Below are 288,358 nucleotides of genomic sequence, written 5' to 3'. Positions count from 1 at the left end.
GGTCTAATGTGGTTTAAATAAAAGGAATATTGCTAATAATACTATCAAACAGCTGGCTCTCAATTAGCTGTACTAATATGCTTATATATATCAACGAGTAGTGTAGGTAGTCCAAAGCAGCCAAAAAATAATTCTAGATTTGAGTCTGGAATTTTCTCGCTGTGTTTGTGTTCTCTAACCACGCCCAAGCTTCAGCGTCATCTTGCATTTTATTTCGTATGAAAATAAGTTGGCCCAAGATCAAAATTCGTCAAGGATAATATATATAGATGCATGAGAGTTGGCTATCATTTCATTTATCCCAAATAACAAATAACTATCTGCTACACTACCTAAATTTTCTGTTTGTACACTAGAAAAGAGAAGTTATCAGATTTTAATTTAGCTAAAATGGAAAGATTTATCCCAATCAGACTTTTAACAAGTACCCATCTTTTTTTCCTCCCAAGGAGAGAAGTATAGTGTTTTTAGCTTGAAATGTTTATCTACTTGTTTCTACCCTTTTCTACATTTTGTCTATAGACACCCTATGTTTTCCAACCCAAACTGATCCTTTCATCCTTTATTCAACAAGTAACTTTTGAGCATTTACTATGAGCAAGGCTCTGTAGAACATCCTGAAAATAAAGCATTGATGTAAGATGGCTCCAATCTCTTCCATCATGGAGCTTGCAATCTAATGGAAATAGGTGTTAAACAACTAATTACACAATCATTTATCAAAATAAAATTGTAATGGGCTTTATAAAATATATGGTGTAAAAGAGCATGTAACAGGGCTGTGAAATAAGACCTAAGACTTGGGCAGGAGTCACCTTTCATGTCTTCATCCTCATGTAATGAGAAGCCACTGAAGTAATCGGAGGAATGGCATGATTGGAATCGAATCTGAAAAGTTTACTCTGACTGCAGGGTAAAAACTATGAAGTAGATGGTGACTTTCATTCCCTTTCTGGACATCACGCTTTCATTGCCCCAGTCTACCACACCCAAGACCAGGCACGATTATCTTCACGCTGCTATCTGGGCTTGCCCTTCCAGACCTACCCTGATTCTTCTGCATCAGAGCCTGTCCAGATGAAGGGACCTAAAGTAATAAACAGCTTTAAGCTAAGCCTCCAGTGGCAGAGAGTAGATTACGATGTTACCACTATCCCCTCCCTCTTTCCTCTGCTCCAAATATGGAAATCTTATGGAAAAACCCAAACGAACTTTTTGGCCAACACAATATATAATGGGAACCTTCTTGTCTAAGTACAAAGGAGTGAAGAAACGGGAAGTTTTAGTCATCCAGGTCAGCTCAGATGGAAAGATAATTTGACTATGGGTGGTCAGGATGTTCATCATGCCATATATTCTATCAAAATAACCAGATAAGTTATTTAATCTGCATTGTATGATCCTGGAATATGTTTCTTTCTCATTTCAAGAAGGTTCTAGTGGGAGGATCAGTTTCCATAGTGGATTCTCATCGTAGCAGCTGGCTACCCACTCTTTTTACCACATCCAAAGCACGCGGTACATTTCAGAGCATGTACAAACTCCATCTGTCATGCAGCATAAGGGTATCTGCTTTCCCTCATTCCTGGAGTGGGGTGAGCAGAGCCCATGATTTTTTTTTTGAATTTATTTATTTTATTTATTTATTTTTGGCTGTGATGGGTCTTCATTACTGCGCGTGGGCTTTCTCTAGTTGCAGCGAACGGGGGCTACTCTTCATTGCTGTGCGCGGGCTTCTCATTGCAGTGGCTTCTCTTCTTGCAGAGCATAGGCTCTAGGCGTGCGGACTTCAGTAGTTGTGGTGCATGGGCTCAGTGGTTGTGGCCCGCAGGCTTAGTTGCTCCGCGGCTTGTGGGATCTTCCTGGAGCAGAGATCAAACCCATGTCCCCTGCATTGGCAGGTGGATTCTTAACCATTGAGCCACCAGGGAAGCCCAGAGCCCATGATTTTATTTGCAGTTTCATTTTCTGTCTGGAATTTTTTTTTTTTTTGGTCTTCAAGAATTTTGCAATGATTTATCTAGTTAAGCTAATCCTCAGTAATCTTGGAAAGTTGAAGACTAAATAAGCAGAGAGAGAGATGGTCAGTAAGAAATCTACCTCAACAGTGCCGCACTCCTGCTTTTTAAAAGAGTGACAACGGCTGAGAATTTCAGCCACCAAGGACCAAGAGGGAGAAGGGAGGGTATCTTTGTTGAGCAAGTCCTTGCACTGCCCTTCAAAGCTGCTGCTGCCACCCCTACAGGAAAGCCATTGAGATGTGCACCAGTTAGGCCCCTGTGAGCTGGGAGGAAAGCTCTCCAGGGCACCCCTGGCAGGAGAGCATATTGCAGGCACCGCCCTTTAGGCCAATATAGAGCCGTAAACTCATTTCTCCCTGGGTCCTGGGAGAGTGATGCATTATAGAGAACGATGCCAGAAACAAGCCTGAGCTACAAAGGTAGCATCCACCTCCAGTAGCAGCTTTGGGCTTATTTGTTAGAGACCCTATCCAAGGGGAGGCATGATTACTTCTGAGCGGCTTGAACTAATATCACTGTTTCTCTCTAGCTTATATATCAACTTCACATTAGAATTAGAGGAGATAATCTTTTCTTCTTTCTCTAGCAAGCCAGTCACAACAGTCCTGCCAGTGCCTGGGCATTCTCAGCATGATAATGTCTAAGAATGGAGAGGATGCACCTTGCATTCTGAGAAGTTGTGAGGTTTCCAGATGGTGCTGGGGAGGAGGTGCAGATAATAGCAACCCTTGGCTTCTAACAGGAGACTGTTCACCTGCAATACATGCAACATCATCCAGGAAAAGGCAGGCATCCCCTAACTGGATTGAGCAGGCCATTAGTGACCCACTCACTGGTAAATTAAAGGAAAACAAAAGTTTGTGCTAATCTGTTACCAATGAAATTTAATGAATAGCCTCTCCACTTTACCACCTTTGAATTAGAGGTGGAAGTCACAGAAGTGAAAATAGCACACTTGTCAAAACAGCCAGTGATTTAGTGTTTGGAGCAATATAAATGAGGCTGAGAAAGGAAATTGCTAGGGCAGCAGTTCAGAAAATCACACTATTTGCTGCTCTTCTATCTCTGCTATAACAAACTTTCTTAGCAAGGGCTAGTAGAATAAATTTATCCTTAGGTCTTAGTAGAGGGAAGTATGTTGGCATCAGATCACCTGCATTTAATTCTATAAGAGAAAGCCATTCATACATTATATAATTTATTATTTAATTTATTCATGTATTGATTATGATTGTTACTGATTAGTCTTTTGTTGATTCAAGTATCTATTATGCCTATTAGACACTATGCAGTATCTGGATACAAGGATTAACCCTCATGGACTTTCTTCTAGGTAGCAGTTCTTAAACTTTAACGTGCGTCAGAATCACTTGGAGAGATTCTAATTGAGTAGGCCTATGGTGGGGCCTGAGAATTTGCATGTCTAACACATTCACAAGTGATGCTGATATTGTTGATTGGGAACCACACTTTGAGAAGCACTCGTGCAGAGTGCTGGGCTGCCCATTAAAATCACCCAAGGAGCAATTAAAAATCTTGATACTCAGGCTTCACCCCAGACAACACAAACCAAAATATCTTGAGCGGGACCCAAGCATCCAAATTTAAAGGCTCTCTAAACCAACAGTCTTGTGGGAAAGACAAACAAATGAGAAAACCAATGGTAAGTTATAGAGGAATCAGAGAAGGCAGTGGTAGAGAATGGGAATGGGAGCCTCAGATGATGAGGAAAGACCATTCTGATGACCTGAAGAAAAAGAAAACAAAAATGCAATGAACCATAGAATGAATATTTCAGGTGGAAGAACTAGCATGTGCAAAGGCCCTAAGACTGGAGAAAGTTTGTACATTTAATGGATTAAGAAAGAGCTAGCATGGGGCTGGATCATATTGAGTGAATGGTAGAGTTGTCAAGTTGTAGTTGTAAAGCAGTAATGTAGAGACTTGTAGGCCAAGACCAAGCTTTTAGGAAGAATACGAAGCTATTATCTAATCAGAATTGCATTTAAAAGATCACTCTAGCTACTGAAAATAGATTGAAAGGGGATGAGAGGAAGGAGAGAGACTAATTAGGACTTTATGAAAGTTTACCAGGCACAAGGTGATGCTGGCCTGGATAGGGTGGCAGTAGAGATGGAGAATGGGTAGATTATAGTTTATGTTAGGGATAGAATGAATAGAATTTGCTAAGAGACAGAAGGTAGAGAATGAGAGATAAAATAAGAATGATTCACAGATTTCTTGCTTTGGCAGCTGAGAAAATGGTGATACCATTTATTTGTATGGGGATGGGATATATTTTAGGGAAAAAAACAAATTTTCTCTTTTGAACATATTAAATATGTTTCCTGAGAGATAATCAGCTGGAAGTATTAAATAAGCATTCTTCTATCTGAGCCTGGAGCAGAGAGGGGTGTTTGAAAATGGAAAAAAAAATTGCGAGTCTTCTGTTGTTATAGCCATGGGATTGGGTGATAGAGAGTAGAGAAGGGGGGTGGGGTGAGGCTAAACCCTGTGGGATCCATTTTATTAATGGGTGAACAGAGGAAAAGGAGTCAGTCCAGGAGACTGAAAAGAAGAAGCATGATGGCTGAGAGGTAAACCAGGCAAACATGGAATCAGAAACCAAGATAAGCCATGTATCCAGAAATAAGGACATGATGAGCTTGTCAGTTGCTGGTAAGAAGTCAAGGAAGAGGAGGAGAGAAAAGTGCCCATTAGATTTTACAACATGGAGATCACTGGTGCTTTTGATAAATTTTTTCAGCGGTAGAATGAAGGGAAAAGGAGAATTGTAATGAGTTGAAGAGTTACTTGAAGGTGGGGAACTGGAAACAGCATGAACAGGCCTTTAAGAAAATTCTGTTTGGGGAATTCCCTGGTAGTCCAGTGGTTAGGACTCCAGTCTTTCACTGCCGAGGGTCCGGGTTCAATCCCTGGTCAAGGAACTAAGGTCCTATAAGCTGTGCGGTGCAGCAAAAAAATAAAAATTCTGTCTCTAAAGAATAAAGATCTGGGTTGTCAGCTAGAGAGGAACATAAGTTAGTTTACAATAAGTTAGTTTACAATTTTGTTTCAGATGGTAGATGCAAGAAAATTTATATACTTATGGGGAAGATCCAGTTAACCAGGAGAAATTAGTGATGCTGGAGAGAGGAATAACAGAGTAAAAAAGTTTAAGAAAGCAAAGGAGGAGGGACTCAGAGAACATGATGAACTTTTAGTTTTTGTGAGCAGAGAAACTTTTTATCATAATAGGAAAAAAGGGAGACAAAGATCAGTGCCAACCCGGATAAGTTTATTAAGCTGATCATGGGAAGGTAAGGGAGCTTCCTTGTGAAGGCTCCTGTTTTTCTCAATGGAAGTATGAAAAAAGTGAGGTATTAGAGAAAGATGTGAAATAATAAACTCCAAGTATGGGAAAGATGCTTACATTGAGGGTGAACAAAATTCCTATTGTAAGGTGAAAAACATAATCATCAAATTCCTCTTAGAGCACTGCATTTGGTAGAAAATGCTTGGGGAACAGAATGAGCTCTTCAAAAACAATGCTACAGTGCTATGCATTAGACAAAGGGAGAATTTTATGTGGTTCCAGAGAAGGGAAGAATGGAAAGAGAGACTGCAGCCAAGATGAGGGCAGAAGGCTGTTTGTGCTGTGTGAACTGTTCCTGTGATTCCTAACCCCCTACCCTACCCTAAAGCTCTAGTAGAGACTGTTGAACTCATGTGTATGGGTTCCTTCTGGAGACAGAAGAGCCTGAGGCAGCCAATTCCTTAAAAATATGAGTTCTCAGGGATGAACATAAATTGTGGGGAGAATTTGGACATCTCTAGGAATAGATGGGGTTTAAAACAATCTTTTATAGATCTCCATATCTTGATATCAGATGATATTTGTGTTTCAAACCAAGGATGCAAGAAGGAAGGATGAGTGAAAGTCATACCTCGCATGGAGTGTAAAGTGAAGTTCATCTCCCACACAGGGTCTTGGGAATACTTTCAATCTCTTCTCCTATTTCTGAATTCTGAAATCCACCATGGAGTGCCTCTTCTACCTTCACCTTCAACGCCAGTAAGATTTCTGCCAAGTTCTGAAGGAAGTATTATTACCTAAAAAACTTCCTTTCATTTTGTGGGATTCTGAACTTCTCATCTTAGATTTACTGGAGAAGCCTCAGAATATAGAAATGATGTCAATAGGATGAGGAACTTACAAGGAGAAAAACAAGGGAACTCAACCTGCCAACCAAAAAGTCACACCCAAATCAATGGTGTGAATGGGTCCCATCCATATTCCATTTTGGGTATCCAGGCAAAACCAATGTATAAATATACTAAGTGGAACGGGGCAAATGAATTATTCAATATCCAAGTACTTGCCTGTTCAGGGTTTTTAAGACAGCAGATCATTTTGTTGATACAGACAGTAGGAAAAGGAAAACTTTCAATAATTACTTGCCCTTTGCTGGCGATGAAGTACCTAGAATTTTCTACTGCTGTGAATGCTCCCTTTTTTTTTTCCCCTTTTGAGCTTTCCACTTCTCTACTCTACTGGTATGATAACTATTCCTTTCAGATTTGGAGTCAAGACCTAAATGTGATCTCAGCTGTTTGTTTTATTCAGTTGCTTGACCCACAAGGAATAAAACTCCACAAATGACTCCAATAGTCACATAGCTTTATCTACATCCTCACACAAACCCCATATTCCAGCCATACTGAAACACTGGCTATTTCCTAAACATAAAAGGAGTAGGACATGAAAGGGATTCCTCCCCACCTCCCCATCTTGCCCCCTGCCACCTTCCATGATCACTCTTATTTGTCCTTTAGACATGGTTCATGGCTCAGATTCTCCTAGTTACCTTCCCTTGTCCTCTTATACCCCTTCCAGTTAGATTCTCCTTTGTATTTCTATAGTATCTTATAGTGTCTATGATAGCATTTCTTCCACTGTTAAATGACATTATTTTCCATATCTTCAACTAGACTATGTACTCTTTGAAAGCAGATACTCTGGATTGTTCATTTCTTCACAAATCTACTCCCTGGTATATACTCTATATGCAAATATCACAATAAATAAATAAGAACCATGAATTAGCTAGGATAGTGAATAAGGAAAATTGATTTGTATATTATTAGAACATGCCATTAACAAGCTTTTTCAGTATGTTCTTAGCCTAGAATTAAATGCTCAGATACTGTAAGTAACTAGTACTGTTCTTCAAGAAAAGAAGGGGTATAGTTACCTTCATGGAAAACAGATGCCTGGCATGTAAAGGTAACAAAGGTCTTCTATAGACCCTCACTGTCTTCCAGGTAAAGATCTCCGTCGGGCAGTCAATGACATCTAAAATCTGGTTCTTACTTGCTTCTCTATTATTTTCTTATTACTCTTTTGTTTCCTCTGCCTGGACAACCCTTCCTTCATTCTTCAACTAACTCCTATTTGTCCTTCAAGACAACTCAGGAAATCTTCCTGGATAGCGTGAGCTCTGTGATGCCCTATGTGCTCCCCATAAACTATGAGCATACCTCATAAGCATAGACCTTATCACACTTGCTTAGGAGCAATATTAATCCCAGCGATAACTCTCATAGCCAGTTTTAGTAATTGTGCTGAAGGAAACATGTAAACTTGATTTCCTAAGCAAAACAGAATATTAGCTATTTTTGCAAGCCTCGTTTCCCTGGAAATAACCATCAACATGGCAGGAGGGATTCATTATGACTGTGTTTGATATAGTTCAACAAACTGGTATTTCTCTCCCATTTCTTCCTCTAAAAAGATTCAAGATTTACTTAGCAATCGACTCCTTACATGATAATTGATAGAAATATTACTTGACCTTGATGGAATGAGAAACTATTGCTGCCCATGGCTACAGTAGCTTTCATTTTCTGCCATGACTCCTAGACACAATTGCTATTTACTTTAGACTGTATTTTAAGAAAAAAAATTCTAATGTTAATATTGAGGTGCTGATTAAATATTACTTCAATCCCCGCTGCTTAGAAAAGAATATCTTAGGTCAGAAAAGGGATGTTTAAGTCTTGTTCCTGTTTCCTAATATAAATTGATCTGCTTCATGTCAGTAAAACCTCTTGACATTTTATAGTCATGGCACTAAATCAGTAACACATCAATGTCAAATGAAAAAGCTGCTGAAAGTAATGCTATTAAATGATGATTTTTACGTCCTGTCACCAACTTTGACATGTATTCTTGATAAGGCATTGGATTTATATGGTAATGGCTGTATTTCACCAATCCCACCTAATATATCTGCTACAGTCTATAGTAGAAAGTTATTAAACCTCCAAGGACCCTTTGACTGAGAGAAGTTTTGAAATAAATCGGTGAAGATGAGCGCAGCCTACTTTCTGAGTGTGGCACATCACGGCTCTTTGACAGAATGAGCACAGTGTTTGCTTGTTTTTAATCCAATAATATCCTTTAATTTGTTTTGCAAATTAAAACAAAAATTTGCAGGTTGTGGAAAGCAGTTTGATAGACCACAGGAAATCTACTCAGCTATTTCATGCACAGAACAAGGCGTGAAAGTGCTAAAAAGGGGACAAAAGGAGCATCTTCATGAGTCCATTGCCCTCCTTTTTCAAAAATGAGACTTTCCTTTTCCCCTTTTAACACCAAATCTAGATTTCTCAAAGGAGTTTTACATAACATCAGTGCCAATTAGTCTGATGCGGCTGTCCTTATACGTATTTGTTCTATATTATTATTATTACTGAACTCATAAATCAAAAAAAGTTTAAAATTCAAGGTTGTGAATGAATAAGTAGCTATATTTTGTCCCGCCAGCTCTGATGTAAAGAACACAAGTAATTCTTTATGAAGTTATTCAACCCTGGGACCTAAAGATAGCTGGAGCTAATTCACCTCCTCTTACGGTACCCTGCCTTTCCTCCGCCCCCAAGCTTGGCCTACTTGCTCCACTCAGTGGCTGCACCTCTTTGCTCTGTACCTCTGCTTCAGGAGAGGACAGCTTGACCCGGGCTAAGACACAACTTCCTCAGACTCTTGATAATTATTCTGATGTTGAAATGCTTTGTAAAGTCGCAAAAGAAGGGTTTTACAATGTTTTTCTCTGTGGAGATTTCAAAAAAGGATCATCACAGGACTGTCTTTGTGGTTCCTTGCCTGAGAAAGGAAGGGCCTAAACACAGATGCAGATTTTTTTTTTTTTTTAACAATTTCTGACACTTCTAGTGGTACACTGGTAAAAACTTTTATCCAGAGACATCCTGCTAGAAAGTCACACTCTCGTCATCCTTTGTAAGTCATCTCAAAATGTAGAGCAACATTCCCTTTGATGTGAAGAAGGAGCTCTTCCCCAGAAGACTGGATTATTTTAGGTTCAGGGTCACAAACAGTAACTCGATTAAATTCATTTTCTTATTCCCCATGACATAATAGAAAATATACTTAATTCTTGGTTTAGAGTTTACATGCCTGCGTTCAAAGAATTTCAATGCCATAGGTAGATTCTTAGTTCAAAACTAGTTTACCCAAGGGTCAGGTTTCCTGAGGTTACAACACAGACACTATTAAGATGTGAAGGAAACCAGTTTAGCAAACCATGAACATAATTTGAAGCATAGTTTATGAAAGCAGTTTTGCTGGAGAGCTCTATCTGGTGTGGGTAGAAGCTGGATGCCTGTAAACATGTGGCTGGAAGTTTCTGTGGGTGATCCATGAATCAGGCGGGGATCACAGTGGGGATGGCCAGTCTGGAAAGGAGGACCAGCAGCCTCAGGGAGAACGAGGCTTTGCAAGGGAGCCCCGAGTCAAGGCAGGACTCATCAAGCTGCACAAGAGGTTATTTTAGGAGCAAAAGCAAAACTTAGTTATTTGGAAACAGGCAGAGTCTCCTCAGACTGGAAGCACTAGGCTTGAGACATCCATTGCTGCCCCCAGTGGCATAGCTGCAGCCTCCACCCAGGACACTTTGTCCCACTGGATGGGGTGAGGGCTTCCAGGAGCAGTGACAGGTTACAGTTTATTCTATTTCCCCCACCTGGAGTTCCACAGTCCTCAAGCTCTGGGTTTCAATACAGAAACTCTAGTTCAGGCAGAGAGCGAAATGTGAATGCAGCCCTGGTTGCAGTTACGACATGGGGGTCCTGGAGATGGCTGGGAAGTCGGGCACCAGGGTCCATAGTGCGAGGGGAGCCTAGAGACAAAGATGGGGGTTGGGCCCCATATGCAGGGTTGACAGATAAAATACAGGACACCCAGTAAAACTTGAATTTTAGAGAAACAATGAATAATTTTTAAGTATAAGTATGTCCCAAATATTGGACAGAACATACTTATATCTTTAAAAAGTCCATTGTTTAAAATTCAGATTTAATTGGGAGTCCTGTACATGTTTTTATTTGCTAAATCTGGCAACCCTACTCATATACCATATGAGGGAATGGAATGGACCTATCCTATAGGTAGCGAAGCATTAGTGAATTTTATTTTATATTTTATTTTTATTTTTTGGCCACACCACACAGCATGCGGGATCTTAGTTCCCTGACCAGGGATCGAACCCACGCCCCTTGCAGTGGAAGCATGGAGTCTTAACCACTGAACCGCACTTAACCACTTCCCACTAACGTGGCCGCACCACGTCCCACATAAGTGGATATTAAACATGGGTATATCATGATGAAATCTGTGTCATATACAGAGCTTTCTGTCACTAGGGTGGAAGGTGGACTCATGTTAACATAGAGGGTCTTGGAGCAGGGAAGGGGAGTGAAGGACTTTGTCACAAAAACATAAACTAAAAAATATGCCATTTTGGATCAGACCAGTCATAGACTCAGTCCAGCATTCTGTCTGCCAGTAGCACCAAGCAGTGGTTTGTAAAAAAGAATGACATGGTAAAAAAGCCATCGGTCTAAAGTCTGGAGACCCAGCTCTCAGCCTTTTTGGAGGCCACTTCACTTGTACAGATTACTTAACCTCCAAGCAGCTGAGAGACTTCTATATACAGGTCTGATTCTATTCTCCAATATTAGGGACATTTCCCCAAAGCCCCTAACACATTACAGTTTCATGGTCTAAAGACACAAATGAGATAAGGCTAGAAGAAAGTTATTTATCTTCACCCTCAGAATCCTCTTTGTCTCAGAAATCAGATCTCTTCTTCTCTCTTCTTTGCTTTTGTTCTGACTCTGCACCCGGTGTCTGTGTCTCCCCGTCTCCCCTCTCTGCTTCATAATTGATTCCCTTCTCTTTGCTCCCGCATTGGAAGTCTATTTTCTCTTTACTTCATGTAACTTAAGACTCTATATATGCTTTTTCCCCACTGAAAATGCCATTTTACTCCTCCCCACTAAAGCTGCTTGGTCTCTTTGTTCTGCTTAAAACTCATTTTTTGTACAAAGTGTTTCTTAACCATTCTCACCTGGTTGTAATATTGGTCTGTTCACATACTCATCTCAGGATGTGATGCCCCTCACACAGTATGTAACTGTGAATCCCTCTAGGTGACTGCGTTTTCTTCAATAGCTATTACTTGTGTCTTTCTGTATCTTTGTCCCTTGCAGGCCAAATGGTCCTCCTCTCCCCAGCCACTGGGTAGGGGCTCACGTGCTCCTTCCTGTTTGCCTTCCCATAATATGTGTTACAGAGCTGTAGACTGTGGGCACCGAATAAACATTGCTGAGCCCCTAAGAGCAATGGTTCATTTACTGAATAAAAAAATGTACCTGCTTGAATGGGTTAAACAAATCCTAATGTAGTCCAAAGCACTGTTTTTCTTTGATGCTGACTTGGAAAGAGGATATATTAGCAAAATGAGAAAGGGATGCTTAGGCCAGAGATGAAATGGCTGAGAACAAAAGCATGACAATAAGCTGAAACTTTGGGAAAATGCAATGTCAATTTTTGTTTCTCCTAAAGAGGATTAAAAAAGCTAGCATAAAATTTCAGTGCTTCAGACATAGTGTTGAGAGAGAAAGAGAGAGAGAGCTATATGAGAAACATCAAACCGTAGGTGGAAAAATGAAACTTGTTTTGAGGTGATTTTAATTTCAAATTCAAGGGATTCAACAAACAAATGATGTTAGTATATTTTTTAAGTGGTACTCTTAGATTTTTTTTCTCTGGCCATAAATAATATATCTAGAAGAAACAAAAGAAAATCATTGCACTATTTGGGTTTTTCTGAATATCCAGAATGTCTGCTGTGATTGAACCAGGAAGACAGAAACCACTTTGAATATTTAGAACAGATGAAATTAAATACAGGGAATTGGCTACACAGAGGATAAGACTGAAAGGGACCAGGGAGGCAACCTAGGGCTTAATGACCTCAGCAAGAAACTCTCACCACTAGACTGAAGGGACGAAGGGAAGTCACAGTGTTAGCAGAGCCCAGGGCTGGCACCATCCAGAGGACACTGGGACTGTGAGGGCCTGTCCAGTGGGAACCGGGGCCGTGAAACCAAAGTGGCATCTGTCCAACCTGTACTCAAAGCAGAGTGGGGAGGGTGGAGAAGCGCTCTGGCTTCTTCCTTCCTCTTGCGCTCCAACCTCCTGCCAGATTCTCTCATTGCCCTAACGCATCTGTAAATCAGCAGACACAGAAGCCTAGCTAATGTTTCCATATCTGGGACACAGAGCTGAGCAGGAAATGGTGGGAAATTGATCTGAGAACAAACAGGTCTTGAACTGGTTTCTTGTGTAGTCTCTCTTGATTTATGACTAATTTGTTTATTTACGTCATTTCTTATTTCTCAGAGGATTAGAGACAGAATCATCAACTATTATTTTTCCCCTATTTTCATATGGCATCACAGAGACACACCTTAAAATCATAAAGGGAAATAAAGAAACAGAAATTCAGTCATTTATGAGTAAAGCACAATGACCTTGAAAGCAATGCTTCTTTGCATAAAGGAAGCTTCAGCATGTGTTAGCTTGAGTATAGGCAGTTACTTCCAGTTGAAGATATAGCTGTAGCTCTTTCATCCTCTAGCCATTTCTACACAGAATGTTTAGAATGTTTCATTTCTCTGAGTTTGTGTGAGTGCATGTGTATCAAGAGAGGGGTGGCAATGCATCTGGCTTTCAAAAACAAGGGAAAAATGAATTTCTGGGGAGACATGAACAATTTGATATGTGACTTTGTTGATAAGATTTTTTATGCTGTTTTCATTAAACATCAATAAAACATGAAGTCCCCAAAAGAAAACCTTCTGGTTAAGTACATTTCCATTTTACACTGGAGAAAAGAAAACCTGTCATGTGTGAGACTTGAGACCTCACGTAAGAGAGGGGGCCTCTGTAATTAGTGCCTACAAAGGTCTATTCACATCGTGTTGTGGTTTATAATTGTGCCTTTAACTGCTCTGCACAGATTATTAGAAAAAGTCACGTTTCCAACTGAGGATGCGGTGTTGAGCAGGAAATCCTCCCTAAGTGCCACAGGAGTTGATTCCCAGTGTCCAGACTAGCATACAATGGGGAGGAGAAAGAACAGAGCAGAAGCTAAAGCCAAGTTTTAATCACTTGTTGGAACCATTTTTATGAAGAATTCCACATAAAAAAATATCCATTTATTCCTAAAATGATGAAAGTTGACATTATCGGGGAAAAATATTCTGCAAATGTTCATTAAACCAAGACATTGTTTAATGCACCATAGCTACTCAATAAATGGTGCTGATTAATATTGCAGAGAGGGAGATCAGGAATAATGAGAAATAATAGTCTAGCACCAAATTTATTGGTTAGGACACCAAACACTTCACCAGCGTGTGTAGGGAAGAGGAGCAGGCTGCAGTCTAAGATTTCAAGGAGGGAATAGATGGTACGACGATAGACTGGAGGCCATTTGTTCTAAAAGTGTATTTACGTAAGGAAGGAGAAAACAGAACAGTAGTCAAATGCTAGTAGCAGGATCAAGAGATGTTTTTATTTTCCCTTTAGCTTGGGAAACCAGTGCATATTTGAAGGCAGAGTTGAAAGATCCCACAGAAAAAGAGAGAATGAGAGAATGAAAGATCAAAACCCTGGGTAAGCCAAAAGAGGTGGTATCAGAGAGGATTAAAGACACAAGTTTCAAGGATTCTAAGAGTTGGCCTTGGAAGGATGTGAAAGCACTTTTTTTTTTTTTTTCTGATAGTGATGAAAAGCGAAAAGAATAAGCTTATAGCAGATAACGTTTCAGAACAGAGCTCATCACCTTGGTGAGACTTGGCCTCATCAAGAGATTGGAGATTGGACATAATGATCAGGAGATGGCAGGGCTGTAGGTCAGAACCAGGTGCACAGAGAGGGATGAAGTCTATACAGGACAGTAGAGCATGGTACCCAACTGACGGTGACAAAAAGAAGGTAACGGTCCAGCACACGGCTACTGTAAGGGATGTAGCAAGGGAGAGAAGATTGGAATTCAGGTATATAGAGAACACTAGTGGAGAGGCTGGGGGCAGGTGCACATGGCAATGTACTTGCCAGCATTGGGGCATCTAGACAAGGTTTTAGCAATGGGATGGTGGTTTAGACAGAGCTTTAATAATCAGGGCTAGTAAGGAGGAGAAGTGATTGCTGAGTAAGACAGTGTCCACCATGAACAAAAGGACAAAGCAGAAGCTCAATTAGTCAAACTAGCCATAAAGTCAGAGTGGGATCAACATCACATTCATTTACCTTGGTGCACTGTTGCTTGAGCTACAGCCTCTGACTTGATTTGGGATCTATTCCAGAGCCTCAGGTAGGGCTGAGCTGGAATCACAGGAACCTTCATGAGCATAGAGGGGAAGACAGAGTCAGAAGAAGCAGGAGTAGAAGGCTTTCCTTTGGTCGGAAAAGCCAGAGTAGATGCCAACTGTCAAGACCTAGAGAGGTGGTGGGATTCAGTTTTGAGACCAAATAAGATCTAGAATAGCTCTTTTGGTGAGAGAGCACAAGCAGTCTCTCAGAGAGGCCTGAAAGGATTGTCAAATAGCAGAGACAGTTGGCATAAGACGCATGAATTTATAGTGGGCCAAACTCACCCTCCTTTCATGGAATAAAATAAATCATTTTATCCTTTTATCCAAAAGCCTCCTCTCATAATCTTTTTAAGAAATTTATTGGCGTCAGTTTAAACCCTTTAGTTAGCTTTGCATCTACTTTGATTCAATATTAAGAAATATTTCAGTCCTGGAATGATTCTTCTAATATTCTCAGTACAATGCGTCATGTCACTGAACAACAAAAGCCAAACTGTTTAGATTTTCATTTTGTAAACAAGTGAAATGTATCCTTATTTCCTAATATTCAGGTTCTCAACCTAAACTATGCTTTTTTTTCTTTCAAAAACTAAATTCCATTTGGGAAAGGGCAAGAGTTTGATGCCTAAAAACAAAGCATAAAGAGTAATGTGCTAACATGGAAATAGAGTGGAAAGAAATTAGTGTAAAAGAAATCAGATGTTAAATAAGAGAAGAATGCTGAGTGCTTGCAGCCTCACAGTTTGAGAAACAGTTGGCTTTAGTGTGTCTTCTAACTGATTGATTTGAATGTCACAGGAATGGAATTAAATTATTTGCAGGCTCAATGGCTCATCACTCAGTTGTAGCAAGAAATAAAATTGGTTGGGTATGAATTCTTCACAAAGTTGTGCCAGTTATTAAAATAGGACATGATCTTATGATCATTTCCTTTCCAGCAGACAATGGAATTGTGCTCAGCCAGTTTGGCCCTCACGGAAATCAAGCAATGTAATTTGATCTTATTATTTTAGTTAATTGATGACAAAAACTAGTGACTGCTATGTTACTAATTGGCTAATATTTATTAAAAACAGAACCAAAGCAGACAGGAAAATAGCTAACTCAATCGTGTTGAATGTTATATATATCCATCCTACATCTTAATTTCCTTGTCATTAAGTAAGTGAATTGACACTTTGTCAAAACATCAGTGAAGTCCTTTAAAATCTTTTTGTAAAAGCCTGTGTAAAAATGCCAAAAATTGTTGTTAGGAGAAACTCACAGTTTTGACTCTCGTTCAAAGTTTTCAATAACAACGCTTTGTACTTAGGTCAAAATTTTCTTCTAGGGAATTGAAGAGCTAATGAATAACAATTTGCCTATTTCACAGAGAGGAATGAACATATGAAGTTACTTCTAATTTCTCATACCAACCCAATTAACTAGATTTATTGTTTGAGAAATAACCCAAGGGAATATTAAGAATAAAGATGAGTATTACATTTAATTTAAGCTCTCATTCTGTGGTAAATGTCAGTTATTCCTTTTTAAGGGACATCAACAGACAGATAATGGAAGCCAGTATGTCACCAAAGGCCTTTTTGTCCCACTCATTAAATGCTCTAAAGATATATATTTTCCAGACTGCAAGTTTTAGTGATTAATATGTTTACATTAAAAACAGGCCTATTTTGATGCAGAAATAATATATACATCATAGAACGACTGACTATGTGAGTAGGAAATATTAACTTGAATATAATTCTGACAATTTTAAGTTGGTTTTGGTATTGCTTCTAACTCTGGCTTCTCTGAAAGGTAGTTGTACTTTATTTTTTTAATATGATATGAACATTCTGTTCCATTACTAAATACCATTAGGTACCATATTTGGCTACCTATCAGACAAAGTCTAAAAATATTTAACTTTAGATTCTTCATCCTCTGTCTACCACCTACCTGTCTAGCATCGATTCATGCCACTACCCTCCACAGACACTGTTTTCGTTTCCAGTGTCCACTCTCCCCTTCTCCATTATTAATAGAACCTTGAGCTCTAGCTGGCACCACCTAGCCATCTTCCAATCATAGCAGCTAAACCTATATCTTAACTAATACAGATATCTCACTTTTAAGACAGAAAAGGTACACATAGAGAAAAAGCCCTGAATTTTTAACCCAAAACTGACCCACATCCTCCTTATTACATTGCCCCAGGATCAGATTGTAGTCTTGTTTCTTTCCCACCAAAACTCAAGAAGCCATTAGACTTCTTCTTGTTATAACAATACATGGGCAGTTTTTCAAAATAAAGTGATTCATGAGTGTGAGGCAGCTGCAGGTTAGTTCACCTCCAGCACATACACAATACATGAAGTAACAAAATCAACAGAATAGCTAGTACTTTGGCTTATAGTCAGTGGAGACTAAAGTTGGATCCATTACTGACATAAAGACTGCAAGTCCTCAGAAACTAAAATATCCACTAGTGTGGATCAGCAGTGTTAAAAGGGAAAAAATCAGTGGGCACCACAGAATTGTCATTACAACTAAAGACTTTTTCAGCCACTCCTGGTAAAAATTCACCAATACCATAGCACCGTGGGATTATTCTCTAGCTTTATCTGCATATTTTTCAGTTGTCTGTACATATGTTTATATTTAAGGTAAACATTTAGAAAAATTTTTATAGTTCTTAACCAATCTTCTTATATTTATCAAGTCCAGACTTGAAAGACCCTCCCCCATTAGATGACATTAAGAAAATGTACCTGGCAGTCTCCCAAGGCAATAGAAACAAAAGCAAAAATAAACAAACGAACCGAATCAAACTTATAAGCTTTTGCACAGCAAAGGAAACCATGAACAAAACAAAGTGTACCAGAGTTTGCAATGCCTCCATATGCTTAGTAGAAGCAAAGCGAATTCTTTCCAGAAGAATGCCTCCTCAATCCAGACCTTAAAGTAGTCCCATGTATAAAATTACAGTGAATAGAACTCATAGTAAAAAATAAAGTTCTAAAACATAATAGCACCATGATTAAGAATTAGCAAAAAAAGAACATCAGAACTAAACATTTTTAGACTTCATATATTAAAATTATTGGACAAAGCACATAAAATAAGTGTATTTAATATGCTTAAGACATAACAGAGAACTGAAACTGTAAGCAAGAGATTATTCTTTTAAAAAAAAACCAGTCATTTGAAGAAATCAGATATAACTTTTCAAAATGAAATACAAAGTCATCGAAATTGTAAAACACAATGGACAATTACAGTAAATATGACTTAGCTATAATGGAAAATTACAAACCAGATGATAGATCCTAAAAATTTTCCTAGAATGCAGCACAGAGAGAGAGAGAGGGATAAAAACTATGAAGGAGAAGTTGAAACATGGAAGATAACTGCCTAAAATATCTCCTATTGGAGCTCTAATAGGAGAGAATAAAAAATGAGGAAGAGAAAATATTTTAAAACATAATGATTGAGCACTTTGCAGAATTGAAAATGCATCTGTCTTTAGATTGTATAAACCTAATGAATTCAAAACAGGACAAATAAAAAGAAATTCCATTTCAAAACATATCACAGTGAAATCCAAAGAGAAAATAAAAGATCTTACCAACAGAGAGAAAAGACATGCTAGCTAAAAGCAAGAAATAATCTAATGGCCTGCCTTCTCGATAGCAAAAATGGAAGGCAAAAGACAAGGGGATTAGTCGCATTAATTTGCTGAGAGAAAATAACTCTTAATTTAGAACTGTATACTCAAAACAAACACTCAAAAAGTAGAGTTAAAGAAACACATTTTTAGAAAAACAAAAACTGAGAGTTTAATACCAGTAGAATCTCAGTAAAGCAAAAATCTAAAGGATGGATTTTATAAAGATAAAAATCTTTACCCAGAGAAAAGGTCTCAGATGCAAGGACTAATAAAGAAAATGCTTTAAATGAGAATAAATCTAAACAAATATTGAACAAAGCAAAAATAGTTATGTTCAATTTGGAGAATAAAAATAATTGAAAGTTGCAAAGAAACATGAATTGTCAAACTGGATTTAAGAAAATAGTCCAGGGCTTCCCTGGTGGCGCAGTGGTTGAGAGTCCGCCTGCCGATGCAGGGGACACGGGTTCGTGCCCCGGTCCAGGAGGATCCCACATGCCGCGGAGCAGCTGGGCCCGTGAGCCATGGCCGCTGAGCCTGCGCGTCCGGAGCCTGTGCTCCACAACGGCAGGGGCCACGGCAGTGAGAGGCCCGCGTACCGGAAAAAAAAAAAAAAGAAAGAAAGAAAATAGTCCAACTCTAGCTGTATATAACAGCCATGCCTAAAACATAAAGGCACAGACAAGTTGGAAAGGATGAAAAAAAGATATACCGGAAAAATGCTAATTAAATGAAAGCTGGTGAAGTTGATTTATACTACACAAATACAAGTTAAGGCAAAAAGCATTACTAGAGATAGAGAAGTTCACTGTATAATGATCAAACTTTCAGTTCACCAGAAGGATATAACACTTCCAAGCTTTTAGGCACTAATTAATATTGATAAAATACCTTGAATTCTATTATGAAATTAGTAAAAGAATTATACCACTAATAAAATAAAATTATAAAAATAACTTGTCACTCAAAAAATCAGTGGATTAATATTCATAAGTAAGACTGTCCCTAAGTGCCTTTTCACAGGTTATCCTATTTGCTTTGGTCCTCAAAGTTATTGAACCTCACAAGATGAGTTGTGGACTGTTGTCTCTTTTTCTATGCCAGGATTAGAATGCTCTCCCTCAAATGACTGCTAGAATTTATCTCTAAAACTCTCTGTACATAGCATCTTCCTTCTGTGAAGATTTTTTTAACTAGTTATTTAATGGTTTTAATAGTTATAGAGGTACTCACAATTTCTGTTTTGTCTTGAGTCAATTTAGATAAATTGTATTATTTTATGAAAAGGACCATTTCTTCAGAGTTTTCAAAATTTGGGGAATGAGAACATTTTAAAAAATCTCTGCCGTATCTGCAGTTTTCATCCTTTAAAGTGTTTCTTTGAACCTTACCTCTTGTTTTCTTGATCAGACTGTCCAGAGAGCTGTCAACTTTTTTGATCTCTTCAAAAACCAATTTTTAGCTTTGATGTCTTTTTCTGGGTCATTATTTTTACTTTATTTTTACTCTTTTCTTCTACTTTCTTTGAATTTATTCTATTATTCTTTTTTTTTACATGTTTATTGGAGTATAATTGCTTTACAATGGTGTGTTAGTTTCTGCTTTAGAACAAAGTGAATCAGTTATACATATACATATGTTCCCATATCTCTTCCCTCTTGCATCTCCCTCCCTCCCTCCCTCCCTATCCCACCCCTCTAGGTGGTCACAAAGCTCCGAGACGATCTCCCTGTGCTGTGTGGCTGCTTCTCACTAGCTATCTATTTTACGTTTGGTAGTGTATATATGTCCATGCCACTCTCTCGCTTTGTCACAGCTTACCCTTCCCCCTCCCCATATCCTCAAGTCCATTCTCTAGTAGGTCTGTGTCTTTATTCTTCTCTTACCCCTAGGTTCTTCATGACATATTTTTTTCTTAAATTCCATATATATGTGTTAGCATACGGTATTTGTCTTTTTCTTTCTGACTTACTTCACTCTGTATGACAGACTCTAGGTCCATCCACCTCATTACAAATAGCTCAATTTTGTTTCTCTTTATGACTGAGTAATATTCCATTGTATATATGTGCCACATCTTCTTTATCCATTCATCTGAAGATGGACACTTAGGTTGTTTCCATCTCCGGGCTATTGTAAATAGAGCTGAAATCAACATTTTGGTACATGACTCTTTTTGAATTATGGTTTTCTCAGAGTATATGCCCAGTAGTGGGATTGTAGGGTCATATGGTAGTTCTATTTGTAGTTTTTTAAGGAACCTCCATACTGTTCTCCATAGTGGCTGTACCAATTCACATTCCCACCAGCAATGCAAGAGTGTTCCCTTTTCTCCACACCCTCTCCAGCATTTATTGTTTCTAGATTTTTTGATGATGGCCATTCTGACTGGTGTGAGATGATATCTCATTGTAATTTTGATTTGCATTTCTCTAATGATTAATGATGTTGAGCATTCTTTCATGTGTTTGTTGGCACTCTGTATATCTTCTCTGGAGAAATGTCTATTTAGGTCTTTTGCCCATTTTTGGATTGGGTTGTTTGTTTTTTTGTTATTGAGCTGCATGAGCTGCTTATAAATTTTGGAGATTAATCCTTTGTCTGTTGCTTCATTTGCAAATATTTTCTCCCATTCTGAGGATTGTCTTTTGGTCTTGTTTATGGTTTCCATTGCTGTGCAAAAGCTTTGAAGTTTCATTAGGTCCCATTTGTTTATTTTTGTTTTTATTTCCACTTCTCTAGGACATGGGTCAAAAAGGATCTTGCTGTGATTTTTGTCATAGAGTGTTCTGCCTATGTTTTCCTCTAAGAGTTTGATAGTTTCTGGCCTTACATTTAGGTCTTTAACCCATTTTGAGCTTATTTTTGTGTATGGTGTTAGGGAGTAATCTAATCTCATTACTTTTACATGTACCTGTCCAGTTTTCCCAGCACCACTTATTGAAGAGGCTGTCCTTTCTCCACTGTACATTCCTGCCTCCTTTATCAAAGAAAAGGTGACCATAGGTGCGTGGGTTTATCTCTGGGCTTTCTATCCTGTTCCATTGATCTATATTTCTGTTTTTGTGTCAGTACCATACTGTCTTGATTACTGTAGCTTTGTAGTATAGTCTGAAGTCAGGGAGCCTGATTCATCCAGCTCCGTTTTTCGTTCTCAAGATTGCTTTGGCTATTCAGGGTCTTCTGTGTTTCCATACAAATTGTGAAATTTTTTGTTCTAGTTCTGTGAAAAATACCAGTGGTAGTTTGATAGGGATTGCATTGAATCTGTAGATTGCTTTGGGTAGTAGAGTCATTTTCACAATGTTGATTCTTCCAATCCAAGAACATGGTATACCTCTCCATCTATTTGTATCACCTTTAATTTCTTTCATCAGTGTCTTATAATTTTCTGCATACAGGTCTTTTGTCTCCCTAGGTAGGTTTATTCCTTGGTATTTTATTCTTTTTGTTGCAATGGTAAATGGGAGTGTTTTCTTGATTTCTCTTTCAGATTTTTCATCATTAGTGTATAGGAATGCAAGAGATTTCTGTGCATTAATTTTGTATCCTGCTACTTTACCAAATTCATTGATTAGCTCTAGTAGTTTTCTGGTAGCATCTTTAGAATTCTCTATGTATAGTATCATGTCATCGGCAACAGTGACAGCTTTACTTCTTCTTTTCCAATTTGGATTCCTTTTATTTCCTTTTCTTCTCTGATTGCTGTGGCTAAAACTTCCAAAACTATGTTGAATAAGAGTGGTGAGAGTGGGCAACCTTGTCTTGTTCCTGATCTTAGTGGAAATGCTTTCAGTTTTTCACCATTGAGGGTGATGTTGGCTGCGGGTTTGTCTTATGTGGCCTTTATTATGTTGAGGCAAGTTCCCTCTATGCCTACTTTCTGCAGGGTTTTTATCATAAATGGGTGTTGGATTTTGTCAAAAGCTTTCTCTGCATCTATTGAGATGATCATATGGTTTTTCTCCTTCAATTTGTTAATATGGTGTATCACGTTGATTGATTTGCATATACTGAAGAATCCTTGCATTCCTGGAATAAACCCCACTTGATCATGGTGTATGATCCTTTTAATGTGCTGTTGGATTCTGTTTGCTAGTGTTTTGTTGAGGATTTTTGCATCTATGTTCATCAGTGATATTGACCTGTAGTTTTCTTTCTTTGTGACATCCTTGTCTGGTTTTGGTATCAGGGTGATGGTGGCGTTGTAGAATGAGTTTGGGAGTGTTCCTCCCTCTGCTATATTTTGGAAGAGTTTGAGAAGGATAGGTGTTAGCTCTTCTGTAAATGTTTGATAGAATTCGCCTGTGAAGCCATCTGGTCCTGGGCTTTTGTTTGTTGGAAGATTTTTAATCACAGTTTCAATTTCAGTGCTTGTGATTGGTCTCTTCATATTTTCTATCAATCTTGGCATGTTGTGCATTTCTAACAATTTGTCCATTTCTTCCAGGTTGTCCATTTTATTCGCATAGAGTTGCTTGTATTAATCTCTCATGATCTTTTGTATTTCTGCAGTTTCAGTTGTTACTTCTCCTTTTTCATTTCTAATTCTGTTGATTCTGTCTTCTCCCTTTTTTTATTCTATTATTTTATTCTTTATTTTTATTTTACTCTATTATTTTATTATTATTTATTATTCTATCTTTATTATTATTCTATCTTTATTATTATTCTATCTTTATTATTCTATCTTTATTTTATTTTATTCTATTATTTTATTCTTTTATTTTATTCTATTTTATTCTATTTTATTCTATTATTCTTTACCAGCTTTTTAAGATACATGCCTATCTCATTAATCTTTTCTCATAAAAAATTTCTTTATTTTATTTTATTCTATTATTTTATTATTTATTTTATTCTATTATTTTATTATTATTATTTTATTATTATTTATTATTATCTATTATTTTATTATTATTTATTATTCTATCTTTATTATTCTATCTTTATTATTCTATCTTTATTTTATTTTATTCTATTATTTTATTCTTTTATTTTATTCTATTTTATTCTATTACTCTTTACCAGCTTTTTAAGATACATGCCTATCTCATTAATCTTTTCTCATAAAAACTTTCAATCTAAAAATTTCCCACTGCATACCACACACTGACATTTCCAAAGTTTCAAGTTATAATATTTTCTTTATTATGCAATTCTAAGTAACTTTTAATTTCTAATTGGTTTTTTCTTTAAAACATGAGCTATTAAAATATTTTTTTAATTTCCCAAATTATCTTTGTTTTGTTCTGTATGTATATATGTGATTGTGAAATTTATTTTTCTTTTTTCATTTCAGTTTAATTGTGGTCAGAGGTGGAATTTCATGTGAAATCAATTCTTTGGAAATTACTCTAACTTCCTATATGGCCAAAGCACTGTTGTATTTTAGTAAATTTTCCTTGTGACTTGAAAAGAATTAGGTTCAGGATTTTCTATGTATTCATTAGATCAGTGTTTATCAAACTTCCTGTATGATGAGAGTCATCTGAGGCTCTTTTTAAAAATACAACTTTCTGAGTCTCTCTTCTGGAAATTCTCATTCAGTAGGTTTGATCAGGGAGGTTTGGGAAATCCTACAGTGAGCCAAGCAATTCTGTTGTTCCATTCAAATTTTTCTTATTTGTACTGATCTATGTCAATTTGATCTATCACTTATTGAGAGAGCTTGTTCACATATTTCAGTATGATGGTGTTTTTTTTATTTTTACTTTTAATTTTGTCAATTTTGAATATACACTTTACACACACACACACACACACACACACACACACACACACACACACCCCTTCTGTAGGTCTATTAAATTCTCTTCAGCTTCTATGTCCTCAGTTTGTAAAATACAGAAGCAGAAATAGTAATTATTTGAAAGAATCTTAGGATAAATAAATGGAAAATGCATGTAAACAAAGTGCCTGGTTTGCTCCTGTAACTGCTATTAGTTCATGGCAGTTACTTTCTATCAGGTTGCTTTCAACACTAGAATTATCTGCTAGTTATGTTCATTTAGTCCATATTACAGACACAATCTGTTTTATCCTGAGATCAAACCACCCATCAAAACTCCATGTGCGTGGACTATATTACCTTCCCTTCCCACAAACATGTCAATAACTATTTTCCCTGAATTAAGATAAGAGATTATGCTGTTCGCGTAGGACACACTCCCAGGCAAGGCTTATTGTGCTTGTCCTGAGGACGTTTTCCACATCTTCCACCAGTGTCCCCAACACAAAGACCCTGGAGAGAATACTTTAGGAGCTGATTGTTAAGCAGAATCTGTGATCCTCCTGAGGACCTTTGGTACCTTTTTCTTGACCTTCAGGTATAATGAAAACAATTTAACTGTCTCTGTTTACATTATTATTTTGTCATTCCTAAAGCTCAGAGTTAAGTTCATGGCTTGGTAATAAGCAACTAAGTGGAAATTTGTAACCTACTTAGGCATAATATATTCTCCCTAACACTTTCCCCAGTCCATTTACATTTCTTACAATCACTGAGATTTTCCCTGTCTTATTGCTTTATTTCTTAATTTTTGCTTTGCTAATTTGTTGCATGCATTTGCCATTAGCGCCTAAAGTCTTTGTGAAATAAGCAGAGATGTAAGCACATACACAGGTGCATAAATGATAAATATACATAATGTGCAGATAGATGCATAACTGTGTACATATGTATGAATTTAATTTGTAGACCAAATGGAGAAGATGGCTGAACCTGAGGCCTTCATGTCAGTATCAAAACCCTGTACTAGAAAAGACAAACCATAGAGCTGTTACATAAAATATTTACATTATTCAAAGAGAGAGAAAAGAAGTGCCTCCCTTAATTCAGTGGTATATTAATACAACTATAGTTTTTCGAGCAAGGTTAAAAACTTACAGGATTTATGAGTTTTCTTCTATAGGTATTGCTTCTAGAGTCATAGAAGGATTATGTCACCCTTTGTATTGAAGACTTATGGCTCTGTTAGCCAAAATGCCATTTTAAAAAGAAATGGCTTATTTTCAGAATAGTATCTTGTTTGCATAAATGTATCTACCGGGAAAAAAGAAGAAATCTTACGTGCTTCAATAGAGTCTGTATTATTCTGGCAGTTTCTCTAAATGCATTCTTGGAGAACCATGTAGCCTGCTTCTCTTATTCCAAGTCTAAGTTACTATCCTCTGAAACATCCTGTTGGTGATTATGTAGACCCAGCTGTTTAGAGTGGTTTACTGGAAATGTTTGTAAAACAATTAAAACTTTCATCATGCCTCCTAACCTCCTGTCTTCTTAACATTAAAACCACCCTGTGTAATTTCCTTGCTTTTCTCACATTGACTGGATCTGAAGGGAACATTTATTTATGCCATAGCAAACACAGCTTAACTGGTATTTTGGCTGACAGAACAGCTTTGTTTCTGTGCTCGTATAGCCTCTTCTTCTGATAGCAGAACCTGGGGAGCTAGCCTTCTTAGCAAACTGCCTTTGCAATGCCAGGGGAAGACAGAAACATCCTGTTATTACAGGAACACAAAATTGGTTGAGGGTTACTTCATTTTTCATGTATTGACTTAAGGAGAAAATGGCCCAATGTAATATTACTTCAGAAATCAGTAGAGATCGCACTGTAGTCAGCTTTCAAAAAATAAAAATAAAATTCAAAAACCAATTCTTTCATCTGGTAGTGGTGGCTTTAGGGCACTATAAATTGTCTTCCAGGATCTTCATAGGGTCCACAAAGACTGAGAAGGGTAATGAAGCATGTCCGTGCAGAGAGAGGCTAGATAAACATGGTTTAAGGTTAAATTGTTTCCTAGCAAAACAAGAGTTATTAGATCACCTCTTGCAGAATCAATCATTTTTATAAATACAAATACAGAACAGATAAAACGTTGGACATTCTTCTTCAACTAGAAACAGTGTGGTTTGCAATTTCTGTTGAAAAGGGTCTTGATTTTAAAACAAACAAAAAATTAAAACCCAACAACCAAATGAAAACTGTGAAGGCTCTTCTCCACTGAGATAATTCTGTTTCAGATACTTCTGGAGTATTTATGGGAAACAACATTCTGTTTTGAAAGTCCATTGTTGGGCTATTTTTCATCTTGTTTATAACTCCCTCATGGCATTGTTCAGATTACTGTCCCCAGAACAAAAGAGATGTAACACCATTTTTAAAATGACAGTATCTCCCTAATTCCCTGTTATGCCCTTAACAATACACATCATTCTCTGTATTCTATAATTTTGAGCAGAAAATTATGAAAAAGGAGTTAATGGTCTTTGTAGCACCCGACAAATATAAGTCTTAAGTGGCACTTGAAGCCAGTTAAACCCCCTTCAGTCTTCTTTGTAAGCTGTACCGTCCTGGCAAAATGAGGGGGAAGGGAAAATGAGACGAAGCCTCTGTGTCTTTCTAAAGAGTGTATGAGTCGACCTTACAGCCAGAGACCAGAGCTGTGGGTTCGTTTATTCCCTCTGTTTTCCCATAAGTACACTGCAAGCTTGTTATCACGTTGTCATGTGGTTGATGAGTGTCTGTCTTTATACCAGAGGCACTTAATAGGTTTCTGTAGGAAGGCAAATCACTCGGGAGATGGATTACATTAATTTAGGGGTTTGCAAACTTGGCCCTGTCCCGACTCTTTCCCTGTGTAATCTTGAGCCTCACATTCTCCAAAGATAGGGAAACTAATCCTTACCAGCTTCCTATGAGGAGGGGAAGATCAAATGTATAAAGTAATTTGAGCTCCTCATTAACAAAAATCATCTATCAATGTATAATACTCATTATGAAAAAGAATTAGCCTGTCCACAATTTGCTTTCATTTTGCTTTCCATTAATTGTATCGTGTATAGTCGACCAGGACTCCACAAGGAAATGCAATTAGCATTGTCAATGTTAATGATGACTGAGGGTTGACAGGGAGCCAGATGTCTATAAGGAATTCAGAAAAAAAAAAAAAACTCCCTGACTCTAATAAACTTATGATCTAATTTAAAGAAAGTAACAATCGCTCAATTTCACTGAAATGTTAAAGAGCTTACTTATAATGTGATCAAAAACAAGAAGTCAAGATGATAAAGGAGTGAAAAAAGTATACACAAGGCAAAGTTAAAGAAATAAAATATTTGACAGGAAAAGTGGAGAACTGAGACTGAACTAATAATAATGGTTTGCAGGCTTGTAATGAGTCCATGTTTTGGGGCCAAGTTAAGCAATTCTGGGCTTTTTTTCTCTTGGTTCTCTCTTCCCATGCTCACTCTTTTGAATAGGCCCAAGCCACTCCTTTCATTTATTCATTTATGTACTTCTTTCATATATTTTTTATTATCTACTATATATAAAAACTATGCTAGGTGTGTGGGCGATAGAAAAATACACATGACATAGTCACCTGTTCTCAAAGAAAACAATGTCTCAGCAGGGAGAATGAGACATAAACACAAATCCCTCCTATTTAAGAAAGTATGAGAAAAACTAATACAAGAGAGAAAGGAAAGGAAAAAAGTTCATTTCCAGCTAGTATGATCAGGGAAGCCTTTGAAGAAAGTTGTTTCCATCTGACTCATGCTTATTTCCCATCACTACTGAAAAATTCATTACTTCTTATACAGATAAATTGAGTAATGCCGAAATTAAGATAAATTGGTATGACAACACCAAGTTTCAGATTATCTCTATTTCTTCCAAGCAGCAAAAACATTCTGTCCTCTTGGCTGGTCTTTATTTTGTGAAGTCAGTCTTCAGCTCCCCTAGACATGTCCTAGTAAACAAGTGTCACTTCTTGCACACTGGCTTGGGTCGCTATCCTAATAGCCCTGGATGCTGTAATGACTTCTTGCTCCCTACTGGATCTTGTTTGGGAATTAACATAGAAGGTTAATGTTACTGGCCACCTGCATTTATCATTTCTTAGGGTTGTGTTGGAAAACTAGATGACCAAGTCAGATTATGACAATGATGGTAAAACAAAGGAGATTATTTAGCCACTAAGCATCTGAATGAGAGCAGGACTTGATAAAATGAAGACCCCCAAAGGATGGTGACTCAGACTGCATATCAAGTATCTAGGGATTACAATTTTTTTCCCTTTTAAAAAGTCTGTCTTACTCTTTTTAACAGGAAGAAATGGTAAGTGAAATAAACCAGTACAATGATTTTTCCAGAATAACAATAACATGGTTTCTTTGGACCTTGTTCTTGACCTCACTGAACAGTAATGTCAATAAACTGAGAGACAGAGTTTTCTCACAGAAAAAAATATACAGTGTGCCCAGAAATAAACCAATGCATATGTAGTCAACTAATCTTTGACAAGAGCGCCAAGAGCACACAATGGAGAAAAGATAGTTTCTTCAATAAACAGTGTTGGAAAAACTGTATATCCACATGCAAAAGAAGGAAATTGAACCCTTATCTTACATCATACACAAAAATCAACTCAAAATGAATTAAACCTTAAGTGTAGGACCTGAAACCATAAAACTCCTAGAAGAAAACATAAGGAAAAATCTCCTTGATAATGATTGTCTTAGCTATGATTTTTTTGGATATGCAAAAGTACAGGCAACAGAAACAAAAATAAACAAGTGGGACTACAACAAGCTAAAAAGCTTCTGTACAGCAAAGGAAACAATCAGCAGAATGAAAAGACAACCTACGAAACAGGAGAAAACATCTACATACTGTATATCTAATAAGGGGTTAATATCTAAAATATACAAGAAACGCATACAGCTCAATAGCAAAAAGACAAATAGCCTGATTTAAAACTGGGAAAGGGACCTGAATAGACATCTTTCCAAAGAAGATATACAAATGGCCAATAGATAGATGAAAAAGTGCTCAATGTTGCTAATCATCAGGGAAATGTAAATCTAAACCACAGTGAGATATCACCTTACACCTGTTAGGATAGCTATTATCCTAAGACATAAATGACATATTATATGATATCACTTAGAGTTTGAATCTAAAAATACACACCACTGAAATAATTTAGAAAACATAAACAGATTCAGGGGCTTAAAAAGCAAACATATGGTTACTAAGTGGATAAAAGGGGATAAGGGATAAATTAGAAGGATGGGATTAACAAATAAAAACTATTTCATATAAACAGATATTCAACTAGGATTTATGTATACCAAGGAAGGGCTATCAACACTCTCTAATAACCTATATGGGAAGAGAAGCCAAACATGCATAGATATATGTATATGTATAAATGAAAATGATTCTGTATACCTGCAATATACACAGCATTGTATATCCATGTTACTCCAATAAAAACTAAAAATTACTCTAAATAAATAAATAAAAATAAATTAAAAAGCTGAACTCATAGAACTAGAGAGTAGAATGGTGGCTACCAAGGCCTGGGGTGGAGAAAATAGATGTTGGTCGAAGGGTATAAACTTTCACTTATAAGGTGAATAAGCTCTAAGGATCTGATGTATAGCATGGTGACTATAGTTAATGATACTATATTCTAGAGTTGAAATTTGCTGAGAGTAGATCTTAAGTATTCTCACAACAACAACAAAAATAAAAAGTTTTTTAAATGTAGCTATGTGAGGTGATAGAGGAGTTCATTAACTTGATTGTGGTAATCATTTTACAATGTATATGCATATTAAATCATCATGTACACCTTAAAATAAAGCACATTGTACAACCTAACCATATTTAATTTTTATTTTCCAATCATACCTCAATAAAGCTAGAAATAAAAAGAAAAAATATACAATGTGATCTGAAAGGTGTTACCAAAAAAAAGGCAGAAGGGCAGAGATAATCATGAAATAAAACAAATCACTATTTGAATAGGATTTTCTTCTATGGAAGAGTCATTCCTCTTCTTTCTGAAGTTGATATTTCTTCTCTTTGAAGAAAATGAGAAATTTTTAGTGTGTTGAAGCTAAAGAGTTACTATTTATTGAGTGCCTACTTCATACTAAGCACTTTATATGCTTTATTTAATCCTTATGTCTACTGTGCAGTATTATCTTCATTTTACAGGAGAGGAAATCGAGGCCCGAGAATGGGTGTCTTGAATCAGGGTATCTGATTAGTAAGTGCTGGAGGCACTATTCACACGCAGAACTATCTCACTTGAAATTTGTACATGTTCCTGTAGGTCATAATACCACAGAGACCCTTCAGGATAATGGCTGTACCTTAATACTTGGGAGTTAAATGTGATCATAATGGAAGGTAAATTTAAAAATCAAAGAAAATCATGCAGTCCTCCAAAAGTAGAAATAAAACCAAGAGAACGGCTTGCCAGCATACGATTAAAATTTGATGGTTATTAATACATTGCACATTATTTTTCTAAAGTCTGTTGAAAATGCCGAAGTGTAGAGTTCACAACCTCCTATGCTCTTTCGTGGCTTTATATATTTATTCTGGAGTCCTTCCAGGAACAGTCACTAAAAGAGCTCTGGTGCTTGTGACGTTTCTGAGGAGTTTGGCAAGGCTCGAGTTCATGAGCTGTCTGTGTTTCAGCTGTCCTTGCTCTGCTGACCTATTCTTAACTGGCTTTTGACTTTCCTGCCTCAAGTTCCATTTTCTTCATGACACAGGCTTGACTTTACACAAATCACTTAACCTTTTACAATTTCCGCTTCAAAAGAAAGAATGGAAATCATCTTCAAAGTTTCTGCAGTTCTAACATTTGGTAAATTAGAACTTAAAGTTCTCTTTATATTTTTATAGAACAGATATTTATGTATTAATTTTGGTTGGCTAACCAGTTATTTTGAAAATTATCAGTGAAATTCCAGCAACCATGGAACAACTGTGAAGATTCTCAAATAGGTTATTCATCTATTGTGAAAAAAAAATGATTATTCAATGGATGTAAACTCGGTTTATTATTTAAAAACTAGCTTGCATAACTATTAAATACATAATATTTGGTTAAAAATAAACCACTGTTTAAGTCCATAGAGATTTAACTGAACACAAATCTATTTTTTGAGGATTAAAGACAGCACACTCCAAACTGCAGTATTATGTAATCTAAATATAAAACCAAGCAGTTAAGAAAAATAATATGAGAAAGCCTTTATAATCTTTATGTAAGGTTTTTGTTTGTTTTTCTTCCTTTTTTTTTTTGTATTTTGCTTGTCCTTCTCAATGAAAAATATATTAACAACATCTTATACGTGTATGGTCTTTATGGTTTGCAAAACACTTCCATATGCAGTGGAGTTACATCTTATGTGGGAATTATGTCCTGAAGTCATTTCATAAAGTAAAAATCACATATGGATAAAATTACCCATGAAAATCTTAGCCCATAAAGAATGGCATGCATGGTTTTATATATTTAAAAAGTATATATATGTATGAAGGTAATTTCTATAGTGTGATTATACAGTAAAATATAGTATACACAGTTCATTTCTCAAAGTATTAATTGCGTAAAAGAGGCACATAGTTATGTATTTCAATTTCATGGGAGAATGAACATTATTTGTATAACATAAACGCAAACATGGCACCGCTCCACTGTATGGATTTCACAAGATGTGTAGCCCTTAGGTAAGCTACAGGTTATTATACACCTATATAGAGGAAAATAAGGCTTGGAGTAGTTTTAAAGCTTGTCTAAAGCCTCAGAGCTAGTAAGTGACAAAGCTACAATTCAGATCTTTAAAACTTAGAAGCAGTTGTCTGTCTATTACCTCATAATTGGCTCCATATTTATTACTTTCTGGCTGAAGTATATAAACTTTTTTTTCAGGTTTATAAACTGAATTTTTTATTTTTTTTTCACTACAATTTATTTTCTCAGAAAAAATTCTCTTCTTCAAATCATCCATTTCACTGACAATTCAGAATAAGAAAAGGTGAAAAATGCTATTATATTTGATAGGAAAAGTCTGTTAATTAGATTTAATCTGGCTCGCCTACAAACTGGCATTCTAAGTTTGCTATTAGGCTACTTTATTATTTTTTTTAATTTTTATTTATTTATTTATATTTTGGGCTGCGTTGGGTCTTTGTTGCTGCGGTGCGTGGGCTTCTCATCGCGGTGGCTTCTCTTGTTGCAGAGCACAGGCGCTAGGTGCGCGGGCTTCAGTAGTTGTGGCACGCGGGCTTAGTCGCTCCACGTATTAGGCTACTTTAAATGTGTGAGACTTTACTGGGGAAAATTTTTTGTCAGTTATATTTCCACTTCTGAGGCAAGAGTGGGTAAAGTAGATATTTAACTGCAAATAAAGAGGTCACTATTTCCTCTCCTCAGGTCTGGCCCAAAAATAAATTTTAAAATTTCCAAGAAAATGTGGGTCAGCTGATATGAATAATGGCGATTAACATCTTGATTCTTATCTGTTGATACATAAAGATTCATTTCAGGAGAAACTTTTTGTTTAAGCTTTATACTGAACCCCCTACAATGCCATTTGCTTTCTTGGTCATTTGCTTACTTCCATTGTTCTTTCTCTTGGAAATAACAGCAGTTTGTATGCTTCGGAGGTGCACATTGAGATATGGCTTATGGGAACAACCAATTTTGGTCTGCCCAAAGGCTGAGACATAGAATTATAAACCTTGACTGCAATTTGTATCAATTAATAGTCTGGATTCACAACTAAGTAAAGTCACACCCTAACCTCCATAGTCATTATCTCCCACATAGGAAATAGCATAGTGGCAGATTTGAACTGTAGATGAAATAGATAATGCAGTTGTGAATGTATTAAGGTGGAAGTTATAAATACATTTATTAATTGACTCTGTGTTGGAAATCAAGAAATTGTGTTTATGGAATTTTTCTTGTTCGAACATCTTGTATGTTGCTTTTCCAAAGCAGAGCAAACACCTTTTAGAAGTAAGCCCTTGCTATCCTTTCAGTTCTTTCTCTTTTTAAATGTTATCTTTCTGCACATTGAACCACACAGACATTTTTAGACTTGATAATTATCTCAACCTATTGTTTTTCAGAAGAGAAGCTGAGGTCTCTCAGTGGTGAATGACCTCTCCAGGAACATTCAGAATTGAGACTAGAATGAAATTGTTATTAATTTATTGATTCATGAAGAGGTAATGAGAATCTACAGTGTGCCAGGAATTTTCCTCTTTTTTTACCACACTGTTCCTAGGACAGTTAGGTAGGATTATAGTTTTATTGGAAATGTGAAATGTTAAGTAAATGGTGTAATCTGAGCTAGTGTATGAGAGAGTTCAGGTTTTGGTCAATGTGAGAGACTTGCTAAGGGTGATTCCCAGGAATAAGATTCCCAGAAGCTGCCTTTCACACGGCCTGGCTGAAATTGGGCAAGGATAGATGGTAAGAAAGATCTGGGACAAGTAAACCTTAACTGTCTCACTGTGTATTTTTTTTGGAAGAAAAGAGACATTTTTCCCAAAAAAGTTGGCAATTAACAGAAAAAGAGAAAAACATATAATGAGGCACAGGAATTGTAGATTGTGTCCTGTTAGGGCCAGCTTCATGGACATGTGATTTGTGCAGCCTCACAGGACCCGGCATTTAGAAGGCCCCCGTGCATAATTTCATCTTGAAATTCTGCACAGGCCATCTTGAAATTCTCAATAATTTTTCAACAGAAGGTTCCAGATTTCTATTTTTACTGGGCCCAGAAAATTATGTAGCCTTCCCTTCTCTTACTTCTCTTTGCAGGGTCTGTTCTGCCTCGCTCCTCCACAACTCTGACGTTCCTCACCCTTTCCTGCTCTCTTTGACATGGGCTCCACTGCCAGGACCTGCTTCTTGTATCCAAACTCATCCCTAATTTAGATCAGGTTTGCATAATAAATTGTCCCTCTGGAATTCAACTTCAGGTAGACTCATTTGGAAAAATGGAATACTGAATATACAACTGCCTTTTTCTATTTAATACTATTTTGAGGATATGTTTTTATATCAGTAAATATGTCTGTCCTGTTCTTTTTTATACCAGTAAAATCCATATGTAATCCAGATGATATGCCCATTGGGGGGTTCCCTAACTATGAGAGATCTGGTTAAATTTGGTCCAAACTCCAATTCCACAGTCCTGTGAGAGAAATCCCATTGTTTCTTCTAGCTCCTGTGCATACTTCTTCAGGATCCTCATCTGCATATGTCTTTGTGCTGTATTAGTCCAGGACAAAGGTCTGGCTGCTTTACCAGTTTCACAAGATATCTGATAACATACATTTTGTGATTTGTGTGTGCATTTTTCTAAAGATTTGAGGAGACTAGGGCTGAGGGGTGAAGTTCTTGAAATGGAATAAACAGTTGTCTGCAATCTAGCTGTTCTTTGTTCTCCTTCTCTCTCACCTCCCTTCTTTCTCCAAAGTAACAAGTACATATTTGCGCTTGATTTACAATAAAAATATTCATCAGTATCAATATTCTGTTAAGATCTTACATTCTACCTGAAGTACTTTCCCCATCAAACATAGTTCCCATCCTAAGAGAAATGTTTGTTAAAAACATTTTATAACAACAGTTTAAATTGTTAGCAGTAGTTTTTCCAGAGAGGTGAAAATGCATTTTTCCTTAGGACTTACATTTTATGATTTTTGGAATTATTATACAGAATTGGCAAAAAATGACCTACATTTTTCAAACTGGGCATGAATATGTATTTCAGATGTTACTGCCTTATTCTGAAGTCCTTTGTTTTCTTTTTTCTTTCTCTTCTAAAAATATTTGTTAGTTATGAAAGAAGCTTCTTTCTGTGGGTCACAGAGAGACTTATTCTTTATTTTCTCTTAAGAAAAGTGTAAATGAATTTCTGCATTTTTCAATATTAGAAGTTTGGTGGGAAAATATATTACAGTTCAAAGCAATATTAGAAAACCCTTAATCCGTCAGTTCCCATCAATAACATGTGTATTCATTAAATATTTTTCCTAAATACCATATTTTGAAGGGATACTTTCATGAGTTGACAGTGTATTTTCAATTCACTGATCCCCTTTGCACTGATTTATTTAGACCCCATCGATACATGCTACTTAATTACAAATATGCATTTGATAATGTATGGGTTTGATTTCATTATGCAAATAACTTTCCCAATCCAGTTGTTTATGAGAATCAAGCACTCTGTTGAGAGTCAGAAAGAAGGATTTATAAACTGTTCCACACTAACCAGTACTTCATGCATGGACAGTCATTTCCTTCTCTTAATTGGAAACTAGCCAATTAGCCTACATATAATTAGTTTGCACGTCAAGCAAATGAGCTATTGAATAAAAACACCATATAATGTAGGACCAATTAAGGGTCAATCTGCTGGGGTAAACAAGCTCATAACCAGGCCCCTCCATTCCAAAGAAAAAGGAGAAATAAAATATTTTTTAAAATGCAGTTATAAATTCATACTAGCCTTATACCATATCTAAAAACTAACTTAAATCATAGGTTTAAAATTACCAAGCTTTTTTAAAAAGACATAAGAGAAAATCTTCGTGAACATGGGTTAGGCAAAGATTTTATAGATATAACACCAAAAACACAATGCATAAAAGAATATATTAAAAAATTGGAATTTGTCAAAAATTTTTAAATTCTGCTCTTTGAAAGACATTATGAAGACAATGAAAAGATAAGCCATAGATTAGGAGAAAGTATTTGCAAATCATATAGTTGATTATGGAGTAGCATCTAGAATGTATAAAGAATCTAAAATCCCAACAATAAGAAAATGACCCAAATTTTAAATAATGGGCAAAAGTTTTGAGCAGATACTTTACAAGAAAACCAACAAACAAAACAAAACAAAACAAAGAAAAAAGCATACAGAATGCAAATAAGCACATGAAAATATGTTCAACCTCATGAGTCATTAGGAAATGCAAATTAAAACTACAGTGAGCTACCACTACACACCATAAGAATGGCTATATCACTTATCTATGGCCCAAGCAAAAATTATCAAGATAATTATAACTGGTGCTATATTGCAAGAGGGAGAAACATATAGAATTTTTCTACCCACATGAAATAGAACCTCCAAACCTCTAACCCAGAGTTTTTAATTAGGAACCTAAGTACCCCTACAGGATGAATGACTAGACTTTGAGAAGCCTATAAACTTCCTGAAGTTATAAATAAAATAGTGTGTGCATACCTGTATATGCATTTTGGGGGGAAAGGAAACAAGAATATCATTAAGTTTTCAATGAGGTCATTTTAACGAAAATGGCAACAACAACCAAAAAGATTAAGAACTCACCCTAACCAATAGCCTAATTGAGCCAAACAACCCAGAGACCTGAATGCAGCAACAATGAAACCACTGAAGAGGGAGAGGTGTTGATAAAAATAATGTTCCTTGGAAGATAAACTCACAGTTGAAAATTATGAAGCACACAAGGAAATCCCTGCCATTTCAAATAGTCAAAAGATTCATACACTGGAAGGACTCACAAATGATAAAATATAAGATACCATTCTGCATTTAAAATAAGTATGTTCAAATTTCTCAGAGAAATATAGAAGTGAGTAGCATCCTGGAAACAAGAATATAAAGTTATAAAACAAGAGCATGAATATATGAAAAAAGACCAACTATAAATAATAGAAATGGAAAAAAATTGTTACTGAAAGTAAAATAGGATCTTAGATAAAATAAAAAGTAAACAAGACATAGGAAAATAAAAGTAGGCCTTAAAAGATAGGACAGAAGGAATCACTCAGAATACAACATAGGAAGAGAAGGAGATGGAAAATATGAGACATTAAAGAAAATGGAGGATAGATTGAGGAGTTCCAAGATACAGGTAAGAATACAAGAGAAGGGATAATGGAATGAAAAAATATCTGCAAAAATGATATCTGAAATTTTTTCAAGAATTGAGGAAAGGCATGAATCCTCAGATTGAAAGAAATCTTATCAAATGTTGAACAAGGTAAATAATTTTTTTAAAAAAATACACTACTAGACATAGCACGGCGAAATTTCAAACTATCAAGTAAATATAAAATGAAAATATGAAATGTAAATATGAAAAGCTACTAGAGAGAAATTATAGACTACCTATAATGCAATGACACTAGATTGAACACAGGCTTCTTATCAGCAGAAATAAATAAATATCCAAACATAATGAAATAATATATTCAAAGTGCTAAGGGAGACTAATTCTTATTCAAGACCAAGTGCAAAATAAATAAATTTTCAGGCACATAAAGACTAAGACCTCTCACTGGAAGAATTAGTAGCAAAAATAACAACAACAAAATGAATTCAAAAAGAAGATGCAAAGAACAACAGTGGACAAAGAAATTATTTAAAGATGTAAATTCAAGTAAATATTAACCAGGAAAAAATATACTGACAATAATTTATGAAGGATGAAAATGGGCCTTAACTGCAATTCTAGGTTACCCTCACGCCAGTTGCGAGGAGGTAGTTTTGTAGGACACTAGAATTCCTTGTCTTGTTTTGCAGGAGGCTAGAAATACTTATTAACTTTAGGCTTTTTTACAAAACAAGGGAGTATCTCACATTACACTCATGTAATTTGTGAATACTTGATTTGAAGAAGAATTTTTTGTACAGTGATTTCTAAAAATGCCTTTATTTTTTACTTTAGAAAATAGTAATCTCTTTCCAAGTGAAAGAAACAGTTGATCTATGGAAAGTAAGATATTAGTCGAGGTACACACAGAGAATATGTCATTTCAGTTATCTTCTGGATTTTCCAAGTGCACAGGATGGTGTTGTTTTCAATATTTATTAAATGAGCTGTCTCCTAGCATTAAATAGAAATTACTTAATCAGAATATATATGGATTAATCACCAAAATGCTATTAAAAATCATTTCCAGGGCTTCCCTTGTGGAACAGTGGTTAAGAATCCGCCTGCCAATGCAGGGGACATGGGTTCAAGCCCTGGTCCGAGAAGATCCCACGTGCTGCTGAGCAACTAAACCCATGCACCACAACTACCGAGCCTGTGCTCTAGAGCCCGGCGTGCCACAACTACTGAAGCCCGTGTGCCTGGAGCCTGTGCTCCACAACAAGAGACGCCACCACAATGAGAGGCCCACACACCGCAACAAACAGTAGACCCTGCTTGCTGCAACTAGAGAAAGCCTGTGTGCAGCAATGAAGACCCAATGCAGCCATAAATAAATAAATAAATAAAAACGTATTAAAAAAAATCATTTCCAAATACAAAAATTAGTTTTAACAGTTTGTTTACATAAATAGGAAACAGTAAATAATTCTGCATGAAAGTTCTGCACTGTAAATTATTACCATGATCTATGGTCAATGTTGCTAGGTACATAAAGAATGCTATGGCAGCATAGCCCACATGGGACAGGGTTGGGGAGATTCCTGGATATGAGGACATGTGGGCCTGGTGCTGAACCATATAGGAAAGCAGAAGCCAGGCCTGGGGAGAGGGGAGTTGTTCTGTGAAAGAGGAAAAATATATCAATATAGGTTTAAGTGGAGATTCCCAGGGCATTACTGAGGAGAGGGAGCAATTGTCTTGCATCATTTTACTCTTAACAGAAGGAAAATTGACCCTTTCTGAAACTTGTTTGCATGTCAGGGAAGTATTATTAACCTTTTACTTTTAACCTTGCTTTGCTCCTAGTGGTTTCCTGCTCTCCCATCCTCACTTCCACTTAAAGCCACTTAACCAACTTGTGATTTATAACTGACATCTCACAACTTACCTGCTTTGTATAGAGCATTGGACTAGTTAACTGATCAGGGAGAAGAAAGGAAAAAATAAAAACACAGCTGTGATTCCTAGTATAACTTCTAGGAAAAAAAAAAAAACTATCTGCCTTTGTCTTGTATTGATTATCTATCAAAGGGAATATGCCTGACCAGAGTTTCGAACTGTGTATCCCTGAGAACCTAACTTTTATACCACGTGCTCTATCCCTAGAATTCAATGGTTGGAGTGAAAAAGCAAAATAAACATGACTCTCCTTTAACCTTCTTTGGATAGAATGGGCACCATCCCAGGTATAAAAGAGGATAATTTTTTTTATAAACCAGGATGGTTTTAGTAACTTAAAAATGGAAAATAAAATCTTTATCGATGTGAATAAAAAAGCACAATGATAATCTCCCTAGTCTATTTTGGAATCCAGTACGAAATGTAACACTTTTTTTCACGTGCAGACAGTAGAAGATAAATCATTAAGCTGATGGTTGGATGCCACTCAAAATGCATTTTGGTTTCTGTGGGATGACAAGAAGACTGGCATCCAGGGAGGGACTGTTAACTATATACGAGTCCACTGTCTAATACGTGAAGCCCTTGGGACCGGATGTGTTTTGAAATGTGGAGTTTTGTCAATATTAGAAAGGTAAAATGGGCAGATAGCAGACACTGTTACCAAACTTGGGTCTGCTTGCCCACCATACAGCAAAGCTAACCTACTGACACCAGGTTGTGGTGAAGGAAAGTACAGCATTTATTTGCAGGGCATCAAGCAAGGAGAAAGGGCAACTCATGCTCAAAATATCCAAACGCCCCTATGGCTTTCAAGGGAAGGTTTTTAAAGGCAACATTTGCATTGAGTGTTACAGCTCATGGACTTTCTTCTGATTGGTTGGTGTTGAGGTAACAGAGTGATGCTTTGGTAATCTTAACCATCAACCTTCTGGTTCCACCCGGTCTAGAGTCTGTGTGCTTGTGGTCAGCATGTGGTCAGGATCCTCCAACTGAATGGGGGGGGGGGTCTTAATTCTTGCAGAACAACTCAAAGATATGCATCAGATTGTTACATATATTCCTTGAGGAGGAACTAAGACTCAGCTTCATCGCTGAACTGTTGCTTAGACTAACATTACTTTTCTTGCTTAACTGCTTTGTCTTCCCTCACTTCCCTTATTAGTAATTGCTTGAGTCTGCTATTTGGAACTCAGGGAAGGCCTAAAAGACTAAAGTCTTCTTCTACAAACAAGAAATGGGGGGAAATGAAGGGGATTTTTTACCCAGGAGGGCCCCACAGGGCCCTGCTCAGTTTCAATCCCCCCTTTCCTTTGATACGTCTCAATCTTGAGGGGAACAAGGACATAACAAGAAAGGGAATGAAGTTTTGGATAAAGAAGTTAATCATAAACTCGGCAGAGGAACTTGGTTTTAGGAAGACTCAGTTTCAACACCTTCTTCCACATCTAGAGCGGCACCCCCAAATTAAACATATTCATATTTCTACTAAGAAATATATAGATAATTCACACTGAGTAGAATAATTTAAGACTATAAACAGCTTTGTATCCATTCAGATCTGATTTTGCTCCCAAAAGAGTTCAGATCAGATATTGCCACCAATATGAAAAACTTTTGATTTTCGAAATTGTGGATAAAGAATTGTGAACTTGTATTACCTTCAGGGAAGCAGAGCAGTGAGTAGAGTTTACACATTCTTCAGTTTGAGAAAAATTGGTCTTTGAACCTCCTGTCATAGAATAGTCACTTCTCATCCTAAAATAAGCCCTCAATATATTCTGGATGGGCTTTAGTGGAAGTCTAAAAGTCAACCAATAGTTTAATAATGGTATTTTTGTCTACTTTATTATTATTATTGTTTAGCCATGAATCACATGTTAGTTCTTACTGGCTTGTAATAAATCAAATAAAACAAAATTAAATGTTGATATCAATCTGCCTTTTTCACTAGGCTACAGATTCATTTGTTTGCATTATTTATGTGTGCTCTTCAGCCTGTTTCCCCTGTTGGTTTTCCTCTCTTGAGGAGGAGGAACACCAAGGAGCACATCGTGTCCCAGCTAGACTCCACTGGCTCTTCATCACTTCTCTGGGCACAACAAAGTGTCAAACAGACACGGCTGTAGCATATTATGCTCAGGTCTCCACTTCTGGTTTAGAAGGCAGTGCGAATACCCGACCAGACCGTGGCCTCAATCCAGTCCTACCTGCAGTGGAGGGATCTCCCACTGACCAAGCTTTGCTCTCAAGAACAGCATAAGGTCAAGTGGATCCTTTTCACAGGATAAGTTTTGAGTCATCTCTCTGTGACCCTCCTGTAGATCCTAGATAAACTTAAGCCATCTTTTACTGTGAGCACCCTTAAATTCCAAAATTCTTACAGCAGGGTACATACATTTCTTCCAGATAGGCATTGTACTATCAGAGAGGAATGACCATTAGGTACTAGACACTTTGTGACAAACCACATTGGGCCCTGCACAATAACATAAATTTATTTTTATCATGAAATTGTTTATTGTATTACCTTTGTATGTATTTCTTGCCTTGCTGGTTGAAGGCCTTAGAGAAAAAGTAAGAGGATTAAGAGTTGTCAGACTAGGACAACTCTCCCCTAAGAAGCATTATGAATGTTTTAAATACCAGATACACTTAAAAGGGTTTTCCTCACATTTCAGCTTTTCTTGGTAAAATATTTATAAGATAAATGAGTGTCTTTACTGTATTAAGTCTTATAGGAAATGACACATAGAAGAATAAAACATTGTTATATCCTTCAGGGACAGTTCAATCTAAAGATGGCAAAGGACACATCGGTAACTTATTAGAATGTTCCTACTTAAGGGCTAGAATGGTAGGGCTAGAAGGATGAGATCTATTCCTCAGGTATGGAAGGGAAGGAAGGGCAGTAGGAAGAGCACAGGCGAAGCACAGTAAAGTGCTGCAGGACCTCAGGTATGGCTGGAACATGGAGTGTTGGAAGGCTGCAGACGAGCTTGAAGCTGCAGATGAAGAATAAATGAGTCAATAAAACAGGCACACAGAGTAACCCTCAGCACTCCAAATAGAGTAGTGCTGTTAGGAACCAGCAACTTCGCTGCAGATGTCTTTCAGACTCGTAAATGAGTGAAAAGCTGATTGAGGTGCTTTGGGTTGAGCCAATCATTTTTAGTGATCTTTGGAAACAAATAAGCACACAGTTAACCAAGACTGGGAAGTAAGGAGCATGTGCAGTTCATGGCTTTAACTGGTAACTGAACAGCATTGTGGCTGTGGGTATGTACTCCTGAGCCAGGCTGCTTGAGTTCAAGCCCTGGCCCCAAAATGTACTTACTGTGTGACCCAAGATATTTATTTAACTTTTTTGCATATCAGTTTGTTCATCTATAAAATGAGGATAGCAAATATACTTTTCTCAGGGTTGTTATGAGGATTAAGTTATAAAATATGTATAGTCCTTAGCACTGGGCCTGGTATATAGCAAGCATGAGAGGGGGGAAAAGGAGGGGGGAAAGGGGGAAAGGGAAAAAGCCAATGCCTTAGTTAGGAGAAAAATTAAGTGTTCCCTGTGAGTGATCAGATAGTTGGGCCTAAGGGATCACTTCTTTTTCCAAGTAATACCTGAATTATGACTATGCTACAATGACAGTATCCAGGCTCCCCATAGACGGTGCAACTGGCCAGCATAAGCCAATTAATCTCAACCACGACAGGCAAGGAGCTCGGGATGCTCACTGTGACCTACTTCCATCTCCTGAAGCATCTGCACTGCTTGTGTTTGCCCTGGGTCAGTATTTCAGTGAGACTGCACCCTCCCCATTGGTGTTGCTGTTTTTGGAAGTTTTATAGCTTGGCATTAAAAAGAAAAGAACTGTTCAGGCCTATAGTGGTTGGGTTTTTGTTTATTTGTTTGTCTGTTTTGTTTTGTTTTGTTTTGTTTTAGAGCTGGAAGGAACCTTGAATACCCAGGAGCCAAATGCGCTCATTTTACACCAGGAGATCCTGGGGTGGGAAGACTTTGGTGCCTCTGACCCAGGCAGTGAGGACATTCGGAAATGTGTCTTTCCTGAATGTTTCTGCTCCCTTTTATGTCAACTTTTTATTGATTCAAACAGAAAGTTAAGCTTTTATGAACTTGGGGCAAACCATTGTTCTATCATCTTTGATGTTTTTAGCTCACTTAAAATGAAAAGGAAGTGGAAACAGCATATTAACATGAAAATATGATTTCCTTTTTCTTGGCTTGGGTAATCTTTAAGTGCTTCACTTCTGGAGTCAGTGTGATGCTGTTGTACGAACATGATATTTAGGGTCAGAAATCAGGGTTTGATTCCAGGAGCTACTAATTATTAATCTGGCCTTGTCCAGGCTACTAAACTTCTTAATTATAGTTGTAATGATATCTACCTCCTAGGCTTTTGTGAAGATTAATCAGTTAATTAGAGGAAATAATAAGTGTGAAATCCATAGAACATAATAGGAATTCAGTAAAGGTAAGTCTCCACCCAAGCCTTTCCTTTCCTAAGAGACAAAGTTTTAATGAGGACATCACTTAATTTTAACATGAATAGTCACTTCTTTGTTAATCATTTCCTCCTAAATCAAAAGCTGACACAGAGCTCATTTTCCCTCTCTCGATCTGCTTCCTAATTTATAAAGTGAGGTGGTTGGATGAGATTTCACCTCCAATGTCCTTCAATATCTAGGCTTCTTCCTAGGCTTCCTCTGGCCAGCATAATCCACTGTATCCCCGCCATCAAATTTTCCCCTTTGCTAAAAGAGAATAAGGTGAAATGCTGTGGGTGACTAGAAAGAAAATGTCTCACAGTTTCTCCTCTATGAAAGCATATTTTTTCCATTTTTGTTAGCTGTAGAGCACTGTGCAATCCCACAATTTATTATTATTAATATACTATTATTATTTTTGCCACTCTCACTCTTTTTCCTTCCTTCCCTACAATCAGATAAGAGAAGTAAATACTTCATAATAAGATAAATATATAACTAGGTCCATCCAAAAAAAGAAAAAGATATATGTGTATATACATCCCCAGCAATGGGACTGATCATTGTTTATGTTCCATTGCGCCTCTGTTCAGCCCTATCTACTCAGTCACTTGCTCTCCTTTCTGACTGGAGCGGTACTATTGATGGCTCACGGCATGCCTGTGGTCAGAAATTCTGGCTGCTGTTGCTACCACCACTAAAGAGTTGGGAGCCCCCAGTGAACTCCTGACTGACAAGGAGAACTCTGTACCTAAGCGTGGGCTGGATTGAACAAGAGAAGGATCTGGCTCCCCCAGTGGTCACCTGGAGTGGCCGAGGGACTCAACTTAGAAGTATGGAGATGTTGTCGCCCAATGGGGCAGACTTTGGCCAGTGGGAGAGAGGATGGAGCCAGGAGATAAAGTGCTCTGTCTTCCTCACCTTATCCCCATGGACAGTTTTGGGAGGTAGTCCCTTCATACAGTCTCTCTGGAGATGACCTGTGAAATCTGAGCAACCAGACATATTTGGGGACTGATGTGGTCACCTTGGTAATGCACACCCTTGTATTTGCTCTCTGTCACTGATTGGGTTTCCTGAGAAGCAGATTCTAAGACAAAGTTTGGTGATCTACATTTGGTAATACTCTTGTGATCAATGTCTATAGAAGGGAAGGAAGAAGCAGTTTGAGCAGAGAAAGAAATTGAGTTGTGATATAGTCTCAAGGAAGACATCAGCCACACCTACAGATAGTTTTGAAGCTTTGATGACCCTCTAAAATTATCCCAGATTGGTACAAGGGGACTGGTCACTTTTACTCGTACATCAAGCAATCATTGGATGTGGGCTGTCCTGGGAAAAGTGTGACCTTGAGAGAGGCAAATGCTGAAGAGGTGGACAGTTGAGGGCACAGTCCCAGCAGCTAAGGGAATGAGTCCACCACTCCTGAAGGAGGATCTGGGGATGCATCACGGCATCTATTTCAATGCACCCCTGTACTGTTCAGATCCTATTATTTGTGTAAGTACTAGGAACAGCTCCTTTAGGACTCTGGGGGCCTCTTTTTCTGGGAGAAACTTATAAGAGGAAGGTTAATGGGGTTAACTGTAGCCACCACTGCTGCAGCTGGTCTCAGGGCCTCAACTTATTCTCATCATCTCCCTCCTCTATCGTCCACCCTAGGTTCCTCTCACCCTCCGCTAGCACCTCTGCTGGTCTCAGTGGCTAACTCAGCAGCATAGCTCAGTCCCTTAACCCTGAGTCATCAGAGCCTCTTGAGCACCTTGCCTTTTGCAGACTCTGGTTACTGCTCAAAGAGACATTCAAGTGGATCACTTGGAAGTCAAACGTATTTCTTCCTGTCCTCCTTGTGTAGCATTAGCCCAACCTCAGTTTCATAATCCTAGCAGGATGGTGACTCCAAAGTGCCCAGGCAGCAGTCATCACTTAGGGTTCAGAGTGACTCTTGGTGTATCCTCTGGTGGAAATATTTCTTTTTTGGAATTAAAACCTCTAGACACACAGAGTTTAGAGTTGTGAGGATGGGAAATACAAAATTCCTCCACTGGGTCCTTGGGAGTGAATGGTAAACAGGCAACTCCTGCCTCCACTCCTTGGGTCCTGGATCCATGTGTTCTACCTACTGGGGACACAACATCATAAAGAATTCTTAATTTAGAGTGCATGCTGTATCCTGGAGGAAGGTTTCACATCGTGGCAAGATATCACTTCTGAGCTGGTGCTTCCACTGGGCCTTTGTCAGGACGATCCATGTCTATCTCAAGCCAGCACCTTCTGAGTGTTGAAGTACATGATATGGCCGTGTGCCCATTCTTGTGCCTCTTTTGGTATAAAGTAGGTTTCTTGGTCTGATGCAATATTGTGTGGGATTACATGCTAGTGGATCAAATCCACTCTGTAAGACCTGGGGTAGGTCTGTGGGCAGGTATTCCATGCCAGGAATATGTGTCTATTCCTGTTGAATGAATTGCTGAACCATCCAGACTGAAGGAGACTAATGTTGTCAATTTGCCAACAACTAGCTTGTTCAATGATGGTGCTGCGTCAGGGACATAGAGTTGGTCTCTATCGATGGCAGGTTGGACATTTGGCAATGGTAATAGTAGATCAGTCAAGGCAAGCGGAAGCAGTTGCTGTTGGGCTCGTATTCTTGGGCCCTGCTACCAGGGCTATGCCACTCATGTGCTCCTTATGCCAGGACTACGTGGCCAATGACAGAAGGTGACTGATGTCAACTGTCTGAATTGTTTTCTCTACATGGTTGTTTAGTGCCTCTTCTGTGATAGGTGCTCTCCAGTGGATATTGCACGTGATACAGAAATCTTCATACATTGTGCCCACTCCCATATACTCAACCACATGCCTCCTCGTCTCTTTACAGTCTTTCTCCTTCAGGACCCCTTGTCAGCTGGCCAAAACATTTCCCACTGCCCATGCATATGGATATATTATAACCTTGCACAAGTTCTCTTTGTTCATAAAGTCGATTAACCATGTGCTCCCCACTGACCACACTCAGGTCAGGCTGTAAAGCAGCCACCCTCCACTTTTGACTTACATACCAAGCCATTCCATCTATGAACCAAGCCTGAGGTCTTTCCTCCATCACCTGGTCATGAGATTCCCCTCTGCAGCTATAAGAGTGAATTCATGGAGAGGCCCTGGAGCAATAGTGGTGGATGATATGAGGGGTCTGGGCCACCTGTTGCATGGCTTGCTCGTATGCTCTGGTGTTGCTTGGGCTTAACTTGGGATGTACCACTTCTACCTTATGATGGATTACAGCTGGACCTTCCTGAACCTATGGCTTAGTACGTTTGACCAAGCCCAGCACATGATGGCAATTCTGGTCACTTAATATCCCATGATCAGGTATTCCATCTCTACCTAGCAGTATGACAGAAACTCTTTTTTGATAAGTGTATAATTCTTCTCTGCACATGGCATGGCCTTAGGTGTCTTCATTATCATTCCCATTGGGACTTACCATAGATTCCCTATGGCATCTTTCCCACCACTGATGCCTTTAATACCATAGGATTAATTAATTTGTGTGGCCAAAATAGAAGGCCACTTGCCAGTACCAGCTGAAGAGCCCTTTCTTATTCTGGGCCCCTCTCAGAGCCTCTCATGTCACCTGGTATACAAGTCAGAGCAGTATTCCCAGGTGTGCAATATGCTGCCTCAGAATCTGAGGAGGTCTGTCAGACACAGTGATTCTTTTCTTGTAGTAGGGGGTGAAAGACAATAATTTCTCCTTTATTTGGATGGGATGTCTTAGGTCACTGGACCCCCAAAAGGACATCGATGTGATAGATCCTTGAGTCTTGTAGGGTTTATCTCCCACCTGCTAGAGCACGTGTGTCTTACAAAAGCATCCAAAATATTTACCACTTCTCATTCTTATGGTCCAGTTGGCATGATGTCCTCAATATAATGAACCAGCATAATGTTCTTCAGGATGTTCAGATGATCCAGAGCTCTTTGGACTATATTAGGAGAGTTAACATAGCCCTAATACAAAATGTAAACATGTATTTTTGTAAGATGGGTTCCCTGGGAAGTAGACTAAGACAGAGATAAACATGCAGAAAATTTATTAGGAAGTGATCTTGGGAAGGGATGGAAACAGGTGGGCCAAGGGGAAAGCTGGGCTGTAATGAGCCACTACGAAGACCTCATTTGCCTCCATGAGGGAACATGGAACTAAAATGGCCCTTCAAAGTTGCCTCGAATTGAGGCAAGAGGGCCAGGCCTCGATGCTGCTGCATTGATTATGATCTGCTCTGGAAAGAGGATACTGCATCTCCAAGGCAATTCCTGAAGAGGCCTGACAGCTAAGGATTGTCCCCCAGCACCAGTTCCAGGAGCTGGGGGAATAATCCCATCATTCCTGAAGTGAGATCTGATGGTGTATCACAGCATGCACTAAACTTTTCTTCCTTCCCTGCCTCATTTCCTTCTTTCTTTTACTTCCTAGGATACACCCCTAATAAAGTATTAATATCTAAGCGTTTGCCTCAGGCTCCGTTTTCTAGAGAGCTGGGGCTAAAAGACCAAAAAGTTATATATGTTTGTTTTGGCTTCTATTTCATAGCCCTTAGTGAACTGCTCCAAAATGGGTCTCTCTACTATAAAAGGAATGTATAGAGTTAATACCAGGAAAAAAAGGCTTAGAACAAGATGGATTAAGGTGCAGGACACTTGACTTCTAGTGAAGCTCAAGTGTTCACTTGTGAATATTAAGAATGTAGCTAGGTCTCTCAGATTTAGTTTCCAATTTGACATAGTTGACACAATAATGTCTGATTTTTCCAGCCCCATAATGATGTCAAGAATCTGAAAGAATATGCAGGCATACCTGGGAGATATTGCAAGTCTGGTTCCAGATCACCACAGTAAAGCAAGTCACACACATTTTTTAGTTTTACAGTTCATATAAAGTTACGTTTATACTATACTGTAGTCTATTGCGTGTGCAATAGCATTATGTCTAAAAGAACAGTATACATACTTTAGTTAAAAATACTTGATTGCTAAAAAATGCTAACCATCATCTGAGGCTTCAGCAAGTCATAATCTTATTGCACTGGTAAGAATGAAGGTCACTGATCACAGATCACGAAAACAAATATAATGATGATTTTAAAAGTTTGAAATATTGCAAGAATTACCAAAATGCAATACAAAGACATGAAGTGAGAAAATGCTGTTGGAAAAATGGCACCGATAGACTTGCTTGATGTAGTGTTGCCACAAACCTTCAATTTGTAAGAAACGCAATATCTGCAAAGCTCAACAAAGTAAAGCACAATAAAGCGAGGTATGCCTGTAATGCATGTCAAGCACTTTCTAGATATCACAAGATCTCTAGTAGTAAATTCTTGTCCTTTCCCTTCATGTTCTCTAGAAAATATGCTGAGCAATGCAGCAGTGATGCCATCCTTCGAGATTCATTGCCAGGGCTGTATGGTGGACAATCCCTTAAAAGCGCAGTGATACTAGAACACTAGGACGCTACCAGTTCAAATGTCTCTCTTGTCCCCTGCCAGGTATCCTGATGCTCCACCACTTTTAGATCCTTCAGTGAAAGCAATAGGGCCATAGTATTGCCCAACCCCAGGCACCATTGCCAGTTGAACTTCTAAGTGGGGCCTCCTGGGGTTATGCTGTGTCATGGCCTTGTTGATAGGTACCTGAGAGCCAGAAAGGCACCTTATCTGTGGTAAGAAGAGAAGAATGGAAGGAATAACATTGGGAGTCAGGGCAATGAAAGGGGGAACTAAGATGTGAAGTCAAAGGAAAAAGATTTCTCCTACTTGATTTCAATGCGTTTAGCCCTGGTTAATTATGTAGTCTAGGTCTCCACCAAGGACTATGAGAGTAACACACCACACGCCATAAGATAGCTAACATCAGAGCGGTATCACTCCTGCTTATGACCTCTTGCTGTTCTACTTTCCTTTCCATCTTCTTCCCTCTGAAATCATTGGTAGCTTCCCTTAGGGATTTGTTTCTCTTTTGACCTATGTATGAGAGGGTGATGTTCATAATTATTAGAATAAAAGTTTTAGTCCCTAACTTAAGACTTACGATTAAAAAGACCTTCGTTCTGACTAAGGATGGGAAATTAGAACATGGCCTACTCTTACTTAATTAGGCCCCTCTTTTTCTGCCAAGATTTAATACTCCAAGTCTTTTGAAATACAACATGTAAGAAATGAAATAACACAGAATCCTCAAGCACTCTCAGGGGAGGGATAAGTAAAAGTCTTTTTTAAAAAAGTAAAAAGTAATGGGAAAATAATTAAAGGAAACATCTCTGACATATTAAAACTAAAACAAACTGTATGCTGTGGCAGACAATTATTTCCTGTAGCCCTGAATGAAGGCTTAATAGGGCAATCTTCCTTTCCCTTTTGAAGACGGTACTTTGGCTAGCCCCTCTAGGCATCACAAGGCCTGATTCCCTCTGACCTCAGGGCTCTGGGTGGCTGTCTTGCCCCTCAGTATCTGCCACTGAGCCTGCCGCAGAGCCAGCAGCAATTACTGGAATGTCGGGCAATGACCTACTTTCCAATTTTGTGAACCAGTAAGACTAATTTAGTGCTCTCTTTTCCAAAGCGTCAGACTTCATTGATTTTTCAACAGATCAATGCCAGCCACCCTAGACCAAGGCAGCATCGAACAGTCCCTAAGCAGTTTTCCTGTGATGAACTGAATTGCATAGACAACTAAATCTATCCATCTACAGTGTATTCTTTATTGGATCTGTGCATTCACTCTGCAATGAACTATTTGTAGGTTAATCAACAGAGAGTTCCATTTCTAATCCATCAATTGAAAGGAAATGGCAAGTTGCCAAGGAACCAACCCTAGGGATTTGTCAGTGCTGACTGAAGAGGTGGTTGCAGATTTGAGGTAATCTGAAGAACACCCAAATATTAACTCTGCGTAAAATAGAAAATGTCACAGACGGAACGGGCCATAGAAACGATCTAGTTCAGTGGTCTTCATCTGGTGGGTAGGATGTAGAGTTGGGGCTGGGGAGGCCGATTATCACCGGGGAGCTTTTTCAAAGTATATACTCAGGTTATGTAGAATCTTTCAACTCAGCCCAAGAGTATATTAGAGTCTGAGAGGTTGGGGTGGTGGTCTCAAAAATATTTTTAAATTCTGATAAATGACTGCTCATCTCCCTAGAGAACCACTGTTTCAGATAAAAGGAAATTGAGTCCCAGAGAGGTATGCTTTATCAAAAACCACAAAGCTAATAAAATGTAGAACTGGGAGTACCTACCCACGTGTTCTGATTCCAAATTCAGAACACTATGCATTTCCTTCATTCTTCTTGGAATATGATCAATCTGTTGTGAAATTTAGAGATGACATGCTATGATCCTTTGTATCTCCTCATTTCAGGGCCTAGCTGAACTCCTTATAGGTGGTATGAACTGACTAACTGTTCATTTGAAACCACAGATATGAAGTTTCTTCAAACGTTAAGATTGTATATGCACAAATCATCAATGGCTTCCTTCAGTGGGATTTGTACAAGTATCTCATTTGACATATTATGAGAGGGTTACCTATGTAAAAGTGGGTTTCTTAAAAACAGCATATAGTTGGGTCTTCTTTTAAATGCAATCTGACAACCTCTACCTTGTAACTGGAATGATTAGACTATTTAAATTTTATGTAATAATCAATATGGTTGGGCTACCTATTTTGGGCTACCTATTTTGTTTCTTTTTTCCTCTCTTTCTGCCTCTTTTGGGGAACAAGGAGATTAGTGAAGTAATTTATGTGTAATTCTATTTTTCTCCACTCATTTTATTAGCTGTGTCTCTTTGTTATCGTTGTTGTTATTGGTTTTTAGTGGTTACTCTAGGGCTTACAGTAGACATTGTTATTATTTTGCTTTAGGTATCGGTTATCTTTTAAAGCAAAATATTTAATTAGAAAAAAGTATTTTCTTTTTACCCATATATTTTATACTTCTAGTGCTTTTTATTCACTTACGTAGATTCAGACTTCCATCTGATATCATTTTTCTTCTACCTGAAGGACTTCCTGTAATATTGCTTATAGTATAGGCAATGGAGTGCTGAAGCTGACTCACATAGGCTTACAAGAGCCAATTATGTGCATGTCTTCCCAGAGATGACTGGTTGATAGCTTAAAATTGGCCATAGTAGGATGATTTACAACATGGAAATCAGAAAACACAACACATCTTGTTTTCCTGGCAAGCTACTTGTTAAATATTTGCAGTCATACACTTTAGTGCAGGCCTAGTTTGCAATACACTCTCCCAGCTTTTATATGTCTGAAAATGTCGTTATTTCCTCTTAATTTTTTGCAAGAAGCTCATAACCCCAAAAAGGATAAATATAAATAAAATAACATTACAGTATATCATATCCAAGTTACTAAAAACTAGTGATAAAAGAAAATCTTAAGGATTCCCAAAGAAAATAAGATGCATGTACAGAAGAGCAAATGTAAGAATGACAGCAGACTTCTCATCAGAAACGTTGCAAGCCAGAAGAAAATGGGGTGACATCTTTAAATTACTGAAAGAAATGAACTAACAATCTAGAGTTCTATACCTAGAAAATTTCTTTCAGAAAATGAAGTGAAATTAAGATGTTTCAGATTTAAAGCTGAAAAAACATGTTAGTACAGATTTATCCAGCAGTAAAATTCAGTGACAGGGGGTGAGGGACAGTACCAGTATAAGTGCAGTGATTGTACAGTACTTAGATTTTGCACAGGGTCCAGTGCCCATGGGATTCATATCTGAGGCCAGTGATGAAGACGCACACCTGCCTTCAACTAAAAACTGAAAAGTATATTTTCCTAAAAGTTAAATGAGATGTTTGGGAGTAATCAAGACTGTTGGCACTCTTTTAAAAGAATATAGCACCAGAAATGAGAGATATTTTGTCCAGATTCACCCCCATTTGTTAATGGTTTAGATTTTTTTATGAGCATGGATGAGACTTATCTGGAAGTCCCACAAAATATTAAAAGTGTCTGCTGGGGCTGAAATCCTGCATTAGCTGAGGGGAAAGAGCAGGTAAAAACATTTTATTTGTTATGAACTTTTGTCATGGATGTAACCTGTATCTTTTAAATTTTCTTTCTATTATTTGAGTATTTTCCTTATTGTATTTCCTTATTGACTTCCTTATTATAGAAGTCAGAAACTCTTTCCTAGTCTTTTTTTTTGCATATTTAGTTCCTTTTTTTACTATTGAGATAAAATTCACATAACATGAAAATCACCCTTTTAACTATTTTAAAGTGTACAATTCAGTGGCATTTAGTACATCAAAATGTTGTGCAACTACTGACTCCATGTGGTTCCAGACATTTTCATCACTTCCTTTCATAAAGGAAGCTCTGTACCCAGTTAGGCAGTCACGCCTCACTCTCTCCACCCCTGGCAACCATTATCATTTGTTTTCTGTGTGTATGAATTTTCCTTTTCTGGGTTTTTCATATACAAGGAATCATGCAGTGTGGCCTTTTGAGACTGGCTTCTTTCACTTAGCATCATGTTTCCAAGGTTCCTCCATGTTGTAGCCTGTATAACTACTTCATTCCTTTTTATGGCTGAATAACATCTCATTGTACAAACAGACTGCAATTTGTTTATCCATTCATCAGTTGATGGACATCTGGGTTGTTTCCAGCTTTTGGCTCTTTTGTATTGTGCATGTATTTATGTACATGTTTTTATTTGAACACCTATTTTCAATTCTTTTAGGTATATAAGTAGATGTGGAATTTCTGGCTCATGTGGTAGTTCTCGGTTTAACTTTTTAAGGAACAGCCAAACTGTTTTCCACAGTGGCTGCATCATTTTATATTCCCACTAGCAAGTGTTTAAGCATTCAGATTCCTCCACATCCTTAACAACACTTGTTATTTTCAGTTTATTATTATTACTATTAATATGCTAGTTGGGGCTTCCCTGGTGGTGCAGTGGTTGAGAGTCCGCCTGCCGATGCAGGGGACGCGGGTTCGTGCCCCGGTCCGGGAGGATCCCACATGCCGCAGAGTGGCTGGGCCCGTGAGCCATGGCTGCTGAGCCTGTGCGTCTGGAGCCTGTGCTCCACAACGGGAGAGGCCACAACAGTGAGAGGCCCACGTACAGCAAAAAAAAAAAAAAAAAAAAAAATGCTAGTTGATGTGAAGTCATATTGTGGTTTTGATTTACATTTTCTAATGACTAATAATACTGAACATCTTTACATGTGTTTTGGGCCTTTGTATATCTGCCTTCGAGAAATGTCTATTCAAGTCCTTTGCTCATTTTTTAATTTTTTTTTTGTTATTGAGTTAGAAGTGTTCTTTATATATTCTGGATTTATCATGTATATGATTTGCACATATTTTCTCCCATTCTGTGAGTTGTCTTTTCTTTTTTTTGAATTTTATTATTTTTTTAATAAAGCAGGTTCTTATTAGTTATCTATTTTATACATATTAGTATATATATGTCAATCCCAATCTCCCAATTCATCCCACACCACCACCACCCCTCATCCTGTGTTCCTGCCTTGGTGTCCATACGTTTGTCCTCTACATCTGTGTCTCTATTTCTGCCTTGGAAACCGGTTCATCTGTACCATTTTTCTAGGTTCCACATATATGTGTTAATATACGATATTTGTTTTTCTCTTTCTGACTTCACTCTGTATGACAGTCTCTAGGTCCATCCACACCTCTACAAATTACCCAATTTCATTCCTTTTTATGGCTGAGTAATATTCCACTGTATATATGTACCACATCTTCTTTATCCATTTGTCTGTCAATGGGCATTTAGGTTGCTTCCATGACCTGGTTATTGTAAATAGTGCTGCAATGAACATTGGGGTATATGACTCTTTTTGAATTGTGGTTTTCTCAAGGTATATGCCTAGTAGTGGGATTGCTGGGTCATATGGTAGTTCTATGTTTAGTTTTTTAAGAAACCTCCATACTGTTCTCCATAGTGGCTGTATCAATTTACATTCCCACCAACAATGCAAGAGGGTTTCCTTTTCTCCACACCCTCTCCAGCATTTGTTGTTTGTAGATTTTCTGATGATGGCCATTCTGACAGATGTGAGGTGATACCTCATTGTAGTTTTGATGTGCATTTCTCTAATAATTAGTGATGTTGAGCAGCTTTTCATGTGCCTCTTGGCCATCTCTATGTCTTCTTTGAAGAAATGTCTATTTAGGTCTTCTGCCCATTTTTGGATTGTTTTTTTTTTTTTTTTAACGTGGAGCTGCATGAGCTGTTTATATATTTTGGAGATTAATCCTTTGTCCATTGATTCATTTGCAAATACTTTCTCCCATTCTCAGGGTTGCCTTTTCGTCTTATTTATAGTTTCCTTTGCTGTGCAAAAGCTCTTAAGCTTCATTAGGTCCCATTTGTTTATTTTTGTTTTTATTTCCATTTGTCTAGGAGGTGGGTCAAAAATGATCTTGCTGTGATTTATGTCAAAGAGTGTTCTTCCTGTTTTCCTCTAAGAGTTTTATCATGTCTGGCCTTACATTTAGGTCTTTAATCCATTTTGAGTTTATTTTTGTGTATGGTGTTAGGGAGTGTTCTAATTTCATTCCTTTACATGTAACTGTCCAGTTTTCCCAGCACCACTTATTGAAGAGACTGTCTTTTCTCCATTGTATATCCTTGCCTCCTTTGTCATAGATTAGTTGTCCATAGGTGCATGAGTTTATTTCTGGGCTTTCTATCCTGTTCCATTCATCCATATTTCTGTTTTTGTGCCAGTATCACATTATCTTGATTACTGTAGCTTTGTGGTATAGTTTGAAGTCAGGGAGTCTCATTCCTCCAGCTCCGTTTTTCGTTCTCAGGATTGCTTTGGCTATTCGGGGTCTTTTGTGTCTTCATACAAATTTTAAGACTTTTTGTTCTAGTTCTGTAAAAATTGCTGTTGCTAGTTTGATAGGGATTGCATTGAATCTGTAGATTGCTTTGGGTAGTATAGTCAATTTCACAATATCGGTTCTTCCAATCCAAGAACATGGTATGCTCTTCATCTGTTTGTGTCATCTTTGATTTCTTTCATCAGTGTCTTATAGTTTTCTGCATACAGGTCTTTTGTCTCCCTAGGTAGGTTTATTCCTAGGTATTTTATTCTTTTTGTTGCAATGGTAAATGGGAGTGTTTCCTTAATTTTTCTTTCAGATTTTTCATTTCAGTATATAGGAATGCAAGAGATTTCTGTCCATTAAGTTTGTATCCTGCTACTTTACCAAATTCATTGATTAGCTCTAGTAGTTTATTGGCAACATCTTTAGGATTATCTATGTATAGTATCATGTCATCTGCAAACAGTGACTGTTTTACTTCTTTTCCAGGTTGTATTCCTTTTATTTCTTTTTTCCTTCTCTGATTGCCATAGCTAGGACTTCCAAATCTATGTTCAATAGTAGTGGTGAGAGTGGACATCCTTGTCTTGTTCCTGATCTTAGAGTAAAGGCTTTCAGCTTTTCACCATTGAGAATGATGTTTGCTGTGGGTTTGTCATATGTGGCCTTTATTATGTTGAGGTAGGTTCCCTCTATGCCCACTTTCTGGAGAGTGTTTAGTCATAAATCGGTGTTGAATTTTATCAGAAGCTTTTTCTGCATCTATTGAGATGAGCATATGGTTTTTATCCTTCAATTTGTTAATGTGGTGTATCACATTGATTGATTTGTGTATACTGCAGAATCCTTGCATCTCTGGGATAAACCCCACTTGATCATGGTGTATGACTCTTTTAATGTGTTGTTGGATTCTGTTTGCTAGTGTTTTGTTGAGGATGTTTGCATCTATATTCATCAGTGATATTGGTCTGTAATTTTCTTTTTTTGTAGTATCTTTGTCTGGTTTTGGTATCAAGGTGATGATGACCTCATAGAATGAGTTTGGGAGTGTTTCTTCCTCGGCAACTTTTTGGAAGAGTTTGAGAAGGATAGGTGTTACCTCTTCTCTAAATATTTCATAGAATTCGCCTGTGAGGCCATCTTGTCCTGGACTTTTGTTTGTTGGGAGATTTTTAATCCCAGTTTCAATTTCATTACTTGTGATAGGTCTGTTCATATTTTCTATCTCTTCCTGGTTCAGACTCAGAAGGTTGTGCTTTTCTAAGAATTTGTCCATTACTTCCAGGTTACCCATTTTATTGGCATAGAGCTGCTTGTAGTAGTCTCTTATGACGTTTTGTACTTCTGCGGTGTCCGTTGTAACTTCTTTTTCATTTCTAATTTTATTGATTTGAGTCCTCTCCCTCTTTTGCTTGATGAGTCTGTCTAAAGGTATATCAATTTTGTTTATCTTCTCAAAGAACCAACTTTTACTTTTATTCATCTTTACTATTGTTTTCTTTGTTTCTATTTCATTTATTTCTGCTCTGATCTTTAGATTTCTTTCCTTCTACTAACTTTGGGTTTTATTTGTTCTTCTTTCTCTAGTTTCTTTAGGTGCAAGGTTAGATTGTTTATTTGAGAGTTTTCTTCTTTCTTGGGGTAGGATTGTATTGCTATAAACTTCCTTATTAGAACTGCTTCTGCTTCATCCCATAGGTTTTCGATGGTCGTGTTTTCACTGTCATTTGTCTCTAGGTATTTTGCGATTTCTTCTTTGATTTCTTCAGTGATCTCTTTTTATGTAATGCTTTTTACATTTTTTTCCCTGTAATTGGTTTCTAATCTCATAGCGTTGTGGTCAGAAAAGATGCTTGATATGATTTCAATTTTCTTAAATTTACCAAGGCTTGATTTGTGACCCAAGATGTGATCTATCCTGGAGAATGTTCAGTGTGCACTTGAGAAGAAAGTGTAATCTGCTGTTTTCAGATGGAATGTCCTATAAATATCAATTAAATCTATCTGGTCTATTTTTTCATTTAAAACTTATGTTTCCTTATTAATTTTCTGTCTGGATGATCTGTCTATTCGTGTAAGTGAGGTCTTAAAGTCCCCTACTATTATTGGGCTTTCCTGGTGGAGCAGTGGTTAAGAATCCACCTGCCAATGCAGGGAACGTGGGTTCAAACCCTGGCCCGGGATGATCCCACATGCTGCGGAGCTACTAAGCCTGTGCAGCACAACTGCTGAGCCTGCACTCTAGAGCTCATGAGCCACAACTACTGAAGCCCATGCGCCTAGAGCCCATGCTCTGCAACAAGAGAAGCCATAACAATGAGAAGCCTGTGCACTGCCACGAAGAGTAGCCCCTGCTCACCACAAGTAGAGAAAGCCCACACACAACAATGAAGACCCAACACAGCCATAAATAAATAAATTTATAAAAAAAAAATTCCCTACTATTATTGTGTTACTGTTGATTTCCTCTTTTATAGCTGTTGGTATTTGCCTTATGTATTGAGGTCCTCCTATGTTGGGTGCATATATATTTATAATTGTTATATCTTCCTCTTGGATTGATCCCTTGATCATTATGTGGTGTCCTTCCTTGTCTCTTGTAACATTCTTTATTTTAACGTCTATTTAATCTGATATGAGTATTACTACTCCAGCTTTCTTTTGATTTCCCTGTGGATGGAATATCTTTTTCCATCCCATCACTTTCAGTCTGTATCTGTCCCTAGGTCTGAACTGGTTCTCTTGTAGACAGCAAATATATGGGTCCTGTTTTTGTATCCACTCAGACAGCCTGTTTCTTTTGGTTGTAGCGTTTAATCCATTCACATTTAAGGTAATTATTGATATGTATGTTCCTATGACCATTTTCTTAATTGTTTTGGGTTTGTTTTTGTAGGACCTTTTCTTCTCTTGTGTTTCCCACTTAGAGAAGTTGCCTTAGCATTTGTTGCAGAGCTGGTTTGGTGGTGCTGAATTCTCTTAGATTTTGCTTGTCTGTAAAGCTTTTGATTTCTCCATCGAATCTGAATGAGATCATTGCCAGGTAGAGTAATCTTGGTTGTAGGTTCTTCCCTTTTATCAGTTTAAATATATCATGCCACTCCCTTCTGGCTTGTACTGTTTCTGCTGAGAAATCAGCTGTTAACCTTGTGGGAGTTCCCTTGTATGTTATTTGTCTTTTTTCCCTTGTTGCTTTTAATAATTTTTCTTTGTCTTTAATTTTTGTTAATTTTATTACTATGTGTCTCGACATGTTTCTCCTTGGGTTTATCCTGCCTGGGACTCTCTGCACTTTCTGAACTTGGGTGGCTATTTCCTTTCCCATGTTAGGGGAGTCTTCAACTATAGTCTCTTCAAATATTTTCTCTGGTCCTTTCTCTCTCTCTTCTCCTTCTGTGACCCCTATAATGCAAATGTTGATGTGTTTAATGTTATCCCGGAGGTCTCTTAGGCTGTCTTCATTTCTTGTCATTCTTTTTTCTTTATTCTGTTCTGCGGCAGTGAATTCCAACATCCTGCCTTCCAGGTCACTTATCTGTTTTTCTGCCTGTTAGTCTGCTATTGATTCCTTCTAGTGTATTTTTCATTTCAGTTATTGTATTGTTCATCTCTGTTTGTTTGTTCTTTAATTCTTCTAGGTGTTTGTTCTTTAATTCTTCTAGGTCTTTGTTAAACATGTCTTGCATTTTCTCAATCTTTACCTCCATTCTTTTTCCGAAGTCTGAATCTTCTTCACTATCATTATTCTGAATTCTTTTTCCAGAAGGTTGCCTGTCTCCACTTCATTTAGTTGTTTTTCTGGGGTTTTATCTTGTTCCTTCATCTGATACATAGTCCTCTGCCTTTTCATTTTGTCTATCTTTCTGTGAATGTGGTTTTCGTTCCACAAGCTGCAGTATTATAGTTCTTTTTGCTTCTGCTGTCTGCCCTCTTATGGATGAGGCTATCTAAAAGACTTGTGCAGGCTTCCTGATGGAGGGACTGGTGGTGGGTAGAGCTGGGTGTTGCTCTGGTGGGCAGAGCTCAGTAAAACTTTAATCCACTTGTCTGTTGATGGGTGGGGCTAGGTTCCCTCCCTGTTGGTTGTTTGGCCTGAGGTGACCCAGCACTGGCGGTTTCAGGCTCTTTGGTGGGGCTAATGGCAGACTACGGGAGGGCTCATGCCAAGGAGTACTTCCCAGAACTTCTGCTGCCAGTGTCCTTGTCCCCACAGTGAGCCACAGACACCCCCACCTCTGCAGGAGACCCTCCAACACTAGCAGGTAGGTCTGGTTCAGTCTCCTATGGGGTCACTGCTCCTTCACCCTGGGTCCTGATGTGCACAGCACTTTGTGTGTGCCCTCCAAGAGTGGAGTCTCTGTTTCCCCCAATCCAGTTGAAGTCCTGCAATCAAATCCCACTATCCTTCAAAGTCCGATTCTCTGGGAATTCCCCCTCCCATTGCCAGGTTGGAAAGCCTGATGTGAGGCTCAGAAACTTCACTCCAGTTAGTGGACTTCTGTGGTATAATTGTTCTCCAGTTTGTGAGTCACCCACCCAGTGGTTATGGGATTTGATTTTATTGTGATTGTGCCCCTCCTACCATCTCATTGCAGTTTCTCCTTTGTCTTTGGATGTGAGGTATCTTTTTTGGTGTATTCCAGTGTCTTCCTTTCGATGATTGTTCAGCAGTTAGTTGTGATTCTGTTGCTCTTGCAAGAGGGAGTGAGAACATGTCCTTCTACTCTGCCATCTTGAACCAATCTCCCTAGTCTGTCTTTCTTTCTTTCAATTTATCTATTTAGTTAGTTAGTTAGTTATTTTTGGCTGCATTGGGTCTTACTGCATGCAGGCTTTCTCTAGTTGCAGTGAGCAGGGACTACTAGTTGAGGTGCACGGGCTTCTCATTGTGGTGTCTTCTCTTGTTGCAGAGCATGGGCTCTAGTTGCGCGGGCTTCAGTAGTTGTGGCACGTGGGCTCAGTAGTGTGGCACACAGGCTTAGTAGCTCCGCAGCATGTGGAATCTTCCCGGACCAGGGCTCGACCCCATGTCCCCTGCCTTGGCAGGCGGATTCTTAACCACTGCGCCACCAGGGAAGTCCCCCTAGTCTTTCTTGAAGCTAGTATAAAACAGATATATTACATGAGATTTCTATATGGAAAGAAGTCAACACGAGGAACAAGGTACCAAAGGGAATTCATCGTCTGGAAAGGATAACCACAGAGACACCTGGCTTGCAGAGAAGCTGTGATGGAAGTTCTAGAATCAAGTACTAACCAGCAGTGAGGCAAGGTGTGTATCTATGCTGAGTAACAATAGCAGTAGTGTCTCTGCTGGATTAACCTCAGTTTATGGTTTGGGTATTGTTCTTGGCACCATAGCTTCTAAGGCCCATTCTCTGAACTCCTAGAGAGTTTGGGAACTGCCTAATATCCTTTAATACGTTCTTTTACTGTGTAAATGAGTATGATAGGGTTCTATTGTTTTCACCTAAGAACCCTAGCTGATACATTTCCTATTGTATCCTGATTTTCACAGTCATAATCCTAAATGTACCTCCCCAAAACATTTTAGCACTCTGCCATTCCCCAAAGTGCTAAATTTTCATTATTCCGACTTTCCGTTTTCATGCAGTCAACTGATGGATAAAATACTTTTCATAGTGTATTCCTGAAACAGCTCCAGAGAGCCTTGTAAATCCCACAAGACCTCAACTTGGCAGAAATTGAATATCTTTTGAGCAGCACCAGAGGAATGTTGAATAAAAGGTAGATCCTTAAGACTCAGATAGTTCTGAGCTTCTCCTCCTTAATGAGAAGAAAACATTTTGAGGGGAATTATGTAATTCTCTTCTGTACTCATGATGCCTGGTCAAAACCCATATGATCCAACATGAACACTCTGCCAAAGGTACCTGGAAGAACACTGAAGTTTTGGTCATCTAGGCAACCACTGTTATTTCTACAATGTACACCTCACAGAAATAGGAGAGTAATTTATAAAGAAATCAACCTGGAGTCCTTGCTGCATGAATAGGAAGGAATTTTGACCAACCAAGAAACTGTGTTGAAAGAAATTAACTATTCAAGTGTGTGATACCACTTAAATTTCTCCTCTATTTTTAGAAATAGAACAAGATGTCTTGAACATGTAAGTTTTCCCTAAAATGTATAAACTAAATTTGTAATTGATCATAAATTAATATATGTAATCAGCATAAATAATTAACATAATTTCATCTTTTTTAAAAATTTTATTAGAGTATGGTTGATTTACAATATTGTGTTAGTTTTAGGTGTACAGCGAAGTGATTCACTTATACATATACATATATTCTATCTTTTTCAGATCTTTTCCCATATACGTTATTACAGAATATCGAGTAGAGTTCCCTGTGCTATACAGTAGGTCCTTGTTGGTTATCTGTTTTATATATAGTAGTGTGTGTATGTTAATTCCTAATTTATCCCTCCCCCACCACATTTCCCCTTTGGTAACCATGAGTTTGTTTTCGAAATCTATGAGTCTGTTTCTGTTTTGTAAATAAGTTCATTTTGATCAAAACATCAAAACCTGTAACATAATTTCATCTTTTAACAGACTTTATCTCCTAATGCCCTCAGGATGGTCTTTCTGTGCCCCTTTTCCCCTCCAGGGGCTCCCTTGCTCCACTTACCTTTCCTCCCTTTCCAGCACTCAATGCATCTTATATCCTTCCCTACATTCATCCCACATCAGGAGAGGAGCAGGTGTATGCATGCATACATATGTGATTGATAACACTTAACTACTAACTCTCTGACGGGGTTTGCATTTCAATTTTAAGCCAAAGGATGGATTGATGTAAGAGTCTGCTTCTGGTTTTCTTGTCACATCTACGTGTATACCCCTTGTGAAGCTGTCGACACCACTCACAGCCAGGATGTAAGGCAGTAACATAGATTGGCATTGCCTGTATTTATCTCAGAGCTGTGTACATTTACAAGTATTTCTCAGCAGAGAAGAGCTGAAAGTCAGTCTCTGAGGCCTTCTTGCTAAGTGACATATGCAAGAAATATCAGAGATTTTAAAAATAAAAATATAAATTACATCTGAGAATTCTTTATACTGCGTATGTGACATGTCATTCTTGTACAAAGCCGGGATGCCCATCATGCGGCTGTTATCTGCCTCCTATAGGACCTGAACCTGCTGCAAGGGGCATCTTCCTTCATAAGCATCCTTTTTTAAAAAAAAAAAAAATTAAATTTTTAGTTTTTAATTTTTTGTTTATATGAAGTACAGTTGACGTACAATATTGTGTTAGTTTCAGGTGTACTACGTAATAGCTTGATGTTTGCATGCATCATGAAATGATCACCACAACGAATCTAGTAACCATCTGTCCCCATACAAATTTATTGCAGTATTATTGACCATATTTCTTATGCTGTATATCATAACCTCATGACATTTATTATACAACTGGAGGTTTGTACCTCTTAATTCCCCTTATCTATTACATGCAACCCAAAGAAGAAAGTCTTTAGTAAACAGTCCTCAACGGGAGAGCTATGTGTTTTACTTCATTTAATGTTATTTCCATTCCACTGTCAATTATACATATTTATTCTTTGAATCCACTAACATTAATATTTTGCTGCTTCTTTTATGTACTCCTGATGACACTGGTTGGAAGACAAATCTAAAACAGTTCTTTATTCCATTTTAATTTAATTTTGTACCCTTCTGTATTACTGTAATTTGAATATTTTCCCCTTAATATTTAGATTGAATCTTAGTTTATTATTAATAGTATATGTAGTGACTGGCAGGTTTTCAGGACCCCTGGATCAATCTTTTATTTTCTCTTTGAAATAACAACGAATAATATTTGGTGACTCTTTTCAAACATCACTATGTTTACAATCCTTTACATCACCGCCCCCCCACTGTTGTCACACATGCATTACTCTTGGTAACAAATATTAACAACTTGGGTGTGTATCCTTTCCTACCTTTTCCTGTATCTACCTGCAGAAAGAGCCAGCTAATTCACTGTTTGCATCATAAAGGGGGATTATACTATATGTACTTGCTTACATCTTGTCTTTCTCATTTGAAAATAGATTTTGGGAATCAAGCTGTAATTCATTCTTTTGAATGAAAACCTCATAGTCCAAAATGAGAATTTATTGTAGCTTATTCAACCAGCAGCTCTGAGGCTGGTTATTTTATTCCAAATTTTTGTTGTTCTAAATAACACTATAACAGACATCCTTACAAACCAATCATGTAATTTTTGTGAGATAGATTCCCAGAGGTGAGATTTCTGCATCTGAAAGTATGTGTATTCTAAATAAAATATATTTGGCAAGATTACTTTCTAAACCTCAGGTATTAATTTGCATTTCCAATGTGAAGGCATAGGAAGACACTTTTCCTTACACTGTGCCAGCAGTAATTTTTTTTTTTTATTGTTTCACTTTATTGCACTTCACAGATACTGCATTGCTTTTTTACAAACTGAAGGTTTGTGGCAACCCTGCATGGAGCTACTCTATTGGCTCCATTTTGCCAACAGCATTTGCTTACTTAGTGTCTGTGTCATATATGTTTTTTAATTTAATTTTATTAATTTTCTTATACAGCAGGTTCTTATTAGTCATCCATGTTATACACATCAGTGTATACACGTCAATCCCAATATCCCAGTTCATTACACACACCCGCTACCGCTTTCCCCACTTGGTGTCCATACGTTTGTTCTCTACATCTGTATCTCAATTTCTGCCCTGCAAACAGGTTGATCTGTACCATTTTTCTAGGTTCCACATATATGCGTTAATATACAATATTTGTTTTTCTCTTTCTGACTTACTTCACATTGCATGACAGTCTCTAGATCCATCCACGTCTCAACAAATGACCCAATTTCTATCCTTTTTATGACCGAGTAATATTCCATGTATATATGTACTACATCTTCTTTATCCATTCGTCAGTCGATGAGCATTTAGGTTGCTTCCATGGCCTGGTTATTGTAAATAGTGCTGCAATGAACATCGGGGTGCATGTGTCTTTTTGAATTATGGATTTCTCTGAGTATATGCCCAGTAGTGGGATTGCTGGGTCATATGGTAGTTCTCGTTTTAGTTTTTTAAGGAACCTCCATAATGTTCTCCGTAGTGGCTGTATCAATTTACATTCCCACCAACAGTGCAAGAGGGTTCCGTTTTCTCCACTCCCTCTCCAGCATTTGTTGTTTGTAGATTTTCTGATGATGCCCATTCTAACTGGTGTGAGGTGATACCTCACTGTAGTTTTGATTGGCATTTCTCTAATAATTAGTGATGTTGAGCAGCTTTTCATGTGCTTCTTGGCCATCTGTATGTCTTCTTCAGAGAAATGTCTGTTTAGGTCTTCTGCCCATTTTTGGATTGGGTTTTTTGTTGTTGTTTTTTAAATATTGAACCGCATGAGCTGTTTATATATTTTGGAGATTAATTCTTTCTCCATTGATTCATTGGCAAATATTTTCTCCCATTCTGAGGGTTGTCTTTTTGTCTTGTTTATGGTTTCCTTTGCTGTGCAAAATCTTTGACATTTCATTAGGTCCCATTTGTTTATTTTTGTTTTTATTTCCATTTATCTAGGAGGTGGATCAAAATAGACCTTGCTGTGATTTATGTCAAAGAGTGTTCTGCCTATGTTTTCCTCTAAGAGTTTTATAGTGTCTGGTCTTACATTTAGGTCTCTAATCCATTTTGAGTTTATTTTTGTGTATGGTGTTAGGGAGTGTTCTAATTTCATTCTTTTACATGTAGCTGTCCAGTTTTCCCAGCACCACTTATTGAAGAGGCTATCTTTTCTCCATTGTATATCCTTGCCTCCTTTGTTATAGATTAGTTGACCAAAGGTGTGTGGGTTTATCTCTGGACTTTCTATCTTGTTCCATTGATCTATGTTTCTGTTTTTGTGCCAGTACCATATTGTGTTGATTACTGTAGCTTTATAGTATAGTCTGAATTCACGGAGTCTGATTCCTCCAGCTCCGTTTTTTTCCCTCAAGACTGCTTTGGCTATTCGGGGTCTTTTGTGTCTCCATACAAATTTTAAGATTTTTTTGTTCTGGTTCCATAAAAAATGCCATTGGTAATTTGATAGGGATTGCATTGAATCTATAGATTGCTTTGGGTAGTATAGACATTTTCACAGTATTGATTCTTCCAATCCGAGAACATTGTATATCTCTCGATCTGTTGGTATCATCTTTAATTTCTTTCATCAGTGTCTTATAGTTTCCTGCATACAAGTCTTTTCTCTCCCTAGGTAGGTTTATTCCTAGGTATTTTATTCTTTTTGTTGCAATGGTAAATGGGAGTGTTTCCTTAATTTCTCTTTCAGATTTTTCATCATTAGTGTATAGGAATGCAAGAGATTTCTGTGCATTAATTTTGTATCCTGCAACTTTGCCAAATTCATTGATTAGCTCTAGTAGTTTTCTGGTGGCAGTTTTAGGATTCTCTATGTATAGTATCATGTCATCTGCAAACAGTGATAGTTTTACTTCTTTTCCAATTTGTATTCCTTTTATTTCTTTTTCTTCTCTGATTGCCATGGCTAGGACTTCCAAAACTATGTTGAATAATAGTGGCAAGAGTGGACATCCTTGTCTTGTTCCTGATCTTAGAGGAAATGCTTTCAGTTTTTCACCATTGAGAATGATGTTTACTGTGGGTTTGTCATATATGGCCTCTATTATGTTGAAGTAAGTTCCCTCTGTGCCCACTTTCTAGAGAGTTTTTATCATAAATTGGTATTGAATTTTGTCAAGAGCTTTTTCTGCATCTATGGAGATGACAATATAGTTTTTATTCTTCAATTTGTTAACATGGTTTATCACATTGATTGATTTGCGTATATTGAAGAATCCTTGCATCCCTGGGATAAATCCCACTTGATCATGGTGTATGATCCTTTTAATGTGTTGTTGGATTCTGTTGGCTAGTATTTTGTTGAGGATTTTTTGCATCTATATTCATCAGTGATATTGGTGTCTAATTTTCTTTTTTTGTAGTATCTTTGTCTGGTTTTGGTATCAGGGTGATGGTGGCCTCATAGGATGAGTTTGGAAGTGTTCCTTCCTCTGCAATTTTTTGGAAGAGTTTGAGAAGGATGGGCATTAGCTCTTCTCTAAATGTTTGATAGAATTCACCTATGAAGCCATCTTGTCCTGGACTTTTGTTTGTTGGAAGATTTTTAATCACAGTTTCAATTTCATTACTTGCGATTGGTCTGTTCATATTTTCTATTTCTTCCAGGTTCAGTCTTGGAAGTTTATACCTTTCTAAGAAGTTGTCCATTTCTTCCAGATTGTCCATTTTATTGGCATAGAGTTGCTTGTAGTAGTCTCTTAGGATGCTTTGTATTTCTGCGGTATCTGTTATAACTTCTCCTTTTTTATTTCTAATTTAATGATTTGAGTCCTCTCCCTCTTTTTCTTGATGAGCCTGGCTAATGGTTTATCAATTTTGTTTATCTTCTCAAAGAACCAGCTTTTAGTTTTATTGATCTTTGCTATTGTTTTCTTTGTTTCTATTTCATTTATTTCTGCTCTGATCTTTATGATTTCTTTCCTTCTGCTAACTTTGGGTTTTGTTTGTTCTTCTTTCTCTAGTTCCTTCAGGTGTAAGGTTAGATTGTTTGTTTGAGATTTTTCTTGTTTTTTGAGGTAGGCTTGTATAGCTATAAACTTCCCTCTTAGAACTGCTTTTGTTGCATCCCATAGGTTTTGGATCATCGTGTTTTCATTGTAATTTGTCTCTAGGTATTTTCTGGTTTCCTCTTTGATTTCTTCAGTGATCTCTTGGTTATTTAGTAACGTATTGTTTAGCCTCCAAGTGTCTGTGTTTTTTACGTTTTTTTTTCCTGTAATTGGTTTAATCTAATTTAAACACTAATCTCATAATGTTGTGGTCAGAAAAGATGCTTGATATGATTTCAATGTTCTTAAATTTACTGAGGCTTGATTTGTGACCCAAGATATGATCTATCCTGGGGAATGTTCCATGCGCACTTGAGAAGAAAGTGTAATCTGCTGTTTTTGGATGGAATGTCCTATAGATATCAATTAAATCTATCTGGTCTATTGTGTCATTTAAAGCTTCTGTTTCCGTATTTATTTTCATTTTGGATTATCTGTCCATTGGCGTAAGTGAGGTGTTAAAGTCCCCCACTATTATTGTGTTTCTGTCGATTTCCTCTTTTATAGCTGTTAGCAGTTGCGTTATGTATTGAGGTGCTCCTACGTTGGGTGCATATATATTTATAATTGTTATATCTTCTTCTTGGATTGATCCCTTGATCATTAGGTAGTGTCCTTCCCTGTCTCTTGTAACATTCTTTATTTTAAGTCTATTTTATCTGATATGAGTATAGCTGCTACAGCTTTCTTTTGATTTCCATTTGCATGGAATATCTTTTTCCGTCCCCTCACTTTCAGTCTGAATGTGTCCCTAGGTCTGAAGTGGGTCTCTTGTAGACAGCATATATATATATGGGTCTTGTTTTTGTACCCATTCAGTGAGCCTGTTTGTTTTGGTTGGAGCATTTAATCCATTCAAGTTTAAGGTAATTATCGCTATGTATGTTCCTATTACCATTTTCTTAATTGTTTTGGATTTTTTTGGTAGGTCTTTTTCTTCTCTTGTGTTTCCCACTTATAGAAGTTGCCTTAGCATTTGTTGCAGAGCTGGTTTGGTGGTGCTGAATTCTCTTAGATTTTGCTTGTCTGTAAAGCTTTTGATTTCTCCATTGAATCTGAATGAGATCCTTTCCTGGTAGAGTAATCTTGATTGTAATTTCTTTCCTTTTATCAGTTTAAGTATATTATGCCACTCCCTTCTGGCTTGTACTGTTTCTGCTGAGAAATCAGCTGTTAATGTTATGGGAGTTCCCTTGAATATTATTTGTCATTTTTCCCTTGCTGCTTTTTTTTTTTTTTTTTTTTTTTTGCGGTACACGGGCCTCTCACTGTTGTGACCTCTCCCGTTGCAGAGCACAGCCTCCAGACGCGCAAGCTCAGGGGCCATGGCTCACGGGTCTAGCCGCTCCACGGCATGTGGGATCTTCCCGGACTGGGGCACAAACCCATGTCCCCTGCATTGGCAGGCGGACTCTCAACCACTGTGCCACCAGTGAAGCCCTCCCTTGCTGCTTTTAATAATGTTTCTTTGTCTTTGATTTTTGCCAATTTTATTACTATATGTCTCGGCGTGTTTCTCCTTGGGTTTATCCTGCATGGGACTCGCTGCGCTTCTTGGACTTGGGTGGCTATTTCCTTTCCCATGTTAGGGAAGTTTTCGACTATATTCTCTTCAAATATTTTCACTGGTCCTTTCTCTCTCTCTTTTCCTTCTGGGACCCCTGTAAAGCGAATGTTGTTGCGTTTAATATTGTCCCAGAGGTCTCTTAGGCTGTCTTCATTTCTTGTCATTCTTTTTTCTTTATTCTGTTCTGCAGCAGTGAATTCCACCATTCTGTCTTGCAGGTTCACTTATCCGTTCTTCTGCCTCAGTTATTCTGCTATTGATTCCTTCTAGTGTATTTTTCATTTCAGTTATTGTATCGTTCATCTCTGTTTGTTTGTTCTCTAATTCTTCTAGGTCTTTGTTAAACACTTCTTCCATCTTTTCCATCTTTGCCTCCATTGTTTTTCCGAGGTCCTGGATCATCTTCACTATCATTATTCTGAATTCTTCTTCTGGAAGGTTTCCTATCTCCACTTCATTTAGTTGTTTTTCTGGGGTTTTATCTTGTTCCTTCATCTGGTATATAGCCCTCTGCCTTTTCATCTTGTATATCTTTCTGTGAATGTGGTTTTTGTTCCCCAGGCTGCAGGATTTTAGTTCTTGCTTCTGCTGTCTGCCCTCTGGTGGATGAGGCTACCTAAGAGGATTATATGAGGCTATCTAAGAGGATTATGCAAGTTTCCTGCTGGGAGAGACTGGTGGTGGGTGGAGCTGACTGTTGCTCAGGTGGGCGGAGCTCAGTAAAACTTTAATGTGCTTGACTGCTGATGGGTGGGGCTGGGTTCCCTCCCTGTTGGTTGTTTGGCCTGAGGCAGCCCAACACTGGAGCCTACCTGGACTCTTTGGTGGGGCTAATGGGGACTCTGGGCGGGCTCACGGCAAGGAGTACTTCCCAGAACTTCCACTGCCAGTGTCCTTGTCCCCACGGTGAAACAGAGCCACCCCCTGCTTCTGCAGCAGACCCTCCAACACTAGCATGTAGGTCTGGTTCAGTCTCCCCTGGGGTCACTGCTCCTTCCCCTGGGTCCTGCTGCACACACTACTTTGTGTGTGCCCTCCAGGAGTGGAGTCTCTGTTTCCCCCAGTCCTGTCAAAGTCCTGCAATCAAATCCCAGTAGCCTTCCAAGTCTGATTCTCTAGTAATTCCTCCTCCCATTGCCGGACCCCCAGGTTGGGAAGCCTGACGTGGGGCTCAGAACCTTCACTCCAGTGGGTGGACTTCTGTGGTATAAGTGTTCTCCAGTCTGTGAGTCACCCACCAGCAGTTATGGGATTTGATTTTACTGTGATTGCGCCCCGCCTACCGTCTCATTGTGGCTTCTCCCTTGTCTTTGGATGTAGGGTATCTTTTTTGGTGAGTTTCAGTGTCTTCCTGTCAATGATTGTCTAGCAGCTAGTGGTGATTCTGGTGTTCTCGAAAGAGGGAGTGAGAGCACGCCCTTCTACTCAGCCATCTTGGTTCCAAATCTTCTCCTTCATAAGCATTCTGGTGGCTCTCATCGATCAGTGGAACACTTAGTGGTCAAGACGGCTCACCAAAAAGCTCCGGAGCATGGCCTTTTCACCCATCCTGACTCTGGATTTGGAATAACAATTATTTACATTTGTTACATTATCTGATAGTTTATAAACAGTTGCATTTCCAGCAGTTTTGGGAGGATAGCAGGAGAGGAAGTATTCCTACTTTGTAGGTGGGTCTCAGAGTTAATAGACTTACCCAGGTTACCCATCTAGGAACGCAGGAGAAGGGACTTGAACTGATTATAAATCTAGTGTTCTTTCTACCACACCTCTCTCTCTGTCATGCATCTCCTCTGGAGGGGACACACACGCATACACGCGCGCGCGCGCGCACACACACACACACACAAACACACACACACACACGCTATAAGAGGTTGATGAATACTTACTGAACTAGCCTTTGTTCAAAGAATATGTTTATAAGGAGCCAAAGAAGTGTCAGGATGTGTTAGTAAGACAACAAAACTTTCACTAGGTAGGGAAGGCTCCAACCCTTCATCCCACAAATATGTGTTGAATAACTACTGTGTGCTAGGCACTGGACTGGGGACTGGGATACAACAGTGCATAGGGTTGATAGGGTCCTAGCCCTCCTGGAGCTGATCTAACCATTGAGAGAATGAGAACAGTTGAGCATTTTAGCAGCTAGGGTTTAGGCTCATGGTTGATTATGACTGGAGCTGACTGCTTCATCCATCACATTCTGCCTTATGCTATAATTTTCTTATTAAAAGTCTCTTCTGTTGCTGACTGTAAATCCTAGAGGGCAAAGATCACACATTTTTATAACCACCATGTCACAATTCAAGGGAGGACAAGGCAGGACATTGTGTGAAAAATTCCAGAGAGAGCTCTGTGTAAAAGGAGTCGATGGCCATCTGCTGCATTCATTAGTTTTGATCCCCTAAATCACTCCACCAGGTCCCACTAGGGTCATGTTTTCTTTATATCAAAAGATCTACCCACAGAAATTTTAGGAAGGTTGTACATTCAAAATGTGTTTGGGTCCATCACACTTGCTTGGAAATGTTTTTATGTTTTAGTTACTCATTCTGTGTAGGCAGAGACACAGTACCTGGCAACTACTACCTCAAGATACCTGTATGCTGTCCTGTGGCCATGCATGGTGTAAACACCTGCATGTGCATTGCAGCTTTTATTTCTCTGAAAGCAGGAAAGAACAAACAGCCTCCAGATGCACAATGTGAGGAACGGCTAGCTGGCCTTCTGCATCTTTTTTTCTACCCTATTTCTAGAATCTTTCATATCCATATCCTATAATGAAACAGGAAATAATTTGAGAGGAGTATTTTACACTTCAGTATTTAAATTCAGCAAACATTTATGCATATCTACTATGTGTCAGCAGCCATAATACTGCCTGTGTTTCATAAAGAGCTTCTAATCTATAAGAGATATATGAGACCTACACAGAAAGGTATAGTTTCTAAGTTACTAACAAAGTGGCATAGAGGTATAGGAAATGGATAAAAAGGATGTTAGAGGCAAGTAAATCAAGTAATTCATAGATAATTAATTTGTTTGTTATCCAATATATATTTATCCCACATTTTAGTACTTCGGTAGTTGCTGGAGATACAGAAGAAAATAAAACAGGCTAAGTCCTTGCCCTGATGAAATGTAAATTCTAGTGGGAGAAATAGGCAATAAAGAAATTAATAAATTAAAAATATCTTATTTCCCAGCCACCCCTCACATGTTCTCTATGTTGCATCCTTCCTGAACTACCAGCTATTCTGTATCTGAGCCGTTTTCATTCATATCTCTCAGATGTTTTTAACTTGATTACAAAAATTTCCTCCACTTTCTGGTCTGATTTATAAGATTCCCTCCCATCCTTCAAGGCTCAGCTTAAAAACTTGACCCCCCTCCAAGCTTTCCCTGCTAATCCCAGGAAATGTTAACACTGTCCCCTCTGGGTTGCCATAACACTCTATACACGGGCCTCAGTTTCTGCAGGTATAACCATGAAGTGCAATTAAATGTTTATCTGGCTTTTCACCTGTTAGATAAGGAATTTCTCAAGAGAAGAGACCATGGCTGATCTATTCCTTCCATGCCCTGTGCCTAGGAGACATGGAGCTCTAATAATATTATCAACCCCAGTGATAACAATGACACAAGTTAATAGTACCAGCAATGCTCCAAGAAGTACCAACAAGGCACTTGGCTGAGTGAGTTAATTCCAAATAATCCTTTAACTTACATATTTTATTATTATCTCCATTTTAAAAATGAAAAAAACTGAGACCCAGAGCATTTACATGATTTACCCAAAGTCGGAAATCTAGTAAGGGATAAATATCTGATGAATAAATAAATACATTGATTTTTATTTTATTATAACAAAGAACTCTGTGCACAGAGACTCACCCTTAAAAATTAGATATTCATAAGGCGTAAGCCTCTGCTCAGACTTTTTTGAAAATTGAGAAATATTGATCATTATCATCATCATAAATCATAGCAGCAAAATCTGGTTACATATCAAGTTTCATGGTCCTGAACGCTGTACTGTATATGATTTTTAAACTAAAGAATAAATGATCTGCATGAAGGAACTCTGTTGCATACAATTCCCAGAGGAACATTTGAAAGCCTTGGCCTTTATTTTCTCTTGGACACATATTGTCTCCAATTTTAAAGACAGCTGTTAGAAGGAAATGAGGCAAGGGATTTAGGGGCAGTCATGAGACTTAAAAATAGAAAATGGCATTTTGTTTCCATCATGCAGTATCTCCTTTCCTTCCATAGCACAGTTCACCACGCCTGTGACCACATAGCTGATACCCATCGGCTCTTGGAAAATCATCATGGACACAGTAGCTCATTTCCATAGTTAAGACAGAAAAGTTGGATCAAAAATATTCACCTTTGCATGACTTAATCAATTTGTCTATATTACGAAATCTCAGGATTCACCAGCTTATCGTGCACTCTTTTGCTTATTGAGCTTGAATGGGGAAAAGCAAAATCTGAACATGTTAATTCCTGTTGTCTGCAATACTATGGTACTAAATTTATCTGTAAAACTCTTTGCGTCTCATGTAGTGGAGATATCACCAAAAGGTAGAACACTGCTGCATTTCTGTTTAACCAAGTCTTCCTGGTATCCATTTTTTTGCAATAAAATTATCTTTCTTGATATAGAAAGAGGAAATAAAGCAGATTTTGCCCATTCTATCTAAGGTCATTTTAATCAGCCTACTGCCTTAGCATTCATGATACCAACAGCATTCATTTTGAAAAGTTCCTTTCAGTCATTCTAAATAAATGAACCGTCAGAAATCTAATCAATGACGATGAGCTTGGGTATTATAAACAGTCATGCTTTGAATCTTGATATTTTTAAAAATATTCATACTATCAGACTAGAAAAAAAATGTTACTTATTAGCAACATTAAGGTGGCTATAATTTAAAATCCATATAACTTTGCCTGTCAGCTAAAGACATGAGAAATAGGTACTCAGGCATCTCTCAGCGTAGAAGGGGGCTGGCCAGGAATTCACTACCTCTGGTCAACCTTAAAATTAGTAAGGAAGTCTTTAGAGAAAAAAAGATTAATCGAAGCGGTGTTTAGTGAACCCCTTCTTCAAGTAAATTAAAGCCCTGAAGAATCCTATTTCTTGTTTCAGAAGGATCTAAGGGCTGTGAGTCCAGGACCATGACTGTTAAGATTTTGCAACCCTCTGAAATGTTTGTAAAATCTCTGTGTTGGTTACATTTGTTATCCTCTGTTTGTTTTTTGTTCTGAATTGTAGTAAAACCCTTAAAACTAGGTGGGAGGCATAAAGGGAAGTGGAGGGTTATAGAAGAGTCTCAAAGAGAGAGCAAGTGGTGGCAGCTACTATGATGGTGGTGAGGAGGGAACATAAACCAAGCTCCATAAGGCAGGCTATTAAGAAGCGCTGACTGAAAACTCTTAAGCAGGGGTTGATGCTGCTTCCACAGGCAGGATTTCTTCTTCCTCAGGAAGCTTCAATTCTACTCTATTTTTTTTTTTAACATCTTTATTGGAGTATAATTGCTTTACAATGGTGTGTTAGTTTCTTCTGTATAACAAAGTGAATCAGCCATACACATACATGTATCCCCACATCTCCTCCCTCTTGTGTCTCCCTCGCACCCTCCCTATCCCACCCCTCTAGGTGGTCACAAAGCACCGAGCTGATCTCTCTGTGCTACGTGGCTGCTTCCCACTAGCTATCTATTTTACATTTGGTAGTGTATATATGTCCATGCCACTCTCTCACTTTGTCACAGCTTACCCTTCTTCCTCCCCGTGTCTTCAAGTCCATTCTCTACGTCTGCATCTTTATTCATGTCCTGCCCCCTAGGTTCTTCAGAACCTTTTTTTTTTTTTTTTTAGATTCCATATCTATGTGTTAGCATACAGTATTTGTTTTTCTCTTTCTGACTTACTTTACTCTGTATGACAGACTCTAGGTCCATCCACCTCACTAAAAACAACTCAATTTCGTTTCTTTTTATGGCTGAGTAATATTCCATTGTATATATGTGCCACATCTTCTTTATCCATTCGTCTGTCGATGGACACTTAGGTTGCTTCCATGTCCTGATTATTGTAAATAGAGCTGCAATGAACATTGTGGTACATGACTCTTTTTGACTTACTGTTTTCTCAGGGTACATGCCCAGTAGTGGGATTGCTGGGTTGTATGTTTCTTAAGGAACCTCCATACTGCTCTCCATAGTGGCTGTATCAATTTACATTCCCACCAACATTGCAAGAGGGTTCCCTTTTCTCCACACCTTCTCCAGCATTTATTGTTTGTAGATTTTTTGATGATGGGCATTCTGACTGGTGTGAGGGGAAACCTCATTGTAGTTGTGATTTGCATTTCTCTAATGATTAGTGATGTTGAGCATTCTTTCATGTGTTTCTTGGCAGTCTGTATATCTTCTTTGGAGAAATGTCTATTTAGGTCTTCTGCCCATTTTTGGATTGGGTTGTTTGTTTTTTTGTTATTGAGCTGCATGAGCTGCTTATAAATTTTGGAGATTAATCCTGACAAAGTTGCTTCATTTGCAAATATTTTCTCCCATTCTGAGGGTTGTCTTTTTGTCTTGTTTATGGTTTCCTTTGCTGTGCAAAAGCTTTGAAGTTTCATTAGGTCCCATTTGTTTATTTTTGTTTTTATTTCCATTTCTCTAGGAGGTGGGTCCAAAAGGATCTTGCTGTGATTTATGTCATAGAGTGTTCTGCCTGTGTTTTCCTCTAAGAATTTTACAGTATCTGGCCTTACATTTAGGTCTTTAATCCATTTTGAGTTTATTTTTGTGTATGGTGTTAGGGAGTGTTCTAATTTCATTCTTTTACGTGTAGCTGTCCAATTTTCCCAGCACCACTTATTGAAGAGGCTGTCTTTTCGCCATCGTATATTCTTGCCTCCTTTATCAAAAATAAGGTGACCATATGTGCATGGGTTTATCTCTGGGCTTTCTATCCTGTTCCATTGATCTATATTTCTGTTTTTGTGTCAGTACCAAAATGTCTTGATTACTGTAGGTTTGTAGTACACTCTGGAATCTGGGAGCCTGATTCCTCCAGCTCTGTTTTTCTTTCTCAAGATTGCTTTGGCTATTTGGGGTCTTTTGTGTTTCCATACAAATTGTGAAACTTTTTGTTCTAGTTCTATGGAAAATGCCATTGGTAGTTTGATAGGGATTGCATTGAATCTTTAGATTGCTTTGGATAGTATAGTCATTTTCACAATGTTGATTCTTCCAATCCAAGAATATAGTATATCTCTCCATCTGTTTGTATCACCTTTAATTTCTTTCATCAGTGTCTTATAGTTTTCTGCATACAGGTCTTTTGTCTCCTTAGGTAGGTTTATTCCTAGGTTTTTTATTATTTTTGTTGCAGTGGTAAATGGGAGTGTTTTCTTAATTTCTTTTTCAGATTTTCCATCATTAGTGTATAGGAATGCAAGAGATATCTGTGCATTAATTTTGTATCCTGCTACTTTACCAAATTCATTGATTAGCTCTAGTAGTTTTCTGGTAGCATCTTTAGGATTCTCTATGTATAGTATCATGTCATCTGCAAACAGTGACAGCTTTACTTCTTCTTTCAATTCTGCTCTTAAGGCAACTGATTGGATCAGGCCCAGGTAAATTTTGGAGGATAGCTTCCTTTATTTAAAGTCAACTGATTGTACATGTTAATCACATCTACAAAAACCCACAAGGTTTTAAAACCATTGTATAAGCAGAAGCATGGCCAGCTTGGAATGAAGGTGGTGGAGATAGGATAAGATAAAAGTGGGCTCTTGGATTTCCAAAATTCCACACTTAGGAAATGAGCTGATAGAGCTACTAAGGTGCAAGCATGTGCCACCATTCAAGAAAAAGGAGAAGTGACTCCAAGGATAGTAGCATGGGTGCAGAGGCAAAGGCAGAGGCCAGAGGCTCAGAGTCAGAGACAAGAGCTGTAGGCAGATGTGTACAGAGCTACAGTGGGCCCAGAGCTGCCTTGAGCCACAGAAACTCAATGGAATTTGCTCTGCTGGATTTTGAACTTGTTTGGGCTGGTTATTCTTTTATTCCTTTCCTTTTCTCCCTTTTGGAATGTGACTGTCTATCTTATGCCTATCCCACCACTGTCTTTTGGAAGCAGATAACTTGTGTTCTAGTCTCTTAGGTCTACAGATGGAGAGGCATTTTGTCTCAGGATCAGTAATATCCAGAGTCCCACCCATACCTGATTGGGAACAGCCAGATGTGGAACTTTATAAGCTGATGATAATTAGATGAAAATTTTAACTTAGACTTGATGCTGTAATTGGTTGTGATATTGGGGGGTGTTGGGATGGGGTGAATGTATTTCACACATAGGACAGATGTGAATTTTGGGGGGCCAGGGAGTGGACTGCAGTGGACTGAATGGTGGCCCACCAAAAGATATGCTCACATCCTAATACCTGGAACCTGTGAGCGTGACCTTATTTGGAAAAAGTGCCTATGTAGATATAATTAAGGACTTTGAGATTAGATCATCCTGGATTATCCTAAATTCATTGACAAGCATCCTTATAAAATGCACACATAGGAGAGACACACAGAAAAGAGTAGCACATGTGAAGATGGAGACAGAGTGATACAGTCACAAGGCCAAGAATGCTAATAGCCACCAGAACCATGAAAAGGCAAGAAATGGAATTTTCCCTAGAGCCTCTAGAGGGATCACAGCCCTGCTGATGCTTTGATTTTAGAATTCTACAGCTGTGAGAGAATAAATTTTTGTTGTCTTAAGCCTCCAAGTCTGTGGTCATTTGCTACAGCAGCCTTAGGAAATGAATACAGTCACCAAGCGGTACGAAATGTATATGGGGCTCCCTGATGCACTTTGTCAGTAATGTGCCAGAATGAGCACTTAAGAGTGATGTCCTCTTTGTAAAAGTCACCTTCGATCTCAAAAACATTATGCTAAGTAAAAGAATCCAGACTCACTCTTGACAAACTATATAATTCCATTCATATGACATTGTAATTTACCCTAGAGAAAGCTAGCAAAACTATAATGCCAGGAAACTGATCAGTGGTTGTCAGGGACTTGGAGTAGAGATAGAGGATACTCTAATGGGGCACAGGGAACTATTGAGTGGGATGGATGTAATCGATATCTTGATTACTGTGGTAGTTGCACAACTGTATAAGTTTCTCAAAACTTGAACTATACACCTAAAAAAGGGTATATTTTACTGTATGTATATTATACCTCAATAACCTTGACTTCTGGTGCTGTAGGTTTATATAACTCTGCTTTAAAATGTTTAGAGCAAGTATTTTGAAACGATGTGAAGATCAGTCTCACGTTGATATTTATCTACAGCTGCAACTGACTTGGTTTTCCTTGATTTTTTATCTGTTTCTGATATCAATTCATTCTCAAAGAACAATTATTTTCCACCACTGAAGATATACAAAACAAACAAACCACTACATGTTCTGCCTTTAGTTCCTAAAGAAGAGTTGAAAAAGTGTTTTGCTTATTGAAATTAATATATAATATCCAAAAGTGACTACTTTGTTTAGTTTTAACTTAATAAATGTTTAGTATCTTATGTGGAAGACATATGCTAAGTGCAGGGCTGGAACTAGGAGTGGTTACAGGGATAATTAAGAAACAATTCTTCTATAGTTAGAAGTATAAAATAGGAAGCAAGTAACTCTAATACAAAACAGATTCAAACCAAATTCTTTGGGGTCTTAGAAGAGGAAGCAATTATACCCAAATGGGAGGGCCTCTTTCAAGTAGATGAGATGGAATTGAAAATAGAAAATGGACGATTGTGGATTTCAACAAAAAGAGGAATCCAAGGTGGAAGAAACTGCATGGGTGAAGGCACATGCTGTGGACTAAATGTTTGTGTCCCTGCCCCACCTCCAATTCACATGTTGAGGCCGACTCCTCAATGTGATGATATTTGAAGAAGGGGCCTTTGGAAGGTAATTAGGTCATGAGAGTGGAACCCTTATGAATGGGATTATTTCCCTTGTAAGAGAAGGAGACAGGAGATTTCTCTCTCTGCTCTCCACCATGTGAGACTACAATGAGAGGACCACTGTCTGCAAACCAGAAAGTTATCTTACCAGAGAGCTGGCTCTACTTGTCCCTTGATCTTGGACTTCCCAACCTTCAAAACTGTGAGAAATAAATGTTTGTTGTGTAAGCCACCAGTCTTTGCTATAGGAGCCCAAACTGACTAAGACAGTACAGAAAGAGGAACAAATTCAGGGAACAGTCAGTAGTCTCTGACTAGTTAGAATATGTGCAGAGGAGTGGGAGAAAAACTAGAAAGGGAATTTAGAATAGTTTTCTGTATGTCTTAAATGCCAGGTTGGGGGATTTGTACTTAATTCAGTGGTCAGTGGGGAACTGTTAATGTTGTGCTTGAGAATTTTGAGAATCTTGTGAAAGTTACAAATGCATTGCTCCAGAAAAGTGCACAAGTGTACAACGTGCTATGTGCCATCTCAGGACTTTCACAGACACCTAGAGCTCCTCCAGGGCCTTCCTTCCCTGGGAACCCCCGGATTAAAGAAGTTTTGAGAAAGAACCTGACATCAAGGGAATTATCATTTCACTTAATTCCTCCATACATGATCAGAATGGAGAATTACATTGATACAACTTATGAGCTAAAGTTGGTTTTCTTAAAGTGTGATCTATATTAGAATCACCTGTAGGGCTTATCAAACATCCATATTCCTAAATCCTACCCAGATATATTCAGGGTCTCTAATAGTGGGGCCAGCTGAGATACACTTTTTAAAAATTTTTATTAGAGTGTAGTTGATTTACAATGTTGTGTTAGTTTCAGGTGTACAGCAAAGTGAATCAGTTATACAGATACATATAGCTACTCATTTTTTAGATTTTTTCCCATATAGGTCATTATAGAATATTGAGTAGAGGTTCCTGTGCTATTCAGTAGGTCCTTATTAGTTATCTATTTTATATATAGTAGTTTGTATATGTCATTCCCAATCTCCCAATTTATCCCTCCCCCCCTTTTTAACCAGCACCAAGCTGATGCTGTTGCCCACTTAGCTTAGAGAACAGCTTAACCAGTGATGAAGAGGGTACAGTCAGGGCTTCTCTGGTGGCACAGTGGTTGAGAGTCCGCCTGCCGATGCAGGGGACACGGGTTCGTGCCCCGGTCCGGGAAGATCCCACATGCCGCGGAGCGGCTGGGCCCGTGAGCCATGGCCGCTGAGCCTGCGCGTCCAGAGCCTGTGCTCCGCAACGGGAGAGGCCACAACAGTGAGAGGCCCGTGTACCACAAGGAAAAAAAAAAAAAAGAGGGTACAGTCATTCCTCAGTCTCAGTGGTGGGAGAGGATTGGTTCTGGGCCCCACTCAGATACCAAAATACACAGATGCTCCAGTCCCTTATATAAAATGATGCATCAGAGTCGGCCTTCCATATCCACAGGTGCCACGTCCTTGGATGCAGAGAGCCAGAGAGCTGACAGTATTGTGGTAGACATTTCCTTTTGACTTCCCAACAAAGCACGTAAGAGACAGAAAGAACTCAAGGGAAAAATTTATATAAAAGAATTTTTTTCAACTCCACCAATTCTCAAGACACTCTCTGCAGTCAGTACCAATTTAAACTAAGCATAGGAGCATCTTCAGCTATAGTGTGTTAGGACACCATTTATCCTGGGGAAAACTGGCTCCTTTACATTAGCCAGAACATTTACGAGGAACATTAGCATCACACAGTCATACTGTTGGAAGCTACTCATGGGTCCCGTGGATGAAGATAAACAGTGATCATCCTTAACCTTAAAATGATTAACTGCCATAGCAGCCAGAGTAGTTTCTGTTCTGTCTTGACTTGAAGAGATCCAAGGTTTCACTATGTATCAGTCAGTCTTTTCCAAGAAGGATTTTGCAAAATGACAGTAATTGGCAAGGTTCTGGAATTGGTAGGATCTGTTGCTTATCAGAATTGTATGGTTTTCTGACATCTTTTTCTTTTTTTGTAAAACAATCACCAGGACTGTATTCTAAAAAAAAAAAAAATGTTGTTGATCCCAAATTTGTTTCTTGATTCAGACATTCCACACATTCATTCCTAGTTAGGGACACAACATTTTATGATTTAATATTAAACTACCAAATCAATGTATTTCACTTCCTGATTATTTTTTAACAAAGGAACAAAAAGGAGAGTGAATCATAGGTTGATTGAGGAGTTAGCTGTTAAATGAAGCTATTAATTTCATTTTCCTGACATCCCAAACATGTTTGTGGAATTTTTACATAGCAACCACACATACTACTATCTGTACTCGTGTTCAGTTCATCCAAGAATAAAGACTTACAGTGGGACTTCCCTGGTGATCCAGTGGTAAAGAATCCACCTTCCAATGCAGGGGAGGCAGGTTTGATCCCTGGTCGGGGAACTAAGATCCCACATGCTGCGGGGCAACTAGGACTGTGTGCCACAAACTACAGAGCCCATGTGCTCTGGACCCCATGCACCACAACTACAGAGCCCACATGCCCTGGAGCCTGCACCCCACAACTAGAGAGCAGCCTGCAAGCCTCAACAAAGACCCTGCGCATCACAGCTAAGACCCGACGCAGCCAAAAATAATAAATAAATAAATAAATAAATAAATAAATTTTTTTAAAGCTGTTGCTTGAAATTAAAAAGTAAAAGACTCATAGTACTTGCATAAATAGCCATTTTTATTCTTCCTTAGGTAGTATGTATTTATTGTTTTTGACTTCCCAGCACTTCTTTTCCTCTTCTTCTGGTTACAGTAACCCCTCTTCTTTTGAGCAGCTCTTCCTTCCCTGCTCTAGTCATGAGGTTTGCTTGGAAGCTGTCAATCACAGTACTCCACTGCCATCCCAAGCTGGACCAATCACATGACCTCACCTCATCAAGGGGCCCCCTGTTTGTCCTGGAAATGGGCACAGTCAGAGTTCTTTCCAAGGATTTTTTTGACCTACAGCTGGGGTAGTTAGGAGAATAGTAGTAAGGAAGTGAAAAGGAGTTCTCTCCTCTCTGATGATGAAGTTTTGAGTACATGAAACCAGAGAGGCTGATAGCCATGTAGTCTGGCACACTGAGAAACCAGATCAGAAGCAAACAACAATGAAGCCATCATACCAAAGGAGAGATGGTTTTCAGCAATTCCTTGGACTCAAAGAGCCACCCCAATGTGCTTCAGTGTTATGCTACCTCATGTTGGAGGCCACTGACCACATGGGGCTTTTGAGCACTGGAAACGTTGTTAGTCCAAATTGAATTGTTCTGTGTGTCTAAAATAACACTGGATTTTGAAGACTTGGCATGGGTAAAAAAGACTATAAAATAGCTCAGTAATGATTTTTTATAATGAATACATGTGAAATTATAATATATTGAATATTTGTTTAAATAAATAAATTAGCTTTTTAAATTAATTTCATTTATTTCTTATTTTTTTAATGTGGCTTCTAGAAATTGTTATATTACATAGGAGCCTCAAATTACGTTGCTATTGAAATAGAACTGCTCTCTAGTGAATCTGTGTTTTTGGTTTGTTTAGCTACTTAGGGCACGGTTTGTACCATTGGCAACCTATGGAGCCCTAATTGATGCTGAAATCAGTAACTGGAACAGAGGCAGTGAGGCGGATAGATCCAAAATGTGGAACTGGCTACATTCAGGTGCAGAGGGGACAGGGAGGTTTTCTCCGTTCTGAGTTAGGAAACTCAGTAGCAAAGCCTTTAGTTAGTTGTTCCAAGTTATTTAGATGATGTGCTATCCTCACTGAGCTCCAGCTTTACAGGGAAAAAAAATTTGAGATTTTGGAGGGTTGGCTACTTCTTGCAACCTTCAATAAGGTGCTGCAGGAGGAAAAACAATGTGGTCTAAGCAGAGCCTTCAGAAAATGGGGCAGGAGTAGCAGCTGGCACAGCTGCGGAAAGAGGCCATTCTGCTGCTGGGCACGCTCTGGACTTCCAAAGGTCCCCACAGCACTGAAAGCCGGCCAGTGTGTCACCAGAATTAAGAAGTCAGATCTCCTCAATGTCCACCAAGCACTGCTACCTGACTAAGGCAATTCCCCTGTCCCCAGGTTACAAAGGAGATTGGGAGCACCTGGGGCAGAAGGACATGTAGCCCTGTCCCATCACTGCAGCCCACCCTACAGAGACAGAGACCAAAGTGAGAGGTACTAAGATGAGGCCCAGAAGGATGGGCAGTGTCTGCTGAAGAGTCACCAAGAAGTGAAGCTGTGAAATGGGAGCGGATCCAGATTCAAATATCTTGACTGTCATCCAGGGTGATAAAAACATGAATTTGCATAAAAATAGGATAGTGTCGATGTAATACTCATTCAGGAGTGGTACCGAGATCAGCAAAATTTTTCTAGTGGATGTGACACTCCAGGTATTTAAATTTCTTTTTAAGTTTACATGTGTTTATAATTTACCAGCCCAGAACCTTCATACTACATCTTGAAAACCCTCAAGTCTGAAGAGTAATAGAAAAGCTAATCTTTTTTTTTTATTTATTTATTTTTTGACTGGCAAGATTACTGGCTTTAGGTACTAGCAAACAGAGTTCCTACTAGGCAGTCTCCTAGGGTTTTAAGGAGGTTCTATTGTCACCACCACCATTCCCAAACAAGAGAGAAAGAAAACACAAAAACAAGGAATCTACGACTGCCCACTGCCTGGGGCCATTCTTCATGCTCCCTGAAAAGGAAATGCATGGCTGAGGAGGTATAGCCCAGTGGCAAAGATAACCCAGCTGTCCCCAAGATCATTTTTCCCCTTCATCAGGTACCCACCTAGATTCCCTTACAAGTGAGTTGTAGTTCTTTGACTAAATTACCTGTAATGGCATATGAGAGGAAGTGATGTCTCCCTCTTTCAGCTCTGGCTCATAAAAAAACCTACATGTGCATCTCCATGCGCTTTCCCACTTCTAACAGACAGAGGTGGAGAAGACCACCAGGACAACTTTGGAAACCATGTGTTGAAGAAGGCAAAACTGGAGCTTTCCTGGACTATTACATAAGCAAGGTATAAACTTCTAACTTGTTGAGCCTTTACATGTTTGCTTCTGTTTGCTATCACAGCCTAACTGAATACATCTCCCAACAGAAAGATCCTCACAAATGTCCCTGATGACCAAAACCGCATAGAACACTGAGCAAATCAAATCTCTCTGGTACATAGCAGTCAGACCAGCCAAACTGACTAACCCAGTAGATTATCCATTGCCGTAAAGGAAAGTCTCCCAACAGAAGTACCTGCTTTCTAATACAGCAAGGCAAGGATAGTGTCGTTGTGTGCTGCTTCCCTGCCCCCTGCTCCTATGCAATAAGCTTTTATAAATGGAAGCTTTTGTTATGCAATATTTCTTCTATTTGTATATTGGATGCGTTAGGGGTGGTTAAATTTCTCATTTGGAACATAGTAGCCGCGATTACGATTACAAGGAGCCATATCAAGACCTGATTGAGAAGAGTGGATATTAGACGGACATCATGGACTCAGAGATGGCTGCAGTAACTGGGAGGAAGTATGGCTTGTGTCCCACTGGAATCTATGTGGAATTGTAGGTGTAATCATAGCAATACGTTAGAAGAGGGAATTTGGAGAATTATTTATAATTGTAGAGGAGTGCATTTGTGTATTAGACACTAAGCTACAAGAGTCCGAGCTTAGTAGTAGCATTTGGGTCAAGACCTACATAAAAATTGCTAGGCATAAGGGTAAGCTGTGACAAAGCGAGAGAGTGGCATGGACGTATATACACTACCAAACGTAAAATAGATAGCTAGTGGGAAGCAGCCGCATAGCACAGGGAGATCAGCTCGGTGCTTTGTGACCACCTAGAAGGGTGGGATAGGGAGGGTGGGAGGGAGGGAGACGCAAGAGGGAAGAGATATGGGAACATATGTATATGTATAACTGATTCACTTTGATATAAAGCAGGAACTAACACACCATTGTAAAGCAATTATACTCCAATAAAGATGTAAAAAAAAAAATTGCTAGGCATCATCAAGAAACTAGACTTAAAAACCATGAAAGAAGTAATCAATATTGAAGATAAATATTTTAATCAAACATCCTTTTTTTAATGACATGAGTATAACCTAATGATGCTATTTGTCTAGCTACATTACACTATGTCACAGCACATGATAAGTTAGTACTAAGTAAAACAAAAGGAGCTGCACTGCCCCTCTCAAACTAGCCTCTTCAAGGTATCATGACATAGTTGGTGAACACATGAGGAAAATCATATGGTCATTAACTTGACGAGGGATCATTGGAGACATCAACCTTTATTTGTGTAATAACAGTATCTTTTGCTTGGGTATCATATTGAATTTTTTTTAAAAAGAGAAATGCATATTGTTTCAATTTTAAAACTTTGGGCAGAATTATCATCAGAGATAGTAAAAGAAAACATCCATCTTATGAAAAATTATTAGACCAAAGACTTCCAAATTATATTTGGAACTTGAGTTTCAACAAAGATAAGTCTTTCCTACTCTTGAAATAAAGCCAGCGCCTTTCCCTGATTGGTATTTCAGGATCAAAGGCAATCTCTGCAAATCTAATTCTACTTTTCTCAAGTTCTTAAGGACTTGAATACAAGTATCAAGACTGCTAAACCAATAAACTCCTCTTTTTGAGAGTAGCAGACTAAATTAAAAGGCTATACTTTTGTGGTCAGGCATCTCCAAGACACTTTACTGAATGAACGTTCAATTAGCAATAGAACAAAGAAGCCAATGAAGATCTGTAAAATCAATGTCATGAAACTCCAATTGTTCCCCATTGTCCAGCCCCCTCAACTTAACTTACCCAGATCCTGCTATAGGATGCAATTTCTTTCTGGCCTTCCTGGATGCAATATGGTAAAGAAGAAAGAGAATTGAATAATCATTTTAATTCTACCTCATACTTACTTTGGTCAACTTCTCTGAGCCCATTTATTCCTTTCTAATATAGAGACAATAAGTTTTGCCCTGAATTCCTCATAAAGTGATTGGGTTGAACATGAAAGTTACTTGTAAACTGCAGGTTGTTTTACAAATATGAAATCTTTTTATTATATAAAGAAACTTCTAGAGATCTTTTACTACTTGACACGATAAACAGACGACACATAAAAATAGGAAGCAGTATAACATGAAATAAAAAACATGAGCTCTATTTCTGGCAGTTTGACAGAATAGATACCCTGCACAGGCATCCCAACTCAAATAACTAAAATTTTTGATAAACTATAAATAAGAAACATCCTTTAAATGCATCTCTGAGCTGACACAAAAAGAAAAATTTTGAAGAGGACAAAACTGAATTGAAAGCAGTAATGCTGGGAGGGAAACAGGAACATAAATGCAAAAATTCTTAGCAAAAGATTAGCATATCAAGTCTAGCAATATGTATGTATAGATAGGTAGATATGACATATATTTTATATATTGATATATGTATATCAAGGATAATATATAATGGCCAATTTCTGTTTATTCTAGGAACATGAGGTTAGTTTAACATTCAAAAATCAATGAATGTGGCAAACTTCCAGTTCTAGTCAGTAGGAGTAAGAACACTGAGCTTATGTCTCCTATTGATTACATGTAAAAACTGAAAAATGTACAAAAAGAAACTACTTAGGACTTAGAATATTAAATAGTAGTTGGAATATTGGGAAGTCAGAACTTGAAAAATGACCAGTATGGCAGTAGTGAGTTTCTGAAATTCTTCTTCTCCCTCCTTTAGCTTTTCTTTTTGGTCCAAGGGTGGATTGAATCAGGAAACTGCAAAATCAGCACAGTCAGCAAAAATTCAAAGAGGAGCCCATTTTTTTAGCCATAGAGGGAGAACAAAAGACCTCTGCAAATTATAAAGTGAGGAAAGAAGCCTCTCTCTGTCCCTCCCTCTCTCTCTCCCTCTCTCTCTCTCTCCTTCTCCCTCCCTCCTCCCCAGCCCTCTGTATACTACTACAGAAATTTACATTGTCATAGATTGAAAGCCTTACAGTTATAGATTCTGAGACCCACATCTCAATGAGAATGATTGCATTGGAAAAAATGAAAAATGAAGTTTCTGTTCACTGCAGCTTCTCTTTCTGATATTATTGTATGAAGAATTAACTTTTAGAACATTATTCACATAAGAATTCATTTATACAAAAACTGTTTAGATTGGTTGATGATGTAGAAGTGGGACCTCATTGCTCTCTGATAAGGGCAGATCTGTGTAGACTTTAGCTTTTTAGAACATGAGTTAGTCTCTGAAATAAAAATGACAGTAGACTTGATGGGGAGAAAAGTTTGAAACAAATACAGCAAAATAATCTAGAAAGTGGGGCTATAGAATAAAATTCCAAATATTTTGTACAGGCCTCCTTCAAATTATTCCTGATATCAGTCACAGAAAACAGAATTTACTTCCAAATAGTTCAAATGAAGAGACTTTAAGGAAAGGGCTCCTTACAGAAATGCAAGCAAGATTAAAGGAACAAATATGATTTAGTGAAGCACCCAAAGCTGCCCTTCCCACCCATCTGAGGAGAATGGGGAGGAAAAAGTGTTGCCTGACCTAAGCCCCATGAGAACGGGGGCCATGGTGAGGGGCTGCCTGCCAGGAGTTACAGTCACAGAGGGATGTGGCTCCTGCCACAGTCTCAGGGCCAAAGCAGGAAGGACTGGGGAATAAAATACTCCCACTCTCTCCTCCCACCCTCCCATCTTCTGCTGGTGCCTCCCATTGACTGAACCCAAACTGAAAGTAGACAGCAAGAGGAAGGCAGAGATTGGAGTGGGATGGGGGTGGCAAATAGAAAATGACAGGTGTACGCCCTACTGCATCACCCTGTTTCAGGACAGTTCTTTTTCGACCTGTAATTGCCTTATAGTTGTGTTTGTCTTTTGTGCATTATTCATCTCTCCTTCAATCCTGTGGAATCTAGAGTTGAGATATAAGGGTTTGGAAACTTCTGCCTCCAGTCCTAGGACAGAGATAAAGTAAACAAGATGTGCACAGCTTCCTGCTATATATTGGTATTTCCCTGTCCTGAAATATCAGTAAAGGGGGCAAACAGGAGGAAATTTTAGCTTGATTTTCTCCATCCCTGCTTCTGCATTATATATATTACCCAGAGGAAGCACAATTGCCCTCTCCCTCTTTCTCTGTCTCTGTCTCTCTCTCTGTCTCTGTCTCTGTCTCTGTCTTTGTCTCTGTCTCTGTCTCTGTCTCTCTCTCTCTCTCACACACACACACACACACACACACATACACACAAATACAAATACACCGAAGGTCAACATGTGTCCTTTAAAGACAGTATTAGATGCGTGCCACAGGTTTACATACAAATTATTTTTTAATGATACCAAAAGGCCATAAGAAGAGAGTTTCATTTTCTTTTATATCACTGAAAACTTGGGGACAAAGACTAACTGGTAATGAATGATTGTAAAGATGAGGAAGCTATTTGTAGACTATGGGATCAATTATTTGGAATAGCCACAAGCCTTTCACCTCAGTATTGGAGCCAATTATTAGAATTCAACATCTAGATTCAGTTTTCCTTTTTATTTCTAGTAAAACAGAGATTCACACCTTTGAGGCAGAAGACATCAGGGAGAAGAGACACGTCATCGTTTTTGCAAACATTTCTTGAGTAGTTAGCAAGTGCCAGGCCTGTGCTATGTATGTACTTTATGTGCAGGCTTAGAAAGGTTTAAGAACTGTGCACACAGCTACGAACTGGCAGAGTGCAGCTACCAACTCAAACGCTCTGTGTCCGTAGATTTCTCTACCATTCCATATCCATCTGAAAGCAGCAATAACAACTACCTTAAAACAGGCTTGCCATTTTTTAAAATAAAGCAGAACTTTAATAAAGAGCCATGAAATTGAAATTTGTGTGTAGGGCTCTGATTTTCCTTGTTTCTAATGTTTTTGGAGGAAAAAAAAATCACAATTTATCAGTTTGGACAATAAAACTGTTGTGCGAAACTTTGCTTGTTGGTTCCAATGCAAAGATTTATAGCACCTTTTTTGCATTATCTATATTTGAGTCTGGATCTCAATCCTCCCAGCTAAGACTGCAATTCCAAATTGTACGAACACAGTTCCATAGCTGCCAAAAGCTCTTCTGAGCCTTCACAGTTTGATGTCACAAATTGCCAGACAGCCACTTCTAAAGTTTAAATAGATCACCTCCTTTTGAACTCTTATCACATCCAGTTCAACAGCAGGGCTATAGCTAGGTAGCACAAAAATAATCTTGATAGGACTAAAATGCTATCAGTCTCCATCATTTCCAAATATCTGGGTTGATAACATATGTAAGGAATATATCTGGATACTTTAAAGCAGGTGTCAACAAACTATGGCCCATGGGCCAATTCTGGCCCACCACTTGCTTTTGTAAATAAAGTTTTATTAAAACACAGTCACACCCATTCATTTACATCTTGCCCAGGACTGCTTTCACATTATAACAGCAGTTACATAGGACGGAGACTGCAAAGCCAACATCGAAAATATTTACCATCTTATCCTTTAAAAAAACAGTTTGCCCGTGCTGCTTTACCTGAAATGTCTCCATTTTCTTGAGTTTGGTTTTGTTTTGCTATTTCTCAATAATATGATCAGGAAGTTAAAAAGTTCCCTCCTTATTCCCTTTATTTTCTTTGGAGCATTTAACTACTCTGAGCCAGCTTTTACATCTCACAAACCAGAATCAGTACCACTAGCTATAAGCCTGCCTACTTTATAAAGTATGTGTAAAGGGTCATCTAACAATAATAGGATATGTGCAATTCTTGTTAAGCAGAGTGTGAGGTGGTTCAAAGGGAGATGGAATAATTCTCCATCTCACAAATTTCAACCATGCTTTGGATGAGGTGGACCACAGAGTGTTTGTTATAAGCAAGGTTTTGGAATCACACCTGGGTTCAAGCCCTGGCTTTACCAACTATGAGCTGTGTGACTCCCCTGCCTATGTCAGTTTCCTCCTCTGCTACATGGAGATGATAATAGTAGTATCCATCTCACTGGGCTGTTAAGAGGATTAAATTGGATTAAAATGACTGTGCTTGTCTAGTGCTGGCACATAGTAAATTCGCATACCCTGCCATTGGTGACTTAAGAAAGGAACTGAAAAGACAAAGAAGGGAATGAATGAAGAAGGAAAGAAAAAAGAATTAAAACCACCAAAAGAATGAGGAGGTTTTTCTGCTATTTTGCCTTACACTCCAATTTCTAGGGTTAAGAAATAGTTCTCTCTTTAGAGACAAGAGCAAATGCTTCAAATGTGAGATGGCTTCATAACTCAAATTATTCAGAAACTTAAGGGTTTGCTTGTTAACTTGAACAGACAGAATTTGTGAAACCTACAGATGTCATGCTCACTCTCAGGGCTCATTTCAAACCTCATGGATCCTGAATGAGATGTGAATTCATCCTCAGTGCATGTGTACACGTAAGCAATAGCTGATTTCATAAGCTTGAGAAGCATATTTACTTTCAGCAAGAAATGAGCTCTTGCTTGGAAAATTGGCCTAAAAACCCATTACTGCAGTGGATTCATTTTCATTTATTTCCCAACAGGTAATGGAGTTTATTTGGAGTATTGAGAGAGAGTGCTTCACTGAAGCTGGGTATTGTCTCATTTACATGCAAATATTTTTATCTTCATCTTAGATAGAAATATAATCATGCTCTATAAGGCTTGTCATGCACCCAGAATTTAATTAATGGCATGTCTGCCCAGAGTCAAGATAAAAAGTTGAAATGGGAAAAGTTTGGCATCACATAGCTTCAGAGTCCTTGGCTGTTTTTGTGATTTCACTCATTTATTCATTCAGTTATTGATTTAACAAATATTTATTGGGTTCCTACTATGCGTTAGACACTTGTATGTACAAATACATAGATGGAAACACATAACCTTGCCTCCAGGAAGGTTACAATCTAATAGGGAGACAGAGGCAGACAGAAAGGATCCTTCCAGTTATAAAAGAAGGTCTAAGTACCTTGGAAACATATGATTTCAAGGGGGAAAAAAAGATAGCTTTGCGTAAAGGCAGTGTCTGACTGAGCCCTGAAAAATGGGCAGACAAACGTGCCGGGCATGCCAGGCGAGAAACAGCATGCCTCAAGCGTTAGTGGAAACTAAAAGTGGCTCGTTACTTCCAGAATGTAAAGTGTTAAGAGAGAAGAGGGGCTGAAGGTGCGAGACAGGTAGGAGTGGAGGTTGGACAGGGTCCTAATCATGGAAGACTTTGTCAAGCAAAACTCCAGATTTTATCTGAACGCAACCAGAAGCCACAGAAGAATTTTCAGCTGTAGAGGCAGGGATCCGATTTTCACACTAGAAATGTCAGTTCAGCAGCTTTTGTGAAGGATAGTGAGGTAAGGCTGTAAGTGGGCAATCAGAAAGTGACCTATAATGACAAATGGGCAAGGTCATGAACTATACAGGTGCCCATGGTAATAGAGATGGGAACCTAAAATGAGAATTATTTAGGAGGCAGGATCAACAGAATATAGGGATTGACAAGATATGTGCTTTAAAGGAGAAATAGTGATCTGAGCTGATACCCTGATCTACGGCTTGGGCAGCTAAGTTAAGAAAGTGTCATTTATAGGATAAATTCAGGAGAGGCATCATGGGGGTAAGGTGTAGGATTTGGGTAGAAGATGATGGATTCTGTCTGGGATGCCATCGCTATGGCATTTCTCAGCAGAGATGCCTGATAGGCATATAGAAATGAAATTTGGGGACTCAAAAAAGAGGTCTGGAACAGAACTATAAATATGGGAGTCCTAGACATTTAGGTGATATTTGATGTGATCGTTAATTTTGTGTCAACTTAACTGTGCTAAGGGATCCCACCTAGCCTGTAAAACATTATTTCTGGGTGTGTCTGTGAGGGCGTCTCTGGAACAGATTAGCATTTGAATCCGTACTCTGAGCAAAGTAGGTCTGAGAAGAAGATCACTCTCAACAAGATGAATGGGCATCAATCAATCATGAAGGGCCTGAAGAGAATACAAAGGCAGAGGAAGGGTGAATTCCCTCACTCTGATTGAGCTGAGACATCCATTGCCTCCTCCTCTTAAACACTGGCACTCCTGGTTATGGGGAGCTTTTGGACTCAGACCGGGACTAACATCATTGCCAGACCCTCACCCCACCCCCCCACCAACCGGGTTCTTGGGTCTTCAGACTCAGACTGAATTACACACCATCTTTCTTGCCCTCCAGCTTGCAAACGGCAGATCACGGGACTTCTTGGTCTCCATAACCATGTGAGCCAATTCCTATAATAAATCTCCTCAAAGGGCTTCCCTGGTGGCGCAGTGGTTAGGAATCCGCCTGCCAATGCAGGGGACATGGGTTTGAGCCCTGGCCCAGGAAGATCCCACGTGCCGCAGAGCAGCTAAGCCCGTTCACCACTACTACCGAGCCTGCACTCTAGAGCCCATGAGCCACAACTACTGAGCCCACGTGCCACAACTACTGAAGCCCACACACCTAGAGCCCGTGCTCTGCAACAAGAGAAGCCACCACAATGAGAAGCCCACACACCGCAAGGAAGAGTAGCCCCGCTCACCACAACTAGAGAAAGCCCGCGTGCAGCAACGAAGACCCAACGCAGCCAAAAGTAAATAAATTAAAAAAAAAAATCTCCTCATATTATCTATATGTATATATCCTGTTGGTTTTTTTCTCTAGAGAACCCTGACTAATACAGATGTTGTGGGTATGAATAAAAACACACAAGAAAATGTAGTCTAAGGAGAGAAGAGGAACTAAAATGGAACCCTGAAATGCTTCAGGAAAAAAACAAATAAGGAGATTGAAAATTACCCAGAGGAGAGCATCTTAGAGACCATTGTTGACTTTCCAGATAAAGGTTTTAATGGAGGTAAGTCAGAAAGTGGGAGGTGGGGAGTGGTTGCAGGGTGGAATGGGGAGACCAAGAAGCTTGACTAAAGAGAAGATCAAAGGGGACAAAGAATGAGCAGAGGACTGTTTTGGAAGGGAGAGAAAAGGCCAATGAAGAGGGAGAGGTCAAAAGCTTAGAAAAAGTAAATAGCTGTTTATTAGGTCAAGAAGTATACATTTTATTTAATGTTTTAAAGAAACAGATAAGTCCAATTTTAAAATGAACAATTTCATGGAAAAATGATTTCATGACTCTACTTGACATAATCATACTGAATATATTCTCACTTTTAACTGGAAGTTTTTCCTCGTATAAGTAGGCTTTCAATTTTTGTGTGATGAGAATGAGAGTTGGTCTGCCAAACGCAAGGAGCATCTGAATGGTAGAGTCTCTTCGAGTTGAGACGGAAGCAGATGTGTTCTTTCTGGAGCTCATAAACACTTTTTATGTAACACAAGATCCATCATAACCTTGTCAATGTGTGAAGAACTTGCTTTTGAGTAATGAGTTGCCCTTTAATGAAGCCTGTTGTTCAGCGTGTGGGGGGAATCTCAGCCACCACTGGAGGCAGGGTCTTCAGTGAGCAGCTCTGTGAGGCTCAGAACGAAGAGAAAAGATGCTCAGGGAACCCGGTTTCTCAGATCTGCTCCTGCTGCTGCTCTGACGAGCTCAGCACTGATCTCTTTCCCGGAGCAGAGGTGCTGATAGTTCAGAGGCAGGACAGAGAACCCTGGCCAGGGCCTTCCCAGGGGAGTTTTAAGTTCCTGAGGCAAGTGTGACCAGCACTGAATGGGCTCTGGTAGGTGCTAGAAGAAGAAGAGTGGGACAATAGAGAGAGGAAAAAAACTAGGATTCCTAGAGATCAGTAAGAGGATGGAGGCTGGAGCTGAAAGACAGGGGAAGAAAAGCACACAGCGCCTGTGACAAGAATATGAAAAATCCTTAGGTATTAAAGCTGGGTCCCAAGCAATATAAGAATCAAATTTATACTCCAGTACTGTGTTTTTGGAGGGCAGATAGCATATATTACTTCAGGGCTGGAAATGCAGAAGCCACTAAATTGGCAACTGAGGTTTCCTAGTCCTAGAATGTGAATTGTCCATCTATTTTTCTGAAAGCTTGCTCATGAAAAGAGAAGAAAAATATAAAAGGTCTTTGCCATCTACTTCTGAATGTTCTGTGCTGCTGCAATAAATCATACCATTAAATCATTTTCTCTTATTCATACCCTGATAATTTGAGCATGTGGAGAAAATCACTCTAATTAATGAGAAAACTCAGAAAGTCACAATAATATTAAGGGTAAAGATGTAGGTTACATATGCTTCTGTCTTTTCACAGATTTATCTGACTGAGAAGACAAAATGAAAAATATTCAATTAGAGCTATGTGTAGCATTTTAATTCTCATCAAAGGTCACTCAACCAATTTATAATGTCAGCATGTCTTGTTTGCTAGATTACCTGTGTGTATTTCTAGTATGTTCAACGGCTTTCCTGTTTAACTCAGAGTGTGTTGAATGGATAACTGCACTTGCCTCGTTTTTTCTTAACGTGGATGTTTGCTCTTTTCCCAAACACACATGTATGCATCCCTCCCTCTACAGCACATGGCCTAACAGTATATTCCAGGTCTAACCTTAGAGAAGCTCCGTTATTGTAGAGCAGGGTTCAAAAGCAAAGGATCCATCCAAAGTATATTAGTTCGAGCTGGTACACTGACTAAAGCACTTTGTCTGATTGAATGTGACCAACCGTAAGTTTCTGTTGGTCTTGGAAAGACAAAGAGCTGAATTAGAAAAAGGGAGAGAGGGAAAAATAGCAAGCAGAAAAAAAAATGGGAATAAGAGAACGAATAAATGAAGACAAGAGGAAGGTCATGCTCACAGAACAGCAATACCTAAAAATATTGAAAGTAAATTTGTAGCATGCATACCTGCAGGTATCATTACACAGCATAAAACATTTTGAATTAATGTGTTACTCATGCCATGCACCATATTTTGTGCTACATTTAAATAATGACTAGTGAAAAATTACATGGTTGCCTTAGTCTAAGAGAAATTAGCTTGCACATGAGGAAAATAGACTTTTATAGACAGAAATGCCTAACTCTGATTATGATAGGAAGACACCAGCTCAACTTCAACCAACCCCCCTCCTTGGTCAGCTGTCCATAATAGTCCCATAGTTTTTAAACCTTGTAACTATTTCAAGTCGGTACTTTTTTTTTTCCATTGTATATAATGCAAGTCTGCACTATTACATTATTACCAGTCAGTTAAAAATAATATGAACAAGTTGGTTTCTAATGACATCAATAATTGACAAGATCTCTAAACCTCTTTTGCAAAGAGGTTACATTTAAACAGAACAAATAAATTGGAGGAGTGTAAGGCCAATGCACTGATTTTGTTTTTTCCCATTATTAATATTGACAGATTACATTTTTGTAGCATTTCACAGCTTACAAAGTAATTCCCTATGAATGACCTCACTTGTGCCTTACAGCAGGGGGTTCCCAGGCGGCAGACCCGGTACCTGTCCGAGGCCTGTTAAGAGCCAGCCCACACAGCAGGAGGTGAGCAGTGGGCAGGCTTCATGTGCCGCTCCCCATCGCTCTCATTACTGCCGGAACCAGCCCCCGACCCCCCCATGGAAAAATTGTCTTCCACGAAACCGGTCCCTGGTGCCAAAAAGGTTGGGGACCTCTGCCTTTATGCCCATTTTCCTTATGCGGACACCGAGGTTCAGAAGGGCATGCAAGCTGCCCAAGTTCATGGAATTAGTAAGTGGAAAAATCTAAGCACACGTCTTTTGCTTCCCAATTTCATTCTCGGCCCCTCCTCCCTCCCGGCAGAGCTGGCTCCACTGAAGGCTGAAGCCAGATAACGGGATGAGGCTTGGACATGGGCCACGTCTAAACATTGAGGTATTGAACTTATAATAACCGTATCGTTGCATACCTTTAAATTGGAAAGTCTACACCTAGATATCTTTCCACTTTCACAAAAGGCCATTTTCCTCTGGTTCCCTCATTGTGGAGTTTTCCTGCTCCATTGAGCCAGTTCACAATGGAGGCTGGAGGCAACATTTCCCCCATGGGACACTTCTCAGACCTCCCTTGGACTTGTCCTGGTTGTTCAGGGCTGTTGTTCTTTGTGGGCAGCTCTGCAGCTCGGAAAACACTCACCCGGGGCAGGATGGGGTAGGAGTAAAAGACACGTGAGACGTAGGACGTCACATTGCGGTGATGTGGTCCTCCTCCACAGAGCTCCATGTGTAAAGCAATAGGGGCGGCGGGGGATGCACCACAGGGTGGAGCAGGGAGCTGTGATATGGATCACTTTAAGGGGGATGCTTTACGGTTTCTAACACTCAGTACCGTGTATTGTTTCTGCATGGTTGCATGAACAATGCGAGTCCCTCCAGGATTCCTGACTCCCGACATGATGATAAAAGCACCAACAGCCACTAGGGGGCCCATTTTTTCTTAGTGTATATCATTTAACTTTCGCAATTCGACTACCGTGAGTAGATGCCATAAAGGAATTTTCAAAGACGTGAGTGGGAGCTGTGAATGCTGGAAACTAAAGAATCAGCTCACACACTTAACAATTCTATTCTAAACAACCAAGAAGGTGTTTGGAAAGCAACACATAGCTCTGCTTTTAAATTGCCCAATTTTCTATAAACATACAATTTTATTAATAGTCCACATGGCTGTACTGTTCTAGCAACAATGCCAACCACACTGGTTCTGACTTTCTCCCCTAAATGCACTGCACTCACTGGTCACAGGACTCAGGGAAGAAGGGGATAAAAAGACTTCGCTGTGACTAAGAAATCTCCAGAAACCTTTTATCCTTTCCAGGAGCCCCTTAGGGACACAACCTGCAAAATCATCCCAAGACTCCTCATCTTTTACCAGGGAGTATGGCAAAAACTCTGAGCTACAGGAAGAGAACTAATATATGCAATGCAAAATAAAAGCCCTTCTGGTAATCACTGCCTTTCTAACAAAAGTTGTCAATCAAATATCAGAAAATTTATGCACGCACTCCTGTGTGTGTGGGTGCCCGCGTGCGTGCACACATGCATGCATGTGCACGTGTGCACCAAAAGAACTTACTATTATAGAGAAGCCGTAGATAATCTTTTGTTAATACAGCACAAAGTCCCATTTTTTCTGTTTTGAAAATTCCTATCCGTCCAAATATCTCTCTTTTATTCTTCAATAGCAAAATACATTTGTGACTCTGTATTACTGTTTTATAGATAGTAAACCTGAAGGACAAAAAGGCTACCTGCCTTAATTTTAGCTACATACTAGCAACCGCAGATCTTAATTTTGTTGTCACGTGAGGAATTGGTAGGAGCTATTTGGGCCTTGCTCCTGTGCTTTCCGCCCCGCCGATATGGCTTCTGAGTCACAGCTGAAGTAGTGACTCAGGAGGACATGGATATTTTCTTCCCTTTGGTGGATCTTCTCTCTCCTATAAACCAGGATGGTCAGGTCCCCTTCCACGCTGGCCCTCCAAATTTCAGAACATGGTGAGGCAGTTTCATAGAGGGGTCATGTGTGAACACTCTGGAATCAAATAGTCCGGGATAAAAACTTGGCTGTAGCACTTGGAAGCTGTGTAACCCCCAGCTGTTTGTACTTTACTAAGCCTCATTTCTTAAACTTAAAAATGAGACAAGTAACAGCAGCTACTTTATCTGGTTGTTGTGAGGATGGAAGGAAGCTATCCATGTGGTCCTGATACGGCCCACCAGACCCTCCACACCTCACCCAGCCTGCTGCTACCCCTCTGACCTTTTCTCTTACCGTGATTCCCCCCTCTCTCTCTGCTCAGGCACACTGGGCTCCTTCCCAGTCCTGAAGCAGGCCGCATCCACTCCCTCCACAGGGCCTTTGCATTGCTCCTGCCAGTGCCAGGAACCCTCATTTCCTGATATCTACAAGGCCCTCCTGCACCTTTCTGGGGGGTTGGTTGTTGCTTAAATGCCACCTTATCAGAGAATCCTACAGTCATAGGGAGAATAACGCGCCCGCCCCACGCAAAGAGGTTGACTTCCTAATTCTTGGAACATGTGACTATGTTACCTTACATGGCCAAATAGACTGCAGCTGTGATTAAGTTAAGGCTGTTGAGATGAGGCAGTTATCCAAGGCTCTCTGGGTGGGCCCAATAGAAACATGGGATCCTCATAAGAAGGAGCAGTGAGTGGAGGAAGGGGAGGAGATCTGAAGGTGTTCTACTGCTGGCTTTCAGTATGGAGGAATGGACTGAGGCTTTCAGTAAGCTGAGGAACGCAGGCAGCCTCTAGGAGCTGAAAAAGGTAAGGAAATGGATTCCCCCAGAGCACCTAGCAGGAATGCAGCCCTGCCAATCCATTTTAGACTTTTCACCTCCAGAACTGTAAGGTAATAAATTTGTATTGATTTACACTATTAAGTTTGTGGTAACTTGTTACAGCAGCAATAGGAAACTAATAGATATTCTCTCACTATTACATAAACTTGCTCCCATCTTTGCATCCGTACCATCACCTTCTCTTCTGCTTAACCCGCTGGATTTACTTTCATAGCACTTGATCAGCAGCTGATATAGGTTTATTTGTCTGTTTTTGGTCTCACTTACTAGAATGTAACCTTCATGAGAGAGAGGTCTTTGTTTTATTCCCTGTCTTGTTCCTTGATTTGAAAAGTGCCTGGCACACAGTAGGTGCTCAAAAAATATTTCTTGGATAAATAAAAAACCTGGCATGAAGTCATCCTTCCATGATCGTTGGAAATTGATAACACATCCACAAGTACAGAACTTCTAAACGGTGAGCTTCAGCCTAATGGCTACTTAGCAAAAGAGTTCCAGGTGTGCCTAACATACTGCTGTCCTGGACCCTTGCGCTGGCAGGGGGAGCAGCCTTGTCTCTTTAACCAAGTGTGCCATGCAAATAATTATCACGTTCCATGTGTGGCATAATGAAAAAGGATGTCATAAGGCATACTTGAGGGTATCAACAATGACTATTCTGAAAAAAAATCAAGGCTTTGTCTTCGAGAGCCAAGAATTCCAGAATGCAGTTGTATACTGAGCGTAAAGCAGGTTTTAGTTCGAAGGTGACATGAACAGATAGCCCTCTTTTCATGTGGAATCCTTTTTCAGGTTGGAAGTGACTTCCTATGGTAGAAGGCTTACTACTGAATAGTAAACATGAACTCGAGTGACAGGACTTCCTCTATGGCTTCCACTGGGCTTTTGGGGCTCACTCTAAACCGTTAGACTGGACTCCCATACCTCTGCTATCTCCTCACTGGACATCCACTTTTCTTGGCTTGCAAGGCCCTCTGTTTGATCTGTACTGGCCAACTATTTCAAACAGGTTCCCTGTCACTGATACATGGATTTTTCTTCTTTGGCTTTTTTCCTGTTACCTGAAGTGTTGCAGGATTATTGCTCATTAGCCATTTCTTTTGTTCTAGTCTTAACTACTGTCACAGGAAGAGCTGACTGCTCTAATAATCGGGGCTGTTCAGTCCTGGAATTTACTGATCCAAATGTCTATGCTAATGGTGAGCATACTACTGGAGAAACAGAGCTCGTGAGATTAAAGCCATGTAGTTCTAGCCTCCTATGTTGATTCACTTATTCATTCATTGATCTATTAATTCAATAGTTATTAAGCATCTACTACATGTTAGTCCCAGGGGATAATTAGAAAAGATACTCTCCCTGCTGTAATAAACATTACAGCCCAGAAAGAAGTTAGATGTTGACAACTAATGACAAGCATGTTGAGTGTACAAAGAAGAAAGCCAGGGTTGTAGATGAACACATAACCTATTCACTATTCAACAGATGTTTAATAAGTGACTATTATGCATGAAGGATATTTATTAAGGATACTTATTAAGTGCTGCAGTGAATAAGACTGGCAAAGTCTCTGACCTGGTGGAATTTACAATCCAGTAGGGGAAAAAGAAAGAACAAACATAAATAATATAATGTCAGGGAATGATATATCCTGTGAAAAAAAGGTAAGAAAGAAGGCTAAAGGAAATGGTGAGTGGATAGTTGTAGAAAGCCATTCTGAGATTATATCTGAGTCGGCCTCTTTCTTATAGAACCAGCATCATCTCATCAGCCTTCCTGGGAGGCAGCCTTAGGAGCAGAAGGAACATTTGGAGATGTCGCCAAATCTTCAGGTTGGTTTGCAGTGCCAGCGTCATCATCATTTAAAGGTAGGTCTTTTGCACAACCTGGAAATGCTATTCATGTTCCCATTAATTCTCTGTAGAAGCTTGTTGCATCTTTTATGCACACACAGTAATCCCATAGTAATTCAGCTTCTAAGGAGCTTTGGAATATCTTTTTTTTTTTTTTTTTTAAATCACCTATCAGACAAGGTTAGGAAAGTTAATTCTGAGGAAAAAGAATCTGAGTGAGAGGTGCTTAAATGAGGTGCAAAATGTTAATCTATTGGCAAACCTCTAGCGTAGGCAAAACTTTCTCATGTTCATTTGGGGATAATACTAAGTGTGTGCAATCATTGGCAAGAGAGCTTTATGGTGGTGTGCTGTGGACTTAAGGTTGACCAAAGAATAGATATTTATTGAGCATCTACTATGTGCATGGCTATAAGCTTGAAACCAGGAGGATTTTAACCAGGAGGCTAGAAACTGAAACCAGGAGGATTTTTTTCTCCTGTTGATTTTCTCTACCTGGAAAGAACTTTTAAACCTTATACTCCTGGTTATCCAAGACAGATAACATCTCTCACATATGCCCTTCTCTGGGCAATGCCTCCCCTACTAAAAAAAGATTCGTTACTCCCACCTGTACACTGCATTCCAGGCATCTACACACTTATAATTTTGTTCTTGCCACCATGAATTATAACTATTTGTTTACATGTCTCCTTGGGGGCAGGGGCTGTGTCTTGTTTCTCTCTGTATTCCTATGCCTAACCCAGTTTTTCCCAAAGTTCCCTGATGATAAAGCTTAGCTGGGGGCACTTGTTAAATGATCTGTATTGTCTAGCCTCTCCCTAGAAATTCTGTTTGAGTAGTTCTGGGTTAGGGCCTAGGAATCTGTTGTTCTAATAAGCATTCCAGGTGATTCCTATCATCAGGCAAGATTGGGAAATACTGGCCCAGCCTGTAGTAACACTAAGAAAATGTAATTGAGTGGATTAAAAACTACAGATAAACAGAACTTTCTTTTGTCTTTTTAGATTAGATAATCATCAAATAAATATAGTATTCTAAAAATACTTGTAAGGTTTGGCTCCTAATTTTGATGAACTTGGGAAAAGGCAAATATGATGAATTGTTCCACCTCCCTGAACTTGAGTAAAGTTAATTTAAATTAATTAACATATAAATTGACAGTCGCTGCTGATAATGTAGCTATTTATCAGTAATCCATTCACAACTTTGTGCATTAAGCAGTGCTTCTCACCCAGGTGATCCTACCTCCCAGGGAATATTCGGCCATGTCTGGAGACATTTAGTTGTCACAACTGGAGAGGCGCTACTAACATCTAGAGGGTAGAGGCCAGGGCTGCTGCTAAACATCCTACAAAGCATAGGATGGCCCTCCTCACCAGAGAATAATCCTCAAATGTCAATAGTGTTTAGGTTGAGAAATCCTGCATTAGACTCAACAGGGAGATTTTAAAAATCCATATGCCCAGGCCACTCCCTAGACCAGTTACCTCTGAATGTCTGAGGGTGGGACCCAGGCATCATCATTGTTCGAGCTCTTCCAGTAATTTCAATATGCAACCAAGGCTGAGAACCATTGCATTAAGTCCAAAGTTTGCCATCTATCAGCTGAGAAATTAGGCACAGAACCTGCCAGTTTCTGTTTCTTCATCTGTAAAATAATAACACCTATATCAGAGGGTTATTCTAAGGGTTAAAGAGATAATGCATGTGACAGTGCCCTGTAACTAAATATACAAAAGTAAGGTATCATTACTGCTTCCTGTTTGGGCAGCAATCTAAGCGGCAGAACTGGGTAAGTTACTTGCTTAATACCATGAATATATTCTTGCATGTAAATCCATTCTTATATTTTTGCCTAAAATATGTTCTACACATGCCAAAGAAGTTAGAAAATTCATATGCTTAGGTGAGTTTTTTATTGTTATGAAGCCTTCTCCCACTCTCTCTACTTGTTCTGTTTGATATGTTTGAATCTATATCAGGTTTTAATAAAGCAGTCCCTCTGTTGTTTGAAGATAATACAATTGGACCTGCAGTCCACCAGCTACCTACCTACATTTAGCGACAGAGCACATCTGGGAAGGCCACCACTAATCTTGTATAGCTAAGGTTGGGGCTAAGAGTAGGAGAGCCTATAGAAATGCAGAGACCCCACATGATTAAGGAGAATGAAGGTTACATACTTTGGAGCATGGGTTAAGACTGATGAGTTAATCACCGACTGGGTGATTGCTAGAAAGGCAGCCTCTCAGGACCCATCCAGATGTAGTGAATCAACATAGGTAGTTTAATAAGCTCCCCAGGTGATATGTAGGCACATTAAGACTATAGAGTCATTACTCCAGAAAATCCTACATGAGAAATTAGCCAACTCAGTTCTCCCAAACATCAAGCATGCAATAGTCTTCTGTGAATCCATGTCTGTTTTGGTTCCTTCCATGTCTCAAATGGATTCCGACTGCTGCTGACTGCATGTAGAGGAATGTTCCAGTTGGTGTACTCTCACATCCTTTGCCACCTCTGAGTTTTTAGCAGCCACTCCAGGTTATTAGGTAATGATCTTAGAGCTTATTAGGTAATACACTTAGCTTAAGTTTAGCTAGAAGATAATTACCATGTGTTTTTGCCAGCCTATCACTTGAAACATGTTATTTGTTTTCATTATCCTGAAAAATAGTTTACCTGGCAATGCAAGGGTTAATTCATGAGCTGCAGAACTGGTTTCTTTTGTGCGGAGAGAGCAAGCTGGCTCATCCTTCTTGCTGAGAGAGGCAGTTAATCAGTATACAAAGACATGTGATAGATGAGGCATAACTTCAAAAGGTGCATGGTTTATTTCTCAATGCAAAATCCTCCTACTCCCTGAGAAGCCAAGAGTCAGCCACATCCACAAATCTCTTCCTATGGCCCACCTACTTCTTTTATCATCACATCATCTGTACCCTATGGTCCTACAGCTTCTCCTACTTCAGATTCTCAGTATCCTCTTAAGAGCATGTTTGTGTTGAAGGGAACCTTATTCTAAAATGACATTGGTACCCAATACTTAGATTTAAATCAGTTATGAATTCCCTCCATTAATTCCTATTTCACCTTTTTTCAAAAGTGTTCATACATCTGCAATCATGTAGATTATTATTACAAATTTTGTGCAGTCATTCAAATCTCTACCTGGGAAATTAAAACAGTTTCCAGGTTATCTGGTAGTTTGTTTGGAGAAAGAATTATTCCGATGTGAGGAAAAGACAAATATTTCACATGATAAAGCAAATCTAAAAACATTTAGCTCAGAAAGGAAAAAAAGCCCTCAAGAGGAGTGGGGGGAAAAGACAAGATTTACGTTTTGAGGAATCAAGTGCTACAAAACAGGGTAGAGCTTTTTAAAAGTTGCTTAGGGGGCTGAGTAGAGAGTTTTTTAAAAAGTTCCAATCTCTTGAGTTACTTAAGAACTCAACCCCCCACTTAAATTCCTGCCTAATCCACATTTGTAGAAAGTATCAGTAAACTTGCCTCCTATGTAGTATACATGAATTAGAGTTCCTGCTCACAGTTTAGTAAGCAAAGTAATCAGCCTCCAAATAGTCAAAAAATAATTTTAATGATGTAAAAATACATTGCATTTTTTTTAAAAGTATAATTTCCACTTTATAATACATTGCATTTTAAACTTAGTATCTTTCTCATATTAACAATGTTAAATGTATCAATATATTTAAGATGTAACCTTGAAGTCACACTTCTATTGATTTAAGGGCTCAGTCTCATCATTGTAAAGTCAATTCATGACACAGTTGGTTTTTTTTTTGTGGTCATGTGTCTAGAGATCAAAGGAGCATCCTCTGGCACCAGTGCTAAGCCCCTTGTAGGAGTGCTTCTTTTTTTTTTTTAAACATCTTTATTGAAGTATAATTGCTTTACAATGCTGTGTTAGCTTCTGCTGTATAACAAAGTAAATCAGCTATACGTATACATATATCCCCATATCCCCTCCCTCTTGTGTCTCCCTCCCACCCTCCCTATCCCACCCCCCTAGGTGGTCACAAAGCACTGAGCTGATCTCCCTGTGCTATGTGGCTGCTTCCTACTAGCTATTTTACATTTGGTAATGTATATATGTCCGTGCCACTCTCTCACGTCGTCCCAGCTTACCCTTCCCACTCTCCGTGTCCTCAAGTCCATTCTCTACATCTGCGTCTTTATTCCTGTCCTGCCCCTAGGCTCTTCAGAACCATTTTTTTCCAATTTTGTTTTAAAAAACACATTAGTTGATTAATAAAACTGCAGGAGGAAAAAAGTGAAAATTTATATCTAAATGACACAGCAAGAACTTTATGGAGTGATAGAAAATAAGAATGTTTTGGAAGGGCTAGTTAGATTATGCAGAGCAGAAGAGTCTATTTGGTACCATGGGTTTTAGGAAGCCATTGAATATTATCAAAGGGGAGAGAAAATACAAAAGCTACTTATTGGAAATCTTACCAATAAACAGATTACTCTGACAATGTGCAAGATAATTCGGAAGAAGAATTAAAAGCAACACAGCCATATACTGAAGATGAACCTCATATATGGTAAAATTTAGTCTACTTTTTATTCTTCTCATTCAGAATTTGCGATAACCAGACCAGGTGTTGTGATTTCCCATCCTATGCATGTGTCTTAGTTCAGGCTGCTATAACAAAGTACCATAGACTGGTGACTTATAGAGAACAGAAATGTATTTCTCACAGTTCTGGAGGGCCAGGATCAGGGAGTGAGCATGGTCAGGTTCTCGGTGAGTGCCCTCTTTCTGATTTATGGATGGCTATCTTCTCTCTATGTTCTCATAGGGCAGAGGGTTAGCTAGCTCTCCAACCTCTTCTTGCAATTTTAGGAGCACTAATATCATTCATGAGGCTCCACTCATATGACTTAATCCCCTCCCAAAGGCCTCACCTCCAAATATCATATTGGGATACGAATTTCAACATATGAATTTGAAGGTAACACAAACATTCAGTCCACTGGAGGTATAGGTTCTAAAGTCAGGGTTGAGATGAAAATTGCATGTAGTTAAAAATGCCATGGAGAATCCACTAGGATTCAAAGGACAAAGTTTTTGTGTATGTTTTTGCATTTTTGCTATGGTTTTCCTTTCCCTAGTGTAGTGCTCAGTAAACTTTTTCTATAAAGGGCCAGAGAGTAAAGATTTTAGGCTTTGCAGACCGTACTGTCTCCGTTGCAACTACTCATTTCAGCTGCTACGAGCAAAAGCAGCCATAGACAGTACATAAATTAATGATTGTGGCTGTGTTCCACTAAAAGGTTATTTGTAAAAAGAGGCAGCAGGCTAGATTTAGGCTGCAAGTCATAATTTGATGACCCCTGACCTAGTGCATTAGAAACTAGTATTCTTTAAAGTGGAGAAAGGCCACGAAGTAAATTAAATGGAGGCTATATAGTCTAATTTACATAATATAAATGTATATGAAACTCAATTTTACTGCTTACACTGTAAATGGTTTTATGTATTTTCTGTAATTTTTAGGGTCTTAACTGATGAATGAAATTAATTTTATCGGTAACTTTTTAAATCAAAAGGACTTAAATCTTAACCCATTAAATTCAATCTCACCTCAAAATTTATTGTTTGTATAATATTTTATGCAATCTAAGAGGTCATTTGCCTCATTTATCTAGGGGTAATGAACTATGTTATGAATGTCACAAAACTATATTTCTTTTAAAATGTTTTCTAATTCTAACCTGTAATTGTATTTTATTTTTATATTTCCCAGTAACATAAATATCAAATTCATTATATCCTTTTTTTTTTTTTTTTTCCAATTTCCTTACTTGTCAAGATAGGCTAGGTGAAACTGGTAATAAATTCCTGCCCACACCTGAGTGGTGTAACACAATGAGCATTTTTCTCAGTCCCAGCAGCTCTCATCCAAGTGGTGATTTGAGAGCATACCTTGTAGCTATGTCACGTGGAACTGTTGACTTCTAAATCCCTGAGTAAGAGAAAAGAGATCACAGCTGTTCTCTATACTTTGGCTTGGAAGTTATATATGTCAATTCTGTTTATGGCTAAGTTACCAGAAATAGTCACTCTACCTCAATGGAACTACCTGTCAGGCTGAGATAGCCATCTCCCTGTGTGATCAAATGGGACTTAGAGAACACATAGCAGTGCCTCTGCCACATTCTGTTGTATAAAAGGCCATCCAAGAACCGATTCATAGTGATTTGGTTGAGGTTTGAAATTTATGTAGGCTAAATATCCAACGTAACATATAACAGCACATGGAGACATAATGTAACCCCTGTAAAAAGTCAAAGGTTATTACCAGGTTTTAGTCCCCAGTTTAGATAGCTAAGTTATAATACTTCAATGAGTCATCAAAAGAATTAGTTGAGAATTATTAGGGAACCTGTACTGTAGAAGAAGAAATTCTATTCAGATGTCATGATACTTGACAACCACAAATGTTGTATGTGGGGTATTGATATTTTATCCAGTTCCTTCCTTTTAAGGATTTAATGATCATTCTTAGCCAGGCATAGTTAAGAGAATATCCTTTGCTCTAGGCCATCGTTTTGTTTTACCCCTCAATTCCATTAATCCATTATTGTTTCCACTGATCTGCACTGTGGTGCAGTTATGAGAGCCCTTATTGCTATTTGTTGGGTATCTTAAGGCTTTGATTATGCACATACTCTGAGATCACTTTAAGCATCAAATCTTTGTCGGTAAGGGTGCTAAGGAAGCTTTACTTCCCTCTAATGAACTATGTAAAATTAGCTGCCTGCTTTGTGTATGATTCCAAAAGTAGCAGAATGTTACCATAATCTGATCTCTCAAATCTGAGCCTTCTCACTCTGTAAATTTACCCTGGGTTTTCTGCCAGGGTTGGAGCTATATTCAGTTCCTTTAGGCACAGTAATTCTCACCAGAGAGGCATGGACTTTGGGGTTTGGAGATGGGAATTAGAATCTCTAGAGTTATGAGCAGTGTGTGTAGTAAGAAAAGGCTTATTTAGCAAAATAATGCAATTTCATGTTTTGAAAAACAATTGGTTTTATGCTTTAAACTCCTGAAACTAAAATTTAACCATCTTCCTGGCTGCTGGAAATACGCAAATGTTGGTGACTTTCAGCTGTTGAGAGGATGCATTTCTGAATCAGCAGGGAATTGGATTTTTACATTTATTAAAAGACACATTGGGTTTAAACATGAGGTTTTTTTATGATGGAAAACTCAGAGTAGATACTTCACTGTGCAGTAAAAAGGAAAACCGTGACATGATTGGAAGATCTGAGGGCAAGAGGGTCAAAAGGTAAGAATTCAGAGCAGTTGGTAAGGGAATAACAGGGGACTGAAAATACCTCTAGGAAATCCTTAGGAATGTAAAGGAGGAGGGCACAGGACATACTTGAGTTGTGTGGGATGAGAGCTCACTTTATTTCATTTGGTTGTTAAAAGAAGGCTGATAAAGTTGTGATCACTAACACTGCATATATGCTTGAAGCATAACCTGTAACCTCTTGTATGGCTAAAATCACAAGCCCATCGGGCCTTGGTTTCATCTACAAAGTGAGTGGGTGGATGACAGCCAAGGTCTCTTCCATTAAATGATTCTGTCGTTTTCTGAGTCTACTCCCCTTCCCCCAACACACAAAATCAAACAGCCAACAGTCAACGAACAAACATTCATCAAGACCACATAATGATCCAAACATTGTTGGCCAAAGTCCTACAGGTGTTGCAAAACAGGATATAGACTTTCCTGTCTGCAGGGAACTTATGATCCATTTGGGGAGACAAGGTAAAATTGTAAATAATACAAAAAGTACATAATTTTCTATTAGAATGGGGTAAGCAAAATACAGCTTGCAGGACAACTCTGGCCCAACAGCTATAGCTGCTCTCACATTGCATACGGCAGAGTTGAGTTGTTGCCACAATGTATGGCCCACAAGCCTAAAATATTTACTGCTTGGCAAAAAGTTTGCCAACACTTATATTAGAATAATCAAATAATGTCACAAGGCAAAATGGGAGAGATCCCAAGTGGTAACAGAGAGGACAGAGCTATTGGAGTTGAGATAAGGCCCAGCCTGCAAAAGCTTCAAGGGGTCCCAGCAATGAGAGGAGAGAGCAAGGAACCTCCATTTTCTGTAGAAAAAAGGACATGGGGAACAGGGATCTTTATAATTAGTAAGACAATGATGAATGTAACCACATATTATGTTTATTACATACTTTTCTAGTCATTTTTACTATGCTGGCCCTCAAAATAATTTATTTTGAAAAATCTAAGCCTTTCAAATATCCTTCACAATGTTGCTCCAAAATCAGTATTGATTAAAAATTCACCACCCCTCTCCTGAGAAGCAGGAAATGTTGCTGCGTTGATAATTCTAATAAATGAAAATTTGTGATTCACTCTAAAGATAATTAGAGGAATATACAAATGAATTTCAAGGGATATTAACATAGGAAAATCTGGAGTTTGAAATAATATCAGTATTTATTGTATTTTGATTGACATATTTCTATTACTATCTGTCCTTGATTCATAGATGTATTTTATTAACCACCATAATTTTGACAAATACATGAAGCTAAATGGTAACTACAGCAGATTCTGGGCCTAATTATTTTCCACCATGTCAAACTTTGCTATCGTGGTAAACAGTTTATTTTGATGCCTTTAAATATTTCTCAGTGCCTCTGAGCCCTTTAGATGCTATGGGGACACACACTGAAGCCCACTCACCCAGAGCTGCCCAACCCAGAAAATGTTCCATGTTCCAGAATTTTCCTTGCTCTTCTTGCCTGTCCCAATCCAAATTTGTTTTCCTGAATTTATTTGGTATCTTCTATCTTGGGGGCCTTGCTAGCTACTTGAAGAGAATTAGATGAAATTGGTTAATACAGCTTTTAGTAAAAATCTATTCTTATGAGTGTTATCAATCAGCACTAGGATGTGGAAGAATTCATTCACTCCTGAAACTTCCCATACTTGGTAGCATGCTAGGCCCAGGGGACACAAAGATGGATGTTAGCTTGCGAGTAGCTTCCTGTCTTCAGCAGTGTGCTCCAAAAGGTGGTCCCTGACTGATCTCCACATGCATCTCCTGGTCTGCTAGTTAAAGTATGCAGCTGTTTAGCCTCCAAAAGGGGCTTATTTGGTGAGGATACCTGGGGAGGACACGCGGAATGCACATTTTTACCATTTACCATGCTTCAATTTTTCTGTATTTTTAGGCTAAGGGGAGATGATTCCTGGATTCAGGGCACCCATCAATCAGAACACTGGCAAACATGGCCAGATTTGACTTGCAGATATGTTTTTAAAATTGGGAAATTTCACATAAACACTTGATTTCTTCCTTCTCTTGAAAAATTAGAAGCTGTGACATCACTAGGTTTGTGTTTCTTGACTGAATTCAAGGAATTTTTCCCCCGTTATAGTTGGACAGAGCCTCTGTGTTCCTGTTGGTTCAAATCCCTATCATTCTCTCCTGTGTTACACACCTGGCCATCCTTATTCAGATATCCTCCATCCCTGGCCCTTGTAATCATTTGATTTAATGACCTCTGACCTATTGATAGATTCAAGTGGATAATTACAAATTGAAAAAATTTTTTTTTAAACTCTGTTAATGTTATCCCTGTTTATCTGTGTCTCAGGTAAGGCTGGGACTTAATTCTATGCGCAAACTTTGAAAGGCCTTAGGAAGTGGGCGTTCTAGGTTCTAGAGGAGAGAATGGTCAAAATATTTGGGGCAGGTGGTCACTTTCAGTCATCTGGCCAGCACGGATTTGGTTTGGGCTGAACACAGGTAGCAGATAACAGAGTTAAGATCGTCTTATTTCTTTCTAAATCTAGCATTCCTATAGCAATTGTCACCATGGTATCTTGATGTGTTCTGACAGGGGAAATTTCACTTATTAAAAAATGTGGTAATGAGGGAAAGAGAAACTCCTTTCATGCTTTAACCCTGGAGACATTTCCTCAGTGAAGAGCTCAGAAATATGAGCGTACATAGGATGGAAGTTCCACCATGATCTGACCCAACCAAGGGCTGGTGATGTTTTTTTGTCTTTTAAAATATTTATTTATTTGGCTGCACCAGGTCTTTGTTTCGGCATGCGGGATCTTTAGTTGTGGCATGCGAACTCTTAGTGGCAGCGTGTGGGATCTAGTTCCCTGACCAGGGATCGAACCCGGGCCCCCTGCATTGGGAGCGTGGGGTCTTAGCCACTGGACCACCAGGGAAGTCCCCTGGTGGTATTTCTTAATGATGAGGCTGCAGATGTTCAGCTGAAAGAATCCTTGAACCTGAGGGCTGGCAGCTAACTCAAGGTTGTAATACTCCTTGCGTGCCTCTTTTCAGCATTTGAGGCACTTGTACATGTTAATCTCATCTAATCCTTACAACCACCCTGTGAAGTGATGAAATGCTCATTCCCATTGTATAGCGTCAAAAAGAGATTCACTGAAGATTAGTCACCTGCTTCAGGTCAAACAGCTCTTCTAATAACAACTCCCCTGAATTTTAAATTACAACCAGTAATTCAGCGTTCACAGCTTCTGTGGAGCATGGGGCTTCCATTTACGTAGACCACCCGATGAGTGGAGCCCCTAGTTGTGTGGTGTGGGCAGTTCTGAGTCCTGGCACATTGATGGGAAAAGTTTGCATGTGGGTTGCGCTGCAGGCATAAATAAGACGTGTGATAAGCTTTGTGCAGTTCTTAGTGGGCTAGCCAGACTCATGAAAGCATCTTCAAAATAAAGTGAATGAGATGATACAGAAATGACCTTGAATCTGATATCATTTTCAGTACCAAAAAAAAAAAAAAAAAGAAAAGAAAGAAGGAAAAAAAGCAAACTTTAGTACTGTGCCTATTGTTAGGGACGAATTGCTTGTGACAAACTTCAGGATTGCAGGTACAAGCAACCCTTGAACTGAGAAGCACTGATGCACCCCACACTGCCTCAAGTCTGTTCATATCTCCTTACTCTAGAGATGTGAGCTTACCCTAGAGATGAGCTGGTTGATATAAAAGTCACTTGTGGGAGACCAGGGGAAGAATGAGTCCATTCAGAACAGATGCTGTATTAATTTGCTTAGGCTGCCATAACAAAAGATCGCAGGCTAGGTGGCTTAAACAGAAATTCATTTTCTCACAATTTTGGAGGTCAGAATTCCAAGATCAAGGTGTCAGCAGGGTTGGTTTCTTCTGAAGCCTTTCCCCTTAGTTTGTAGATGGCCTTTCTCCTTGGTTTATAGACTGGTTTCTTCGGAGGCCTCTTATCCTCTTCACTCTTCCCTCTGTGTCTGTATCCTAATCTCTTTTTATAAGGATGCCAGTCATATTAGGTTAGGGCCCACTCTACCGACTTCATTTTACCTTCATTACCTCTGTAAAGACTATTTCTAAATATAGCCACATTCTAAGGTACTAGGGGTTAGGACTTCAACAAATGAATTTTGAGGAGGACATAATTCAGCCCATAACAGATGCTTATATTGACCTTTTTCAGAGGATTTATGAATTGTTAGCATGCTTTTTGATGGTGGATAGCAAGGTACTCACATCACCAGGTCTTAGAAATGTTTTTAAGTCCAGGTTTCCTCTACCACCTTTTTTACTGAAATAAATAAAATGCATAAAAACTTATTGGGATCACACAAACTAATACAATGTTTTGCCTTAAGGATCATGAAGTTAAAACTCTGTCGAAGACAAGCAAGAAAGGAAGTAAAGTAAAATAAAACACGGTAGGTGGAGATTCTAGACAGCTGGTGAGCACACTCGTCAGGCTCAAAGGTATTCAGTGTGAGCCCAGTGATTTCAGATCTTCTGGGTCTTTGAGAGGTTGGAAAACTGAACTTTTATATAAAGTTCCCCAATTTTTAAATGTTGGCAATGTATTCCTTTTTCAAAAAAGAGAACATTGTATGAGTCAAACAAAACATGTCTGCTTACTAGATTTAACCCATTTCCTTGGGTTAGGCTGGTTTGGATCTAATGGCCTATACTAGCTCAGAGTTTTTGACCCCAGCTCTACATGAAACCTAGGGATATTTTTGAACCATTATTATGTAGTATTTAATTAAAACATTTCCTCATTGGACAAAAGAGTCCATGCTTTAAGAGGGAGGAGATATGGGGATATATGTATATGTATAGCTGATTCACTTTGTTATAAAGCAAAAACTAACACACCAATGTAAAGCAATTATATTCCAATAAAGATGTTTTTTAAAAAAAAAACATTCAAGGACCAAAGAAAAAAAAGAAAGAGTCCATGCTTTAAATCTAGCAATAATCAGTTTGGCCAGAACTGATGTATAGGACCCATCCCACATTTCTCTAATTATGACTTTTGCAAGCAGCACTTAATGGAGAGTTTTTACTATTTAATCTAAAATCTTAGAATACTTGGTTTAAAATTTGAAAAATTATACAAATAGCCTTGTTAGGACTATTGTGTAGTTACAGAATCATTTTATTAAATTCAATAAATTATTTCTTTCTGAAATTCCATGTATATTAGGCTGACTATTCATTGTGTAATATGTATATGCAGAACTTGAAAATAGTAATGACTTACTAGGAGTTTTCTGTGGGCCAGACACTGTTCTAAGTACTTTAAAAGAATTAATCGATTTAATCCTCTCAACAACCCTGTAGAGGTGAGATCCATTATGACTGCCACTTAACTGATGGATAACTGAGGGACGCACTTGCCCAAGGTCACAGAAAGAGTTTCTTAATCATGGAACCCTGCACTTTACTACTCTAGGGTATGTGACCCAAGTTGTTTTGTTTTGTTTTCGGGGGGTGGGGGCATTTGGGAGTCTTTAACTTCTCTCCTTCTCAGAATACCCTATTTGGCCTATCATACCTAAATTTCAATCTTCCCCACCCCTCCCCCCAAAAGGTCTCATTAAATGTCTCCTACTGGGCAGAAATTTCATTTTAAGAAGTATGCCTAATAGGTACAAAGTGAGCTTCTTAAACCATAGTGTTTGTGGATAGAATTCCATAGGATGTCCATAAAAATAAAAATTTAAAAATTGTGTTTTCATGTTCACTAACCTCTCACCGACAGTATTTACTTCAATTATGAATTTAGGCAAAAGACCACAATAGGGCTGGCAGTACCTGTGACTTTGTCACAATAGAAATTAGAGATAATTTAAGATCTTAATACATAAAACTGTTGTAGAATTTTCAAAATATTATTTACATTCATGGAAACTTCAAAATTACATTAATTATGGGCCTACCACTATATCATCTTATTTACTATGGAAGAAAAAGCACATCTATTTCTGCATTACAAATTCGTTTTGTAAATGCAGAATTTTTCATCACTGGACTTGAACATAACTGGTTTTCTTTATGATCCTATTTTGTTGCTGTTGTTGTTTTTTGGCCTATGTTTTGTTTTATGCGTTAAAAATTTTTCTGAGAAGGAATCAGTAAGTTTCACTGCAATGCCAAAGGGACCAATCACGTGAAAGAGTAAGAAAGTAACATTTACTTCATCCATTTATTCATCTTTGTTTCCACCTATCCACCCATTGGTTCCATTGAATTAATTTGATTAAATATGACTGACTGCTCATCATGCGTTGGACTCAGTGTTAGGTATTGCAGACTTGGAGTAATGTTCTTACGTACCCACCACCAATCTTCATTTGATGTTGAAGTCTGGAAAATCTGCCGAAGGCTCCCAGAATGTACCGGAATCTTCACATTTGAAATACCTTTGTTTTTTGAAAGACATCCGATTTGCATCAGTCTCTTAGCTGAGGGAAACCCAAGGCCACCGCTCACTCTATTCTTCCTCTTCCCTTTCAATCTCTAATTTTTCTCTTATTTGCTGAAACCCACACAGGCATGCTACTCACTAGAAATAAGAGGCACATTGCTACATTTTAAAGACTGGTAATATAGTTTGTACATCATGATATTAGCTCTACTGCTGCAATGTCATCCTTTATTGCCAACATAGTTTTTCATGTTTGACTATAGATGAGGTAGCAGATATCAGTACCTGGATTCTGTTTGTCAGTGGCAACTGGAGAGTGTAACCCTGGTTTCACCCCAATCCCTAGAACGAGAAAAGTTATATGGTCCTGGAGCAAAACAATTAGGCAACGGAACATTAGAAAGTTTTGTTAATTATAAATAGTCTCTCTAAAAGTAAGCACATGTGGTTTTCAGTTCCAGTTATGACAGGGTACCTAGTATTGGGCCAGCCCTCCTACTGAAAGTTAAACAAGTGAAACAACATATATGAAACAACTGTTAGAAGGCATTGGCAAGTAGTGAATGCCGGCAAGGCTTGAGGAACAGTGATTCTTGAGCGAAGGGCTAAGAATGGGGTAGAGGTCAGTTGGGGAATAAAGATGAGTTTTATTTGGGGATTGCCAGAGTGTCTGGGATTTGAAGGACAAAGCCCCAGAGGGCAAGAAACTTAAGAGAAAGAGTCCAAAAGATCTGTATACAATTTCCTCTTAAATTTTAGGCTGAATTCTAAGCAGGGCAGGATGAGACTTCAAGAAACCAACAGAAAACAGCATCTGGGAGGGGAAGGAGCTGAGCAAAGATTTAATAAACAGGACACAAAACGCTAATCATAGAGGCAAAAAATTGATAAATTAATTGCATTGAAAGTAAGGACTTAAGTTCTGATTTACAGTTTATGAAGCTATTTTCCTTTTAGAAGCTTTATTGCTTTAACTCTCCCATTTGAATTTATGATTATGTTCTTGTTTGGTTCTATGGCTCTAAAAATGATTCTGTAGAGGAAACAGAACCATACAGTGTGGTATTTGTAAATGGGGTGCCTTTACCTGCTGCTCACGCCCAGGGGTTTTGAGCAGATTCGGTTCAACTCAAATTTTAAATTTTGGGAACGGGGTTCCCCACCGCTATTCCAATGGGTATCTATGGCCACATTGGGTGAGGGTGGAGGGCTGATCAAAGCAGAAAATGTCAAGCAAATGTGTCTTGTGACCCAGATAGCATCATGCCTTTTGGATAGTCAATGGTCAGCAGTTGGAGGCTGAAAGCTGACAATGTGAGGTCCTTAGCAGATACTGAAGGGAAGACAAATAGTAGTAAAATACATCCCAACTGAACTGATTCTTAACAAAGAAGATGTTAATGCTCAAAGTAATAACTCACAAAAATTAAGTGATGATGTAGTAATAAAGGGATGTTGACTCTGATAGTAATGGCCAGTAGACGGCTATTTCTGTTTTCCATAAGGAAAAAAATATTGTATTGCTAACATAAAACTGCCTCAGTGGTTAAACGTTTCTTTAATTGTCAGAATAACATTCCAGACTACTTAAACCTTAATGCTCGTTTTTCAGAAGTATTTCTCTTTATTATTCTACAGGTGACTTCACTTTCCCTAGGATGACAATAGCAACACCAATGCTTTTTTTCTTTAAATTCTTGAATCATAAATGTAGCTAAGTCTTCAAGTCTATCTATGACATTGTTTTATTCATGTTATGAATTAAATTTTATTTTGTATTTGTTGGTTAATTGAATAACATCTGCTACATATATTTAGAGTATGTCTTTTCAAATAATGACATCATATTTCCAGGCAATTTTAAATAAGTCCAACTGATTTGAAACAATCAAAAAATGTAGACCAAGAAACTATTGTCATCAAGTGAGATTTTAGACAGTATAAGGTGGAATTTATGTCTCAAAAATTCCAAAGGTATTTGAAACTCCATCAACCTGGTATATGGCTACTGATTATAATTGTCTGGGAAATGTTGATGTATCGTTTATTTCATAACTTTACATTGGCGAGCTATTCATTTATGGTTTTTCTCTTGCATTTTGTATCACAAGTAAATCATCACTAAGTGAATCATAAATGCCATCTACATATTTGGCAAAATTTAAGGTCATCATCTTTAGTTTCCTTATCAATTCTTCAAATGTTACATTTCCCTTTGAACTGAATAATACATAGCCGGGCTTCCCTGGTGGCGCAGTGGTTGAGAGTCCGCCTGCCGATGCAGGGGACACGGGTTCGTACCCCAGTCCGGGAAGATTCCACATGCCGCGGAGCGGCTGGGCCTGTGAGCCACGGCCGCTGAGCCTGCACATCCGGAGCCTGTGCTCCGCAATAGGAGAGGCCACAACAGTGACAGGCCCGAGTACCGCAAAAAAAAAAAAATAATAATAATAATACATAGCCCACAGTGAAAAGAAAAATCTTAGCTCTGATTTTATAGTTAGTTCTACACTCCTCATCAGAGGAGAAAAGGGTCTGATCTCACAACCTATTTATATAGCTTTTAAACTTTCTAAGAAAAATAAAGTTCTCTATAATTAATGCCTAGTGGTATAAACATCCCTGCTTTAGTGGTTGCCTGGTAACTACATACTGCAGGCTTGTGGGGTTGCTAAAGAGGCTGAATAAACGGAAATACTTAGATTCATTTCCAATTCAGGTGGATGAGGGGCAGCAGCGGGCTAGATTTCTTCGTTAAAATTGTTTTTCCTTAATGGTTTTGCACTAAAACATCCTTCTGCAGTAAAACTTACTCTTGTAAATGACTTCTGCAGATAAGAGTCCAATCAGCAAGTAATGGTTTAAGATTTTAAAAACATTAAATAGAACTGAACCAACACTGCTTCATTGTTCTGTATTAGCCCTAGTTTCTGTTCTTAGAGTGACCAAACTGGGGAATAATGTTCTTACTGAACCTTTAACTCTTCAAAAATATTTTATATTTGGACATTCCTTTAGCATTGAATGACCAAATGCAATTCTCAGCTAGAGGTGGTGGTAAAAGGGACTGGGAGTGATTATAATAATATATTTATGTTTAGCTTTGGCTTGCTTCTACCTGGCAGACTTAATTTTCTAATTATGTTTTGCTTTCGTTTAGGTAAAATTAGCTTGCATTCCCTTGGCACACACCAACTGCAGTTGGTGGAGGAGGCCTTCCAGAACCATAGGCTGTTGACAAGAGTGGCTAACTAGATTAGGATTAAATTTACTGAGTGAAATCCACAAAGAGCCTAAGCACATGCAGATAATGACAAGTTGACTAAGAGGGAATGTAGTTAGGTCATATAAAAACTCATTTCTGGCAATGTCTTGGTTTCAAAAACATGTGATAGATACAGGGCACTCAAAGCTCATCTGTGCTCTTTTGTTAGAGTTCCTTATGTCAAGATTTGGGGCTTCCCAGGTTGGTCACTGTGGTGCAGACAGGGATAAGCATGGTCTGGAATATTTAAATTGTATAACTATAGCCTTGTGGGTAGAGTCAGAAATGATTTGCTACTCAGTAATTTTGTCATTTGGTAATACTTAGGCATGATAACATATGGTTTGCTCTTTGGAGTTAACATAAATGTTGTCATTGACTGAAATAAAGAATTCTCTTATTCTACCAGGGAAACTGTTTTAGGATATGTGTAAGTTCCTTCCATGTGAAAAGATGAAGCGTCCCATTGCATCATTGTGTATAACTCTTTGGGTTTTTGGTTTAGCGGGTTGGAGGATGTGGCTAGTGAGGCCGAGGCCATGGTTTAATCAGAAAGCCACTTGGCTCCCCAAGCTAAGTTTGCATTTCTAGCTGCAGAAACCCATTTCATTGGTCTTAAAAGAGAATCTTGAAGAGTGTGCTATGGCGTAGCACAAATACCTCTATTCCAGGATTCAGAAAATAATGAAACCAATAGTTTTCTCTGTTTGTAAAATATTCAGTATCTCTCCTTCCTTTTTTTTTTTTTTTTTGGCCACACCGTGCAGCATGCGGGATCTTAGTTCCCCGACCAGGGATCGAACCCATTCCCCCTACAGTGGAAGCGCCGAGTCTTAACCACTGGATCACCAGGGAAGGCCATCTCTCCTTCCATTTTAATGATGAAAGAAATTTACTGATTAACGATCATGATTCATTTTGTTATATATATTAGTTTCTTTTCTTCCTGTGTATACTTCCATCTCTCTTCTTTTCCCCACCTTCCAGAAATTTTCACTCTAACCCTGGGATGTCTTTTTTTTTTTTTTTTAAGCTGTTTATGAAGCTTCAAAAGATTTAATTTCTAGAGCCATCAAGTCACTACCCTTTCAGATCTATTTTGGTTTGATGCTAATAGAGCCTGTCTTTGTGCAAAGGAAGTCTTTCAGAAAGAGTTAATTTGCAATCTCAACAGAGGCTAATTCTCAGGAGAGTAAAAAAACCCAGCAAGTGTCCTCCAGGTGGAGAAGCAGCCTGGGCCAGGCAGCTGGTGAGGCAGTTAACTCCTCGTGTTCTACTTCTGTGCAGTAGGGTGGGATATTCCTTCAGCCCTCAGCAGTGGGCAGTGGCAGCTTTAAGGTAGAGACAAAATGCTGTTTGTTTTCCTTCCCATGTCCTAGATTTTGGCAGTTAGAAAATGTGCTGTCCTGTGATTTCTTCCTTTTTTTTTTTTAACCTGTTTATTTTTCATTTAAAAAAAAAAAGGTGAGAGGGAAGAAACCACTCAGGGATTGATTCCTTTGTGATGTGATTCTGCTTTAATTTTATTTAGACTAATAGAAGCTATTTCATCCCAATGACGATTTTTTAAAATTGAGCTGCATGTATAAAATGAATGGGATTTGCTTCCCAGAAATATTGTCATGTCATATTCCCAGTTCTTAACTCCCAAGTGAAGTTTATTCTTTATTTCCGCCCCCCAGAAGTGGGCTGGTTAATTTCTTGGGTAGTAATTCAACATCAGTATCAAGTATCAGTATCAAGAAAATGTATTACCTTGTGATGTGAAAATGCATTTTGAAAAGAACAAGGAATGCTTTTAGGTTTCAACTTAAAATTTTTACTATCAGTTCAGCACCTAAGTTTTACTGTCAAATGCTTTTCTTTCATCTTACAAGGAATCTAGTTATTCTAATATTGAGCAATTTCAGAGAGAATATTTCATAAAAGAAAGTGGTACAATGAACAGGGATGGAAAACATAGGGCTAAGAGAGGGAGTAGCTATCAGAGTGAAGTCAAAGAAAAATAATGAGCACCTCTGGTTATAGGATACCCTGGAGGTGATTTCTAAACCTTTGACCCTTAACCCCAGGGTTCCAGGTGAAACTTCTTTCTTGATGTAGACCTTTTCTGGAAGGGAACTTTTTACAATGTATTGATCCCCCCCCCCCCTTCAGGGCCTTTGCAGAAAAGATTTTTCTCTGCCCCGTTTTGTGTCATATTTAGATCTAGTTTGGAAAGTGAAGCAATAAAAGTGCTGAAACCTTTCATTAGGAGTCTGCCATTTTAAAGAATGAACTCTGATCTGTAACCCTCAGACTAAACATCATCTTCCAGAAATTCAAGTCCAGGATTTGGTTATGGTTTGCTTTTACTTCTTTGAGACACAGCTTGAATGCCTCCATTTGATTTTGTGCTTTCAGCACATTTTTGGGATCTGGTGATTTGGGAAGGCATGTAACCATACGGTCTTGATAAGGTGATAGATTTTCACATCCTAGGAATTGGCAGGAAAGGGTAGGAACTGAATCCGATGTGGGAAGGGAAAATTAAGAGCTTGAGCCTAACTCACTCATCTCATGAGATACCTTCTGAGACTTATAATTCCCATAAAATCAATTTTTAGGCAAGTTTTTATTTTCTTTTTGTTTTTTGGTGTGTGTGTCCCCACCACATGGGAGTAATTCTTTTAAATTCTCTTAAAAGTAGAGAGCTTTCTTTTACAAGCGATGACACTTAACACTTCTTGGTTAGCCCTTCAGAAAATCACTCAGTTTTGCGGTAAAGAACGAAAAAGTGCCTTGCTTCACCTTTCTTGAAAAGAGATTGTATAGAAAGGTAGGGCTGAGGGGCCGGGTGTAACGTAATAAAGGGTAGCAGCACGCATTTTGATCTGGAAGTTGATGGTTTTGGGAGAATGAGAATCAAACAAAGGCAGGCATATACACCAAATGGGTAAAAACGCCCTGGCGGCAGTATTGGATGTAAAAAAAATTTTTTTCTTTTTCTTTTTTTAAGAAAAAAGCAAAGGGTGCCTTCTGTGTTTTCTAGAGGTGGGCTAGAGAGGGGGCTGAAGTGAAGGACTTTCCTGGCTCTAACAGAGAATTCGGATTAGGGAGGCCGGGCATTTAATCGGTCCGTCGTTGCCCCGCTGGCTCGGTGGGGCCGTGTCAGGCGAATCAGCTCTTGGGCGCCTTCTTTCCTTCGCCTCGCCCTGGAGCTTTGATTCTGACCTTTGCGCTCCGGGCCTTAACCCGGCCTGGGCACGTGCCCAGTTCTCTCACCTCAAGGAGCCGGCTGATGGCTGGCAGCCCCGGGCGGGGACCAGGCGGCGGCGGGCGGCGCACCGGCGCGCAGCGGGTTAAGGCGGCGGGGGCGGCGGCGAGGGGGCGGAGGGAGCGCTGCAGCGGCGGCGGCGGCGGCCCGGCTGCGAGCGCCCGCGTCCCCGGAGCGCCGCGGGTTAAGCGCCGCCCGCCGCCGGCAGGGCTGAACCCGGAGCTGCCGCTCCGAGCTCGCATTCGGATCCGCTAGAGCAGGAAGATGGCGACGGACGGCGCGAGCTGCGAGCCCGACTTCTCCCGCGCCGCAGAGGAGGCGGCGAGGGCCCCGGCGGAGGCGGCGGTAACCGAGGTCCCAGGGTGGGCGCGGGGTTCCGGGGTGGGAGCCCCCGGGGCGCCCTGCCAGCCCGGGCTCTTCCGGGTGCGCTCTCCTCGGGGTGCCCCCTCCTCGGGGTGCCTCATCCCCCGAGGCCCGGGCGAGGCGGCCGCCTGGGTTGGGGATACCGCCTGTCCTTTCCGAGCCTCGCGGGAAGCAGCCCCGGTCCGCCCGGTTCTCGGGGCTCCCTGCGTGTGGCCTCTGTACCCACTCCCTCTGCTTCGGTCGGGTTTGGCCAGGGGTGAGGGCTGGGGTGTGTTTCCCGGCGAACTGGACACCCTCCCATTGTTGGCCTCTCTCTGCGCGCGTGGCTGTGGGCGCGTGTCTCGGGGGTGCCTGGCACCTCTCAGCGGACCCGGAGAGCAGCGAGGGGGAGGCGGGTTGGCGCCGAGCAGGTGTGGGGATGCCCATTGTGTGTGTGCGTGTGTGTGTATTCATTCGTGTGCCTGAGACCCCTTGGGAGAGGCCCCATGCCCAGCTGTAGGCGCTGCTGCCGCTGAGCGCCGGCGCTTTGGGTCCCAGCTGCCTGCTACCCCATCACTTGGTGATGGGGATTGGGGTTGGGGCGGGGGAGGTGTCCTCGTTCTTCCCGAGACTATGCCCCGGCGAGGTGGAGGTTCAACACCTGGTATCAATACAGTGTGTTTCTTCCCTGGGGTCTAGAAGCCAAATGAGCTTCCATCCATCGCTGGTCCCTACTTTCACCCCCAGAATCTCCCCGTGCACAGAGGCTCATCGGTTGGTTTCCAGCCCGTACCTTAGGGGAAGGCTGATCCCACATTTCCTGCGTGGAAATGTTTTTGGGGTTTGGGAAGCAGCTTGGTAGGAGCTGCAAGAATCTGCAAAGAAAGGCAGCTCTGGGAGCGCCTCCCACCCTAGGCGCGATTCTGCTGCTCCCCCAGGAGATTCCGGGTAGGATGCAGTGAGCCGAGCGTGGACGCCCCTCCGTTTTTCCCACTCATGACCTGACCAGACTCGGTGAGGGAGCAGCTGAGGGCAGGGCCAGGTGTGAATAGCCAGAGCTGCTTGAACTTCCTCCCCTTGTATTTGGAGGTAGGGCTTTCTGGAGAGGTAGAGGAGAGATGTGGAGGAAAGCTACTTGGGCATGAGAGGAGCTGAGCCTGGGAAGGAAAGAGAGAAACAGGGAGAGAAGGAAACACGGAGGCGGAGGGCTGCTGATTTCCACTTGTGAAACTGGCAAGTTTTGATTTGAAACTTTTAGGAAAATAGATTTTTCATTCTTTACGTAGAAAATGTGATCTTAAGATTTCGTATGAAATCTGCCTACTTGTGATGCAGGAAATCAGTTCCCCTGCGTGAAGTAAAAGAAGGTAGCTATTAAGACAACAAACCTCTCCGAGAAGTTGAAGTGTTTGGGTACCTTCATCCCCAAGAGATGGTAAGGGGAGGGGAGTGAGAGAAAAAAGAAAGAGGGGTGTGTTTCTTGTTTCTCAGGAAGGTTGAATTTGTTTGTTTAATTGACTTAAAATGGGTTTTTCTATTACCCTCAGTATTTTAATCACCTGACAATTAAATCAAACAAAAACAGCTGAGTTATGCTCTGTAGCTGACCTATAGTTTTATTTGGTTAGATTATAAACAGAGCCTTAGACACTAAGCAGATTTTTTTGTTAACAAGTTCAGTGTTCCCTTTCTGCTGTTTAAAATTTTCAGGAGCCTGATTTTTAACTGCTTATAGGTAGAAGTTTGATCATTTCACCCTGGTTGATTTGAATAGCCACGAAAAAACTGTGAAAGTGAAACTCCTTTGTTATTTCCATAAAATCCTATAGGGTTCTGAGGAGATGCAATAAGAATTCTTAATACAGTATTTAAAAAAATGTTTGGTACTTTAGTGAAATTTTAATGATGGCTTCTTATGCAGTAAACTGAACATTTAACTTTTCACTTAATAGTCTGCCTATATCAGCTACTTGACCTATAGACTGATTTTTTTTTTTTCTTGCGGGACGCGGGCCTCTCACTGTTGTGGCCTCTCCCGTTGCGGAGCACAGGCTCCGGACGCGCAGGCTCAGCGGCCATGGCTCACGGGCCCAGCCGCTCCGCGGCATGTGGGATCCTCCCAGACCGGGGCACGAACCCGTGTCCCCTGCATCGGCAGGCGGACTCTCAACCACTGCGCCACCAGGGAAGCCCCCTAGACTGATTTTTTAATTAAAGAAAAGTTAGGTTGAAGAATATTTGTCATTATAACTGCCTCTTATCTAATGATTAAAATTTAAAGGCATGTTGATGCATTTTGAGTTTATGGCAGCCGAGGACTTAATTTTTTAGTGGGTAATTCTTTTTTGAATTTTATTTCATTTCAAGTTGGTTTACTTATTATGCATTTTATATGTATATTTGGCAGTAATGAGTCAATGGAAACCCAAAGCAGTAGGCTATTTTCGAAAGTGAATGTTTTCACTAAGTTTTGACTATTTAGATTGTTGCTTAGAGACAAGTTTAATTTATAGTTTTCAGCTTAATATGATTTTCAGTGGAGTGCTTTAAATTTAGTTTGTGGTCCTTGTTCTTAGCTGCTTAAATCCTGAAAGCATCCCAAGTATAAGGCTAAGGTAACAGCTACATTATTCAATAGGGTCATATTAATAGTCTTTGCTGTGAACCATGCCGGAGACCTGGGTTATTTTCAGCGCCTTAGCCAAATGTGATGACTCTTAGACTATATTGCTATGTCTACTCTGAAAATACGTCCTAATGGATAAGGCACTATGGAAAACAGAAATCTTCCAGCTTTTTATTGTCACCAAAGAATTTAAGAGTGAAAGGAAAATGTAGATCTTTTTAGAACTATGTTTGGGAAGCAGACCAACATTCTTGTCATTCTGGGCTTTTCTGGAGCAACTAATATACAAAAAGTAGATATAAATTTTGTTGTCATGGTGATAGTGACAAGAAAAAACTTGGATAATTATTTTGTTAAAAATGCACAATAGTGATGTTAAACAAATTAGCAGCTGGCACCTTGAAAATTGTGTTTCCAGGTGACAGTACTGAACGTAAATGCAATAAAAAGAAACTTTTTAGCCAATTTTGCTAAGCTTTCTTTAAAAAATTACAGTTATGTGGCAGCTATAGAGTATTGAAAGTTTCACAGTATAATTTAGGTAAGAAATATTGTAGATTTAACACACATTACCAAATACATACTGAAGTGGAGACATTGTAACATCTTTGCTGTCCTAAAGTAAAACATTTCAGTGCTAGAACCTCACATGCACTAGGGAATCAAATCAAAGACCATGGTGTCATGAGAGGCACAAAAAATTTGCATTAGGAGTCTGGAGAAGAAGAGTCACAGGCAGGATTCCTAGTGGAAAGATCTGGAAACATTTCACAGAAGGATGGAGGACTTGAGCAGGGAGACTGCAGGTAGCTGTGTACAAGTGTGGTGGGTTTCTAGGGTTCCTTGAGAGGGGGCCTAGGGCAAAGATGAGCATAAAAGTTTCAGTCTCAAGTATGTGCTTTAGAAAAACTGCTTAAAGGTTGAAGAAATTGACAAAAATGATGCCCAAAGATCAGAATATAACTGAGTTTATCATGATGCTTCTTACTTTGTTTATTTTTAAATAGGTTATATATTTATGTTTGCATCTGTTTTTTGGACTTTATTATCGTTGTTGCTATCACTGTTATATTTCCCACAGGAGCAATTTTGTTTAGAGAAAAATATTTGTCCTCCTCTATGATTGAATACATGCCTAGGCTAGACTGCCAGTTGGTTTTATCCTCCTGTGTTTCACATAACTTTATGAGGTGAGAAAATGGTTCACAGACTTAGTACTTAGCCATTTACAAATATCTGCTGTTGATCATATGCACAGCAAGGCCCTGGCTGGGAGAGAGCAGCCTCATCTTTCAAGAAGAGCAGTGTGGGTTTCATTTGTAAAAGCTAAGGTTTCTTAGCACAGTTCCAGGCACATTGTAGATGTTCCACCAATATTTATTGAATGAAGAAAATGAACACTCACCAAGAGGCTGTGTCATAATTCTTAATGTTGATGGCTAACTAGAAATTTTACTTCATGTGTTACTAGATTGTGATGAAACTGTTGTCCTGAAGTTTGTAGTAATGAACATTATAGATGTTAGAGGGCTCCTCTTGTTTGAGCACAATGACCCTGATTCTTATGGTTTTGGGTTTTTATTTTTATATTGTCCCCTTCTAAGCTGCTTTTCTCAATGATATTTCAGATACTTCACAGATTTTCTTTTTTTTAAATTTTAACTTTATTTCCAACATGGTTAGTTTTCCCTTTAAATTTTCCCTCTTCAAAACAATGGTTGAGGCTGGGGATGCGTAGGTGGAGGGATGGAAATTGCACCGCTCCCATCCCGAATTCTTCTAACAATAGAGTCAAGGCCAAATCACCCACTGGGGTGTGGAGGAGGGGATGGTTGAGAGGCGATCAAGAGGGAGATGCAGGGAAGTTTGGAAACAGGAAAAGGAAGTAGAAGGAAAGATTGGGCAGGAAGGAGGTTTGCAATAGTCTGCACATGTCTAGAAACGTGGGACTAGATTTCAGCTTTGAAGGTGCCCAGGAAGGATGGACAGTTTCTCTCCCTTCTGCCCCTGCATAGTTTACCACCTAAGCACCGTCTGATTATTGCTTTAGAAGGAGGCTTTATTTGAATGCACTTGATTGTATTCTTCTCTGTTGGAGCTCCTTTGCAGGACTAATATAACGGGGAAAAGGAAACTTGTCTTTGATGATTAGGTAAAGAAATGGAGAACAGTTACAAAAGAGATGATGATAATGATGACATTGAAAGCAGAGGATTTTAAAAATTTTACTTTAATTTCTTAAAATAACTTGCACAAAATATTGAGATCATATTATTAATGCTGTGCACAGTGTGGTGCCATCCATGTAGAAATCCTGGTTTAAGAGAAAAAAATTGTTATCTTGGAATAAATTGTTAGTAAATAACCAAATAGGTTGAACATGGATGTAAAATGTTATTATAGTAAGTGCAGTAGAGCCCACATTGTTACGTGGAATGGACACTTCTTTGCAAATGATTTGGTTTTGACATTTTTATATTTCATTGAAAAGGCAACAAGGTAATGCCAAAGGCCTGAGTTCTTCTACAGAAGGGCCTTGTAAATGTAAGAAGATCATTTAGTCACTCATGTCTCAGCTCTTCGCTTGAAAATCAGCGTGCTGACCTTTGCCACCTGCAGATAATTGAAGTGATAGTCTTCAATGCATTCTAAGCTCCTTAAAGGACAATTACTGGATCTGGGTGCCAGCTCACACGTGAAAATGATCCATGTCCCACATAGGGGTGGTGTTAACATTGAAAAACTGAGTTACGATGGAAATAGACATTTGCTTTATCTGAGATGTGGTCCTTTTTTTCCTCCAAAGTAAAAATGGAGGCTGAGAGGAGATCTAAAAGGAGGAAACGGGAGGTAGCTGCACTTAATTACCAGAGGCTACTGCCCCTAACTGAGCCACGTTTGTGCTTTTCATTCCCATTTTCTCGAACTTGAAATTAATTACATCTATTACCAGGTTTCCTTCCTGACGGCCTGTTTACTTGTTGGTTTTACTTCCTTCTAATGCACTGAGTTGCTTGTCTTGCATGACAGACCCCGGGTGGGGGTGGCATGGTTGATTTGAGGTGCATGGCCATGGAGAGTTGATCCCAAGTTCTCAGCATGTGGCTTTAAAGGCACACGCCAAGTTGCCCTACTTTAGGTTACTGTAAATGGTTTTTGAAAAATGAATGAAAATGATTGATCAGTTACTTAGTTGCCCCCAGAGTGGGCCATAATATTGTACCTAAGTAAGACTAGTATATCCGTTTACACATCATTTACATGGTTTGTGTTGTTATACTGAGTGAAAGAGGCATTTTCACACCAAAAGCAGGAGGCATATATGTTAGGTAAAATCATGTAAAGATGTAATACTCTTGCTGTCCTGACACTTCTAGTAGAGGTGAGAAAATAGAGTAAATATGGATAAGTAAAGTTTAATATAGTGAGGAAATACACAAGGCAGGGCATGATTAATTGTAAATCAACGAATAGAACCGACTCTAAGACTGAACTGAGAAAATGAGAGATTTATGTGTCTGGAAAGACATAAGGAAGTGGGATTCGAGCTGTGTCCTGAAGAAAATGGGATTCAGACGAATTAGAGGAGAAAGAAGGATTAGGAAGAACGAAATTAGAGGTATGCAGCCCTGGGCAGAAAAACTCTTACCTCCCTCTAGAGAGAAGTCAGGAGGAATAATCTCAAAGCAAGACATAACTGCAGAAATAGTTTGAAATAGTTTTGGACCATGGAAACACATACTTTTCATCGTGAAAATCCTCATAACTGGCCAAATTCACATTTTAAAAATAATGTAAGGGTTCTTTTTAATTTTTTCATGTTAATGATAGTGTTCACATTTTGCTTTTTCTCCTTAATCTCAAGACGAGTTTCATTGCTTTTCCCTTCCTTACAGTCTTTTTTATTCATTCCCAAAGCATAAATCTTGCTTACACAGGAAGTTCTGAATGCATTATTAATTATTAGTACCCACTATTAAACTGGCAGGAAAATACATTTCTGTTACTTCTGAGTAAAGAGGCAAACTCAATTTTCTTCAAATATTTCTCAAAGGCTTCAATGAATGACCTAAATTTCCTCAGTCCAGTAATCCAGTTACTCTGATGGTATGTGAAATCAGGACATTTGGTGTCTGGAAGAGATTTTAAAGATCACTTAGTACAACATTCTCTTTTTACCACTGAGAAACCGGAGGTCCAAAGAGATGAAATAAGGTTCTTTCAGTCCATCTGCTTTCTCAGGTACCCCTCCTCCCTCCCTTGTAAATTCATTGATCAAATGTAGGCACAACCCACTAGATTTGAAACTGGAGGAGATGCTCTTGGTGTCTGTGAGAGAAGCCAGAGAACATGTTTGGCTTTGTGTCTGGTCACTAGATTTTCACCATAGCTGATGTGTTTGGGCAAAGATCTGAGGGACACTTCTGCCACTGTGACTCATAATAACTCCTGAAGGCTTTTATGGTACCCATCAGTGTGCTCATCCCATTAATTCCTAAAGGATACAGGTAAGGGTCTTCTGGTGCTTTTTGGCTGTGACTGTCGAATTCCCTACATAAACCAAGTATTTTAGATTTGTTTCTTTCAGGAAGAGTGGGAGGAGAGTGATAGTGGAGGAAACTTGGTATTGGTCTATGTTCAGTTGGCAAGTTAAGATGACAGTTCAGCCAGGTTCTATTTTGTCATCTTCCTCCTTTTCCCTCCCTCTCTCCGAGCCTATAGGAGACTATCCAGAAGAATGCCAATCCCCACACCTGCTCCGCATAATTCAGAGCTGTTGCAGACTGCTGTGTTGAACAGGAAGAGTTTGAGGTTGTGTCTCCTCCTTCATGTATATATGCCCCAAAGAAGTCTTTCTATCTGATGGCCAGACTCTGGATTAGTTTAAGCTGCCTGTGCCAGATTTTTAAAAATAGGTGTTAAGAAGTGCTTTTCCTAGAGTACTTTTCCTGGCAGACATCAAACGTGACAGGCAGGGGAGTGGCCTGCGGAGCTGAAATCTACCAGTTTCTTTTTTTTCCCTTTACTTTCTGAGTGCCTTGCCATCACTAAAAAATGAGATTTGGATTTTTCTCTGTTAATTAGGAAAAGCTGTTGCAGTAGTAATAAAGCTTAGTCTCTGAACATGTCTGCTTTGTTTTTTGGGGGGGGTGGGGAGGCATGGGTATCATGTTGGCTTAGGTGCCTTTATGGAGATCCTAATTTTTTATGTGAGTGTGGCATTTAGATCTATCCGGTCTTGTCTCTTCTTTTGAAAATTCGGTTATCAAGTTAGTCTTTTAAAATATTACATGATTTATCATCAAAAAATGAGAGGATGAGAGGAAACTTTTGTAGGTGATGGATTTGTTTTGTAGCATAGATTGTGGTGAAGCTTTCCTGGGTATATATACTTATCTTCAAACTCATCAAATTGTATACATTAAAAATGTACAGCATTTTTATGTCAATTTTACCTTGAAGTGGGTTAAAAATTACACAAGTTAGAATAATTATTTTGCTCTTAAACCAAGAAACTTTAATAATGGCTTTTTCTATATCTAAGTACTTTTGCACTATAAGTGCATCAGGTCAGATAAGTGACGCTTAATATGAAACAATAATAGTTTTTTTAATGGGATTTTTGCTTCTGAGCTTCTTTATTTTTCTAAAACTACCAAAATGTTTTGAATTTATTTGTAAAATACTGAGAGTCCTAAGACCTGTAACATAATTCATGTACTTTCTTTTATCCAGTTTTGCCGGAATAGGGAATGAAAACATCAAGTATTGGAGAATGACCCTTTGAAAATATTCTTATAATATTTTTATGATTGAAGGCCGGCATTAGAAGTGTCTTTAGTGAGGAAGTGGGGGTGAGACGTAGGGGAGAGAGAAGCAGGCAGACAGATGCACTCAATGTTTAAAATAATACATCACTTAATATATTTTGATGGGAGACAGATTTTTTTTAACATTCTCTGTAGCATAATTTATGATTTAGCAAGAATCCTTGTAACAGTGTTTCTTTAATGAATTTTCCTTTTTATTGACGGTGATGTATTAAAAAATAGACGTGTTGGTTGCCGGTCACATGTTGTGATGTTGATGATGATGGAACCAGGGCAAGCTCTCCTGACTCTAATGTGAATCAGAATCTTGGCAATGTCTTTCATAATTTATTAGCTTTTAAAATGGAGTGCTTTGCTTGGGAAGCTTCAGGGAAACAAGGACAATAAAATGTACAATTAATTAAAATCTTTAGAACCACCAGCAGTAGCATTAATAAAATGTTACCATCTAATGCACATAGAATTGCATCTAACTCTCCCATCTCAGTGGGGAAAAACCAGGATAAAAGAGTCTTTCATCATAGTCAATAAACTGAGTTTATTGGACTTGGGCTGATAGATTTTCAAAGAAATAGGCTCATAGCCAATAGCCCTCCTCCCTACATAAAACATCTGGGTGCTCTCAGCTTTAATAATAACAGTCACCTGCCTTTATTTAGTACTTCATTGACATGTTCTTTTTTTTTAATCGAAGTATAGTTGATTTACAGTGTTATGTTAATTTCTGCTATACAGCAAAGTGATTCAGTTATACATACATATGTATGTACATACATACATACATATATATACACATTCTTTTGTTATATTCTTTTCCATTATGTTTTTTCATAAGATACTGAATATAGTTCTCTGAGCTATACATATACAGTAGGACCTTGTTGTTTATTCATCCTATATATAATAGCTCACATCTGCTAATCCCAAAATCCCACTCCATCCCTCCCCCAACCCCCTTGCGCTTGGCAACCTCAAGTGTGTTCTCTGTGTCCGTGAGTCTGTTTCTGTTTCGTAGATAGGTTCATTTGTGTCATATTTTAGATTCCACGTATAAGTGATATCATATTGTCTTTCTCTTTCTGACTTACTTCACTTAATATGATGATCTCTAGTTGCATCCATATTGCTGCAAATGGCATTATTTCATTCTTTTTTATGGCTGAGTAGCATTCCATTGTATATATGTACCACATCTTTATCCATTCATCTGTCGGTGGACATTTAGGTTGTTTCCATGTCTTGGCTGTTGTGAATAGTGCTGCTGTGAACATGGGGGTGTATGTCATTGATAAGTTCTTGTTTAATCCTCACAAGAACTTTGTGGGATAGATGTTGGGATTTCTTTTATATAGATGAGAAAACAGACTCAGATAAGTTACAGAATGCTTCTCCAAGTATCGTCTTTGGACCAGAACCACCACCAGCAGCGGGAGCACACAGAAAGGCAAATTCACAGCCCCACCTCAGAATCAAACTTCAAGGAGGGAGCCCAGCAATCTGTGTTAACAGATTGTTAATCTCCAGGTGATTCTTATGCCTGAATTTGAAAAGAACTGGGTTATAAGACTTACGTGAAATAAGTATGAATGGGAGCAGAATTTAAGCCCTAGTATATTGGACTTTACTATTCACAGAACATCCATAAGTTAACCTTCCAAACAAGGGTCTCCCAGAACTATCCATCCTGTAGGCTTGCTATAGGTTTTTTTCTTTTTTTCCATCCTTAGCCCCTGCCTTTACAAATAACTGCTCTGTTGAATGTATGTACGAAAAGAAACAGTTTTAAGAGGAAGATCCTTTGAAAATCTTTCTTCAGAGAGCCAGCTAGCTCTGGTCTCTTTCCCTTTTATACCATCATCTTCTTCCAGAAGGTTCTTTGGAAACTGAGAAGTGACCAGTTCTGGCCATACCTGTTTGGAAGTCCCTGGAATCGTTTATAGGCTTTGCTATGTTTACTTCTGTGTCATCACAGTGATAGTACAGTGTCAGATACATAGGTGCTAAACTAGTTCTCATTGGATCATTGATAGAATAGCACTGTTTTCATCTCTAGAATGTTGGCACTGTGCTGACAAAGTGTGCAGACAAATCCCAGTACTTGGTTGCAGTTTTGCCATTTCCTGGTTGTGTGAACTGCGTGCATTATCCGACTCCTGAGCTGTGGTTTCCTCATCCGAAAAATAGAGGGGATGATACCTATTTTATAGGTTAGATTTGGTTCTTTGAGAGTTCTTTGGAAACCACTGGGTGCTAGGCAGATGCGAAGGCATGTTCGGAAACGTCCTGAAGACTGGCTTCTGAGGTCGGGTGTCCTGAGACGTTTGGGGATGAACGTGTGCTCCCCTCCCTCTGATGGCGACTGGGTTTGTCAAATGAGTCTCCACGGAAGGGAGAAGTGGACTGTGTGCTGTAGAGGAAGCTGGGGCTGTGGACTCACCCAGGCCCGGCTGTGAGCACGCTAACCCGTCATCTCTCAGCTTCATCTATAAGATGGCTATCAGGAGACCTGCTTGTAAAAGTTGTTGTGAGGAAAGAGGGCAGAGTTGGAGACAAGAGAGTTGGGAACCAGACTCGCCTGACCACAGGCCCAGATGACTGCATGTGGGTGGCAGGCCAGGCCTCTTACAAGCACACTACATGTGCGTGTGTGTGTTTGGTCGCGGGTAGCACAGAGCATGCTTCTTCTAAAGGGGCAGCTGCTACTTGGCTCTGCGGATTATTACCCTGTGGGAATGTGAATCTGGGGTTACCCGGTCATCTGAGTTTTGAGGGGAAGCCAGCGATCTGGATCTTTGGGTGACATCTTTAGATTTTCTTAGCACTGACTGAATAAAACAAAACACTTTGTGGCCCAAGTAACACACATCTGTGGGCCAGATTTGGCTGTAGGCTGCTAGCTGGTGGCCTCTGCTGCAGTGTTCTATAAACATGACCTGTTATTATTGGAAGTCTTGGAATTTATAATAACCTCACAGGAGCCTTTATGTTGGGGCCCTTTGAGCAATACGTTCGTGCTCTCTTTGCTACCTTTGCAACTTCTCCCCAACACACACTGGGCCTGTTTTGATACAAACTCCAGGGACTTTAAATTTGTATTGCACAGTATAATTTAAAGAGATCCTGAAGCTGGGTGGGGAGGCAGGCTAGGAAAATAGATCTCCTCAGTGGAGAGATTTGGGATATTGGCACGTTGGTTTTTACCTCTCCTCCTAGAAGGTCAGACCGTGGATTGCTGCCAGACGGGGCCCCTCGGGTTTGCTGAGCCACTGGGATAAAAATGGTCCATTGCATACCTTTAGGAAGTTTTTTCATTTTTTAAAATTTGTGTTACAGAAAAAAGACTTCGATGTGGACAACCTCAGTAAATCAGAGCTTCGGATGCTCCTCAGCGTGATGGAAGGGGAGCTGGAGGCCAGAGACCTCGTCATCGAGGCCCTGCGGGTAAGAACCTTCTAGGGCCGAGTCCCATTTCTATATCTTTTTCTTTTCTCAAATGGCCAGTGGCAAAGCTGCTGCTTCTTAATTTTTAAGTCATATAGATTTAAAATGTTACATTAGGTTAAAATGTGCCCCTTACCCCAGATACCAGCCCATAACCTTGATAAGCCCAAACACACACTGAGGTCAGATGGTCATCGAAAGGAGGGGGAATGATTCTAAACCGTTTAATTTGAGGAACTTGAGAATTAAGCTGTATTGCTTCTGAAATCCTTTTATGTTTCCCATATGTATTTGGTTAAAGACACAAGTTCTCAGAAAATTGGTAGCTTGGTATCCTAAACATATGTGAGGCCAGTGAGGAAAAACTAAGAGAATCATTTATAAAAGAAATTGCTGAAAATAGAGGTTTTTTTCCTTCATGTATAAATTATGATTTCTTATTTTCAGAGACTCTTGAGTTAAAAACGAAATGTTTATATGTACATAATGTATCTTCGAATAGTTTTATTACTTTTTTCATCTGATCTTACAGTAATTTTTAACTTTCCATAATTTGCAAAGGATTATCTTCCAGTATATTAGAATACCTCAGTAAAGTTTTGTTTCCTTAAAAATTATGTTAGAAAATTCTACATCAAGAAAGTTTAGGGCTTCCCTGGTGGCGCAGTGGTCGAGAGTCCGCCTGCCGATGCAGGGGACACGGGTTTGTGCCCCGGTCCGGGAAGATCCCACATGCCGCGGAGCGGCTGGGCCCGTGGGCCATGGCCGCTGAGCCTGCGCGTCTGGAGCCTGTGCTCCGCAACGGGAGAGGCCACAACAGTGAGAGGCCTGCGTACTGCAAAAAAAAAAAAAGAAAGCTTAACTGGTCACTCCCAAGATTGCGCTTGTTTTGCTAAGTGAGCCAAACTTAAGGTTTTATTTTCCTCTTTTATATTTAATACTTTGTATGTAATCAGGTGTTTCCTGACTCTTGGTCATTTGACCGAGAGGGATATATTTATTACACAGGAAGTATGGATTTATTTTTTTCACCAGGGAATATTTCCTCAAACTTTGTCTTAGGGAGTTTATTTTAACAAGTGAAACTCTGTGGAATGTATCAATAAAAACAAGGTTGCCCCTGTGGGTGCTAATATGGTGGGGAAAGAGAGAACGGTGGACGGTCAGACATAATGGAGATGGTGGACACGCTGAGAATCCAGTGGGGCAAGGGGCAACAGTTCCTGAAATAATGAGTTAAGTACATTTTCATAACCTGGAAATTGGTATAGTGGGGATAATAATTATTCTTCAATCTGATGACAGAGAATGATGGGCTCAGAAAAAGTGGAGTGTGATTATACCAGCTCCATGCCAGTGATGAATTGAGGGTGTTGCTTTTTGAACGATAAGCATTGCTAAGTAGACTTGTGCACAGTTTGATAGTGAGAGGTATTCTTCCTGTTTCACTTTTGGGACATTTGCACTGTTTGCCAGTGTATATTTTCTTGAATGAACTTTGGGGGAGACAGGCTAAGGCAGTGCAGCACTCAGATCTGTGACCCTCAGCCCAAGGAGAGAACAAGGCAGCAGTCACCTGTGAGGCCAGTAGTGTAGCTTCTTGAGAGCAAAGAGATGTGAGGGCTTCAGTTCTCCCTTAGGTATTTCTCTGTCCCTCTCTATTCACCTGTAAAAGGCATCAGCACGTGGCATTGCCCTCTGCTCACACAAATGTTGGAGCGTTGAGCAGAGTCTGTGTTTTTATGCATCACCTTAGCAACCACATGTATTTTTCATTTTTACTTAATTGCGATACTTTCAAACTTGAGCAGAGGTAAAGGCTTGCTAATGATCAGGGCTTGCCAAACTGAAAGTTTTTCGTAGAATCAAAGCACGTTGGAGCTGCAAGGAGCCTTAGGTGATATTCTGGTTCAGGATTTGCATATCTATCAGACCTAGTTTTTCATTTTCATAAAATACTTTGTATTACCCTTTTACTATGCCGAAATGAAATGTATGGAAAATTGCATATGTAAGTAGGCTATGTTAATAATAACGAATACATTGCCCTAATTGGGATAAGAAGTAACAGGAGAGTAATTTATAATAAAATATTAGGTGTTTCAACATATAACTGCTCAGGCATGACTAGTGGAAGACATGATAAAATAGATGGCTGTTCCCACCTATTCTCATAACATTGACATGAGTGCAGTCGTTGCAAAAGAATCCTGATCCACACATGCCATGTCATTGACTTGGGTACAGGGAGCAGATTTACTATTGGTGAGGTGATTTTTCTGAAATGGTGAATGACACTTGGTAAAGTTCCCAACAAAAGCAGACATTTACATGACAGTTGAATGGCTGAAAAATTTAGTGTTCATTAAAACTGAATTAAAACAACTTGTTTATGTGTGGAAAGAAGTTACTCTTTAGGCTCAGATAGTCATACTGAAGGTTCTAATGAAAGGAATGAGCAGAGGGACATTTGAAAATTCTGGGGACTTGGGACAGTTCCTGAATGTGTAGCAAACCCCTAGCCCTGCTCCCTAAGTGCCAGTCACTGTGAAAACTAATTGTTCTTGCTTATTTTCAAGACCTCTAGGGTACTGCCCCTGTGGAGGACCACTGGCTGATACCAGTCTCTTTTATTTATAGACTGAAATCAAACAAACAATGAGGAAGTCCAAAGAGATTGAGACTTCTCAGGTTGAAAATGTGACATGCCAGAACTTGGCATGTTTGGAGATTCTTAAAGCCTTTCGTCCCTTTTTAACATTGAGAATTGTGATTGATTTGTTTAGATCATTGCATTTTTAGGAGTAGGTAATAATGTCATTTTCATATACCTGTTGTAGCTGTGGTAGACTCACTGTGTTGATTTACTGATTGACTATTCCCTTGGGGGCATTAGTTGGAACTGGTGAAACTAGTGAAATATTTACTTGGGTCCAGATGTGTCCTTTAGTTACCTTTTCCTTTAACAGTAGAATATAATTTAGTGACTGGCTAGTGCCCCAGAAAGAAATTGGGAAGGAGAGAGAATGTGAAACTTTTATTTTTATTTCATATTATAAGATAAACTTATTCCTAAATTAAAAGTCAAAATCTAAATTAGTAAACAGTATTCAGTTGGGAGAAATACATTTTGTTTCAAGAAAAAGTCAAAAGTACTTTCTCAGTATAGTAAAGATTTTTGAATTTAATATGTAAATTGTGATTTTTTTTGAGATACAAGATGCCTAATTTGTGCCCTGAATTTTATTAAAATTTAGAAATGATTTCTGTTGTGAGGCATTCAAATTCTTCAGAATTTTAGAAACTTTAAAAAGGTATTTCAGACCAAGCTATTTTACTTTTTTAATCGTGTTATCCTGATACTCTTGATTGTCAGGTTACCATGAAAAGTTGCATAGATCATTGAATTAATGGCCATAGACTTGTCAGGACAATCCATAAATATGATTTTGGGGGAAGGGTGTCAGGAAATTACAATATATATTTTGGTACTTTTACTGTTTTCAGATGTTTAAGGTAAAAATATTTCTCAGTAAGTTTATGACTCTATAACAGATATAATATTCTAGACATTAATTTTTATTGGGGGGAAGTTATATTTTAAAAAGAGCAATATTAATGGAAAATCTGAATTGCATAAAGCTGCTTAAATGTAATATGTTTTAATTTCATCGCATAAGAAATATTTTGTTTCTCAATGATTTCCCTCTCATTCACATAAAGTAGGAATAAATTGTTGAATGAATATATTCTGTATCAAATAAAATCTAGAAAATACTTTGGAGTTTAATAAAGAATGTGTGCAACAAGAAGCAGCTATATTTTCTGAAAACCAAGATAGACACAGAGGCTTCTGAATCAAACTTAATTGAATGTTCAAGATATGAATATACAACTTAATCCAGAAATCATTATTTCAGTGCTCAGTGTTTAGTTTGTGGAATCCTCTGGCCCTCACTCCCTTTTTCCTCTTGCTACTAGTATTTTTACCAGCATCTTACTCAAAGGGGAGACAAAGGCAGAAGATGAAAATGCTGTAATTATAAAATTTTAAGGGTTAAAATTGTTTTAGCCTCCATTTTTACAGGGTCTAGCCCGCTTTCATTAGCATGAGTTTATGTAAATATTATATCATTGAAACAATGAATTCCTTGGGCAGGTAGCTCCAGATTTGCCTTCTTTTTCCATTTGGATTAGATAAATGAGAATTAACACTATTAACAGACAGGGCAGTTCTTCACCCTAACCAGTAGTCACTATAGAGTGACCGTATAATCCAGATTTTCAAGTCTTATTCGCACTGAAACTTTAAGAAGTTAGCCAGTTTAACATTTCCTCAGATAGACAGCATTTGTAGCCCTTGTATCATAGGGGATATCAGATTTTAGAACTGACTTGTGCAAGCAGCTGCAACAAAGAGACCCAAAGTATAATAGATTAAATAAGTAGCTCATTTCTCACATACCATTCTGGAGATGATTGATCTCTGCCGGAGGGGCAGCTCTGTGCCAAGTGGTCTTCAGCTACCCAGGTGGCTTATTGCTCTCCTTTAGGGAATTAGCGTCTTCTGTACGGTTGAAACTTGGTCAGTGCCACCTCCACATCCCAACCTACAGTGAAGGGTGGGGGCAAGGGAGGAAATGAAGGAGAAGCAACTTCCTGTAAGCAGCGCACACACGTGCATTGGTGAGAACTTTTGTGGACGCACCTAGCTGCATAGGAAACAGGGAAATGTCACCTACTGGCTGGCTACATGCTAGTGCTGTGGAGGAAGGGAGGAGCTTAGAGGACCCCTCACAACCTAATACAGCCCATTATCTTGGTGTAATGTTACCGTGTACAGTGTCCTGGGATATGGCACAAGAAGATCCTTCTTTCTCCTTCCCTCAGTAGATATTTGTTAAGTGCCTACTTTGTACCAGGCACAGAAAGTTTGAACTGAATGTCACTGGAGCTTTATTACAATGCCAAGATTGTTCCCATTTAGAAAATTCTTGTATCTTGACTTTATATATTTAAAATTAATTGTTCTGAGTAGTGTCATTTGGGCCTAAGTTATACTTTCTCAGGCGGTGACTCAGTATGTATTTTGCCTAGAATATCTTCCTTTTTGAAAACCTGACCTTTCCATTGGGTTCAAAACTAACTCAATTAAAAAAAATTTTTTTAACGGTTTTGTTTTAAAGCAGGGTTTTTCCGCCCTCAGCATGATTGACACTTGGGGCCAGGTGTTTGTTGCTGCTGTTGTTGCAGGGAGGGGGCTATCTTCTGCACTGCAGGACGCTTTGTAGCCTCCCTGGCCTCTGTGTGCTCACTAGATGCCAGCAGCACCTCCCTAGTTGTGACAGCCAAAAAGGTCTCCAGATCACCCCCATTTGGGAAACACTGCTGTAAAGTAATACTGGTTAAGGAAGTGCCACTTTCAAAACTATATTCGCTGAAATAAATATAAGAACTTTAATGATTCAAATATATTTTATGATACAGTGATTTTCCTGTGAAATATTTTTTCTCAAAGTTAAAAATTAATCTGAAAATGCCATTTTAACAAATTTCATGACTCTTTCAAAACACAGCACATATTTAAAATTGCGTTATAGCTTCTTAGGCAGAACTTAAATGTTTTATTTTTAAAATTCAAAAACCTTTATGGCTGTATGGCTCAGTGCTTGAAACTTTACGTAGAACAAAGTCAATCTTTTTAAATAAAATGAAAGCATTAAATAGAATAATGTTTCCACTCATTTTGAAAGCAGCTGCAAGTATACTACAGAGTATTGTGAGGGTTTTCCTCATATGACTTGTCTGCTAAATAATGATAAAAGAATAACATTCTGGTTTCAGCTAAGTAAAACACGCAGCCTTTTGTATTTCAAAATTCTCCTATGATTGCAGGCAATTGACTGACCAAAACGTACCCTTTTTTGTGCTGTTTATTTTAATTAACGAATGAATTTGCTGAGCAGAGCTGAATTCGTGAAACATAAATTGTTTTCTTCCCCGTCTGCTGAGATAACGCCTTTGTTCTGCGTCTAGAAAAAGGAAGAGAGTTGACCAGACGTTGTGTTTTTTCTGCAAGCGAATGAGTTTTTCATAATATACAATAGCTGATGATTTTTAAATAGCATTGTATTTGGTCTAGTAGGGCAAACAGGAAATATCAATTTTGATTTTTTCGGAGAGACTTTATTTTCCCTGTTGAACATTTGCTATTAGTGAAGGAAAAAAATAGAAGAATATCAGGCTGCTTTCTTTTTAATATTAGGGGTAGGGGATGAAGAGGTACAAACTATTAGGTATAAAATAAGCTACAGGGATATATTGTACAACACAACAGGGGATATAGTCAATATTTTGTAATAACTATAAATGGAGTATAACCTTTAAAAACTGAATCACTGTATCGTACTTATAGAATATTGTACGGCAACGGCACTTCAGTAAAAAAATATATAAATGGAATCATATGGTAAAAAAAAAAAGGTAATGATGCCATGAAAGCAAAGCGTTTATCACTACCATTTAATACGCAACTGATGTCACTCAAGTAACATTTTCTTCCTGATTATTAATAAATCAGTAGGATATCTGTGAGAACAAACTAAAGATGAAGGTTTCCCAGCTCAGTGATGTACCATTTGATCCACACTGGGTGCAGGATAGGTTCAGGGTTACAAGTGGTATGAAACCAGGAATGTACTTTTGTACACTTCGAAGATTATCATAATTTGTGGGACTGTCAGTTCAATTAACCGTTACTTTAGAATTAGTTCCCTGTGATCTGAAAATAAAGGGTGTTCCTTTGAGGCATTCTGATAATATTTCAGCCATCTCATCTTAACCCTCAGTGGCTAAGCTACAAGTCATGGGTTCTTGTGGGAATTTCCTTTGCCACATATATGACTAATTCTATCTTGATTATAAGAAGAAACAAGGGTCTAAAGCAGTACCCAAAGTTCTACCCTCCTTCTCTTTGGTTGTGGTTACTTTGGGAAGAAAAGAGGTTTCAGGTTCTGCTTTTCAGTTTTCTGAGTCAAAATATAAATAGTTGTTGAACAAATAAGAAAGGAAAGGCTATATCCCATATTTCAAATGTAGTTGGACAGGGTGGGGAAAGGTGAGGGGATCCAGCATCCATTTCTTCAGCAGATGTTTATTGTCTTCAGACATGTCCTGGGCTTCGAGGGTCGTGACCGAGGGGTATGCTTTCTTTCTCATGGATCTTAGAGTCTAGTGGGAGAGATTGACATTAAACCAATAAACACAATATCTAAGGACAAATTATGATTATGAAAGAAAAGGAAAGAATGTTACGAGATTCAGGGTAGCTTACATTGGGTCAGAAAAGACTTCCCTGTGGAAGTGACGCTCCCTGAGACTTGAAGGAGGGATATCCTGAGCCCAGTTGGAAGAAGGGTGTTCAGGCAAAGGGAGCGGCACATTCAAAGGCCCTTGGAGAGGAAGGAGCTTGATACTTGATAGGAACTTCAGGAAACCAGACAGCAAGCAAGAGTGGCACAAGATCAGATACAGATGGTGGCTGGGGCCAGACCATGCTGGAGGGCGAAGGCTGTGGAAAGGCTGGATTTCATCCTACATCAGGTGGTCAGCTGTTGATGTGTTTAAGCTGGAGAATCCCAGTGATTTGATGTGCTGTTAAAGTCATCTTTTAAGAAAATGCAAAATTATAGTGTATTCTATTTTTTGTATCAGAAGTTTAATTTATTAAGTGTAAATATTTTTAGCTTATCACCACTTCCAAAGGAAAAATTACAAAGAACACCCTAGCTGTTGGGCAGACAAAAGTTTGTAGGAGAGCCATAGTAAAGAGGTAGAATGTCACAGTGGTTGTCTTAGAAATGTGAATATCTCAGATGCTTCCAAATATTGCCCTTGAAGAGGGCATGGAAAATGTGCTTGCTCATCACTTTTGTCACTTAGCCATGAACAGTGTTTTTCTTCAGAGGGTTAAGATGAGCTGATTATGGTTTTTAGTTAAGGTCTTGTGCACCTAAGATAAGATGGATAAGGTAAATCCTCCACTTGAAATTTTTTGAAAGGCAAAATTCTCTCTTCAGTTGTATTTTTTTTCCCCAATCCAGTTCTCCTCAGTTCAGCTTAGATTTTTAAATTAAATGAAATTTTGGTTAAAAGACCTCTTCTTTCATAACTTAGGTCTTTAGAACTTTACAGTAATCTTATCTGTTATAAAATCAAATGCCTTTTCAGCTTTTCCACAGAGGGTTGGGAAAAGGAGCAGAAGATTGCTTCACATAGTGCTAAAGATGACCTGGCAAGAATGTAAGATACATTTCAGCGCGGTCGGAATTTGTTCTGCTCCAGGACATCTATGTTGGCCTATTTTAAGTGGACCATTACAGGGCTTATGCTCACATAATTACCCCTTACAAAAATAAAATGCTAAAGCCGACAAGCTCTCCAGCAGCCCCGACCCCTTCTCATGACATTCTTCCATGGAAAACAGACCGTGGACAGAGTCTTCTCTTGGTGTCAGGCACTGCACTAGGCACCTTACCTGTATTAAAGTGGAGTTGCCTCTCCTATGGGTATTAGGTTTTAATGGTTAAAATAATGCAGATAGTAAGCCCTTGGGAAGCTCTTAACTTACCAGTAAAGTACATGAGACATAGTTTTGTATATACAAGCCTGAGTAGTGATTTTTATGCACAGCATAGGTTGATTCTCACCAAGTTAGAAGGAAAGGACCATCTGTGTGCCGGTGTCTGGGCATTGCAGCTCTTCGGCCTTTAAGGAAGACTTTAAATCCCTAGGTAAATGGGGTTGGGTGGGTGCTTTAGTAGCACATCTCTCTGGCCTTAATGCAAAGTCATAGGTTTGTCTGAATTCTAAGGATTAAACAAGGTCATACGCTACAGCACCTAGCAAAGGATCTGACACATAATAGGTGCTTGAAAAAAGTATTTGCATTTGAATCTCAGTCTGTGTTGGTAGAAAATATTTTCCCCTGCACTTTCTTCTCCTCACACTTCGAAAGTTATAGGACTAGACCTTGGTCACCTGCTTCCTGTCTAATAAAGTGGGCATTGCTTCTTATTTCTTAGGGTAGAACTCTCACTCCTCAAGTCAGAATTGGCCAGATGGAAACTAACGCTAATCTAGGCTACTAATTTATCCTTGCAGCCCCTAAGGCAGGCAGGAAAATAAGCAGTGGTAGGAAATCAGATGGATATTTTGAACCATCAGGCCACAGGCTGAAAAGAGGTAGAGTCAGCATCATTTCTGGGGGCTCCTGTGGTGGCTGTATGGGTCCTGAGTGAAGAGAAATGACTTGTCAGGTGTTGTCCAGACAACGTTTTCTAAAGTAAAATTATCCCCCGCCAAAAGAGGGCTTAGCAATTTTGGAAATTTCTCAAGTGTTTTGGGAATAGGATAATGCGTACTGTCAATTGTTTTTAAAAGTGAGGTTTTAAGTGTATAGAAATGGTGGGATAACAGTTAGACCTATGAACCGTTATAAATACTTATCCTACAGCTTGTCAGTCTGTTTCCCACATCTTCATATTTAGGCAGCGTACGCTTTTTTATGTTAAATCTTTGATTTTCGGTGGCATTGCTTTAAACTTGGCATGAATCATTCTGTTTACAGCCACCTTTGTTCCTGGCCATCTAAAAGTGAAGAGGAAGGAGGTGGTTCAATCCTTTCAAACTATCATGGGATATCACTTACAGGTGGACTCTAAAAATGGATACAAATGAACTAACTTACAAAACAGAAACAGAATCACAGATTTAGAAAACAAACTTATGGCTGCCAAAGGGGAAAGGTGGGAGGGGGTGAGGCATAAACCAGGAGGTGGAAATTAGCAGGCATACCCTTCCATAGAGAAAATAGGTAATCGATAAGGAACTATTGTATAGCACATAGAACTCGGCTTAACACAGTGTAATCACCGGAAGAGAATATAAGACTGGTAAGAGTCTGAAAAAGAATATATAGATGTCTCTCTCTGTAAGTGAATCCAGGAGATGTACACCAGAAAGAAACACAGCATTGTAAATCAGCTATACTCCACTATAAAAATAAATTACAAAAAAAAATCCTTTCAAACTAAAACAATTTCTTTTCTACAACCTCCTTCCTTCACCCCATGATTGTGGTCTAGGCAGTAGGCAAACTGAAATCAAGAAAAGGGTCAATTCCATTTGACTCATGCTTCCAAGGAATCCTGAGGTTTGCTGCAGTTTCCAGCAGGCAGAATTTGGAGCAGGACGTGGGGATGGAATGGGACTTAACATTATTGAGTTTTTATTATGTGCTGGGCACTTCACATACATTATCTCCTGTCATCTGTATGAAATCGCTTGATCAGTTACAGTTGCCCACTTTAGGAATAGAGAAACAGCCTCTGAGAATCAATAAGCCATTTTCTCTCTGACTCCTAACCTTGGCTCTCACCATGCCTCTGCTTCAAAGGAAACATTGATGACACTAATCATTTTCCTAGAGCTGGAAGTTGTCATTCATGGAATCTTTATCTTACTTTAAATGCTGTGAATTCCCAGAACATTTCCCACACACCTGTAGTCAATTGTAAATATCAAAAGCTGCACAGAAATTGAAACTACACAGAAATTGTTGTTGGAAAGTCTTCTGTTTAATCAAGTGCTGTTCCCTCCCAAGTGACTGCAGGTAATTATAAACAGAAGTAAATGCGGCAAGACTTCTAAGATCTTATTGAATGGCAATTATGAAAATATAGAAGAGCATCATTGATTTTTTTTGAAATGTTTGTTTACTCACAAAGAGAGATCCCTTGGGAGGATCTTCCCTCTAGAAGTGTCTGAATCTTGTGATCAACACTCTAGAAGATCCTAACCTATGATCCTGTCTGCTGGAGAGGAGAAAGGATGCAAAGATAATAACATTTTCCTGCTTTGTCATCTCTTGCTGTGTTACAAACCCCCCGGAGATGTAATGGTTTTAAAGAACAACAATCATTTATTTTGCTCACATGTCTGCAGTTGAGGCTGGGCTTTTTAGGGACCGCTCACCATCTGCACCTCACGTGGCAATGGGAGTAGGGTGGGGGGGTGGCTGGAGGATCTGCTTCAAGATGCCTCCCTCATGTGCTCGCTGCCTGCTGGGAGATCAGTGGAGACTATGGGCTGGGGCTTGCGTTCCTCTCCATGGGCTGCTTGGGCTTTCTCGTCTCAGGGTGGCTAGGATTAATCAGTGAACATCCTAGGAGACAGGAAACAGAATCTTGTAGTGCCTTAAAGTTTGGGTCACAAGGTCACTTTCCATTATATTCTGTCAAGCAGTCACAGGAATCAGATTCAAGGGGAAGAGACATAGACCTGACCACCTGGGAGGAGTGTCAAAGAATTTGGGGATGATGTTTCAAAAACTCCAGAAAAGTGATACTTACTGAGCCCTATCTGCCAGAAGTACTCTTTAGGACTTTATGTAGATTATCTCATTTAATCCTCAGCTGTCTCCCTTGAAGGAGATGTATTGTCATCTCACTTTAAGGCTCGTGGTTAAGAAATGTGTTCTGTGTCACACAGCTGATGAGTGTGCAGCCAAAACTTGGACCCAGGCCTTTCTGACTGTAAGTGCATCTTCCTAACCACTCTCCTGTATAATGTAGTGGAAGAGAGTTGTGCAATGGCTACTAATTATAATGCAAGGCAGGCTTGTATATTGTCCTAAAGCATAAATGAAAGAGGTTTTTTTTTTTGTTTTTTTTTTTTTTTTTTTTTTGCGGAACGCGGGCCTCTCACTGTTGTGGCCTCTCCCGTTGCGGAGTGCAGGCTCAGCAGCCATGGCTCACGGGCCCAGCCACTCCGCGGCATGTGGGATCTTCCTGGGCCGGGGCACGAACCCACGTCCCCTGCATCAGCAGGCGGACCCCCAACCACTGTGCCACCAGGGAAGCCCTGAAAGAGTTTTAATGAAGATGGATGGCTTCTGGGAAGAGGTGGCATTCCACGAGTCCTTTGAAGAATGATTAATTTCTAGAGCAATTAATAATTAGAGCAATGAGAAGTGGGTATGAGTCAGAAAGACAGCATGAGCACAGGATGTTTGTGTGCTCTGGGCAGAGTGAGGATGTAAAGGGGCCTGGAGAACAGGCTATGGACTGAGGTAGTAGGAGCTGGGACAGGCTCTGTCAAGGAGGGTTTGAAGGCCAAGCTGAAACATCTGTGTGACTAATAGGATAGACAGGGCAGAGTCCCTAAAGATTTTTAAGCAGGGAAATGGACTGACCCTGAGGCATTGGTTTTCTTTTTTTTAAAATACATTTATTTATTTATTTTTGGCTGCGTTGGGTCTTTGTTGCTGCGCACAGGCTTTCTCTAGTTGTGGCGAGCGGGGGCTACTCTTCGTTGTGGTGTGCGGGCTTCTCATTGTGGTGGCTTCTCTTGTTGTGGAGCACGGGCTCTAGCCACGCAGGCTTCAGTAGTTGTGGCACGTGGGCTCAGTAGTTGTGGCTCACGGGCTCTAGAGCACTGGCTCAGCAGTTGTGGCACACGGGCTTAGTTGCTCCGCGGCATGTGGGATCTTCCCAGACCAGGGCTCGAACCCATGTCCCCTGCATTGGCAGGTGGATTCTTAACCACTGCACCACCAGGGAAGCCCCCAAGGCATTGGTTTTCAAAGTGTGGTTTCCAGGCCAGCAGCATCTGCATCACCTAGGAACTTGTTAGAAAAGTTATGGTGTTAATTGAAAAAGTCAGACAGAGAAAGACAAATACCAAATGATTTCACTCATATGTGGAATCTAAAACAAATGAGCAAACAAAAGAAAAACCTCATAGATACAGAGACCAGGTTGGTGGTTACCAGAGGGGAAGAGGAAGGGCATTGGTGGGTGGGCAAAATGGGTGAAGGGGGTCAACTATATGTTGGTGGGTAACAACTAGATCTGTGGTGGTGATCACACTGTAATGTAGACAGATGTTGAATTATATGCTGTACACCTGAAGCTTATATAAAAAAGATGCAAGTGTTTAGCCCTGCACTGTAGACCAAGTGGCTCAGAAACTTTGGGGGTGGAACAAGGTATATTCTCTGGTCTCACAAGCCCTTCAGGTGATTGATTAGTGCTCAAGTTTTAGAACCACTGGTCTAAGGGGTGGGTGGGCACTCACTGTAAAGCAGGTATGTTTTATGTAACATAAAATCAGGGTGCACTGAAATCCCTGGTGCTGAGTAAAATCCCTGAAAGCTGGAAAGGCTTTCTGCCCAGTAAGCAGAATGGCCAGCAGATTGGTGGCTGCTGCTGATTCTAGTTGTAAAGAGATTTTGATGAGAAAAGGACAGCCAGTGGCTGGTCTCAGGACAGCTTCTCCAAAAGCCGCCATCAGGTGACTCAGCCCAGACATGTTCTCAAAGAAGCTGTGGGAATCATGCTAAAGGAGCTTTTGTGAATTGTCGGACTAAAGTAAAACACATTATCAAGACATTAAGAACTGTGTGTAAAAAATGGATATTCTGTTACGGTCAATGTGATAGTTTTATTTACTGCTTATACCCCTGATGGTTCCACAGATGATGTGATGTAGCTTACAAGAATAAAAACAGCAAGATGGAAAAATAGAAGTATGTAAAAATCGAGATTAGGGGTTAAAACAGGGGCACACAAGCCTTGTAGTTATAAGACCCTTTCCTCTAATGAAATCTTTCTTGGGGGCCCAGTACATAAAACAGAAGCTGAGCCACTGAGTTGAAGCAGAAGTTGGGGTTCTGTGCTTCCTGATGGGAAAAATAAAACAGTAATGGGCAAGTTACATGATTTGTGTTGTTCATAAGGAAAACTGCCATGGCAGTTACTTCCACAGGGAAGGCAGACTCTGGGTTACTGAGGTCGAACATTTCTGTAGTGCCTCTTCAGATGGGAGGTGTTTTCAACGGTGTCCACATAAAGTGTGATAGCTGGGTGTAAATGACTGCTTTTGCCTACCATCCAGAGACATAAGTGAGAGGCAGGATGCTTAGGTGAGGTAGCCAGGGTGGAAGCGAAGGGCGTTGGGTGGTGGGAGTGGGGCAGGGCAGCAGGGGGTTAATGCACAGCTTCCCCGGGGGTTTGCTGTGAAGGAGGCAGTCAGTAGACACTCTAAATAAGCAGATGGGCTGTGTCACCTTCAGACCATTTGCCAGTGTGATCTCATATCATTTGCTGCTGTTCCTTGTTTAATCAGTTCATGTACACGTTTTTCAGACTGAACAAGTCATTTATATTCAAATGTGGTTAGGCAAAGCAGTAGCTCTAAAAATTAGAGGGGCTTCCCTGGTGGCGCAGTGGTTGAGAGTCCGCCTGCTGATGCAGGGACACGGGTTCGTGCCCCGGTCCGGGAAGATCCCACATGCCACGGAGCGGCTGGGTCCGTGCGCCATGGCCGCTGGGCCTGTGCGTCCGGAGCCTGTGCTCCGCAACGGGAGAGGCCACAACAGTGAGAGGCCCGCGTACCGCAAAAAAAAAAAAAAAAAAAAATTGAACATGGGACAAAAAAGTGTGAAAATGGTTTATATCGGTGCTTCCAAAAGAAAAGGAGAATTGATGTTAAATAATTATGGCTTATAACATTCTCTAAGAACGTCTGATTACTGCCTGTAACAAACATTTTTGTGTCACAAATTTATGAATGTCCTTTGTAGTTTACTGTTAGTTGACATTAAGCACTGGATGTACCACACTATAGCACTGTAATAATTTCACTAAATATTTCCTCTAATCAACTGACTTCAGTTTGGAAGTTCATCAGTTTGAAAGCTTATCAGTTTTCCACATGCTTGGTTTTGGACTTTCCAGTTCCCTTTATTGTACTTTTCATGCTTTGAAGACCAGTTTGTGCCACATTTTTTCCGGCACACCTCAAATGGTTTAAAATGTTACAAGCACTTTGGTAACCCTGCAGTCTAGAATTTCGTTACTCATTTCTTTTCTTCCTGCCAGTGGATTGTGTATGGATTTTTACAGGGCCTTGTTGCTACTCTCTGCTGTGTCTCCAAATGGATAGTATGTTTTCAAATTGAACTAACCAAGTGTAACTGTTGGTAAATATTCACTATCATTTTTGCTTCCTAGCAAGTTAGGCTACCTTACCTGAACTAAACTAACTACTGTACCCTGACTAAAAATGAGAGTATTTTTAGTGAGACAAAGAAACTAGCTTTTAAGTCTTGACATTTTTAACAAAGGAGTGAAGATTCCCCGATAGGAATAATAATGGAGCAGCTTTTAAACATTTTTATTAGTAAAAATAATTATTAGAATTGGAAGTTTATACCAGCTTTGTAAAATGTAACAATTTACAGGCTATTCAAATGTCTCTTCATTAATCATTGTCCTAACTGTATAGATAACATTGTATGATATTTTAAAGTCACAGTTTTTGTTTTGTTTTTGTTTTTGTTTTGTATATGATCTATAGGACCCATATGGGATTAGTCTTTCTCTATGACAGTTTTCCTCACTAATAAGTGAGTTTTAATTCTTCATATACTAGAAAGTTACACTACTTTTTCTTAATAGAAGCATATATCATTTGATAAATTCTGACTTCAAAATTCATCCATAATCTTATCCCCATAACATAGCTGTAGCTAGGTTATTCAACACAGTTTTATATTCTCCATTTTTATCAAACATTTTCAATACTTTTAGTGTTCCTAGTGCTCATCATTTATAGCCTTTTAAACTATACTGTATTTCATAGGCTTGAAGAAGTAAAACCTAATTATTCCTCTGTATTCTCTCATCTGCAATTTTTCTTTTAGTGGTGGGCAGGGATGACTTTCAAAATGTTTAATAACACTACACAGGCACCAGTGAATCAAGAATGCTTAACTGGGCTTCCCTGGTGGCGCGGTGATTGAGAGTCCGCCTGCCGATGCAGCGGACATGGGTTCATTCCGTGGTCTGGGAAGATGCAGCATGCCGCGGAGCGGCTGGGCCCGTGAGCTATGGCCGCTGAGCCGGCGTGTCTGGAGCCTGTACTCTGCAACGGGAGAGGCCACAACAGTGAGAGGCCCGCGTACCGGGAAAAAAAAAAAAAAAAAAAAAAGGAATGCCTAACTAATGAGGACACATGACATCCGTTACACCATCTTATGCATACTGGCTGAACAAGAGCCTTCGTGATGGGTGTCTTTTGGAAACATTTTAGCTTGGAAAGGCTTCCACGGAGCTGTGTAGTCCAATCAAACGCATTTCCTGTAAAAATCTGTCATCGTAATGCGTCTTGGTAACACCTGTTAATGATTTTAGGATGACCCTATTCATATAAACTAAAACCTGTAATTTAATTGGGTGCACTTTTTTTTTTTTTTTTTTTGCGGTACGCGGGCCTCTCACTGTTGTGGCCTCTCCCGTTGCGGAGCAAGGCTCCGGACGCGCAGGCTCAGCGGCCATGGCTCACGGGCCCAGCCGCTCCGCGACATGTGGGATCTTCCGGGACCGGGGCACAAACCCATGTCCCCTGCATCGGCAGGCGGACTCTCAACCCCTGCGCCACCAGGGAAGCCCCCTGGTGCACTTTTAAATGACGTAATTTACAAAGAATTTTAAGTTATGCTGTTTAACATGTATATTTTCCGAATTATTAAAGCAATACATGTTCTTTGTAGAATACCTTTAAAAGGCACAAAAAAGGAAACTTTATCATTCAGAAGTAACCATTTTTCTCTGCATTAATGAGCCTACATAGTATATATCTCTCAAAATGGGATCATGCTCTACATAATAATTTGTTTAACCTGTTTGTTTTCTCAGTATACTGTGAACATGTCACTAGATATTTATCAACATTGTGATTTTTAACCACGGTATATTTGATGAAACCTCAATTGCCGGAAATCTCCGTACCCATTTTAGATTACGTGAGGTATCACCACAATTCCTCCTCTGCAGATCCCCCCAGTTTCCTCCTCTCAGTTTGCCCCATTCACTTGGCAAAAAAACCCCAATGCTTGCTAAGTTCAACTCTCTGCCTACCTCATGTTCACACCCATAGGGTAGTAGAGGCTGGAGAAAGACCATCCCACCTTGCTGACTGGACTCGCTTTAAATTCATGACCATATGTGCCTGTCGTTGGCCCTTGGTTCTGGTTGGCAGTGATAGCCCATTTCTTAGTACTTTACTCGCCTGTTCCCCTAGATTCTTTTACACTTTCTTCTCCTTCTGAGACCTTTCTTTAGCACCTCCTCCCTTTGCTTCATTCTCAGCTGCTTTCAATTTCACTGAGAGCATAGAAGCAATCAGAAGGAACTTTCATCCTCTTTCACCATCACATCAACCAACTCGCAGGCATCTGTACCCACATACTCATTTTTCCTCCTCTCACTGTGGAAAGATTACCCATGTTCCTGGCTCAGGCTCAGCTGGCCTATGTGCACCCAGTTCCATGCCTTCTCAAATATTCTGGGACACCTCTTCAGCAGTTATCCCCATCCTTCTGTGTCATCAAATCTTTCCTCAGATTGGCACTGCCTCCCGCTGTTGCTTCATTTCTTTTTGCCATGTTACAGCAAAACTCCTTGACATAGTTGCTTACCAGCTGATGACATTACTTTTCTTCCACTCTCCCTTGGACCTAACTCTCATCAGGCTTTTCCTAGCGCTATAACTTCCAAAAGTCAACCCCATTTTGTAGTTGCCAGGAAACAAAAAAAAGAAATCAAAACAAACCAAAAAATAACTTTTGGAGTAAGACTTGGTTCCTCTTTTTCTTTCACACTTTCCGTATCCAGTCTTTGTAAATCTTGTTGGCTCTAACTATACGTACAACCTAACTGTTTCTCCCATCTCCACCGACACTTCTCTGTATTAGTTTCCAGCCAGAGTGCTCCTATTAAAACACGAGTCAGATCATGTCATCCTTCAGCTCACATCCATTTAGTGGCTACCTTCCCTCTGAGTCAAAGGCCAAGGCCTTTCAGTGCCCTCAGAACTGCGTGATGCGCAGACCCCTGCCCCAATCTCATAGTCCCTTTTCCCTCCTCCTCTGCAGCTCTGCCGGCCCCCTTGCCTGTTCCGCCTTGGAGCTTCTGCGTTTGTTTTCTCTGCCTAGAAAGCTCTTCTGAATGGACCTGTGGCCTTCTTGCCTTGCCTTTGAAGGTCTTTGCTGAAATGTCATCCAACCTGTTAATATTGCCACCCTGTCCACATCGCATGTGGTCCCCTTCCTTCTTTCTTCCTTTATTTAGGTCCATTACACATATTACCATTTGAGGTGCTATATATTTTTACATGTTTAACATACTTACTTGTTTGTTTTGATTTTCCCACTAGAACACAAGCTCCTTGAGGGCAGGGATTTTGTTTTGTTTCACTGTTTTATGGTGCCTGGCTCGATAAATATTTGTTGAATGAATTGATTTAGATGGACTCCAAATTTCCCCTGTGAAATAAACGTACTTTTGTATCAGAGAGGTTAGATTAATGAATATTGTATAGAAATGGACGTATCCTGTTTTTACTTTTTTCATGTCATACAGAAATACTCATTTTTTGATTCTAGGTTTATACATTTTTTTGCTCTTTTCTTTTTCCATAGATGATAGAGCCATTGGGGAGGACAGTTTTTATGTATTGCTTTGTTCTGGGGTGTTACTTGAGTCTGCATTTCTAGGGAGCATGGATTACTTTCCTATATTTCATGGTATCTTCTCCCCACCCCCTCTTCACTCTGTGGTATATAGAGATTAGTGGTTAGTGTGGTACCATGAAGCCTGCAAGAGCACTTGAGAAATTGTGCTCTGATCAGGTGTCCCTTTCCCCCTGTTCACCAAGCCAGGGGAGCTGTTGGTTCTTTTGTTTATTCTCTGCATGTAGCATTCCTGCCATTTGCTGTTCTGATTCTAATGGCAGCTACTTCTAAATTGTTACTGTTCTGTTTTTTTCTCTTTTATGCCTTGATTTTCTATTCTTTTGTACTCCATCATTTTTCAACCATCATGCCGGAAAAAGTGATCTTTTATCTGACCACACCATTTAGTGTCTGTATGTGGCATATAATCATGTATTCATCAAGCCTTTTTTTTTTTTTTTTAAGATGTTGGGGGTAGGAGTTTATTTATTTATTTTTGCTGTGTTGGGTCTTCATTTCTGCGCAAGGGCTTTCTCTAGTTGTGGCAAGTGGGGGCCACTCTTCATCGTGGTGCGTGGGCCTCTCACTATTGCGGCCTCTCTTGTTGCAGAGCACAGGCTCCAGACACACAGGCTCAGCAGTTGTGGCTCACGGGCCTAGTTGCTCCACGGCATGTGGGATCCTCCCAGGCCAGGGCTCAAACCCGTGTCCCCTGCATTAGCAGGCAGATTCTCAACCACTGCGCCACCAGGGAAGCCCCCATTCAGCCTTTTTTTTATTTTTTGCATTCTTGAGCACATCATTTCTGGTGGAAAGAAGGGGTTCCACAGAAAGTCTGTCTTTTTGTATTTGAGACTTAATTTATCCTTGGAGAGGTATGGGACAGACTATTTTAGGCTCCTGAGGCTACCACCACATTGCCATTTGATGTTTGGAAGTTGCTGTTCTCTCATTAATTTTCTGGCATAAGTGTCTGTAGAGGGTTCTTCATTCTCTGTAGCAAAGCTGGCACAAGTCTGAAATGTTCCAAAGACTTAATGAAAGGGTGAGGATGAAAGGGGAATAAAGACAGAGTAGTAGAGTCTGAACAAGCAGCTCTCAAGGTGTGGTCTAGTGTCCGTAGAATCCGCAAGACCCTTCTAAGTAGTTCAGGAGATAACAACAATTTTCTTAATAACAGGAGACATTTTCTTTTCACTCTCATCCTGTCATGAGTATACATTAAGAGTTTTCCAGAGGCTTTATGACGTACGATTTTGTAACAGATCAAATGAAGAAGCAGATATGAAAATCGGGCTGTTTTCTATTAAGCCAGACAGTAAAGAAATTGGCAGAAATATAAAACAATGCCATTTTTCTTTGTTTGATTTGGAAAATACAGAGATTTTTTTCCATAAAAATTTGTTTATGTTGACATTCAGTGGCTTTATTATTATCTCAGAATAAATTAATGAATAGACGTTAATTTTGTGTCTTAATTTCTTATAAGATAAATAGCAAAAGCTACAACCTGCATAAACAAAAGCTCTTTGGTTCTTTACTAATTTTTAAGAGTATACAGGAGTCCTGAGATCAAGACCTTATAAAACCACTGGTCAGATAATGTGGGCTCGTTCATGTTCAGCCGTGTCCTCCCTAGACCCATGCTTCCTGCGGAGCCCATGCTGAGCAGTCTCCCTTGATTACTTAGGGTTTGCCGTCACAACTGAAATTTCCTTCTGGAAAACTTAGCTTTGTCCAGTGATACTAGAAATAATTGCCTACAGGAGAAACCCAGACTCCTTTCCAAAGAGAGCGAGCCATACTGTTTGCAGCCGCAGGAAGCTATAACTGTAGAAGATGACGGCACAGGATCCCTGGCGTGTGCTTATAAATGATGCACCTGTGTGATAATAGTTTACGTCTGTGGGGAGGGTATCGGGGGGTGGGAAGAGGGCAGGGGAAGCATTTTTTTTTTTTGATCTTGTGATGTGCCTGACCTCGACTTGACACTTGGGATACTGACAGGAATCAAAAATATCCCCTCCCCTTGAGTCTTTGACAGGGGTTGGGTCTTGCTGAATGTTCCACTTTTCACAAAAGAAAAAATTTTCCCCTTCTAGCCTATTTCTGGAACTAGAAATGTTTCAAAAGCCTACGGGTTCAATAAAGCTGTGATGCTTAGTTGTGGTTTTGTACTTTTCAGTCTTCAAAAACCTTTAAAATATGTCCTAAATATTTATGGAATGTATGAACAGGTGTTTTTGTGTGTCTGTGTATATACATATGTGTATAAACATATGTGTTTATTAATTTTTATACTTCACATAAATTGGGAGGAATGACTCAGAGTTGGGAGAATAATTTGAGTCATAACTTTAGAAGTTTAGACTAATCGGATTTGATTACTTGGTAACTTACTATTATTATTATATAGTAATTAATGGTCATAAAATACTTTATATGTAAAGCGTGTTTTTAAAACCATTTTAGGGTAATTTTGTAGAAGTAAAGATGGGTTACTCTGTGGAACACCGAGGTAATAGTGCTGTAGGTGATAAAGCTGAGGTGTAGGGAGGTGCGGCCACATGACCAGGGTCCTGCAGGGTTCGGCAGGACTGGTGCCGAGCGTAGAACCAAGACCAGGCTCTAGGTTCCTGCCCATCTATCATGTGGCTCCTAAAGTCAGAGGCTTGATCTTCCTTTTTAGATAGAAGTAGCATTTTTATTAAATTAACCATGTCGCTGACATGCTCACAAGAAGACATTAACAAGAGTAAAGTGCTTGGATCCCATTAAAGTGAGTAATTTACTAGCATAATGAATATAATGATTTGTCATATTATGTGTGTTGAAGTTTTTCATTTACTGTGATACCTTTAGCTGTTACTAGAGGATTTTACTAAACTACAAGGTGCATTATTAAGGCAGTTGCGGGGTATTAATGCAGACTTTGCCTTTATTAGCTGGGTGCCTTTAGGAAATGTATTCCCGTACCTTCAGTCTCAGTTTACCACTCTGACAAATGGGGTATAAAATAGCTCTCTTAATGTGGTTGTCAGGATTTAATGAGGCTACGTATATAAACCCTTAACAGTAATAGCCCTTATGATGTGCCAGACAGGGAGATGGGGTGAGGGGAACAAACTGTGGGGAAGAATTACTAATTGTGACCAGATTTTGTGTTGACAATAATAGGCAGGTTCTTATTTTAGATAGGGTGGTTAGAAAAGGCCTGAAAATGAATTTTAACGTTTCTCTGGGAAATGACCATGAACTTGTGGAAATTGCATTTTGGAGGGTTTTTTTTTTTTTTTAAACTCCCATTTGGAACATTCGTATACATTACATAACAAGAATGTGGAAAACACTTTTAAAAAAATGAAGAGATTCTAAATAATAAAATGGTACAGTGGTTCCCAGATGCTTCATAAATGCTTATTATTAAAAAGATTTATATAAACAAGCCTAGAGCAACTATAGTAAGTCCTGAAATCTTTATTCTAGTGCAGTTTCTTTCAATATTTTATATGCCACTGTTCTCATTAACATTTAGGTAAAAGCGGAATCAAAGGTGGTATATAAAAGTTGAACCTCATAAATGAAATAGTAGGTTTTGGAGAATCTCTGCATCAGATCTTCCCAGCTGGATCACTTGTTAAATACCTGGTCATTTGTTTAAAACAAGTCTGAATTCGAATATATAAATCCTTTTAGTAGCTAGGATAGTTTTCAAAGATTGGGCCTGTGATTAATGCAGAGTTCATTTGTAATGCTTGAATAGTGTCTAAAGGGAACAATTGCCTGTAGTCTAAGTTGCACCCCCAAACAGCGTGTCAGATGCAACATTAAGCTCTTTAATAATATTAGCATTAGAGACCATGCTCCTGTTCTGTGCTATGTATTCTTTATAACATTCCCATACACTAGATGGGAAACTGCAGCTCAGCGGGTCAACTGTCTGCTGATCTTAGTGGCTGATCTCTGATCTTTGGGCTCAGAGTCTAGTTTTTGTCCGTTTCACCATGGTGGAAGCTCACACCAAAGGTGGACTCTGATGCTTGAGAGGGTTTGTAGAAAGCAGTGAAGTGCTGAGTGTTTGTAGAAAGCATTAAACTAAGCATCTTGTTACCTGGTGCTTACTCTAGGTGGAGTCTGTGTATCTCCCCTCAGGAGACTGTGTCCGTTAGACCCATATTACAGTTATCTCTTGCCACATAACAAACTTTGCCAAAATTTTGTGATTTTAAACACTGATTGGTTCTTGTCATGACTTCTGTGGGTTGGCTGGGTTCAACTGGGCTAGTGTGAGGGATAGGGCAGTAAGAGGTGAGGCTGGGAAGGCAGACAGACGTCAGATGATGAGGGACACCGTGGGCCACAGCTTCAGGTGGATGTCCCTTTCTAGGTCTTTTAGGCCAGCCTTTTTATACAGGTAGTTGGCATTTCTATAACTGGGAGAGACTGGTTAGAGCCATTGACAGGAAGTGTATAAGAGCAAAGAAGGTAGCCAGGGTATACCAAGACAAGAGGAGTAGAAATCAGAAAGAATCTGGAAAAGATGCTGTCAGAGAAGATTCATGGTGGTGAGAAAAGTTTGTTAGGCTAGCAGATGTTAAAAAAGAACATTTTGTTGGTGGTGGCGGGGGGGTGTTACCAAAGTGTGGAGTTCAGTGCCCTGTTATTGAAAAATTTTTTTGGTTGCAAGTGAGAGAAACCAAATAACTCCCAAGAAATACGCAGTCTCACTCTCTCCATTTCTCAACTGTGGTTTATTTCTTCAGGTTAACTCTACTCAGGCAAAGACGCACTGGTTTCTTTGAAAACTATGACATTGGTTGAATTGGAGGATTAGGGTGTCTTCTACAAGAGTTACATTTATTAACCCTCCCAGCTGTATTCTTAAAGATCACCCTCTTCAGTTTTAATACAAAGAGAAACGTAAGGGGGAAAACACCCCATGAAATGATAAAAATTTAGCAGCATTGCACACCTATTAGAATGGCCAAAATCCAAACACTGGTGATACCAAATGCTGGTGAGGATGTGGAACAACAGGAATTCTCATTTACTGGTAATAAGACTACAAAATGGTGCAGTCGCTTTTGGTACTCTGGTGTGGAGGTTTCTTACAAAAATAAACATACATGGACCATACAGTCCAGGAATTGTGCTCCTTGGTATTTACCCACAGGAAAACTTACGTTCACACAGATGTTTACAGAAGTTTTATTCATAATTTTGAAAACTTGGCAGCAGCCAAGATGCCCTTCAGTAGGTGAATGGATAAATAAACTGGGGGATATTTATGGAATATTATTCAGTGCTGAAAAGAAATGAGCTGTCGGGCCATAAAAAGACGTGGAGGAACCTTAAAGTGCAGGTTACTAAGGGAAAGAAGCCAATCTGCTTCCAACTACACGAGATTCTGGAAAAGGCAAAACAGAGGCGGTCGAAAGATCAGTGGTTGTGGCAGGGCTGAGGAGAGAGAGACAAACAGCAGCAGCACAGGGGAATTTTAGGGCAGCCAGGCTGCTCTGTATGATGCTGTAACGGTGGGTTTATGCCGTACATTTGTCGAAACCCATAAAATGCGCAAGACCCAGAGTGACCCCTTGGATAAACTGTGTACTTTCCGTGAGGATGTGTCAATATAAGGTTATTAGTTGTACCAGATACACAACTATGGTGGGGTTTGTTGCTAATGGGGGAAGCTGTGCCAGTGTGGGGGGCAGAAGGTAGATGGGAACTCTCTGTACCTTCCTCTCCATTTTGCTGTGAGTCTAAAACTGCTCTAAAAAATAGTCTTTTTCAAAAAAAAAAAGTTAGCAGTTTTTAGCTTGCTAACGCAAGAGCATGGCTTGTGTTTAAAACCTGAAGTAGCAGGAAGAAGTAGAAGCATCACCTTGGTAACGAAGCCTCCTGTGACCATCCCTCAGACCCAGACAGCCTGGGTAGTCTATAAGTGGTGTATAAATTATCCTCTTTTACTAAGAGCGACAGAACTGGACACTTGTCCTTGTGTCAGGCAACATGCTATGCACCGCATATTAATTATCTCTTTAAACCTTACAACAGTCCTATGACTTAGGTATTATCTCCATGTCACACATGAGAAACTGAGGCTTAGAGTGGTTAGCAACTTGGGAGAAGTCACAGAACTAGGAAATTTTAGAGCCAAAATTCAAATCCAGGCAGTTGGAAACCAGAGCCTCCATCCTGGACTGAATTATGTGGCTTTGCCTCCCTAGAATCTTCAGTCTCTTTCCAGATGCTCAGGCCAGACCCTCTAGCTCTAAGCAAGGAGAGCTGTGTGAGTTACTGTGCCCATTTTCTTGAGGACGAGGCACCCTGATAACTCACTATGGCGTCCCTGGGGCCCAGAGGGAGGTTGGTTCCTACATGCACCATTCAAACGCACCTTCAGCCGTCCCTTGTGGGAGGCTGGACGGTTAGGGCATCCATCCACCCATGGCAGCTGGCCCTCTTGGGTTCAGAATTCCACCTGAGGATGTGAGCATCGTAAGCTGTTTTTCCTTTTTTCATGCTGGCAGTTACCTGAAGAGAGGAGGAAAACTGGAACACTGTTGTGTAACTCTGAAGCATTCCCAAGAGGCACCTCTGAATAAGTAAAACCTGAACCTTTTGCTTGTGTAGCTTTTAAAGGGCCAGAATTATTTGGTTCTGAGAAGATAAGTAAACCCAACCTAATACCTTCCACATGGACCAAAGAATTAACGTTCCTGTGTTGAAAAGAAAATAGAACAAATTATAAAATCTCATCACTTCTTGGGGCTTCCCTGGTGGCACAGTGGTTGAGAGTCCGCCTGCCGATGCAGGGGACACGGGTTCGTGCCCCGGTCCGGGAGGATCCCACATGCCGCGGAGCGGCTGGGCCCGTGAGCCATGGCCACTGAGCCTGCACGTCCAGAGCCTGTGCTCCGCAACGAGAGAGGCCACAACAGTGAGAGGCCCGCGTACGCAAAAAAAAAAAAAAAAAAAAAAATTTCATCACTTCTTGAAAGCAACAGACTTGAATGCTCTAAATGATTTTTCTCCAAATGTTAAGATGGAGAAATTTATTATCAACGCTTTAGAAAGTAATGCTTGTTCATTTTAAATGTTAATATTATACAGTACTTCTTTACTAAATTGACGTAAGTAAATATTCTTTCCCTCAAACTGTGTACTTACCTTGCATTCTTACAACTTAGCATTGACATTTTAAATTGCTTCTCATGAGGAAGGAAAGAGAGATCAGCTTTATATCTTTTCCTAACTGGAGGGGATCATAAGAATCTTAGGTAGGCAGATAAAAAGGAAATTAGCATAAGTTCCTGTTAGTCCAGAATCAGATTGTCTTCCCTGTATTTTGGAGGTGTTGTATTTTGGATTCTTAAGTTATATCACATACTCTTAGCCAAATATATGTACGAGATACATTCTAAAGACAATATATTCGATTGAGCCACCGTTAAGATGTCATTTCCCTTCCTCCCTTCCTCTCTCGCTCTCTACCTCTGAATAGTTTAAATGGCTGAGAGTAAGTTGTGTGCAAGGTTGTTACTGATTAGCTATTTTATTTTTCCAGCTGGAAATTCTTAATCGGAAAGCTTTATTTCAAAGTAGCAAAGCTAGTCATTAGCACTATTCAATACTAACACTATTGTTGTACATTTAAATTAATTCATAAAGAATTCGTTGTTTATTGTGTACTAAGCTCAGTACTCATGATAACCATGAGTAGGGCCCAGTCTCTATCTTGTAGTTTACAGCCTAGCCTAGGAGGAGAGAAGGACTTTCAAGCAATTAACTATGTTGTGTTGGAATCGCAAATGTTCAGCCAGGACCTATATACAAAATATGGTGGTGGCACAGAGAGAAGGGGCTCAGCATTGGAGGGTCAGGAAAGGCTTTACAGAGAAAGACAAACTAGAACTCAGTCTCGTTGGAAAAACGCAGCTTACCAGCTCTACGTACAGTGGCATGAAACAGCATGGTGAATTAAAGGCCTGTAAATAGTTTTGTAGTTGAAACTTGTTTTAAAAGGTACTCAGGATTTGTTTTAATCAAATGTGGTAAGACACAGACATGGCAATGACGGAAGAAGTTTTTATACTCAGATCCTGAGAAATAGAAGGCACGGCATTGCCACACAGGGCCACGTGGGGAATCACCAGGGTCAGTCTGGAGGCAGAAGGAGCAAGGAGAAAGGATGGGCAGAAAGCCTTTTATTATGGTTTCTGTGGGAAGGAGTGGGTAAGGTGACTAGTTTGAATAATTTCAAAAAGCTCCAGGAGGCAGGAACTGCCCCTGGTTGGCTGATACCTGTCGCTGGAGTGATTAGGACAGGGCATAGTGGGTTTAATGGGGGAGAGTTTGATAAAGGAGGTGATAAAGGCAGGGGACGGGTGGGGCATGGGCTGCAGGTTGGTTGGTTTGCATATGAAAGGCCCATTTGCAGAAGAGTAATTTGCTATCTCTACAAATTGGCTAGCCCTGAAAGGGACAGTCTTCCCCTCCTCAGTGAGGCCTCAGATGCTAGAACAGCAAGAATACGGAAAATAAGAAAATATAGTTAATAAAAAGCCTAGGAGATGAAGAGGGGGAGGGTGGGTGGTAGCATGTAAAAACAAACAAACAAACAAACGAAAAAAAACGCGAGAGGAGAGACCATAAGGGGTCAGCTCATGGAAGACCTTGACGAGGGTTTGTGCTTCATTGTTATGTAATGAAGAGCTCTTGACAGCTTTTGAGCAATGCAGTAATACCTTCGAGCTCCATTTTGGGGTAATTCTTCTGGTCAGCAAAGAGGAAGATTGATTGGAGAGGTATCAGGCCTGGAGATGCGGAAACCAAGCAGGATACTGTTGCAAGTGTTAGTGAGAAAGACGACAAGCAGCTAGAGTAAGGCAGTGGTGGCTGGGATGGAGAGGAGGTGATAAATGTGAACAATTTTTAGGATGTGGCAACGATAAGTCTCGACTGATACGCTGTGGGAACGAGAGTGGTGAAAGTGGCAACTGCCGACACTCAGGTTTCAGGCGAGCTGTGGTGATGCCACAACCAAGGCAGAGAGAGTGTGAGGTGAGAGGTGTTTGGTGGAGAAGATGAAGACTTCAGTTTGGTACCTGCTGATTTTTCTGGGCTGGAAAGACCCGGGGTAAGTTATTTAGTGGCAGTTGAATTTAAGGGTCTGTAAGAAGTAGTTTTGATCACAGAGTACTGTTTGTGGCAGCTTAGAGATAAAAGGAATTAGAGAAGGAAAGCAAGGCATAGATAGAATACATAACCTTAGAGAGGGGCAAAGAAATGGTTTCCTTTGAAAAAGATCATAAAGGAGGGAACAGAATTTTGAGAGTGCTGTGGGAAAAAATGATCACCAGCATGAAGAGGAAAGCAAGGCTTGAGTGCCACGAGGGGGATATGGATGGATTAGGAGCACAGAGGAGGTTTGCAGTGGTCATCGTGGAACCAGAGACGCATGGTGAATAGGCCTCCTCGGAGCCAATATCGTTCACTGAACCTGTAGTAGCCTTGGCTCCTTGGGCCGAGGTGAGTTTGGAGACTTCAAATGTGTATTGGCTTTAAAATAAGCTGTTGGGTGTTTCAGCACAGCTCAGTCTCCTGAGAGACACAGATGGCAGATTCTAGGTGGATCCAAGCTGATGGTACTGAGAAATAATGGCTTGAAAAATAAGAAGCATCTAGACAAACGTGAGCTCTACACTGCAAGGAGAGAAGAAGTGGTTGGGGAGTGGGAGATGAGCTGAGGGAGAAGGAAGCCTCTGAGATCTCGGCATGGTCACGATGAAGTCCAAGGACGTGAGGATGTTGAGGGAGGGTTCTGGTGAAGGCTGCTGGAGCCAAGGACATTAGGAAACGGTGAGCTCCAGGCCTCCTGGATAAAGGCAAAGTTCTCAGTGAACAGGGGGCACCAAAGTCGTAGAGAAACCATTTTATCTTTTATCTTTCTCTAAGTGTTGGAAGTTAAAATGAAAGTATCCTAACTGTAACATATTTCATCCACAGTTAGAATTATTCCTTACCTTACCCTAAGGTTCATTACTTTAAAAAAAAAAAAAAGCTTACATGTGGAAACATCGTTAGCCTTTTCCTAGCCAATAGGATTCTTTGACTATTTGGTAATCTAGGCTGTTCATCCCAAAGAGTGTTCAAATACAAGTTCCTGTTATCTTCTTGTGAAACAAAAACAGTGATTACTTTTTCAATTCATTCAGACTGAGAGGTGTTTGTTTCCTGGGAGGAGCAGGCAGCCTCCAGGCCATCGAGCAGGCGAAGAGTGGTGCTGATGCTGCCTGTGGGGCTTTGTGATGAAGGAAGAATGAGCCGGTACTGTTGGAAAACCACCAGCAGTTCAGTGACTCTAACGCCTCCCTGGGCCCCTCTCCCTCTCCTTCCAAATAATGCATCAGCTCTGAGGACAACATTCCTCCCAGTGGCTGTATGTTTCGAGTTCGAATTCTTTAGTCATTTTCAAATCTGGTTCTTGACTCTTGAAGAAGAGGAAGAAAGGAATAGGAATAACAGATGCATAGTGTGTTTTGCTGTGTCTCTGTCCTTTCACTCAGACGTGGGCACACAGGTTCATTAATCCTAGGGTAGATTCTTAATGTGTCATAGTGCTGATGATTGACCTTAGAAGATGTCCACCGAGCACTTGCTCGTGGCCTCCTGGTGTGACTTTGGCTCAATAGAATCGTAGCAAAAGTACTGTAACGTAGATCACCTATAGAGGTGCATTTATTCCATTATTATCCTCCTGGACATAAAGAGAACTTGATTGCCTTTTGTACACTCCATATATGTTGTGTGTGTGTTTAAAAAAAATCTGTTGTCTGCTGGGATCATTTTAGCATTGAGAAATAGTAAGAAAATTAAGATGGTACTAAATCAACTTCAAAAAGAACTATTTTGGAAATGGGCTATTAAGACTTTTCCTTGCATAAATTAATTTTTTGGTCATTTTGGTGGACTTTTCTGTTGATACTGTTATTTATATGTAATGCAGTAGGAGTTGTTTCTGTGGATGCCAGCCTTGATCTCAAGTGCACGTTATCCTTTGCTTCTCAAACACAGCTGCCAGTGCCCATGTGCCTGGTACCAATATTTAAAAAGAGACTACACAGGCAAAGCCGTCTGTCCGTCCACTGGCAAGCATGATGTTCTAGAGGGATCTCCTAAATGCACGGCTGTACCCCGTCATCGCAGACAACTATCGTGATGCCTCAGATGGCCTCTGACAGCTCCTCTTTTATAAATTCTGGTACGTAGTAAGGTCAGTCAGTTCAAGGGTAGGGCTACCTGTGACCAGGGCTGTGGATGTGATTCCTATTTGGGGCATTTACTCTGGAGGCAGTTAAAGTATACCCACATCCTTTCCTGCTGGCTAGCCAAATGGGGAGACAGCCGCTTGCAACAGTGGTTGGGCTGCCCATTCCTAGTCCTATAGCTCCTTAGGGATGTGTGTCTTCCGGGAGTTTGATAGCATCATCTGATCTTGTATTCATCATCAGATGAGAATGACTGTCTTTAGTGTGAATGATGGTGTTGTCTACTCTGGTTGAGAGACTGTGACCACGGGCTTTAGTTCTACTTAAACAACATTCTGTGTAACTGACCAGAGTTTAAGAACTGACATGTTTTTGGCAGAGGGGGACAACCTTAGTCCCATCCTAACTTTGTTATTTTTCCTCTTCTTATATTCTCCGGGAATACTAATGGGAGACTAAGGGTACTAAAGGACAGAAACAGATGCCTTCAGTAGCTGCTCCAGGATAGAGGGGGTGGGAACGGCAGGATCCTGACCTCCTTCCCGCAGCAAACTCCAACGAGCGCTGTCATGCGCCACCTACACAGAAGTGTGGTGTCATCTAGTCTGAGACCACAGAGGCTTTCAGACCCGTGCTCACTTTCACTAAGAAGGTGGGTGGCATAGCTTGGAGAAGAGAAAATAGATTTTTACAAGAATAGGCTTTAGAACTAGAGTTCAGGTTTACTCTTTTCAGAAATTGACCATCGCCAGTCATAAATCATGTTGGAGACTCTGGAAATGAGTATCATTCATCTTGGCCTAAACTCCTTTGGAGGAGACGCCACATTTTAACTGTTTCATAATGTGTAGCACATGCTTCCAGTATTCTATAATTCATTCTCTATTACAGACTATTTAAGATACACTACCCCCTCCCCATCCTGCCCACAAAGCAGAATAAAGAAGACAAAGGCAGCTGATTGCTAGAGAGAAATGTCCCGTGCACAGACGTTGCCTGATGCATTCTCATTGAATAAATGATGTAAAGCAAAAAGAAAAGTCTAGCAGAAACATAAATAGTTGAGCCTTTTCAGCAATGTAAACCAACACAAACCTCTGATAAATGACCTATTCGATTTTATATTAGTAATACCAAACAACCTATGCACCACAGTTAATCGTGTATAAAGTATTTTCACAGCTGTTCTTGCATCACATGCAGTGAAGGAAGACAAAATTGCATGATCTGAAATGGATTCTTACCCTCTTCCTGCAAATGACACCTGTCCTGCTGAGATCTGCCGGTCCCTTGGATAAGATCAGCTCTTCCCCCTCACCTGTTCCTTGCTAGGTCCCTGACTCTGACTTGAGAGGAGTGTCCGACCTGAAGTTTGCACATCTGCCACCATCTGTGGGGGCACACACACCGTCTTTTATTGCTGGCATGTGATGAAGTTACCCTCCAATGACTCTGCTTTCTCCCAGGGCTGCCCAGTGATCTGTGTAGTGAGTGATCCTTTTCTGTCTCGCAGCTGCGGTGGTTTTCTGGTTTGCCGCGAGGAGTACAGGAGGTACATTCTTTTAGGGACTGGGGAACGTTTAATGGTGGTCAAATTACTGACGGGATTTGAATAAAGACTGCTTTCAAACTGTCGACATTCCATTTCCCTTGATGGTTGTTGATAGGGAGTGAGTCATCTTCAGCTGGTAGACGGTGAGAATGTTGAGATCTTTCTGTTTATGTTTTCCAGATGCTCAGCAGGCCTTGTGATTGGTGAGTTGCTCTCAATGACCAGGGCTGGTTCTGTAGGGAGGTGGGAGCGGGTGCAGCACCGAGAGCAAATCGTCACCACCGTTCTCTCTCTTTGTCCTGAATTTTATTTTTAACTGAGTCAACTTATGTTTCCTGCAGCTATAAGAGGGACCGTATTTTAAATTTTTGATCACAACCTCTGCCCACAGAAATTATCTATTATATTGTCCCCAGGAGACAACACTGCCCTGTTTTTGTTTTTCACTTTTTAAATTTTTCGCGTGGGGCTGCTTATGTTAACACTGTTCCCACACCCACTCCTGTTTCCACATTTCTTCACTTGAGTCACAGATAAGTAGGCATTTCCGGAATTATCATATTGGTGAACTACGTTATTCCCAAAATATTGAAATCTTTCAAGGAAGCTACCTTGCTTTCTCTTGAGGTTCTCTTTGTTTGTTTGTTTGGATAACTACTTGTATGTTCATCTTAGACAAGGCGTTTAATGCTGGCTTTGTTTCTTTTGTTATGAGTTAAAAGTTCTAGGTGATTAAAGCCAAATCAGAAAGTGCTTCTGTGTAGCCATGATAATGTGAATAACATGCAAACGGGAGGAAAACCTGTTTGAGAATTTTCAGAGCAGGAATTTGGTCCAGCAAACATGAACAGCGTACCTGCCAGATCCCTGCCAGTGTGCTTGGTACGCAAATATTCAGTACCCAGAAGTGGTAATTGCTTCCCTGGATGGTATCAGACCACTCTACAGAAGCCTTATTTTTCAAACACTTGTTTTAAAATCAATGGTTGAGTAAATTTTACTTTCTTTTTAATCATCAGAAGCATATCTTCTTTTTTAAAATTTTTATTGGAGTATAGTTGATTTACAATGTTGTTAGTTTGTGCTGTACAGAAAGTGAATCATTTATACATATACATATATCCACTCTTTTAGATTCTGTTCCCATATAGGTCACTACAGAGTACTGAGTAGAGTCCCCTGTGCTATACATTAGGTTCTTACTAGTTATCTGTTTTATATATAGTAGCGTGTATATGTCAATCCCAATCTCCCAGTTTATCTCTCTCCTCCCCTTCACCCTTGGTAACTATAAGTTTGTTTTCTACATCTGTGACTCTATTTCTATTTTGTAAATAGGTTCGTTTGTACCATTTTTTTAGATTCCACATGTAAGCGATATCATGTGATATTTGTCTTTCTCTGTCTGACTTATTTCACTCACTATGACAATCTTTAGGTCCATCCATGTCGCTGCAAATGGCATTATTTCGTTCTTTTTTATGGCTGAGTAGTATTCCATTGTACATATGTACCACATCTTCTTTATCCATTCCTCCGTTGATGGACATTTAGGTTGCTTCTATGTCTTGGCTATTGTAAATAGTGCTGCAATGAACATTAGGGTATATGTGTCTTTTCTCCGGATATATGCCCAGGAGTGGGATTGCTGGATAATATGATAGCTCTATTTTTAGTTTTTTAAGGAACCTCCATAGTGGCTGTATTGGTTTACATTCCCACCAACAGTGTAGGAGGGTTCCCTTTTCTCCACACCCTCTCCAGCATTTATTGTTGTAGAGTTTTTGATGATGGCCATTCTGACCTCTGTGAGGTGATACCTCACTGTAGTTTTGATTTGCGTCAGAAGCATATTTTCTTATGGATGTTCTAAGTAGTCTGTTTACCAGAAGCTACTCTTTCGCTAGTTTACTATAATGCAACAAACTTTGATAGGTTTTTTGATGGTTATATATTTTGTTGGAAAAATTCTACCAATTTATTCAGTATCTAGAAGTTTTAGAAAACAATGTGATTTAGAGCTTCAGCAAATGAGTGGCTAGTGTACATTTGTTATTTTAAGGCTACAGATAGAATATTTACATGTTGACATCTAAATTTACGCTGAGAGCTGAAAAACACATCCATTAATAAGGCAAAGCTTATAAAGTTAATGGCACAACGGTATCTCCTTTCTGTAAATGTGCTGTTTGAGAACATATCATTGGACTTACGTTAGAACTGATTTCATGTATCAAAGAGTGGTATTGAAATAGGATTCTGTTGTATTTTGTTCTAGGTCTTTGTATTTTGCTTTGTAATCCTTTAAAAAAATCTCTCAAAGGACTTTGTATCTTCTCTATCCCTGGACTGTCATATTCATGTGCGTTTCTGTAAGTGTCGGATGATGAGTTCATTTCCATCCACAGGCATGTTGATTCTATTTTACTGCACATGTAGCATCTCATGAGCGCACCTTCAGTGCTTGGCCTTCCACTACACTGAGGGGTGTCTAGAATAATGGACCATTAGGAGCACAGGGCTTTTCCCTTAAGGAGTATGATGCAACCGAAGAGGCAGGATAGTTCTAAGTGTGTGAATGCACACATGAACACAATCACCCAGCATGCTAGAAGCTTGATAAACTTCTCCTGGGAGCTCTAAATAACATGGTGACTTTGGCACTGGCCTCTGACTCCCAACTTCTCATTTCTCTGATGAGATAGGCTAAAGGATATAAAAATAAGCAAAAACTCACAAGCTAGAAAGAATGCCATCATTAGTAAAATGATAGCTATTGTTTATTACACTTGCACTATTGTCCAGGCACCCAGCTAATTGCCTTATGTGCATTATTTCATTAATCCTTCAAAACAACAGTGACAGCTCTCTGGGTTAAGTACTCTGTTAACTTCATGTAAGTGGAGAAGACCCAGGGGAGTAAAGTAACCAGCCCGAGTGTACATACCTTGGAAGTGGCAGAGTCACTATTCAAATCCTTTCTGTCTGATCTCGGAGCCCACTCTCTCAATTGTTGTACTTGCCATGTCCTGAAAAATAAAGGAGTATCTTCTAGGTAGAATGTTTGTGTGACCACGCAGAGGGATGAATGAGGACTGACCGACTCACTTCCTGGGTCCCTGTGATGCTCTCTCAGGAGATGGGCCTGTAATGTTCAAAGAGCCAGCCAACTCCTACCTCCTAGGATTTGGAGAGGCGAGGTCAGGCTAAGGGGTAGGTAGGGAGTTGTCACTTGAAATCCCTCTCTGTGACTGTGAAGGAGAAGCATCAGAAAGAAAGGTTGCTGTAAGAACCAGAGAGCTGTCTGGGCAGTGGGGCCACTACCTAACATTCTGTCAGGACAGAGGATGCCACAGACAAGTGCTCATGCCTAGTGGACAGGTTCGGCCAAAGAGACTTCTTGTCCTTAACACACAGGCTGGGGGGCACCTAACAGGAGCCCATATCTCTCATGGGGCTGTGGCTCTGACTTCCTGTCACTCTCAGCTGAAAGCAGCCTTGCGATGTAAATTTGCACCAGTCTGCTCACTGCTCCCAATATTAGAGGAGCATTTTAATGGCAACTGGCTGGAGAGTCAAGATATTCAGGGAGGTTCTACCTTACCTGCTTATGGATAAACACCAGATCTGGGTTGACTCCTACTGACCCAAAGATGGAGTAAACAGAAAAAAAGAAAAGAAAGAGAAAAACCCATAGGGCCTATGAAAGATTTTGCAGCATAGAACAAGGAAGATAACACTTAAAATGCAAAGGAACAACCTACATCTGACAAAAATTATTATGAGAAACGAGTAAATTTTAGAAAGTAATTTTTAGATAGCATCTGCTTTGTGTCTTAAAATTCAAGGAAACATAGGCTCTGAAGTGAGACGGAATGGTGGGTGAGCCAGATTGTGATGGAGAGCTGACTAGCTGCACAGCTGAGGGGAAGAAAGCAGAGAATGGGGCGTGGATCTTGGAGGCAGATTGCTGGAGTGAGTCCTGGCTGCACCCCTTGTAGCCACACAACCGTGGACAAGCCCCTTGCCCTCTCAGTGCTGCAGTGCTCTTACCTGTAATGTGAGGACAGCGGTACCTACCTAATGTGGTCATTACGAGACTTCAGAATGCGCTAGGAGAATTAAAGTATCTATTAGAAGTGAGGGTGAAAAAAATCAGCACTATGAAAACATTGAACCCAGGACAAATTTAAGATTTCCTAGAACCCAGAGGAAGGGATTAAAGTGACAGATTAGAAATGAAGATACATGTGTGTAGAACACAGAGAATGGAGATCCACTGGGAGAAAAATTGGTGCTCCTCAGAGACTAGGACGAGTGAAATGGTTGCTGGAACCAAGGTGTAGCAGAGTCTTCAGATGAAAAAGCTACATGCCAGGAAAATACCAGCCAACACCAGGAGTAATCTTAAATGTTACTTATTAATTTTAAGGTCAGAAAATTGATGTAATCAGGCAGAAAAGCAGGAGGCTTACCTGAAAGGGAGCAAAATCCACCTGGCCGTGGACTTGCTCCTGTGCACTGTTGGATACAGAAGGAGTCTTAGGATACCCCCTAAGAATGTTTTTACCCAGACAAAGTAAATGTAAGAAGGAAATAGAAGTCATCTTCAGATGAGCAAAGATAGAAAATATTCCCATCCGAAAGCTTCTTGAAAAGTAAATGAACTAAAGATTTACCTAGTTGGGAATAAGCATAAAGATATCAAGTGTGGAAATAATGGTAGGAAAGTGTACAGAGAAGCAGGAAATCGGTTATTCTTACCTTTGGCTGAGGCATCAAAGTGCTTAGGAGAATCTTTATGGACCTACTGATTGTGTTGGGCCAGAGCAGTGTTTGAAGGGTTACATAGATGATTCTGATGAGCAGCTAGGATTGAGAACTACTGCTTCAGCAATTTCAGTCAAGATAAAGTATGTACTGTACAGAGATAATTAGGGAAGTGGGGATATTAACAAAGATTTGTAAAAAGTAGCCCTTTATTCTCAAATTTATGGTAATTGATTTGAAAATAGAAAACTATAATATATAAAAGCAAATTTTAATAAAAGATTATTTTCCAATGGCAAGAGTTAATTTTATGAAAAAGTTTTCTTTCCTCAAATGCGTTTTTAATTTATACATAATTTCAATCAGAGGTATCATTGCTTTAATTTTTAGAACTTGTAAGCCTAAATTTCATCTAGAAGAATAAGCTGGTAGTATAGCAAAGAAATTCTTAGAAACTGATATTGTGAAGGAGGCTTCTCCTTTTGGTGGATAGCATTTAATAATACAAATGAAAACATTTGTACTGGAGAATTATGAATAGGAAGATAAATGAAACAGAATAAAAGATATAAAAAAGACCCAGTATTATAGAAGTAAGGCAATTCATAATAATAAAAGGATACTTCTTCACAAAGATATTATAAGTGTATATGCAACTAATAACAGATTTCAAAATATCTGAAGCAAAAATTGATAGAATTGAAGGGAAAATAGGCAATTTCATAATCATAGTAGATTTTAATATCTCTCAGTAGTTGATAGAACAATTAGTAGTTGATAGGGAAAAAGAACATAGATAATATGAACAACACTATCAACCACTTTAATTCATTTGCATTCAGTGACCTCAATAGAATTAAATGAGAAATCAGTAACAATAAGCTATTTGGGAAAATTCCAAATACCTGGAATTTTTTGGAAAAAAAAAAAACTTCAGTGTGACAAAGACAGAGTCACAAATTTAGAAAATGAATTGAATGGCAGCAAAATACATCAAAATATTTGAAATACAGCTAAAACAATGTTGAGAGGGAAATTGAGAGACTTAAATGCTTGTATTAAAAAGAAGAAAGATCTAAAAATCAGTGACTTAAGATTCTACAGTAAGAAACTACACGGAGGAGAACAAAGTGAACACTAAGTAGAAGGAGATTTTTGTTGTTGTTGTTAAAGATCAGCAATTAAGAAAATGCAAAATAGACAATACAGAAAATTAATGAAGCCAAAAGCTGGCTATTGAAAAAAATCAACAGAATTGACATATTCCTGACTACAATGAGCAAGAACAAAAGAACACAAATCACCAATATTAGGAATTAAAAAAAAGGATTATCACTATAGATCCTACAGATAGTAAAGTGATATTAAGTGAATACTGTGAACAACTCCAACACCCCAGGGGAAGTGGTCACATTTCTTGAAAGATACAACTTACAAAATTGATACAAGAAATAAAAAATCCAAATGCTCTGTATCTATTTTAAAAATTCATTATTAAAAACCTTCCCCTAAAGAAAACTTCAGACCCAAATGGTTTCACTGGTAAATCCTATCAAACATTCAAAAAATAAATAATACTAATATACACAAAACTTTTCAGAAAATACAGGAGGGGGCATCATGGCCCAACTCATTTTTTGAGGTTGGTGGTATCCTAATCTCCAAACTGACAAAGATATTTTAAAAATACAGAAGAGGGGTTTCCCTGGTGGCGCAGTAGTTGAGAGTCCGCCTGCCGATGCAGGGGACACGGGTTCGTGCCCCGGTCCGGGAGGATCCCACATGCCGCGGAGCGGCTGGGCCCGTGAGCCATGGCCACTGAGCCTGCGCGTCCGGAGCCTGTGCTCCGCAACGGGAGAGGCCACAACAGTGAGAGGCCCGCGTACCGGAAAAAAAAAAAACAGAAGAAAAACATGGACCAGTCTCCCTCATAACTATAGATGCAAAAACACTACTGCTGGTGGGAATAAAATTGGTGAACACCTGACGAGGAATTTGGTAATGTATTTCAAAAGTCTTCATTATGGTGAGGTATGTTCCCTCAATGCCCACTTTCTGGAGAGTTTTTTTGTTTTTTAATCGCAAATGGATGTTGGATTTTGTCAAAAGCTTTTTCTGCATCTATTGAGATGATCATATGGTTTTTATTCAATCTGTTAATGAGGTGTATCACACTGATTGATTTGTGGATACTGAAAAACCCTTTCATACCAAAATGTTTTTATTTTGTAACCCAGTAATACTACCTCAGTGAATTTTATAAATATTCCCACAGGTTTACCTCCAGGTATGTTAGAACAATTAAAAGCGAAATAAGTGATAAACAATGAGCTTTTTTAGTGTGTAAGGGTTCATTTATGGAATACTATTAAAATATTGATATAGATCATTGAAGTGGGAACTGTTTAGCAAACTAAATGAGAAAGTTTGCTTAAAACATATTCCCTTAAGTCCTTGATAGCTATTTTTAGTACGTGCTTGGAAAAAATAAGTTGTAGAGTACCAGGCAAACTTAATAGTAACTACTTTCTGATGATTGAATCATGGATTTTTTTTTTTTCTTTTTCCCTTTTATCATATTTTCCCAAGTTCAGCAAACGTGTATTATTTTAAATAAAAAAATAGTTCAAATATGCTTATAGATGTGGATAAACACACTTATTTAGTTTTTTATTAATGTTGAGTAATAGTACCTCTTTTATGAAATTTAAAATTATTGATTTTTGATATGAAAAGTTTGTTTCTAGTCAAGGGTCATTGAGAATGACTAATCCCAGTAATAGAAGCTATTACTTCTATCAGCCTTAAATAAGTAATTGGTACATGTGGTGTATTGTACTGGTAGTACAGAGACCATAAAAGGCATGGTTTTAACTGTCTAGTAGAGGTAAAGATATAGCTAATTGTAGCAATTAACTGCCCAGGGCAGAGTTGGCAGGCCGTTCATCTGTGCTCCAGTTCTGACTGATGGGTGGTGACTGCCTGGAGAGATGTATTAAGACAAATTGGGAGGCCATTCCTGGATTCGGCGTAAAGTGTGCTGATAGTTTAGTAAATGTCTACTCCGAGCAAGGGAGCAGAACAGCGAGGCATTGTGTACGATTCTTGACCTAGTTAGGCAATAAAGGTAATCTTATTTTTACAGATGAGCGTGGGCCACTGAGATGAGCACTGATGGGTGTGTGCAACGTGGTAAATTGCAGGCAAGGTCAACGGTAAAGGATTAGGAGATTAGTTCTGGCTCTGGCTTCTGTGAAATCAAGCCATTTCATAGATTCTGTTAGAATGGTCTACATTTCTGTGAGAAAATTGGTGGTTTATTGAAGTATGACTTCCAGATTTTAGCCTCAGGAACCAGATAAATCTAAGTCAGTCTTGATATATGATTCATGATATTCATTATGTAAATGTATTCCTAGCATGACAGTTTCTGCACCTCCAGATTATTTTGTCCATGAGCAGGTAGGATGTTATGGCCGCAAGGTTGGGGCATAAGAGTGGGAGGGGAGAGAGCAGGGAAAACCTGCCTCTTCTCTGTCATACTCCTCCTGCATTGCAGGAAAGCTCACGCGATGCCATGACATGCCTTCATTTCTGTGTCCCGTGTATGTCTTGCCACATATAAGCAACGTCTGAAATGTATTCACTCAGCTGAACTATTTAGACTTTTTGACATTTTATTCGTATTCCAGGAAGTTATATCTTGTTCCTGGCTAGTGAATTTCTAAGCCTTTGTAATCGTTGAAGGGCAGTGACTGTCCTTCTCCAAAAGACTGTGTAACTTTCACATAGCTGTTCCCACCCTCTGGGCGTGTGTGTGTTGTATATGTAAACCCACTCCCAGAATATTTCACCCCTCTTAGAGTGAGATTTATTTGCAACTAGGATTTTTTCCCCTTACTTCTTAGAAGAGCTCTTAATTTTAGTTTCAAAAACATTTTGGGTCTACTGGAACTTCTTACCACGAAGACAGAGATTTAGAACTAGATAGATGAATTTTTGTGTTGGCTTCTTGGAAGAATATGTATTTTCCATCCCTCTTGATTGAGAAGCCAACAGCCTTCCTGATTTTTGAGACCCCTGCTCCCCATTTCTACCATTTCAGCCGATGTTTGAAACACAGCCAGAGGCAGATTTCACTCCAGTCCAGTGCAGCCTATTGTATCTTTGGAACAGCTTTGACCCTTAAACATTCCTTATTACAATGGTGATAATTCTGTTCCTTGGGAATCAGGTAAATAGTTAAATACCTCTTTAAACATGAAATGACTTCAGATATTGAAAGAATGCTATCGTGCTGCTCTAAGTCTTTTAAGCATTCCTATTTTCTTTTTATACTCAGTTCTGTTTTCAGGTCCTTTTTCTATTGATCATTCTTTAAATACTTCACCCAGAAGTGAGCCTAGCAGTCCAGGGATTATCTAGTTCTGACAGTTATTTTCTATTAATGAATGAAGCCTGATGTGGAGTCCTGATTTGAGGTGTGGTGGAGGAACAGTGTTCATTTCATGGTTCAATCCTTGAATGTAGTATTGCTTGCAGCCCCTAAGTGATTTTCATACTTGCCTCTGTGTTTCTACTCAAGAACTGACTCATATTTATTCCTGTGAAAGTCCATCTTGTCAGATTGGGTTCATCATTTCGACCATCCCTCCCTTGCAGTTTTGTATCATTGGCATCCATGACAGTGGCCACTGTGTTGAGTAGGCTGGAGCTGAGGACAGAATTCCTCTGCAGTCTTCTTGCAGTTAGATCTCTATTAATGCTAGTGGGTTTTGGGTTTGGTTTTTTAATTTTCAGGTAGTCAGTGCTTTTTGATAATATGCTTTTGGGGAAGAGCATATTTAGAAACTATTTTTCTTATTGAACTGTATTTTGCACTTGCATAAAATCTCTGAAGAATCTTGGGGGAAAAACGATTAAGTTTGATTACATTATGTTAGTATATGGTCAGTAACAATGAAAGTACGTATAGAGCATATGGAAAGCTGTTAACTACTTAGAATATTGTCATATTTTTGTCTTTCAAACTTTATTTCTTTGTATCGGTTTGAGTAGTGTTGTAAACAATACTTATTTTTGAAGCCTTTTCTAGTGTTCCATAATACTCTAGTCATAATTAAAAAATACTTCAGTGAGTAGGCTTTGGAGAAAGACTGCCTAGGTTGAATACCAGCTCCTGTTGAAATGACCTTGGGAGAGTAAGTTAATCTTTTCTGAGCCTCAGTCTGCTTGTCTATAAAATGTGAATTTAAAAAGTGGCTATCTTCTGGACTTAGTTTTAGGAGAAAGTGAGTATGAAAACCTAGCAATAGGTTTTAAGCCCTATTTATTTATTTATTTATTTTATTTAAGCCCTCTCGGGCTTCCCTGGTGGCGCAGTGGTTGAGAGTCCGCCTGCCGATGCAGGGGACACAGGTTCGTGCCCCGGTCCGGGAAGATCCCACATGCCGCGGAGCAGCTGGGCCCGTGAGCCATGGCTGCTGAGCCTGCGCGTCTGGAGCCTGTGCTCCGCAACGGGAGAGGCCACAACAGTGAGAGGCCCGTGTAACGCAAAAAAAAAAAAGAAAAAAAATGCTCTCAGTAAAAGTTATGTTTTATAAGTATTGATATTTTTTAATGTTACAAAATCATTCCAGCTTTTCATAAGACAGAATAATTTTAGCTACAAGTTTGTCAATATGTTTTAAAATTAATCAGTGATATGTTTTAATTGTGACTTACAATCCAAGTTGTAGGGTTTTTTTCCTAAGAGGATTACATGCTATAGAAAAAGTTGAATAGCTAAAGTACTTTTCTTTTTATTATTACTGGTAGGGTCCAATCTACTTCAGTTGATCTTACACAACAATGAAAGCCAAAAGTAGGAACTCTGTATTGGTCAAATCCTCCATTAATAATGGCCATGTTTTTATTTCTTGCTTGTGATTTTTTCAAGATTCTATAAAGCTTCACATGCTAATGAAATTATATTTTTACTTATCAGTATAGCCGGTTTTAAGAATTTGAGTCTGTTTTCATAATTATAGTTAGCCTGTGTCTTCAAATGACTCATTACCCTGAAATGCATTTCATTCTCAAGTAATTCTGATGCATAAAGCAAGAAGTTATCTGCACATTCAGCTCTTCCTTTTTTTTAAGGATCGGCCTCTTCAAGAGCAGTATGATACACATTTGAAGTCCTTTTTTATTACACAGTCTCCTTAAATATTAACACTTGTATATATTGTTGATCTGCTCTTTTTAAAAGTAATGTGGTACATTCAAAATTAAGCACTCTGTTACAAAGAAAGATATGCTAAGAAAGGTATACTTCTTACAAGAATGTTATAAGAAATAAACATTAATAGTTGAAAAATGAGAACCCCTGCTTCTCACTTTAAGACAAGGATATAAAAAATGCATGCTGAATACATGTAACATGTATAAATAAATTCCTGTATGGCTATAGAGTAGAATTATTACCTGGCATCTTTTAAAGCAGGGGTCGCCAACCCCCCAGGCTGCACAGCAGGAGGTGAGCGAGGGTGAGCGAGTGAAGCTTCATCTGCCACTCCCCATTGCTCCCATTACTGCCTGAACCATCCATTTTCCCTGCCACCCACCAGTCCGTGGAAAAATTGTCTCCACAAAACCAGACCCTGGTGCCAAAAAGGTTGGGGACTACTGTCTTAAAGCAATAAACATGGGATCAGGGGTCAGTTTAATGGAATGTATAAAATCTTTCACATTCATTTTACCTGAGGTTTCCAGGCTTTTAGGAACTTTAAAAGAAAATAAAATCATATTTGTTGTGTATACTCTAGGGGTCCTAGAGACAAATGAGGCTGCTTCATTGATCTCATTTTGAAAATGAAAGATACTGGGGACAAAGTTGCATAGCTTGTTAGCCCTACTTCTTCCCTTAAAAGAAGCTAATGTATGTGTCTTGAACTTCGTCATAAAGGTTAAGCATCAGTCTATATTGGCAAAGCAAATGAGTTGGCAGTTTTATGTTTATGATCCTGTAGACATATAATTATACAACATTTTCAGCAGAAAAAAAAATTGCCCACACTTGACAATGCCACAGTTAAAGCTAGTAATTTTAAAATAAAGCCAAAATACAACGAAAAATACATGCAAAACTTTCACAGTAGTAGAAAGAAAAAGTGTTAAAAATTTTCAGGGGACTTCCCTGGTGGCACAGTGGTTAAGAATCCGCCTGCCAATGCAGGGGACACAGGTTCAAGCCCTGGTCCGGGAGGATCCCACATGCCGCAGAGCAACCGAGCCCGTGCGCCACAGCTACTGAGCCTGCGCTCTACAGCCCGCGAGCCACAACTACTGAGCGCAAGTGCCACAACTACTGAGCCCACGCACCTAGAGCCCATGCTCCACAACAAGAGAAGCCACTGCAATGAGAAGCCTGCACACCACAACAAAGAGTAACCCCCGTTCTCCGCAACTAGAGAAAGCCCACATGCAGCAATGAAGACCCAATGCAGCCAAAAATAAATAATTAACAAAATTTTTCAGACCATAAAATCTGTTTAAACTGGAAATAGCCTATGATATATGTTGTTTACCTCTTATATAAAAGTTAATTTTAACCCATTTATCAAAAGTTCACTCTGATTTAAGAATAACGTGTGTGGTTAAGAAATGGCTTGAGTTAGTGTTACAGATATTGTACATCATAAAATACGTTGGATGTGTAAGTAGACATCAGGTAATTTTAACTGGTTGTTAAAATGTAAGTTTCAGCAGGGGACCCATAGTGATATTAGTTACTAAAATGAGGACCAAGATGCAAAATTTTCAGAAGACAGTTTGAAATCCAGCTTTGACTTTTAAATTCCTTACCCACTTTAAGGGTATAAAAATACCTAATTTTTGGAGATTAAAGAGAAAGGTTTTTATGAAAGAGCATTTCTCTGGAGAGAATGCTGGGCATCCCCCCATTTAGTTGCTTTTCCCTTCACCTCAAGAGGAAAGTGCTTCATCCAGACTATTTAATGACTTACTAGGTTTCTCCTTATGAGGTCTTGGTGCTCTGAGTGGAGGTGGGGCTGAAAAAAGCAGGCATTCTGTGGAAATGACAAAAAGATGGCGGCAGTGGTCATGTTGCACTCCCAGATTTTCTTTAAATGAAGATTCAGGAGTGTTTCCCATAGACTAGGTTGGGCCATAGGCATCAAAGAGTAGGAATGAGATTGATTCAGATCCAGTTCAGTAGAGAAGCCTGGAGAACATGGAACCTCAGCTGACAAAAAACTGGATTCTAGATGCTACAGAAGATATGTATGCAAGGCTGGCTTCATGGGTGTGCAGGCTGTGTCACAAAGGGCCATGCACTTAGAAGGACCCTAGACTTGGTTAAAGGATATGCTGTTACCATCTTGAAATTCTTAATAACTTTTAGCAAAGAGCCCATGTTTTCATTTTGTACTGGGCTCTGCAGGTTATGTAGTCTGTCCTAAATTTATGATTTACGTTGGGGAAACTGTAGATGAAGGGTCCCCAGCAGTGAGAAGGTGTGTTTGGCTTTCTCAAGCTACCACGCACTTCATGGGAAAAGAGTAGGCTTTAAGTATTTGCCACACCCAGTTGGTAAGGCTAGTTTCTCGACTGAACCAGTCAGGAAGAATGCTCCTGTTCTCTCACCTCCATCTTCATCATCATCCTCTATCTCTGGTCCCTTCCAACCCAGAGAGGACTAAAACAGCTAAGAAAGAGGGGGAGAAGATTGGATAAAAGAGAGGTTTTCTTTTCTTTTTTTTTTTTTTTTTTTTTTTTGCGGTACGCGGGCCTCTCACGGTTGTGGCCTCTCCCGCTGCGGAGCACAGGCACCGGACGCGCAGGCTCAGCGGCTGTGGCTCACGGGCCCAGCCGCTCTGCGGCATGTGGGATCTTCCCGGACCGGGGCACGAACCCGTGTCCCCTGCATCGGCAGGCAGACTCTCAACCACTGCGCCACCAGGGAAGCCCAAGAGGGGTTTTCTTAAACGGTTCCTTCCCAGGTGGTGCAGATCTTAGCTGGGGAAGGGAAGCCATCATACCACTGAAGTTGGATATTCTAATAACCAAATTGAGAGTTTTATATTTTAAAGTGACTATAGGAATTGTATTAGATAAAAGTAATTAGAAAAACCATGGGGGCTATCCCAAGTTTTCATCCAGAGGTGGGGGATGAACTACTGCATTGAATAAAAATTAATAGAAAAGTGAAGGACAGAATGAAATTGCTTTTGTAATTGCATCTCTGAAGTGATACTTATTCAGCTTATCGATTACATAATTGAATTTGAAGAATCTAGAAATACGAAATGCTTTTTGATTCATAAACCACTTTGACTTTTAAGTGTAAAATGATCCTCTGAAAGCTAGCTTAAATTTATGGCGAAATTGGACTTTTCTTAAATTGTATTTCCTAATCTAATTTGGTAATAGGAGAAGAAACATTAGATTTTCCCAGTTTTGCACTTGTGTTTATCTAGTTTTTGGCTTGCTGATAGTGGTCTTAAAATGGAAAAGTTGAGTTAGTCAACGCAGTTGCCTTTAAATTAAGGAAATATATGTACTATTTCTTCAGAAAGCATGTTTAACATTTTGGACAGTTAAGCTTGATTTATTGTAATTTAGTTTTTCCACTGGCAGTGACATAGAATAATTTTTTCTGGTAGCTATTCCAAATGACCTGAGTTAGGAAACTGTTGCTTGTTTTCAATACATTTCTACTGCTATTTTCCATATTATGCAAAGGCCATTCACTGTAGGCTAATTATAGAAAATTGCATTTAGTGCCGAGTGGATGTGAAATTTACTTCAACGCTGATGGACTGACATTTAAAGTAAAATGAGGCTATGTTCTTTCCTGGGACTCTGTGAACTATATTTTAATGTCCTTCAATGATGAGAAGATATTTACATCTTCCTAATTTTCTGGAGGTTTTTTTTTGTAGTTGGTTACACTTCACAAAATGTGAATATTGTGATTTTTGACATAAAAAATTCATGAAATATTTTCTTCTTCAAATATTTATAAAATTCTTTCTCTCTGTATAAAACTTGGGAGATTTATATTTTGTGATTTAACGTGACGAGGATTATGTGTAATGTTAAGTTCGATAAACATATTATTTTGTTTTTGAATTTTTGCTAAAAGTTATTTTGTTGTTGATATTTTTTATTTTACTCTAAATGAGAACAGACTGTACCTAAAATTCAGATCCTTGAAGGAGTAGGCATCATGGGAAAAACTGTATTTGCAGCTTTTGTAATTTAAAAGACAATATTCCAAAGGAAGAAAATTTGAAAGTAGACTGAGTGGTATGGCAGGCTGGTCAGGCTTTGGGGTCACAGTCCCCTTACCTCTCACTCACCACCTGACATCACATGTAAGCTATTACTCATGACAGTTGTGAATACCATTTGGAGCAGTAATCACAGAACCTTCGTATAAATAGCCTTCTGTATATTTTCATTTCTTTCTTGAATACATTCCTCTGATTTTGTTCTAGGCTCGCAGGAAGGAGGTATTTATCCAGGAACGGTATGGGAGATTTAATTTAAATGACCCATTCCTGGCACTGCAGAGAGACTATGAAGCAGGTGCTGGCGATAAAGAGAAGAAGCCAGTTTGTACCAACCCCCTCTCCATCCTCGAAGCAGTCATGGCCCACTGCAGAAAAATGCAAGAAAGGATGTCCACACAACTGGCTGCTGCAGAGAGCAGACAAAAGAAGGTATTGAGACTTTCAAACAATTCTTTTTCCCATAACACAGTGTAGAATGAAGAGACTATCTCTGAGGTTGTTGTTTTGTTCTTAAATATTTTCAAGAAGAGTTGGGATAGGGACTTAGAAATTCAAACTACTGACAAATTCTGGTGGCCCTTCTCAAATGTAACTCAAAATAAATATAACACTAAATCATAAAAGAAGTATGACAAATTATGTTTCCCATAATATTTACTGTGATGCTTTCATTAAAATAATGGATTTTTTTTGGAGGGGATGGATTTCCCTTTCCTAGTGCCCTAAGACATGCTTAACTGTTAGATGAGTGATCCAGTAATGCAACCAGGACTGATCATATGGTGGCATCCCCAACTTAGTTTATCCAACTTTTGTCTCCAGTATTTCTTTGCAACTAGAAATTATTTTTTTTTGAAAATGAAAATAATATGAGAATAGAATGAAAGTTTGCATAGCATACGCAGTCTCACAACATGTCATCTTGAAGTTCTGGTTCATCTTAGACTCACCTCTGGGGTCTGATGGTGTGTCTGCTGCAGACCTCCAGGCTCCTATTCACATGTGTTTCATTTAAACCAGCCTCCTCCCCCCTCCTCACCTCCCACACCACACACATACATATTATTGCACATGAACACGTGCTTCAAAGATTCCTAAGTGATAAAAGCTTACTGCGATCAGCCATAATTAAATAGAAGTTTAAATTTTGTCCTTCCGATATGCTGCTGAGACTACTGATTCCCTTTATTAGAAAAGAGAGTGAGGAAATCAGAGAAGGTAATGATGTCTAATTACTAGAATTAAAAGTAACATGTTCTTCCAACCATTATTAAAGCATAAATTAAAATGTTTCTTCTGTTTGTCCTTTTCAGAGAACTTATTATAGCTCACATTTAACACCTGGTTAACAATTAACCTGAATGCACTATACTGTATAAATGTCTATGATACTGTCATTGAATGTGTAGGTTTTCTCCCTGTAATTGTATCCTTGCATTAACGTATATATGCCAGCATTCTGGTATAGGTGTTGAATAAAAGCAAACCTTTTGCTCAGTGTGCCACAGGGTAGAAAACTAAAGCACTGGGTAAAATAGTAAAGAATAGAAGGCCTTCCCTGCCTGGGAGACCGAATCACACAATTTTACACTGGACTCTGCACACCCTCTACAAAGCCCTGCAGACAACCACTGAGGTCTCTGGAGCTTTTCAAAAATCCCCACAAACCGCATAAGCAAGAGCCAGTGTGTTTCCGCTGATGTCACTAAAACTTATTTGTATGTCTTGGATGAGACACATTTCAATTATGTTCTTAATGTGTCAAATGAGCTATTTCATGATAAAGTACATCTGCTCGGTTTTATGCTGTGTTATCAAAAATCAAGAAAATATTTTTTTATTGTAGTTTTCGTTCAATACATAAAATGCATGCTTTCCTAAATTTTACTTGTTTTGCATTGTATCTATCATTCCTCTTATAGGAGAGAAAAAAAGAAATTCATTTCGAGTTGAATCAAAGATTTTAGTATCTAGTTGATTTTTTTAAAATCAGCTTACATCCTGTTTATTTCTGAATGACTGGGTCATTTCCAACCTGGCTGGAAGTGAAAGGAAATTGTTTCTGTCCTAGGGGTCCTGAGAGGCTAGTATGAAATGAGCCAGTGATCTGTCTCCCGCCTATAATGGGGATACAGGGGTCCTTTATGGCCAAATTCACTGGCTGTGCAGTCTCAGTGAAGGGTCTGTCTGAGAGGCAGTGCTACCCTTTGTCCCTAAAGGATATTCTATTACGGTAGATTGTAGCATGTGAGAAGAGTTACAGTTTGTACTCTTATCCCAAGTCTTTATTTAAAGAAAGTATTAGAGCAGCTAATAAGGCCAGTAACAACAAAGTCATTTTAGCAACAAAATTACCTGTCACCTTTACTCTTGAAATTAAATATATTAACCAAACATCTTCAGTTCTCTTGCATGTAGAGTAAATTGGAGCTTTAGAAATCTAAAAGCATTAAGACACAAAAATCCATTATTTTAAATGAGTCCAGGTCTTTAAATCACTGCCACAGCAAAAGTCAGGGAAAGCAAAGTTCCCATTATCTACAATCAAGTATTTATTATCTGACACTGGGCATAGCTCTGTGGTGATTCTAAGACATTTGGCCTGAACACTGCTCTGGTTGCCCTCTCAAGGCGGGAGAAGAGACTTCGTGCTCATTGATGCGTTGGTTCCTGCTGAGACTACTAATAGGAGGGTTAACTGTTTGGTAATTTGTGTGCCAGGAAAATTTGGGCAAGAGTCAATTTGGCAAATGGCCTGAGCCTCAAGCCACTTTGAATAAGCTAATGAGTAATCATCATGGGGAACTTTGCCTCTGGTAATATACTCCCCCGTTTAGAACCAGTAACCTAGGGTGCTTGTTATTTGGGTTTTTATTATTTATCTTATGCACAATCTGTTAATACAGCTTCTTTTCTAATTTATTTTCGGTCATTTTATTCATACATAGTATAATTTCTAGCCCTGAGATAGGAAAGATCTTTTAATTTGATCAGAGCCTTTAAAAGAAAGAAGCCAAAATAACAAGTAGGAAATTCAGAAGGGGACAGTTTTTTTCACCAGAGGAAAAACTAAATGTAGTTCTGTGTATTAGACAGAGCTCCGTCTAGGCGGCCGCTCAGTATGATGTGGTCAATTGCATGCTGGTAGCTGCGTCAGACAGAATTTGTAGTTGCGAGCAAGTGAATCCAGTATTCTTGAGTTAAGCAGAAACAGCATTTATTTGTTCACTTACAGCATGGTAGAGCATGGCTGGGAGAACTAGGGGACAAGCTTGTACCAGCCAGCATCACTGACAAATGCTCACCGTAGATCTAGTCTGCCGTGGCTGATCCGTCTGCTGAGAGCTAGATACTGAAGTTTGTTGACGCCAGACAGCGCTCACTGCCATCACTGCTCTGGGTCTTGAGTGGTGCCTCCTCTGGCCCTGCTTCTTTGCATTACTCATTTCCTAGTTGAAGCCTAAGAGCAGGTGCATTTGATTGGCCACCCTTAGGCCCCATGCCCTGTCCTTAGCTACAAGACTGGGAAAGCAACTATTGGCCATATTTAACTACTAAAGGAGAGAACCAGAGGTGGAGAATTCTCCTGACATAGGAAGGAGTTTCAGGTGCTAGACGACCAAAGAAATGACAAATGGACGAGAAAAGAGCAATCAAAATATGCGTTTTGTTTATTTCATATGCCTTTTTCTTCCCATTATAAATAATTGTAATTTGTTTTGCCGTTTGTATTCACTGTTTTCTACTTCATTATATAATGGTTATAACATACAAATATAATTTAATTTTAAATTGTTTTCATGATTTTCATTCAAGGATAACATGGTAGAGAAACAGCTAAAATAACATTTTTAGGAAGAATGTTTAGGATGGTTTGTACATGAATGATTGTTTTTAGCTCCTTCCTGAGTCTTTTTTTTTTTTTTTTTTTTTTTTTTTGCGGTACGCGTGTCTCTCACTGTTGTGGCCTCTCCCGTTGCGGAGCACAGGCTCCGGACGCGCAGGCTCAGCGGCCATGGCTCACGGGCCCAGCCTCTCCGTGGCATGTGGGATCCTCCCGGGCCAGGGCACGAACCCGCATCCCCTGCATCGGCAGGCGGACTCTCAACCACTGTGCCACCAGGGAAGCCCCTGAGTCTTTTTTGTATGACTCATTATTCGTTTCAAGATGCATTTGGACTCCCCAGGAGCACTGCAGAGTGGGCATTAAGGGGAGCTGGAGACTGAGGTCTGCAGCTCTGAGCAGGGATTTAGAGGAGAGAACAACTTGCCTCATCCATGTCTTCCCTTCTCTCTTTTGAAACTAGATCAAGAGGAAGGGGTACTTCGTCCCAATTTACCCTTCCTCCTTCCCATGTCCTCAAGTCCATTCTCTATGTCTGCGTCTTTATTCTTGTCCTGCCGCTAGGTTCATGAGAACCATTATTTTAGAGGGGTGGGATAGGGAGGGTGGGAGGGAGATGCAAGAGGGAGGGGATATGGAGATATATGACTCACTTTGTTATACAGCAGAAACTAACACACTATTGTAAAGCAATTATACTCCAATAAAGATGTTTAAAAAAAAAAAAAAAGAGGAAGGGGCAGATGAGAACTACAGAGCCCAACTGCTGACTGGTAGCTCCAGCCCCTATAAAGAAGAAAATCTCAGTATATTTCATCGTTATGTATTTGTTTACCAGGATTGGGCAGGTGCCAGTGAGGGTGACCGTGTGGCAAAGAGGACAAGGGTGCAGTGAGTGTTAAAACACGTGAGGGAGTAATAAAGAATATAATAAAATGTCATAAGAATATTTTGTGGTTGTGACAGACACGTAGTCTGCTTTCTTATTTTACAAATGACCATAATTGCTTGCCTCTCTCTTTTACACTTTGATTTAGAACTGATCGCCTTTACATTGCTGCTCTGTTCCACCTATAGAGCTTTTCCTTTCATTCTGGAAAAACAGTTGTTTGGTGCTCCCTTCATTCAGAGCTCCCAGTCTGGGTGCTGTTCTTGGAGCAACCACCCACTTCCTCACTACCAGTGAAGTTGTGTTAGTTCTTCTAAGCTCTTCCACATAATCCGCTGCTTTTTGCAAAAGGCTTTGGTAATACTGCTCCATGCAAAATTCCCCTTCAGCCATTACTTGGGAGTGGTTGTGAGTAGGTATAAATTGGACAATAGTAGAACAGAGTCAGCTGGAACTCGGTAGTCTTTATGCACAAGAGGCTGTGGTTCCTTTATAATCTCCGCAGTGTGCAGTTTAGTTGGGGGTGTCTGTTCCTACCCCTACCCATCAGGTCCACAGTCCGTGGATCACTGCTCAAAATTGTCCCAGATTTGGCCAGTGAGAGCCCTTTCGAGCTACTCCTTTTGATATATTCCCATCATCCTTTGAGCACTTCCTTATTTTGTTACAGCAAGGTATTTTTTTTCTTGCAGGCTCATCGTACACTTTTCTTTTCCCAACCCTTGCAGTTAGCTCTTACTCCCAGAAGCTGTTACTTCCATTCCTTTTTAATGGAAAATGGTGTTTAGAAATGAAACTAAAGCTAGGAAATTATAATTATCATATTTATACATATATTTCATATACACACAAATCTATATTTTATCTATAGTTCTGTTTGTATGAAACCATGAGTTCGTACTCATATTGACACCTTTGATTCTATTCCAAAACCATAGGGAGTACATTCTTATCCTTTCTCTATTTGAAACTAACTTCTCCAACAGTGAGAAAGCTGGAACCCATTATACTTAAATATATTACTCATGTACTCCAGCCTAGAACACACAGAGAGTAGTTTCAGAATTATTAATCCACAGCACTATAAAAAGCAAACACGCAAACCTGGAATTTACTATTGTTTATAGCTTTTAAAGAGATATTTACATTAAAGTGAAATTTACATCTTAAGCACACAAATTGATGTTTTTAAAATGCATATACTTGTGTAAGCTGTACCCCTTACAACATAGAAAATGTATCCATTACCATAGAGAGTTTCCTGGAGTGTCTTCTCCATAAATCCCTCCCCCACTTCAGGCAGCCACTGAACACTCTTCTGATTTTCTCATCATGGATTAGTCTTACCTCTGTACTTCAACTTCAGGTAAATGATGACTGTAGTTAAATAATAAGCCTTAAATGCACAAACCACAAGTCTTTCAACTTTGTTATTTATAAAAATTGTTTTGGCTGTTCTAGGTCGTTTGCATTTCCATAAAAATTTAAAATCAGTTTGCTGGTTTCGCTGAAAGTTTTCAGGGATTGAAGTTTCATTGACCCTTTAATATGTTGAGAATTGGCATCTTTAACAAAATTGAGTCCTCCAACCCATGATTATAGTATTTTTCTTCATTTTTTTCAGGTCTTCATTGTTTCTTTTAGCAGTGTTTTACTGTTTTTAGTTTAGTAGTCTTAAATGTCTTTTGTTGGGTTTATTTCTAAATATTTGATGCTATTATAAACACAATTTTCTGCCAAACATTTGTTGCTAGTATACAGGTATTCAATTGATTTTTTGTGTGTTGACATTGTATCCTGTGATCTTGCTAATCTTGCTTATCAGTTTTAGCAGTTGTTTTGTATATTTTATATGATTTTGTAGGTAAACAAGCATGTTACCTATGAACAGAACCCATTTTACTTTTTCCTTTCCAAATTGCCTGCCTTCCTCTTTTCCTTTTTTCCCCCATAATTGCGCTGACCAGAACCTCCAATACAATGTTGAACAGAAATATTGAGAGCAGACTTCAGAGGCTTTTCCTTTACTTAGGGAGAAAACAATCTGTTTCATGGTTAAGTATGATGTTAGCTATACTTTGTTATAGATGCCCTTTATCTCATTACGGTTTCATTCTATTCTTTGTTGAGTGGTTTTTGTCATGATTGAGTTTTGAATTTCGCAAAATGGTTTATCTTCATCTATTGCTGTAGTCATGGTTTTGCACTTTATTCTTTTAATATGATGAATCACACTCATTGATTTTTAAATATTAAACCAACTTGGATTCCTGAGGTGAACGTTAGTGGGTCACCTTTTATTACTCTTTTTAAATATTGCTGGATTCAGTTTGCCTATATTTTGCTAAGGAGTTTTGTGTGTGTGTTCATGAGTGATAATTTTTCTGTAAATTTAAAAATAATACTTGACTGGTTTTGATATGAAAGTAATCCTGGATTCATAAAGGAAAATGGAAGCATTTCCTTCTTTATTTTCTGAAAGGACATGTATGAGTTTGGCTTTCTTTAATGTTTGGTAGCAGTCACTAGTAAATCCATATGAGTTAGAGGTTTTCTTTAGGGGAAAATTTTTATTTGTATATTTGTATATAATTTTTGTAATATATATTTGTATATTTGTAATATATATTTGTATATTTGTATATTTGTAATAATTGTATATTTGTATATAATTTTTATTTGTATATTTGTATATAAAGATATAAAGCTATTTCAGTCTTTTATTCCATTTTATGTCAATTCTGAAAGTCGTGTGTTTCAGAGGAATTTGATTTGTTGAACTTATTGGCACAGGGTTTTCATTATTATCCTTTTAATATTCATTCCATAGTGGTACCCCATCCTTTATTCCTTTTATTTGTAATTTGTGTTTTTCTATGTTTCTTAATCTGTTCTTTAAATGTTTAACAATATTAATGATATTTTATTTGAAAAACTTTTGGCCTTGTTAATTTCTCTATCATTTGTCTCTTGTATTTCATTGGTTTTTACCTTTATTTCTTTCCTTTTACTTTGTCTTTCATTCACCTAACTTTTCCTCGCTTCTTAAGGTAACACTTAGATGATTGATTTGAGACAACTCTTGTTTTTTAAAAAATTTTATTGAAGTATAGTTGATTTACAGTGTTGTGTTTAATTTCTTCTGTACAGCAAAGTGACTCAGTTATAGATTTATATATTCTTTTCCATTATGGCTTATCACAGGATATTGAATATAGTTCCCTGTGATCTACAATAGGACCTTGTTGTTTATCCATCCTGTATATAATAGTTTGCATCTGCTAATTCCAAACTCCAATCCTCCACCCCCACCCACTTCCCCACTCCCAGCAAACACAAATCTGTTTTCCATATCTGTGAGTCTGTTTTTGTTTTGTAGACAGGTTCATTTGTGTCGTATTTTAGATTGCACATATAAGTGATATCATATGGTATTTATCTTTCTCTTTCTGACTTCACTTAGTATGATAATCTCTAGGTCCATCCATGTTGTTGCAAGTGGCATTATTTCATTCTTTTTAATGGCTGAGTAATATTCCATTGTGTGTATGTATGTGTATATATATATATACACACACACCATATCTTCTTTATTCATCTGTCGATGGACATTTAGGTTGCTTCCATGTCTTGGTTATTGTAAATAGTGCTGCTGTGAACATAGGGGTGCATGTATCTTTTCAAAATATAGTTTTGTCTGGGTATATGCCCAGGAGTGGGATTGCTGGGTCCTATGGCAACTCTCTTTTTAGTTTTTTGAGGAACCTCCATACTGTTCTCCATAGTGGCTGCACCAATTTACATTCCCACCAACAGTGTAAGAGGGTTCCCTTTTTTCCACATGCTCTTCAGCATTTATTATTTGTAGACTTTTCAATCATATACTTTCTGACTGGTGTGAGGTGATACCTCATTGTAGTTTTGATTTGCATTTCTCTAATTAGTGGTGATGAGCACCTTTTCATGTGCCTATTGGCCATCTGTATGTCTTCTTTGGGAGAAAACTCTTCTAATGTAAGCAATTAAAGATATAAGTTTGTCTGTATCCTCTGCTTTATCTGCCTTTAAATACTCCTCTTTCACTGCATCCCACAAATTTTGATATTTTTTATTTTCAATCAGCCCAAAGTATATTCTAACTTCCTTTGTGATTTCTTCTTAAACTTTTGTACTATTTAGAACTGTTTTATTTTTGAATTTTGGGGTATTATTAATATCTTATTGTGATTTATTTACAGTTTAATTCTGCTGTGGTCAGAGAACATATTCTGTAACATTTTAGTCTTTTGTAATTTTTTGGTGGTTTTTAATAGCTCAGCAAGGGCATCTGGAAAGACTGCATCATCTGTAGTCCTAGGGTATTCTGTTCCATAGCGTCAGGCCAGGTGATTTTCATAGTGTTATTCGGAGCTAGTGTATTCTCGCTGATTTTTAAATCTAGATGAGAGAAAATTGTTATAGATTTGTCTTTCTCCCTTCTGTCAGTTCTCACTTCATGTATTTTGGAGATAATAATTCAGCCATCATTTATATTATAGTTTCTTTGTATGTAATGTGTCTTTTTCTCTGGCTGCTTTCAATACCATTTCTTATCTTTGTTTTCATCACTTTTACTCTGATGTGCCTAGGTATGGTTTTCTTTATCCTGTTTTGGGATTTCTGAGCTTCATGGATATGTAAGTTTGTTTTCTACCAAATTTGTGAATTTGGGGGCCATTTTTTTCTTTTAATATATTTTTCTTCCCCATTCTCTCTTTCTTCACCCTTTGGAAATCCAGTTATGTGGAATTTAGACCACTTTATATTGTCCTACAGGTCACTGAAGTGCTCTTCACTTTTTCGGTCTTTTCTGTGTTCCTCAAATTGGATACTTTATTTTGCTCTGTTTTCAAATTCATTGTTTTTTCTTTTCTTTTTAAGTTTTCCTCTCTCAAATCTTCTATTAAGCTCATTCAGTCAACTTTTTTTTTCATTTTAGGTATTATGCTTTTCAGTTCTAGACTTTCCATTTGTTTCTAGTTTGCATTTCTATGCTAAGACTCCTATCCTGTTCAGTCACTGCAACTATGTTTTCTTAGAAAATGGCTGCTTTAAGATTCTTGTTTGCGAATTCCAGTGTAGATCATCTTAAGATCAGTTTCTGTTTGAGTACATTTCTCTTGACAGTGGATCACCTAAAATACGTTTTTGCATGCCCAGTAACTTTTTATTGCATACTAGACATTATGGATGATGTGGTACAGAGACTGTGGATTCTGTTATCTTCTGAAGAGTGTATTTCTAGTAAGTAGTTAACCTGGTTAGATTCATACTCTGAACTCTGGCTTTTTGCAGTTGGCAATAGCTGAAGTATTTGCTCAGTTCTCCATTCAGCAGCCACCTCTGTCATTCAGTATGGAATCTCTTCTACAAATGTATAATTCAAGAGTTAACCAGTGATGCTGGTGAGGTTAGTTGCAGTGGCTCCAGTTGCTTTCATCCTCTGGCTCCTCAGGCCACTGTAAGGGGTGCTTTGTGCTTGAGCTCCTGCTGCCAGAGCTATCAGCACAGGGAATAGCCCTCACTTGAAAAGCTCTATCTCATCCAGTGCTGTTGACTTCTTCCTAATGGGAAGGTGTACTCCTCTCCTATTTTTATCACTTTTATTGCTCTCCAGAGCCTTCAAATAGTTATTTTCTTAATATGTTATCAAATGTTTATCGTTATTACCTGCAGGAGAAGATAGTCTAATAAAAGTTGTTTCACCATTCCTGGTAGTGGAACTTTCTCTGATGTACTTTGCATTGTTATATTATAATTGCTATCAAACTTATAAAAAACATCATCTGTATGTTTAATATGGTCAGCTCTCTAGATCTTTGTTTGCCTGTTAAATGTGTTTTCAGAGGAAAAACACTGTGTAAAACTGACATTTTTAAATAGCACAAATAGTTATTATGTTGTGAAATGAAAACTTAACATTTTTTAGTGCCAGGCACAGTGGTAGATACTTGACATGTGTTTGCCTCATTTAATCCTATAATGTAATGACTGTCATTGCTCTGTTGTGCAGATAAGAGAACCAAACAGAACTGATCTTTAGAGGGAAAACTTATCAAGGTGACACGGCCAAGAAGTTGGGATTAGAACTTAGTACTATAGTTCTTACTCTTTCAAGGACAAGAACTTTGTCTCTGGGCCAGAATAGTCAAGGAATTTTTTTAAATATAAAAATTAGTTTTTAAGTATGGGAATATGTTTATATACTGATTGGAAGGAGCTGATAGAGAGGAAGACATTTAATATTTATAAAGAGCAGTGTGATCACTGATGGAGCAAGTCAGAGGTGACAGGGAGTAATGAAGTTAAATGTTGAAGAAAGTCTGACCTTCAGCAGATGGAAACCTCTCTCCCTTAGAGTGAAGGGAAGGACATATGGATTGGAGTGGCTATAAAAATGCTTAAGGGACGAGACAGGATGTAGAGGGAGTGAGTTAGTCTGAATTTTCTTGATAAAAGAGTCTGTTAGGGTAGACTGAGAGTCTCTTGAGTTGTCATTGGGTGAAGTATTGGGGAGAGTAGCAGAGGTTTAAATATTCCCTGACGTAGTACATGGTAGAGGAGGCTAAGCAGAGTTAGGCAGAGTGATTGATGATTGGGGCTCAGAGCTCAATTGAGTTTGGAACCATGTGTTGTAGGTGCATGGTTATGTGGTTTCCTCTGTGCTTTGCTATCTGTAGTGAGACTAAAAAGACTCGTGTTCCTCCGAGATCAGATTTATAAGGCACGAATGATGGAAGGACAAAGATGCAGAAGAATTATGGGTGCTTTTATAGGAGTATAGTCTTTTGTATAAATATCTGAGATTAGTTGAGTTGATCTCCTGTTGGAAGTCTTTAATTTGATTCTAAAATGTAAGATGAAAGTTATTTCAAAAATAAAGTGTGGAGCTTCCCTGGTGGCGCAGTGGTTGAGAGTCCGCCTGCCGATGCAGGGGACGCGGGTTCGTGCCCCGGTCCGGGAAGATCCCACATGCCGCAGAGCGGCTGGGCCCGTGAACCATGGCCGCTGAGCCTGCGCGTCCGGAGCCTGTGCTCCGCAACGGGAGAGGCCCCAACAGTGAGAGGGCCACGTACTGCAAAAAAATAAAATAAAAATAAAGTGTGATGACCCATAGTATAGAAATACTATGGGCAGCGTGTGTGATGTGGTGGGAAAAACTTGAGACAGTTGGAGACCTGAATGAGTGCCGGGATCCTGACATGGAATAACTGGATGACATCAGGGAAATCGCCAACTTGGCCTCTAGTTAGTTGTTTTATAAAGTGCAGGTAGCCCTTATATTCTACAAGAAAACTTTTTTTTCCGCCTTCAGAGATAAATTCGGAAAATCATATTTTAAAAATAAGCTGAAAATTTACCCGATATGTGCTTTTTCCTACGTTGCTGTAAGAATTTGGAAGGGGAGGGGGTAATACAAAACATATTTAATATTTTCTTTATAGCTCTAATTTTCTGTATGCCTTCCATAGTAACCTATTGCTTGATGCATTTAGAAGAGTTAAAAGTGCTTTAGCTATTAATAAGTCCAATTTTCTGTGAGGCACCCAGATGAATAAAATATACATATACATCTAGTATAGGACAGCACTATTGTTTCCCAAATCTTACGTAATCTACTTATGAAGTCACCCCCAAATTTCATATAGTAGAGTAGAGTGTATGTGTATGGAGAGTTGTCTCTAATTATTCTTGGGGAATTGTCTGTATTCCTGATCACCTCTTTATAGGACCCATTGCATTGCTATTCGGCGACTTCCTCAAAGCAGGAAGAATCCCAAAGTAAGTGAATCATACCTCTGACTGCTGGTTGGGCAGTGAGCTGTTCTCTGCTTTTGGTCTCGTGTGTGACTGAGGGGAATGGATTTCATGGTGAGGAACAGGAGCACGTTCTCAACTGATGGATCACATGCGAGCGTTTCCTTCCTCTGTCACTGATGACTTGGAACTGGCTTGAATAATCCCTGTCTCTCTTGAGAGTATATTTGTGTTTAACATCTGGGGGTTGCAGGAGTCCTTTCCATGTCTTTCATCAGGTAGATCTACTTTAACCTTATCTGTAAGGACCACCAAGGGAAAGCTTCTCTAGTTGAGAAGGTAAGGCATGTGGGCCGGCCTGACGACTACAGCCCAGCTTGGGATGTATCCCTCACAAGCACCTCATGGCAGATGTTTCCTGGAGAGAAGTGGGAAACCTGGGTGAACATGTTAGAATAGTGCATCTGTAAGGCCTTCGTATCCAAAAAGTCCATCAGCCTTTGGAAGTTTGATGTCTTTGTGAACTGTGTTGATTTCATTCATTCAGTCAGTAGTTTATTAAGCACCACTGTGTGCCAGAGACTGTTCTAGGTCTTGGGGACACAGCAGCAATGAAGACACAGTCCCTGCCCTCGTGGAGTCCTGTTGTAGTCGAGGTAGGCAGGTGCTAACCAAAGAGTGATAAGTACAAGGGTGGGAAGGACTGTTGTCTTCCACAGGATGGTGAGGGCAGCCTTGCTGTGAAGGTGACAGTTGAGCAGAGTCCTGAAGGAAGAAAAAGAGCCAGGCTTTTGTGCCGTTCGGTGTTTTTGTGCATATTAGAAAACCCACCTGGAGGTTTAAAAGTTTTTAAAAGCTTCTTCTCTATGTTTATCAGTTAAGCAAATGTTGCTTTGGAAAGCCTAAATCCTAGGGACCTGTGGCTCAGTGAGCAGACAGAGCCTTTTTCCTAAAGGAAAATGCACCCTTCTTTCCAGACAGATACAACCCCAGGCCTGGGCAGACACGTGGTGAGAAGGCAGAGCTGGATTTCGGTCCCTCTCACCCCTGCAGCCGGTCACCCTTGTGCAGTGCACAGACTCCTCAGTGCAGGCGCCCTGTGTGATGGGTGGTGGTGGAATTTCTCGGCAGAGAGAGCAGCAAGATTAGAGGCGCTGAGGCAGGATGATGTTCAAGAAACACCGGGGAGACCAGTGTCATGGGAACCAAGTGGGCAAAGTGGGATTGAAGGAGATGAGGTCAGACTTGGGGTTCACTGATACTGATTGTATTTCTAATAAGATATTTCTTACATATTAGTTCAAAGAACTTTCATATATGATTTTACATGATTTTTACAGCAACCCATCATAAGCTCAAAGAAGTTTACAAAAAACTAAGTAATATGATTAGCAAGTATAGGAGTTTAGAAATTAACTGAAGTCCTCTGTTTTCAGCACTTTTTATTAAACAGTGCCTCAAAGATGAGTAATTTTAAGGCATTAAACCTTAAAAAAAAAAAAAGTCAGTTCCCTAACAGAGTTCTGTTTTTACAAAGCAGACCTTGCTAAACTCTGTGTTGTGATTTTGAAGCATTAGGGTAACTATTCTCCTTTTCTACAGTTAACTTTAATACATTAAATTTTTTTTTCTGTTGCTGTAATTTAAATGTTTTTTGTAAAACCGTTTACATCTAGTTTCTCATTTTAATGAGTCTCTAAAATATTATCTGTCATCTCACAACACATTTCAGAAATGTGGCACTTTAACCCAAACCATGTAATTGTTACAAAATTAATAAAAATGTCTCCACTTCTTTGGCTGAAAGAATCCTCTGCCTATTAATCAGGGCTGTCCTGTGCATTTCTTTCAGCTGGAGATGGAAAAGCTTCAGCTCCAAGCCCTTGAGCAAGAGCACAAGAAGCTGGCCACCCGCCTGGAGGAGGAGCGAGGCAAGAACAAGCACGTGGTCCTGATGCTGGTCAAGGAGTGCAAGCAGCTCTCAGGCAAAGTCCTAGAGGAGGCCCAGAAGCTAGAAGAGGTGATGGCCAAACTGGAAGAGGAGAAGAAAAAGACGAGTGCGTTAGAAGAGGAACTCGCTGCTGAGAAACGAAGAAGCACAGAAATGGAAGCTCAGATGGAAAAACAGCTCTCAGAGTTTGACACAGAGCGGGAACAGCTTCGTGCCAAGCTGCACCGAGAAGAAGCACACACCACTGACCTCAAAGAGGAGATAGACAAGATGAAGAAGATGATCGAGCAACTGAAAAGGGGAAACGACAGCAAACCCAGCCTCTCTCTCCCCCGGAAGACAAAAGATAGACGTTTGGTCTCTATATCTGTGGGAACAGAGGGACTGATGACAAGATCTGTTGCATGCCAGACAGACTTAGCGATAGAGAGCACTGACCCCGTGAAGAAGTCACCTTTGACCGTGCCTGTAAAGCCTGCCATGGGGAGCCCCCTAGTTTCTGCCAATGTGAAGGGGAATGCGTGTGCCAGTGCCGACTTGGTCAGGCCAGGTATCGACAGGCAGGCTTCCCACGGTGACTTGACTGGTTCCTCTCTGCCCACTGTCCCACCTCCAAGCGCAAACAGAATTGAGGAAAATGGACCGAGCAGCGGCTCAACACCAGATTTAACCAGTAGCGCATCCCCGCTTCCCAGCACCGCCGCCCCGGCCGCTGGGCACACGCCCGCCCCACCTCCTCACAGTTTACATTCACCGTGTGCCAACGCGCCTCTGCATCCAGGCCTGAACCCGCGAATCCAAGCGGCTCGGTTTCGATTTCAGGGCAATGCTAATGACCCAGACCAAAACGGGAACACCACCCAAAGTCCTCCATCCAGAGATGTATCTCCTACAAGTCGTGACAACCTAGTGGCCAAACAGCTAGCTCGGAATACTGTGACCCAAGCACTGTCAAGATTTACGAGCCCTCCAGCAGGAGCGCCCCCGAGACCTGGAGTGCCCCCCACGGGGGACGTTGGCACCTACCCCCCCGTCGGTCGGACCAGTTTAAAGACTCCCGGTGCCGCACGAGTTGACAGAGGAAACCCTCCTCCCATCCCTCCCAAAAAGCCAGGGCTCTCCCACACTCCTTCTCCACCGCACCCGCAACTCAAGGTTGTCATGGATAGCAGCAGGGCCTCCAATGCAGGGGCCAAAGTTGATAACAAAACTGTGGCTTCGCCTCCTTCCAGTTTGCCACAAGGGAACAGGGTAATAAGTGAGGAGAATCTCCTTAAGTCTTCCTCCCCTCAGCTGCCACCAAAACCATCCATAGATTTAACTGTGGCACCTGCAGGCTGTGCCGTTTCAGCCCTGGCCACGTCTCAGGTGGGTGCCTGGCCTGCTGAAACCCCTGGACTGAACCAACCTGCATGTTCAGAAAGTTCCCTTGTCATTCCCACCACCATTGCCTTTCGCTCTTCCATAAACCCTGTTAGTGCCTCATCCTGTAGAGCAGGTGCCTCAGACAGCCTCCTGGTAACAGCATCAGGTAAAGGGATTGGAATGTTATACCCTTCTTTAAGAATGTGGCCTGTCCTCTCACTTGCCTTTGTTTCCTTCACATTGCCTTGAAACGTTTTTTTTAATTTGGTACTTTTTTTTCCCTATTTCTTTCCTCTCTTTTTTTGTGTTTTGCTCTAAAGGCTCCGGGGTATGGTGATTCATCTTGCTATATGAATTGTGGTTTTGTTATGCTAAGTGTTGTCTTCTTTTAAAAATAACCTGAAAGTAGTGGTTTGGAGCACATGGAGACCATTAATTTAGAGAGACTGAAGCATTTCCATGGGAGGAAGGGCTCGTCCTTCTTATTAAATATCTGTCTCAGAAGACTTCAGTATTAGTGAGCCATTGCCAGACAGTCAGTTCTGTCCCTTCTGAGATGACATTTGAAAGAATGCTTTCAAGTAGTTATTGACACTACAGTCAACCTTGGATTATCAAATTGATTAGAGGTGTTCTGTAATTGGTATATCCTAAGTTTTAATATCAGTTTGGTGTTTATTTTTTTTAACCTCAAAAATAGTGTGTATATTTGTAAGTCTCTGTTCTAAGTTTAGTTTATTTCAGAAGTTATTTAGAGCTGTCATCTCCTAACACTTGAGCACAGATGGATAACATAGCATGTGGACTATATTAGAGAAGGTTTCCATTGCAGATGTGGTTTATGAAGTCACCGAATCTGGGACTCTTGAACAAAGAATCGATAAAGAACTGGATTTTTCCCTTTCGTTATATAGTGCTAGAGGAAGCATTGCTTTTTATTGGCATTCATCTTTCACTGAGTAAATGTGGCTCTAAAATAATGTTACGGTGTCATAGTTCTGTTGAAACTTTGCAGGGTCTCTTCTACCCCAGGATCTTAGTGGTTAGTAGAGACTGTTGGTTCTAATGAGAGAGAACTTTAAGAATTAAAGGAAGATCTGAGCTGTGTTATATTTAAAATTTAGGGAGAAGCATGGGAATAAGAAAAACAGGTAGTACTGTACTTGCTAATTTTATCAGGTAATGAGAGCATTATAATGGGACTTATTTATCCAATTATAAGCTGTCTCCTTGAAATTAAGCTCTTTGAGAGGCTAGATTCATATTTTAAGGGGCAAAATTGGGAATTGGAAACAGCATGGACTTTGATGTCAGTCAGATCTGCCTTGGAATCTAGCTCTGCCATTGACAGCTGTATGTTTTGGGGGATTTTTCTTGAACTGAGCAACTTTTCTCATCCTTAACATGGAGCTTATGCTGCTCATATTGGGGAGGGTGGCTGTTAGGAGGATTTAATATCATAATGTACAAAGAGCATGGTATTGAGCTTAGAGCAGCATGAGTGATGAACAAAAAGAGGGGCTATTACTGCTTCAATTTACTGTTGCTTAAAGCATTTTGAAAATTTCCTTTAGAATTGACTCTGGTATTGCTTTGGGATGTCTTTCCAGGCATTGAGCATTCCATATTTTTTTTTAATCTAAAATGGTATTACTGAGCTGGATGGCCTTTCTCATGGCCTAAAATGATGTTAGCTCTTTGCCACAAGTTAAATCCACCCTCAAAGGAGGAATTTTTGCTACCATTCAAGGAGCATCAGAGAATGTGCTGTAAGGACTTAAGGTAGTTGCAAAACACAAGTTCCAAAAATGTTTGGGGACATGGCAGTGCTGTTGACATAAATGCATAGACTATAAAACAGAAAACACTTCCTGGGATACATGAATTTTGCCAGTTTTTTAAAAAATACAAAGCCATCTTTGCTTTATACCCTAGTGATTTGCCAGTAGTTGCCTTGGTCATTACTGTGTTCCAGAGTCCAGCTCCAAATGCCCTTTGTTTCCCATGGAAAAGCTTTAAAATCAGGATCCGTGACTGAAGAACTTTTGACAGCAGGATTTTAAGTTAACCTTTAAAGTCAGAGAATTCCTAGTCCATTATTTATTCACTAAAATGCCCTGCCTAGGATACCGTGGGATTTTGGATAAAGGAACCATAACTCCTCTGAAAAAACACCTTTGCTTGTGTCTAGAGAACAAAAGAGGATAAATAGTGGAACCAAAGAAATAGCAGTCACTGAAGATCCGTGAAACTGGTTCCTCATTTTCTGTTCTCTGATTTTGCAGTTTGGCCAAAATATTCTTAGAACTGCAGGATTGCGTTTGGTGCGGTAACAAGCTTTTTTGTCATTTGATTATAAGATATAGTTTATTAGGAGAAAATGGAGGCAGTGGAAGTTATTAGTCATCAGCAAGAATTTACTGAACATTCTATTGGGGGATAGAAATGTTATTGCAGTTACATAGTTGGGGTGTATAACTCAACCGTGGATGTAGGTCAACCTAAACTTTCCAAATGAGATATAGGATTTCACCTGTTTTCCATTTAGATGCCCCTATTTTTGCTGCTGTGCCCGCTGCAACTAGGAAGCACCCCCCATCCTCCTTCCTAACCTACCTGTGCCTGGGTGAGCATGTGCCTCGCCAAAACATAGGCTCAGTGAAGGGTATGCATCTTGTAAATAGCCACTAATGTCATTGTGATTGCTAAGAGCAGGACATGGGGACAGAGCATGTCTATCAAATACCTGGTTGATGTGTTTTCCAATGTCGGTGATGAAAAAAGCACTGGACTGAGTATAAAAATGCAACGTTAGTCCATTTCTGCTCCTTGCTGTGTATTACCCTAAAGAGCAAATTCTCTCTGAGCTATTAGTTTTTCCATCTAAAAATGAAAGCACTGAACCAAAAAAGTAATAATAGTTCCAAACCAAAAAGATGTATTAAAATTGCCTGTTGAATTTTTCAAATAGCATCTCACTACCTCTCCCTCTTTGGAAATCTAGATCCCATGATCTTTCAAACTCTAAAAATCTGTTTCTATGTCAGCTTATATGTATGATAAACAATTATGGTTAAATGAAAGCACTGAGGAGAATTGCAATGACGAAGGATACCACTTTAATGAATTGTGTTGTAAATTACTCTAACTCGATTAGCAGTGTTATAGCTAAATGTTAAATTTTTAAATAACCTTTAAAATTATAAACAAATTAGAATTTCTTGCTGCTGCTGACCTTGTCAAATGAACACATTTTAATTGTTAGGTGAACAGAAGCCTAAACCAGAAATCACCCCAGGCAACTGAGTTTCCATACCCTTGCAAGCGTTGTTTCTGTTTTTTTAAAAAATTATTATTTGATACATTTTATTTAATTTGGTTCAGATTTTTTTCCTTAGGTAAACATATATTTAAAAAATTATCCTCCATGTTTAATTGGCTTAAAGGCTAAGTCAGAAAACGAGATTGATCTGAGCTATGAATGAGATTAACCTTCTCCACACTCTGAAGCTGATGCCAGAAGCTGTTCTTCACTCCTCTGCCATTGCATGTTCTGTCTGTTCCCTTCATCACTGCACGTTCTGCCAGATGCTCACTTTTACTAATGTTTGCACATGATACTGCAAAGCTGAATGACCTTTTTCTAACATCATTAAAGTAGCTGTATGACTGCAGGTCTGTTCTATCATTACTTAACCATTACTTAACCAGTCAACTAAATATTATCACTTTTATCATTGTCCGGAATTTCAAATGAACAGTAAACTCTCATGGTGAAGTTTTATTTTTCCCATCTTTATAGCAGGATTTATTATAATAACTTAAGCTTGCCTGTGCTGGAGAAAATTGAAATGATAGTGGAGATAAAAAAATGTAGTTAAACTTTAAGAATACTTGGTATTTATAAAGCATTTTTCACTTTTAAAAGATTATTAAGTGTATTTAAAATAAGAAAATAAAATTGATATATATTCTTCTGGAGTTTTGTATAACAGAACTGTAAGACTCTTGAGTGGTCTAGAGATTGAGAAAATTTTTGAATAAAATATTTTGTCTTAAGATAGCTTAACATTAGAAATGGAGTTTCCCAGGAAATTATCTCCATAATGGACTATTTCCATTAAAAAAGTTAAAATATATTTATATTTTAATTGTCCCCCAAAGTCTAGAATTGTATTAAAAAAAGAAAAATGAAAACAAAACCCAAAAGAATAGGAAACCATTTAATATATACCAGTTGATATTCTTAAAAGGGTGTCAAGAACTGAGACCCCTGGGGTGAGGTAGAGGGATTGAGAGAGACAGACAGAGGGAGAGACAGAAAGGGGACTGGGGTCAAGGTCGGGAGGGAGGAAAGGGAGAGAGACAGATAGACAGACTGACTGAGCATGAGCCACAGTCCCTCCTATTCCACAGAGGACCACAGTGCCAATGCGTTTGAATTGCTTTTGTGTTTGCTTTGCAGTCAAGGTTTCATACCTTGGTGTTTATAATTTCTCTGTTTATCATCTATTTCTAATAAGTACTGATTTAATTTTTGTGGGCTTGTTTCTTTGTTTTTAAGAAAATACAAAAGGTAAAATGTTATCAGAGAGGAGCCTTCTTGTAAGTATGAAGTAAAAAATCTTACTTTTGTAAGAAGAGCTAATGAATATCAATGGGAAAATATCGTAAAGTTTAGATAAATATTTAATTTTGTGAGCAATGAATTTTATGTTATTGCAGTCTAATAAGGTAAAAGCAATAAGTTACTCAGAGACCCAAATAATTGATTCTGAAGATATAATACCCAGTTTTTAATAAGCAGTTTCATTTGTAGAAACTGCTTTTTTTCCCCCAAAGGATCTTTAAAATACTGAGAAATACTTTGATATGCACTTTTTTTTAATACTTAGTGAAATAATTTAAGGCCAATAATTCAAGATTCAATTATGAGTTTATTACATATTAATATAACACCCATGTACTTAGAATATTATCCTGTTACCAAGGTGCAGGGAATATAAAAGCTCCACTATTGTATCTTACTACAGAGAATGTTACCAGACAGAGGTAGAAAGTGTACCCCAGGAGTGAATATGTGCACATATGCCCCATGTACACACCAACTTTCAGGTTTTGGGGGCTCCATAAGGAAGAAATAAAAATGACTTATTTTGAAAGTTAATTGTATTTACGCCTAAAATACACTAAGTACCTATATTATCATGTTAAATAAACATTTTTACTTTACTGTTTTTACAGCCTTTTGATCAAGGAAGAATTCAGAAAATTTTCCATGCTATATGCAACCGACTTCACACACTTAACAGATTCTCTTCTAAAGCTGCTAAATACTGATGAGAAATCTCTATGATAACTCTTAATGACTTTTGTTAAAACTCTATGGTAGAGTGTTCTGTTTTGTGGCTGATGAAAAGTTTTTGGTGCAAAATGTGAAGATGGCCAGATGACATAGTCTTCAAAATTGTGTATTGAATATTTGTGCTGGTATAGTCTATATATGTTGTGCTTCTATTAGCTCTTGACACTGAATAGAAGTTGGCTGCCCATTATTTTTCTTCCCAAATAAGGGAATTCAAGGAATGTAAATAGATTCCTTGACAGTATTTGGTCCATCTCAGTGGTTTATGTAAAATTTATATTAAGTACCTTGGAAACATTGTAGAAAAAGGAAAATTTCTATTTTTTAGAATTATCTATATCTTATACCTAAAGATATCTATCAGTTGATACCCAAAATTGAGGAAATCTGTACATAATTTTAAAATTCAAATTGTTTTGAAACCCTGAGGAGGCGTTTGAACTTTCAAATCGAGACAGCTTTCTTAGTTTCCTGAAACCAATCACCCCTTTAACACTTATCTGTGCAAGACTGATGACTAAAAATAATTTGTCACCATGTATGTTAATTTAACTAACAGTAGATACAAGATTGAAATAACAGTACAGATTTATGCTAAAGTAAATATTAACAGATTGATAATGTTAGAAACCACGTAATCCTCTAGGGGTACATGTTCATGTGTCTGTGTGTGTGTGATTCAGAAAGGAGTGGGTAATATCTGTCTCTTGACCTTGCTCCTACTCTCTAACTAGGGTCACTTTAACCCACAGGCTGGTCACCCTCCCTAACCCCTTTGCTAATGCGTGGTGGTCCTGCCCCCCTGGCTGGCAGGCCCACCCTTCTTCAGCAAGCTGCTGCCCAGGGAAATGTCACTTTATTATCAATGCTGCTTAATGAAGAAGGACTGGACATAAATTACTCCTGTGAAGATGGCCATTCTGCCTTGTATTCTGCTGCTAAGGATGGACATACAGGTAAGATGGTGGCATCTCACCTCACTGTATCACCCTCTTGCAAAAGGATGCAGAATCAAAAGCACCTGTAACCACTGTTATGAGCAAAAGGTGAATTTAGGTTTCAAATTTTCTCTTTCAGGTAGAATAAATAACTTTTTTACATGATTTAAAGATTTTATAAGCATTTTAAAAATCCAAATTGGACAGTTCCGTAATAATCTAAACTTTTACTGCAGATAGCAAAAAGTTATCTCTGTTTTATGCACAATGAAATGTATTCGGTTTGTAGAAATTTGGGGTCTAGTAACTGTAAAGGACATTTTCAAATAAAGCCCCCCCATATGTTATCGCTTTGGCCAGGACAAAATAGCTCTAATTTGTTAGAAATAGCTGGTGTCTGTGAAAGCAAAGCCTTAGGGCTTTAGCACATGCTGCAGTGAGGGAAAGTTTGAGTAGTTAGGAAAGGTCATGGGTCTGAAATTGTTCTGTAGTTGGAACAATTTATAGTTATTTGGATTTTTTTAAGAGAACGGAGAGGTTGTACAATTATAAACGACATATCGATGAAGTCGGGGAATTAATCTTGTTCCTTGAAAAGCAAATCTTAGAGTCAAATATACTAAAACATACAGTAGTGCAGATAAAGAGATGATTCGATGGCAAGAACAAAGTCAAATAGTATTGCATATGTAAGCCATGTGATCCTTGGATAATTCACATAATGTGGCTTCCTTGGAAGTTTTCAGAGCTTCTCTCTGTTCGAGTGGACTACATGCAAGATTCTAGTAAACTACAAGATGATAGCTCATTATTTTAAAAGTATTTTGGAGTACTTCTTCCAAAGTACTGTGGGAATTTTCTCTAAAGAAATTCAGTCTAGTTAATAACATGTGGAATGTGAGGTCTAGGTGCTATTTTTGCCTGAGTCTGATGACTTTGTGTGGCTTCTCCTTGATCTTCATTCAGGGAGTTAAGTATAAGATGACCACAACATGAAAGCATTTTAGAGATTAAATTAAACATCATAAAGTAAGAATTTAACTATTTAAATACAAAGAATGGTATATCAATTTGGTGAATGGATTTTGTTCTCCATCCAGTAATATTATTTTTGGGGATTGACTGATGGGAAAATCTGATAAAACATTTTCTGACATATGACGGTCCTTTCACTCATCAGCAGCTCCTCTCCCCCCGTCCCGCCAAAAAAAAGAGAAAGAAGTCATGTCTTAGTTGGTGACTCTGGGGTATTACAATCCTGGGGGAAAGGGGCCGCTTTCCCTTTATAACAGTCTGTGGAGTCTCACAGCGGCCCTGAAACAAATTGTCAGATGAGCTGTGCATCAGAGAGGTCCCTTGGGGTTAGTGTTTGTCTACAGCTCGTACAGAATTTGGTTCATCATGACTAAGTGAGGAATTAAAATGGCTTTCTATTAAAATCCATAGACTGTGTGAGATTGCTGCTGAATGCAGAAGCCCAAGTCAATGCTGCTGATAAAAATGGCTTCACACCCTTGTGTGCTGCAGCTGCTCAGGGACATTTCAAGTAAGTGATGCTCTTAATTTTTTTTTTTTCCTATGAAAAGAGCCTCTTTATAATTTGCACACATATTTTAGTTCTGGCTGAATGTGTAAACTAGTGCTTAAGATCCATTGGCAAATAAATTCAACTAAACATATTTGAGAATTTAAATGCAAAGTAGGATCCTAAATTTGCTCTTCTTTTTTTGTTGTTGTTGTTTGTTTTTTATACAGCAGGTTCTTATTAGTTATCAGTTTTATACACATCAGTGTATACATGTCAATCCAAATCTCCTAATTCATCCCACCGCCACCCCCATCCCCCCCACCACTTGCCTTGCTTGGTGTCCATACGTTTGTTCTCTACATCTGTGTCTCAACTTGTGCCCTGCAATCCGGCTCATCTGTACCATTTTTCTAGGTTCCACATACCTGCGTTAATATACGATATTTGTTTTTCTCTTTCTGACTTACTTCACTCTGTATGACAGTCTCTAGATGCATCCACATCTCAGCAAATGACTCAATTTCGTTCCTTTTTATGGCTGAGTAATATTCCATTGTAGATATGTACCACATCTTCTTTATCCATTTGTCTGTTGATGGGCATTTAGGTTGCTTCCATGACCTGGTTATTGTAAACAGTACTGCAATGAACATTGGGGTGCATGTGTCTTTTTGAATTATGGTTTTCTCTGGGTATATGCCCAGTAGTGGGATTGCTGAATCATATGGTAATTCTATTTTTAGTTTTTTAAAGAACCTCCATACCGTTCTCCATAGTGGCTGTATCAATTTACATTCCCACCAACAGTGCAAGAGGGTTCCGTTTTCTCCACTCCCTCTCCAGCATTTGTTGTTTGTAGATTTTCTGATGATGCCCATTCTAACTGGTGTGAGGTGATACCTCATTGTAGTTTTGATTTGCATTTCTCTAATAATTAGTGATGTTGAGCAGCTTATCATGTGCTTCTTGACCATCTGTATGTCTTCTTTGGAGAAATGTCTACGTCTTCTGCCCATTTTTGGATTGGGTTGTTTGTTTCTTTAATATTGAGCCGCATGAGCTGTTTATATATTTTGGAGATTAATCATTTCTCCGTTGATTCGTTTGCAAATATTTTCTCCCATTCTGAGGGTTGTCTTTTCATCTTGTTTATGGTTTCCTGTGCTGTACAAAAGCTTTGAAGTTTCATTAGGTCCTATTTGTTTATTTTTGTTTTTATTTCCATTACTCTAGGAGGTGGATCAAAAAAGACCTTGCTGTGATTTATGTCAAAGAGTGTTCTTCCTGTGTTTTCTTCTAAGAGTTTTATAGTGTCCGATCTTACAATTAGGTCTCTAATCCATTTTGAGTTTATTTTTGTGTATGGTGTTAGGGAGTGTTCTAATTTCATTCTTTTACATGTAGCTGTCCAGTTTTCCCAGCACCACTTATTGAAGAGACTGTCTTTTCTCCATTGTATGTCTTGGCCTCCTTTGTCATAGATTAGTTGACCATAGGTGTGTGGGTTTATCTCTGGGCTTTCTATCTTGTTCCATTGATCTATGTTTCTGTTTTTGTGCCAGTACCATATTGTCTTGATTACTGTAGCTTTGTAGTATAGTCTGAAGTCAGGGAGTCTGATTCCTCTAGCTCTGTTTTTTTCCCTCAAGACTGCTTTGGCTATTTGGGGTCTTTTGTGTCTCCATACAAATTTTAAGATTATTTGTTCTAGTGCAGTAAAAAATGCCATTGAAATTTGATAGGGATTGTATTGAATGTGTAGATTACCTTGGGTAGTATAGTCATTTTCACAGTATTGATTCTTTCAATCCAAGAATATGGTATATCTCTCCATCTGTTGGTATCATCTTTAATTTCTTTTATCAGTGTCTTATAATTTTCTGCATACAGATCTTTTGTCTCCCTAGGTAGGTTTATTGCTAGGTATTTTTTTCTTTCTGTTGCAGTGGTAAATGGGAGTGTTTCTTAATTTCTGTTTCAGATTTTTCATCATTAGTGTATACGAATGCAAGAGATTTCTGTGCATTAATTTTGTATCCTGCAACTTTACCAAATTCATTAATTAGCTCTAGTAGTTTTCTGGTGGCATTTTTAGGATTCTCTATGTATAGTATCATGTCATCTGCAAACAGTGACAGTTTTACTTCTTCTTTTCTAATTTGTATTCCTTTTATTTCATTTTCTTCTCTGATTGCCGTGACTAGGACTTCCAAAACTATGTTGAATAATGGTAGTGAGAGTGGACAGCCTTGTCTTGTTCCTGATCTTAGAGGAAATGGTTTCAGTTTTCACCATTGAGAATGATGTTTGCTGTGGTTTTGTCATATATGGCCTTTATATGTTGGTTCCTATAAAGAATCAACCTGGTTGGAACCTTGAGGTAGGTTCCCTCTATGCCCACTTTCTGGAGAGTTTTTTTTTTTTTTTTGCGGTATGCAGGCCTCTCACTGTTGTGGGCTCTCCCCTTGCGGAGCATAGGCCCCGGACGTGCAGGCTCAGTGTCCACGGCTCACGGGCCCAGCCGCTCTGTGGCATGTGGACCGGGGCACGAACCCGTGTCCCCTGCGTTGGCAGGCAGACCCCCAACCACTGTGCCACCAGGGAAGGCCCTCTGGAGAGTTTTTATCATAAATGGGTGTTGAATTTTGTCAGAAGCTTTTTCTGCATCTATTGAGATGATCATGTGATTTTTGTTCTTCAATTTGTTAATATGGTGTATCACATTGATTGATTTGCATATATTGGAGAATCCTTGCATCCCTGGGATAAATCCCACTTGATCATGGTGTGTGATCCTATTAATGTGTTGTTGGACGCTGTTTTCTAGTATTTTGTTGAGGATTCTTGCATCTATATTCATCGGTGATATTGGTCTGTAATTTTCTTTTTTTGTAGTATCTTTGTCTGGTTTTGGTATCAGGGTGATGGTGGCCTCATAGAATGAGTTTGGGAGTGTTCCTTCCTCTGCAGTTTTTTGGAAGAGTTTGAGAAGGATGGGTGTTAGCTCTTCTCTAAATGTTTGATAGAATTCACCTGTGAAGCCATCTTGTCCTGGACTTTTGTTTGTTGGAAGATTTTTAATCACAGTTTCAGTTTCATTGCTTGTGATTGGTCTGTTCATATTTTCTGTTTCTTCCTGGTTCAGTCTTGGAAGGTTATACCTTTCGAAGAATTTGTCCATTTTTCCAGGTTGTCCATTTTATTGGCATACAGTTGCTTGTAGTAGTCTCTTAGGATGCTTTATATTTCTGCGGTGTCTGTTGTAACTTCTCCGTTTTCATTTCTGATTTTATTGATTTGAGTCCTCTTCCTCTTTTTCTTGATGAGTCTGACTAATGGTTTATCAATTTTGTTTATCTTCTCAAAGAACCAGCTTTTAGTTTTATTGATCTTTGCTATTGTTTTCTTTGTTTCTATTTCATTTATTTCTGCTCTGATCTTTATGATTTCTTTCCTTCTGCTAACTATGGGTTTTGTTTGTTCTTCTTTCTCTAGTTCCTTCAGGTGTAAGGTTAGATTGTTTATTTGAGATTTTTCTTGTTTCTTGAGGTAGGCTTGTATAGCTATAAACTTCCATCTTAGAACTGCTTTTGCTGCATCCATGGGTTTTCAATCGTCGTGTTTTCATTATCATTTTTCTCTAGGTATTTTCTGATTTCCTCTTTGATTTCTTCAGTGATATCTTGGTTATTTAGTAGCGTATTGTTTAGCCTCCATGTGTTTGTGTTTTTTATGTTTTTTCCCCTGTAATTCATTTCTAATCTCATAGTGTTGTGGTCAGAAAAGATGCTTGATATGATTTCAGTTTTCTTAAATTTACTGAGGCTTGCTTTGTGACCTAGGATGTGATCTATCCTGGAGAATGTTCCGTGCGCACTTGAAGAAGAAAGCGTAATCTGCTGTTTTTGGATGGAATGTCCTATAAATATCAATTAAATCTATGTGATCTATTGTGTCATTTAAAGCTTCTGTTTCCTCATTTATTTTCATTTTGGATTATCTGTCCATTGGTGTAAGGAGGTGTTAAAGTCCCCCACTATTATTGTGTTACTGTTGATTTCCTCTTTTATAGCTTTTAGCAGTTGCCTTATGTATTGAGGTGCTGCTATGTTGGGTGCATATGTATTTATAATAGTTATATTTTCTTCTTGGATTGATCCCTTGATCATTATGTAGTGTCCTTCCTTGTCTCTTGTAACATTCTTTATTTTATAGTCTATTTTATCTGATATGAGTATAGCTACTCCAGCTTTCTTTTGATTTCCATTTGCCTGGAATATCTTTTTCCATCCCGTCACTTTCAGTCTGTATGTGTCCCTAGGTCTGAAGTGGATCTCTTGTAGACAACATATATATGGGTCTTCTTTTTGTATCCATTCAGCAAGCCTGTGTCTTTTGGTTGGAGCATTTAATCCATTCATGTTTCAGGTAATTATCGATATGTATGTTCCTTTGACCATTTTTTTAATTGTTCTGGGTTTGTTTTTGTAGGTCCTCTTCTTCTCTTGTGTTTCCCACTTAGGGAAGTTCCTTTAGCATTTGTTGTAGAGCTGGTTGGTGGTGCTGAATTCTCTTAGCTTTTGCTTGCCTGTAAAGCTTTTGATTTCTCCATCGAATCTGAATGAGATCCTTGCTGGGTAGAGTAATCGTGGTTGTAGTTTCTTCCCTTTCATCACTTTAAGTATATTATGCCACTCCATTCTGGCTTGTAGAGTTTCTGCTGAGAAATCAGCTGTTAACCTTATGGGAGTTCCCTTGTATGTTTTTTGTCATTTTTCCCTTGCTGCTTTTAATAATTTTTCTTTGTCTTTAATTTTTGCCAATTTGATTACTATGTGTCTTGGTGTGTTTCTCCTGGGTTTATCCTATATGGGACTCTGCGCTTACTGGACTTGGGTGGCTATTTGCTTTCCCATGTTAGGGAGGTTTTCAGCTGTAGTCTCTTCAGATATCTTCTCTGGTCCTTTCTCGCTCTCTTCTCCTTCTGGGACCCCTATAATGTGAATGTTGTTGCGTTTAATGTTGTCCCAGAGGTCTCTTAGACTGTCTTCATTTCTTTTCATTCTTTTTTCTTTATTCTGTTCCATAGCAGTGAATTTCACCATTCTGTCTTCCAGGTCACTTATCCATTCTTCTGCCTCAGTTATTCTGCTATTGATTCCTTCTAGTATAGTTTTCATTTCAGTTATTGTATCGTTCATCTCTGTTAGTTTGTTCTTTAATTCTTCTAGGTCTTTTTTAAGCATTTCTTGCATCTTCTCGATCTTTGCCTCTATTCTTTTTCCAAGGTACTAGATCATTTTTGCTATCATTATTCTGAATTCTTTTTCTGGAAGGTTTCCTATCTCCACTTCATTTAGTTGTTTTTCTGGGGTTTTATCTTGTTCCTTCATCTGGTACATAGCCCTCTGCCTTTTCATCTTGTATATCTTTCTGTGAATGTGGTTTTTGTTCCACAGGCTGCAGGGCTGTAGTTCTTCTTGCTTCTGCTCTCTGCCCTCTGGTGGATGAGGCTATTTATGAGGCTTGTGAAAGTTTCCTAAATTTGCTTTTCTTAATAATAGATGTTTGTATATGAGGGAAATGAAGAAGAGGAGTATGCTGTTTCCAAACCTCATGTGAATGAACTTGCTTCCGAAGAAGATTATTTTTAGCATATCAACATAAAGTCATCCCTCCTGTCTATGGGGGATTGGTTCCAGGACCTCCTACAGATACCAAAATCGAGCATGCTCTAAGTCCGTTATATAAAATGGTGCTGTATTTGCATATAACCCACGCATGTCCTCCCGTATACTTTAAACCATCTTTAGGTTACTTATAATACGTAATACAATGTAAATGCTATGTAAATAGCTGCGAGCATGTGGTAAATTCAAGTTTTGCTGTTTGGAACTTCCTAGGATTTTTTCTAAGTATTTTCCATCCGGGGTTGGTTGAATCCGCAGATGTGAAACCTGCAGATAAGGTCAGCCGACTGTGTATGTGGTTATATAACAGATTGTTAAACACTTTGCTGTTCACTATTTTCCACCACCACAACCTAAAAACCTTTTTTATGTGCGATGGCATTAAACGTAAAACATAGAATTATATTAATTGTAATACTCTTATAGCTTCCTACTGGCAGTTTATTCAGTATTAAATCCCAATTATTCACTTGTTTTATCATTAAAAAAAAATTGAAGCAGAGCTTACGTACTGAAAGAAATTACAGCACAAAACCAAAAAGAGCCTATCAAGTAAAATATACGTAAGTTTAGCAGTGATTTCTTCAGTAGCTTAATAAGTCAGTTGACTATAGATATAACTTTCTAAAATCAAGTAATATTTTAATAATAAAATAGAATATAGCTAAATTGCTTTATTTGCCTGTGATGAAATGGCAGGCTCTGGAGAGTGAAAGCTGTGTTCAACTTTTTTATTTTACCATCCCGATAGAAATGTTTCCTTTAACAAATCTCAGAATTCTTGAAGTACGGGTTTTACATTTTACACTAATGTTACTAGTCCTAAAGGTAAATTTTAAAAAATTCAAAATGCATCCATAAAGTACAGTATTTTTTTTTTTTTTCTGTGTGTCTAACTTGTCTCATCACCCTGAGTTTATTGTTGAGGATCAGAGCTACTGATCTTGCTGCTACTTTTTGCATGTATCCTAAGTCCTCCAGGAGAGATTCTTCTCCTGGGCTACACTTTTACCTTTACTGCCAGCCTGCAATCTGTAGGGCCACTTGCTTGGATAGTATAACAGTCATGGGAACAGAGGCATGGATGGTTTTGCAAAAAGGGAGAACCCTGGTGAAATGCAAGGGCTTGATTAATTTAAATGTGTATTAGATACACATTAGTACGTAACTTATTTTAAAAATATGCATAAACAAACCAGATGTTGCCAAGGGAAGCCAAGAAAAAAACATGCATCTGAGCAAAGAAACAAAGATGTGAGTTCCTTCTTAATTTGATGATTTATCACTCTTCTTTAAGTTTATTCTCATCTAATTTTGCAAACTGAAGTTAGTTCCTAAGTGCCGTGAAGTCTTGAATTTACCTCATTGCTTTCCTTCTTGATTCTCAGGGCAATGTGTTTCTGCTTAGCTGTGTCTTTTTCCTCATAAACTAGCCCCACTTCAGGAGACAGGACAGCCTCTGCTGTCTTTTCTCCCCAAGATGGCCCTTTTCTGTCTCCGTACTTCCTTTTATAGTGGAGGCAAATGGTGCCCTGCTGTCTGTGCTATTTTTAATTATTTTCTCAAGTGGAAATCTCAAAATGACTCAGCAGCCTGACTTTTTTCAAGGTTCAAACTATTTTGAACCACAAATAATATATATGTCAAGCACAGTTAAACATATTCCAAGGACTACTTTCACAGTTTGGTTGCAGAGAACTGTCATAAACCACATATTCACACTTGATCAAAGCTGCTATTTTAAATTTTCATGGGAGTAGTTAAAATACATCTTCCAGGCTTGTTAAAAACAGTATCTATGTAATAAGACCAGGAATAATTGATACATATATTTAATAATTCATGTAAATAAAGATGCAGAATTGCTCTAGCATTATTTTCTCTATTTAATATCTTGGTCAGGTGGTACTTCAGAAATCAAACCCAGTTTGTATGTAATTAATCATAATCTTGCATTTAGGTGTGTAGAATTATTAATTGCATATGATGCTAATATTAATCATGCTGCTGATGGAGGACAGACACCTCTATACCTGGCCTGTAAAAATGGAAATAACGAATGTATTAAACTCTTGTTGGAAGCTGGAACTGACCGAAGTGTAAAAACCAGAGTGAGTACCTTGGGTTTTGTCCTATAATTTACAATACGTCTCCAAACTCTACAGCTCGAAATACAGTTGCTTTGTTTTGTTTTGCTTTGAGGATATTGGGTAAGGACATTGTCTTATTTGAGCATCTGATTATTAGAAGCTTGCTCATTAGCCTTTCTTTTTAAAGGTAGTTGGTGTAGTGCCTGGGAATTGTAAGCAATGGACAAAGGTCAGCTGTCATCGAGGTCGTCGTCACTGTCCACAGTAGTGCTCATTTGTAGTATGTGTAAACAGGAGGGAGTTTGTGGCAAGACAGTGCCCATTGCCAGTACTTAGAGGAAGGTTATTTATGCTCACTGTTCTTCCCAGGACTGACGTTTATTGTTGCTAAGATTATGCAACACCTCAGAGTTCAAGGTCATTGTCTAATTTGAGTCAGAACTTGAAGCACTGTGTATGGAAACCCACTATGAAGCCTAACAGGCTGAGGTAGCTGTTGACTCCATCCCACACAGTTCTGGTACCTCCCGTACAGGGTGCACAGGTGAAGTCAGGGACTTGGAAACTGAAGAAATTTGGAATCTGATCCACAGAAGAGTCCTTGGATAATACTTCTGGCTCAGCCACACAGAAATGCATTTGAAAGAAACTTCTCAATTCAGCTTCCCAAACTGGTCTTCATCAACCTATCATGATAGATTTAAGGACCAAGAAATCAGCCTTCGTACACTGGCATGCATTTCTCCAGTGGGGGCCCATCTAAGGACTGGTGGGTTTAATGGAGCCCACTCTTCACTAGGATCAGGAATTTATTTTTTTTTTTTTTTTCAGCTTCCCAGAATGTGAAAAGTGTAATAATCACTACCCTCCAGGATATCCCTGATGAAAGACAAGTGTAGACATCTTAATCTCCAAAGGTTATCTGAACCTTGGATCTCTTCTGTTAATAGAGAATTGACTATACTGTGCATCCATTTCATAGCAAACACCCTTAAAATTTTCTAGGATAAAAAGGTGCATTACCTACTTTAAGGTCACTCTTAGATTTTGGATTTTCTTAATTTCTCAGAAGAAAACAAACAATTAATGGTATAACCAGAGATATAAGCTAGGTATAGACATTTTCCATTGAGTCCTATTGCAAGGGCTTTTTTTCTTTAATATACTTTCTATTTATTTTTTGAAAATCTGAGAAAATAGTCCAGATTCATGTTGTTTTATATTTTTATTTAAGAAATCTGTGGTATTACACATTCATTATAAAATTCTGCCTTACATATGAAAAAGGAATGAATTTTACATCATTATCTGAATGAAAAATAAGTAGTTCAACATAAAAAGTCACATCCTATAAGTTAGAGAACACAAATCCATGCTCTCAAGCTAGTTGTTGATAAGCTGAATGAAATCGTTAGAAGTACAGAGGCTCCAAAGTACAGAGATAAATAGCATAATTGATAAAGGATCTTAAGGGAATAATTATTTCTCATGATTTTTAATAAGAAATCAAAGGAGAATGAAAGATTTAAAATTTTTCAGAAGTAACTGCATGGCCTTTGTAATATAAATTAAGGAAGGTCAGGAGCACTTACACTCTGTTGCCTAATTAAGGCTGATACCCATGTAAAGGTATCTACAGCCCAACAAAGAACAAGCCATGAAACACTTTATCTGCCTGGGCTACACCGGAGGACTATATGGTACTCCAGCTACTGCCCAGCCATGGTCTGCTGCTGGCCAAGTCGATTCCCTTGATATGAAGTACAGAACTAGAGAAAAAGCCACATCATTCAGTGAGAGCTTTAGCAAGTGATCAGATGACTCAGTCTAAATGTAGATGGTGACCATTTATTGTCTGTTCTTCTCCCTGTTATTTTTGTAATGAAATGAAATGAAAAAAATAGGCCAAAGGGAAAATAAAATGAAGCCAAAATACGTATCACCGAAATAATTCTCAATTCTTTTATGAAAGTCTTAAAAATCTAATGAAGGTGGATACCTGAGTAGAAGGCAGACCTATCTTTATATAAAAATGAGAGACTACAGAGGGGATCAGGATTTCCCCTAGAATAGTGTTTGTCAAACTTTAGTGCAGCAGAGTTGCCCACATGGCTGTTAAAACGGATTGCAGGGCCCCAACCTTGAGATTTTTGATTCAGTAGGTCTGGGATGAGGCTCAACAGTTTACATTTCTAACAAGTTCACAGGTGGTGCTTACGCTGCTTGCTGGTCAGGGGACCACACTTGGAGAACCACTGTGCTAGGAAAGAGTTGTGAGTCTGCTCTAGCAACCAGCTAAGTGGACGGTTGAGGCTTCAAAGTATAATATGTTCTAGAGAATGGGCCCAAGCATTTTAGTTGGAGCATTTTCTAAGCTTGCATTTATCAATATCCAGCTGCAGTCACAGAGAGCTCCATAGAGGCTGATAGGTATCTCATGAGGTTACTTGACTTTGTTTTTCCTTTATGTCTGCCTTTTCTCTGTTATCTAGAATCTTTCCTTCTGAAATCAGTGGCATAAAATTTTAAGATAACTAGAATTAGGACTCTTCCCTGTAGGTAAAACTGGCTTATAACAGCATTCATTTAGTACAGTACTGGTAACTTTATATTTGCATATAAATTTAAAAAAATCTTTATGCTAAAGTTCATTCTCTTTCATAATATTAAATTGAGATTTTGTTTTACCATATATAATGGTTAGCTACCATCCTGGGCAGTACCTGTTCACTCCAAATGGTCAACTGTTAAGAGGAAATTCTTACCAAATAGCAAACACGAGTCATAGCAATGGAAAATACACTAATTGACAGTGGTCTGAGAACTTAGCTCATCTGTGATATTCAGGATCGGAAGCCTGATTTTCCCAGCTCAGTGGTCCATGCCCAAGAACATGTAGAGGTGAACTTTAAATAACACAGTTCTCAACATTGATGTTGTAATCAACCCTTTCCCCCGGTCGTTTTATTTTCAGGATGGCTGGACACCAGTTCATGCAGCTGTGGACACTGGTAATGTGGACAGCCTCAAGCTTCTCATGTACCATAGGGCCCCAGCTCGTGGAAACTCGTTGCATGAGGAGCCCGAGTCAGGCGTCTTTGACTTGGACGGAGGAGAAGAGAGTCGTGAGGGCACATCCAAGCCTGTTGTTCCTGCAGACCTCATCAACCACGCCAACAGCAAAGGCTGGACTGCTGCCCATATTGCTGCTTCAAAAGGTTTTAAGGTGTGTCTGGTAGCAGCTGGCCTCATTACACAGTTGTAATTTGATGAGTGGTGAAGTTGTCTGCTATTGACTGAGTGTGTTTCACCTGTATAATTGGGGACTGAGCAGTACCATTGCAGGAGATGATCCGCTTCCAGTACAAACCAACATTTTTTTGTCCAGCAGATATTTACGGCCAAGCGTATATGTGACTTAATCACAAAAATCAGTTTGGAGTTTCTTAACAAATGTGGGAGTAATTCCAGACATTTTATCTCATGTCAAATTAGAGGAAAAGTTGGATGTTGATAGAGTCCACAGGGTTGTTTGATTCCGTACCAAGACCATGCCATGAGTTAGAGGGAGGGCCAGGATTCAAGTACACATGTCCTGTACTCTGAACTCCCTCACTAGCCCTACCTGTGCTGTCTTATGATACATAAGAGGGCATTCTAGATTTCACTCGTCAGTTAGAAGAGAGAAAGATTCTGATTATTAAGGAAATAACATGAAATAGTAAGCCATCCATTCATGCTTCTTTTTCTATTTAAATCACTTGAGCAATAATATTGCTTTAACAATGAAAATCTATCAGGAAGCTCCTGAGTGCAAGGCATCGTGTCAGCTAACATTTGCAGGAATCATTTATGCGATTAGTTAACTCCTAGTTCAGTGGCAAGGGTGCAAGATACAAGACAAGTGTAGGATAAGAGAAGTTCAAAAAATTTAAAACAAGGGTAATAGACACGTGGTTGGAACAGTACAAAAATGCAAATTTTTATTTTTTGGAAGAGAGAGTGCACGTATTTCAGAGAGCAGAGTTGCAGAATATTAGGCTCAGGAATGGCTCATTCTGGAGGAGATGGAAACGATTTTGGTCTTGCAGGGTGGGTTAAATTTGTCACCCATCACTGGAGAGGAGAGTAGTTCAGATGGAGGGAGCAGTAGGAACAGACCAGAAGTAGGGAGGTGGGTAACAGCTCCACCTGAGCTAATGAAGAGTAGTGAGAAGTTCCACAGTATGGCACCGGCCTTCAGTGATGTCTTAAGAAGTTTGAGCTTTATTTACTAGTCAGAGTAAAACCATTGAAAGGTTTTGTACAAAGGAGCAAAAGAATCAGCTCTGTAGTTTAGATTGATAGACTTAGCAATAACATTTAGAAGACTGGGGATTATGAAAACATTGGTGGCAGGGGAGAGACTAGGTGAAAGATGATGGGAGTGGTAGAAATACTAAGAGAGATCACGGAGTACAAATGTCCAAGAATTGAAGACAGATTAGATACAGGAAATGAGCGAGCTAAATAGAAGGATCATAGTGACATTCTCAGAAAGAGAAAAGAAGAGGCGTCATTGTGATCAAGATAGAATGTGGGGCTTCCCTGGTGGCGCAGTGGTTGAGAATCTGCCTGCCAATGCAGGGGACATGGGTTCGAGCCCTGGTCTGGGAAGATCCCACATGCCGCCGAGCAACTAGCCCTGCGAGCCACAACTACTGAGCGAGCCTGCGTGTCCGGAGCTTGTGCTCCACAACAAGAGAGGCCGCGACAGTGAGAGGCCTGCGCACTGCGATGAAGAGTGGCCCCCGCTCGCCGCAACTAGAGAAAGCCCACGCACAGAAACGAAGACCCAACACAGCCAAAAATAAATAAATAAATAAAATTAAAAAAAAAAAAAAAGAAAATAGAATGTGGATTTAAGCATGCTGAATTTAATTCTGGGATATGTTCAACCAGATGGAGATATCTGGAAATAGCTAGAAATGTGCATTTGGAGCTCTTGGTTGGGTAACTTCCTGTTGTTATGATCTAGAGCAGAAGCTGTTCATTTTGGACTTTGGGGTTTTTTTTTAGTGAGAGAAAGGCATGATTCAGTTCAACGTGGAGGTATTGCTTGCCAGTAGTAGTTTACTCCTATTTTATCCTTAAAAGAAAAAACCTACAGAAATTCTGTGAACTTGATATATATATATATTGGTTTGAATGGAAGGCAATGACATTTGACATAAAAGTTTGGAAGACAAAGATGTAAAATATGAAAGCTTAAATTTGAAAATGCATAGTTAATCTAAGACAGTGAATCTCATTTGATGGAGGAAAGGTACATGGAAGGGGTAGTTCTCAACTTACTTCCCCCTTCAAGAAAATCTGAGGATAATGCAAGAGGTTACTGACAGCGGTAGGTTGTTCATGCACTCAACCTGAAGGCAAGAAAAAAAAAGGCAAAACAAAAAACAAAACCTGAGCATCACTGATCTAGAATGTTCAGCCACTGACCCTCTGATGCTAGGCAGAGAGAGGAGCCCACTCTCCAGGGTGAGTTACCCTGCAAGGGTGGGGGGCTTGCGTTGCCACTCAACTCCTTCATTATGAACTCCTCATAAGTCCGGGTGTTTTTAGAGCCGAGGATGGCGTCTTCATGGCTTCCCAGGCCCCTGGCAACGTGGATGCTCTGTCATCGTTGAGTAAAGGGAAATAGGATTTCTTTCTCACGTGTAATATGACTCTCTCTGTATTCTCTTATGTTAAGAAGCTTAAGATAAATTTTGAACAAGAAGAGAGAGATTTTAGAAAGTGAACGTGACTGACCACATCCACACACTGCAAAGAAAAATAATAAATTAAAATAATAGATTTTTTTTTTTGCCCTGGAGTAGATATGTCATCTTCCAGGCTAACCTCTTCATTTTATGGTTAGGATATTTAAACCCTGGAGGGATTAATAGATAGAAGTTGGAAATGAAGACCAGAATGCCTGGTTTCTTTACTTGTGCGGCCTGCCTTCCTGGTCAGTCATGGGTATTGGAAAATATTTTTCATCCTTTGCCTAATACAGTGTTTATATCCTGGCTGACTCCATAGAGGTAATCCATTGACAACTAAGTTGCTGAGACCAGTTTTCTGAAAAAATAAATGACAGTTCTGAGTTAATCATTGTGTGGGTGAAGAGATTCTACGCTGACCACAAGTAGAGCTTAAAAGGTGTATGTTTTTTTTCTCTTTGCAATAGCATATATGTGTCCAATCCGCATAAGGTAGTAGTACCGTTGTTACCCAAGAAGATGACTTCAGTTTCCATGTGTTTTTCAATGTAAAAAAAAGTGGGATTTCAGAGCTTGAAGACACATAGCTCATCTAGTCCAGCTGCCTTGCCTTACAGATGAAAAAATTAAGTTTTGGGAAATAGTGTAACTAATTCCCCAAGGTCAATTCATAGAAGACCAGATTCCCAAATCAGTCCTTTTTCCGCTTGGTTCTTGGTCTTTTTCCCAATGTTTAAGCAATTTATGCAAATCACCATTTAGTGTTTGGTAACAAGAGTAGCTCTCTCTAAAGCTGGTCTGTGACTGCTCCGAAGTTGAACTCATCACTGAGGATAAACTTGTTTTCATCACTTAGGGTGAGTGGATAGAAGAGTTTCTTAGTGAAACTCTGTGTTCTGTCATGAGAACTCTGACATGTCAAGTTTCTGCTGCAGAAATAGATTAGGGAGAGTGTCTGGATTTGAGCGGCTAGTTGTTGAAGCTCTCGTTCAAACAGATTCTTTATTTGGCGGATTATGTGTTTTGAGTAGACGATAATTCTAGCTTACGTATTGCCCAAGCCAGTGGCTTCCTGTCACTCATGCTCTTACTCAGCCTTTCTGGATTGTTTAACATGTTGACTCTAATGCAGACTCCTCCTCAGCTTCTAGAACACTGCTCCTTCCTCGCTTCCCTTCTGAATTTGATGACCAGGCTTTCTCTTTGTTTTTCTGGGTTTTCTCTTTTGTTTTTTAACCCTCAGCAACTCCCATGCTTCTTCCTAGCTGCCTAGTCCTATTTTTTTTTTTTTTTTTTTTTTTTTTTGCGGTACGCGGGCCTCTCACTGTTGTGGCCTCTCCCGTTGCGGAGCACAGACTCCGGACGCGCAGGCTCAGCGGCCATGGCTCACGGGCCCAGCCGCTGTGCGGCATGTGGGATCCTCCCGGACCGGGGCACGAACCCGCGTCCCCTGCATCGGCAGGCGGACTCTCAACCACTGCGCCACCAGGGAAGCCCCTGCTTAGTCCTATTTTTAAGAGTTTATCCAGTCTTTCAGCTTTAACTGTGGCTTCTACAGTAACTCTTCCCAAACCCAGATCTCACACCTGGCTTTTTACCTGTCTTCCAGACATTTATTTCCACCATCCTAGAGGTCATCTCTAGGCAGTCCCACAGTCCTCTGGTCAGGCAGTGGCCTTCTTGTTGCCATCCTCACAGTGTGTAGGAACTGTGGACTGATGGATGCATTTTTACCTCTTAGCCAGGCGAGTGTCAGGCATTCCCTCCCACCCTCCAGCATCCACCTGACTGGATAGTCTGGATGTGGTATGTGTCTTAAGCACAGAGGCCCACATGGAGCCCCAGGATTTAGATTTCCTCTCCCTAGGTCATGGCTGCAAAGAGAAAAAAAAATGATAGGAGTCCCTAAATGTCTTCCTTGTCACAGAGTTGGGTACCTGGCTAGGAGAAGACAAAGATAGGATAACCTGTGATGTTGGACCAAGTCTTTGGGACTAGATGACAAATAGAAATCTGTGCTTTTGATTCTGCATGATAATTTTTTTCCCTTAATTTTTATAAAATTATTTTCGAAAAGGTCAGACTGTGTGTAGATAAAGGGAAGGCTATTTTTTAAAACTCTCATTCCAGAGTGTTCAGTGCAGAGTATTGCATCCTTGCTTAATTTGAACAGCAGTGACTCACAGAATCCTAAAGGATTCTCACATAAACTTGGCCAACCAGAGTTTTGCTCCACCCCTCACCCAAGACATACACTTTCTGGTGTTTTCCACTAACACCTTTCATGGGTCTGGTTTTGACCCTTTTCCTCCTTTCGCTCTCTACTTTCCCCCTTGAATGATCTTTTTGGTCTCTAGAATGTAATCTATAGAGATTCCAAAATCTTCTCTCTAGCCCACCTAACCATGTCCTGAGTCCATTCAGGAAGGTCTTATCTAGGACGCCCACGGTTTTACAGGGCATCTCCTTGATAACCCAGTTGGCCCAGTACAGTCCTTGTTTATGCCCATCATCCCAATGTAACCATTAACAGTGCCCCTTTTTACTCTTAAAAGTGTCCCAGTTTAGCCAATTATATGGTAACCCTATTGATGACCATATTCATGTTTACTTCCACCAAACAGCTCCATGAGGATGCATGCCTGGGCTCCCATGCTTAGGCTGCATCTCTCGTTCCTCCTCTCAATCCACTAACATCACCTGACATTTGTGTTTATTGCTCCATCTTCCTAAGATAATGAATTCAAATGATTGATAAAACTCTAGAGTTTATTCCCTTATAAATGAACACGTAAACAAAGGGAAGGCTGTTTTTTTAAATGTCCCTTGGGGAGCCCTCGTCATGGGCTGTCTGGACTTGTGTAGGCCCTGCTGTGAGCTCTTCATCTCCAGTCTCTCCAGCTCCTTTACAGTGTCTCGAGAGGGACCTTCCTAACAGGAAGTTGGTCATGTAATTTACCTTTCGTCTTTACAAGGGTAAGTGACCTTTCAGGCGCTTCAAGGATAAGTGCCAGATCTTTACATGACTGACAAGTCCCGTCCAGCTCTGGCCTCAGCCTCTCTCCACAAGCACACTTGTCTCCTTTCCTCATGCACTCTCTGCTCTGACCCTGCACTGCTGGCTGTTGTGTAGACATCCTGTGCTGTCTCTTCTCTCCCTGCCTTTGCATCTGCTCTTCTCATTACCTCAAATGGCCTCTTCTGTCCTGACCCCTCCCTGCCTGGAAAACATCTCAGCTTAAGTCTTGGCTTCCAGGAGTTCATTGGTCCCCAGAGCACCTCTTCACACTTCACTTAGGGAGCTTGTTCTTTACTGGGATTATTTGTATGCCTCCCTCCCTTTCCATCTCCTCCAAAAATTCACTTTTCATCGTTGTATATATTGTGCTCAGCAGTCTCTGGCCCACAAGTACTAAATGTTTGTTGAATCAGTGAGTGAATGGGCTATCTTATGAGAGTTCTGTCTTAACTGGTCTCCTTTCTGTCACTCTCTTTTTCTGTATGTCTTCCAAATGTACCAGTTGGTTTTCAGAACTGAGCTGATCATGGCGTTTCCTACCCAAACATATCCTCATGCCTCCAGAAAGACATTGAGGCTCCCTAGCACTCAGCCCTTCACGGCTGACGCTAGCTGTCTTCATCTCACCCCTAAGTCTGCCTGCTTCCTCATACTGTTATTTCCCATTGTGATGGCCTCCATCTCCCCTGCCCTGCAAAACGGTGAGCACACCCACACCCCAAGTTGTTCCCAGCACGTGTGCCAGACCCTACCTGTGCATTTGCAGACTGCTTTCCCTCCCACTTCCTTTGCCCAGTGTCAGACCCTCAGCTCCCTGTCCTGACTAGGATCTTATCTCTAGCTCTTTGGACTTGGGGTTTCAGCTTATTCTCCCTGGCACTGGTACGTTGCTTCTCTGCTCTTAAAGGCCCCTGGCAGAGGTGGTTCATTGTCCCTCAACATCTTTTCTACCCTCTTCTACAATAACGGACCTCTCAGAGTTCAGCTGGGCTCTTGACCACCCAAAATAAAGACTACGTTCTCCAGCCTCCGTAGCAGGTGACCATGGACACCTACCTAAGTTCTGGTGATTGGGATGTGAGTGGAAGCAGAAGTTGAAGCCTAAGCCACTGCTTTCTGAAGTCTCTGCTCTAGGGAATTCCCTGGTGGTCCAGTGGTTAGGGCTCCACGCTTTCACTGCTGAGGGCCCGGGTTCGATCCCTGGTCGGGGAACTTAGATCCCTCAGCTGTGCGGCGTGACCAACAATAATAATAAATTAAAAAATAAAGTCTCTGCTCTAGCACATGTATCTGTATCATAGTTAACAGCACTTTGATTTAGACCCATTCATCTAGACCTCTTGCTCTGCATCCCTTGGAACAGCCTGCCCAGTTTAGGTCCCCTGAGAATCCATTTCCAGAAGAAGCAACTAGCATCACAGCAAGTGTTCTCTTCACTCGAAGCCCACCCTTCAAGGAGAGAGCTTAGATTCTTTTCTCTGCCTTTCCCACCTCCTCCCCCTCCCCTTAGTAGAACTTTCTCCTCACTTCAATAGCGCCCTCTTCTGGGCACATTCTCCCCGTGGCTCTTGCCTATGCTTTGCGTTTCTGCCGGAGAAGCAGAAACTGTTACCATCTTCGTCGTCACAACCCTGAGCTCTAACACAGCGCCCGGCACAGAGGTGCTTAGTATCTCTTTCATAAAGTTGTGAGGATGTGTGAGCACTAAATACTTGTGCTGTGTTGGAACGGTGCCTAGAGCTTAGTATGTGCTCCAGTAGTTACTGTAGCTGCTGCTGTTCAGTGTCAGTTGGGTAAAGTTTTCATCTTCTTTGTGTTCCCCACGGAGCCCAGCATAGTGCTGTGGAACTCACAGCTGTGACCCTGTTTGGATATGCGTTATCCTGCTATCTTTCCAACATTTCTTGCTTCCTTATAGAGAAAGCTACTGCTTATGTTATTGCCTACTGACCTACCTGAGTGTAATAAAAATTATACACAACCCACTTTATAGGTCAGACTTAAAAGAATCTTGCAGATTTTGGTTGCATGTTTTATCATTTCTGTTTGTAATTTGAAGTACCATCACCTAGAATTATGACGTTTGCTGATGTGCTGTAATTCCTCACCACTTACCTGAATATTTGGGCTGTGTTCTAACTGGTGATGATTATGTTGATTATAACAAGAACAGCAGCTAATAAATATTGAGAACGTTTTACGTGCCAAGAATGTAAAAGCTTTTTACCCATCTTTTCATTTAAGTCATGTAACAGCCCTATGAAATACAGATATTTGAGACACAGATATGGAAACTGAGCAGGAAAAGGTTAAATGATTTACCAAAATTCGTAGATAAAACCATTTATATTGGCAGGCTTAGACCTCCCCCACCCCCCAGTCTGTTTTGGCTCTTACCTGCTTTTGCTGCAAGTACTAACTTGTGTAATAAATGTATTATTTTTATCTCTTATCATCTGGGAATTCATAAAGGTTAATGCTCAGATTGCATTCTACTTAAATCTTTCATTAGAGTTAATTTTATTAAATATTTTATACATTTATTGATCTTGTACAAATTAGTAATAACAATTGGACAAAAAATTTATGTATTTGACTTAGTTTTCAGTTCATTTCTTGGCTTAGTGATTTTTTTTAAACCTGAACCCCAGACCAGTGAAAGCTAGACTTTGATTACAATTGTTAGAGAAGATCCCTCCGACTTGAGCAGTGAGAAACCAACGTCCAAGTCAGTCCCTTTGCAGAAGACAGATTTTCTTGATTCAAAGGTCCTCTGGCTCGGCGGCTCCATTGTGCAGGTACCAAGGCCTAGTTTCCCATCCCCCCAGCATCCAAAAAGATTGCCTATATTGGCTTTGTCCTCAAACCAGCACTGGCTTCCTGTTCCAATTTCACTTAACTGGTCGTCTCAGCTTACTCTTTGTTTTTCTTTCTGACGCTTAGGGATTTCCTGTATTTCCTTGTGAACTCATGATTTAAAATATATTTTGGGGCCAATATGAAGCAACTGGAACTCAAGTATACTTCTGGTGGGAGTAGAAATTGGTATAGCCACTTTTGAAAGCTCTTTGCAGTCTATACTTATACAGAACATGTGCATACCCCATGACCCAGAAGGCCAAGTCTGTACATATACCCAACAGAAATACGTACCTGTGTCCGCCAAAGGACACGCACCAGAATGTCTATAGTAGAACCCAAATGTCCACCAACAAGAAAATAGATGAGTAAATTGTGGTATATCCATATGATAGAATACCACCCAGTAATTTTTAAAAGGAATGAATTGAATCATAACTGTTCCTAACACATGGATGAATTTTACAGACATTACGTTGAATGAAAAGAAGCCAAATATAAAAGTGTATCTGTAATATGGTTCCATTTATCTAAAATTCGTAAATAGGCTAAGCCAGTCTCTGATCTTAGAAATCACAGTAGTAGCTGCCTTTGGGGGGAGAAGGGGAGGGGCTCGTGATTGAAATGGAACATTAAGGAGGCTTCCAGAGTGCTCCTTACACAAGTATGTTCACTTTGTGATAATTCTTCAAGCTGCACACTTACTTGTGTACTTTTCTATATGGATATTATACATCAGTAAGAAAGACATGTTTTACAAAACAGAAAAAAAGTGTTTTACAGCACAATTAGAGAAAGCTGTTCAGACTGCGTAGTTTACTGTGTTGTCAGAAGTGGAAGTCAGCCCAGAGCGCGTGTGTGTGTGTGTGTGTGTGTGTGTGTGTGTGTGTGTGTGTGTGTAGGGGAGCGAAGAGAAGGACAGTGCTTGTTTTGGTTGTTAGTTCCCTTTCATGTGCCTACTGTGGTGGGAAATCAACAGACAAATCATGAAGTGGTAGAAGTTGAAATAGCAGAGTTCCTTGATAAATATCCTGATGTAATATCCTGCCATGCAGTTCCTTATTTGAAAATGTTTGCATATAAATTGCCTACCACTTTGAATTGAAAAATTTTGGAAAACTACGACCTTTCAGTTCATAGGTTAGTGATATTTTTTAAATGGAGATTTCCTGGAGCAGCACAAGAAAAAACTGAAAAAGAGAGGGCACCTAACTTCAATATCTATTGAGAATGTTTTTCTAAAACTTCAGTCAACATGGTGTTCACACCTATTTCTCAAATAAATAAAGTAAGACAGTGTAAGATCTCAAATATATATGTGCTTATAAGGACTCTGGGACAGACTTGTTACAATTGGAGCCCAGCACTTGCATGACCAGGAAAGCAGTGCCTGATCTAGAAGATAGCAAGGTGCATCTGGTTGTAGCAGAAGTCTTTTTGCTTTATATTTCCAAATTACACTAAAAGGATACTGTCTGCTGCAGTCTTTTTTCCTTAATTTCACTCTGCAAACTGAGTGATTAGTAAGCTAATTTTTTTCTCCTGAAACCTAAGAGGCTGTTCTGTGGAGCCGTGTTTTGATCCTGTGAATCACATGTAAATGAAGCACTGTTTGCTTTTCATTTGGAGACAGTGTTTAGATTAATCTGTGTATTTGGGTTGCTGGGAAAGAAAGAAGCTTTCTGGCTGAGAATTCCTGATTCGCTTGCCACAGGCAACTGAATTTTCCCTTGGAGTTTTCGCTTGAGTTTATTCACTTGGACGTGAGGTAATGGAGTTCGTGTCTTTACAGAACTGCCTACAAGTCTTGTGTAGGCATGGAGGGCTGGAGCCAGAAAAAAGAGATAAGTGTAATCGGACTGCACATGATGTCGCCACTGATGACTGCAAGCACCTGCTGGAGAATCTGAGTGAGTGCCCTTTGCAGCTGCATTGCTCATGCTGCGTCCACACTGCTGTGGCCTCTGGGACTGTGGGAAAGATATTAATGCAACTACAGTTTTCTCACTGTCTTCTTAACCTTCTTTGAACCCTAGCTGCTACAAAAACACTTAATTGGTTATAAATGGGGTAATTATATTTTTCCACATAGAATGGCTTTTTACAGAATTAGTTGTTACTGAAATAATGCTAGGTCTTCCTTGTATTTGACTGACCTTGGACAGCTTTTAAATAATTATTGCTCTTTTCTTCTGACTTAGATTGTCTTTCTAGGCATGAGGCTAGGAAGCTATGGGAAATCATGGCCGTCTAGTGTGCTATTAGCTGATCATATGAATGTAGGCAGGCAGGTCAGTTATCTCTCAATGTCTGGTTGCCTACCTGTCTAGGAAGATAATTGATGATCTTTTGGGTCCCTTCCATCTTTAAGAGTATACACTTCTGAACATTTATGAAAAGTTCACTTGTGGGTTTATGAATATGGAGTGCTAGATCAGATGAAACATTGTGACCTCTTATATCAGGATTATCACTCAGTCCATCCAGTCAGCCAGCTGTATCAGTAGTTGGATTTGAGCTTACATTCTAACATTGAGTCAGAAAGTGAACAATAAACATAAGCAATAATTCATTGTATGGTATATGAGATGGTAATACGTGCTATGGAAAAGACTAAGAGGGATGGAGAGTGAGAGGGTGGGTTTCAGTTTTTAAAATGATAGACAGGGTAGCCTCACTGATAAGACATCTGAGCAAACACTTGGAGGCGAGGAAGGGGCAGCTCTGTAGATCTCTCAGGTAAGAACTTTCCAGGCAGAGCATCAAGTGGACAGAGGTCCTAACAGGTAGGAGCATATCTGTTGTGTCTGAGGAACCGCAAGCAGGGCAGATTGACTGTGTTATAACGAGTGAGGGGAGAAAAGTAGGAAAACAGGTCAGAGAAGTTGCAGGAGGGAATGGGGATTGATCCTGATCTAACTGGAATTTGTAGGCCATTGTTGGGACTTATGGTAACCATTTCAGTGTTTGAGCTTACGAGTGACGGGACCTGGTGTACATTTTTTTTTTAAGAATTTTTGTCATTTTTTAATTCAGGAACATTGTAAGTATTCCTACCCTGTAAAAAAAAAAAGACATTTGTTAGCTATCATTTTATTTTATTTATTTTTTTTAGCTATCTCATTTTAAATTTTGCTTTTATTAACTTAGTAAACATAAGTGAGCTTCTAAATAACACAACATTGTAAGTCAACTATACTCCAATAAAAAGTTTTTTAAAATAACTATTAAGAAAAGATAACATCAAAGAAATCTCATACTAATTGTAAAAGGCCAACCCTGGCAATGTTCCTAATTAAGAATGGTGTACGTTTTAATGGTATCTCTGGCTGCTTTGTCAAAAAAAAAACCAAAAAACTAGGAAGTCACAGGCCTAATGTTAGGCCATTAATGTAGTGTTCCAGGTGAGAGCCAGTAATGACGGCTCAGTTCAGGATTGTAGTAAATGAGGACGTTTCGGTTCTGGATGTAGCCAAAGATGAGCCAACACAACTTTCTGATGGGTTGGGTGTGAGGTGTGAGAGAGGGGATTCATGGATAATTCCAGAGTTTTCAGTCTGAACAACTGGCAGGATGGCAACAACTGGCAGGATGGCATTGCCATCAGCTGTCTAGGGGAAGGCTGTGGGTGAAGCAGATTTTGCTAACGAAGATTAGGAGTTATGTTCTGAATTATGAATTTGAGATGTCTGCGCATCTATGCAGGAGATGTCACGTCAGCAAGAATTCTGGAGTGAGTATGAGCTGGATTTATAAATCTGAGAGTCAGCTGTCTAGAGATGGTACTTAAAGTCATGGGACTGTATGAGGTCTCGAAGGCAGTGAACACAGCTAGAAAAACTAAGAGAAACAAGCCTTGCAAGACTCTCATTAAGAAATCTAGAAGAAGGGGAGGGACCAGCAAAGGAACAACATTAGAGGGTGACCAATGAGGTGTGAGGAAATCCAGGAGGAGTGTATCAGAGAGCAGAGAGATTAGCTGTGTCACAAGCTGCTAAGTAACATGAAGACCAAAAATAAAATCTAGTAGGTGGTCAGTTAATGGAAAAAAGTCAGTTTAAGAAGAGGATCATAAAAATATTTTTAAACATTTCATTTTCATTTGAAACACACCAGGTAATTCTTTCATCAGCGTTTGGGTGAAGCTCTTTATATTGATGTGGTTCTGCTGATTGAAGTGCCGCGTGTTCTTATTTGCACAAACCACATCTTTAATGCTTTGTCTGTGATTTCTGTTGTTTGAGGATGTAAACATATTTATGAAGCAAACTAAAGGCAGTATCTGTCTAGAGATAATTAATTTTTTTCTAATTTTACGTAGTTGTCTCATCCATATCTCACTAAAAACTTGTTTATAGCAGCTCCTCTGTTCAGTCTCAAAAGTGTTCTGATTTTCATAGGAATAGTAATTCATTTCATCAGTATCTGGAATATTTAATTTACTAATTACAGTAATGAGTTCAACAGACATAGAAGATTTGGGATTAAACACAAGTGGCTCTTGGTAAGCATATAATTCAGTTCATGAAAACAAGTACATGGGGAGTTATCCACCTGGGAGGGGGCCCCAGTCCGCTGGTGTCACAGAGAGATTGGAAAGATCATTTTAAAAGCTTCTACTGCACTGTTCACCAGCTATCAAGTACTTACTAGTTCTTGTGATATAGTGCGTTAACAGATAATGTGTTAAACAAATAGTGTGTTAAATCCCTTGCAAACATGAGTTCATTTATTCTTCATAGCATCTCAATTGTACGTTCCTTCCATTTTATGGAAGAAGTTGGGGCATAGAGAGATCAAGGCCATTTACCAAGTACACATGGCTAAGTAGAAAGCTGACCCTGAGGCCCAGCCCAAGGTCTGTATGAGTCTGAAACCACTGTCCTAAGCACACTGACCTACGCAGCTGTAACCTGCCTTCTTCATGATGTTATCAGTGAAGGTGAGGAGAAAAGTTGATATAGAGAGGTCAAGAGAGGGCTCTAGTTTTCTCAGATGCTTTTTGAAAGAATTTGAGAACCTTGCTGAAGGGAAAGAATCAAGGAAGTAGAACTGGCCAAAGAGACAAGGAAAGATAAACAGTTCAAGCAACATGGTTCCAAAGAAACTGTGAAGAGATTGGGAGACCAAAATTTACTCTAGTAGACGCATATTCAATTGATGATATTTAAAAAAGGATAGCTGCCCTTTGCTTTGTTTTTAAAATGTTTATATCTGTTTGTTTTATGTAAGATTTTCGCTGGTTTTTATCCTGTCAGGATTTTTTTCCCCTAATTCTTTCATTCTTCCAACAGATGCTCTTAAAATACCCTTAAGGATTTCAGTGGGTGAGATTCAACCAGGCAACTACGGTGCCGACGATTTTGAATGTGAAAACACAATATGTGCTTTAAATATTCGCAAACAGACATCATGGGATGATTTTTCAAAAGCAGTGAGTCAAGCTCTGACAAATCATTTCCAAGCAATCTCTTCTGATGGATGGTGGAGTCTGGAAGACGTGACGTTTAATAGCACCACTGACTCTAGCATTGGCCTCGGTGCAAGCAGCGTGCGATCCATCACGTTAGGTATCAGCAGTCCGGCAATGAAGGGAAAGTTAAATTTCTGGGTTTATTTACATTCATGGGCTCCCTAACCTGATACACAGCTCACTGATTAAATACATTCAAAGCTCACTTGTGGCAGCTGCTGGTGCTGAAAAACTTGAGCATTCATAACGCAACCATTACATAATGTTGCCTGTTGGTATAAAAATGCTTTTATGCCTCAAATAATATCCAGAGAGTAAAGAACATGAAAGCCCTTGATGAGGCTTTGTGATTGCACTTGCTATTTTGATAAGTGCAAGAAACTAACCACATTGCAGCTGCTTTGCTAATACACAAGCTCTGAACACAGCTCCAAGCTTGTACTTGGGCTGTGCCAGAGATGCAGTAGTGTATGAACACCTTACCTTTGGATGGGAGTCCTAATAAAGTCTAGAGTTAGCAGAAGCACTTTAATGAAGATAGAGTCAAAGCTCCCACTTGGGATGAGTCAGGGTGATACCTGGTTGTTTCTGTTTGATAGGACTCCAAAGAACTTCAAAAGATAAGATTTGCTTTCTGGTAAACATAGTAAGTGTACTATAAATGTTAGTTGTCCCTGGTTAATTTCTTTCCTGTCGAGCTGAGACGTCTATGGGGAACCTCCTGTGATGGCAGGACTGTGCTGGGAGCTTTATTTATATACAGACCTAGTGAGTCCTTACAGCAGGCTCATTTACAGATAACTGGTTACAAGTTAACTTGCCTGAGGTCACACAGTCAGGACTCAGATTCCAGCCTGTCTTATAGGAAAGCCTGTGTATTTTCAATAGCACCAGGTTGCAAAAGAATAGTCAAGATTGAGGGAAGGGCAATTTTCACCATGCGATTAATGTATCAGCTTATTACATTAGAAAGTATTTTGTTCACACATATATGCTAAATCACTTTCAAAACATATATTACCAATAGGTTTTAAAGCAAATTATTCACAACTTAATTTTATGGATCATTGTTATTATCATAAAATAATTATTACAGAAGAATTATTATATAATTTTAGAAGTGCATTAAAAAAATAAGTCATAAATGATTCTCAGGAACACATTTGCCCAGAAAGTGCAGTATTATTTAAGGTGTGGTTCTGCCCAGGGGTCAAATAAACGAAGTCCTCACGGCCATGTTTTGAATGAAATGGCCCTCCACCCTCAGCCCTCATCCAGCTGATCTGGAAACTGGGGAAGGCAAGTGGGTATTCACCAGCATCAGATCCAGGTACTTCTGTGAGCAGTGGGTGCTAAGGCCTGACCGTTCTGGTGTTCATTCTTGTCCCAGAGGTGCGGGGCACCCAAGAAGCATTTCAGATCTAAAAATCATTGAGTTTTGTGGGTAAAGGCTTTCGTTTAGTACCTGGCTGTGGCCACTTGATAACTGGTAGTTACAGGCATACCTCAGGGATATCGCGGGTTCAGTTCCAGACCACCGCAATAAACAGAATACCCCAGTAAAGCGAGTCACATGTATTGGTTTCTCAGTGCATATAAACGTTATTTATAATGTATTGCAATCTATTAAGTGTACAATAGCATTGTCTAAAAAACTATGTACATACCTGAATTTAAAAACTTTTTTTGCTAAAAAATGCTAACTATCATCTGAGCCTTCGGCAAGTCATAATCTTTTTGCAATAGTAACATCAGAGATCACTGATCACAGATCACCATAACAAATATAATAATAACGAAAACGTTTGAAATATTGTGAGAATTACCAAAATGTTACACAGGCACAAAGTGAGAAAATGCTGTTGGAAAAATGGCGCTGATAGACTTGTTCCATGCAGGGTCGAGAGCTTTCGGTTTGTACATAACACAAGCTCTGCAGTGGGCAATAAAGCAAAGACAATAAAAGGAGGCATGCCTGCACACCACTGTTATTATGTATGTATATAAGTAACTTTATTGATAACCTCAACTGGATTAAAGGGACCAAGGGCAACAGAGAAGCAGTGAGTTACAGGTAGGGTGTGCACATGTGTTGGAGGTGTGCTGAGAATAGGTATTTGAGAATTGATCTGTGGAAGGAAGAGATGGAAACAAGTACTGAGGACTAATGCCTCCCCAGAGTGGACACTTACGAATTGGGACCCTTTTTTGAGCAAGAGTGAGCAGGGGGCCCAGACCGTGAAAAGGTTTGCTTTATTCTGAGCCCCTGAAGTTAACTGTTTTTACTAGAATCCAAAAATTTGTTGGAAAGTGGGGCAAGGACCAGATCGTAAAGGACCTGTTATCTCATCCAAAGTGCTCGGGCTTTGTGAAACAGGCACTGGAAGAACCATGAAAGGTTATGATCTGCTTTGTCCTTGAAAACTTCACCCTGGACATGTTTCGTTGTATTTCCACCAGGTTTCTTTCAATCCCTTGTAAGAACAGCTTTGGAGAAGGCTGTAGCTTGAAGGCCTCCTCTTGACCATCCACAAAAATTGTACGAGGGAGTTAACCCTTTGTGTGACCCTTTCCATAGTCTGTCTGTGTCTCTGACAGTCTAAGCTCTGGAGTCCTTTGGGGTCTCACACAGGAGATCGTTCATTGACTCTTATAAGAAGAATTACTTTTAAGCTTCTCTTGATATTTCATTTTATTTTTTTTTGAACTAGGAAATGTGCCGTGGTCAGCAGGTCAGAGCTTCACCCAGTCCCCGTGGGACTTTATGAGAACGAATAAAGCAGAGCAGGTCACTGCGCTTTTGTCAGGTAAGGGTGTTCCAGACTGAGGCGATGTTGGGAGACTTTGCATCGTGAGTGTTTCACAGCACAGCCTCTGAATCTGCATGGTTTTGTCCTGTGTCCTCAGGCCACACATGTGTGACTCCCACTACTAAGTAATTAGATGTTTTTTGAAATGTTTAAGAAGAGGAAAATCAAAAGCCATGTTTCTGATACCTGTGGTGACGTCTGTCCTGATCATTGATTGCTGAGATTCTGATTGCCTTTCTCTTTAGGAACAAATTGATGTGCTTATAAGAGAGTGACAGATACCATGTTAAGAGCAGTGTCTTTTATTGCTGTCAAGTCCATGTGATTATTAGGGTACAGGCTAATTTCAGTGAGCATCTACTCTGTGCTAGGCTCTGTTGTTTACGGCACAATACAAGTATAAATTCCTGTAATCCTTACAGCAGCCCAATTAAGATACGTATTTATGTTTATCCTCATTTCATGTACAAGGAAATTGAGGCCCAGAGAGATTGATTTTCTTGTCTGAGTACATAAAGCTAGTACGTAGTATAGAAATTCTCAGTTTCTCAGCCCTTAACTCTAAAAGGCTACTGATTTCATCATGCATTTCCCAGACTTGGGAATGGAGCTTTTAAAAATTCAGTTTGAACTAATAAAGTTCTATTTTATTGCTTGAATGATACTTAAGTTTAAAAAAAGTGTGAGACCATTCCAGAAAATTCCTTCAGGCTGAAACACCATATTGAGAGAGTGGCTGAACACGGAAGGGGTTCGGGGGCAGGGGACAGAGTTTGGGAATGCACCTGTACATTAACACTGGCAAGGCTAGAACTTTCTGAGGATTGGGATTATCTCTGATGACGTTTGCTTATAAACAGTAAAATATTGAATCCAGCAATCAGAGCAAATACAAGCTATAGTTTTGGAGCCCGGATCTGAATGCCCTGGTAGTGATTGACAGGAGATGGGTGGGCTCCCGGGGGAAGGTAGGGGCAGCTGGGGAGCTCTTGGGAGGCCAGCAGCAGGGGCTGTCAGTCAATACAAAGTGTTACAGTATTTTCACGATGGTAAAGGCACACTGGTGCCTCTTGGCTAAATGTCAGCTCTGCCTACATAAGTCAATAAACATGTTGTATCTTTTATGATAGGCTCTTTTATGTTTTGATCGTTTATACAGTTCACAAGAAGAGCCCATTTTTCCTTCCGTTTGCTTCTTTCTCACAGGGCCGCAGGAAGGCTGCCTCAGTAGCGTGACCTATGCCTCTATGATCCCTCTGCAGATGCTACAGAACTACCTCAGGCTGGTAGGTGGACCTGCCAAGTAGGGTCTTACACTGCCAGCCCTGACACGCACTCTGGGCTCTGACCTCATGACTTTCCTGAACAGCCCCCTCCCTGGACAACTGCTGGTACCTTCCTTCTCAATTTCTGTCACAGTCATCCAGGTGTCCATTGCCAGGACCCAGACAGTACCTGTGACCTGCCAAGTGTTTTAATTTGGGCAGGAGGAGGGTGTCTTCCCCTAACAAGGACTTGACATCAAGTAATTGATCATCAATATGGAAGAGAATGACTATAGATTTCAAGATGCCTGGCTGTGAACTTTTATAATTTAAAATTGAGGAAATATGCTATCATTAGTTAGTGTATTAATTTGGCCACTTCAGCAGAAACAATTATAGCATAAACAGTATAGAAGTTTATTTTTCTCAAACACAGCAAGTCCCAGCAGATGAGGGACCCAGGGAGGAGGAAGGCTCAGGGTGAGCCCTGCGGGTCTTACCACCTTCCCTCTCCAGGGCTGCTACCCCTGGGCGTCATGTGTGTGGTTTTGGTCAGACAGTCACCACTCCTGCTCTCAGGTTCCAGCCTGAGGGAGGAGAGCCAGGAGGGCAAGTTCCTTCCTTTCAGAGGAGCCATACACACCTTTACTGCCCACATCCCATTGACCAGAATTTAGACACTTGTCCACACCTAGTGGGAGTGTGGTCTTGCTGGGCAGCCATGCACCAAGCTAAAAGACGTAGTTCTGTTATTAAAAGGAAGGAGGAGAATATGATTATCAGGAGAGAGTAGTAAATTCTAGATACAAAATGGATAAATTCAATGCTTTGCATTTGTCCAGTACTTATTACATGGCAGGCAATATGAGGTAGAAAACACCATCCATTTTATAGATGAGGAACTTGAAGCAGAGAGGTAAGATAACGTGCTCAAGGCCACAGAGCCAGTGAGAGATAAAGCCAGGATTGTGCAAGTTCCTGACACACATGTGTGTCTCTGTGTGTGAGACACATCTAAAACTAATATTGAAGGTATAAAACATTAAGTAAACAATCATTTTGCCTTAATTTGGAAAGCTTTTTAAAAAATGAATGGGTTTGACCTTTTACAAACGTCGTTTCTATTAACTGTGAATTGATGTCTTTGTTCCTGACATAAAGAAGTTTTCAAAATTATTCGGTTGATCTCGGGAGGCTCACCATTGGGACTGACCTTTGTAAAAGCAGCCACAGCAGCATAAAACATTCAGAGGCTTTGCAGTTTAGGAAAGATGGTGTCTTCTAAATCGGATACATTCACTCTTGTTTTTGCTTTTGCAATTTGCTTCCTTCTTCTTGAAGCCTCACAGTAAGCCTGAGCGTTACATAGAAATGGGAAGGAGAGCTGTCTTATTCCTTTGCTTCAGTGAAGGTTGAAGTTGTGTGACCAACTGCTTTTCAGGAATGTGAGCCTAGGTTTTCAGTAGAATCAGCTGGTAGAATCAGGGCTTTTCACTTACCTGTTTAGATGATAAAATGACTAGAAAGGTGATGCAGCTGATTACAACCGCACCTTAGCCTTGACTGAGTAGGTCTGCCAAATGAAATGTCTGCTGGTCACGCTGTATACGGCACATTCCAAGTACATTGGTGTGTGTGCGCCTCCTAAGGCAGAAAACAGTTTCGCTCCCGATGACCAGCAAACCAGAGGCTAAATTAACTCAGCTGTGAGTTCTATTGTCAATGTAATGAGTATACACAAAGGGCTTTTTTAAATCCAACAATTAACACTTGCATACAGATAATGAAAATTTGTCACTCATTAGCAATCACTTTAAAGTGATTCAGGCAATAATAACACAGAATCGTTGTGACTGTTTCTTCTTCCATACAAGATTATAAACCCCTTATGGAGATCAACCGTGTGAGATGCATTTTTGTATTCGGTTTAGTTATTTAATTCAGTTGTTTGACACCTGTTTGTCGAGAGCCTCCTAAACGCAAGCAGTGTTTTAGAAACTTAGAGGATATAGCTGTGTATAAGATGCATTCCCTGACCTCATGGAGCTTACATTCTAGTGGGGGGGGGACAGATAAAAAAACAAATGAATAAATACATCTGTAATGTGATACCCAGTACTAATTATAAGTATAAAGAGAAATAAAGCAGATAAGGAGGTAAAGAGCTAATGGAAGGGGTGGCAGAAAGCTTTTGAATGGAGTTGTTAGGAAAAACCTTCCTATAATGATATGTAAACAGAAAGCTAGATGAAGTGAAGGTTGTAGCCTTGGGGAGGGTGTTTGAAGCAGAGGGAACAGCTGGTACAAAAGTGTCTAGACTGGCAATGAGGTCTGAGAGGTGACCAGAAGCCAGATCATGCAGGATCAAGGTGGGAACTTTGAATTTTATTCCAGTTATGATAGGAAGCCACTGGGTAGGACTTGAGCTAGAGTGACATATCCACCCAGTGCCACAGTAACTATAGTCATACTGATGTGTCTTTGAATTGTTGAAAATCTGTATGATAGATATGCAGACCTAGTGATACCCGACTTTTATTGAGTATTTATTGCAGGCATACCTCATTTTATTGCACTTCACTTTATCACACTTCATAGGCACTGCATTTTTATTTTTTCAACAAATTGAAAGTTTGTTGGCAATTCTGTGTAGAGCAAATCTGTTGGTGCCATTTTTTCCACCAGCATTTGCTCACTTCGTGTCTCTGTGTCATATTTTGGTAATTCTCCCAATATTTCACACTTTTTCATTATTATTATATTTGTCGTCATCGATCTGTGGTCAGTGACCATTGATATTACTACTACCACTCACTGAAGGCTCAGATGATGGTTAGCATTTTTTAGCAATAAACTATTTTTTAATTAAGGTATGTACATTGTTTTTTAAACAATGCTATAGCACACTTAATAGACCACAGTATAGTATAAACATAAACATAACCTTTAAATGCACTGGAAACCAAAATAGTCATGTGACTCACTTTATAGCGATACTCACTTTATTGCAGTGGTCTGGAACCAGACCTGCAGTGTCTCCGAGATATGCCTGTATATGCCAAGCTCTCTTCTAAGTATATAGATTGTCTCATTTAAACATGCTATGAGGTAGCTACTTATACCAGTTACTCCCATTTTACAGGTGAGTAAACCAAGACTCAGAGTAATTTGCCCAAGGTCCTCAGCAAGAAAGTGGTAAAGTCTAAGGAATCGAACCTAGGCTGTCTTCTATTCTCATGCGTGTTATCAGAGTTTATGCTAGTTATTAACTTATTGGTTAAGGCATAGTTGTAGTAAGCAGTTTTTACTAGGTGCGTAAATGTGCTAAATAAAATGCATGTATTGAAGCCCTTATGCAGGAAACCAAACGCAGTGAAAACTTTAAATCAGGCTTTTTGGTTTTGTTTAAATGATGTTAATTTTAAATACTTTCATTGAATAGTTACATAATACAAGTGAATTTTAAGTCTCCATCCTTGAGATAATAGGAGACATTTAACTTAATTGAGTTTGAATCACTAATAACATTATAATAGTTGAACTTTTTATTAACTCAAACTTTTCTCTTAGCCAGTTCGCAACTTTTATTAGCTTATTAATAACGCTGTAATTTAATAATTCAATGAATGTGAATAATTATTATATTTAGAAAAATACATGAGATCACCCTGATCTGAGCTCTATTTTTTTTTATTCTTTTTTTTTTTTTACATCTTTATTGGAATATATTTGCTTTACAATGGTGTGTTACTTTATGCTTTATAACAAACTGAATCAGCTATACATATACATATATCCCCATATCTCGTCCCTCTTGCATCTTCCTCTCACCCTCCCTATCGCACCCATTAGGTTGTCACAGAGCCCCGAGCTCATCTCCCTGTGCTATGTGGCTGCTTCCCACTAGCTATCTATTTTTACATTTGGTAGAGTATATATGTCCATGCCACTCTCTCACTTCGTCCCAGCTAACCCTTCCCCGTGTCCTCAAGTCCACTCTTATGTCTGTGTCTTTATTCCTGTCCTGCCCCTAAGTTCTTCAGAACCATTTTCTTTCTTTTTTTTTTTAGATTCCACATATATGTGTTAGCATATTGCATTTGTTTTTCTCTTTCTGACTTGCTTCATTCTGTATGACAGTCTCTAGGTCCATCCACCTCACTACAAATAACTCCATTTACTCTTTTTTTTTTTTTTTTGCGGTATGCGGGCCTCCCACCGCCGTGGCCTGCCCCCACGCAGCCGTGGACCACAGGCTTCTGACGCGCAGGCCCAGATCCCCCCGGACCAGGGCACGAACCTGCGTCCCCCGCATCGGCAGGCGGACTCCCAACCACTGTGCCACCAGGGAAGCCCCGTTTTTTTTTTAACGTCTTAGTTGGAGTATAATTGCTTTACAATGGTGTGTTAATTTCTGCTTTACTTCATTCTGTATGACAGACTTTAGGTCCACCCACCTCATTATAAATAACTCAATTTCGTTTCTTTTTATGGCTGAGTAATATTCCACTGTATATGTGTGCCACATCTTTATCTTTTCATATCTCAATGGACACTTAGGTTGCTTCCGTGTCCTGGCTGTTGTAAATAGAGCTGCAGTGAAAATTGTGGCACATGACTATTTTTGAATTATGGTTTTCTCAGGGTATATGCCCAGTAGTGGGATTGCTGGATCATGTGGTAGTTTTATTTTTAATTTTTTAAGGAACCTCCATGCTATTCTCCATAGTGGCTATATCATTTCACATTCCTACCAACAGTGCAAGAGGGTTCCTTTTTCTCCACACTCTCTCCAGCATTTATTGTTTGTAGATTTTTTGATGATGGCCATTCTGACTGGTGTGAGGTGATACCTCATTGTAGCTTTGATTTGCATTTCGCTAATGATTAGTGATGTTGAACATTGTTTCATGTGTTTGTTGACAATCTGTATATCTTCTTTGGAGAAATGTCTGTTTAGGTCTTCTGCCCATTTTTGGATTGGGTTGTTTGCTTTTTTGATATTGAGCTGCATGAGCTGCTTGTAAATTTTGGAGATTAATCCATTGTCAGTTGCTTCATTTGCAAATATTTTCTCCCAGTCTGAGGGCTGTCTTTTCGTTTTCTTTATGTTTTTCTTTGCTGTGCAAAAGCTTTTAAGTTTCATTAGGTCCCATTTGTTTGTTCTTGTTTTTATTTACAGTTCTCTAGGAGGTGGGTCAAAAAGGATCTTCCTGTGATTTATGTCATAGAGTGTTCTGCCTATGTTTTCCTGTAAGAGATTTATAGTCTCTGGCCTTACATTTAGGTTTTTAATCCATTTTGAGTTTATTTTTGTGTGTGGTGTTAGGGAGTGTTCTAATTTCATTCTTTTACTTGTAGCTGTCCAGTTTTCCCAGCACCACTTATTGAAGAGACTGTTGTTCTCCATGGTATATTTTTGCCGCCTTTAGCAAAGATAAGGTGACCATATGTGCATGGGTTGACCTCTGGGCTTTCTATTCTATTCCATTGAGCTATGTTTCTGTTTTTGTGCCAGTACCATAGTGTCTTGATTACTGTAGCTTTGTAGTATAGTCTGAAGTCTGGGAGCCTGATTCCTCCAGCTCCGTTTTTCTTTCTCAACGTTGCTTTAGCAATTCGGGGTCTTTTGTGTTTCCATACAGATTGTGAAATTTTTTGTTCTAGTTCTGTGAAAAATGCCATTGGTAGTTTGATAGGGATTGCATTGAATCTGTGGATTGCTTTGGGTAGTATAATCAGTTTCACAATGTTGATTCTTCCATTCCAAGAACATGGCATATGTCTCTATCTCTTTGTATCATCTTTAATTTCTTTCATCAGTGTCCTATAGTTTTCTGCATACAGGTCTTTTGTCTCCCTAGGTAGGTTTATTCCTAGGTACTTTATTCTTTTTGTTGCAGTGGTAAATGGGAGTGTTTCCTTAATTTCTCTTTCAGATTTTTTATCACTAGTGCATAGGAATGAAAGAGATTTCTGTGCATTAATTATGTATCCTGCAATTTTACCAAATTCATTGATTAGCTCTAGTAGTTTTCTGGTGGCATCTTTAGGATTCTCTATATATAGTATCATGTCATCTGCAAACAGTGACAGTTTTACTTCTTCTTTTGCAATTTGGATTCCTGTTATTTCTTTTTTCTTCTCTGATTGCTGTGGCTAAAACTTCCAAAACTATGTTGAATAATAGTGGTGAGAGTGGACAGCCTCATCTTGTTCCTGATCTTAGAGGAAATGGTTTCAGTTTTTCAGCATTGAGAACAATGTTGGCTGTGGGTTTGTCATATATGGCCTTTATTTGTTGAGGTAAGTTCCCTCTATGCCTACTTTCTGGAGGGTTTTTATCATAAATGGGTGTTGAATTATGTCGAAAGCTTTCTCTGCATCTATTGAGATGATCATATGATTTTTCTGTTTCAATTTGTTAATATGGTGTATCACATTGTTTGATATGCATATATTGAGAATCCTTGCATCTCTGGGATAAACCCCACTTGATCATGGTGTATGATCCTTTGGTGTGATGTTGGATTCTGTTTGCTAGTATTGTGTTGAGGATTTTTGCATCTGTGTTCTTTAGTGATATCGGCCTGTAGTTTTCTTTTTTTTGTGGCATCTTTGTCTGGTTTTGGTATCAGGGTTATTATGGCCTCATAGAATGAGTTTGGGAGTATCCCTCCCTTTGCTGTATTTTGGACAAGTTTGAGAAGGATAGGTGTTAGGTCTTCTCTAAATGTTTGATAGAATTTGCCCGTGAAGCCATCTGGTCCTGGGCTTCTGTTTGTTGGAAGATTTTTAATCACAGTTTCAATTTCAGTGCTTGTGATTCGTCTCTTCATGTTTTCTCTTCCTTCCTGGTTCAGTCTCAGGAGGTTGTGCTTTTCTAAGAATTTGTCCATTTCTTCCAGGTTGTCCATTTTATTGGCATATAGTTGCTTGTAGTAATACCTCATGATCCTTTGTATTTCTGCAGTGTCGGTTGTTACTTCTCCTTTTTCATTTCTAATTCTGTTGATTTGAGTCTTCTGCATTTATTTCTTGATGAGTCTGGCTAGTGGTTTATCAATGTTGTTTATCTTCTCAAAGAAACTGCTTTTAGTTTTATTGATCTGTGTTATCGTTTCCTTCATTTCTTTTTCATTTATTTCTGATCTGATCTTTGTGATTTCCTTCCTTCTGCTAACTTTGGGGTGTTTTTGTTCTTCTTTCTCTAATTGCTTTAGGTGTAACTTTAGATTGTTTATTTGAGGTGTTTCTTGTTTCTTAAGGTAGGATTGTATTGCTATAAACTTCCCTCCTAGAACTGCTTTTGCTGCATCCCATAGGTTTTGGGTCGTCGTGTTTTCATTGTCATTTGTGTCTAGGTATTTTTTGATTTCCTCTGATTTCTTCAGTGATCTCTTGGTTATTCAGCAGTGTATTGTTTAGCCTCCATGTGTTTGTATTTGTAAACAAACAAATCTGTAAAAAAATACAGATTTTTTCCTGTAATTAATGTCTAGTCTCATAGTGTTGTGGTCAGAAAAGATACTTGATACCATTTCGGTTTCTTGAATTTACCGAGGTTTTATTTGTGACCCAAGGTATGATCTGTCCTGGACAGTGTTCCATGAGCACTTGAGAGGAAAGTGTATTTTGTTGTTTTTGGATGGAATGTCCTATAAATATCAATTAAATCCATCTTGTTTAATGTATCATTTAAAGCTTGTGTTTCCTTATTTATTTTCATTTTGGATGATCTGTCCATTGGTGAAAGTGGGGTGTTAAAGTCCCCTACTATGACTGTGTTACTGTCGACTTCTCCCTTTTATGGCTGTCAGCATTTGCCGTATGTATTGAGGTGCTCCTATGTTGGGTGCGTAAATATTTACAGTATTATATACTCTCCTTGGTTTGATCCCTTGATCATTATGTAGTTTCCTTCTTTGTCTCTCGTAATAGTCTTTGTGTTAAAGTCTATTTTGTCTGATATGAGAATTGCTTCTCTAGGTTTCTTCTGATTTCCATTTGCCTGGAATATCTTTTTCTATCCCCTCACTTTCAGTCTGTATGTGTCCCTAGGTCTGAAGTGGGTCTCTTGTAGACAGCATATATACAGGTCTTGTTTTTGTATCCATTCAACCAGTGTATGTCTTTTGGTTGGAGCATTTAATCCATTTACATTTAATGTAATGATCGATATATATGTTCCTATTACCATTTTTTAAATTGTTTTGGGTTTGTTACTGTAGGTCTTTTCCTTCTCTTGTGTTTCCTGCCTAAAGAAGTTCCTTTAGCATTTGTAGTAAAGCTGGTTTGGTGGTGCTGAATTCTCTTAGCTTTTGATTGTCTTTAAAAGTTTTAATTTCTCCATTGAATCTGAATGAGATCCTTGCTGGGTAGAGTAATCTTGGTTGTAGGTTTTTCCCTTTCATCACTTTAAATATTTCCTGCTCCTTCCTTGTGGCTTGCAGAGATCTGCTGTTAAGCTTATGGGGATTCCCTTGTATGTTATTTGTTGCTTTTCCCTTGCTGCTTTTTTCTTTTTTTTTTTCTTTTTGCGGTACGCGGGCCTCTCACTGTTGTGGCCTCTCCCATTGCAGAGCACAGACTCCGGACGCGCAGGCTCAGCGGCCACGGCTCACAGGCCCAGCCGCTCCGTGGCATGTGGCATCTTCCCGGACCGGGGCACGAACCCGTGTCCCCTGCATCGGCAGGCGGACTCTCAACCACTGCGCCACCAGGGAAACCCTCCCTTGCTGCTTTTAATAGTTTTTCTTTGTATTTAATTTTTGATAGTTTGATTAACGTGTGTTGGCGTATTTCTCCTTGGATTTATCCTGTATGTCACTCTCTGTGCTTCCTGGACTTGATTGACTCTTTCCTTTCCCATATTAGGGAAGTTTTCAACTATAATCTCATCAAATATTTTCTCAGTCCCCTTCTTTTTCTCTTCTTCTTCTGGGACCCCTATAATTCGAATGTTGGTGCATTTAATGTTGTCCCAGAGGTCTCTGAGGCTGTCCTCAATTCTTTTCCTTTTTTCTTTATTCTGCTCTGCAGTAGTTATTTCCACTGTTTTATCTTCCAGGTCACTTATCCTTTCTTCTTCCTCAGTTATTGATTCTCTAATAGAATAGTTATTGATTCTTGCTAATAGCTAATCAATGCTATTGATTTCTTCTAGAGCATTTTTAGTTTCATTTATTGTGTTGTTCATCATTGTTTGTTTGCTCTTTAGTTCTTCTAGGTCCTTGTTAAATGTTTCTTGTATTTTCTGCATTCTGTATCCAAGATTTTTTATCATCTTTACTGTCATTACTCTGAATTCTTTCTCAGGTAGAATCCCTATTTCCTCTTCATTTGTTAGGTCTGGTGGGTTTTTATCTTGCTCCTTCATCTGCTGTGTGTTTTCCTGTCTTCTCATTTTGCTTATCTTACTGTGTTTGGGGCTCTTTTTCACAGGCTGCAGGTTCGTAGTTCTCATTGTTTTTGGTGTCTGCCCCTAGTAGCTAAGGTTGGTTCAGTGGGTTGTGTAGGTTTCCTGGTGGAGGGGACTGGTGCCTGTGTTCTGATGAATGAGGCTGGATCTTGTCTTTCTGGTGGGCAGAACCGCGTCTGGTGGTGTGTTTTGGGTGTCTGTGACCTTATTATGTTTTTAGGCAGCCTCTCTGCTAATGTGTGGGGTTGTGTTCTTGTCTTGCTAGTTGTTTGGCGTAGGGTGTCCAGCACTGTAGGTTGCTGGTCGTTCAGTGGAGCTGGGTCCTAACGTTTTGATGGAGATCTCTGGGAGAGCTTTCACCGTTTGATATTACGTGTGTCTGGGAGGTCTCTGGTTGACCAGTGTCCTGAACTTGGCTTTCCCAACTCTGAGGCTCAGGCCTGACACCCATCTGGATCACCAAGACCCTGTCAACCACATGGCCAGGTACGTGGGCAGTTTCTTGCCTTTTGGGAAGTCTGAGGTCTTCTGCCAGCATTCAGTAGGTGTTCTATAGGAGTTGTTCTACGTGTAGATGTATTTCTGATGTATTTGTGGGGAGGAAGGTGATCTCCATATCTTACTTCTCTTTCATCTGGAAGGTCCCTTGAGCCCTATTTTTTTTTTTTTTTTTTTTTTTGTTTGTGGTACGCGGGCCTCTCACTGTTGTGGCCTCTCCCGTTGCAGAGCACAGGCTCCGAACGCACAGGCTCAGCGGCCATGGCTCACGGGCCTAGCCACTCACGGCATGTGGGATCTTCCAGGACTGGGCCACAAACCCGTGTCCCCTGCATCGGTAGGCTGGCTCTCAACCACTGCGCCACCAGGGAAGCCCAAGCCCTAGTTTTAAATGTACAGCACAGAATCCCCATGGACACAATTCTTGAGAATTATATTGGCTGTCCACTCAAGTATGTGCCATGCTCATTATCAAGAATCATCACTAGGAGATTCTACTTAGTCTTCATACATTCCCCAAATAAGTTTGCTATGTTCCCATAGAAGTAATGTTGTAAATGATGGTTACGTATCTAAGATGGCCCACAAAAGCTCATCAACCCCTTTAGCAGATGACCAAGTTTAGCCTGAGCTTATTCAGAGTATGGAGGGGCAATGCTGGGTAAGGTCGTAGTGGAAGAAGGAAGCCAGTTCCCTGGTATGAGGAAGAGGTGATTCCAACACCAGTGGATCCTTGGCTTCCCTGGCTACAGTGCAAGAAGATTCTGGCCAGTAGGGCAAGTGTCAGCCCAGAGGAGGTCTGGAGCAGCAAGAGTTCATGAGTGCCAGAGGTGAGGTGACCAGGGGGAAATTATATCCAAGAATTATATCTTTTAGTTTTACTTTTTAAATAGTTATAACACCCAAGTTACTACTTCTGTGTTAATAAGTGAGGGCCTATCTGTATTTGAAGTTAGTAACCAAGTCTGATCTTGGCCTTTTTTTTTTTTTTTTTTTTTTTGCGGTACACGGGCCTCTCACTGTTGTGGGCTCTCCCGTTGCGGAGCACAGGTTCTGGATGCGCAGGCTCAGTTGCCATGGCTCACGGGCCCAGCCGCTCTGCGGCATGTGGGATCTTCCCGGAATGGGGCACAAACCCGTGTCCCATACATTGGCAGGCGGACTCCCAACCACTGCGCCACCAGGGAAGCCCTGATCTTGGCTTTTATGGTTTCACTAAGCTAATTTTTAAAAGCATATAGTATGGGTGTCCCTCTGTGTGTGAACTATAATTTCTCTTGAATGCCATTATTCTCTTACACCCATTCTATAAGGAGGGACCTCAGCAAATGCTTAAAACCCCTAACATGAAAGACTGGTTTTGTGTATCCCTGATGCTGGATGTGCCAATATTGTTTGGAGGGATTTTACATGAATAAATTGACAGTAACTGTATTGTATGTGGCTCTAAAGTCATATATAAATCAGTCCTTTAAAAATTAAGTTCCGGAAGAGGTTGGAATGAACATCTTAGCTATAAAGCATGTCCCTTTATTTTATAACCATTCCAATTTTATTAGCTTGGTAATGACCTTTTATTTTTCATTCTTTTTTAAGTTCCGCATCTCAGCACAACTTGGCCTAAAACTGTCTCAGGGTAGTAGAAACTTTTCCTCAGACTCTGGCAAGTGAAGGTCCAAACGAAAGTTGAAGTTTATTGCTTTAAAATAATGCCACAAGTCTGAAAACACATTGCGGGTGCTACATTGACCCTAGTGGAGACTATAGCTCCTCTGGTAAACTCCATTCTGCAGAAAAACACTGTGGAGGGAAAAAAATAAAGGGATGGATGGGATTTTGTGGAGGTCATTGTTTCCATTTAATCCAGAAGTCATTTGCCTCACAAAGCACTAATTGACATGTGATAAGAGCTTCCTGAATAGGCTGTGAAGACACAAGAATAAAAGGGATTGGTACCAACTGTGATCAAAAAGCCCAGTGTCTGTTTCTTAATGAGCAGAAATGTCACACTGTAAGCTTGCACTTAGAAGATAATTCTGGTGACTACAACTCACATTTTAGAAGTTAAATTTCTTTTTCACAAAATAGATCTCCTTTCAACAGAATTCAAATATTTACCTCCTCCTACCCCCAGAAAATCTGTCTGCCTTCCTGTCTGTCTATCTATAATACCTACCTACCTGTCTATCTCTAGAGCCCTCTGCTGGAAGCATGGAGCATGTATATTCATTATACCTCAGATCTTGCTATTTGGAGAAATATGGTAGCACTAGAACAGATAAATATGTTTTCTTGGCATAGCTTTGCATGTTTGCACCAGTCTCAGAGCAAGAGGCTTCCATAATTAATTTTTTGTTCAGATCTTAAATGGTCACCAACACAACTGTATCATTTGATGAGGTAGAACAAAATACCATTAACAAAAAATTGATAGTGACTGAAATGAGGAGAAACCTACTGATAGGATGCATGCATTAGAATGTCTGAATGATCGGGAAGTCTTTTACCTTGATTTACATACTGAATTCATTTATTTATATTTTACCTTATTCCAGAAAGGATAATAGAGTGTGTGAACAGAAATGCTTATTGCTAGTGAATGGCCTTTCAGTGAAATTTTAAATGGAATGTTACCTGTCCCTGAGAACCAACAATCTGAGAAAAAATGAGGTTGGAATTGAAGACAGCTTATCTATGAGGTTGGGTCTCTTGCTGTTATATAATTTCAGAATCAATCTTAAGAAAATGTAGGCAGTTTGACACGATGGCTATAAAGAGCACTCGTGTTTTCAAAAGTGAGACAGTATTAAATAGCAGTGCTAGTTGAAAATCTCAGGGCTAGAATATTCAGTAAATCTTGAAAAGCTGTATCCTGTTCCACTGGTGTGAAACAGTCCATTCCTTGTGAGCGAATTTCTACACTATAAGTCATAGCAGTTTGGGATTAATTTGGAGAGCTCAAGATTTCTGGTTTAAAATTGCACCTGGCAAGTACCTAACACACAATTTCCCACTAAAGTACGTTTTGTTTTTTTTTTTTTTTTGCGGTATGCGGGCCCCTCACGTTTGTGGCCTCTCCCGCCACGCAGCATAGGCTCCGAACACGCAGGCTCAGCGGCCATGGTTCACGGGCCCAGCCGCTCTGCGGCATGTGGGATCTTCCCAGACCGGGGCACGAACCCGTGTCCCCTGCATCGACAGGCGGATTCTCAACCACTGCACCACCAGGGAAGTCCTAAAGTACTTTTTAAAAGTGATAAAACTTCACAATAACAGAGAAAAATAGAACTGAGGTCTTCCTTTGTCAAGAATCTAGAAAAAAATTTCACTAACTTTAGGCGCAAGAGAGTGTTGGGTTTACTTTATTTGAGACCTACCCGAGATTTATTAGGAAACCACTTTTATCTTTCTCTTACCATCTTACTAATGATTCAAAAAAGCAAGATTTACAGCAGTTAGAAAATTGGGCATGTTTCCTTTACTGCCTCTGCTTTTTGCTGCACCATGATATTATCCTCCACCCCCTGTCAACACAGGTCCTTCCACAGCCATTCAGAGTTTGGATCCGAGAAATTCCTGAGCAGGAAGTCGGTGGGCTTTGGTGAGACACTGCTGCATCCAGGAAGTATATTATATCAGCACTCTTGGTGGGATGGGTACAAGAGCATCCTGCTTCCTGTACTGCAGTTCATCTCATGCATTTGTCCGCCAAGGTGGACAGCAGAAGTTCAGTCCACTGCAGCCAGTGCTGGATGCTGGAGTTTAACTAGAAATTATAGACACCAGCCCGCCATTTGTCCAGTGACCTAAGGCAGGAGTTCAGCTGGAAAATCAGTGGACAGCGAGTAAAATCAGTGATGGTCCACACATCCTGCTTCACTGCAGAATTCTTCCTGTGGTTTCACAGTATATGAATACCAATGGCAAGTTAACATTATACCTACGGAAGAATACTGCAGAACAGAACAGAGTTATCCTTCTGAAAACTCAGAAGAACACAGCTTAAAAATACAGAACAAAGGAGTTTGGAAAATTATGTTCATTCTCTAGAGAATGCAAGGGGATAGACTATGAAAGCAGGGCAAGAAAGCCATGATAGAGTGCAGGCTAAGATTAAAAGGAAGGAAGTTGGAAAGGAGATGGATGAAGCAAGGAACTATAAGAACAACTAAAAATGCAATGGCATCATTAAAATTGCCCTTGAGATCACAGAGAGCAAAAGTGAGATGGTAAATGAATGTTCCATTCAGGGCTATGAAAGACTAACGTGAGGAGTTCACTCCCAGAAGGCAGAAGAGAAGGACAGAGAGAGAGAAATGAAGAGATAAGGGGACAGGTGTCTTTACAGAGAACAGCAAGGGAACTTAAGCCTTGTAGTTGTTCCTTAGAATTAGAACTAGAAGAGGAGAAATTAACAAAAACATAATGGAAGAAAAATTTCCCAAGCCAAAAAAGTTTGTGCATATCAGAAGGATTTACCATATTGCATTTAAAATTGGGAGAAAGAGGCCCTAACTATATAAATCTGGGCAACTTGTCCCCTGCATCGGCAGGCGGAGACTCTCAACCACTGCGCCACCAGGGAAGCCCTGGGCAACATTTTTTAATGAAAAGTATAATCTGTGTATCCCCAAGCTTCCCCATCACATAGGTACAAATGAGAACATATTATTCTTTAACAATTCTTCTTTAATAATAACTTACCCCTGAAGTCTTATGGCTCTATGGCCTCACTGTCTAAGAAGCAGAACCTCAACTGAACTTTTTAGGTTACTATCTCTCCCATGTCTCTGGAAGAGGCCCTGTCCCAGTCTTGGTCCTGGCCGGCATCTCTACCATTGCTTGGCTCACAGATTCTCAGTACCACAGAAAACAGCCCAGGCCAGCCACTGCTGAGTTCATCCTGTGGCTTTAGGATCCTGATGTTCCTCAGGCAGCTACAGCCACTGTCCTGTGTCTTCCAGCCACGACTCTCCGTGTTGGTGCCCTACCCACAGTGTGAATCCAGCTCTTCCCTTTTTTATGGAAGGCTTAGCAATGGTGGAGTAATATTTAAACTCAGAGAAAATCAGTTGTGGCTACCAGATAAATTGTCTTTCAGAGCCTAAAACCCAGTCCCAAGTGCAACATCAAGGGACCCCTTTAAGAATCACTTCCCTCCTTAGCTCATTTTCAGACACCCAGTGGTCAAGACTACTTTTCTTCCATTTTCTAGGAGTTCTTCTAAGTTTATGTCATGGTCTCCTGGGATGCCAAAGCTCAGGTCTTAAAGTCCCCAGGTAAGGAAGGAGTTCCCTCTTCCTTCCATGCTAAGGGCTTTCCCTCAAGCCTTCCTTTCATATCTCAGAATCTGCCTTTTCCTGTAAGGATCCAGGGGCATAGTCACTGTCTTCGTAGAAGTCTACTCTGGCTATCCTCAAGGATGTGCCCTTCCCCTGTTATGTAAAAGGGACAAACTCATCAGAGCACAGCAGAGCAACAATAGCACAAAGATATACATGTTCTTACATTGTCCTACTACAAATTATAAAGAGAGAACAGACCCTGTTGTGTCTAACACTTCTCTAAGTATGGGTGGCTCAATCCTCACATATGAGCTTCGTCAACTGTACTGGTTAGTTAGGTGCTACGCCTACACAGGTGCTTTTCTGCAAGACGTTTCCAAGAAGAAAGCTTCTCCCCAGCATGTGGGCTGGGAGTGGGAACTCAGCCCTGGGATCATGACCTCCCCTCCACATTTTACTCCAAACGTCACGGCCCTTGACATACATAAAAGGTCATGGCTTTCTGTCCCAGCACCCACTACATCTCCACATGTTCTTAGGCGAGATATCCTTATACATGAGGATAAAGATGTGTTTTAGACCCTATAGGCTTCCAGGCAAGAGATTTTCATTTTTACAAAGTAAAAGTATCAGTCATTATCTACCTAGATTTCTGGAATTCAGTGCTTTGAAGAATGGGATCACATAGTTGATTCAAGAATTGAATACTCACGAAGATGTCTTTTATGCAAAAAGTCAACACAAAGGTATCCTCTGATATACAATAGCTGTAAGAAGATTACACCACTGTATCCTTCTTAAAAATCAAATACAGGCGCCTGCGCTTTGAGCGGCGGCGGTGGCGAAGAGCGCTCGGGCGGAGCACTCTGCTTTCCTGGGCGGCCCCGCCTTCTGCTCGGCCCCGCTGGCTTCTCCCCATACTGCCCTCAGCCCGCGCGCCAGCTGGCTCCGTTATGGCAGCCCGCAGCCCCAGCGTCGTGGTTAATGATGATGAGCCAGGTTATGACCCAGATGTATATGGTATACCTAATCGTTTATGCTGAGGATTTGGAAAAGGTGTTTATTCTTCATGCACTAATTATGGACAGGAACGAACAGCTGGCTCAAGATGTGATGAAGGAGATGGGAGGCCATCACATCGTGGCCCTCTGTGCTCAAGCGGGGCTATAAATTCTTTGCTGAGCTGCTGGATTACATCAAAGCACTGAAGAGAAATACTGACAGATTTATACCTATGACTGTAGATTTTAGTAGACTGAAGAGCTACTGTAATGACCAGTCAACAGGTGACATAAAAGTAATTGGTGGAGATGATCTCTCAACTTTAACTGGAAAGAATGTCTTGATTGTTGAAGATATAATTGACACTGGCAGAACAGTGCAAACCTTGCTTTCCTTGGTCAAGCAGCATAATCCAAAGATGCTCAAGGTTGCAAGCTTGCCTGTTAAAAGGACCTCTCAAAGTGTTGCATGTAGACCAGACTTCGTTGGATTTAAAATTCCAGACAGGTTTGTTGTAGGATATGCCCTTGACTATAATGACTACTTCAAGGATTTGAATCGTGTTTGTGTCATTAGCGAAACTGGAAAAGGAAAATACGAAGCCTAAGATGAGAGTTCAAGTTGAGTTTGGAAACATCTGGAGTCCCAGTGAATCACCAGGAAAATTATCAGATGTTCTAGTTCTGTGGCCAGCTGCTTAGTAGAGCTTGTTACATGTATCTTCTAAGAATTTCATCCGTTTTGTATTTTAGAAAGGTCAGTTGCTGCATTCCCGAGCTCTTCATTTGCACTATGAGCCTATAGACTATCAGTTCCCTTTGGGTGGATCGTTGTTTGACTTGTGAATGAAAAATCTCTTAAACCACACCACTACTGAATGACAATATTGAAATTGTATCTGTAAGAAACATTGAAAGAGAAGAATGTATTAGTTTTTTAATTGGTATTTTAATTTTTATATATTCAGGAAAGAACAGAAGTGATTGAATATTGTTAATTATACCACTGTGTGTTTAGAAAAGAAGCAGTCAGTTTCATATCAGTGACAGCATTTAGAGGTATCTTTATGTTGGATAAACCATATGTCCTGGAGTTATTTTAGTAGGTTTCAGTAGTATTAACTGTATTTTCCCGCTTGTTCAGATTATTTCGGCGAATCTTTGTCAACAGTTCCTTTTAAATACAGGTCAATAAGTTCTAAAAACCTGCCACTTTTTGAAGTCTTCAGTGTAAAAATCCTTAAAATAAAGGCTGTCTCTTTAAAAGAAAAAAACCAAATACACACGCATCAACTATGCAGAGGAAAAAGCTGGAAGGAAACATAAAAATATTTACAGTGGTTGCTTCAGTGATTTTTATTCTGCTTCTTTATTTTTCTTTGTATTTTCCAAAATTTCCTGAAAAACATTCATTGCTATTTTAACCTCTGAAAAGTAAAATATGCATTGGGAAAATTCAAACTAAAGAGCATCTGTAAGGGATAATAAAGAAAAAAAATTATGGAAAATCTGCAAGGGACAAAAACATGCTAGGAATTGTGTTCCCAGCTAATATACTAAACCTCAGTGTAGAAAATGGAGGGAGAAGTATGCTCTTTAAAAAAATGCCATCTCTTGCTATAAATATGTAAGTACTATATAAAAGGTAAAATACTATATAAATAATATGTTTGCCAGTGTTTCACATTCAAATGAAAGACTTCACATGCCCAGTGAATGAAGCTAATCCCTAAAATAATTTTTTTTTTTTTTTTTTTTTTGCGGTACGTGGGCCTCTCACTGTTGTGGCCTCTCCCGTTGCGGAGCACAGGCTCCGGATGCGCAGGCTCAGCAGCCATGGCTCACGGGCCCAACCGCTCCACATCATGTGGGATCTTCCCGGTCTGGGGCACGAACCCATGTCCCCTGCATTGGCAGGCGGACTCTCAACCACTGCGCCACCAGGGAAGCCCTAAAATAATACTTTTAATCTTTTGAAAGGCTGGTGACAATCAGAAAGGAAATTCTACACTTGTGTACCACTTTTTTCTCTTCATAGCATTTTTACCTAAGGTTTCTTGTTTTGTTCATAGGTCGAGCAATATCATAATGTCATTTTCCATGGCCCAGAAGGAAGCTTGCAAGACTACATAGCCCATCAGCTTGCACTCTGCATGAAGGTATGGATCACTCACGTACCCTCTCCTTTTCTCTGAAAACACAAAAGCGTATAGAACTAATCACTCTCTTATCACAGCACAGACAAATGGCTGCAGGATTCCCCTGCGAAATAGTGAGAGCTGAAGTGGATACTGGTTTCTCCAAGGACCAGCTAGTAGATCTGTTCATCAGTAGCGGTAAGACCATCTCAGCAAACTGAATTGTGATAACCGAAAGGCATGCCCTTCAAGTAAGCCATTATACGGAAATAAATGTTGTTGCTTGGGGATCAATTTAAGTTGGCTTTTCAGTTATGGGGCAGCTGCGGGATGAAAACTGGGAACCCAGGTGAGCACTTGCAAAAAATTATTTTCATGTACATACCGTTGCATCTATTGCACATCCTATATTTTTCTTCTTTTGTTTATAAATTATCTGTTGGGAGCTTACTACATAACTGGCACTAGAGGATACCAGGGGAGGGGGTGGTGGGAGCAGTCCGCCTTAGCAGAACTAAGCATTGCATTGTTGGTGCAGTTTAGAATTGCACGGTGATAATAAGGAGATAGGTTTTTAATAAATGTTATTATTATTCATAAATTCTCTGCAACGAAAGCACCCTATTGCTGCGCCTGGGTGCACTTCTTTCTCCACGTCATTCTTACTATGCCATTGGCTGGCACTTCGCTGAACACATGACACGCATTAATTAACTCATTTAATCTCCACAACAGCCCTATGCAAGTTGGTATTATCTCCATTTCAAAGGTGAGGAAAACAGGTGTAGAGAGTTTCAGTAACTTACCACAACTACCTAGTGGCAGAACCGTGATTAAACATGTTTATTAATAAAAGTTTTCATAAATTTTCTATCTTAGGCTCCAGAGCATAACACCCCAAGCTTCAGCACAGGTGGAGTTAGTGTAACTCTGCATGGTATATAGCATGACTAGTGAAGTAAAACTGAAATGGACTAACCTCTGGTCTCCAGAGGCTCAAAACCACAGGGACCCTGGGGAGCGGGTGAAGGAGGGAGCTGTGAGCTGGGTGAAGAAGGGTGAGTTGAAATGTGAATTCAGGTCTCTTTTTTAGGGAGAGGGGTGATTCTTATCTTTGGAGCTGTGATCAAGGGAGATACCTTGTGGCTGGGACAGCTGGTGACCAGGTTGAGGAAGAAGGAAATTACCAGGAGTTCCTAAGTCAAGAAATAAAATTAAGAGGCAGGTTTAGAGGGGAACTGAGGAATCCACAAGCCTAGAAGCACATTTTGGGGACAAGAAAATCCCACCAGAATCTGAATGTTGTTCTAGTACTCAGGTCAGTCTTTGGTCAGAAACTAGTGAGAGTAAGCTACAGAGAAAAGCTGTTTTCTCTGATGATGATACTAACAATAGCTAATGTTTATCAAGCTTTGACTCTGTAAACACCCTGATTTATAAACACTTGAGACAAGAGGTTAAGTACGCTGCAGTGAGGATGCAGCACAGTAGGACTCAAACTAGGCATTCCGGCTTCTCAGCTGGACCCGAGTCACTGCCCACCGCTGCTCCTCAAAAACTCACCTGCCAAAATTTTTTTTTCTCCCCTTAGTTTTATAACAAAAGCCCCCTATGGTTTTCAGCATTCAGTCTTGCTTCATTTCAGAGTAAGAAGTTAAAATATTGTGCTCTCACCCTATCAGAGTAGATAGCAATTAGACTGAATGCTGCTCTAAACTTAGAGAGCTAGAAAAAGAAAAATCTGAGAGCAGTGAATTAGGTCAAGAAGGATGCGAAGGTGACCAACTCAGCATTTCTAAATCCTTGGGGAGCATCTTCTTAGAAAGAACTCTTCTTCCTAATTTCTCAGTTTGGTGAGTCTCTTGGCACCCCACAGTTGGAACTCAGGTCCCCCTGGCAGAATTGAAAACCTAAATGCCCACGGGTGCCAAAAAGCCACATTAAGGGGTGAAGCAGGCTGGTTGGGGCTGGAGGGGAGGGGAGGCCTGTCTCCATCGCCACGAGGGCAGCAGCTCCCAGCTGCGAGCAGCTGAGTGTAGACTCAGTGACGTGAGGTCTTGTGACTTGGAAGAAGCCAGACATCCTGGTTTTTAAGTGAAAATTTGGGAGGTTTTTCTTTCAATGTTTCAATGTTTTCAACTGTCTTAATTTTTAAGCCATGGTAGGACCGTCTAGAACCCCCAGGTCCTCTGAGTCATGGATCCCTCACTCCTGTCCCACAGCCAGTCCATGGTCATGTCCTTCCAGATGGATCTCAGTGTGCCTTTATGCCTCCTTTTACTATATTTTGTCTACTTTCCTGTAAGTGGCTGCTCCGTCTACCTCTTGTGCTCCCTGAACATCCTTCACAGACCGCCAGACACCTGATTAAAAGCGCTCTGTGATTCTTGACTCCCACATGCCCCAGTCACCCACTGAACTACGTCAGTCCCATTCAGGGTCTTCCATTCTAGGACACTGATCCACTTAATTTGCTTATCAGACCCTTTTTAATTTAATTTAATTTTTTGAGATATAATTGAGATACAACATAAAGTAAGTTCAAGGTATACAATTCGTTGATTTTTTTTTTTTTTTTTGCGGTACGCGGGCCTCTCACTGTTGTGGCCTCTCCCATTGCGGAGCACAGGCTCCGGACGCGCAGGCTCAGCGGCCATGGCTCATGGGCCTGGCCGCTCCGCGGTATGTGGGATCTTCCTGGACCGGGGCACGAACCCGTGTCCCCTGCATCGGCAGGCGGACTCTCAACCACTGCACCACCAGGGAAACCCCAATTTGTTGATTTGATACACTTTTATATTGCAAAGTGGTTACCACGGTAGCATTAGCTAACATCTCCATCACATCACGTAATTACCATTCCTTTCTTACAATGAGAACATTTAATATTTACTCTTACCAACTTTCAAGTATACAACAGATACAGTATTAACCCCTGAAACTTATTCGACTTACAGCTGAAAGTTTGTACCCTGTGACTGACATCTCATTTCCCTCACCCTCCAGCCCCTGACAACCACCATTCTACTCTTATTTCATCAGTTTGGCCTTTTTAGATCCTACGTACAAGTGATATCATGCAGTATTTGTCCTTCTCTGTCTGACTTACCTCACTTAACCTAATGCCCTCAAGGTCCAGCCATGTTGTTGCAAGTGGCAGGATTTCCTTTCTTCTCATGGCTGAATTGGCATTACATTGTATATGTATGCCACATTTTCTTTATCCATCCATCTCTTGATGGATAGATTGTTTCCATATTTTGCTCTTGTGAATTATGTTGCAGTGAACACAGGTGTGTGGATAATCTCTTCAAGATCCTGATTTCATTTGCTTGAGATATATACCCAGAAGTGGGATTGCTGGATCATATGGTAGTTCTATTTTTTGTTTTCTTGAGGACCCTCCGTACTGTTTTTCGTAGTGGCTGCACCAATTTATATTCCCACCAACAATGTGAAAGGGTTCCCTTTTCTACACATCCCCACTAACATTTGTTAACTCTTATTGATGATAGCCATTCTAACAGTTATGAAGTGATATTTCGTTGTGGTTTTGATTTACATTTCCCTGATCGTTAGTGACGTTGAACCTGTTTTCCTGTACCTATTGGTCATTTGTATATCTTCTTTGGAATATCTGACCCTTTTTAAAAATAGGCATCTAAGCTCCAGCAGAATACAGTATTTCTTCCTCACATGTCCTTTGCTTTCCTACTCTCCATGTCTTTGTTTATGCTGCAGTGTTCATCTAGAATTACTCTAAAATTTCATCTAGAATAAGCAGACAAACTGCCCCCGCCCCACACACACCCATAACTACTGCATGGCAGGTACTATGTAAAGTACTGTGTGGTACAGGCCTGGTTAAAATAGACATGGAAGCCCCTGTTTAAATACTCTGAGGACACCCCCAAATGAAGGCTTGTCGGAGCCCTCCAGGTATGCCAACTACCTCTGGTGAACTGCAGTAGGCTTTGTTTACCCCTGTGCCCCACCTAACTATAGTTCAAGGCGGTGAGGGTATTATTTGGGCTTTTGTGTTGGTCCACACACATGTTATGAGCTCCTTGAAGGCTAGTAATGTAGCTTATTCTTCCATTCCGCCTTGTACACTGATTGCCAATAATTGTTGAATGAGTGCATGAACCTGATACAAGAAGTAGCATACGCAGAGAAAAAGCGAATGTTAATCATATTTAGTTGTCAGCAAGTGGAAGAACTTGCTAACAGTGGAGGTAGAGAGAAGTAAGATTAGAGAGTGCAGAAGGTGTTGAGACAGTAGTTGATGATAGGGCATAAAAATAGAGTGAATTGGATTTGAAAAAAGGAAGTTTTCAAATGACAGACTGAGGCCAAAAAGTCTCCACTCTACTCTCTTATGTAGGAAATAGTGTAGCATCTCCAAATAGTAAAGGAGTTTTATTCTGTATTGGGCTTAGTAATTTATATGTATGAAATCCCTCTTTCTTTTTTTTAATAACAAAAGTAAGATATAAACACAAGATTCACCTGCTGAGGCCTTGAGGGCAGTTATCCAAGTTAGCACGTGGAGCTTATCATAGATCCCTCATTTGGCTTATTCCCCACGTCTGGTCAGTCCTGAGTTCTTTTGAATCTGCTTCCTATATCTCATCTCCCCCTCCTGCTCTCCAGTCCCCCTACCACCTATCATTTCTTGCTCAAGGGCCTGTGGAGGCCTCATCACTAACCCTTCTTATTTCCTCTGCTTTCGCTCCTTCCACAAGCCCTCTGCAGGTTTCCAGAGGGCTCACCCTAGAATAAAAAACTGCTCATGACAATTTCCTGCTGTTATACTCCAGTGGCTCCAGAATAAGCGCTGAAGGTCTCTGAATGTTATGTCAAGAGCGTTACCGTCTGGCTTTGGATCTTCCCCTTGCTGCTGTCCATCCTCATCTTCTAAAACTCCATCCACTGTCACCATCATTTTCATAGCAGTAGGCCCCACTGCTGCTGACTGGTGGCCAATGAAGAGATCATGGAGAACGGAGAACGTACACTTTGAGTAGATGGGGACACCAGAAGCTTCTGAGCAGTGCCAGGGAATCACAAGTGAGCCAGAGGGAAGGACCGATGGTGTGGTGTCACTTCTTTTGTAGTGCAGAAAGCCCCTAGCAGGGAATTTTCTTTGGTCAAAGGGTGATGGAAAAGGACAGAATGTAGAGAAGGCTGAGGTCTGGATCAGAGAAAAGGAGCTTCTAGGCTGTTCCACTGAAGCTTTTAGAATAATTAGAGGACAGGGATTATGTATCAGCTACTGTCTTGCGTTTTTGTTTTTTACGAAGAAAGTAAACTGATCAAATCATATGACTCCCAAGTGAGGAATATACTGATTCATAAGGTGTTCTAAACTTATTCCTGGTTTCTAACTTTATTTTCTTAAAAAAAAAAAAAAGTTTAAACTACTTACATTCAGCTGGAGGTTAGAACGTTGAACTTTCATCTTCCAATGGGCATAGCACATACATTACCTTATATGTTCCTCTCTACGACTCTGTAGAAGAAAGCCAGTGAAAAGAGACACAGAGAATGAATAAAAGACGTGTATGAGTGAAAAAATACAAGAAGGAAGAGTAGCAGATTTGTTTTTTAATAATTAGCTTTAAGAATCTAAAACTTGGGGCTTCCCTGGTGGCGCAGTGGTTGAGAGTCTGCCTGCTGATGCCGGGGACGTGGGTTCGTGCCCCGGTCTGGGAAGATCCCACATGCCGCGGAGTGGCTGGGCCCGTGAGCCATGGCCGCTGAGCCTGCGCGTCCGGAACCTGTGCTCCGGAACGGGAGAGGCCACAACAGTAAGAGGCCCGCGTAACGCAAAAAAAAAAAAAAAAAAAAAAAGAATCTAAAACTTATATGGAGACTAAAATGGTGCCAGTGAAGAAAAGAATGTAGAACAGAAGATCAGTTCAGAAAGAATGGCGTAGCCCTTATGCAAGCAGTGGGTGTTTTGTTTATTTTAAAATAACATCTTCCTTCTCATATTGACTTTTGTGAGAGACCATTACATCACATGGCTCCATTATTTGGTAAGGAGGGTCTGAACATGTATTAGAATTGGGTCATATTTCTCCTCAGTATAAGGTATTGAGTTAGGTTAGCAAGACAGATACATTTTAAAATTACATGTGACAGTGGTAGTAAAAAAAAAAAAAAATTAAACACTAGATTGGTATTTTAAAATAATACTTAGGATTCCTGAGAGAACGTTCTACTTCAGAAGTAATAAAGATAGAATTACTGTAATCATATGTAATTGAAGGCTACATAAATGAGTTTCTTCCTTGGACCCTGCGTTACCGGAGGCTCTTTGGAGGTCCGTCCCTTGCTTCTCATCTGGACTCAGAGCATCATCCCTGCAGAGCCTTGTTTTAAGTGGACAGTGTAAAAGATGGGCTGCTTCCATCTCCAAAGAGGAGATTATGGACTTGGGGTCACCTTAGATATAAAGGAGTTTGGATTTAACTATAAATGTGATATGTTAATTATTTTTAAGTTAATGAGTCTTGCTGTAGAACTAGCTATCCAGAACTTTTAATACAAGGGTATGAAAAACTGGACTATAGCCCTGAGCCTAGCCAAATGAGTGTCTGATTAAGATTACTGACCTCTGGAGAGGGGCAGAGCTGACATACCTATAAAGTTGGAAGCAGGGGAAAAAAAGGGGTAGATTAGTTTCAGAAATAGGGCTTTGAATTAGCATGGGGCAAAGGGAATCCAAATGGCTGACTTTCCAACAATAGGCCGAAAGGAATCTCTAGCTATAACATGGGGTGAGTGGCCACCTTATGTCTCCATGAACCCTGATCAGAGGCTGAATAATCCTTCAAACCCAAAGGTGTAATGAGTTTCTGTTTCTATGGTTGGTTAATATTTTAGAATTGAAACCATGTTAAATAACTTGAACTAGACATGCTATTTCACAACTAAAATGAAATTTACATTTGGACCAACTTGCTTTAGGTTGTTGAACTTAAGTGGTCAGATGGAGAAGCAGATGTTACTGAAAAAATTGAACATATGAGGCCATCAGCTTGAAGACAAAGCTTTTCACCAAAAAACCCAGTCTGTTTGACCCTGATTGGTACCTCAGAGGAGACCAAGATGAACAAAGATGAGGTGGAAACCCAACCCAACTGTTATGAACAGCACCCCACACCCCTTTTGTGTAGGGCACAAGCTGTCCATTAAATGTGGGGTTAATTAAGTCACTGACAATACAGTCCTTGCTTGTGGACTCAGGAGAATGAGTTTGTGTCTTTCCAAGAGACATCCTGCAGTCCTATAAACTCGTTTATTTCCAGCCTGAATCCTCCCTTGCTGCCTCCATCCTTTTGTCCCAGCCCCTGCTGGACATCTCGAGAGCGATGCCTCACTCATCACTCAGGCCTGAAACATAACCCATCACCACCTCCCCTGCCTCAAGTGTTTTCCTGCTCATGTGCCCTCTGTCTCCATTCACTGCATGGCCTCTTCTCCGGTGGGAACTTCTGAGTTGTCTCTGCTATTCCCTCTCCGCCCCTCTCTCAAGACATCAACCACTGAGCTTTGCTCACTTCATCTCAGACTATCCTTGTGTTCTGTGCCTTGGCCCTGGATGAGGCTCCTGTTACCTCTTGTCCTCACCTCAGCAGGAAGAGCCTGTAGGAGGGACCTGCTGGTCTCTGAGGTCCTGTCTCCACAATTTTATGAATATTTTATATATGTGTAATTTAAAGATCATTTAAGGATTTTAACATTTTGTATTCTGAAATATCCATCTATAAAATACATACTGCCTATTTTTACAGATCAGTGAATAATTTAAAATAAAATTGTCATTTAACCACTGACCAGGTTACAAAATAGAACATTCTCAGCTTCCAGAATGGGCCCATGTGCCCCACCCCTGTTCACAAGGGTCTTCTGTGATAATCATTTCTTTCCTTTTTAAAAATAGTTTTACTATCTATGAATCCCTAAATTATAAGGTTAGTGTTGCCCCTGTTTGAACTTCAAATGATGGCATCATATTGTGTGTAGCCTTTTGTGATTTGTTTCTTAATATATCGTTTGTGACAAGTCTTCATGCAGTTGCTTGTAGCTGTAATTTGTTCACGTTCATATCCATTGTATGAATATACTATCTAGTCTATTGTTGGTAGAGATTCGAGTTGATTCCATTTGGAATCTGTTGTGGAACTAATGTTGGATCATTGTGTCTGTGTATCTTCAACTGTATTCAGTAATGCCAAACTGTTTTCCAGAATCCTGTACTCTCCCAGCAATGTCAGAGCATTCCCATTGTGTCACGTCTTTGCTAACACTTAAATCTTTGCCAGTTTTTGTAAAATCTTTAATCACTGAGTTTCCTTTTTGACCACAGCATGTCTGATCCCAGTGAAACAATCTCCTGCTAACAAGAAAATCATCATCATCTTAGAGAATTTGGAAAAATCTTCATTGTCTGAGTTACTGGGGGACTTTCTGGGACCTCTGGAAAATCGCAGCACTGAAAGCCCTTGTACTTTCCAAAAAGGTAAAGATGGTAGAGAGACCATGCTGAGAAGCAGGCTGCTTTGAGATCCTTCTAATCTTTCTGTTTCCCAGAGCACATGTTATGCTTCATGGTCGTCTTTCTTTCACTTATTTGAACTTGTCCCCTACTGTGGCTTGCTGAGGTTGGACTGTTGCTTTTGGTTTGTTTCAGGAAACAGAACGTCCGAATGTTATTACTTTCATGAGAACTGCTTTTTGTTGGGAACCATTGCCAAGGCCTGTCTCCAGGGCTCCGACTTGCTGGTGCAGCAGCATTTCCGCTGGGTACAGCTGCGGTGGGATGGCGAGCCCATGCAGGGGCTGCTGCAGAGGTTCCTAAGGAGGAAAGTCGTGAATAAGGTAACAAACCACAGGCACAGCCTATTGCTGGGAGAGGGGCCTTTAGTGTCAGGTGACCCAGGCTTGAGCTGTACCACTTACTGTGTGGCTTCCAGCGAGTAAAATTTGGGGATATGCAAGGGTTAAATAGGATAATGCATGTAAAACCCATAGCAGTTTCTGGACTATATTAAGTATTTTAAAAAACAAATAGGTTTTATTTTTTTTATTAACTATTCTCGAGGAGTCTCTCCAAGTTCTAAACGCTGTGGGAAACAAGATTAGAAATTTAATCACTCTTCTTAAGGAAAAGCTACTGCTTCCTTGGAGCCTTCATTATCCATCCCTCAAGCTAGTTTTAATATTTGTTACAGTGCGCTATTAAAAAGTCACATGAAGAAAATTAGAAATCTCTATCTGTTGACACATTTTCAAGAATAATAATCACTTTTAGTGATTTTTCAGAATAATAAAATATTCTGTATTCTATCAAGATAACAAAGTTAATTCAGTGCTGACCAACTCGAGTATATCACTATTTAATATTCATAAGTTGGGCCAGTAGCTGAGTGTCTGGGTGGACTTGAAATAAAAGAGCTCGATTTAGCAAGATTTTATCACTTAATCCTGCACAGTTGGGCCACACTTGGAGGACAGGATCTTCATTGTATCAGCACAGGATTTTAAGCTGTAGGTAACACAACACCCCACTGCTAGCTGCTTCACACACACGGAAGGCTTTTTTCCCTTACATAACCAGATGCCTTGCAGTAGGTGTTGATGATGTCCATTCACACCTCTGTGATGTCAGGTCCCAGGTCTGGGTGAGTCTCTTGACCTCCCTTCAGGATTGCAGGACTTTGGGCATCACGCCCTCACACAAACTTGTTCATAGGCAGGAAGCAGGATGCTGTGCAGAGAGGGAACTTCGGCTTCCTTTGTCTCCTCATTATCAGGGGGAAGGAATCTTTTTCTGAAACTCCCAGAAAGAAGATTTCCCCTGAATGGTTTCATTCACCAGACTGGTTTCATGCACACCTCTCCGCCAGAGACCTTGGCTAGAACTACCTTCCCAAGGCCAAAGCTCTCCACCAAGTTCCTGAACAAAATTCGGTGTCCGTTATGTTAGAGTGTGTGAACGTACGTGCGGTTGTGGAGTTGGGGCCATGGGAGGCGGGTGGAGGGAGAAGTGTGGGATGGGAATGCCTTTGGTAATTCAGTGAACAGTGCCTGCTAGTGGTGATTTGCGTTAATATCTGAAATTCCTAATTGAATCAGAAATCCTCTGTCCCAAGCTCTGCTAAAGTCAGTTGCCTGGTCGTAAATATATTCTTTTGACCAAAGCACATCTATTATATGACCTCAACCAGTAGGAAGAAAGGTGAGGCAAAGACAGTCATAGGTATACAGCTTTTCAGATTATTGATACTTCCATTAACTTCATCACTATTAATATTTAAATCTTATTGCCAAAAAATTCACCTAAATAATTGCAAAAGATACCAGTTTTTTTTCTTAAAGACTTTTTTTTAGAGCAGTGTTAGGTTTACAATAAAATTGAAAAGAGGGTACAGAGATTTCCCATCTACCTCTTGCTCCCTACACATGCATAGCCTCCTCCATTATCACCAGAACGGTGCCTTTTCTTATCAAGGAGGAACCTACACTGACACATCAAAATCCCTGGTTTGCCCAAGAGACAAACATGGAATGCTTCACGAATTTGCGTGTCTTTCTTGCACAGGGGCCATGCTAATTTTCCTTGAAAGGTACATCTTACCTGGTAAAGTGTACCTCCTTTTCCCTCCTCTGGCTCTCTGGTAAACATAGTTTGAAAAGGATTGATTTTACTTATTTGGAAAGGAAAGTTCCAAGCTTCAGGCTCTACACTTTCCTCCATTGTGTTTGCGAATGGTCCAGTGGGGTGTGCTGTGAAGAATAGAAAGGGGAGGGGAGGTAATGCCTTTCATTTATCAGGAATCACTTCAAGTAGGTTAATAAAACGGATTCCAGGGTAGGAGTACAATGGGAATGAATGACTCCTGCAAAACGCCAGAAATCTTGTAACTGCAGGATGGAACCAAATACTTGGGGGCACTTAGAAGCACACTGGCACGTGATCAAAATTTCTTCTTCCAGCTCCTCACAGGGATATAAGTAAGCAGACCTTTTTTGGACAATACCAGGCTTCTAGTATTTAATAAAAAATAGTTATACTTTATTTAGTAGGCAATTAATATTCAGCTATTAATTGTAGCACATGATCTCATTCTCTCTGGAAGAGGATCAGAGAAAGTGGGAGAAATATGATTGTTCCTCTTTTGAAGAAAAGGGAAACTATGATAAACAGATCCCAAAGCCTCATGTAACACAGTGATGTTACTTTAACGGAGCTGCTAGAATCACTGAACCACTCTTTCATTTTTTTCTAGGCCAAATTCTATCCCTTCACGTAGGACATAAAAACATTCATGTATTATCCTCAGTCTTAATATCATAATTCCTTGGTAAAGTAGAGATTTATGTGAATCTGCTTTCTTATAAAATACAGAGTCAATTGCTGTATCTGACTTCTAAATATTTGAGAGATTTCTCCTCATGGTAAATAAATCTTTGTCCTTTTGTGACCCCTCTGTACTACCAAAAAGGGACCTTTTATAAGATATAATTAACTATTCAACTATAAGATATAATTCTCCCATTCAGCTGTGTGTTATACAGTATTACTTAAAATTTGCACATTTTAAAATTTGAAAACATACTTCTTTATGCTGTCAGAGCATTTTGATGAAGTTATCATTTTAGCTGAGCCTTCCTTCTAGGGGAATTAGAAGTAATACAAGGTGAACATGCCACAGATCCAGGTATGCCATCTTATAACTTACCCAAAATATTAAAATATTCAATGTAATTTTCATTTCATTTATTCAGAATCCTTTTTTGAACACCTGCTATTTGCAAGACCTTGTGAGGAATTCTATACACATGTGAAAAACGATTTCTTCCCGAATTGATGTTTAAGAATTCATCCAAGTAAGACACCTCATCCAAGGTGTCTTACTGCACTATCATGTCTGAATCCTTTCACTGCATGTAATAAGCTGCAGATCTGTATCTGTATCTCGTGCTAACACACGTCATAGAGTATGTTATTACCTGGCCCTCTTCCAGCCACCCCAAGTGAAGGTAAAATCAGATTTGGCTACAGTTTCGTTGTACAGTTTGAATTTTTATATTTTTAATTTTGGAGTGTTCGAAACAAAAGGACAAGAAGCACTGCTCTAAACCAAGCCCCCGTCTTCCCCCTCCCTGTCTCTAGTTCAGGGGTCAGGTGCCCTCTCCCTGCGACCCCGTGTGCAAGACGGTCGACTGGGCCCTGGCTGTCTGGCGCCAGCTCAACTCGTGCCTGGCCCGCTTGGGCACACCGGAAGCACTTCTTGGGCCAAAGTATTTCCTGTCTTGTCCTGTAATCCCAGGGCACGCCCAAGCGACAGTGAAGTAAGTGTCATTGATCCTTCTTTGCCTATTTAAAGTAGAGCCCTGGCTGATAGGGAATGTTTGGGGGTGAGAAAGCTGAAGGGGCCACCTTGTGCCACCTCTTGTTGTGAACACGGAAAGCCAGTGCCCTGTGCTCCTGTCAGAGGACGACCGTGACTCATGTGGTGGGTACTTCCTAAGGAAACTACTTTGCTAAGACTGGATAGATCCCAATTTCCCTGTTTACAAAACTTTCATCAGACTCGTGTGCGACTTGCTGGGCAGTGTCTCCTGGGGAAGGCCCACATGAGACATTAGGTCAAGTATCCTGTAACCATCCCCCTACCCCACCCCCCAAAAACCCACTTACATTCTGTTGATGAATTGAAAAGCTTCCTCTTTTATTAATGAGACTTATGTACTTACTGTGTTTTAGAGCAGCTTATGAAAACAGACATATATACAGTAAGGTTAATGAAATAGAAAATTAGAAGGAAATTAAAAGGAGGAAAAAATTTGTCACCATTCCAGCTTACTTAGTAAGGGTTCTGTGATTCGCTGTTAGATTTGATTCTGTACTTTCTGGCATCCTGGACAGAAATCTATTTTGGAAAGCGGGGTATGCAGATAATATGTCTTCTCTATTGTAAGACAAGCTGTCAGTTTAATAACAGCTAATTGAGGGAACACAAGAAGTGCTATATTAAAAAGTATACAGCAATTTCTTGTTAAAAAGCAGAAATACACTTATTCATTTAATTACCCCTTTCTTTATCCGTATCATGAGTAAATTTAAGCCTTTTTTTTTTTTTTTTAACATCCAGAGCCTCAGGATTCTTAGGAAGCAGTTTTGGCCTTTCCTGTCTGCTGCACGGTCATTGTCAAGAGCTAGAGGCTCTGAGATTGTTACCTTATCTGCAAGCTGACAGGTTAGCCTGCCACATTCAGGATGTGGCTTCTGACCCAGCACTGCATCACTCAGAGCACAGCCACAGCCTAGGCTTCGTATTTGCATTGGTTTCCCCACCTCCTCAGGCCCTATGGGGTGATGCATACTGGCCCAGGTGGATGCTGGCTTTGTATCAAAGCTGTGGAACTGTGAGCTTGGGAATCACCCAGTTTTCTAACGGGGATGCTGGCAAATCTGCCCAGGAAGGACATATAACTTTCATTATCGTCAGGAAACAAATCTGCCCTCTGCTCCAGAAGGAGACACTATCTCTGTTTTTCCAAGTCGGTTTACGATAGTAAAACAGCCTTGAAAAGATAATCCAGAGCAACAGCTGACACAAGAGGTACAGAAATGCCACGGAGAGTTAGCTCCCAACAGCCATATTAAGGAGCTGCCTTTTTAAAAAAATTATATATTGTTTTAGCCAAGGGTTATATCATCTTTACTCCTTCAGCACCTTTAGGAGTACTTTTTTTTCCTGTGTACTTTTTTTCCCCCTGAATTACGTGTCACTAGACACTAACAGAGCAGCTGACAATAGATGCTTGATACTGAGTAAATAGTTTTAAGGGTCTTGAAAGGCTTATGTCAGTATCTAATAACTTTGAAAACTTTCCTATTCTGGGAGATGGAGTTTTGTCTACAGCCTTTAACTGTATTAACTGTTTTTTAATGCTGCAACAAAGTGTAATCTTTTTTGAAGGAATTTGATTGGCACTAAGTGCTCCACGTTTGGGCTGAAGTCCCGCAGCAGCTACAGCTATTAATGCAAAGAGTCCACCTGAGGCCGTGGCTGGTTGATCCCATCCCCTTTCTACAGGGCTAACCCACCACGTGCAGACGCTGAGCCCCTGCCTTGGGGCAGGCAGATTTAATTTGCCAGGGATCATAAAATGTATCCCAATTGCAGAAATACTAAAATACAATATATGCATCTTATTAAGGAAAATGGCAAATAAGTTTAAGCTATTTAGACAGACTTTCAGGAAATCTTTTTCCAGACTTCTTTAGTCTATAAAGTTTTCCATGTATTTTTTCCCTTTCCATATATTTAATTTTATTTGTGCATTCAACACTCCAGCTCTCCAGGATCTTATAAAGAAAAATGTGAGAGACATGTTAGCAGTTTCATTTGAAATACATTGTATTTTTAAGGCAAATTCAAACTACTTTGGTGTTGGATAATTTCACGTATTCCAAAATGACCTGGGAAAGGTAGCCTGTCCGTAGAAACACTTAGGTTTTGTTGCACAGTCTTCCAACCTGTTCCCCGTAGAGTTGTGTGTGATTCCTGAGAGGTTTGGTCCTAACTGTGAAACCCACTCCTCTCTCGGAAGGTGGATGTCTAAGCTGTGGAATGCTGTCATTGCACCCAGAGTTCAAGAAGCAATATTGTCAAGAGCCTCTGTGAAAAGACAACCCAGCCTTGGGCAAACAACTAAAAACCCTAGCCAGGGACAGCAGGCTGTGGTTAGAGCTGCTCTCAGCATCTTGCTTAATAAAGCTGTTCTGCATGGCTGTCCCCTCCAGAGAGCAGGTATGTGGGTTCATGCTGGGAGGAGAGGAAATTCACACTCTTACGTAATGCTTGCTTGAATTTGTTTTTAGGGCGCCCTATTTTCGCTCTTTGTAATGAGAGAAATTATCTCCATGTAATGGATGTTGCACAACACAGCTTTAGAACTCTCTATTTTTTCATTACTGGCTCATGTTTAAATACCAGACTTCAAAGTAAAGTTTGCTGGTTGACAAAACGCCTGCTTGGGTATTACAAGCCTGTGATTTTGAAGAGGCTATTTCTTTAAGTATTGGAAATGTTGGATTTTACTCGACTCTGAAACTGCATTATTGCTTCTGTCCTTTTGACAAAACATGGTTTATGCTATTTCAGAGCTAGACCAGCATACAGCTGATTTCAAAGGAGGAAGTTTCCCTTTATCCATAGTTTCAAGTTACAACAGTTGCAGCAAGAAGAAAGAGAGTGGTGCCTGGAGAAAGGTGAGCACCAGTCCTCGCAAGAAGTCTGGCCGGTTCTCTTCACCCACCTGGAACAAGCCGGACCTGAGTGAGGAAGGTAAGGGGGGCAGGCATGTCACCCACACGTATGTGGGCATCCATGAGGTGGTTTCTGAATGCAAACGTGCTTTATTTTTATCACTCTGCATTCAACAAAGCAAAATTCTGAGTATTTCAGATACATATTTTCATGGAATAAAACACGTGGTAGTTACACTCCAAAAATATTTGAGAGCCCCCTACCTGAAAAAATAATCTTTCATACTAGAATTCTGAAATTAAATCTTTACCATGTTAATGGTCATCTGCTTTTTATTAATTTGATTTTCTTGGGATGCACACAATTATATTTATGTAATACAAATTGACACATAAAAGGAAAGAAATATGCCAATATGCATTCCTAAGCCAACCTTAAATTTTTAGATGTGTTATAGATGTATTTGATACCAGTTTAAGGTCTTTACAAGTGAGTCAGCTTTACACATTTTTTTCATACATGGGATGTACTGTGTACCAAGTTTTATTCTAAGCACTGGAAATAGAGCAGTGAAAACAGGAGATAAAAATACCTCCCCTCATAAAGTTTACATTCTAATAAATTATTAGACCTCTTCCTTTTGGCTTTGATAATAGCATAATCAGTTGTACAAATTTTAAATGTCCTCCCTAAAGGCAATCATATTTGAAAAGATGTTCCAACCTCATATGCATTGTGGATTTCTGTTACATGTAATTGAGGTCTTCAGGAGCCCCCTTGCACCCCAAAATGTTCTGTTTTATGTAATTTTATGGCAAGTTGACAGCAATGGGGTTGCTAAATAAAAGAATATGATGCCTAAAATCTTTCTTAGAGCAGAAAAAGTTGCTTTTATTACTATATTTTTATATTGAAGCTTATATTGATTTTTAATAAAAATTTAATATGGTTTTAACCATATCAGTACATGCCAGAGTTCTGTAATTACCCCAAGTATGTGAAAATAAATTGTGAGCACTTTTTTAAATGACTGAATGGACAGTCACTGAAAAAAAATATAAACTCTCATTGTAAAGATAAGTTTTATGTATTTATAATGGGATACATTCTGATCCCAAAGGCTTGCCCTTACTTCCTAAAGTTAGAGTGTTTGATTCAGGGAATAAAGTCATGAGACTCTAGCCCCCCAGTAGAGCAAAGAGTCTCCCTCAGATGACTTTCTGTAACAAGGATTATACCTTTTACCTGTTGATCCCTTGAGAGTATCCAGAAGGGCTCTACGAGGAGGATTATCATCTCCATTCACAGAGAGCAAAACTGAGGCTCAGAAACCCTTGGTTACCTGCTCCAATTCACTTCTACAAACGGGGGGTTCTGCAATCCCTGTTTTCGTTCCTGGCGAGTCCAATGCTGTTTTCTTCAGTCTGTGCCACTCATAATAATGCATGGCACTCAAAGAAGGACACCCGTGCAGGCTCTTCACTGTATCATTTCCAAGTGCATTAGAATTCCTTTAGGGCTCAGGACCAGCTGCTTTCCTGAACAATAAGCATTGTCAATATATATCAATACTTTAGAGTTGACAGACAAAATCCATAAAGTGAATATGAACTTAATATTATGGAAGTAAGTCTAACTTGGCAGACTGTATCAGGCAAAATTGACTTATAAATTATTTTAAATTCATTTATATTTTTAAAATAATTACTAGTTGTACAGCTATTGGATATATCAAATATTCTTTGAAACATGAAAACGTCGATGAATAAAATTGTGTGCAACCATAGTTTACACTGACTTCAACGCAGAGGTTTATAAAATGCATTGGCCAGTGTTTAGGTGCATGAACCACTGATTGGTTAAGGACCAAAGGTGGACATGCCTCTAGTTTTAAATTTTTTTTATAATAGTAACTTTTTCTAATAATTACATTTGATATAAAAATTATTACAACAGGGCTTCCCTGGTGGCGCAGTGGTTGAGAGTCCGCCTGCTGATGCAGGGGACACGGGTTCATGCCCCGGTCCGGGAAGATCCCACATGCCGCAGAGCGGCTAGGCCCGTGAACCACGGCCGCTGAGCCTGCGCGTACGGAGCCTGTGCTCTGCAACAGGAGAGGCCACAACAGTGAGAGGCCCGTGTATGGCAAAAATAAAATAAAATATAAAATTATTACAACCATGTTTGGGTTGATTTTTGATTTTTTGACATCATTGGTTTAAAAAAGAAAAAAACCAAAAATAGAACCCTTTTGCATTCCATGCAGACCACTGTGGAAACTCATAAAATTTAATAAAGACACAGCCTTTTTATTTCCTGACCTAAACCAAGGCTGAGGGGTTGGTCACAGGCTTCTGGAGAGCAGGGCCCAAGGCTGTGCACTTACATGGTAATTAGGGGAAACCTACTAGTCCTTGCTTTCTGACAATGACAAAAGTATGGATGAGGAAATATACAGAGATTCTTTGATGATCTGCTTTTAATCAGGATATATCAAATTCGACTTACTTTTCAAAATCATTCTTTAGAGATTAATCTGTGCTAGCACCATTCGTACAATTTTAGAATTAACTCAGAAGCAGTGTGTATTATAGAAAGACATTTTGAGTCTAAAATGTTTTAGTGTTTCTCAAACTTTTTTGACCATAACCCATAGTGAGAAATATATTTTAAAGCCTGACCAGTATACACAAACCTATGCATCTGCATGTGTCTATAACTGATACAAATTTATATATTTACTGCAACCTGTGCAATCTGATATTTCCTATTGTTTGTTTTTTTAAATGGGTTGAAATATGCAGTTTGAAGAACATTGGTGTGATATGCAGTATTTGTTTTAATGCTGTGACTTTTTGTATACTGTTCCTATTTTGTTTTCCGTAAAACGCAAAGCAATTAAAAGTTAAATTTCTACACACCAAGGCCACCCACACTGTAATATATCATGGGGCCCAGACATCAAAAACTGCTTCAGATCTACAGTCAGTAACTAGTCAGTAACATGGAAGGCAAACAAAGGGAGAGAAAAGGAAATTACCATCATCAAAAGGCACGTATTAACCCCTTTTTAGGTACTTTGAGAACAAAGCCCTAAGGATGTGGGGGCTTGACTGGTTAGAATAGGGTCCATTGATGAAAGCAGAGTTCAGGATTCCTGAATTGAGCCTCAGGTGGTGTGAGTTGTACCGTCTTTAGTCATAAATGTATCAATACATGAGGTTGTTGGTCATTCCCTGACCTTCCACAGGGCTTCAAGAGATGGATTTAATCCAAAAACAATATGAAAATACAGCAGAGTCCATAGCCTGTTTCTTTTAAATACAGAGTTCAAGATGCACAGGGACATTCTGTTGAAATGTGATTACATTTTTTTTCTTTAAACAGGTATCAAAAATAAGACTATATTACAGCTGAACTGTAACAGGAATGCTTCTCTGTCAAAACAAAAGTAAGTTTCCCTTGTAGATTTAACTCATAACAAACAATACACATTCTCATGATTAGTCTGTGCAACTATGAATTTCTTAAAGTTTCTTAGCCTATTTTGCTTTTATCATTGGCTTCATTTTGTACCAAATTTGATAGTTATTATTAATGCATTTGACAAAGATATTGTAACATCCTGCACTTGTGAACTTTTAAACAGACTTTTAGATGACCTTTTTTTTTTTTTTTGTGGTACGCGGGCCTCTCACCGTTGTGGCCTCTCCCGTTGCGGAGCACAGGCTCCGGACGCGCAGGCTCAGTGGCCATGGCTCACGGGCCCAGCCACTCCGCGGCATGTGGGATCTTCCTGGACCGGGGCACAAACCTGCGTCCCCTGCATCGGCAGGCGGACTCTCAACCACTGCGCCACCAGGGAAGCCCCGTTTTTTTTTTTAATGATAGATTTACAGAAACCTAGCATGACTTATTTTTTTTCTTATGTCGCTCCTAGGGAATTGTTGATTATACCTCCAAACTTGTAAGCAAGCTGAAATAAGGAATTACTTATCATAGAATAAAAATGCTTGGTAGTTTGTAAATAGGTCCCCAGTGTAGCCCAGTAAATTGTGTGCTCAATCACTTGGCAGGTAGCATTTAGGACCCTGTGCCCTGGTTCACAGAATTACAGAAGGGGGGTGGGGGGGTCATTGAATCTGCATCACATGCTTGTTTCTGCCGGGTCCACTGTTAGATCTGTTGTATTCAACAGCCTATATAATATTTGTAATAACTCTATGTTGTAGGTATAAGGAATTTGTTAGAGAGAAGGGAACCCAGGAACTGAGTGAGGTGTTGAGGACAAAAAGAAAACCTGACCTGTGGTCATATTGCTAATATGTGGTAAATTCCTATTTACTCCATTATCACACTGCCCCCTGCACACAGTGTCTTAGCTTTATCTTTGGAGACAGAGAAGAAGAGGGAGGAGTAAGACTGGAATGTTTTAAGTGAAAGTAGATTTCTTTGTGTAGTAAAACTTTACCCTATTGAGAATTTTAAGTGGGAGTTTTCAAAGTCCAGCGGGAGTGGGTTGTTGCGTGACATTGATGGATGCCTTTAAAGGATGTTAAAAACTTTTTAGGTCTCTAGAGAATGATCTATCTTTGGCGTTGAATTTGGATCAAAGACTCTCTCTGGGTTCGGATGATGAAGCGGACCTTGTCACGGAACTTCAGAGCATGTGCTCCAGCAAGTCTGAATCTGATATAAGCAAGGTAAGCAGGACGCTTGGGGGAGGACATTGAATGGTTCCACCCAGCATTCGAGAGACTTCTTAGAGCCACGTCATAACTCTCACTCCCCGCCAGAAATTCCTTATCAAATAGCATGTTAATGCTCCAAATCAGAACATCCCTTACCTTGCTTAGAAAAGCTCTTTCTTCCAAAATACCCCTTCTACAATAAGGGAGCTCTATGTAGCACACCTTCTCTGAAAAACCTGAAGTGTTCATTGCGTTACCACAAATTACACCAATACATCCTTTTCCTTTTCGTATTCCTAACTTTGGCCCATAAGTCACCAGTCAGTAAGAGAGCATTACAGCAGCCTTGTGTTCTGGATAGAATGGCAACTTTCCTTACAAATAAAAATAAGTGGCCTGTGTAATCTGTTTAGTCAAAGTCTTCAAGCTGTGAAATTTGAGATCCAAATCCGGAAATCAGTGACCCAAAATCTCGAAGCATTAACAGCATCAAGTTCAACCTGTTTTGGCACCTGATATCTGCAGCAAATTTGACCAAACTTCCTTGATAAATGCCTTTTACTTGAAAGGGAGCACATAAGAAGGTAGTTATGACTTGTGCAGCTTCCGCCCAAAGACTCACCTATTGTATTTAGACAGTCCTAATCTCTGGCCAAAGTAGAACTGACTAGCTTATTTAATGTTGCTGCAAATGCGTCAAAATACTTAACCTCTGGAAAAATAAGGTAACAATGAAAATCTTGCAAATTTTATATCCTTTCATTTTGTGCCAAGTGATTTTTTTTTTTTTAATAGGGCTCATCTGGTTGTCTTCTTCTGACTTTAAAAGACTTTTTCCTTAGAGGCTATGTCTCATGCATTTGCCGTAAGTTTCACATGAAGACTTCAGGTCTTCGTATGAACATTATGGGACTTGCAGGTCTGTTCTGTAGAGCTTCTGACAGTAAGAGAAGGATCCCACTTCTGTTGTGGGTTTTCCACGGTGACTTGATAAACTGTGTATCTTCCAGATTGCTGATTCCGGGGATGAGTTAGGGAGGTTTGATCGTTCAGGAAACCACCCTGCATTTTCAGCAACTGTTAATAATCCGAGAATGCCAGTGTCACAAAAGGTAAGTGTCCCCTTTCCCTCCAAAATGGGACAAAGAAGGACGGTTGTGGAATTTGACTTCACAAATCTTCCAATGTGCATCACAGTTACTTTTAAACCATAGTTGGGAAATAAATAGGATAAAGGCAAAAGTGTTCTCTAAGGTAATCAAGGTTAGAAAAATTATTGTTTGGATAATAGCTTGAAAGAATCACATAGAAAAGCATTCTTTTTCCTTCTATTTGATGCCAGAATTTTGGGTGTCTTTTCCATTTGTTTTCATTTGTTTATGCCGAAACTAGATTTCTGTCTTCTATTGCTGTATTTTAAAATGGGATATTGAATTTCATTTGAGCACTATTTTGGAAAACTAGAGTTAATTTTAGCAAAGTGCTGAGTGATGATAAAGATCTACACACACACACAAAATCTCAGTCTGGTTTACTTTAACTTGCCATATCATGCATGTTTCAGTGAGAGACTTTCTTTTAAAAACAAATCAGAATGTCAAATAGAAGAGCCAGGATTCCAATAGAGTTCCTCAACCTCTTGAAATAACTTATACGATTGGTTAATAAATGCCAAGAGTTGAGATGGCCCAGCATGGTACTCCTGGGTGAATAGAAACAATAAAACTACTTCTTATCCGGTAGTGATTTTATGAGGATGCATATTTTGTAAGCTCACCAAGCCATGTCGATTGTGGTTCACATCCTGTTCTCATCCGCTCGCATGGCAGCTGACACAGACCTGTTGTGGGGGGGAGTGCAGAAAGCAGAATTACATTATTAACCCTCCTTTGATCACCAGACAGCCCTGGGCTCCCCTGCCCCTGCCCCCTCACGGCTTCGTTAGGTTTCAGTCCTGATTAGTTACGCGGAAGCTGTGTGTGTTGGGGGGAATATTAACAAGGTTGAGTTCTTGTATAAAAAATACATAACATGATGATCTGTGAAGAAGAGCATGACCTGTCTGGCTTACTCTGTATAGTATTTGCTTTTTTCCCCCAATTGGGAACAGTTTAGAAGCACAGCAAAAGCATAGTTTGGAGAGCAGGTAAGGGAGGATGACTAAGGAGGTGACCTGGGGTCCCTGTGGAGAATTCTGGCTGGAAAATATTTGTTCAGGAGCTGGGGTTCAGAACACCTTTCTTGGGCCTCCAGGACCCCTCTTCAGGATTCCTTGCGCAGCAGCCAGTGGGAAGGGGTGCGATGAGGCACTCTTTGTCCACAGGGCCCAGTCACTTTCCTATATAAAAAGGTTGACTGGTAGTGAGTGGCAGCTGTTGGATAATGAAGACAGTTTTGTACCTCTTTTTCTCTGTCCCAGGACCATATTGGGTTGCTACAATGAGGTACTGTCCAGAACAATAGTACTGAAGGGAGGCTAAGCTTTGTTTTAAAAGGGACCTTTTTAAAAAATGGATCATTTTATACTTTCTGGGCTCTTCAGAAAGAACCATAGAGTTTTTCAAATGTGCGGTTTGATGCGGGTATTAGGAGGACAGCTGCCCCCTCTTGCTTTGCCCACTGAACGCATTGTGAGGACTGTTCCCCGTGGCTAGATGTTCTTCTCAGAACCTGCCAGCAGAGGGTGAAGTATACTCATTTGGCATTTGCCAGCCTCCTGAGAGCTTCACAGGCTCATACCTCTTCTACTGTGAGAAACTCAGCGAGCATTTCTTGGTTAGATGCCCAGTCTCTTCTACTATCAGGAAGTAATTCCCTTTAGAAGTAAGAGCTGTCTGTGTTAGTTGAAATCACTTTCTCCTATGCGGCCAGAGAGGGGCCTATTTAATCAGGTAGCATGTCAGCCAGCCTTCTTAAACAATTTACATAAATACAGATTTAAAAATACAGATTTAAATCATCAGGAGAGTAGATACTAATAAATGTTTTCTTCTCATTAAGGTGCAAATTAAACCCCCTAAAGCAGAAGTTTTCATTCTGGTGGCATAATGAAATCCACTTGAGGATTTTTTTTTTTTTCCAGTCTCCGGTACCTGGACCACGTGCCCTAGAGGTTCTGATGTAATTGGTCCAAGGTACAACCTGGACGTTGGGGTTTTTAAAAGCTCCTTGGTGATTCTCATGTGCAGCCAGGGCTTAGACCCACTCTCCAACACATACCTCTGATCTCTCATCCTCCTTATTTTCCACCCCATTTCTTTCCAAATATGTCCTTAAACGTCACATAACTTATTTTTACATGTAATTTACTATTTCAACAACATACCCATCTTCACCCTTCCTTCTTCCCATGGAACCCTTTCCTCTTCACCTGTCATAGCCCATACTCACTTGAGTTCAGTTCTGCCACCTGGCAAACATGAAGTAAGCCTACCCAAGTGAACTCAAGATCAGGGAAAACAGCATGAGTAAAAGGTCTTATCCCAGCATCATCACTCTCACCTATCCAGCTCTGGTTCCTCGGGGGCAAAATGAGAGACCTAGACCAGGTCCAGAAGAGTTCTGAAACACTAGGAAGACAAGAGCATGCAGTTTCCAAGAATGGAAGATCTTGAGCTCCTTCGTCATAGAGAATTGCTACGCAGGAACTTTAATTCACTACAGCAGAAGCTGCATCAGAGCAAGGATGGTGCTCTTTTGCGTTCTCTACTGTAAGCCGAGCACCTAGAACAGTGTTTGTCTTGTAAACATTCAAAATATGTGTTGAGTAATAGTCCAATTAGATCTAAAGGCAGAAAAATTAAGTGACGTGCTCAAGGTGAAAGAGTTGAATTGTAGAACTGCTTAAAGATGGTTGGAGTAGTCCAGTTTGATTTCCTCAGGCCTAGGACTTCATACAGCTCCAGCTGGTGAGGAGACCCCAGATTCTGGCACTCGATTCACTGACTCCTGTGTCTAGCACTTTTGTGATACCACAAAGGACCTAATGAAAATCAGCCAGTGGGTCTATAAGACATTAAGCATTCAGCTTCTCCCCTCCATTGTCTTTTGTTCGTTTTTTCATGAGAACTTAAGAGAGAAACTCCTACCTGCGTGTTCAGGGACAGAGAGGAGGAAGTTAGGACTGATCACAGAAGTTGGGAACAATGTCAAATTGACAAGCTATTTTGTTTGCCTTTCTTACAGGAGGTCGGTCCTCTCAGCAGCCATCAAGCGACCGAATGCAGCAACAGTAAATCAAAGACTGAGTTGGGTGTTTCAAGAGTTAAATCTTTTCTTCCTGTTCCTAGAAGTAAAGTCACCCAGTGTTCCCAGAACACCAAAAGAAGCAGCAGCAGCAGTAATACAAGGCAAATAGAAATAAACAATTCAAAAGAAGATCTGAAACTTACACAAAAATGAACAAGTAGAAAAACCTAACAAATAGGCCTGCCTACAATATTCTCATTCTTCTGTATATTTCACACAGAAACCAAGGACAACAAGATGTAAATACCTTTAAATGAATCACATGTTTTCACTGCAATATAAAGTATGCGTGCAGGACCACTATTCAGTTTTTTGTAAAGTGTATTTATAATCAACATTTAGGGTTTTTTTTTTTTCAGTTCTGTAGGATTGAACTGCAATACCAAGAAGTTATACCCACTTTTCAAGTAGTTTTATAATAGAAAAGTCATAATAGTTTTACTCAAGATGTTCAGGGGTATTAAAACAACTGTCTGTGTACTGTATATCTATATATATGTACATATGTATATTTAAGAAAGCCTGAATCATTGCATACTACATGTATGCAACATTGGCTTAGATAACAAGTACCATTTTAAAGAGATCATAATTTTATGTTCACTTGATGAGAAATGACTAGAATGGGGCAATAACAAATCATTTCTCAACAGTTACTTTTCTTAAAAGCCATATTAAGTATTTTTAAGTATTTTGCCTGTTAAAATTCTAGTTTCCAGTTTTAAATCTTTTAATGGTTGCATCATGTATATTTATGCTTATGAATTTGCATTATTGACTCCTGTAAAATATGAAATTATATAATGCAATAAAAAGTGTTATCTTTCTTAACAAAAGTTTTATACCTAAGTGGATATAAAAAAGTAAATGCTTCAATAAATGAGACTTAACTCCTCTTCCATTCTAGTGGCACAATGGATAATATTTTCTAGACGGTTTGTTTCACTAATGAAATGACTTAACTCAAAAATTTAATATGCCTTGACACCAAATAAAATATTGAATTAGTGAAATAATTTTGCTGTAGTTTCTATTGCTCTTAGTAGTTTATCCATGCAAAAGATATTTGTGTTCAATTTAAGGACATTTGTAAAACTGGTCCTCCATGTTGGTATTTCAGTAGATGTTCAGAGAAAGACTCACACTTGTTAGAAAGTATTAGTTGGTTTAAACTAAACTAAAACATTTCAGTGGAGCTCTAGGAATTAGGTGCTCATTGAAAAAAATTTTTTCATACATACAAAAGTATAATTATATACCAGAGTCATTTGCTTGTCTGAGAGTACTGAAAGTCCTTTCTTGGCCAGAATGGTTATTTACATTAATGTGTATACATGTGCACTGAAACTATATTACACTTTGCAAGTATCTTTAAAAAATGTATAGTGAAGATTAGGCCACATGGGGTGAAGTAGAGGAAGGGTCAGGGAAGAGATCAATTCCAGTACCTGTCAGCCTTCATCTCTGCAATCCTTGGTTGTACAGCGTGGACCTCATGGACAGGGAGATGAAACTAGAGCAAGGGACAGAGGGTAGATAGGAGAGAGAGGCTGGAGGAAATAGGCTTGAACACAATAACGCCTTTGAGCTGGACTCAAATTCTTGGTACCCTGGTGGTATTTGATACTCTCAAGTGTTTTCACAAAAAGACATTAATCTTGGAAACAAAACTCAATGCTCTTGATATCATAGACCAACATACATAGATTGAGGTGGCTCTAACGTATTTCCTCCTGCTTACATACACCTTCTTAGATTGTGTCGTATTTGATTTTTTAGTGATAAGGCATTGTGCTTTATATCAGCAGCCTTTCTGAAGATAAGGATCTGATTAGTGTATTCAAGGACCAGAGAAGAGAAAAAATTTGGAATATATTACTAAGATGACCTCTAGTAACTGATCCATACAGTTTTGATTCATTAGTAAAATTCAACACATATACTTTTTATAATTGGATGGTAGACTGGAAGATGTCTAAAGGCATTTAGATCAGGAGCTTTCAAAATACAGATAGAGACCTAGGAATTGGTCATTTTATCAATTGAGTGGGTCACAACTACCATTTTTTTGAAAATAGGATAGAATAGAAAGTGTCAGAGTACATCATGGTATCACAGTCAATAAATGAACTATTTGTGAAGATTTTGTTTCTATTATGTAGGTACACGGATGTAGGCACTGGATCGTGATGTAAAGCATAACTCTTTCTGTGGGTCATGTCCAAAAGTCTTTGAAAGTCACTACGGTATAATGGAACCTAGTGGTGAGGGTCGGGGTGCTTTCGGGGTAAAAAGTTCTTTGGTGATAAACAGCCTTGGGACTGAATTAAGCACTAACATTTACTAGCTATGTGACCTAAGACAAGTTACCTGATCTCTTTGACCCAGGTTTCACAATAGTTAAATAGGACATGACAACCCTACACGTTATCCATGAGCATTAAAATGAGGTAATATAGTGTTCCTAGTTACTCCCCTCATACATAAAAAGTAATAAATTATGTCCCAGAACTCTGTGGCAATCCAACGTCTTTTCAAGTTGTAATCAATTCACAAGCAACGACTAACAGCTGTATTATGAGCATCAGATTTTACTACAGTTGTGTGAAACACCTAACAGATAGAAATAGCTAATTGGAAATTAATATAAAACATTAGCAAATTTTATTTTCCTTCATGTTAAGTCTATTTAGGAGAACCTCATCATCAAGGTAACACATTTTGCAGTTGCTTATGTAAAAGAAAAACTAGTAGATGTGTCAAAATCTGATAATGAAAAAAGCCAATTTTGATAGACAAGGCTGAATTTCCATATTTTTTTCTGTGCAATACTTAATGCAAATTAAGTTCAGTTGACCTAGCCAACACCTGATGTAGGCACCTGTTCTTAACAACTGTGAGCCATTACACAAAACTTACTCTATGAAAGTTATGTGATACTTTCTGAATTCTATCTGACTCCTTCTGTAACATTCTTCTCAGAGAACATCCCTCAGATGTCAAAGGAGTACGTTAGTGAATAGATAATCCTGTTAGTTTAATTTGGTTTTTACTGTGAATAAATAGTTGAGTTGTAGACCAAGATGCCATTGTTGATTTGAAAGAGAGGACTATGGAAATATATGAAGAGAGGATATGAGTTACACACCATATCTATTCTGTCTTTAATAGTGAAGATAACACTTGACTATCAAGAGTCATGTGCTGTAGGTTCTGGCCACAAGGCTAAGACAACATGTAATATCTCTAGGTGTCAATGTCTTCACTGGAAGAAAAAATAGAGGATTTTTCTTGTTCCCAGAAAGAAAAGTACAATAGGAAAATCAGAAATCCTGATAGTTGTTCATACACATTCTGATACCTTAATAAGGGATGACATCAGCTAAACATATCCAAAAAAAAGTTACTTGGATTATATTTTGAGGAAATCAAGAATATGTCAGAGAAATTAAGAAACCAATCCTATTTACAATTTCATCGAAAAGAATAAAATACCTAGGAATAAATTTAACCAAGGAGGTAAACGACCTGTACACTGAAAAGGCATTGATGAGAGAAATTAAAGAAGGCACAAATAAATGGAGAGAGATTCTGTGCTTACAAATTAAAAAATTAATACTGTTAAAATGTCCCTAGTACCCAAAGCAACCTACAGATTCAGTGAAATCACTATCAAAATTCCAATGTTTTTTTTCACAGAAATAGAACACACAATCCTAAAATTTGTGTGGCACCACAAAAGACCCCGAATAGACAAAGCAGTCTTGAGAAAGGACAGAGCTGGAAGTGTCATGCTTCCTGATTTCAAACTATATTAGCTATAACAAATCAAAATAGTATAGCGCTGGCATAGAAACAGACACAGATCGATGGAATAGAGTGCCCAGAAATAAACCCATGCATATATGGACAATTTCTGATAAAGATGCCAAGAATATACAATGAGGAAAGGGCAGTCTCTTTAAAAAATGCTGTTGGGAAAACTGGACAGCTACATGGAAAAGAACGAAACTAAACCCACTATCTTACACCATACACAAAAATTAACTCAAAATGGATTAACGACTTGAATGTAAGACCTGCAAACATAAAACTCCTAGAAGATAACATAGGGGGGTAAGCTCCTTGACATTGGTCTTGCTGATGATTTTCTTGATCCGACACCAAAAGTAAAGGCAAGAAAAGCAAAAATCAACAAGGGAGACAAAATAAAAACCAAAAACCTTCTGCACTGGAAAGGAAACCAACACAAGGAAAACCCAACCTATAAAGTAGAAGAAAATATTTGCAAATCATATATATATGATAAGGGAATAATACCCAAAACATATTTTAAAAACTCATACAACTTAACAGCAAAAAACCAAACAATCCAATTAAAAACAGGCAGAGGATCTAAATAGACATTTTTCCAAAGAAGACATACAGATGGGCCAACAGGTCCATGAGAAGGTGCTCAACATCACGAATCATAAGGAAAATGCAAATCAAAACCACAGTGAGAGATCACATTATACCTGTTAGAATAGCTATCATCAAAAAGACGAGATAAGTGTTGGCAAGGATATGGAGAAAAGAGAACCCTTAGGCACTGTTGGTAGGAATGTAAATTGGTGCAGCCACTATGGAAAACAGTATGGAGGTTCCTCAAAAATTAAAAATACTCTCGCAGACTCCAGGAGAGGTCACAAGCCACCTCTGCTCCCACTGCATGCTCCAGGGGTGTGCGTGAGCCATCACCACTACCGAGAACCCCAGAACCCGGCACCAGCCTCTGCATCTGCGTACCCCCTATCAACTTGAACAGACCAATCACTAGAAGTGAAATAGAATATGTAATCAAAAAACTCCCTACAAACAAAAGTCCAGGAGCAGATGGCTTCACAGGCAAATTCTACCAAACATTCAAAGAAGAACTTATACCAATCCTTCTCAAACTCTTCCAAGAGATTGAAGAGGAAGGAGCACTCCCAAAGACATTCTATGAAGCCACCATCACCCTGATACCAAAACTAGACAATGACACTACTAAAAAGGAAAATCACATGCCAATATCTCTGATGAATATAGATGCAAAAATTCTCAACAACATATTAGCAAACTGAATCCAACAACACATAAAAAAGATAACAATACACCACGACCAAGTGGGATTCATCCCAAGCTCACAAGGATGGTAATACATACACAAATCAATCAATGTGATACACCATATCAACAAAAGAAAAGGTAAAAACCACATGATCTTGACTTCCCAGGTGGCACAGTGGTTAAGACTCTGTGCTCCCAATCAAACCCAGGGGGCCCAGGTTTAATCCCTGGTCAGGGAACTAGATCCCACATGTATGCCACAACTAAGAGTTCACATGCCACAACTAAGAAGCCAGCTAGCTGCAACTAAGGAACCCACGTGCCGCAACTAAGGCCCAGCACAACAACAACAACAACAAAACACATGATCAACTCAACAGATGCAGAAAATGCATTTGACAAAATTCAACATCCATTCATCATAAAAAAACTCATCAAAATGGGTATAGAGGGAACATATCTCAACATAATAAAAGCTATCAATGACAAACCCACAGCCAATATAATACTCCAAGGCGAAAAGCTGAAAGCCTTCCTGCTAAAATCTGGAACAAGACAAGGATGCCCCCTCTCACTTCTTCTATTCAACATAGTATTGGAAGTCCTAGCCACAACAATCACACAAGAAAAAGAAAGAAAAGCTATCCAAGTCAGAAGGGAAGAAGTAAAATTGTCATTATATGCAGATGATATGATACTATATATAGAAAACCCTAAAGACTCCACAAAAAAACTACTAGAATGGATCAATGAATTCAGCAAGGTAGCAGGATACAAGATTAACATACAAAAGCAATTCTTTACATTAACCATGAAATATCAGCAAGGGAATGTAAAAGAATAATACCTTTTAAAATTGCACCCCCCCAAAATGAAATACTTAGGAATAAACCTGACCAAGGAGGTGAAAGACTTAAACACTAAGAATTATGAAACATTAATAAAGGAAATTGAAGATGATTCAAAGAAATTGAAAGCTATCCCATGCTCTTGGATTGGAAGAATATTGTTGAAATGGCCATACTACCCAAAGCAATCTACAGATTTAATGTAATCCCTGTCAAATTACCCATGATATTTTTCAATGAAATAGAACAAATAATCCTAAAATTTATATGGAAACATAAAAGACTCAGAATTGCCAAAGCAATCCTGAAGAAAAACAACAAAGCAGGAGGCATAACCCTCTTAGACTTCAGACAATACCACAAAGCTACAGTAATCAAAACAGCATGGTACTGGCACAAAAACAGACATATGGACCAATAGAACAGAATAGAAAGCCCAGAAATAAGCCCACACACCTATGGACAATTAATCTTCAACAATGGGGGCAAGAATATACAATGGGAAAAAGAATGTCTCTTCAGCAAATGGTGTTGGAAAAGTTGGACAGCCACATATAAATCAATGATGTTAGAACACACCCTCACACCATACACAAAAATAAATTCAAAATGGCTTAAAGACTTAAACATAAGACATGATGCCATAAAACCCCTAGAAGAGAGCATAGGCAAAACATTCTCTGATGTAAATCACACCAGTGTTTTCTTAGGCCAGTCTCCCAAAATGATAGAAATAAAAGCAAAAATAAACAAATGAGACCTAATCAAAACTTACAAGCTTCTGCACAGTAAAGAAACTCATAAACAAAATGAAAAGACAACCTACAGAATGGGAGAAAATATTTGCAAATGATGTGACCGACAAGGGATTAATTTCCAAAATATACAAACAGCTCATACAACAACAACAAAAAAACAAAGAAACCTATCGAAAAATGGGCAGAAGACCTAAATAGCCATTTCTCCAAAGAAGACACACAAAGGGCCAATAGGCCCATGAAAAGATGCTCAAAATTGCTAATTATTAGAGAAATGCAGATCAAAACTACAATGAGGTACCACCTTACACTGGTCAGAATGGCCATCATTAAAAACTCTACAAATAACAAATGCTGGAAAGGGTGTGGAGAAAAGGGAACCCTCCTACACTGTTGGTGGGAATTTAAGTTGGTACAGCCACTATGGAAAACAGTATGGAAGTTCCTCAGAAAACTAAAAGTAGAATTACCATATGATCCAGCAATCCCACTCCTTGGCATATATCCAGACAAATCTCTAATTCAAAAAGATACATGCACCCCCCATGTTCATAGCAGCACTATTCACAATAGCCAAGACATGGAAACAAACTAAGTGTCCATCAACAGATGAATGGATAAAGAAAATGTGGTACATATATAGAATATAAAAAAGAATGAAATAATGCCACTTGCAGCAACATGGATGGACTTAGAGATTATCATACTAAGTGAAGTAAGTCAGAAACAGAAGACAAATACCATATGATATCACTTATATGTGGAATCTAAAATATCACACAAATTAACCTATCTACGAAACAGAAACAGACTCACAGAGAGAACAGACTTGTGGTTGCCAAGAGGGAGGAGGTTGGGGGAGGGATGGAGTGGGAGGTCAGGGTTAGCAAATGGAAGCTATTATATACAGAATGATAAACCACAAGGTGCTACTGTATAGTGCAGAGAACTATATTCAATATCCTATGATAAACCATAATGGGAAAGAATATAAAAAAAGAATGTAGAGGGGCTTCAAAATGCCAGAAGAGTAAGACATGGCGATCACCTTCCTGCCCACAAATACATCAAAAATACATCTACATGTGGAACAACTCCTACAGAACACCTACTGAACGTTGGCAGAAGACCGAAGACCAATCAAAAGGCAAGAAACTCCCCACGTACCTGGGTAGGACAAAAGGAAAAAGAAAAAACAGAGACAAAAGAATAGGGACGGGACCTGCACCAGTGGGAGGGAGCTATGAAGGAGGAAAGGTTTCCACATACTAGAAGCCCCTTCGCGGGTGGAGACTGCGGGTGGCGGAGCGGGGGAGCTTCCGAGCCACGGAGTAGAGCACAGCAACAGGGGTGCGGAGGGCAAAGCGGAGAGATTTCCACACAGAGGATCGGTGCCGACCAGCACTCACCAGTCCGAGAGGCTTGTCTGCTCACCCGCCGGGACGGGTCGGGCCTGGGAGCTGAGGCTCGGGCTTCGGTCGGAGCGCAGGGGGAGGACTGGGGTTGGTGGCGTGAACACAGCCTGAAGGAGGCTAGTGCGCCACAGCTAGCTGGGAGGGAGTCCAGGGAAAAACCTGGAACTGCCAAAGAGACAAGAGACTTTCTTGCCTCTCTGTTTCCTGGTGCGTGAGGAGAGGGGATTATGAGCGCCGCTTAAGGAGCTCCAGAGATGGGTGAGAGCTGCGGCGATCAGCTCGGACCCCAGAGACAGGCATGAGACACTAAGGCTGCTGCTGCTGCCACCAAGAAACCTGTGTGCGAGCACAGGTCACTATCCACACCTCCCTTCCCGGGAGCCTGTGCAACCCGCCACTGCCAGGGTCCAGTGATCCAGAGACAACTCCCCCGGGAGACACACGGCGCACCTCAGGCTGGTGCAACGTCACGCCGGCCTCTGCCGCCCTGCATTCGTACCCCTCCCTCTCCCCGACCTGAGTAAGCCAGAGCTCCCTAATGAGCTGCTCCTTTAACCCCATCCTGTCTGAGCGAAGAACAGACGCCCTCAGGCGACCTACATGCAGAGGTGGTTCCAAATCCAAAGCTGAACCCCAGGAGCTGTGCAAACAAAGAAGAGAAAGGGAAATCTCTCCCAGCAGCCTCAGGAGCAGCAGATTAAATCTCCACAATCAACTTCATGTACCCTGCATCTGTGGAATACCTGAATTGACAACGAATCATCCCAAAGTGAGGAGGTGGACTTTGGGAGCAACGATATATATATTTTTTCCCTTTTTCTCTTTTTGTGAGTGTGTATGTGTATGCTTCTGTATGTGATTTTGTCTGTATAGCTTTGCTTTTACCATTTGTCCTAGGGTTCTGCTTTTTGTTTTGTTTTGGTTTTAGTATAGTTTTCAGCACTTGTTATCATTGGTGGATTTCTTTTTTGGTTTGGTTGCTCTCTTCTTTCTTTCTTTTATTTATTATTTAAAAAAATTTTTTAAATAATTTTTTATTTTATTTTACTTCATTTTATCTTCTCCTTTCTTTCTTTCTTTTTTTTCTCATTTTTATTCTGAGCCATGTTGATGACAAGCTCTTGGTGCTCCAGCCAGGCGTCAGGGAAGAGCCAAGTTCAGGACACTGGTCCACCAGAGACCTCCCAGCTGCACGTAATTATCAAATGGCAAAAAGCTCCCAGAAACCTCTCTCTCAATGCTATGACTCAGCTCCACTCAATGACCAGCAAGCTACAGTGCTGGACACCCTATGCCAAACATCTAGCAAGACAGGAACATAACCCCATCCATTAGCAGAGAGGCTGCCTAAAATCATAATAAGGCCACAGACACCCCAAAACACACCACCAGACGTGGACCTGCCCACCAGAAAGACAAGATCCAGCCTCATCCACCAGAACACAGGCACCAGTCCCCTCCACCAGGAAGCCTATACAACCCACTGAACCAACTTTAGCCACTGGGGACAGACACCAAAAACAACGGGAACTACGAAGCTGCAGCCTGGAAAAAGAGACCCCAACCACAGTAAGTTAAGCAAAATGAGAAGACAGAGAAACACACAGCAGATGAAGAAGCAAGGTAAAAACCCACCACACCAAACAAGTGAAGAGAAAATAGTCTACCTGAAAAAGAATTCAGAATGATAGTAAAGATGATCCAAAATCTTGGAAATAGAATGGAGAAACTACAAGAAATGTTTAACAAGGACTTAGAAGAATGAAAGAGCAAAGAAAACAGTGATGAAAAGCACAATAAATGAAATTAAAAATTCTCTAGAAGGGATCAATAGCAGAATAACTGAGGCAAAAGAACAGATAAGTGACCTGGAAGATAAAATAGTGGAAATAACTACTGCAGAGCAGAATAAAGAAAAATGAATGAAAAGAATTGAGGACAGTCTCAGAGACCTCTGGGATAACATTAAACACACCAACAATCAAATTATAGGGGTCCCAGAAGAAGAAGAGAAAAAGAAAGGGACTGAGAAAATATCTGAAGAGATTATAGTTGAAAACTTCCCTAATATGGGAAAGGAAATAGTTAATCAAGTCCAGGAAGCACAGAGAGTGCCATACAGGATACATCCAAGGAGAAACACACCAAGACACATATTAATCAACTATCAAAAATTAAATACAAAGAAAACATTAAAAGCAGCAAGGGAAAAACAACAAATAACCTTAACCTTATGGGAATCCCCATAAGGTTAACAGCTGATCTTTCAGCAGAAACTCTGCAAGCCAGAAGGAAGGGACAGGACATATTTAAAGTGATGAAGCAGAAAAACCTACAACCAAGATTACTCTACCCAGCAAGGATCTCATTTAGATTGGATGGAGAAATTAAAACCTTTACAGACAAGCAAAAGCTAAGAAAATTCAGCACCACCACACCAGCTCTACAACAAATGCTAAAGGCACTTCTCTAGGCAGGAAACATAAGAGAAGAAAAAGACCTACAATAACAAACCCAAACAATTAAGAAAATGGTAATAGGAACATACATTTCGATAATTACCTTAAATGTAACTGGATTAAATGCTCCAACCAAGAGACAAAGACTGGTTGAATGGATACAGAAACAAGACACGTATATATGCTGTCTACAAGAGTCCCACTTCAAAGTGAGGGGATAGAAAAAGATATTCCATGCAAATGGAAATCAAAAGAAGGCTGGAGTAGCAATTCTCATATAAGACAAAATAGACTTTAACACAAAGACTATTACAAGAGACAAAGAAGGACACTACATAATGATCAAGGGATCAATCCAAGAAGAAGATACAACAATTGTAAATATTTATGCACCCAACATAGGAGCACCTCAATACATAAGGCAAATACTAACAGCCATAAAAGGGGAAATTGACAGCAACACAATCATAGTAGGGGAATTTAACACCCCACTTCCACCAATGGACAGATCAGCCAAAATGAAAATAAACAAGGAAACACAAGCTTTTAAATAATACATTAAACAAGATGGACTTAATTAAAATTTATATGACATTCCATCCAAAAACAGAATACACTTTCTTGTCAAGTGCTCATGGAACATTCTCCAGGATAGATCATATCTTGGGTCACAAATCAAGCCTTGGTAAATTTAAGAAAATGGAAACGTATCAAGTATCTTTTCCAACCACAATGCTACGAGACTAGATATCAATTACAGGAAAAACTCTGTAAGAAATACAAACACATGGAGGCTAAACAATACAGTACTTAATAACGAAGAGATCACTGAAGAAATCAAACAAGAAATCAAAAAATACACAGAAACAAATGACAATGAAAACACGATGACCCAAAACCTATGGGATGCAACAAAAGCAGTTCTAAGACGGAAGTTTATAGCAATACAATCCTACCTTAAGAAACAAGAAACATCTCAAATAAACAACCTAACCTTACACCTAAAGCAATTAGAGAAAGAAGAACAAAAAACCCCAAAGTTAGCAGAAGGAAAGAAATCATAAAGATCAGACCAGAAATAAATGAAAAAGAAATGAAGGAAACAAGAACAAAGATCAATAAAACTAAAAGCTGGTTCTTTGAGAAGATAAACAGAATTCATAAACCATTAGCCAGACTCATCAAGAAAAAAAGGGAGAAGACTCAAATCAACAGAATTAGAAATGAAAAAGGAGAAGTAACAACTGACACTGCAGAAATACAAAGGATCATGAGAGATTACTACAAGCAACTAGATGCCAATAAGATGGACAATCTGGAAGAAATGGACAAATTCTTAGAAAAGCACAACCTTCTGAGACTGAACCAGGATGAAATAGAAAATATGAACAGACCAATCACAAGCACTGAAATTTAAACTGTGATATAAAATCTTTCAGCAAACAAAAGCCCAGGATCAGATGGCTTCAAAGGCGAATTCTATCAAACACTTAGAGAAGAGTTAATACCCATCCTTCTCAAACTCTTCCAAAATATAGCAGAGGGAGGAATACTCCCAAACTCATTCTGCGAGGCCACCATCACCCTGATACCAAAACCAGACAAATATGTCACAGAGAAAGAAAACTACAGGCCAATATCACGGATGAACATGTATGCAAAAATCCTCAACAAAATACTAGCAAACAGAATCCAACAGCACATTAAAAGTATCATACACCATGATCAAGTGAGGTTTATCCCAGGAATGCAAGGATTCTTCAATATATGCAAATCAATCAACGTGATACACCATATTAACAAATTGAAGGAGAAAAACCATATGATCACCTCAATAGATGCAGAGAAAGCTTTCGACAAAATTCAACACCCATTTATGATTAAAAAAACCCTCCAGAAAGCAGGCATAGAGGGAACTTGCCTCAACATAATAAAGGCCATATATGACAAGCCCACAGCAAACATCATCCTCAATGGTGAAAAACTGAAACCATTTCCACTAAGGTCAGGAACAAGACAAGGTTGACCACTCTCACCACTATTATTCAACATAGTTTTGGAAGTTTTAACCACAGCAATCAGAGAAGAAAAGGAAATAAAAGGAATCCAAATCGGAAAAGAAGAAGTAAAGCTGTCACTGTTTGCAGATGACATGATACTATACATAGAGAATCCTAAAGATGCTACCAGAAAACTACTAGAGCTAATCAATGAATTTGGTAAAGTAGCAGGATACAAAATTAACACACAGAAATCTCTTGCATTCTTATACACTAATGATGAAAAATCTGAAGGCGAAATTAAGAAAACACTCCCATTTACCATTCAACAAAAAGAATAAAATATCTAGGAATAAACCTACCTAAAAAGACAAAAGACCCATATGCAGAAAATTATAAGACACTGATGAAAGAAATTAAAGATGATACAAATAGATGGAGAGATATACCATGTTCTTGGATTGGAAGAATCAACATTGTGAAAATGACTCTACTACCCAAAGCAATCTATAGAGTCAATGCAATGCCTATCAAACTACCACTGGTATTTTTCACAGAACTAGAACAAAAAATTTCACAATTTGTATGGAAACACAAAAGACCCCGAATAGCCAAAGCAATCTTGAGAAAGAAAAACAGAGCTGGAGGAATCAGGCTCCCAGATTCCAGAGTGTACTACAAACCTACAGTAATCAAGACATTTTGGTACTGACACAAAAACAGAAATATAGATCAATGGAACAGGATAGAAAGGCCACAGGTAAACCCATGCACATATGGTCACCTTATCTTTGATAAAGGAGGCAAGAATATACAATGGCGAAAAGATAGCCTCTTCAATAAGTGGTGCTGGGAAAGCTGGACAGCTACATGTAAAAGAATGAAATTAGAACACTCCCTAACACGATACACAAAAATAAACTCAAAACGGATTAAAGACCAGACACTATAAAACTCTTAAAGGAAAACATAGCCAGAACACTCTATGACATAACTCACAGCAAGATCCTTTTTGACTCAGCTTCTAGAGTAATGGAAATAAAAATAAAAATAAACAAATGGGACCTAATGAAACTTAAAAGCTTTTGCACAGCAAAGGAAACCATAAAGAAGACCAAAAGACAACCCTCAGAATGGTAGAAAATATTTGCAAATGAAGCAACTGACAATGGATTAATCTCCAAAATTTACAAGCAGCTCATGTAGTTCAATATCAAAACAACAAACAATCCAATCCAAAAATGGACAGAAGACCTAAATAGACATTTCTCCAAAGAACATATACAGATTGCCAACAAACACATGAAAGAATGCTCAACATCATTAATCATTAGAGAAATGCAAATCAAAACTACAATGAGATATCATCTCACACTGGTCAGAATGGCCATCATCAAAAAATCTACAAACAATAAATTCTGGAGAGGGTGTGGAGAAAAGGGAACCCTCTTGCACTGTTGGTGGGAATGTAAATTGATACAGCCACTATGGAGAACAGTATGGAGGTTCCTTAAAAAACTACAAATAGAACTACCATATGA

At 39.5% G+C, this 288,358-nt stretch overlaps 1 protein-coding gene, 1 non-coding gene and 1 pseudogene across 3 annotated transcripts; 2 read left to right on the top strand and 1 right to left on the bottom strand.

Annotated features, from left to right (window-relative positions):
* The first annotated feature begins 120,535 nt into the window (after positions 1 to 120,535).
* CTTNBP2 (cortactin binding protein 2) lies at positions 120,536 to 275,250 on the top strand. Of its 2 annotated transcripts, XM_060020788.1 has the most exons (23): positions 120,536 to 120,676; positions 132,464 to 132,571; positions 179,246 to 179,470; positions 193,424 to 195,053; positions 201,005 to 201,208; positions 202,637 to 202,736; positions 210,369 to 210,519; positions 213,473 to 213,724; positions 223,916 to 224,033; positions 227,418 to 227,693; positions 230,308 to 230,403; positions 231,613 to 231,692; positions 249,949 to 250,035; positions 250,113 to 250,212; positions 258,392 to 258,544; positions 258,716 to 258,903; positions 262,202 to 262,380; positions 264,649 to 264,848; positions 265,203 to 265,385; positions 268,695 to 268,758; positions 269,878 to 270,010; positions 271,009 to 271,110; positions 274,184 to 275,250. In XM_060020788.1, the coding sequence occupies exons 1-23, from the start codon at positions 120,596 to 120,598 to the stop codon at positions 274,397 to 274,399; spliced, it is 4,926 nt and encodes a 1,641-aa protein (XP_059876771.1). In that variant the 5' UTR covers positions 120,536 to 120,595; the 3' UTR covers positions 274,400 to 275,250. The 2 variants fall into 2 exon arrangements, with proteins under 2 accessions (XP_059876771.1, XP_059876772.1); XM_060020789.1 differs by lacking the exons at positions 120,536 to 120,676; positions 132,464 to 132,571; positions 179,246 to 179,470 and having other exon boundaries at positions 194,783 to 194,890.
* On the top strand, positions 247,829 to 248,739 carry LOC132430715 (hypoxanthine-guanine phosphoribosyltransferase pseudogene; annotated as a pseudogene).
* LOC132431445 (U6 spliceosomal RNA) lies at positions 260,582 to 260,683 on the bottom strand. Its single transcript, XR_009520747.1, has one exon. It is a non-coding gene; the product is annotated as a U6 spliceosomal RNA (small nuclear RNA).
* Positions 275,251 to 288,358: the final 13,108 nt, after the last annotated feature.

The sequence above is a fragment of the Delphinus delphis genome, chromosome 9 (genome assembly GCF_949987515.2).
Source record: "Delphinus delphis chromosome 9, mDelDel1.2, whole genome shotgun sequence".
Lineage (NCBI taxonomy): Eukaryota > Metazoa > Chordata > Mammalia > Artiodactyla > Delphinidae > Delphinus > Delphinus delphis.
Note: the sequence above shows the minus strand (reverse complement) of the source record. Positions and strands in the feature narration are given on the sequence as shown.

Coding starts and splice junctions, on each gene's coding strand:
- CTTNBP2 (XM_060020788.1), top strand. CDS start 120,596: ATGGCGACGGACGGCGCGAGCTGCGAGCCCGACTTCTCCCGCGCCGCA. Junction 250,036..250,112: donor AGCTTGCACTCTGCATGAAG/GTATGGATCACT, acceptor CTCTTATCACAG/CACAGACAAATGGCTGCAGG. Junction 258,545..258,715: donor CCCTTGTACTTTCCAAAAAG/GTAAAGATGGTA, acceptor GGTTTGTTTCAG/GAAACAGAACGTCCGAATGT.